Source organism: Podarcis erhardii (assembly GCF_964252035.2).
Source record: "Podarcis erhardii genome assembly, chromosome: 2".
Taxonomy (NCBI): Eukaryota; Metazoa; Chordata; class Lepidosauria; order Squamata; family Lacertidae; genus Podarcis; species Podarcis erhardii.
Genome location: NC_138498.1, coordinates 57,683,594 through 57,957,055, shown reverse-complemented (window position 1 = coordinate 57,957,055; position 273,462 = coordinate 57,683,594). Strand labels below are relative to the sequence as shown.

The following is a 273,462-nucleotide window of genomic DNA, read 5'->3' as shown; positions in this document are numbered from 1 at the left end:
TATACTTGTACTGGGCCCCAGGTCAATAGGACACCCAGACTCTTAGCTTTCATTATTGTTTTTCTCAAAAAAAAAAAGGTACGGTAAGTCAGTCTAACAATGATAAGGAAAGTTAGAAAGCTAAATGTGGAGATGCTGTTCTGAGGCTTTGGTAGGCAGCAATGTTGCCGAGGACACTCATCCACTGTTGCTAAGCAATCAGAGAAAGGAATATGAAACATTACCTATATCTTTCCTGCTGAAGAGTTTCACTCTTTTGCAATAAAACCAGCTTACAGTGAGACGCTCCTGATCAGATACAGGACCAAAGTGAATAATGTTGAAATTAATGAGGAATAGAGGAGAGGAGAGAAATGAATATTAAATGCATTAATGGGGTTCATCACTACAAGGACTCAGGTAAGGGGCTTTCCAGAGCTGCAGAAAAATCAGGAGAAGCTCGTTATTGTCCCCATTATGTTATTTCCTAGAATCATAGAATCATAGAATCATAGAGTTGGAAGAGACCACAAGGGCCATCGAGTCCAACCCCTTGCCAAGCAGGAAACACCATCAGAGCACTCCTGACATATGGTTGTCAAGCCTCTGCTTAAAGACCTCCAAAGAAGGAGACTCCACCACACTCCTTGGCAGCAAATTCCACTGTCAAACAGCTCTTACTGTCAGGAAGTTCTTCCTAATGTTTAGGTGGAATCTTCTTTCTTGTAGTTTGGATCCATTGCTCCGTGTCCGCTTCTCTGGAGCAGCAGAAAACAACCTTTCTCCCTCCTCTATGTGACATCCTTTTATATATTTGAACATGGCTATCATATCACCCCTTAACCTCCTCTTCTCCAGGCTAAACATGCCCAGCTCCCTTAGCCGTTCCTCATAAGGCATCGTTTCCAGGCCTTTGACCATTTTGGTTGCCCTCCTCTGGACACGTTCCAGTTTGTCCGTGTCCTTCTTGAACTGTGGTGCCCAGAACTGGACACAGTACTCCAGGTGAGGTCTGACCAGAGCAGAATACAGTGGCACTATTACTTCCCTTGATCTAGATGCTATACTCCTATTGATGCAGCCCAGAATTGCATTGGCTTCCCAAGTGTTCTGCATTTATAGCATAAAGCACATTTAAATGATTAAATGCCCAGAATTACTTAAACTGGAGTCTGGAGTCAGTTTCCTGCTTTTGATACTGTTGTGGTTGGCATTCATCAGGCAAAGTAACTCTTGGCCCAATTTCTTCCACTACATGGAAGCCTGAGGAAGCCATGATGTCCCAAAGTGGTGGCATGTATCTGTGCCATGTTAATGGGGCAACCTTCACAAAAGCAAATGCAGATGGTTCAGAAATGCATGAAAGGCGTTTCATACTTGTTTCCAGACTCTTTGGAAACAATTACAAAAATTAACTCCTGAACATTTCATGAATGTTACATCCTTTCCCATACATTGTGGGTGCATTTTCCTCAGCTGCTGGATATTGTGTGGTTTCAGTCTGACACATGTCGTGCATGTCTTTCTTCAGTGGCTGAATTATTCCAACTTGAGAGGTAGGATGGAGGTAGTGATTTCTTTTGTTGAAAGTCAAACACCATTGTCAGCTGGCAAGCAGGCAAGCAGTCATACGAAAGCAAAAGTTCTAGTTACAGGTAGGTAGTAGTGTTGGTCTGCCATAGTCGAAACAAAATTTAAAAATTTCTTCCAGTAGCACCTTAGAGACCAACTAAGTTTGTTATTGGTATGAGCTTTCGTGTAGGTATCTGAAGAAGTGTGCATGCACATGAAAGCTCATACCAATAACAAACTTAGTTGGTCTCTAAGGTGCAACTGGAAGAAAGCAAAAGTAATAGTGTGTGTAAGCTTGCAAATCCCACTCTGTCCTTGCAATGCCTGTACTTCACTCGGGGCAGATTATAGCAATTTAAGATGACAATGTCATAAAATAACATTAAATAAACAAGAAAAGCAGAGTCCACAAATAAAATATGGCCTTGATAGCAGATACAGAGCAGGCAAAGAGACTGCCAAAATAAAAAATGTCTTTAGTGATTGGTAAAAGACAAGTGAAGGGGGAGGGTCTTCTGTTTTTCATGGGGTAAGTTGTTCCATGATATTGGTGCAGCCACTAAGAATGCCCTGTTTGGTTGCCTGGGAAACAAACTGCCTTTTCCCCACCCCAATTCCCAAGCAGCCGTAAGAAAATACACATACACAAAATAATATAGAATAGAACAAACTAGGAGAGAGAGAGAGAGAGAGAGAGAGAGAACATTTTGAAGTGGACCCCGGGTTCCTTGTAATTTCCAAGCAAATTTTAAGACAAACAATAGGATCATATATTCCTGGCTGATTATGCTAGATTCAGGCTCCCAATTCAGTTTGCGTTTACAGATGAATTTATCTAATTTGCACTTTCTGAAACAATATGCATACTGAATCACAGCTATCCTTCAAGATTTGCCTTTATCTAAATTTGGCAGTGTTGTTCTCCAGCCAAGTAATGTATACAAAATTGCATATTCTAGGGTAAAGTGTGCATACATATATTAGGGGGGATTGCTTTGCAAAAATGTGTATATATTAGGCAACATTGCATGCAGATGTGTATATCAGGAAAAATGTGTGGAAAAACACTGATAAATTTTCATGAACTGACCTGGACTCTGCAATCATCACCCAAGGCCCTTCTTTGTGTGCCTCCTCCATGAGAGGCCTGGAGGGTGGCAACAAAAGAACAGGCTTTTTCTGTGTTGGCTCCCCAGTTGTGGAATGCTCCCCCCAGAGAGGCTTGCCTGACATCTTCATTACATATCTTTAGGTGCCCGGCAAAAAACATTCCTCTTCTCCAAGGCCTTTGGCAAAGTAATCAATCTATAACCTTTTAAACTGGGAGGGTATTACTTTTGTTTGTTACTAAGGTATGTTTTCTTGTGTTTTTATATTGTAAAGAGCCCTGTGATCCTCAGATGAAGGGTGGTAAAGAAACAACAACAAGCTGACATGGAGATGCAGAAAATAAAACGTAAGACAAGAAAAAATATAACCTGAGAGAAATTAAAATTGACTTACCCATCCCTATATGAGTGTGTGTGTCTATATTACTGTGACTCAGAAGCATGGCTTTACATTTATCTAAGATAAGAGTCTGCGTATTCCATGTCTTTGCTCCTTTAGTGTTCTGACAGTGTTTTATCCAACCTCCTTTTTATGAAATGATTCAGTTCCCTCTGCTCTTAGTACTACATTCACTTACCATTAATTTTGCACAGCTTATACCTTTAGCCCTAATTCTGACCTTTAGCTCAGCAGAAATATGTCTTTTAGCTTTATAGTTTCCAGAGGCCTGATAAATTCCTGTTAAATTGAAAGGCTGTAGTTTGAAGTAAGAATGTCACAACAGGTTACTGAACCAGCTACTCTCCTTTTAGTACAACTCCTGAGAAGAGAGGCTTTGTCAATTCTATTTTAGCTTGTCTGAATCAATAAAATAAAAAAAGGCCAATACATACACATCAGAGAAACACTTCCCCTTCTAATTACATGGAAATACAGCATCAAAGTGATGCTAGAAGACATGGGACTTTCATTCTGGTTTGCGGAATGTGCCGAGACTAGAAGGACAGCAGAAATTGGGCAGCTTACAATGTATCAATTATAAAAATAGAAGTGGATCAAAGAGTCACCCATTCCATCCCCTGACCCAAGGGAAGAATTTCTACAGCATTATCCCACTTCCACAGAACAAATTAAAGCCAAAGAAATCACCCTACATATAACAGTTTGTTGAAAATTCCACCAGTTCAAAGCCGCTTACAAATAAGGAACAAGCATAAAATCAACAATGATTCAACCATTAAGACACAATTTATCAATCTAAAAGCAGCAGCACCAGCAATCAATATGTTAAGCAGCTGCAACCGTTTAAAGGGGAAGTTTCCAATTGCTAGTGCAACACAAATATAACTTAACCTTGGGGTCACAAATGTGGTGCCCATCACACAGTGGCTCCCTTGAGGACTTTCCCTGGACTGGTGGAGGTGGGTCCTCATTGGGACCAGTAGGGAAGTCAGGTCTCCATCACTCTCCCTGCTGAGATCTACAAAGGCAAGACTGAAACTAAGGAGGATAAGGAAGCTGACTGTCAGTGGCCTCTCCTGGACTGGTTGTAAATGAGGAGGAGAGAGGTGGCATCAGGCCGAGGTAGTTCAAGTTCAGAGGAAAGCTGGCTTAAATGGGTACATCTTCAGGAGCTGGCAGGATGTCAGTGCCACTGACACATCTCTGATTTTAGCAATGAGGATATTCCACAACACTGGTGCCCTCAGTGAAGAATCCCATCTCTGTGTTACCACAAACTGATCATCATCAGGTCCTAGCAAAATGAAGTAGGTTCCGTTTGCTGATCTTAACTCAGGGCAGTGGAGGGGGGAGATTTCCAGGTAACCTAGTCCAGAGTTGTTTATGGCTTTATATGGAATACAGCAAATGGGAGGGCAGGCCGGGAGAGCTCTTTTCCACTTCTTCTTTCACTTCTATGTGCATTTCACAGCTCAAATCAGCTCCTGAGAAGTTGAACACAAACCAGAACAACCAAGTGGATAGAAAAGGAAAGTGGCGAATAAGAGGAAAAGCAGGGAAAGCTTGGAGATAAGGATGGGGGGAAATGGAGCAGCCATGGAGAAGGAGGTGCTGAGAGAAAGAGAAAGAGAGAAGACTGACACTGCTGCCCCACAGCATTTACTACCTGATACTCTCTTTCTAATGGCCTCAGTCTGCATGGTCAGTGAAATTCAGCTCCATTCTCCTCTGTATCCTACTCACATTTTCTGATGTGCATTTTAATATCTTAATCACTGTGTTATTTAACTTTTGACATCCTTTTCACCACTCGACAGCTTCAAGAAAAATGCAGAGAGCACAACCAACCCTTGTATATGGTGTTTATTGAACTGACTAAGGCCTTCGACACTGTAAATCGTAAAATCAGATGCCCAGATAAATTTGTGAACATCATTCGGCTTCTCCAGAATAATATGACAGCAACAGTCGCAGATAACAATGGCTCTCAAAGTCAACCATTCACAGTGGGATCAGGTGTTAAACAGGGTTATGTTATCGCCCCAGCTCTATTTATTATTTTCATTGCCATGATCCTACATTTTATCGAAGGGAAACTCCCCACCAAAGTAGAAATCATATATCAAACAGATATAAGCTCTTTAATCTGCGTAGGTGGAAAGCAAAGAGTACGGTTACCATAACTTCCATCGTAGAGCTTCAGTATGCTGATGACAACGCAGTGTGTGCACACTCAGAAGATGACCTCCAAACCTTCCTAAATATCTTCGCAGAAGCTAACGAAAAGCTTGGCGTATTGCTCAACATCCCAAAAACTAAAGTGCTGCACCAACAAGCACAAAACAACCCCTCTGCAGTGCCACAAATCCAACTCAATGGTGTAACATTGGAAAGTGTTGGTCACTTCTCCTACCTACCTGGGCAGTTATCTTTCCACAAGGGCCGACATTGATGCCAAAATCCAGCATTGCCTGAGTTCTGCAAGTGCAGCTTTCTCCCAATTGAAGTGCAGAGTGTTTGAGGACTGGGACATTTGCAGGGAAACTCAAATGCTTTTTTACAAAGCTATTCTCCTACCAACCTTATTGTATGCTTGTGAAACATGGACCACTAATAAACGCCATCTCCAACTCCAGCAGCGGTGTCTCCAAAAAAATTTACACATCACTTGGGAAGACAGGTGAACTAATGCCAGTGTACTGGAAGAAGCAGTGTCAAAGCAATTATTCTTCAACATCAACTTCATTGGACTGGTCATGTTGTTCGGATGCCTGATTATCACCTTCCAAAGCAACTACTCTATTCCGAATTTTAAAATGGAAAGCGTAATGCTGGTGGTCAACAAAAGAGGTTTAAAGACTCTCTCAAGGCACATCTTTAAAAATGTAGTGTATAAGCATAGACAATTGGGAAACACTGGGCTGCGAGCGCTCTAATTGGAGAACAGTCTTTACCAAAGGTGTTATGGACTTTGAAGACGCTCAAACTCAGGACGAAAGGGAGAAACGTGCTAAGAGGAAGGCACATTCAGCAAACCCTCACCGTGATCAACTCCCACCCAAAAACCTATGTCCCCACTGTGGAAGGACGTGTAGATCCAGAATTGGCCTCGACAGTCACTTACAGACTCACTGTTAAGACTGTAAAAAATTTTTTCCTTCCAGTAGCACCTTAAAGACCAACTGAGTTAGTTCTAGGTATGAGCTTTCGTGTGCATGCACACTTCTTCAGATACAAGTATCTTGTATCTGAAGAAGTGTGCATGCACACGAAAGCTCATACCTAGAACTAACTCAGTTGGTCTTTAAGGTGCTACTGGAAGGAAAAAATTTTTTATTTTGTTTTGACCATGGCAGACCAACACGGCTACCTATCTGTAACTGTTAAGACTGTATCATGGAAGACAATCTTACTCAACTACGAGTGATCACCAAAAAAGGAGAAGTATTTAACTTGCTATGCATAATACCTGTGCTTGTTGTGAAAGTGTGTCCCATGTGCCCCAAAACACAATTCTGTCCCCTGCCCATTGTGCTTCTAATAAAAAGCAAGAAAGCATCCTGCCCAGGTGTCTTTCAGTCTTCCTACACTTTCAACAAATCACTTCAGAAGGGAAAGAAACAAAGATCAATATTAACAATAACACAGCCATGAATCACCATGTGCACAAACCATTGTGGTGAAGAACTCCACAGAGGGGAGTCATAAAACTGGGCTTTTCAGTCATGCTATTGCCAAGAGAGAGGGGGGGGGAGAGAAAGGAAAGAAACAGGTTTGATAAAAAGTCCAATTAAATTGACACCTTGTCTGATCTTCTGAACACAAAATGCATTCAGGCCCCAAACCAATAACCTAAGATAATGTTGTCAGACAGATGGCAGCTGCTTCTACATATTTATTGTTTATGGACGCAAATCAGTGAAATGGAAACGTATTTCAAAGGATACAACATTGGGATAATCTTGTTTGAAGAAAAACATGTTCTCAGAGCATTTTCATCTACAAAGTCTGCTGAAAAGCTGCAGCAAGCATGATAGCCTTTGTGTATGTGGCTCAATATAGGCCTTTCAAGTTCTGCCGTCACACTATAGCTCCTAAGGCAGGGGATAGGGAACATCTGGCTCCACAGGCATTGCTGGAATCCAATTCCCACCAGCCAATGAAGAATGACCAATCTTCAAGGATGATAAGAGTTAGTCCAGTAACACATGAAGGACTGCAGGTTTCTGCCCATGGGCCAGCTTGCATCCTACCCAGCCTGTGACCTGAGAGAATGTTTCCCATTCAAATTGTCCCTGAAAGAGCACTACATGTGGTTGCTTCTACCACCATTATTTTGACCTTCACAGAGCCCTCTCTGACACAGAAGTGAAGGGGGAAGCTCCAGCGACTGACAGCAAAGAAGGGAAAGAGAGTTCCAAAGGGGAGATGCCACCACACTAGAGGCCCAAGTCCTACATTGTGTGGAACGGACCTCTTGATAAGATTGCATCTGCAGGAGGGCCTCACCTGCAGAGTGCAGTAATCAACTGGGTATATAAGGAGTCATACGATATTTCATGTATCCTGCTCCTGGGCTGCATAGGGTTTTATGCAACAAAAGCAGCACCTTGAACTTAGCCCAGCAGCTGATTGTAGCCAGTGCAATTCCTTCAACAAGACGGGAACACATTTTGCGATATCCTGCCCTATTTTGTGCATACAAAGTGTACTTCTCCTAAAGACAGAATGCAAATTATTTTAATATGCAGGCAAGCGGAAACATGAGGCGCCCTGATACAGCTTGTGTTAATATTCATATATCTTATGAACAAAGATGTAGTGACCATGGTTCGAGGAAATGATTGTAGTCCAAATAAGCAAAACATGCAGATTCCTTAATTGAAAGTGTTCGTTCTTTGGGGTCAGAAGCCTTTATAAACCTAGCATCTGTTACTTTCTCTAGAATTGGAAATCAAGATCTAACACTGATGCCATTGCTGCCAGTTAACCATGTGCATTAGTGAAAGAAAGAAAGAAAGAAAGAAAGAAAGAAAGAAAGAAAGAAGGACAACATCTCATGATACTCTATAGTTCAGTCATTTGCAATCTAGCCTTACAAGCAAACTTCATTGAACTAGTGTGGACCTCTCACCTTCACTGGAATGGTCAATACCAGTCATTGATTAATGTTTGTCAATAAAAAAGGAAAAGGAAAAAGAAGGTTCTTAGTCCCAGTGAAGGTTCACCTTCACTGGAATGGTCAGTAAAAAAAGGAAAAAGGAAACGAAGGATCTTTTAATGTATGGAAACTGCAAACTGTATGAAAACTGCAGTCTAGAATGTAGTTTTCATCTCTGTTCTTCCCCCTGAACTTGGTATTGGTATGCACTACTATTTAGTATTCTGTTTGGAGCGACAGGCTTGCCTTCAATCCTCTCAGTTTGATGCAAACAAGCCCCACGTATTTTGGCTTCTACGTCTTGGAGAAATGTGACCCTTTAGGCTTTGCTGGAGCAGAAAAGCATAACAGCCAATGGTTGCCATTTAGGAATGCACAGATTTAACTTCATCCCTCTACAGAAGGAGCTCATCTCACACAAGTGCTCATTTCCTATCCTTATGGGAAGCAATTAGGTTTGTGTAGCAAAGTGATTTTCTTAATAGAAAATAAAAAAACCTCACAAAATTCTCCAGCACTACACCTGAAAAAAAGAAGAAGTAGTAGTATAGCTGTTTCAAGGGCCAAATTCATTAGGTAGACGTAGTGAGGTGAGGCGAGAATATTTTTCAGAATAAGATTATTCTCGAGAATGAGAATATTCTTGAGAATATTCTCTGCTAAAAAATTCTCCAGAGAATATTCTCCACAAACTGTACACACTAATGTAAGAACCAGTTTTACAACCCACATTTAAAAAATCTAGTAAATAATAAGTCAAGCTGTGATATTGCCAGTGTAAGTAATGAATAATATTTTTTTGTATCCAGTTACATTACTGGGCATTGTGTCATTCACCATTGGCAGTTCTGAAATGTGAGCTACAGGAAACATTAATTTTATTTTTTGTTTTAAAAATGCTATTCATTTAATTTGATGAACATTTGAATTCATATGTATTTCAACTATATGTAATAGCCTTTTTTCTATTTTGCTGTGGCCTTATTCTTAGCAATTCTACACTTTTGGCCATACAGTGTGATTTATTTATTTTTTACAGAAAGTAGCTTTAATGCTTTATAAAGTACCTAGGCCTAAACAATTATGTGTAACAGCATGGGAGGTGGCCTTAATTTAAACAGTTGATGTTTCTATATTTTTATTTAGTGCCAGTAACTGGTTTTTGCAGTGCCATTCAATGGTACAAGGATGACTGACATACTGAAATGATAATACAGGTATATTTAATGTTAATGGCTTCTTTTTTATATGTATCCATATAGTTTTGTTTATCAAGCTGCGTTTTAGTCACCAAAACAGTTATTAAGTGTTAGAGCTATTAGAAGCACAAGATAGCCTATTACTGTATTTACTTGTATCAAACCTTAACATGCCAATTGTGTTTTTTGACTTGTCCTATAACATGTACATATTCTAACGGAAGAATAAAAGATGATTTAACTACTGAGTTTCCTTATACAAAACCTTAACATGACAATTACTGGTGTCATCACCTTTTAACTTTAAAATGGTTTAACTTTAACTATAAAACATGTTTTTAAGTTTGGTGCAAAAAATCAAAGAATATGAATTCACTGCATTTCCCCATTGAATTAAAGTATCTGTACAGTTTTTGGTTGCCACCTGAACAAGTTTACCCATGAATAAACATGTATATTAACTAATTATATCATTTTCGGTGCATTAAAATTATATCATTTTCAATGCATTAGAATGAATATTCTATTTTAAATGAAAATTATTTAATATTCTCATTAATTGAGAATATTCTCCAAAAGATTATTCTCGAGAATTTAACATCACTAGGTAGACGTATGTACAAATGCAGTTTGATGATTCTGGGGAATTATTGCTATTCCTTGTTGTTGGTGAGTAAGAGTCATGAGGAACCACCTAACATGGATGAATAGAAGTGGGGGAAAACAACCCATAAATATTGCAATGAAATGATGCATACTGTACACTGTTAATGTCCCAGTTTAGATTCATTTGTGAATAAAATTTTATATTTATTTGAAAATATCCAAGATTATGGGTGGAATTCAAAGCAGTGCTAAGTCTCTTGCTCCTTCAGTGCTTCTCCTGGTGTAGCAGAATGTTCTCCCCTCTCCTCATGCACCACCTATGTCTCTGGAGCAGATTTGGAAAGGGCAAGGCGGGAGAGGAGGGACAGTCTCATTGCACAAGAAGAAGTCATTGCACTGACCAGATGCAATAGCAGAACACCACCTGGATTAACCAAATAATTCCTTGCTTCTGACATAAATTTGTAATTTGAAATGGCCAAAAGGGGACTTGAACCCTGGGCCAGTCACTGCCTCTCAGCTTAACTTACCTTGCAGGATTGATGTGGGGATTAAATAAGGTAGAGAACCATGGATAATTATTATTATTATTATTATTATTATTATTATTATTATTTATTTATTTATTTATTTATTTATTTATTTATTTATTATTTATACCCTGCCCATCTGGCTGAGTTTTAAAAACAATACAGCATTAAATATTAAAAACTTCCCTAAACAGGGCTGCCTTCAGATGTCTTTTAAAAATAAGATAGCTGCTTATTTCCTTCACATCTGAAGGGAGGGCGTTCCACAGGGCGGGTGCCACTACAGAGAAGGCCCTCTGCCTGGTTCCCTGTAACCTCACTTCTCACAATGAGGGAACCGCTAGAAAGCCCTCGGCGCTGGATCTCAGTGTCCGGGCTGAATGATGGGGGTGGTGATGCTCCTTCAGGTATACAGGACTGAGGCCGTTTAGGGCTTTAAAGGTCAGCATCAACACTTTGAATTGTGCTCGGAAACGTACTGGGAGCCAATGCAGATCTCTCAGGACCGGTGTTACGTGGTCCCAGCGGCCTCTCCCAGTCACCAGTCTAGCTGCCGCATTCTGGATTAATTGCAGTTTCCGGGTCACCTTCAAAGGTAGCCCCACATAGAGCGCATTGCAGTAGTCTAAGCGGGAGATAACTAGAGCATGCACCACTCTGGCGAGACAGTCTGCGGGCAGGTAGGGTCTCAACCTGCGTACCAGATGGAGCTGGTAGACAGCCACCCTGGACACAGAATTAACCTAAGATGCTGCCCTGTGCTCCATGGAGGAAAAGGTGGGAGGTCCATGCACTAAATAATTCTTTTCTTGTGCTTTACAGGTCACAGCTTCACCCATTGCACACCACTCACTTTATGCCTAGGGAGCAGTGGCTATCTTGAAAGAATGCAATCAACAGACACAAGATAAAGACAAGCAGATTTTAACCTTGTTTGAGGAAAAGCATGTGTGGCCCTATTATAATCTGCACACCTTGAAACACATGTTCATACATCATATGTTGACTTGGCAACAAAGTTTCAGCAGAGACATAATGAAGTTTGCCACTACAGCCCCTTCTTCTTGCAGTCTATTCTATTTTTATTAGAAGGGGCAGGACTTTTGTTGGGGGGGGGCAGAACCGATGTAATTGGTTAGTTAGTTATTTCTATTGTTTTACTTGCTTTGGGGGGAGCTGCCCCCTGCCCCCCGCTTGGCTACGCCCATGAGCCTTTTCAACATTTTTCTTCTCTTCCCTCAAAGAACCACAAACAACTGGATGTCACATGTTTCATGTAAGCATCTGCACCAATTTTCAAAAGCCTCTTACGGAGCCTGGCTTCTTTATCCAGGGTATCTCTGTTTGTGCTTGTTCTCTTTGAAAGCAAATTTACGGCTGAGCTGAAGAGACTGAGAGCCATCAAGCTTAAGCAACACTTTCTATTTGTCAGTGTCTTATCCTCTTACCTTTCGTCAGTAGCCAATAACCCTCTCAGCTTTAGCAGTGATCATTACACTGAAGTGTAAAGATAACAAATATCCATCTATTAAATGTTTGACAGAATAAGAAGTTTTTATATACCTAGGAGAGGAACATGTTTCCGGCATTAAGGGTGAGGAAAATGCTGATTACAGGAATTTTTTTTTTCATATACCTGTACTGGGAAGCACAATCGTTTAGTCCTTGATTTAAATGTCATCTGCTTCCAGAAGTCAGTCCTAAACATGAATGTGAGTCTATTAGCAAGGAGGGAACAGATAATCTCCACTGTAAATTCAGGCATCGAGACCATTTTTACCACAAACCTGCACCTCATGAGCTATCTAGGGAAGCATAGAAGTGGCACATTCTCCCCATGTGTGGATGGGTGGTACAGGTACTACATCATCTAGTGGTTTCAGGCCAACTGTATCAAGAAAAAGGCCACTTGTATATCCACCTAGACAGAAGATCCCATTGCTAGCCCCAGTTCATTGCCAGTTCTGCCTGTTTGACAACAGTGCTTGCAAATCTTACAGAAAAAGCCAAGAGAATTATTCATCTCATAGGGGTTGTTCTGGCTCCAGTGACCTGCGGGTGTCTAAACTCCAATATATTCCCTCTGTAGTGCATGTAAATCATGTACTGGGTCATAATAAGCGTACTTGAATATTCTACCAAATATGCCTCTTGACTTCTTTGTGACTGGAAGGCAATGCTGTTCCTTGTGCTAAGGCAGCCCCATCCTCTGAGACTAAGGACAGATGCATCATCCCGTTCTCCTTCTTTGTCCATTCTGCATGCACTCAAGTCTGTTCCATCCCATGTTTTGTATAAAAAAAAAAAAAATTAAGTACAGAAAATTTGCATTTAAATTGTGCATATTTTATATGCGTTCTTCTCCTAAAATGTGCATTTTGTATGCTTTTCAAAGCATTCTGCTCTAAAATCTACATATATTTGTAATGATTAATTTTATTTAGTAATACTTATATCCCATTTTATATCTTTTTTAAAAAATCAAAAGAGGTGTACAATATAAAATTATATTTTAAAAAGGCAATCAAGCACCATGAAACCATGAAACAATTATAAATATATCATCCATTCTGGCAGCTGTGTATGCAGGCAACATTACTGGTGTGGGTTTTTTTTATGTAAAATGCTCTCCCTTGTTAAAATGATATTGCTGCATTGCAAAATTTACTGAAGTGCATAATCTGATTGATTTACGTAGATGGGAATGCAACTAAGTTGAGGGCCAGCACATTAGGTCTGTTTGCTTTAAAAGTGGAAGGAATTTTTTTTCTCTGCATCCCTATCTGATACAGCTGTTGAAAAGCTGGCTAGAGATGACTAAGAGAACAATCCAAAAGCCTTGTGCTGAACTGAATGGAGACATCCCTCTGCTCAGCCCTGCCAGTCTCTCACTGGCTACTAACTGCAGAGTAATGCCAGCATCACTCGACTGGTGTAGAGCTCCTCCTTCCTCCCCACTAATGTGCAGACAGAAGTACTGCTGGTAGATAACCAGTAGAATGCCCTCAAGCGGCCATTAAGCTGGGGGGGGGGGGCAGAGTTAGGATTGCCAAAATCTCAAACAAGCACCACACAGAGAGCTAAGAGAAACACCATCCTGCCATACCCTCCAAGTGTCCCTATTTTCCAGGGACAGTCCCGGAATTACAGAAGCTGTTCCAGTTTTCGATTTGATCCCAGAATGTCCCAGTTTTGCCTTCCCTCCACACCTTAGAGAACAATAAAAAATGGTGGGTGGGTGCAAAAACAGAGTCCTGTTTATCCTGAAAATAAAATACACTGGTACCTCGGGTTATAGACGCTTCAGGTTACAGACGTTTCAGGTTACAGACTCCACTAACCCAGAAATAGTAGCTCGGGTTAAGAACTTTGCTTCAGGATTAGAACAGAAATTGAGTGGCAGCGGGAGGCCCCATTAGCTAAAGTGGTATTTCAGGTTAAGAACAGTTTCAGGTTAAGAACAGACCTCCAGAACGAATTAAGTTCTTAACCTGAGGTACCACTTACCTACACTAAGCATGCCTCAGTGTCCAGGCTTTTCCAGCCTTTGGTTACTGTTGGCAGAAACCATCCCTCCTGGTTCCTGTGGACAGCAAGAGAGTAGGCCACTGAGGCCACCTGCTCTCTTTTGCTGGCATCCTTTGCTTGCATTCTAAAGGGCACCTATGTCAGCTGGGTCAGCCTACCTTTCCCTCCCACCACCACTGACCATGTCAATTTCCAATGAGGCTGGGCAAAGACCCAATAAACAGCCCAGTAGCTGACCAGATGGAGGAAGCCTTCGCTCTAGTCAACTCCAAGCCCTGCTCCCTCCACAGCTAACTAGTAATAGGTCATTCAGCCAAAAAGAGAAACACAGGGTCTGCTATGTGGTAGGCAGGTGGCTCAACTGCCAGACCCCTTCCCAACATCTCCCTCTCATCTCACAAGCCCAAGCAGCTTCATGCAAAACAGGGAGCCTAGCCTGAAAGCAGAAAGTCAAGTGCAACAATCTGACTACACACACAAAAATGCCATCCTCAGGACTTATAAAGCAAGACCCCATCATATTTCAGTGCCTAAACATTACGCAGCGATTAGGGCATCTGAAGGTTTTGAAGACTGTCTGCCCCTCCCAATTGCATTATAACAAGTACCTTTCTTGCATCTGGTATAAATCCAGCATGATCCTTATTAGTCCCAAGAGGACTTTTGGAAAACAAATTATGGAAAACATTCTGCATAACCCTTTGCCTTTGAATATAAGATATGTTGCAACATCTATTTTAAGTACATTTGGTGAGAAGGGAGTTTTCAGCAAACAATGAAATGGAGTCACGTAAATGGTGTTATTAGTGCTGCAACACTCGGTCGCTACATGCTGGCCCATCCAAACCAGAGTTTACCACATTGGAGGAGTTTGTTTTTCCATGCAGGCTTGTTCCTAAAATTTGTCAGTATGGTAAACCTGAGTTGGAGAGGGATCATTTTATGCTGAGTGCATGTTTGGGTAGGGGACAAGAGTCAGTGATATATTAGTGGTATAATTAGAGATGGGAATGAGAGCAAAATACAGAAAGCAGCAGTTTCTCAAAGTCCATTAATCAACTAGATGCACCCACCTAGTCACATTCTAGAGTAGTTTGTAACATAAGAAAGTTTGCTTATTAGGCAGGTTCTCTCAGGTTTTCTCACAAGTCCCTCACCAACATCAAAAACAACATCAGGGCAGTCAGTCAGTTATGGCTACCCTGAACTTTAGAGCATTGTCAAGGAATGCAACACAATTCTTCTGGTTTATTCAACACTAGGACGCATCATTTCCTACAGATAACTGACAGAACAAAACAAACAAACAAACAAACAAGGGCTTAGATTCTATTCATTTTATTGCCTTTATATTCCACCTTTCTTCCATGACAGAACCCAAGGTAGTATGATCAGAGTTCCTAAGTGGTCCACTCACCCCAGTCCAGGCACTGATCTGACCCAGACCTGCTTAGTTTTAGCAAAGTTGCTACATCATGCGCCTTCCACAACACACAGTTTTAGCAATGTGGTCATTTCACTAGAAGAGATTTTGAAGTGTCAGTGTAACAGAATGCTACATCAGATCCTGATATGTCAGAAGCTGTGCATTTGCACATTGCCACCTAATGCCTAGATGTCCAAACATGTAATTTACCAATAACCAGCACTAGACTATAAGCACCCACCCTTACAAAATATCTAGGGGGTTGCTTGTAGTTTTAGGTTTCTGGACTTCAGTAGAGATAAGTAAGAGTGCATTGTTGATGCTGCTAAATTTATATACCACTAACTGTCAAAATCAGCTTCCGAACAGTTAACAAAATATAAAAATCAATTACACAGCATTGTTAAACATGCAATAAAAATACACCATGAAAATACACCATGCTTAAAATGCACAGTAAAACAATCCCATTAAAATAACACAATGGGTAAAAGAGGAGATCCAGCTCAAGAAATCAAGAGAATGCCTATGGATATAGGCATGTCTTCAAAAGCTGTGGAACATCAGTATAGAAGGGGTCTCTGGTACATCAGCAAGGATGGAATTTCACAACACCAGAGCCACCAGCGACTATATGCTGACTACATGGTATGGAGCTATTTACAGAAAGCAACGTCCTACTGGACTTAGGTAACAAGCTGAGAGGCATTTATTTTGACCACACATTAAGTTATATTAAATCCATTCAACCTCTCTGATCTCACAAATGAACCAGATGTCACCCTGAGCATATGATTAATAGGGGGAAGGCCAAAGCTTGATGGTAGAAAATATGCTTTGCATGCAGAAGGTCCCAGGTTCATCCATGACAGGTTGAGAATATCTCCTTTCTTAGACACTGCAGAGTTGCCACTAGTCAGGGGAGGCAGTATTATGTTCCAGTGTCATATTCCATTGAATTGACTAGATATGAAAATTGCTCTTAATTGCCTTGCAACCATGTCAAGTTGCAGTATGGGTGGGAATAAATAAAATTATCTTTGGGCTTCTGTGGTTCTTGTGCAAGATGAACATTTTGGAGTGGAGACACCCTAAACCATACGTTAATTCACTCCTCCCTTTGGTAGCTTACGTTCAAATACAATATTAAAAATATATATCAAACGTATTTGCTTGCCAGCACAAAAGCTTTAAATCAAAGAGAATGCAGTTCACATTGTAACATTTCCTCATCCATTATATACAGCAGATGGTCCTCAGAGGCTCAGGGGGGTTTGCATGCGTGCATGCGTTTTAAGATAAAGAGCCTGGCTACTTCCATATAATAACTTTCTTTAATGGCTTGTTTTCTCTAAAAAGCAAATATAACATTTGGATAATGAATGCTACAGATTCCAAACTCAGCAAAACTGGAACAAAATGAATACCACAGCATTCTCCTTTTTATTTTAAAAAAGGTATTTTGAGAAATATTTTCTAACATAAAACTAATTGCAAATATGGTGAATCACATCAGTGCTCAATTTTAATAGTATGCACCCCAATACAGGAGCTTCATTTCACACAAATAAGCTTTAGTCTTCCCCCTCTGCTGTACTACCTTTTCTGATATATTTGCACAATGCGCTTCCATCCCCGCTGTTGAATAATAGGTGCAAGTAGAAAGATATAAAGTCTGTCTACCATGCAGCTTCAGTGTATATTATCTCAGCCAAACACAAGAAGGCCCCTGTTCCCTGATCTAGAGACATTTCATTCCCCAAAAAAAGGATGTCTAAAGGGACCAACAAGAATATACCAATGCAGTATTCAAAAGCAACAAACCAAACAGGCCTGAAACTTACACTGAGTGTCCAGAGATGCGGGTGCAGGCTTTGGATCTGGCAGAATCAACACCTCTCCTGATTTACCCCGACACATTCCCAGAATGCCTCTGTTGTAGGTTTGAACCATCATCAGAATGCTGATGGCATTGGTATGATGGTGGCAGAGCTTTCTTGCACTTGAAGGCAGACCTTCCTCTCTTCCTGCAGAACAGGAGGTTCCCTGTATCCTATGAGCCCAGGGAATATAAGATTCTAGCCTAATCCAAGTTTTATTATTTTTCTTTATTTATGGGGGTGTATATATGTTGATGTGTTGGGTGTACGTGCCACGGAAGCTCAGTCAAGCAGTTAAGTTCACCACAGAAGACATTCATTTAGCAGATTTATATTCACTTGGCTAACACCAACATATACCACAATACATACACTTCATTTTTAAAAGCTAACTGATGCAGAACTGTGGAGAATCGATGATGAGACCAGAGACACTGCAAGGAACCGAAAATGACAGATTTGACCACTGCTAGTCCTAGCTCAGGGTTTGCACATCTCTTCCCACCCAAGACTAGGAAACTGGGGCTAACTGGGGAACAATACAGCTCCCTCATGAAACATGTTGGGAGTAGAAGAGGAATGCACCAGAACAGCAAATGTTGAAGAGTCACTCTTATTATGGTTTCTTATATTATTGCTTTCGTCTTCTCATTCACTAGTCTTTATCTCCACAGAGCAAAGCATTTTGTTTATTTGTATGCAGTGTCTCAACACCCTCTCTTCCTCCTAAGAGACCTGCTGAACTACTAATTCTAATCGCACTGACTTATTTCTGTATCATCCTCTTCTATGACTCAGACTTCCCCTCCTGTCAGTCTGTCTGGCTCCTTTGCAAATGGGCTCCATGAGTGGCGGTTTCCCTGCCAAGTGCTCCTCGACTGCTGCATTTCAAATCTATACAAGTCAAGGCTACAGAGTGACTGAATTAAACATGCTTTGTTTGGGAAGGGATAGCTTTGGGATTTTGTTCATCTCACGGCTGTAAAGAGGAACCAGAGAAGCTTTTTAAAAAAGTGATTGCTTCATTGGTAAGTGTAATGGTTCTAGGGGTTGCTCGTGCGTAAACCGGTGCAATGCCTGGCTGGGTTGCCTGAGTGAACCTTTTCTGTCCGGACAGCCACTCACCCATGACTGTCTCAATCACTGGCAGAATCCGTCAGTGGGCGTTTCTTGAACTTCTTCCAGCAAAGAAGCTCTTTGACGCCTAGTCTCCTCCTACTCTCCCTGCGCGGAAGCCTTCTGCGCAAGGAGGGTGTAGGCAGCGGAGGACCCTTACTCTCCCCGCTGGTCCCTGGCAAGGAGTCATGGGACCGCCTGGCCGATTCCCCCATCTGCCCCCCTTCTCCACTGGTGCTACGCTGATTCTCTTCCCCAGAAGATGGGCTGCCTCTCCCCATCCCGGGACGCTCTCTGGAATCCCTCCGGAGCCCGGTCTCTCCCTCCGGCCCTGATGGCAGTTCCCTGACACTAAGCATTCTGATTCCTGCTTCTCTGACCTTTTTCTTTCCCAGCACTTAGTCTGAGATTCCAAAAGGACCATTGGCTTCTCAACAAAACTATGATTTTATTTGATTTTATTTGCCTAGATGCCTTAGAGCAAATTCAGAGCAGCATGAGAAATTTTGCACTCTGAATCTCTATCTTTTACCTTACATTGGGGATGGCATCAGGGCTCAGCATCGCTGGGTGCCTACCTATCTTCACTCAACAGGGGTGCTACACCAACTCCTGGAACCTTATTTCTCTTGCTTCTCTTCCTTGCTACCATGGCCCTGTTGACTGGCCACTCTGAGCATGCAAGCAGTGAGAAGAGCAATGAGAAGTAGCCTCATAGGAAGCTGCCTTATACTGAGTCACACTGTTGGTCTATCTAGCTCAGTATTTACATTATCTGGTGGTGGCTCTCCAAAAATTTCAGACAGTGTTCTCTCCTAGTCCTACATAGAGATGCTGAGGATTGAACTTGGGAACTTTCACAGATGATCTGCCACTGACCTACAGCTTTTCTCCTCTCCCTTCCTTGTCTGGTTCCACTGGGAGATGATGATGCAAATTAGGCCCAGAGGCAGAGGGCAAGTGAATTACCAGGAGGTAGACCCATTTAGGGAAAGGTGCCCCCTCAAGGGACATCTTGCTCAAGCCCCCTCCTCAAAGCTGAAATCAGCACTGATTTGCTTAGAAGTACATATATGGGCAAAAGCTCCATAATATTGAGCTTCATCACCCTAAGATATAGCTTCTGGCACTAATCCTGAGAAAAATATTTGCCCTGAAGTCCCAAAGTGACAGGTTAGTCATTACTAACTTACAGTTTTAATGGGCCTCAAAGAGCTCTTGACTTTAGCAGGATTAAGGTACTGGTGTACAGTCATACCTCGGGTTAAATATGCTTCCGGTTGAACACTTTCAGGTTACGCCCCGCAGTGACCCAGAAGTAACAGAATGCATTACTTCTGGGTTTTGCTGCTCGTGCATGCACAGACAGTCAAAATGACGTCACGCGCATGCACAGAAGTGGCGAATCGCGACCCGCGACCCGCGCAGGTGCAGGTTACGTTCGCTTCAGGATGCGAACGGGGATCTGGAACAGATCCCGTTCATATCCAGAGGTACCACTGTACTTATACCAAAGCGTACATCAAAAACACTTCTTCCTTTCCCCTACCCTGACTTCCAGCAGAAGGAAACTAAAATGTTAAGTGTTTCTATTCATGGTGCAAAGGCATCAAAGCCGATTTCAAATGGCAGGATGTATTAATCAGTAGACGATTGCAGACCAATATTACTGCCTTAGAATCCAAAATTCATAGACCCTTATCGGTGGGTATGGGTGGCATTCCCAGGAATGCTGTGGGTGTGCCTGTTGTTTCCCTGGTGGATTTGAATTTTCTTGTTATGTGCTATTCCCTTCCCTTCCTGGGCTGAGCATACACCAGATTTGCTGGCACACAACCAGTAGATCTCCAGGCCCAGGAAAATGAAAATATAGGATTGCTTATCTAGATATATAAGCAAATGCCAACTGGAGTAACTGCATGGATTTTAGCTGACTTAGATACAGAGACTTCCCATATTGTCTTCAAGTCCTTAACTCCCTGCAACCCCTGCTCAAATTATCAATGCCTTTTACTACCTCCAATTGCTATTCAGAGTTAAGAATACTGAAAGATACTGCTAGGTGCTTATTCTTCTCAGGCTACATTGTGGAAAGTCTGATAAATATAAAATGAAGGCTTCTTTCCCACCCACACCCACCTTTCCCTGATGCCCACAGAGTTGCTCCTTAGCTCTGCTGCCACTCCAGTGTTACACAGCTTCCCTTTGGCTCTAAATGCCTGTTATGAGTGGGTAAATATCCATTTTAGCAGCAGATCTTGGAGCACCATTCTTCTCTTCCTGTCTGTCTCATTGATTTTAGTCAGACTGGCTGCACCATTATTGTTTGTTCACCTTGTACTATTATAAAATTGGGATCTTATCGTTTCCCTGCCCTTTTCAAATGCAGCCTTATTCCTTTCCCGTAGGTGATAATGCGCTAAGAGCAGCAAATTGATCCAACTTGATAATGCATTGTCCCCCATGAATTTTTATAGCGAAGCAGGTTATAAAGGCACGATGAGCCAGAGTTCAAACCTTTGCAAAGCTGGCTCGGGGAGTCTAACAAATCTGCTAGGAACAACAAGCTATTATTTAAAACAGTGACGTTTGTCAGAACTTTGATGAACTGAAGAACAATAAAAATCATTCCATCTGCCATCAGCATCAGTCAGACCTATAATTTAGCCAGCTATGTTTTTTAAGGGTTTATTTTATCTGTGTTGTAATAATGATGGTTCTGCATATAGCTGGAGTTTTTAACTGGTTTGTGGATTTTATCATTTTATTTGTATGCAGCTTGAAGAGATCAAGCAGATTATAAGGAAACAATTACAGGGGGAAAGCCCAATGCAAACTAGTGTCTAGTTCCCCTATTCAGGTCTCAGTGGTACAAACCACATCGGTTAAAATACACCCAATAGATGGATGTGCAAGCTTAGTTTTATGAACTATGGAATGGGCAGCCAAGTATCTATGTTTACAACAAGTTCCCTTTTACCATGCATGTTCATCAATATTAGATCAGCCCCATTACATTCAGTGGAACAACTTACAAGTACATTTGTTAGTCTTACAAGCCTGGCAAGGAGAAAGGTATCATATAGATATGTATTTATTTAGTGAGAAATGTGTTATATACCTCTGATGTTAATTTTTTTCCTGTTACATTCGACGTTGAGGTGCCCAGCATGCTACAAATAATCCAAAGATTTTATATAAAAATATTTGGGTATTTGTACAATACTCAGCAACTTGTCTGTTTTTCTGTTAGAATATCAGTAGGTGGTAGCATATTGATGGTATAATGTCACTGTGAACAAACAGGACTTCAAAAAGATATACTGGATGTATTTCTCCTTAAGGGAAATGTAAGACAATCATCCATTTCCACAACACTTTTCAGTAAGTACAGCTTCACTTTGGGGACATAGTCTTGATCATATCGAAGCATTCTACCCCATGCTGTTCACTGACAGGTATGTGTATGCTTATGAATTCATCTTAAATTCTGGCATTGTAAAACAGACAGCGAATGTTAGCATAGCAACATCCATCTAATGAAAACTTCCTTTACATACTGTAGAACTGCAGATTTGGAGAGAAAGGGGGGGGGACATTTGGAACTAATGAACAAGCACAGCTGCTGGTTACATGGAAAAAGCTATTAGTCAAGAATCCATGATGTTTCCTTGCTAAAAGGATACATGAACTAAGAGTGCTGTAACTGAATGAACCTCTACTCATCATACAGCTGCGGAGAGGGAAAGAAGAGATGCAGTGGTGATGCACAGCTCTGCAAAGAAAAAACTTATTCCTTTGCTCCAAAATGAAATCCATTATTGCTTCCTCACTGCAGGTCAGCTGCTCTGAGTGGCACTGCTGCATGACTGTTCACTGACAGCCACTGCATAGCATGAGGAACAGTGCAAGGGATTTGGCAAACAAGAAGGTGGAAGAGAGAGGGGAGACAGGGAATTTTCTATCACATCTTGGCCATGGGAGGATTCAGCTAAGTTGTTGCATGCACAAAATGAAGTCTGCTCGTGCAACAGGATTTCCTTCTCTCCTCCCATGCACCCTAAATCTTCTCGGGAGGATTGGGGGAAACCCCGTAACAGGTTTAGAGGGCGCACAGGGGGAGAGGGCCAAAAGTCTTGTTGCATGAGGAGACCTCACTCCATCCACTTAATGCTGAATTCCACCCCATGTATTTGGATTTGTATAATTTGTGTTATGAAGATAGTAACACGAGCCTACTGCAGAGGGATGTTGTAAACATCACTGAGGTAATGTCCAAAAAGTTTGGAGCACCCAAAATGTGTTTCATATAGAATTCCAACATTTGCTATTGTTTTTAGGATCTGCATTATTTTGCTTCAACTTTTCTGAGACCTATTTGAACTGTGTTGGTTATACAAATGGCAAAGCATTTTTTAAAAAATCTATAACCAAGGGAAAAAATCTTTGGCTATGGATGGTATGATTAGATAGACAGGGCCAATCAATCTCACCATACATTTTACATGATCAACCCTTGATGAACATGTAATTTTTTTCCCTGTTATGACCAAATATTCCTTTCTATCAAATGCATAAGTTGATATAAGACTACAGTAGGTGTTGGTGAAGCATACGGTTACAGGAACTGTGAGCAACCAAACAAGCTGTGATCAGAGCTTATAATTATAAACCATGACAACAAACACAAAGATGCTCATCGCTCCGTAATTACTTATTGTTTGAAGAAATTCTGTCCTTATAGAAGTCTAAGGAAGCCAGGCACATTAATCAAAGTATTTATTTTAATATAAGTGATTTTCTTATTCATTCCCCAAATTTAATAAATAAAATACCTATTTATTTATCCTACTGTGCTCTGAAGTCCTGTCAGATAAGAAGCCATTGCACCAGTCATCCTGCTTGGAAAGAGAGGCAAGGGGGAGAATCCAAGCCTGGTGCACACAGCTCTCTCAAAACAACAGATCAGCAGTGTCACTGGTTGCCAGGTGGAGCTGTATTGGAACAGTATTCTTCAGCTGAACAAGGCAGAAGAAACATACAGGCAGTATCCAAACCCATATGAAAATCCCCATTCAAATCCAGATACACCGATTTCTACATGCTTACCCTCCCTGACTAAAGTCACATTCACACCACACATTTAAAGGACTATTATGCTACTCTGAACAGTCATGGGAGCTTTAGCTTGTTAAAGATGCTGAGAGTTGTTATTAGAAGTCCCCTATTTCCCTCACAGAGCTACAATTTCCAGAGTGGTTTAACGAACAAGTCCTCATCACAGGGAACTCTGGGAAATGATTTTTAAATAAACATTGCAATTTATAAGTGACACTATTCCCAGAAGATCTATCTTACAGCCAGAACAAACGAAATTGCTGTCATAATGTAGTTAACAGCAATGTTTTTTAAATCCCACTACAAAATCACTGTGATCTTCTGGGAAGTCTACCATGATGAACTCAACACAGCAAACTACGTCGCCTTTGTTCTGTAGTCTCTTATCCATACACCTCTGTCTACTTAGTCCCCACAGAATCAGCAGCTGTTATAATCTAATCCCCTGACTCAAGTATCTTTACATACACTGTGGGCAAGATGCTAAAATAAATGAATGCCCGAATTAGCACACTGGACTACTCTCCACCTGTTAATGATTTTAACTGCCAAGACTCACTTGAAGTCAGAAATTGATATATTTTCAGTTCAGGAAATATCTGAACGCTGTGCCAACTATAATTAAGATCTTTGTTAACTGTACACTCTTAGCTTCTTCTTTTAAAAAAAATTAATCATATTAAGTGAGTTTTCAAATGCAAAGTAAACATACCATCAAATGCAGAGAAAGCAATATTGACATGAAATACTTTAGCATACTTTCTTCTCTCTCTCTCTCTCTCTCTCTCTTTTTTTTTTTTTTTTTTTTTTTTTTGCTCCAACAGATGAAAATTGTTCCTTCCCTCCTGCATATACACTTTGTTGCATGACCTGCCTACAGTCTCAAAATGCGTCCTGCCACAACAATCCATAGGTCTCTGGAGGATTCCAACTGCTCTGTTCTCTGAGGATTCCAACTGCTCTGTAATAAAGTTATACCAAGTCTCTTCAAATTCTTCAGTGTTTGCTTATCCTTTAGGCCTTTTCTACTTCCACTGACAGCTTCTCCAAAAAGTGTTATGTTCCAGACTTCCTGTCTCCATAACTCTAATGAAAGAATGAAAGATTTCCTCACCTTCACTGCTACCATAACAAACACATTTGATCCTGTGCTATACTCTCCCCTTATATAAATGCCTTAATTTTAAAATATACATTAGATATTGAAAACCGAAAGGATCCCAGCCACCTCACCTCCCATCAGTATGTGCTTTTTCGGATTTCAAAATGCTTTGTGGTTCCATAAGCAAGATTCCTCTTCAACAGAAGCAGTAAACTCTGTGAGAGGTATATATTCAATTAACAATCAACTTCTTAGGTTAACATGTTGCTTCAAGGGCTTTCTTTTTCAAGGGAAAATTGCAGCTTTTAATGACCATGTGCATAACAGATGCATTATTTGGAAATAGGGATATGGTATGATAATTTAACACTGAGTTTGGGCTTGTTTTGTAATCCTGAAGAAAATCCTGTACTATAGGTTAATATTGCCCCACAGTGAAGAATGAGTAAAAGAGCTGAGAGAGAGAGAGAGAGAGAGAAAATCTCACTTTTAAGTACCTTTTGAGTATTATTAGAGTTTGAGAAGGGAGTGGTAGTTTCACATCTGGAGAGCCACAGATTCCAAATCCCAGTGATAAACCATACTTTTTTGTTATGTGCAAACCATTCCACTAAATCACAAGCAATAAGCTTCCCATGTGCAGGAAGAGAAGTCATGTTTTAATTCAAACTGTATTATAGAAATTCTAAATTGGCTCTCACCTAGAGACATCCTGAGGTATAATTAGAGGGTGTGATATTCTACATTATTTCCTAAAAGATGAAACATAAATTATATGTGTGTTTCATAAATCCTAGGCTAAGAGGACTATTAGACTCAAATCCCTAAGCAGCAATAGTTAATTGATTAGGCACCATAGGCTTATGACTAATTAAGCTGAAACTTTCCAGTTCACCATTCAAATGACACATTTTGCTTGAAAACACAATTTCTCAGATAACTTTTGGTTCTTAATGAAGGTAAAGTAGTCAGTAAGGGAATACCTTTCAACTGATTTTTGTATGTTAATTTTCTCAGAAGTACCTTGTTTAAATGATCTGTTCTTGCAAGATGATGGGATGATTTTGAAGGATACTTGTCTGTGCTGCTATGCAGGTCTACTGCAGAAATCTCTCTGTGTGTGTTGTATCTTGGACAATAACAAATTGGAAGCTAGTTTAATTATATAATGTCCTGCTTTATCTTGTGGGTTCAGAGCAGTTTACAGCAGTTTTTCAAATCTGTCTCCAAGGGGCTCATGATTTAAAGAAATAAGGATTGTGCTAGAGGGGAGCAAAGATTAATTATTTTAGTTAGGCACTTAACACTTGGTGGTGGTTTTTTCCAGTACATCTCTCTAAATACCTGTTACTGTGGAACATGGAGGGGCAAGGCTGTCAATGGCTTCTAGTCATGCTGGCTATATTCTGCCTCCACTGTTGGAGGCAGTTAACCTCTGAACACCAGCTGCTAGGAATCAAGTGGGAAGAGGGCTGTTGGGATCAGACCCTGCTTGCTGGCTTCCCATAGGCATCTGCTTGGCCACTGTCAGAACAGGATGTTGGACTAGATGGGCCACTGGACTGATCCAGCAAGCTCTTCCTTTGTTCTTGCTTGGTTGGCCACTTTGAAAACAGGATGGTAAACTAGATAGGCCCTTGGGCTGATGCAGCAGGATTCTGCTCAAGTTATTCGTCATGTGATCTGAAGTAGTTCAGAAGGCTTCTAAGAAAGCCTGCATGGAGGATCTGGGGGCATGGCTTTCAGTAATATTTTTTCCCTAGCAGAAATTCCTGCTTTTTTTTCCATTCTCCAAGAACGATGCATACATTTGTGCTACCTAGATCATCCCTTATGTGATCTAGCCAAACAGGAAATGTTCACATTCAATATGAAAGAGAGATGATAGGAGAGAATCTTCAGCAATACAAATGAAAGAGCAGAAGTCCCTTCCTGTAATCTGACAGGTGTTAAGTTTGAGCTGCTTTTCAATGGGCAGCCAGTGGTTCAAAAGCCTGTCAGATTACTGCAAATCCCTTTCCAGACATACCATATAAGGTGATTAAAAGACGTTGGAAAAGACCTGAACATTATTTCGCACTTTTATAATCCTGTGGCTTTACAATGTGGCCCAAAATTCAAAATTCAGTCCAACGTTCCCACATTATGCTGCTCCTGTGTGTGTTCAGCAGTTTTGTATGCATGCTGATTTGTACAGCTCAACTAATGTGTAAACAGACTGGACACTCATTGAAAGTTATATGTGAATAACTGTGCAAGTGTATAGCTCAATTATTTATGTACAGTACAGAGATTACACACTCATTGAATGTAACATGCAAGGCACCCCTATTTATTTCAGTGCTCAAGTATGCTTATGTCTGTGTTGAATGGCAGTGCTGTTGCTCATGAGGTTAAATTGGTGTGAGTGTAACTACAGTAAACAGCCAAAAATATAAACTAATAGTGCAATGTATGTCTGCTCCGAAGTAAATTCTATTGAATTTGATGAGATGTATTTTGAAGTAAGTGTAGCTAGGGTTGCTGCTTAAATCAAACATCTGAAATATATGTAAATCAATGGCTTTTTCACTGTGCTGCAGATCAGGGTTTATAGCCAACCATTTGGCAATATACACTTGTACACCTGCAGACTTTGCCTTCACTTCCAATAGTAGATGTAGAAAACAGTTAACTTTGATTGTAACTTGCACTTCTTGTATTTTAATCAAACTAGTGAAAGAGCTTCGCCTTTATTTTGCTTTCATTGAAGCACTATTTAAAATTAAAAACAAAAAGTTAATGACAATTCAAGAACGCTGGGATCCACAAAGCTGAGTGGCTGCACAGGGACAAAAATACTCCCATTTAAGCAAATAGGTTGGGGCTTCAATTCTGTGCATACATACTGAGACGTAATTTCCCATTTATCTAGTAGAAAAAAACCCTTAACTATCAGTAGTCAGTATTTGATTTTGATTTGCTATCACTATTTTTCTTGATAACTTCAATCCTGAGAATAATAACCATGTTGTCACCATTGGAGGTCACAATAATCTTTCATTCCTTGTGATATAGAAAATGTAACAGAAGCTATTTTGTGTGTGTGTGTGTGTATGTGTGTGTGTGTTTTCACTTTCAGAATGGTTGCTTTTTTGTCTAGAAACTGTGCTTGCCAGGAGGTTTGGAAGGGCACGGGAGGGATAACAGGTAAGCGTGGAAAATCTAGTTTGCTATGGGGAAAAGAACTTAATAGAACAAAACTATACTCCACTTTCTATCCATCCAGCAGAAAGGCCCTCCTTATCTTCTGTGCAATCAAGCACTGCAGTTGTTTATAGAGACGAATGGGACTCTGGTGTTATAAGGATGTTTCTTGATTTTAGTTGATTGATGTTAGAAATTTAATTCTATGTCATTGGTTTTATTTATATTATGGTGATGATTTAATTATAGTATATGCTGCTCTAAGCTTCCAAAGGGTAGAATAGCCTTTCTGAATGAAATCAATGTTACTTCTGAGTACACATGATAGATTTTCACTGTGGGAGCCCAGATTTATTACCTGGGGTAAATGTGCAGCTGGAAACCAAGGGGGTACAGCTACTGGGGGTTAGAGCAGAAAAACTTCTCATTGGGAAAAACTTACATGTCCTCTCTTCCAATGCCATGGATCTATCTGCTCAAAATGTCTCTGATGGAGGTGAAGAAACTGGCAAAACAATAACAGGCTTTATTTATAGAATGTTTTACCCAGGGAACCACCTGGCACCATCAGTTTTTGCTTTTCAGTATCAAGCTAAAACATTTCTGTTACCCAGGACTTTTATTGGGAGGGTAGTGACTTACATTTTCTGGCCTTTTAGTTCTCATCTTCTGCAGGGGGTGGGGGGGTTATAAACATTCCTTGGTGAGCACGTTTAAGTATTGTGTTTTATGGTTGTTTTATAAGGAGTCTTTATGTCTTATGCCATAAGTCACTTTGGGGCACTCTTGTGCGTATCACAAGCAACAAATAAATATAATAAATTTAAATATAACTTCTGCTGTTAACCACTGGAGAATGGTGTTTCTTCAGTATGCCTTAGGGAACAAAGAAACTTGTGTCCTTTCCATAGTTGCCATACCTCATTAAACAATCAACAGAGGTGACAGGGCTGTTGGAATTTTGCACAGCTGTTCTTAAACACAGAATGAGTGGATTAGATTAGATTAGATTAGCTAAATTCTGTTTGTGTTGATGTATAGATATTAAATACTTTTTCACTATCCTACCTGCATTCCCATAGCAGTGTTGCAAGGGCATTTGATAGGGTTGAGTGGCTACAGAGTTTATGATCAGAATAATCTGTCAATTCACAAAAGAGAATGCATTCATTATCAAGGTTAATTGGGTTCCTAATTACTACCAGTTCAGACATCTGTGATCAGTTAATTCTTTTTTTCTTTTCTTTTTTTAGAAGACACTAAACAGAAGTATCCTGAAAGACTGGGCATAAGGTACTAGGTGGGCAGGAAGGAGCGTGTCCCTAGCTTGAATTAAAGAGAGCAGGGAGTAAAATTTTCACTGAATCCTTTTGTTTGTTTTGCAGTGATCATATATATAATCACTATCTACCTCACCGTAATGTGAGCTTTCCATATAAATTAGACCTGAGAGCTGAAATGAAAGCCCTGTTGAGATGCTCTTGGAAAACAATGCATTAATTTCAGTGTAAAACTAAACCGATAGCAATGCTTGACTTACTCTTATAGTTGTTATATTTTAATGCAAAATGAGGAAGGGAGGAGGTAGTAAAATCCCCACAGGACAGATCTGGGCTGCAGTTCTATACATACTTATCTGGACGTAAGCCCCAGGCATGCATAAGATTGTGCTGTTTCTCTGATTCACTGTACATTTTCAGTCCAAACCTGTGCAGAATTAAGTGCACCTAAACCCATTGCTCTCATGAATTTAAGTGAGCCTGACTGTGTACCCTGTTGCATTAGGTGACATCCAGTGTTAGTCACATTCAGAGTAGAGGGTCTGTTCTGAGTATTACTTAGTTGGATAACTTATCAGGAGCATATGATTTCCTGAAACTCCTTGTAGAGTTGATAAGAAGCCCATGTTTGCCTTCACATAATGTGCAAAATGGCCTAGCATCTTAAATGTGGGATTTATTTAAGGCAAAGGTAAAGAAATGATACAGAATTTGCACCACCAGTATGGTATTGCAAACAACATGTTTGTAGGAGACAGAAATAAATGCTGGAACTATTACAGGGCCTAATAATGTCATCTGCAACATCCAGAATTAATTCACCAGCACATCTTCCAAGGTGATACAGGACTTAATCTTCCAACAGTGTCATTCTGCATTCTACATAGGATAAACATGCTCACCTCTACACCAAAGAATGTTTTCAGAAATGGCATATATATATATATACCCAGTGGGGGAATATTTCAGCCTCTGAGGACACTCTGTAATTTACCTTAAGGTGGCCATGCTGGAACAAAGGCATTTCAAAGCAACTCTGCAATTATAAACTGCTGGTGTCCAATGGCACAACTGAACTAAGACAGTATCACACTATCAATGTATTGACTGCTTTTATCAACAATTGTTAATCAGGCAAATATCCCTGTCACTTTAATTTTTGCATTTCATTTCTCTCTGACCTCATTGTTTACAAACTCCCCACCCCAAATGATGTGCATTGGTGATACAGGATAATCATTCATGAAGTAGATGGTAGTTCACAAATGCTTTTACCACAATAATTGTGTTAGTCTTTCAGGTGCCACAAGATTTTTTGTTGTTTCCACTGCAACAAACTAACAGGTCTGTCTTTCTGAGAATAATAGAATTAATTACTTTTCTGCACCATACTGCCAAGTATGTGAATCCCCACAAAGAAAGGTTACTAAATATGGAAGTGCACTCTAAGTAGAATGTTCAGTCTTCATTTGGTTAATGAGGAGAGGAATGAATTTTGGCCTTAATCTGTTTTTCCAGAGTATCACAGACTAATTTGATGAGATTTCTGTACATGTAGTGCAAACTGAAATTAAAGCCTGTGCATGCTTACTCAGAAACAAGTTCTCTTGAGTTCAGTGGGGATTACTCCCAGGTTAATGTGCATATGATGGCAAGTTCATTTATGCTAGTTTTAGACATGATTAGCAATAGCTAGCCAACATAAAAGAATGATATGCTAATTCAGAATAATTAAACTCTTTTAAAAGTCATATTAACATTTATACTGTGTGCAATCCACTCATGGACAGCACAGAAAGCAAGAATGTCAATAAAAGTTTTCAAAAATTTAGTATAACCTAATAAGTTAAACGTTGGTATCATGTTAAAAGATTGCACTTAGTGACAGAGGGAAATTACAGAACCATTTAATAAAACTATTTTCAATGTTGGGTTATATAAATGGAATTCATAAATCTATTTTGGAAGAAAAACTGACTGGGGGAAAAACACTTCAACAGCTGTTGCTTTTAGTGGTACTTAAATAAATCTACTATATATTTTGAAAAGTGGCTTGTTTGTCTGTTTGTTCTCTATACATTTGGACGCCTCTTGAGATATCATCACCAAATTTGGCATGGGGATTTCAGAGGTGGGAATGGGAACCTATGTCAATGTTTGGGTGCCAGGCACCATTTGAATCAAGGAGACAGACAAAAAAATCAGCCCAACCAAGATTATGTACCTAAATTATGTACCTAGGTTATTGAATACCAGCTTTATTGTGATATTTTTTAAAAAGTCCCAAAGATGCACTCACTCCCTATATAGGAGACACATTTTAGCACAGCTGTCAATGAGGACACTACTTCCATTTTAGGGTAGGCATTGAAATATGGGACACATATGGGTACACAATGCTGAAATGTAATTTCAAAGTCTAAATTATGGAAGACAGCTGCTGGATAGATACTAATGTCATAAAGAACAGATTTATCATTTTATAAATGCCTGCTTCACTGTGTCCATTGCCAAGTCTCACAATACTATCTGAAAGCCTCAAATCAAATTGCTTGGACATCCTATGGAAGCATCTCTTTTAAAGGTGCTGATTTGACTTCTCTGAAGTGGCTTTTTACTCTGGCCCTGCCTTGCATACAAAAGATTCCAGGATAGGCCAAGGGAGCCAAATCTGAGTGTAGAACAACTTCCTTCTGCTTATATTCTTATACAGGGTGAGTCTTTTAAAAGAGGCCCCATGGAACATGTGTACTCTGTATCCACGGGGCCTCTTTTAAAGGACTCACCCTGTAGTTATGGCTCTCGATGAGAGGTGGGGAATCTTTTTCAGTCCAAGAGCCACATTCTAAGCTCCAGTGATGGATGTGGCCAGAGGCAAAATGACAGGGTGTGTGTGTGTGTCAAGCCTTTGTACATTCAAGTTCCACTAGAGTCAAAAGATTCTACACGAATACATACACATTCAGCTCTCCATCCAGGCAAGGAGGAAGCATTATCTCAACTCAGGGACAAATTCTGACCAGACAAAAAACACTCAAGAAGAATGTAGCCTGAAGTTAGCCTGGGAAGAGTCCCAAGAATCAGGGATGGGGCACAGAGAGCTGTGTTTACCTGCCAGACCTAAAATTCCCTGCTCCTGCTCTAGTTCTGTATATTTAGGAATTTACATTCCATTTCTGCAAGTTGGGAAATTGCACAGACCTCCCACATCTGCAAATGTTAACTTCAGTAAGTAATTTCTGGTTCAACATATATGGCATATAAATAAGAAAGCCTAGGAACCCCTAGTAATGTCCAGAAAACTTCTACAGGATTTTGGATGGTAGTGTGATGCCTGTCTTTCCCTTTTTCTTCTGCTAGGATGGAAGTAAAACACCCTACTATGAAAGTGAACGTGCGGATATCATTAGGTGTATAAGTCTATATTTTAAAATGGTAAACGTTGCAAATTAACTGAGATACCTAGGACCCTTTGACTTAATTACTAACATTTCCATATGAGTTTAATCAAATTGGGTGCCTAAAACATTCTGAGTATCTAACTTTCTTTGGCACTTTCAAGAACCCAAAGGCTAATGAAACCCACATTCTGGCTGTTAGTATTTTAGTCATCATGAATAAAAGTGAGGCCAATAGGGTTAATTTAAATCTAGCTACATGGTAGTATGCTGATAAAGCAAGCCTTTTATTTGAGACCTATAAGCTGCCAAACTATTTACCTACCCAAAGTCTATAGCCTGGGGGAAAATACTGTACATGGCTCCCAAGGATGGAAGAAGAACACAAGAGGATTCGGCAACAAAGATTTATTTCATGTAAAATGTAAGAGAATATAATGGAAGTTTCACAATGCCCCTTTCATAGCATCCTAGTACACATTAGTTAGACTTTCTCTGCTTCAAGTTTCCTTTGACTATTGGTTATAACCTGTGAAATGTGGCTTTTTTATGATTAGAGCACTGTCATTTATAGGCCCAACTAAGGCTATTCATTTGGCCCAAAAAAAAAAAAAATTGTCAGGCAGAAGAGAATAATTTAGTTTCAGGAACAGTTCAGTCTTGTACATTTATGGAATTTATAAATTACTCCTGTGCAGTCAGCCAATCCAAATGTAGAATTATGTAGCCCTGATCTCTTACTTTCATCGTATGCCTTACATCCCAGAAAATTAAAAGTTTTAAAAGAAAGTACCCAGTCTGCAAAGTCTTTCAACAGAAGGTGCTAGTAGGGGATTTCTCTTTGAGTCAAAAGATTTAATTCTTGAAGCCAAAATGGCAAAACTTTCTATCACCCACACACAGAGACCCCACTTATCTTCAAGAGGAAACATTCTGTTTCCAGGTTTGAAATAAAAAGACGAATGCATGCCTTGAGATGGATGTTAATGTTATATGCATGTTTGACAGTTTCAAATACAAGTATCAAAAAATAGGAATGATGATTCAGCCACTTGGGTTTAATGATTTATTGAGTTTTAGCCCAATCCTTAGAGAGCTGTCTGTGCGTATGCCTGTGTGTATCAGTACAACAAAAAATATATCCGACACATTTCCAAAAAGAAAATTAAAGATGGCCAGATTGATCATAAAACTGGTTTGTGAGCAATAATTCATTTCAAGAATTAATCAACTATCGAATTCCCAAGGGAGATGAGTCCCCAGATGTAATTTTCCTTTCAGCAGTCAGGAGAGGGAGCTAGACAATATCCAGGCAGACATGGGGCTACCACTAATTTCTTCCACCTTTTTCTGGTAGCATCTACTCACGGACCCAGTTCACATGTAACACAATAACAAACCATGGCTTAGCATGGTTTAGGCTCCCAGAGAGATTGCTGCTGCTTTGCTCCTGTATGAGTCCTGCTACTGTTGTTGGGAGCTAAGCAAGGATAAGCTAAGCCTTACTTCCTTGTAGGCCCCCAGTGCTTTTATAGCTCCAGCATGTCTCTCATATTCAGAGCGACCTGGTGAGCCCCTCTCTGTTTCAAGGCGAAGAATCTTCTCATCAGTAGGCACATGTTTAAGTTAATTTATTGATACTCCTGTCAATAAGGCCACAACTGGAGTAGGCAGCCCCATATTTTATAATCTCTTGGTGGGGCAAAGTGCCATGATGGTAGTTCCCCAAGAAGAAAATTCCACAATGGGGATGCCGTCCCTAAAAAGGTCCTGTCCCAAGTCACTGCACTGCAAGCAGAATAATCAGCAGGCCCTCCCTGGCCAGTCTCAGACTATGAACTGGTTAGTACTGGGGTGTGCACTTTCTTAAGTGTTTAAGTCTTAAACCATTAGGGCAGGGATGGGTAGTCTCCAGCCTGCAGGTCAAATGCCTTTTCATGACACCCAAAGCCAGCTGCCTGAGGTAGTCACTTCATTCTACCCACTTAGCATGCCTGCTGCCTTGCAATTTGATTAATAGACACTAGTGTACATCTGGACGTTAGCTTTTTGTATTCATCACAGGAGTTTCATTTTTCATCAACTACCAACAGGAAGCTTGTTGTGTCCACAGAGTCATTCTTATCTATACTTTATAGAGAGAAGAAATCTCTGCATAGCTTTATTTTAAAGTGTCTCCACTATATCATTTTGTGTGCTTGTTATGATGAATTTTTCATTTATTTCATTGTGAAATATGTACAGTGCTGCCAATGATAGCATGCCATGAAACTGGATGATTACATCTCAAGAGGGTGTTTAAAATTTCCCCTGCATGTGTACGGTTTAATTCACTGATGGTAAAATACTGTTTAAGACAAAGGCAAAGGGGAAATGGATTAATAATTCTGGTATATCCATTATAGCACATTTTCTACTTGGAGAAGAGAAGGGGGTGGGAATCCCACAAAAGGTAGAGACTTAGATGGAAAAGGCAGATTTTGACCTAGTGAAATAGGGGTGGCTATTTAAGGAAAGTGATTTCATTACAGTTGCTATAGCAATCAGAGCTATTTGGCAAAAACTAATGAAAAGATTATGAAAGAATTAAGAAAAGGCCGAAAGCGGTCAAAGGCGCCATAGGAATTGAAAGCTTATGCATTTCTGAGCAGAATCTATCCGAAAGCACCCCATTTCCCCTGGAATATACTATATATATTCTGTCATCCACTCTGTTGCAATTGCAAAAAGATTATTAACCTCTCAAGTTATACTACAGTAGCAATCCTAAAATCACTTGCTAGGGAAGAAGCCCCGGTGAACTCAGTGGGGCATCCTTTTGAGCACTTTAAGCTGATCAACCCATTTTATTGTTGGCTGGCATTCTTCTGTCTCAGGAGACAATGGAGGAGTATGCCTTTGGCAGTGCAAACTGTTGGAAGGTTGCAACGCCTGCTGTGGAGAGACAGGTCTTGTTGCAGCTGGGGCAGATAAAGGCAACCGGTTCTGCTGCTGATCATGGTGTTTCTTCTCTCTGTGCTCCTCCCAGTGGTCATTCCTCCTCTGGCGCTGCTATAGCTGCAGAAGTCGATTTTCAGCCTCTGTTCCTCCCCAACTGAATTGCTCCACCACTACCCCTGCTTCTCACTACCGCCCCACGTAAGCTTATAGTTGGTAGAAAGGGATTACCTTAGCCCCTTCTCCTTTCTTTTTTTACTGCACAGCTGTTCTGACTAGGAAGTTCAAAAGTTCAGTCAGAGAACTGACACTAAAGATTTGATGTTCCTCTGGAGACTAAAGCAGGAAATGAAACCAAAGAAATGAGGGGAAATGTAGACATAAAAATAAACTCTCTTGCCCTTATGAACAGCCAATATTTGGGAGGGGGAGTAAACCTAAAAACACAAATATCAGTAAAGTTGGCCGATAGGGTGGTGTTAAAGTGCTGGGAAAAGCAAGGAGGCTACACCACAGTGCAAACAAAGATCAGAAAGCTCTGGCTCTGTGTTTCTTTAAGGCTCAGGTGGAGAACTAGTGCACCCCCCCATATGTTGCTGGACTACAGCTCCTATCATTCTGGGCCATTACTCATGTGGGCTGAGGCTGATGGGAGTTGAAGTCCAACAATATCTGGAAGCTGAACACTTAGATGCATTTTCGAATTCATTATAATTTAATTCTGCTCTTATTTGTGCATTTATTGTAAAAATGTGCTTCATTTATAAAAATGACCCCAATTGCAGTGGTTCTGGGCAAGGGAAGGTACAGGGGAGGGGGAGGGGCAAGCCAGGTAAGAGCCACACCAAACAGGCAATCAGTGATTGTGCCATGTGCCAACCCCTCCTCTTCTAAGTCATGTAACTTCATAGCTTCAGTGCAAACTGAAATCTGTTTTAAAAAGATTATGGTAGGGTGGGCAGCCATAGTCTTGCAAATATCCAGAGATATATCATTGTAGAATGCCTTGAGTAATAAATGAGGTGGAGTGATTTAAGTTCTACAACTGTCTAACTAATACAGTGGTACCTTGGTTTACGAACTTAATCCGTTCTGGAAGTCCGTTCTTAAACCAAAGCATTCTTAACCAAGGCATGCTTTCCTATAGCAGCAGGGGACTCAATTTACAAATGGAACACAGTCAACAGGAAGTGAAACATGTTCTTATTCCAAGGCAAAGTTCACAAACCAAAACACCTACTTCCGGGTTTGCAGGGTTCTTAATCCAAGTTGTTCATAAACTAAGCTGTTCTTAAACCAAGGTACCACTTTAAAACAAATTTCAATGGTTAGCTAGTTAGTTTATGTTACCTAATATATGTAATTGTTTAACAATGATTTGAAACCATTGAACTTTTGGACCTTTCTCATTATTTATAGTGTTCTGTGGCATTTGGAATGGTTTTATGTGTTTTATAATTGTAATGGTTTTATCTGGTTTTATAATTCTATATTACATTGTTGTAACCTGCCCTTACAGCGAGGGTTAATAAATAAATCTATAAACAGAACAATATAAATAATGAGAAAGAGCCAAAAGTTCAGTGGTTGACATTGTTAAACAGTTGCAGATATTAAGTAACATCGAGTTACTGATCTCCTGACTACATCTTAATTTCCAGATTCCTGAGACAGCCATGCTGGGCCTCTCCCTAGCCAAGCTATCAGATACTCTGAGCATCTTTAAAGATAAAAAGTGGGGAAATTGTCATTAGCAAGCTGAATGGCCTACTATATTATACTGAAGAATAACTCAGACATGAAACTTCCATTGAAATGACCAGGAGCAGGCACCCTCCTCAATGACTCACCCAGATATAATTAATTCCCTTGATGAAGAATTGCTGTGAACTTAGTTGCAGTCAAGAAGGATTTGAAAATGAAAAAAGGCAAAAAGTTCAAAGAAGCTATTTTATGCATCTGAGCAGTCAGAAGAATCAAATGAGATTCAGTTACAGGGATAGTAAGCAAAAGGCAAGGAGGGTGCTAAATGCTTTGCAGCTTTGAAGATGGACTTGCCATTACAAATTCACATTCTGATCCTACTTTAAAAGATAATGTCATTCAAGTGAAAATTGTGACCAGTGGCATGATGATCATTGAAAGAGCTGGCCCAGTACTAAGTGAAGGCATCCCTTTTACTGATTCCTTCAAAGTGAGTTGCATGTAATCTAACAATATTGCCCATTGGCCAGAGGGATTCTCTTGTTGGTCACATGTACCTTAGCAAGATTTTTATGGCAAACTGAGCCAAAGCATGACATTTTCATTCTCCTTCACTTGATGTGATGAAACAGAGAGAGGGGACTTTAAAACTTGATGGACATGTCCAAAGATGCATACAGCCATGTGGAGGAGCGGAGATGAGAACCCGGTTCCCCAGATTACGAGACTACCTGTTATGTACTGAAGTTCTCACCCTGGGCCAGCAGGGGGATACTGTAGATAGTTTTCACTCAGGTCCACGTCAGTTATTTTAGGCGGGAAACCCTGGGTTGTTGTTGCTACAATGTGGACAGCCGGCTGCCTATAAAAGCAGGCCGGCTGAGCTATTTGCTGTTCAGTTCTGTCCAGCTTACAAATAAAGAGCTGCTCTGGAGAAATCTCTGTGTCGTCTGCCATGTTCGCCCACAACTTAACATTACCGCTCTTAACCACTACACCACACTGGCTCTCTAATTATGATAAATTTACATAGATGCTTATTCAGAAACTAAGAAGGCTTCCCTGCAGAGAAGACCTGACAACGGTCATTGTCTCTTGTTACTCGGTGACCTTGTTTGAGCACAATGCTAAACTATGCTTTAAAGGTAAAAGACCCCTAACAGTTAAGTCCAGTCACTAACAACTCTGGGGCTGCGGTGCTCATCTTGCTTTACTAGTCGAGGGAGCCGACGTTTGTCCGCAGACAGTTTTTCCAGGTCATGTGGTCAGCATGACTAAGCCGCTTCTGGCGAACCAGAGCACCACACGGAAACACTGTTTACCTTCCCGCTGGAGCAGTACCTATTTATCTATTTGCACTTTGACATGCTTTCGAACTGCTAGGTTGGCAGGAGCTGGGACCGAGCAACGGGAGCTCACCCCGTCACGGGGATTCAAACCGCTGACCTTCCGATCAGCAAGCCCTAGGCTCAGTGGTTTAGACCACAGCACCACCCACGTCCCATAAACTATGCTTTAGCATCATGCAAATGAACCTTCTGTGTTGTAATTTTGGCAAGGAGATCACAATATTCCAAGTTTCAAATATACCTTTGTACATGACTGGCTCCAGATTTTGACAACAAACTCAGGCCTCCAATTTTCTAGTGGGGGAAAAACAGGAAATATAAGTAATAATTAACTGCCAGCTCTGGGGATCATACAGATCTAAGAAGTGAGGGAGTGTGGTACGAGGGCATCATTTTCTGTAGTAAGTACACTAATTTCATGTCATCTGTGATCAAAGAGAAGTGCCACAAAGCCTTGCAAACAATGTTAATGTTGGGATGAGTGTGCATACCACAATAGAGACTCTGTCATTCATATTACTTTCAATTCAGTATAAAATTGTCATTTGTCTGTTTTAGCTCTAAAATTCTTAAAATTAAACAAAGGTTTCATCTCTGGTGTATGTGTATGTTAAAAGGGTAAGTGTTTAACATGAGATAATGAGAGCTAGAAGCATTTTGTATAAATTAAAGGTGGGTAGAATCTTTTTTAAAAATAATAGAAGTAGAGGCCTTGTTTAAACTGCTGCAGGCTTTTAGCATCTGCTACAATGCCTACCCTGCTTAATGGCTGCTTAATGGTTCACCAGAAAAACAGGCAGATTAAGGCTGGGTAAGGAAGGGGAAGTCAAGTCACAGCAAGTAAAGTGAGATCAAGAAATGTATGGCCAAAGGGTATTTTACACAGAAGGCAGACCAAACAGGATCTTGGATAGCTCCATTTGAGCCCTGCTGATTAAAGTGCTATCCTACCAAGAAAGCTGGAAGGAAACTGAAACCAATTTAAGCCCTATGTACGCTAACAAGACCTGCAGTGTGATAACCACAGTAGTGGGTTGTTAAAAGGTTGTGCCTTTGTCCTCTACCAAAGAATGCCCTGAATAAACTACTGGTGGTTCTCGCCTTTGAGAAAAAGATCTGATCCTTATCTTCATCAGAGTTGTCTCTATGGTCTCAAGGATCTGAGACCATGATAAGGCCAGTGAAATCTTAGCGAAATTGTGAAAAGTGATCATTCCTACGCTCTTCGCACACACTGAACTCATTCATAGGAGGGTTTTTGGTTGTAGTTTTCTTTGCAGTGGTTGCTGCTACACAAGGGAAACTGACAAAAAGACACCCCATCATGACTTCTTGTGTGAGGAGAAACAGATGCTTGCTTTTGAAGATGGGGTGTAAATAAATCTAAAAAGAGAAAAATGAAATATGGTAATAAAGGATAGGTTCTAATTTAATTCACCCTGATGTGCTGGAGAAGAATATCATTCCATTATCAATTAAAATCTCTTTCCTGGAGACCCAGTTAATGAGAAGACTCTCTGTCTTTAATGCTGCCAAAAAAAGATAAGTTTGCATTGATTGAATAGACTAGAGTTTCCTATTATGAATTCTTTTTTTCTCCCTTGAAAGGGTTCTCCCATTTGTCTTCCTTTCTATGCTAATAATAAAAGATATTAATGTTTATCTGGGGCAATAAACAGAGCCTTGTTAGTGTGTGATGCCAGGATCATCATGTAAGCCCAAGTGTTCATAGTAAGAAATCTTTTAAAGGCTGGCATGGAAAAATACAACTCTCTTAAGTGCTGTACTTCTTCACAATGAGGGGGAAAGTGATGCATAGTTGTCTTCAGACTGTTTTCCCCAAAACGGAACAGCTCTGCATTTCTCTGAGTGTTTGAGGGGATGATCACCTTGTGTAAATCATTATGTGGCTGCCTGAAAGGATGTGGGGAGGGGAGAGATTCTTTATATACTTTCCCCCTTGAAGTATCCTCTGTGCAGCAGAGCCACAACTTGAACTGTGTTTTCTGCACCCAGGATCATTAATTTTTTTACTTCTCCAACTGCCAGCTCAATTAATGTATCAATCGGTATGGATTTCTCAGATGTAAGATCCGAATTCAGGAAAAGGAGGAGCTGCCTCATGCAATACATAGTTGCTTTCTCGGCAATCTGACCTTGGAACATTTCTGTCCTTTGCTTCTAAATTTACAACAATTACCATATTTTTCCATATTTTTCACTCTATAAGATGCACCAGGCCACAAGACGCACCTAGTTTTTGGAGGAGGAAAACAAGAAATATTCTGAATCTCAGAAGCCAGAACAGCAAGAGGGATCGCTGCGCAGTGAAAGCTGCGCTGTTCTGGCTTCTGGGATAGCTGTGCAGCCTGCATTCGCTCCATAAGACGCACACACATTTCCCCTTACTTTTTATGAGGGAAAAAGTGAGTCTTATAGAGCAAAAAATACGGTAGTTCTTCTGGTGGAGTAAGATTCTGTATCGTTGACTCTTCTGCTTTTGCTTCATGCTGACAGAATTTATAGCATCAAGCTATACCTTAACTCTTCATCCAGCCAATTTTTTTAAAGTCCCTCTTTTATTCAGTTGTGTATTTTCATACTTTTCCTCAAGGGAGGAGGGGGGAGATAAGCTACCTTTTTGCTTCAAGATAGTAAATAAGGAGTGTGTATAGTATGGCTTCTTGTTTCTGAAGGTTCTCCATTATTCATTTGTGATAAGGGATCTCCCTTTAGCTCAATTCAGAACTGGCTCAGGATTTACAAGACTTTTGTTGTGTGTTCAGAAAAGCCTTGTCTGCTTTCTGATAGTTCTCTCCAGGTTTGCATCATTGGTTGATGGTGCTACACATATGCCCTGGGACTGCAGTCTGGTTTTCTCCTGTCTGACACCTACCTACCAGTTCTAGATCTATTGTAATATCAACCATAGCCACCCTGCCTTGCTACTAAGTCACACTTGTTAGTATAGTCTGGGCACATAGTTCATTCCCTTGACAAGAGTTTCATCAAAAGGATTCATGTTGAATAACTTCAGTTCATACATCCACTATGTGATTGGCTTTGGCTGTCTGATCCACTCAACATTGCTAGTTCATGCACAGATCTAAGTAACATTCCAAGCCAGAGAAGAACTTAGGTGGCGGTGGCAGTGGCGAGTGTTTGTTTTATAATGCAGCCAAGTATTATGAGGCTGTACAAGTTCATATATTGAACCAGGTGATTACAAATATTGGTGCCATTTGTGCTATCATTGGTGCTATTATTAACTGTATTATTCACTGGAAATGTCAGACAATATAGGAGGGGGTCTCTTCTAATGGAAGAGACTTCTTACTATTGCTTTAAAAAAACAGGAGGTTGAAATAACATCTACCTATCCCTCAAACAAGGGTTGCACATGGCCTCTTCCAGCATGCTACTAGAAAACAGCAGAAGAGAAAGAAGATGGCCTGCAGGCAGGCACAAGCCCTGGAATCAAAGGATTATCACCTTGGCTCAAGCAAAACAAGCACTTAATCTAGGGAATCTCTGGGCAACTATGGTGAGGCATTCATTGTCTCCTGAGGGCTTCTGACGGTGTATTGCTGGCCTCTGTGGAGTCCCCTCATGCATCGGACTCCATTGAACACATGGTCAAGAAGACTCCAAAGTTATTCCACACCCAAAGAATTCATTGTAGGTTCCCCAAAAGCTGGGTTTTATAAATTCATGAATTCCTCATGGGGGCCCAAGTGTCACTCCTCAACTTTCATCCCTTTGAGAATTTGCATAGCTTGTATTAGCTGTGGCAGCAAAAGGGACTGCCTTTGATTTCACAGATACTGTAGCAATACGACTTCTGAAGGTGAGGAAGAACTTGGGCCTGTTCCAACTCAGACTTTTTTTCTGCTTAGGAATTTATTGACTTTCTGTGACCAATAGTGCTGCATAAAAGGGTGACTGTCCGTCAGCGCTTGATGATAGGCTAGTCTTAAGTTAAGGTCAATTATTCCTACTTGTGAAACATTATGATAAGGGACCGGGAACATCAATATGCTTCTGCTGGTACGAATAATACATATTTGTTTAGTGAGGGGAGAGGAAGGGCATGAGAATGAAAGTCCACATTTAGGGAAATTCATTATAATAACAAATCAGGGAGTTTATTTATCCACATCCTCTTAAAAGAGAAGGATGCAGTCAATCATATTGATTATATTACCCAACTGAGAGGAAGAAATAACCCTGAATACAGAAACCTAATCACTACATTGTAATTTACTAAACAAAACTAATACCAAAAGAATTGTTTCTTCTGGCATATTTTATAGCAAGCGTCAACATTAAAGTGACTACAATTGCAATTCATATCAACAAATAAATAACTGGAAGCTAGCTGGAGCTTGCATAGCACAGAAGGATTATAAAAGTTTTCCTTTTCTCCTGAAGAAATACTGTAGTCAGTGTATTGGAACATGCCTTATATTTAATCAGACCATCAGTTCTTAAAGCTCAGTCCTCAGTACTCACTACTACATTGAGTGGCAGCAGCTATGATTTCAGATAGTTACTCCCTTGTGTAAAAGTAGTATTATAGCAGCTCACTACGTGTGTGTGTAAATGCATTTTTGCTCCAATTAAAAGATGGTGATAAAAATGCCATCCGCCATGAGAGTTATAGTGGATGTGTACCTTCAAATGCCACTCAGGTGAACTTCTCCATCCATAGCAGGTATGCCACACACCAGCTGACATGGATGGAACATAGCAGGATGTACCCACAGAAAAAGTGCAATATTCTTGCTAGTGTGGAAAGTCTATTGCAATTCTACTTGTAGTTTACAAGAGAGGAGCAATGATTGGGGAGCAGCCTCTCTGAAAGCAACCAAAGATAAAAGTGTTATGGCCAAAATTGGTATCACAATGCAAGGCTGACAGCTTCAGCTTTATTTGCAACCTGTCTCAAATGTGCCCTCAGCTCCAGCTTCCATTACAACATCAAGGCTAACAGAAGGAAACAAGTAAAGGTAAAAATGTTTTGTGAAAGGAATACAGGCTTTAATGACAGATGTGTGAGCTGTGAAACATCACCCACAAAGGACAAATGAAGTTCAGGGAGTGCAATAAAAGATAAGATGAGTAAAAGTGGAAACTGTAAATAAGGCCAGCAAAAACATTAAGATAAATAATAAGCAGAATTTCTCATAAATAAAGAACAAGAAATCATGGGAAATGATGGAGGCATCTAAAGAGACGACAATGAGAGGAATAATATATAGATGGGGAAAGGGAATAAGAAACATTTATCAGACCTTCCTGTTTGTTTCCCTTGATGATAATCGTATTTATCCTATGCCCATGGCCCATAACCTTGGAGTCCTATTTGATTCTAAGCTCTCCCGTAGGAATCATATTTATCAGGCAGTAAAATTGTCACAGAATCATTTAGGACTCGCTCCAGACTGTGACCTGTGCGTTCCTACCAAAGGCTGAAATTGTTGTGCTGCTGGCTTTTGCAATGTCTTCTGCAGGTTATTGTAACCAATTGTTTGCTAACTTCTTGGATATTAACTTGCCTGTCAAACTCAGCTGCCACAAATGCTTACTAAATGGTATATCCTCCAAGCAATGAAAAAGAGCGTTATGATAAATAATTTTCAGTTTTTTTCATACTATGCTGATCGAGGGTGCCCAGAGTTCAGCAAAATTCTTTCTTTTCCCTCCCTTCATCCCAAGCACTGCTAAGCTAGATGTGTACAATGAATTAGAAATGTGAGTATGCTTCTTAAAAACCTGAGATCAAGGTGACATTACCAGAGATGGACTGCAATTATGCAGGCAAGAAAGCAGACTTTTTCATTGCTCCTAGTTTAGAAATATTTTGTTACCTGATTTCAGAAATCAGAAAATCTGTGTTTTATTTTTTGTTGTACTCTCTCTCTCTCTCTCTCTCTCTCTCTCACACACACACACACACACTTTGCAGTAGCCACCTAGAAAGGAAGAAATAATGCAATAGAAGATACAAAGATAATATTCGCAACTGAGGTTGCAGTCCTGTATGCAGGGAGCAAATTCCATTGAAGTCAATAAGAGTTACGTTCCTAAGCAGACAAATAGAAGATTGCACTGTTAGATCCATATTCATTTATTCCTGTTTAACCTTGGTAGTTTAAATTTTTAAAGGAGTAAAAGGTTTGCTGAACTGGGGTGCTTAACACACAGGAGGACTTGCAGCCATAGAGCCACATGAGACCACCCCTCTCAGCCTAATTTCAATAGCCCTTTCAAAATGTAGCAATCAGTTTTGACCCCTGGTGAAAGTGATTCAATGGCCTGCTAAGCTGGGAAGGGGGCAGAGAGAGAAAAGGGGTGATCCTGCCCACTTGTCTTCCAATGTACCAGCATGTGGCTTCCCATAGGCTACCTCTGAGGAAATGCAGGCCTTGACAGACACAATCTGTTTGCCACTACAAAATAAGCCCTTTTATTTTCTTTTGTTGATAGAAGTAAGAAACTGTGAAAGGCAGGATTTCTGAACAAACTAATATCCCAATTTCTGCTTTACTCAGCAAGTTCACCCTGCCAACTTTGTTCCTTTAGATAAATAGCTATCTCCAGACCAGGCTGGCATCAATTTGTGCATCAGCTACATCTGGCAATGTCTCTCCTGCAAATGATAAAAAAAGCTGATGTGGAGATATTAAAATGTTTAATTCAAGCAGCTGGGAATTTGCTATGTATCCCAAGCAGTTGCCCTTCTGCTGTATTGACATTCATGAGAACCTATTATTTTCATCATTGAAATTGTTGTCAAATGTAGGCAAAGTAATTCTATGAGGTGTCTGAAGAATTTTTTTTGGGGGGGGGGGTCACTGACCCAGTTAAGGTATAATACTAAGCCAAATCGTGGGGTTTACTATACATGGGTTTCCAGAGAGGAGATTGTGCCTATTTTGCTCCTACTCCAGTCCTGCTGTCACACAGAGTTGAGCTAGGTCAAACATGCTAAACCAACAACAAAAAGACCAAAGGAAGGTCAAAATTGACATGATGTTGTCTCCCAGAGCCCACATGCATTTGCTTTAAGCCATGGTCTATTTTAGTGTTACATGTAAACTGAGCCTTTCAGGTGCCTCCCCCCCCTTAATTCCTTGCAATTTACTGTTTCCACAGAGATTGACCTTTCCATTCTTTGATAGGATAAAACTATTGCTATGAGTTTGGGGTGTTAATATGCTAGACCCCTCTAATCCCTGGATCCAGCAAGTGTTAAAAGCTAATTGAGCCTTCTAATACAGTACCTAGAATAGCCAAAATAACTTCTTGGTGAGGTGATGGGGAATTAAGGGGCTCAGTGTGAGATGGCAAATGGGGGGGGCACCCTTAACAGACAGAGCCAGACTTTCAGTAAAGTTTCAGAGTGATGTGACCCAGAAGTAAAGCAGCAAGCTGAAGAGAGCCAGAGCAATGTTTGAGAGCAAGGTTTGATTTCTGCAGCTATGGGAGAAACAAGACCCTCTTGAGGTGTTAATGCTGTGAACCCCTCCATCACAGGCTCAGGTTGTGTAAATAAACCATAAATCATCAAGACACCCAAATCTCCGCTGTGCCTCATTCCAAAAGAAAACATGAAACCTGGATAAACGCCTGGAACACCGGGAATTTCGCACCGCTCAGAGATTGGGGTGGTGTGCAACACTGTTATAATTCTGTCAAATATAATTGTAGACTTTAAATAGTTAGCAGACTCCAAAAGAAGTCTTTTTTCTATAGAAGTGCTAGTTTTTTCAGCAATTGAGAAATACTGTCACATAGATGTTTCAAACTTGCATGGCCTAAAGGAGCTATAAACATTCACTAACAAATACCTGCAGATAGAATGGTGATTACCCTAAATAGTCTTAGTTGTTGGAGGGAAGCCTTAATCTGGAAATTTGTCAGAGTGGACACAAAGTCTACTATTTTTGGTGTTCATCAATCACTCCAGCAGGCAGGGAAAGAAACTTTATCAAAACTAAACAAATGAAGGGCATGGTGTAATGGGCTCAGGTGGCACCGTGTCACGGGACACCCGGCATTGAAGAATCCATTTGTCAGCAAAGTCCGACATGCCAGAACCCAAACTCACCTTTTGTTTGAAGAGCTCTTGAAAGGAGGTCATGGCCCGGAAAAGGCTTGGGCTCCCTGTGGTGCCAAGTTCACTTTTGCTGTCCTAATTGAATTTTTGTGCTGAAAATAAATTTCCTTCATAAGAACAAGAAAAGGAGAGAACAAATCCTGGCTGCCTTCCAGGTAGCTATAGCCATTTCAACATCATCCAGAGATTTAGAGATCCTAAAATGAATTATAAATGGGCCAATTTTGTTCTGCTTAATGGAGGACTATGTGCAATGCAGACTGGGGGATTTCTCTTGTGCTAGTTGGGACAATAGCCTTAAAACACTGCATGTTTTATAACAGAGACATAGTTGGAATAGTTCGAGATGACTTTTGCAGGTGGCCAACACTGTAAAAAGTCTGCCGGGTCCCTTCTCATTTATACTAAGCAGGACAAAGCAAAGCATTTCCACGGAAGTCTGTGGAGCACAAAATTAAAACCTGCATGGATGGGGAAATGATAAAACTAATACATAAAACATTACCATGTTCAGATCCCAGGTAATACTGAGTAATGGCAGATGTTACATTTTTAGAGTACTGGTGATGGCTTGTAAAAGGATTCTTTTTTAAAAAAATCACTGCTTCATTAGTGTAATAGATCGGTGGAATGCTTCACTGTTTGGTCAATTCTTGGTAGCAACTGTCTTGATTACTCTGTAACTTTTAAGGCTGCAATCCTATACATACTAACCTGGGAGTAAGCTCCATTGAAAGCAATGGGGGCCTTAATTTGGAATAGACAAGTATTGGATTACACTGTACATTGCAACAAACTGCAATGTAATTCCTGATAATAATGTACTCTTTCAAAAAACAAATTAAGCAAGAAATAAACAATTATTGTGAAAGTCTGCCTCCTTACTGACAGACCCTCTCAAGTGCTAAGATCGGCAGGGGGACCATCATGGTAGCTTCTACACCTGCAGAGGCTCAGGGGGCTGGAGACCTAGAAGAGGGCATTCCCTATGGCAGCTCCAAGCTGTGGAACCCCCTCATCACAGACATGTGTCTGGCACTCTCATTATACAGCTTCTGGAGAATGCTGAAGACATACCTTTAACCCAGGTTTTGACACCTGAGGTGTATATTTTTAGGACCCACCTTGTTTTTATGATTGTAAGTTGTTTTAAACTGTTTCTAATGTTGTGTTTTAATGTTGTGATGCACCCTGTGACCTAAGGGTGAAGGGTGGGAATTAATTAATTCAGAATGCTTTGATGCTATCATAGAATGCTACCCTTCAATTAAATATTTTCAGGATGGTTTACAACAAAATTACCAAAAAAATGGAATAAACCATGAAACAACAATGAAAGAAAGCATTATAAAGGTACAACAGAAATAAAAAGCATATCTGTGATTAGTAGACTAGGAAAATAAAAAAGAATTTGCCCAGCATCAGGAGTGAAAATACAATCATATCTGAGGTAAAAACACACACCACATAATGATGAATGTTCCAGTAAGTTTTAACACAATCATTCAGGGGAGATTCCTACAGGAATTTTGTTGTGACTTTCATATTTTTACCATATGTTTTTACCATATATTTAGGTTGTTGGAAGTATCCTGATGTAGTGAGATTTACTGTATTTTTCCGTGTATAAGACTAGGTTTTTTTCCTAAAAAATAATGTCCAAAATTTGGGGGTGTCTTATCCACAGATAGATCTCTCCCCATTTTCTTAAATCGCAATCTCAAAAATAAGGGGTGTCTTATAGACAGAAAAATACAGTAATTTTTTCCACTAAGTTTTCAATATTTTCAAAAAATAAATATCCTTAGGATTGGCTGGCAAGCAAGCAAACAAGCAAAAAAACCCCACTGTATTCCATGGGGATTACTCTCTAAGTTTAGGATTGCAGCTGCAGACAGCCTATTCCTCCTCAGACCCTGAGTGACTTATTGTATGCCCTGGGTTTTCTGAACAACAACCAAAAAAAAAAGCCTGAAAAAGACTGCCAAGCAAGTTCATAGGCCCCAAAAGGCTATTCTGATGGTAAGAATGCTAAGCTCAAATGCCCAAAGAATGCAAGGCCTCCTAAATTTGATCTGCCACATTAAAGCTTTCTGGACACACACATAATAAATCCACTGATGGGAAATGAGCTATATTTTACTATGTAAGCTTTACAGCCTTTTAAAAAGTGGAGGGGGGCAGATTCCACACACTTCTGCTCATGTTGCCTCCAGAGTGATTTCACCTCCACCTTGGTCTCCACAGCATATGGTCTGTTGCTGCTATTCCATTTCCAGTCCCTGTGAGAGCCATTTGAAACAGTGTGAAATAGCATGGTACATTTGAGTTTATGGCGTATTAAAGGACTACACTGAAAGGTAGCCCTGGCAATGAGGTGAGTTTTTTTATTGCCCCATTGCACTTTCCCCTGAACTGCCTTAAGTCAGGTCAGGTATTGGTCATTTCCAGTAACTTCTCTAAGGTCAAAGATGTATGTATTAATGGAGATACTTAAGAAACATTTACAGCAGCCAGACCTCTCTATGGCTTCGCATGGATCTCCTATGACAGGCTACTGTCAGAGTCATGCTGAGCAGAACAGTAATTTGAGTCTTGGGGAAATGAATGGCATTTATAGTTATGTAGCCTTCTGAAGGAAGGAATCTGGGAGCAGGGAAGGACAAAGGCGTAGAGAGCTGAAGCAGCTGGCATGCCATGGTCCAATGCTGTATGAACTATCTTCGAATCAATCACGATTTACAGGTGAAATGTACTAAAATTAGGAATCAGGTGGGTAGCCATGTTGGTCTGACGCAGTCAAAATATATAAAAAAAAATTAAAAATGTCCAGTAGCACCTTAGAGAGCAACTAAGTTTGTTCTTGTTATAAGCTTCCATGTGCATGCACAATTCTGTGTATCTGAAGAAGTATGCATGCACACGAAAGCTTTACCAAGAACAACCTTAGTTGGTCTCTAAGGTGCTACTGGACAATTTTTTTATATATTATATTAGAAATTAGGAATGGCTGTAAAGTCTCTGAGATCAGCCTTGAAAACTAGTTTTGGGCTCTTATCAAAGTTCACCTTAAAGGAAGGGCAAGATTTGAAAGCCCTAGCATTATTCTCCATCTTGGATTAAAATCTGAACCAGAGAAGAACTCCTGGCTTCTCCCCACAGTTCCCTGCCAGTCTCTAAAAGTCCTCCAATCCATATCCCATCTCACAAAACACCCCCTTCCCTTTGCTTACACTTCAAGTGAAAGAAGCATCCTAACAAGAGAATTAGCAATCTGCCAGGGCACATAATTAATGTTTGGTCTATTTAACAAAATTCATATCCTGACTCCCAAGGAAAGATATGCTTCCCCCTGAAATTCAGCCCCTCCTGGTGGGCTCCAATTTTGACTATGTTTTAAATATCTGGGTGTGCCTTTTTCTGCCCTTGGGTTCCAAACAATGCCTTCAGCCCAGTTGGAAGGAAAGCATAAAAGCATTCCTTTTGATCACAACCATGTTTTTGTGGCACTAGGGAGGTATGAAGGCTTGGCTCTCGAACTGTTGCTGGACCACCATTCCTATTATTCTTGACCATTGGTCATACTGACTTGGTTTGATGGGACCAACAATATGTGAAGAGCCATTCATGCAACAGCCGTTTAGAAACTCAGCATATTCCTATGGCCTCTCAGTACTAGAAACCAACCAACTCATTCAGTGTATTTTTCGCTTCTGCAGTGTTACAAACAAAAAAATTAAATGGTCTCTAAGATATGGGGCTGTGGTAAAAGATGAAGAAGCTGCTGAAGAATCCCTTGGAATTAGCAAAAAACTAATCATCCTTCTGCAAGTCCACCACTTCACTTTAAGGGCTTAACTTTATGAGTAGCTGGAAATTCTGGGTCATGTTATAGCCACACAGGAAATGAGAAAAAGCCACAAACAACCCTTTCCTCCATGTTAATTCAGCAGATATACCGCCCACAGTTCTTCTCCAACCACAAGCATAACAAAAGTACTGTCTCAGCAGTAAGGTGGTGATTACATATTTTTATGAGGCTTGATGGCACATTAATTGATTTTATTGCAAATTATTGCATTTGCATAATGATGTGAAACAGAATTAAGATCATCATGCAGAAAGTTATAAAAGCTGGTGTTCAGGAAGGGAAAGGTCTGATTCAATAGAAATCAAATTCAAAAGGTCCATTTTCTTGCTCACATTTTCCACTTGTTTTTCAGCCAGAATGTTTTCTTGCATCGTTCTCGGAGGAAGTTGATAGCAAATAATCCAAACATAGCATATATATGTACTGATGAATGACACCCATTAGCTAAGAATAGCTTTGGACTCTGAAACCTCTGATCTGCTTATTTGGATGAAGTGGCTGAAAAGTTCCCTTCCCCCACATTGAACTGTGATTGGCAATAAGATGATGTTGACAGCAAAAGGTATAACAACATTACTATGTGATAAATGATTTACTTGAAAAAATGCCACTGCCTTGATTCGCTCCACACTTGTGTATGCATACAGTAAAATAAGTGTGCAGACTTATTTTGAAAGATGTAATAGCCTTTTGCAGTTTTGACTGCATTTTCTGTTAACTCCACAGAAATATATTTTCTTAACCACAGGGAGTGGTTGGAGCAGAAGACTGCGACAACACCCCTGCTGGTAACCAATTCCTTATGCACAAACCTGCGGTGCATGGGAATTCCTCTTGTTCCCTAAGGAATTGATGCATGAAACACAATGTGGGTACAACTGGAAGAAGAAAGACAACTATCTTGACACTAGCAAAAGTAGTCTATTAGCTTCTTGTCATGTCCTGAAACAGTTCCCTCCTGACAAACAAAATTTGATTTTACGTACTTCTAACAATGAATCTTCAAACAGCTCCCTCAAGAACGAAGAGTTTTCCTGGTGTGCTTTTCAAACTCTTTAAGGAAAATCCTATTAACCTGATTCTGCAAATCTGATCAGTGAATTAAGACTTAAGCAAGGTTTCCTCTGAAGGTACCTGGCAGGCAGAAGAGTCCGTGTGACTTAATGTAAATCTGGCCCTACACATTCAAATTCCTGCTCAGCCATAAAGCTTACTAGGTGTTCTTCAGCTCAGCTAACCAATCTTAACAGGGTTGTTGTGAGAATAAAGGCTGGCAGAACTATGTCGCTGAGCAATCTAGAAGAGGAGACCATTGCACTACCATAGATTCTGGCATATAAGACGACTTTTTAACCCCGGAAAAGAGGTTAAAAAGTCGGGGGCCGTCATACGCCGGGTATGGGCAGCGCAGCACAGAGCTTGCCCACTGCTGCTGTGGCAGTGGGTCTGAAGCAGCAGCAGCCAGCGTCGGGTGCCGGGCCACGCCGGGCCGGGAGAAAGCAGCAGCGGGCAGCGGGCTCCACTCTGCGCCGGGTGGTTTTCTCCCGGCGCAGAGCTGCCCAGCATATTAGGCGACTGGGCTTATAAGACGAACCCCCAAATTGCAGCTGCCAGTTTGGGGGGTCGTCTAATACGCCCAGTCGCCTAATACACTGGAATCTACGGTATTTGTTTTAGAAGCAGCTTGTTGAATCACAGAATCATAGAACTGTACAGCTGGAAGGAACCCCAAGGGCGATCGAATCCAGCAGCCTGCAATGCAGAAATCAAAACTAAGGCACTCACAACCATCCAGCCTCTGCTTAAAAACCTACAATGAGGGAGAGTCTACCAGACCTTCTGAGGGAGTAGGGAAAAGGGAATTCCAAACAACAATAGGGCAATGCATTCATAATTCTGAGCAATTACTGCCCTCTCTCTCTCTCTCTCTCTCTCTCTCTCTCTCTCACACACACACACACACACACACACACACACACACACTTTTACAGTATAGGCACTTCCACTCAAAAGGCAAGTTTTTGGGCCAGTATGAAATAGTACACAGGTGGAGGGCAGATGTTGGGTAATACATGTGTGTGTGTTTTAAAACTTCCAGTAGCAATTAATTTAAACCTGGAGCAAAGTGCTGTTACAGAGAGGGGCATCTATATGCACTAGAGAGAAATCTGATTAAGAAAATCAGTGGGTGCTGTTTTAGGAACAGTGTTGATGGCATGCTAAAGACTGCAAATGGAAGACTACTTCACACAGCTTTACATGCAACCAGTCATTTGTGCTTCCTGTCGCAACTGTGCCCCTGACATCCCATACTGAGAAGAGCCCCTCGCCATGTTTTCACACCCAGAGAGACCCTTCCGTGAAGGTCAAGGTGATCAGCGCCTACCAGCCACAACGGCTCTGTTGTGCCTCAGCTGTCAGAGGGATAATGCCTCTGAATACCAGTTGCTGGGAGTCCCAAGTGGGCTGGCCCACAAGCACACTCAGGTGCTGCATTGCAGGGGCTTGGTCTAGATGACCCCTTCCAACTCTACAATGCTATGATTCTATGATCTGGTTGATCACTATGAGAACAGGATGCTAGGCATGATAGGCCTTTGGCCTGGTGTAACAAGGCTTTCCTTATGTTCTCTTTTTCTGGGCCTAGCTGCACTGCTTCACCAACAACCCTCACAGATATGCACCTCACTGATCTAGCTGCTCACCACTTCTTCCCACCCCACACAGAACACTGGCTGTGGAACAACCACCCATCTTCTTGTGCCAACCTTATCTTCTCTTGTAGCAGCAGGCAATCAATTGCCGTGTCCCCATCACTCATCTGCAGTGGGAACAGCAGCATCCATTTCTGCTCACTTATAAAGGACTGGATTATAGAATGGCTAACCAAGCTATGGGGATTGTGCCAGGAGCCAGAGAGGGCTGGATGAAGGCTGGTTTAGGGCACTGGCTCTGCAGTGCCAAGCCAGCCAGCCAGCCAGCCAGCTGCTCCTGGTTCATATTCAAGTTGTTTTTCCTCTTGGTCGTTCCCTGTTCTTTTGAGAGCTCACAAAAAAATCCAGCTTTTTTTTCCCAAGAAGGAGCAAAATGGTAATGCAATATTTGCAGGTGCAAATCACCTTAGCAATAAGTATAGATTTAACATGTGCAGCGATGTATCAGGCAATTGAGTCCTCTCCACTCCAGTACATTTGCACTATTACCTTTCTCCTCAGCACCATTTAGCAGTGTATTACATGTTTTTAAATTTCTACTAAAAAGCCTTTTGCCTTTTTTTAAAAAATGTTTTCGTATATTTTGTATATTGCCTTGGGATATATGTAGATAGCAATTATAGCCTCCAACCTATATTCCAAGGTGATGTAGAAAACGTAACAAAAATAGCTTAAGAACTAATTATACAGCAGTACACACACACACACCACCTCAGAAGATGAGTTTCAAAAAAAGGCAAAAAGCAAAAGGGACACCCATGGCAGAGACCTGCTCAGGTAGCTGAGAAAGCTTATCAGAACAAAAAGATGTTCAAAACAAAACTGCTACCAGAAAGTGCAGATAGTGAGTGCCTGTTGTATCTCAACAGGGATGCTGTTTCACAGAACAGGGGCAACCACACCGAAAGCCCTGCTCCAAGTTACTGCAGAGCAGGCTCCTAAGATCTTTGGAACTATCTGGAGTGACTCTCCTGCAGACTGGAGTTATCTTCTGGGTATATAAGGGATAAGACAATCTCTATAGTAACCTAGTCCTGAACTGTTTAGAGTCTTATATGTTAGTACCAACACACTGAAATTGGCCAGGTAGCAGATTGGCAGCCAGTGCAAATCCTATAAGCAATACAACATTATTGAATGCAGGCTGTGCAAAGGAAAGGAGAAGCAGATTTGTGTGGTCTCAACCACCCACCCACCATCATTTAATGCTCTTGTGGGACTGTCACTACTTTGCCACTACAGCAGTGCTCTTGCAGGGCTTTCTAGTGGTTTTCCAGCCTTTTGCTACAGTAAATAAATATTATTAAAAGCTTTAAATATTATTGAAAGCAGAAAACTGTTGAAAGTTCAACAGTTTCCTACTCTTAAACTTCATATAAAAGTACTCATATAACATATATAACAGTCCATCTCAAGGCAGTTTACAAATTAAAATGATAAAACAGTGGTAAAACAGAAAGCTCAAAATAATAAATATAAGATGCCACTGATAAGTAACGTTTGGAATAGTATTTGTGCAGCTGCTCTTTGAGGCCACCACTTCTGGAAGGACCCTTCATTCCCTTAGACAGTATTCTTCAGTCTTGAGATGGACAGGGACAATGGGAGCCATATTCTGACACCATCTGGAGGGCCCAGGCTGAAGAAGACTGCCTTGGCGGTCCATTGTGAGGAGGAAGACCCTGGAGAGCTCACACTGCCATTGCTGATGTGGAAGAAAACAAGAGGAGGCAGAAGGTTGGTATATACAGGTGATACGTGGAGTGGCAGCAGCTCTGCCTCAGCAGAATGGCTTGTGCCAGCCCTGTACATTGTGCCCACTAATGGGTACAGAACATAGTGGGAGGTGTGCACACAAAAGCATTCTACCCACCAAAATCAGTCATAGCTTACTGTGGAAGGGCAATGACTGAGTAGAGTAAGAAGCCAGTGATCTGTAACTATCCTCGTTAAGCCATGTTCTGGGCTTCATTGTAGTTGGAACAACGTTGATGCTACAGCAGGCATAGGCAAACTCAGCCTTCCAGCTGTTTTGGGACTACAACTCCCATCATCCGTAGCTAACAGGACCATTGGTCAGGGATGATGAGAACTGTAGTCCCAAAACATCTGGAGGGACAAGGAGTTTGCCTATGCCTGTGCTACAGTGTTAATGCCTTGGGACTTCCAACTCAGGCTTTTTTTGGCGCTGAATGACCTGAGAGTGCTCTTGTGCTCAGGTCCTGCTTGCAGGTTTCCCACAGACATCTGGATGCCCATTGTGAGAACAGGATGCTGGACTAGATGTGTCCTTGAGACTAGATGTGTCCTTGACTAGATGTGTCCTTGAGTTTATTGCATCAAGTAAAGAAAAAAAGAGAGGGGTGGTAATTTATGTAAAACCTCAGCTGGAGCCAAAACTGCTTTATAATGATGAAAAAGGCCGAACAGTGATTATAGAGGTTAAGATCAATAATGAAAAAGTGATAGTTATTGGAATCTATGCACCAAATGAAAGAAAATCCGAATTCTATCAATTCCTGGAAGAAAAAGTCATAGAATATATAGGGGAAAAAATTATATTATTAGGAGATTTTAATGGAGTAGTCAATCCAAACATGGACAGGACAATAAAGAAGAAAGAAAAGAGGCAGAACAAACTCCCAACTACATTTTTCCAACTAATAGAACTCCTGAATTTGTTCGACGCTTGGAGGTTTAAGAACCCAACAGAGAAAGAATTTACACATTACTCAGAGCCACATAAATCGGCGGGACGAATCGACGCGATCTGGACAACAAAGGATTTATTAAATAATATTACAAAAGCAGAAATCCACCCAAGGACAATTTCTGACCACAGCGCGGTCTGGGTTAACTTTAAAGGAAAAGAAGAAAAGGTTAAAAGGTGGCAACTTAATGAGAGTATGTTAAACGATGAAAAAATTGTACAGAAGGCCAAGCAAATCTTAGAAGAATATTTTAAGTTTAATTTAAATCAAGGAGTAGATCTAGAGACGGTTTGGGACGCGGGTAAAGCCGTCATAAGAGGCTTCTTTATACAACAAAACGCATTCCAAAGGAAAATAAAGGAGAAGAAGAAAATGGAGATCTGGGAGGAAATTAGAAAAAAGGAAAGGATCCTTTTCCAAAAACCAGATGATGAACCAATTAAGCAAAGTATAAAAATCTTACAGACGCAATTCTCCATGATAATAAATGAAGAGATAGAATGGAAGATAAAATGGTTGAGACATAGAAACTTTGAGTTTGCAAATAAACCTGGTAAACTTCTGGCCCGGCAATTAAAGAAGAAAAAAGAAGATAGAATTATCAATAAAATTAAAATTGAAGACAAATGGATTCAAGAACCTAAGGAAATTAGTAAAAACTTTGCTAGTTTTTTCGGAAAACTATATAATGAAGGTCCAGAGATTCTGGAAAAAATAATTGATTATCTGGGCAAAAATAAACTACCAATAATACCTAAGGAAAAAACTGAAATCTTGAACTCACCAATAACAGCTATGGAGGTGCAACAAGCTATACAGAGATCAAAATTAGGAAAGACACCGGGCCCAGATGGTCTTCCAGCTAATTACTATAAAAAGTTAGAACAAGCATTATTTCTTCCCATGAAAGACCTAATGAATAATATTCTGGCAAATGGAAAACTTCCGAAAACCTGGAAGGACAGCTTTATTACTCTTATCCATAAACAAGGAACAGAAGCCTCAAACATGGCCAATTACAGACCCATTGCACTGCTAAATAATGATTACAAGATATTTGCAGACATTCTTGCAAATAGATTAAAAATGGTGCTGAAAGAGATAATTCATAAAGATCAAACCGGATTTCTTCCCGGACGATTTATGCAATCCAATATTAGATGTGTGATTAATGTATTAGAATATTTGGATATTAAAATTGATAAACCAGCAGCTATTATGTTGGTAGACGCTGAAAAAGCTTTTGATAATGTGTCCTGGAAGTTTATGAAAAAATTAATGGAAGAAATCGGACTGGGAGAAAATATTTGTAAAGGAATAAATGCCATCTACTCAGAACAATATGCAAAATTGATCATCAACGGAAGAATTACTGAGGAATGCAAAATAAACAAGGGAACCAGACAAGGCTGCCCACTGTCTCCACTGATATTTATCTTGGTGATGGAAGTATTGAACAATCAGATAAGAAGGGATCAGCTTGTTAAAGGCATCACTCTGGGAAACAAAACATATAAAATTAAAGCTTTCGCGGACGATCTACTCGTTATGACTGAAAACCCTAAAGAAAGTCTGAAAAGAGTGTTGGAAATGATTAAAGAATTTGGAGAAGTGGCAGGCTTTAAGCTGAATATTACAAAAACAAAAATGCTTGTCAAAAATGTAACCGCAGAAGAAAAGGACGACTTAGAAAAAATATTGGGCTTGAAAATCTCTTCCAAAGCGAAATACTTGGGTATTTGGATCACCCCTAAGAACATAAACTTATTTCAGGACAATTACACCAAAACTTGGCTAGAGATTAGAAAAAACTTGGTAACCTGGAGTAAACTAAAATTAACATTTCTCGGTAGGATTTCCATTATAAAGATGAATGTGCTTCCAAAATTAATCTTTTTATTTCAAATGATTCCGATACTTGGTGAAGCAGGTTGTCTCAAGATATGGCAAAGAGAAATTTCCAAATTTTTGTGGGAAGGGAAGAAACCCAGGATTAAACACCTGATCTTAATAGACATAAAAGAGAGAGGAGGCTTTTCCCTACCCGACCTAAAACTTTATTATGAGGCAGCCTGTTTCACCTGGTTAAAAGATTGGTGCACGTTGCAGGATCCGGACCTCCTGGACCTGGAAGGTTTTGACAACCGTTGGGGATGGCACGCCTACCTAATATATGGAAAAGCGAAAATCCATAAAAATTTTACCAACCATATAATAAGAAAGTCACTCTTTGCTGTATGGGAAAAATATAAAAACCTGATGGAGCCTAAAGTCCCGTGGTGGACTTCTCCAGTAGAAGCCATAGCAGTAAAACGGAAAAATACTCAGGAAAGCTGGCCAACATATAAAATACTTCTAAAAAATGAAGATAACCAAATAAAATTAAAAAAATTTGAGGAAATAAGAGAACACATTTCAGACTGGTTCCAATACCATCAGTTATTTGAAAAATTTAAATCTGACAAACAAAAGGGGTTCTCAGTAGAAACTTCCCGATTCGAATCTGATCTTGTAAATTCTAAAAGAAAAACTCTTTCCAAAACTTACCGACTCCTCCTTGACTGGACAGTCAAGGAGGAGGAGGTAACAGTGGCAATGGTGAGGTGGTCTCAGGATTTTGGCCATTCAATAACCATGGCCCAATGGGAAAATTTATGGAAGATCAACTGGAAATTCACAAATTGTTACACGATTAGAGAGAACTTTCAAAAAATGCAACATCGATGGTATCTAACACCATGGAAACTCTCAAAAATGTATAAAAATGTGTCAAGCAATTGTTGGAGATGCGGAGACTCAGGAACATTCTACCATATGTGGTGGACATGTAGGAAAATACAGGTATTCTGGGAGAGTATACACGCAGAACTGCAAAAAATTCTAAAGATCTCATTCAATAAAAAACCAGAGGCCTACCTCCTGGGAATAACAGATTTGGATATTCCACAAAAGAGGAAGGGTATCTTTTTATATGCGACGGCGGCAGCAAGAGTTTTGATCGCAGCAAAATGGAAGAGTAATGAAATCCCCTCTATACAAGATTGGATCCAAAAGCTGACAGAATATGCCGAATTAGATGGTTTATCAGAAAAAATAAAGAATAAATCCAAACAGGAATTTGTTTCTAAATGGGAGGTTTTCAAAGAATATCTGAAAAACAAATATAGTAGTTTAAATTCTGTTGCAGCATTCGAGGAACTTCAGTAATAGTTGCTAGGTAGAGAGAAGAAATTAGATTTATTGAGAATAAGTTTAATTATGAAAAAAAAATGTGTATTGGCAATAAGTAATTTGAACTTGAAATATGGAATAGACGGGAAGTTGGGTCTTTAGTGTTAAGACCAATAGATGTTTTATTGTTTGTCAAGAAAATTACGCGTCTATGGTTATTTTTGTAATTTGTGTGTAATTTGATACTTGTGGGGGGGGGGGGGTTTTGTGTGTGTGTTTTCTTGTTTTTTCTTGTTGTATAAATAAATATTAAAAAAAAAAAAAAAAAAAAAAATAGATGTGTCCTTGGCCTGATCCAACGGCTTTATTTATGTTCTTATGATTTTGTACACGCCTCCCGATCCCACATAATAAGAAACATCATTGTATCCCCTGCTTAGTTCCAACACTGCTGCTTCTGATTCTGCCATGTAGCCACTTCTGGGGGGAACTCTTTCAGGTTTTGGTAGAAGGGAACTTACATTGCTCATGGGTGTATTAAACATTAAACTGTAAAACGCAGCTTATTTTAAGAGCATTTGTTATGGCTACTTTTATATCTCAAAATAGCCAGAGAGCCAGAGATAATCCCGAGGAATTATTGCATGACAAGCAGCATGCTGGGGAAATGACTCTTCTCCTCCTCCTCTCCTGTGATGCCCCTGTCCTCTCTTATTTTGTTTGGGATTTCACTTCACCTGTAATAGTTCGAGATCCTAGTGTAGGAGTGGAGAAGCTTTTTCAGATCAAGGGCCACATTTCCTTCTAGAAAGCCTTCTAGGGGCCATATGCCAGTGGGTGGGTGAAGCCAAGGCAAAAGTGGACAGAGCAATTAAAATTTACCCTTGTACAATAGGCTAGTTTCTACCCCCATCTCCCTCTCCACCCTCCACCCAGGCAAGGAAAGAAGCATTATCAGAGTTCAAGGAGCCTTCCAGCCAGGTGAAAACACTCAAGGAGAGTGTGAAGCACTTCCAGTAAGGAACATGGTCTGAGGAGAGGAAATGAAGGCCAGATTCCCAAGGGGCAGGAAGCCTGGAGGACAACAGTCGGCCTCTCCATCCAGAGGACTAATCTACACTGGTGAGTTGTAACATTAGAAATGTGTTATAAAAATGTGACACCAAGAGGGCACTGTACAGCAATCTATCGCCAAAGGGAAATTACATTGGGAGCTATGTTTTAATAGTGTTTTACAGATCAGTATAGATCTAGCTCCAGTTCTAGTGACTTCCTTTCTTTGTAAGGAGGGCCAAAGGGGGAATTTCAGCGAGTGAGGTTTTCATGACAAGCTATCCCAACTGTTAAATGCGCAAGATCCCTGTCTCCTTTTGCACTTGCCTTCCCTGCTTCTTTGTGGCAGTGTGTATTGTCAGTTTATCCCCACCACCACCTTGCCATTCCTGCCTGAAGGCTTTTGTACTGCTTGAAAGCCTACTGGCTTGACCCATTAACATAAAAATTGTGTCATCTGAACCATTCTGGGTCCTATGTGTACAGCTTAGTTATTATCTTGGCATCTGCAATTTATTTAGAGAGTGAACCCTAGCAGAACAATCAGCATCCTTAAATAATGTAAAACATTAATGGAGCATGATAATTTTAGGAGTGAATCATTACAGATTTCTGCTCCTCAAGAACTCATTATCAGTGCAGCTGATTAACATAAGAGCACTACATCCTTATTCTACAGGTCCCAGGTATTAATAATGATATATATTTGTTTAAAAAATAACCTTAAAGTACATTTGTAGAAACTATTGGTGTAATTTTAGTGAGAGAAATTGGTTACCCTCTTCAAAACACTTCCTCAAGAGTACATTCCATTGAAGTTAATGAGATCTGTTTAGGACTCGAGCTTTATTATGCAGTGCCTAATATAAATGGTTTCACATTTCCTACCACAGGAAAAAAACACAAAGAACAGATTAGAACCTCAGCTAGTAAATAGGCATGCCATCATTAAGGCAGATTTCTATCTAAATATCAGTGTTTAAGCTGGAGAATAAGTAAATAATGAAAATGGGAACTCATCCAATTTTATTCTAAGTGAAACAAGAAAGGCCTATTCTCACTGAGAAGAAATATGAGACATGTAATAGCATTAATATTTTACACTGTATTTTCCTCACAGAAATTGTGGCAATGATGCACTCTCAAGCCCCTGGGTCTTTGCTGCTGGAGAGGGTTAAAATATGTTGGTGATGACCCTCTGCTGACAGGTCTCTCTCTCTCTCTCTCTCTCTCTCTCTGTGTGTGTGTGTGTGTGTGTCCACTTCTCTGGATCTTCTTCTTCTCCCCCCACACCCACCTACGCAGAAGACCACTGCCGGCAGTCCTGTCATCAGCTGTGGAATGCTAAAAAATATTGTGTTTTGAGGCAGGGCACTAGTGGCTTTCAGTTCAAAGCCCCTGTAGATCCTAGAACCAGCACAGTTCAAAAAGGAGGAAATCATCCCAATCTTCTGCCCTGGCCAGCACAAGCCACCATGGTTCTGGATGCAACAGTTGCTCTCCAACCAGGGGTTAGGGTGGCCTGGCCCCTGTTCATCTTCTACTGAGAGAGGTGTTATGGATATAATATTGTTGACCCAAGGCAACAGCAGAGAACAATATCTAAGACTGATACTGGATCTCTTCAAAGAAACTTGACCACAATAAGACCTCTTCGGGTATTAGTAATGTCTAACCATGAAGACATGTTTGCCACCACCACCCCTCCTTATTATAATATCAATAGAAGTGTGTTGCCTCAATTCTGCCCGATTACTACCACGAAGCAACTGCAGCACCACACAGAGGGAAAAACAATTCTCCAAATTCAGCTGAGTCTTCCTACAGATCAGGAGGCCAAACGCAGTAGACAAAGCCCTAAAGGCAGACAGAGCCAGCAACTTACCCACTGCATCCCATGGGTTATGTACTTGAAATATACTCAGAGTCGAGAGTGGATTCCATGCTCTTTATTCAGCTCATAGTGGTGAGGAGAAATGAAAGTTCCCCCAAAATATCTGCTTTATATACATTATTTACATTATGGGGCACACGTGATTGGCTAATTCCGGGGCTCTCCTGTAGGCCAATCAGGTTGCGGATTCACTTCCACCTGGAACTGTATTGGGTGGCTCCTGCAGACCAATCATACTGCTGCATTGTTCTAGAACCAATCAGACTGCTGCATTCTGAATCCTATTGTTCTAGGACCAATCAGACTGCTGCATTTTGGATCCTATTCAACTCAGTACATAACAGTACTGCAATGATTAAATTCTAAAGTGAGCTACATTGTACAAGAGGGCAATCAAGATGACCAAGGATCTGGAAACCAAGCACTATGAGGAAAGGTTTGGGGATCTGGGTCTGTTTAGCCTGGCAAATAGGAGACTAAGAGGAAGTATTATACATCTTCATATATCTTAAGGGCTGTCACCTGGAAGATGAAGCAAGCTTGTTGCCTCATGCTCTGGAGGGTAGAACTTGAAGCAATGGATTCAAGTTACCAGAAAGGAGAATCCGACAAAACAGAAGGAAGAACTTTCTGACAACAAGAGCAGCTCAACAGTGGAAGAGACTGCCTTCGGGAGGCTGTGGACTCTCCTTCCTTGTAGGATTTTAGGCAGAGGTTGGATGATCATCTGTAATGAATGCCTTAGCTGAGATTCCTGATTTCAGGGGTTGGACTAGATAACCCTCGGGGTCCCTTCCAACTCTAAAACTTTATGATTCTATGTTTTTGAGAGCCGATCCCTAGATTTATTTTTTTTTCAAAGACTGTTTCCAGAGTCTAGAGAAAGGATAGAAAGAAGAAGACAGGAAGCCTGTGGCAGATAAACAAACCCTTAAACCCATACAATAAGTCAATGGACTGAGTCTATGGCTTACTGTAAATCCCCATTATTATTATTCTTTTTCTTTGGTGATTACCCATAGTTGAGTAAGATTGTCTTCCATGAATACGGTCTTAGAGGTGTGTCTGTAAGTCACTGTGGAGGCCAGTTCTGGATCCATACATCCTTCCACAGTGGGGACATAGTTTTCCGGGTGGGAGCTGATCATGGTGAGGGTTTGCCAAACATGCCTTCCTCTTAGCACATTTCTCCCTTATTTGGAAGCTGAAAGAAGGGTCGCATAGCATCCATGCAAATATGTGCCCTGCTGTATGCTGTGATTTCACCTAGATGTAGGTTTATAGACAGCTGGTTTGGCAAAAAAGATTTTCACACAGTAGTGTTTCCTTTGTGCTCCTTTTCTGAAGTTTCCCGCAGTCATAGTTTGGCACAAAAATGACAGTTTGCACGCAGTTGCCAGGAGCTACACTGCCGGCATAGAAATCACTAAGCCCTGTGCTGTTGTCTCTGCGACCCATCAAAACAGTAACTGAGCAAAAATAATTTCAGCTGCTAAGTATTCAGAGATTAGAAATCAAAAGACAGTCTTTGCATGACAAAGGGGAGCGCTGGAGTCAGAACATTGCGCTATTGTACAACCTAAAGTTTGATTTGCCTTGACACTCTGAAGAGCAATGGATAATTGTCATGCAGTTTTAATGCCGAAGTTACAAATAAGCTGCTATAATGATTTGCTGCTTTATTGAAAAGAAGATCTGGTATAATCTCTTGGAAAAGCACAGCAAGATGATTACTGATAGAGCTGGTCTTTAAGAAGAGATCACCCCATTGCTACAGAAATGTGACTACACATCTCAGGTAACAAGGCGCTTTCTATGGAGAAGGTAGTCAAAGATTTAAGCTAAGGCATGCAGAGCGTCTCTTGTCTCTTTGTGAGGGTGGAGAGGCTTAGAGTAAGGGGAGAAATCAGGTGTCACTGAAAGTCACAACATTATACCGCATTGTTTGGAGCAACATATAAGAAAAAGGCTTTCACGGAGCCGAAAATTTCGCACGGGAACGCTTTAAAGAATAAACAGCAGCTGTTTGCCTTTATATAGTCCTCTCCTCCAAATTCTGCATGCTAAGCCAGCAGTCACTGCAGGTGACTCGTCTTAAAGCTGCAGATACATGCAGCAGCAGAGTCACTGTGGTCTGACCTCAATCTGTAGCTATTAAAGAGGTCAGCGATCAGTGCTAAATCTCTTCCTTTTTCCATGGCCACCTTACACAGAAACGTATAGACACCCACTAACAACAGAACTATTCAGGAAATTACTCAGGAGTTGTCCTGTTTATTAACTCACTCTGTCAAAACTTACAAATCCAAAATGGATAAATATGAGCATGGCTGGGGAAGCAGCAAGGTCTGCAAATGTTTGTTTTTGTTTTTAAAAAAACTTAAGAAATTTTTTGGAGACAAACCGTCCCAAAAAATAGCCACATAAACATGCTCAGGGGACATGGAATGCTGTCTGTCTATCTGGCTGTTGGGGTGGAATGATGGTGGAATGCAGTATCCTAGAAAAAGGCATGGGACCTGGCTGGAACCATGAACAGAAGAACTCCACATGGCAACATTTTGCCACAGGTCCCACTAGTGGGAACTATGATCCAAGGGTGCTAGTCAACTAAGGTTTACTCAGAGTAGACCCACTGAACTTAATGGCCATGGTTAAGTTACGACCTTCCCTTTCAACAGTTCTACTCAAATCAAAACTTTACCAAATACCAAGTCTGTCCTTTCTTCTGTACAAAATTGTGCATCTATGCTACATTTATTGCACCTTCATAGAATATGTTTAACAGAGATTTGTTTACTGCTGAATGGGAACAATCCAACCAAAATGAAGCATTTTCAAACCTCAGTGATGTACTTTCCAGTTGAAATCAATGTGTTCAGAAATTATGGTGCTTCCAAGGTGGCAGTTATAGAGCTAGGACTAATGAGAGGAGATGCCTGGGGAGAGGGGTTGTGGTCTGGATATAGTCCATGGGGCTGAGCAGAGAAGCTTGAGAAGCTACATTATGCCCCTTTCCAGCCTTTCTCCATCCTCACATTAAAAATCCTCACTTCAGGACACTACACAAGTTGACAGCTATACAACAGCAGAGTTTTACCACAAAGCTTTCCAGATCATTGCTGGCATATTAATTTCTTCTAATCAGTGCTAACTTCGTTCCCCTTCCCACACCATTCTCCTGCCCAAGAATGCAGGTTTTTTTGTAATTTGATAGAAAGTGTTTACAAGCTGGGAAATAAATCAAGATCTTTCCATGAGCATGAAATACCTACTGCAGACAGCTTAAACACTACCGTTGCAGTACGTGGAAGCAAAACCATGAGATTTGTAATGACTGCAGCAATGCAGTTTTGAATCTTGGGTAATGGCTTCTTGATTGCACAGCACAGAGCTGACAAGAGCCTACAACAGCCCATTTAAGGCACACACTCACAAAGACATCCTATACGTACCAGCAACAAATGTGCAAACAGCATTATCCTAAGATGAAAACAAAACAGAGCAGTAAACAGTTCGCCCATGGCAATCAAATGCTCCTTCCATTGTACACAACGGGAGAGGAAATGATGCTTCATTTCCAAGTTTAATGCTTTTTCAGTGTGGCCATTGATCTTGCTCGTTCACAGAATAGGAGATGCAGCCTGCAAGTGGTGCTCAATTACACACCAAAGAGCAGATCGTTCCAATGGGTTCCCGCGTTCTGCAACAGAACTGCAAGTCCAGAAATATAATACAACATTATCAGCCATTTATACAGTACTGTCCTATGAGAAGGTCCCATTTTAATGCAACAGGAGTAAGGCTGCAGTCACAATGAAGCAATCCCCACTGAACTCAGTAGGACTTCCTTCTCCATTAACTTCTATAGGAATGCACTGTAAGTTTGGATTAAATGAACACACACACACACACACAAACACACACACAAACACACACACACACTTTTCTGAGCAAGTGCTACCGAGCTAAATGGGGCTTGCTCCTTTTTAACCATTTTTTTAAAATTACCTTTTTAAACAATATTATTTTTAATATAAAAAAAGAAATCTTCAGAGTACAACACAGAGATACAACCTTTAACTCTCCCTACACATATCACTCTGTGTTAACATTGCACCTCTTGCAGCCACGATGACTCAGGAGACTAGGATGCCTTTCAGATAGTTTGTGCTGGGTTGCAGCTTGCTGTGCATTTTCGACGGGGCCCAATAAATGAGACCACCTTAGGTATTTGAATCCTCTTAACTGCAGAAATTATATGCTGTCACATTCTTAATAGGCTTTCTGGGGGAAATGATGTTGTGAGCCTGAGATATTAAGCTCTTTTCAAAGTTGGCTTATGCCTGTGGGCCACATTCTTGTGCGCCTCCTCCATGAGAGGTTCAGAGGGTGGCAACATGAGAACAGGCCTTTTCTGCAGTGGTCCCCCGTCTGTGGAATGCTCTCCCAATGAAGATTTGGCTGGCGCCTTCATTATGCACCTTTAGGCATATGCACCTTTCCAGGAGAAAACGTCCCTTTTCAACCAGGCCTTTGGCTGATTTACACCCTTTTAAATGTGTTTGTGGGAGGTGGTGGTGAAGGGAGATTATTGGTTAGTCGTTTTTAGTCTTTATTATTGTGCTGAATGGGGCTTAGTCCCAGACAGTTGTGGACAGGGTTTCACCCTTAAAATGCAATCCTATCTCCACCCACCTGGGAGCAAACCTCACTGAGCTCAATGAGTCTCACACCTGAGAAGGTATGTATGGGATTGTGCTGTCGAGCCTATTATTAAAGTTTTATACACTTGTCTGCACTTTTCAGACTGACATTTTTACTCCTTAGAGCATCACACAGTAAGTTCTAAGTCAATATATGATCATAAATTACTCTTTCCCCATTATTCCTAGGTCACTGATGCAAGCTGACTGAGAATAATCTGAAGTAATGCCTATGGTGCAGCATTGCATAACATGACTACTTCAACTATCTTACTGTTCTCAATAGTGATCTATTTCATTTTTCTCCTTACATGGAAGCAATTTGAAGCACACATGCATCGCCATAGTTATGGATGTACTGACATCCCTGTATGCGATGATGGCAGAAACTCTTGCCCCACGGAAACTGCAGTCTAAATCTCACCATTGCGGCAGACGAGGAAGAATAAGGAGCAAAAGGGGTGGGGAGACAGGCAAAAAGGGAATTTATATATGAACAAATGCCCTTTGTATGGACATAGTTTCAGTAGGGTAAAGACAGAGGTTGCAATCCTGGGCACATTTACATGGGAGTAAGTATATCATTCAAATATTTCCTTTGCCTCCTCAGTGCATCTGACACCCACACATGCACATAGCTCAGTTAGCTAGAACATGGTGCTGATAAAACCAAGGTCACAGATTTGATCTCTATATGGGACAACTGCATATTCCTGCATTGCAGGGGGGTTGAACTATATGATCCCCAGAGTCGCTTCCAACTCCATGAGATTCCATGAGATTTCTACATTGATCATAATGTCTGCCTAGGTACAAATGAAGTGGCAGGGTGTCAGCATCTATGTGATCAGTGCTCTCACTGGTGCATTTGCAGTGTTGTGACCTCACCACCACCTTCCCCTCTCCCACCCAGGAAGCTGCAGCAATGCCAGTGGAAGGAGGTCAGGAGAATGCAAGTGCATCATTCCACCAACAGTTACCGGACATATGTATGTCCATCTGAACACATGTAGTGTGGAGCTGCATGGTGTATTCGATCCAATGTCGCAATGTACAGACTGTATGGTTCTGGCTCACGCACATGGGTCTCTGTGCGGAAGGTGTGATCAATGGACTGGTGCCAGGTGGATTATCTCCCCTCCCCTATCCAGGTGTTGATCATCAGAACATCTGCATGTCCATTATTTCATGTTCATAGGAATTTCACCACTCTCCGTATCTGAAACTTCATTCTTTCGGGAATTCAACAGAGGGGGGAAATCTTACCAAAATAAATAAGTCATTTATATGCAGGATTGCATAAACCCTCTCCACTTTCTCTCAATAGAAGTTTTCTTCCTCAGACACAGATGCCTTTATGTAACAGAACAGCAAATCACCACTAAAACCAATACACGGAGTAAAAGCCTTACCAAGTGATAGATAGATGATAGATAGATAGATAGATAGATAGATAGATAGATAGATAGATAGATAGATATAGATAGATAGATGATAGATAGATAGATGATAGATAGATAGATAGATAGATAGATAGATAGATAGATAGATAGATAGTAGCTAGATAGCTAGATAGATGATAGATAGATCTCATTTGATAAGAAACTATGGAACAGTCTAATCCAGGCTATTCCCATGTATTGTTGCTCAAGCAAACCCCTCTGAGTTCTCACTTCATCGCAAATGAAAATGGCAAAAGTGTAAGATCAGCAGATCTATGGGAACTGGTTTCCCCACCTTCTGATTCAAGAACACTAGGTGCAAACATTTCCTCACTTGGTTCTCACGTTGTCCCATCTGTGTCTTACAGTAGCCTGGTGGCTTGTGGCAGCTCCTGCTGGTGCCCTTCAGACCCTGGGCTTCCTTGAGCTCAACTGAACCTCCCAACAATCTCTAGCTTCCTTGCAACAAGCTCTATTGTGATATTAGTGCTTGTTTATTTAAAAGATTTATAGCCTATTGTTCATAGATACCAGGACAGGATAAAACATAAAATAAATTACAAGGACCAAATCAATTAAACAAATAAATACATCAAAATTCAGACAGAGTCAGCTAAAAACAGTTGGGGAGAGTGCTGTGCCATGAACGTCTCCTGCTTTGTTTCTTTCCTCAACCGTTCTCCATCGATTTATAAGAAAATAGCTTATGTTCAAAAATTTTGGACTGAGGGAGTAAATGCCAGTGAAATTCTGGATACAGAGTGTTTCTGTTTCTTGCCTGACTTTCAAGGTGGCCAAGGTGTGTTTGCTTGGATCTCTGCTTTCATTCTACAAATGATCCTTCCCATGGTCTACACTCTGCAGGATACCTGGCTGTCTGCATTTCCAAACAAAAAACAAAACAACCACACAACACCCTCATCTGGACTTTTATGTAAACATTGAAAGGTGAGGAGACTGCCTACTGGGTGCACTGTTCATTGGTTGGGGTTTTTTCAGTGAAGTCAAAGAAATCAATGTGGAAAGACTGCAAAAGGAAGCACTTCCACTGAAAACAAAATCAGTGACCACACTCATCTCAGGCACTCACTCACTGGGCAGCTTCATGAGCTTCAGTTTCCTCTCAAGAGAAGGCAACTTGAAGTAACTCCATCCATGGAGCTTTTTCAGATCTGGAAGCACAAACTTCTGAGGACACTGCAGAGCACAGGAGAAATAATCAATGGAAATTGCAGTTCTTTCAGGGTTATACGGCCTTCCCCAACCTGGTGCCATCCAGACGTTTTGAACTGCAGCTCATGCCAACCCTAGCCAGCATATCCAGTGATAAAGGATGAGAGGAACTGTAGCTGAAAATATCTTGAAGGCACCAGGTTGGGGAAGTCTGCTGCAATATAATATCTCCTGTCTATTCTGGTTATAGCAATATAGTAATAGAAGTGTGGGGCGCAGGTGGAGCTGTGGTTAAAGCACAGAGCCTAGGATTTGCTGATCAAAACATTGGCGGTTCGAATCCCCGCAACGGGGTGAGCTCCAGTTGCTTTGTCCCAGCTCCTGCCAACCTAGCAGTTTGAAAGCACGTCAAAGTGCAAGTAGATAAATAGGTACCACTCCAGCAGAAAGGTAAACGGCGTTTCCGTGCGCTGCTCTGGTTCGTCATGCTGGCCACATGACCCGGAAGCTGTCTGTGGACAAACGCCGGCTCCCTCGGCCAATAAAGCAAGATGAGTGCCGCAACCCCAAGGAGAAGCTTGTTTTTAGAGAAATGTTATGTGGCCTCTTAGACGTTACATAGCCTAAGGCCTCAGCATGCTTTTATCTGACCCTGCCTAACAACCTACAGTATCCTGAAGTAAAATGTGGGTGGGTGTTTGGAACCCTAAACAGAGGAAGATAAACTGCAACATTTTGTTGCAGCTTCTATCAACTATCCGGGATGATTATAATGTTGACAGATCTAGAGGCAAAAACCTAGGCTATATGAAATGTGTTGAATGTTGAATTTGGTTGTACCCTCCACTTCCCATCCAATTGTATATATAGTAACCCTGTGTAATGTTTTGCTTTTTAGTGAAACCTGAAGGCCGCCTGCTGCTGCTGTAGCCAATTAGGTCTCCATGCTATGTACTGGATTCCTTCCTTGTGTACATATTACAGGCTCATCCTTGTTTGCACATTTTATTAATTATTATATATAGCTCCATCCAGGAACATGGCGATTTGCAGAATAATAGAAGCAGAAACATGCAGGTTGTTTCCCCAAAGGAACTGGTCATCTAAATTCTGACAGCATCCCAGGAACAAGTTGCTGTGGGACATGTTTTTTTCCAGGACAGCTGACATCCATACTAAGGACTAAGGCTCCTTGACAAAATAACATTTGTCAGAGCTCCTGCAAAGGGAAGAAGTGCACCAGCCCGTATTATGATCTGAATTCAAGAAGGGCATTTGGGATAAAGGATGCTCAGCTTGCAATACATGTGAGCACTGCAGGCTGGAGAGGTTTGCATCCCAAGGCAAATGAGCACCAACTTTGGCAATTAGCTTTTATCCTAGCAGAGGAAGGTAGGCATGGCTAAAAATTTAAACTTGCACCAACCCCAGTATTTCTCTAGCTATATATATTCTCAGCCTGTACCAGTCCACTCAAAACGCAGGTGGAAATTCTAAGACAGCTTTCAGAACATTATTTCTGACACTTAACATTTCCATTTTATTTTTTTGCTCAGGGTGTGCATGTCACCGTCGGCAGGCATAAGCCAAGCACTGGCTGGCAGCAGGGAACTCCAGTGTCCTAATCAGAGGACTGACACAGAGGAGTCGTAAAGAATTCTGAAGGCGGAAACGACAAATGCTAAATGTGATTAGTTTTCTACTTCTGTAGCCTACATCCTCTGCTGAGACAGATTTCAACATGCTTAATTTTCATTAATAAAATCAATATGTGCGCATACTTCTAAGTAATGCACGAGGTACCACTACAAATTAGGACTTTTAAAAAGTCACCCATTATCTGCAATACTGTCAACAAAAATACATGCTTTGGAAGTTCAGTGTGCAGCTCTTGGCTTTAAATAAAGACAGAAGGATGGAAACCCGGTGGGTTATATCCAGCTAAATTCAGAGTAGAACCTTTGATATAAGGCCCTATACGGCCTAGGGCCCTCGTACCTACGGGACCGCCTCTCCTGGTATGCCCCACAGAGGAACTTACGGTCTTCAAATAAAAATACCTTGAAGGTCCCAAGCCACAGAGAGGTTAGGCTGGCCTCAACTAGAGCCAGGGCTTTTTCGGCTGTGGCTCCAACCTGTGGAACGCTCTGTCACAAGAGACAAGGGCCCTGCAGGACTTGACATCTTTCCGCAGGGCCTGCAAGACAGAGCTGTTCCACCTGGCCTTTGGTCAGGGCGCAGCCTGACTCCCTCCTTTGGCAATCTTTACAAGACTTTAGTTTATGGTTGCCATCAATTCTGATTTTAATTCATTTTATAATGTTTTATAATGTTGTACTGTTTTAGTGTTGTTAGCCGCCCTGAGCCCGGCTTCGGCTGGGGAGGGCGGGATATAAATAAAATTTATTATTATTATTATTATTATTATAAATGAACCAAAGTTAGGGCTCATCCAGACTTCCTTTTCTGCCATGTTTTTAGCATGTTTCAAGCTGAAGTCAGCCCACCAGCCAGCGGACGTAATAAACCAATGATGTCTTCTACATACCTAAGCCTGCAAAAAGTAAGGGATTGTAAGGCACCTAGCAGGTCATAATATATGTCTAATGTGCTGCATTAGGGTTGGCCTGTCACATATTGCACAGGCTTGGGTTTACAAGTTAGAATTATCACACATACTGTGCATAATTGAAGCCATACACCATGATCCACAGTGCTCTTGCCTTTTAACTGGACATATGGGTAGATGTACAATTTTAATTTTTGGTTGAAGCTATTGTCAAACTGGGCTGGCTACTCTGATGTAATTCTCCAGGCACTCCGAAATTTATTTACAGTTCCTGGTGGGCATGAGCCATGCATCTGGGCCATGGGGGACCATCAACAGTGACTCCCCCAAAGACTTCAGTGGACAGGCAGGAGTATAAGGGACTAGGCAGTCCTTGACTCAAATTCTCACAAGACAAGAACATTGAATCTGGTCTGGTAGCCTTGCCCAGCTCTCTACCTCAGCACAGAATTTGAAGGCTGGTCTCCCTCCATCTAGCTTCGGAATCTGATCCATCACTTGGATCTTCTTCCAGTCAGTTTCACCCTTCAGGCACTAAGCAATGGAAATGAAGGTAGGATCCCCGCAAGCAAAGCTTGCTAGGTAAAAGCGAAGCACTTAGAAAGACAGCAGCTCCTCTGTCAGCTAATCAAAATAAGGCTTGTAAAACCTGAGCTGCTGAGATCAACAGAGACTGCTGTACAAAGCCTGAAGGAGGCTGGGATTTGATCTTAAATTATAGCAGTACCAAAGCCTCATATTGCTTCTGTGTTTGACACATTACAAGGGCAGATGCCGAGATATCCAGGCTGGATTGATTACGGGTCAGGTAGTGGGTGAAGACTTTATGGTAAAATCCTTTCGCTGCCTTTTTCAAAGGCTGGCAGATACTTTCTCTGCTGTTTGTATTAAGCCACTTTAAAGTACGCCATGTCTCAGACTGCATTATCACATAGCAGGGAAATGTAAGACATCCTGCATGCGTGTTTCCTGAAATAAGTGTTGGGTCAGAGATTTGCAAATGCCAAGTACAGCGTACATAGGGCCTCTACATCTGTCGATCTGGCCTCAGTGAAACAACATTTTAATCAAATCCTCACTACACCAATGGCCATCAGCTTGGAAGGCTTCAAAAGAGGACTGGGTTAATTCAAGGAGGATAATGCTATCAATAGCTACTTGCCATGATGGCTATATGCTCCACCTCCATGTTCAGAGGCAGGAGTGCTTCTGAATAACCAATTCCTGGAAGCCACAATAGGGAAGAGAATTCTTGTGCTCGGGTCCTGGTTGCCATTTCCCCATGGGCATCTGCAGTGCTATTTTTCTAGAAAAAGAGATTCCAGAAGTCACCATGAACCATCATTCTCTTAGAATGGCAATGGCGCCCACCTGAAAGGTGCCAGAACTGAGTTCTGGTGATTTCCGGCTGAAAAACAGACTGGGCATCTGGTTGGCACTGTGAGAGCAGGATGCTATACTAGATGGGCCATTGGCCTGCTTGTCTTATATTTTTATTTCTTCTTTGGAAGGAGGCTTGACTGTTGCTTAGTACTGTCAAGGGAAGCTCCCTAAGAAATAGTATAGAAAGTTGCCAGGTTAAAAAGAAAAAAAAGGAAAAGGAAAACTTCCATTATCACCTTTAATTAAGCAATAAATTCACCAGGGGGAATAGATCACTTGGCTTGCCTTTAAAAAAAATAATACTGTAGGTTTAAATTTTCATTTCTTAAGAACGCCACAGGCAGTTACACTCACCGACATTATATTGAGACTGAATTATTGCCATCCACTATCCTATTGAGCTCCCTGGAGAAAGAATGTGTTACATCTCCTAAAGACCAGCCTGGTTATTACTGAGGAACTCTGGAATATCACAGCAGCTGGTTTCAAGAAAGCTACACAGGTTTGCTAGTTTTCGGCCACTCCAGCAAGCGGCTGACCTTTCATATGCTTTTGCAAATGTAACATTTTGCATTTGCAACCACTGACACTGACACACGAATGTCAGAACATTCCACTGTTTTGAATATGTGGACTTTCTAATGAGCTATGGGCAAGGTGAAATGCAGCTGCATCAAGACTGGTCACAATGAATGGGAATAAGACCCTCAGCCATTTTCAAGTGGTTCAGAGGGGGTGTGGAGTTTGACAACCACTGATCTGGTGGTAATTCTCAGAACAGAGAGACATTTCTTGAAAAGAGAAGGAGGGGAGAAGACAATGGGAATATAGCTTTGTATATGAAGGGGGGGATGATTTATTCTATTAATAATAACTTTAATATCTATATAGATGTATCTGAACTTTGCTTTATAAAGCGGATTGCAGATGCGCTCTAGGCAGCCTGAAGCCTGTCAACTAAATGTACTCAAACCACCAGCCATTAATTAGTGAGGACTGTTTCTTTTGTGTGCTATTTTTCAAGAAAGTGGTGTTGTTATTTTGTAGCTATATATACTTTCTTTTCTTAGTCAAAAGGGGTACAAGCAGAAGAAGTCATTTGGTCTTTGCTAATAATGGAGTTTACTTTATGAAAAGCCTTGAGAAAACAACAAATTGAGAGATGCTCAATAGTCAACATAAAAGAAGATTGTGAGAGAGGGGGGGCTCATGCTGAGAGAGGAATAGAAACACAGTGCCATCTTTTGGCCTAACAAGAGGATTTTAAGCTGCGCATAGCTGGATAGGAACAATTAATTGCTTTCTCTCTTGCTGCAAACAAACGGCTGTGGAATTAAGGCAGTTTTGCACATCTTCAGTTGTACGCAATGTGGTGGTCGCTACACCCCCCACCCCACCCCCCCAAAAAACCTGAAGGTATCTTAACATATGCCAACACTATAATATGCTTTCATGTATAGCAGCTCTGAAAAGCTGTCAAGAGACCAGTCCAAAGGGCAAAACTAGCAGCTATTGCATTTTAGTGGAGAGGGGATACAAAGCCACTTTTAGTATTACCCACCAAAACTAGATTTATGAGTCTTCAAAGGAGCACCTGGATTGGACCTCTTTCACTACTTCTTTAGAGCTCTGAGAAAGGGAAGAAGCTTCCTTCCACCAGCGGACAAGACCATCAGCAGGCACAGAAGATATGTGGTGGCTGTAGCACTGGACCTGTTGTGTTTATTTATTTCTTTGCTTTAATGTTTCAAGGCCGCCTATCATGGATCGCATGGATCACCCAAATGCAAACCAAACAACAACGGCACAGTCATCCCAGTCCACATGCTGCATTTAAACTGCAAGAAGTGGTGTGGGATGAACCCACAGCACAGCATTTCCATGTTGCTGCTGTAATGCCCAAAGGGCACCATATTGTTGCCTTATCCCCCATGATTTCAGAGAAGTAAAAGATGAAAGGGGCAGGAGGAGGAGCCACTGTTTGCGCACACTGACCTGTCCAACTTGCTCAGCCACCGCAGTGGAATTCCTACACCAGTAGTCTTTCACTTGCTGTAACAGAAGCTGATATTCCCTGACCGGAACTACAACAGATGAGAAGCTGCTGCATTGAAAAGAAGGCTGCCCCAAATGCAAGTAGGTACTAGAACCATGGAATCCAGCATCTGCGCATCCCCTAGGGTGGGGATGAGGAATTGTATGCCCAAGCCAGTTTATGCTGCAGATCCAATCCAAGAGTTGGGACTGTATGCAGACAGGGTGTGTTGAAAAGCTAACATTCAATGGTTCCACTCAGTGCAATTTTTTCTAGGAAAAGTGGTGATGGAACTTACTATGAACGCTTCCCTTGTTCTCTTATAATGGCAATGGGGCCCACCTCAGAGGGGCTGGAACTGAGCTCCAGTGAGTTCCAGTTGGGGGGGGAGCCCTGGCTCCTCTGTTTCTGAAAGGAAAAAGGGGTCCAAATTGAATCCCTGGCAATCCATTTGGCTATTCCTTAAACTATTAAGAGGATAGCTAAAAATTAAGTTCCATTTAATGCAAATATTAAAAGGGGAAAGGTTGTCCAAAATGTCAACAATGGGCAATCATATGGCCACCCAAAGGAGACTAGAGAATATATTTTAAAAACATGCAAACAAGTGTAGCAGATGCTTTGCCTAAGAAAAACGTAAGCTTGGGAAGAGAATTTTTGAGTGGAAACACAGTGGGAGAGTGTTGATTTTGTTTTTCTCGTATGTTGCTTCTCTGCTCCACATTGCAGCTCAAACCTCATGTCTAGAGGACTAAATGTGTTTGGAATTGGGGGCAGGGAGGGACGCACCTTGCAGAATGGGATTAGGAGCAAAGAAGCAGCTGCAAGAAGAAGAGTTAAGCAACCCCTTGCTGCTTTTCTGCTTCAGTTCCCCCTTGCAAAGCTGCATTTTCTTAAACCACCAGACTTTTGTTGTGCGTGTTCCTGGACAACCTTCTTGCACGTAGACCCTGGGGCTCAGCACACATCTTTACAGTGCAATCCTATATGCAGAGGTAAGACCTATTGAATGCAATGAGGCCTACTCCCAGAGTCCAGAACTGCAGCCTAAGGCACCAAGCGCTTCTTATGTACAAAGGCAGGCATTCATTTTCTCTTATCTCAGAAAGTCTAAGCATTTTTCAACAAGGTAAAAACAAAACTAGAAAAAAACATTACTGCCTTGTCAGCGAAAAGCTTGTGGTTTTATTTCTTTTTTATTATTATTTAGGCCAAGTCCCTCACTTCTTTAATATTAAGATCAATAAGGTGTCATCCCTCCACTTTAAATGCATTCCTGTGTCTATGCTTTATACTCCTATGTGTTTTGGATCAATTCTTGCTTTGTCATTTCGCTTCACCTTTTCTTTTTTTTTTAACCTTGCTGTGCTGCTGAAGAAAACAGAATGAACATCCTAAATAAATCCTTGTGTTGAAATTAGTGTGAAAGCGTCAGCGAACACAAAACTGAATGAAACTATCTTGGCTAGAATGTTCCATTAAGAATTCACAGGTAGATCAAATGTTAAATGCAGTAGGAAAGATCATAAACTAAAGTTGCCTTCATTTTAACAAAGGTCAAACTAGAGAGAAAGGCGACCAGAAGTGCCAGCAAATCCACATTGAAAGGTCTGCAAAGTGGAGCTGTATCCTCCTTAGGGCTACTGTTGCAGGAGGGCTCTGCCTCTGAGGAGTCTTGGTCTAGCACCATGACAATATCCGACTATCAACCCACTCCATGCAGACTTTGTTCCCCAATGAGAAACTGCCAAAAGTCAGGGCCCATTCATAATATCACCAAGACTGCAGTGATCCCCTGAAATTGTTGTATTAGCAGACCATGTATTTGGCTAAAGCACATTTAAAGAACATTCTGCATTTTGCAGAAACATGCACCAAATTGAGAGGTACATTGAACTGAGTGATATGTTTCTTTTCTACAGCAAACCATCCCCAAAGCAGCTCACAATAAACATTAAAATTCAGAAAAATATTGAAAAAGAATGCATTACAAATTGACAAATTCAAATAAGGCAAAGTCAATAAACACACCGTAGCGTAAAGTCAATTATAAAGAAAAGATACAATCACACTTAACCAATACAAAGCAATTATAAAAGCATGATCAAAGTTAACAGTAAAAAAAAATTAAAAAATTAAATAGATACACAAGCTCTCGTTGCTAGAGCTGGTCCTCCTGCACTCCAAGGAGCTATTGAAGCCCAGTGTAAATTGGGTTTGGATCCTGGACCTGAGTTTTCTGTCATCTGGTAACAGCCATTACAGCAGGCTGCCTGACTGGGAGAGTTCGGTAGCAACGCCATTCCATCAGCTCTGCTGAAAGACCAACTCTAACGGGCTGCTCCCATCTCTCAATTGCTTCCACATCAGCTGATAATTATAAGATCCCCTACTTTTCTTCAAAACTGGTGACCAACTCTGCTTCCCTACCAATCCCTTCTGCCTTTTGTGTCACATCTTTTAACCTATAAATCTTGGCCTCTTCAGCAGAAGAGCAGGTTTAAAGTGCTCTAAAGAAACAGACAGGCAGACAGATAAACAAACTTCTCACTAGGTTGGATGGTTCGGAGCTGGATCTATCAACCATAACACAAACTGTCCTTTCCCAGAGTCCTTTGCACAGAGCAAGTGTTGCGATTATTAATACTGCACAGTTTGAAGTGACTGGAAGTATTAAGAAATGACTTATTTTGGAAGATATCATTGTCCAGGCCCATAAAAGTATCATTCAAACTTTTACTGGCAGAACTCTTCAACACAGAATAATCAAAGATACAACCTAAATGTCCATACAATGTATTGTGCTGTCCAGCACAGGCTCAGCATCTTAGAAAATATGAAATAATCCAAGCAGACCTACAAGCAAAGGTCTCTTTATCTCTCTTTAACAGCCTGCATTCCCACCTCCATTGGCCTTAGGCTATTTACTGTCCCTTCAGGAGAGCTTCATTTACATCTTTACTCCTTGGAATTTGGGGGGGAAAGACTCAAAGGCAACTCCCTTGAAAATGGAGATCTGCAACCCAAAACCACTCATCACATGATCTAAGGTTACAACACTCAGGTGTTAGCTACCACAGAATAACAATCAGTTATTTAGTCATCAACTTAGCAAGAGCTCAAGAGTGTTCTCCTTTAGAAAACAACACTGGAAAAACCCCAATGACAGCAGCCCTTCAGCAATACACATTTAGCCATTTTCCATTTTAAACCTTCATTAATACACATACATTTTTCATTTCTGTGTGAATTAAATCAGTTATACTTTACACAGAGCACTTGCAGGAAACAAGGGTGTCTTTCTTTGTGGTAGAGATTCTAGAATGGTGAAAGAATCGCAAGGTAGACTTGAGCTACCTTCCCTAGCCTCCCATGCAAAGCAATAATGACAAAATGCTGTTTAGTAGGCTCATAAGCCTCTAGACCGCAACCCATGTCCTGCTCCGCTGATGTGTGTCTGTTGACAGCCCAGAAATCTGCTAACATGCCCATACCTCTTTCACATCCCTACTAGGACTATTGCCATTCGTTTCAGCTGGCTATTCACAGTTTCTTTCTAGCTCATCAGAGAATGCAGGCAGTGACTTTTAATGATTGCCTTGCAGAACCTTTCCAAAAAGCTTAAAGCTTGGTTCCAAAAAGCATGATGAGTTGTTTATCACCTAGAACAAATCATAGGTGATAGAGCATCCCAGACAATTAAGAAGCTGAATTATTGACTTTAGATTTGACATCAGGAAGTCTATTAACTGCTCCTGTAGGCAATATGTATTTGACATTGCACTGGCACATTAAATCTCAGCAAAGCATCTGACCGGATGACAAAGTACAAAGGAACAGTCCCTGCAACGCTGCAGATATACCCTCCAGCTACAGGAATGAGACAAAGCCGCTTCTTGATTAGTCAGCACAGACAGCTTTACTAAAGGATGCAGGTACTCTCCCTAGGAAAAGAAAGGGTGTGGTATGTTGCAGACAGAAAATGCACAAAGGGAATGAAGTTTCATTTGAGTATGGTGCAAAGCATGGCTGCATTCCCTTTTTTACAACACAGTATTGTCCCTCCAGTATTTTGGTGGGGATGGATTTGCCCCTCCCACACTCTGGGGCAGAATGAGGGCACAGATGGCATCAGGTGTCCCTGTACAAGGGTGCCCAGAAGAGGAAGCAGACATGGAGATATCTAATGCTAGCCCTACCCATCCATAGCTGCTTCTTACCCTGTAGGCTACAGTGAAAGATTACACCAGGCTCCCTAAGGCGCTGAGTACAATTCTTTTGCTGGACTCTGAGTTCTTTTTTTGCATATTGCATGCTGTTTGCCATGTCACGGGTATTTTTTCATTCATTCATTTATTTAAAACCATTTCTAAGTCACTCAATATTTTAAAATCTCCAAGAGATATACAAAAATAAGATTAATAAAACACTGTAATAAAAACAGTAAAACAGCATTACAGAAAATAGAGAAATAAGCAGGAACAGTTAAAACGTCGTGACCAAGGCACATGCATTCTTGTATAAATGGGTGGTATTCAGTGCTAATCCTCCTTAGAGTAGACCCATTGAAGTTAATAGACATAACTTAGGTTCATTGATCTGGCAAAAACCCCTTCACTCACCTGCCAAAGGGCAGGACCTTCGCATGCATCAGGACATATGTGGGGCTCATCTGCGTGGCCTCTCAGGTCCCCTTGTGTGTGTGTTTTGTAAAATACATTGGCAGGGGCATCTGAACCTCCCTGATGGAATTCTGATCAAAAGCTGCTTAAACATGAATTCTGTAAAATTGTGTTTTTAATTCAATGAATAAGTTAAGTGATGAAGACTTCATGTATATTATAAATATTTATAATATACATATTCTATTATGCATTTTAAATACATTTAAAAGAAAGGAGGAGGCTTGATTGGTATGGAGAAATGTACTGCAAGATATGCTGTTTTAGAACACTCTGAGAACACCATGGAACAATAACAAGTTTGGGACAAGTATTTGAAGCAGGGAGATAAAAACTGCAAACTCCCTCTTGCCACAAGAGTGGTTCTACGAAGAACATGTGCAAGCTGCTGCCTCTTACTTCTCCCGCTGCTTCTCCAATGTATCTTTTTTAAGGGGGATAGGAGGGGTGATGTGGGGTCAGTGGAGACTTGCACAAAGGGGAAATTGACTGATTGAGTATTCAAGTCAAACATACAAGCCGCCCGACTGGTTTTTGGATTGAGCAAGTGGCTGCTCACCCATTCCTCGCATGAAAGACATACAGAATTTCAAATAACTCTCACGCTTTTTTGTCACACACCCCACTGGCCATGCAGTCAGTGGAAGTGGCCACAAACCTAGATGTGAATACATAGGCATCGCGTACACAAATGGGAACACTGACAGCTATATCGGTTCGCGCTCAGGGCCCCTTTGCAGTTCTACCAAACATGCAGCTGATGGGGATGTGGTTACCTGCAAGCGTGACCTACATATTTCCTAAATAGATGAGGTGGGTGTTTGAAGACCTCATAGCATCCTGTACTGAGGCAGCTAAGATCCTATCCTATGCACAATGAGCTAAACAGTTCTTTTGTCCTTCTCTTCCTTGAGTATAACGTTCCTCTGGCACTAGGGTGAAGGAGCCACTCTGAAAACCTGAACAACATGATACTCTGAATCACCTCTTGCTGGCCACAGCTCTGAGTTCCTTGGAATGTGTGTGGGATACAAATAAATCAATCAATCATAATGGAAAACCCTTTCAAAACCAGGAAACTATGGCTGCCCCTTTCAGAACAAGCCAGGATCTTAAACCAACTTCAAACCAGACTAACAAACAAAACGTGAAAGTCTATTTGCATTCAGCATTAAGACTGTGCTCACCAAGCTCAAAGCACAAACTTGAAGGTCTAACTGTCAGAACAGCCTTGTGTCACTGCTGAATTATTCTGCAACAACCTGCAGAGATACATTTTTCTCTTTCCAAAGCAAGACCTTCTCCAGAATGTTTATCAGCAATCCAACTGGCATATGCTTGCATCTGTGTGCCAACTTGGCACACAATCTTGATGAGCACACACAGCAGGAGAAATGGTGTGTGCAAATAGCAAAGTGAATGGCTGTTGAGCAGCAGTCTGCATATGGAGGGATGGTATCCATGGTAGTTGTCTCAACTGCTCAATCACGCTCTTGGTTTAATAGTGGACTACAAAGCTGTATGGCAGGGTGGTCTATATTGCTTGCTAAAAAGAACAAGCAGCCCCAAACCAAAAGCAACTACCATAGGCTTGCCAACTTTGCTATTCAAAGGATGCTGTGTGTGTGTGTGTGTGTGTGTGGTGTGTAGTAGTGGCAGTAAGGGGCACTCATAAACTTTCCAAAAGGAAGCCAAACTTACTCGATTTTACTTTTACTCAACTCTTATTTCTGCTGTCATTTGTCTTTTGTAAAGGTAAAAAGGTAAAGGACCCCTGGATGGTTAAGCAAACTATGGGGAGCAGCGCTCATCTCGCTTCAGGCTGAAGGAGCTGGCATTTGTCCACAGACAGCTTTCTGGGTCATGTGGCCAGCATGACTAAACTGCTTCTGGCACAACGGAACACCATGACGGAAGCCAGAGCACATGGAAACACCATTTACCTTCCCGCCATAGCAGTACCTATTTATCTACTTGCACTGTAACTTCCATGCATTACTTGAGTCTAAGCTGTGAGAACAATCAAAATATGAGTGCCATGAACCCCTGGCCTACCTGTTAGCAAGACAACATGTCGAGTCCCCAGTCCAGGGTTAATCCATGTGTCCAAACTGAAGCAATCCTGTAAAGATCCTGCAGCTTCCATGAGGAGATCACTCAACATGGGCAGTTGAGCAGCATCTCAGCTCTGCTGCCCTTGTGTACTCTTCATGCTGATTGCAGCACCTGGGCTTGATGAAGCATCTAACCCTCACCTGTTGCAAGTCTACTCCAGCTAAGGAATCAGAGCTAGTGAGCCCCACCTGGCCAGCTAGGGAGCTGTGTTGTGGTTCCTTGCCTGCCTCAGCCTCCTAAAGTTCCCCTCCCACTGCTCCCTATGTCTATATGTTTAAGTTTCAGGCAACTTTAAACAGTAATGGCTTCCCCCCAAGAATCCTAGGAATGGCAGCTTGTTAAGAGTGCTGAGAGCTGTTATGAGACTCCTTGCCCTTAACAGAGCTACAACTCTCAGAGTTGCTTACCAATTGAGCCATCTTCCCAGGGAAGTCTGGGAATTGTAGTCTCCTAGCAGCTCTCAGTCCCTGGAAAAGACCCTGATGTTGGGAAAGATTGAGGGCACAAGGAGAAGGGGACGGCAGGGACGAGATGGTTGGACAGTGTCCTCGAAGCTACCAGCATGAGTTTGACCAAACTGCTGGAGGCAGTGGAAGACAGGAGTGCCTGGCGTGCTCTGGTCCATGGGGTCATGAAGAGTCGGACACGACTAAACGACTAAACAACAACAAGCAGCTCTCAGCACCCTTAACAAACTAGAGTCCCAAGGATTCTTGGGGGAAAGCCGTGACTACTTAAAGTGGTGTGATATTGTTTTGAAAGTATTGTGCCGATGGGACCTGTATCCCATTTTTTCAAACAAACCAGCTAAGAACACAGAAAAAGCATCCAAATTCAACACAAAAGGGAGAGTCCACCCATCAGACATTTAAAAAGAGATGAGAATATCAGTTCACAACTCACCAGTTCGTAATTTAAAGACTGATTTTTAATTTTAAAAAAAAACTATTTAAAGACAAACCAGTATCATAATAGCAAAACAACACAAACATCAACTACAAGTGTAACAACCCCTGAAAATAAAATTCTCAACCAGAAATCTGGCAAAAGGAGTGTGTCCTTTTGTACCCTTTTCACCCTTTAAGGGAGTGGTAGAAATACCCCCCCCAAAAAAAACATGACCCTCCTCAGTGACATGGCAACTGACCTCCCCGTGACTTTGTGCCCACACTACCAAGGAAGAGGCCCAAGAGATATACTGGTTGAATTCTACAATTCTGGTGCAAAAGCCTCAGAAATGTGTATTGGGCATAGTAGCTATCCTTCCTGTTCATTATCTACAGCTATTTCAAGGCAGGGGAAGCTCCTTTTTCTTTCATTGTAGAAGATACCTGCTTCCCTTGAGCATCAATTATCATTTCTGCATCATGGGAAAGCACATTATTAAGCTGAGTGGCAATTCCAGAATGCTGTTTCCTAGGTCTGGGGAGTATTTTTAATTTAAAGACAGAAGATGGTACCATTGTTAATCATTTGAATTGGCTAATTTCTAACTGACCAGCTTTTCCAGCTACATAATACACAGGGAGATTCAAAAACAAAAAAGCCAGTTGTCAGATTTAATCACTGTAGCTGGTCCCCAAGTTATGATGGGGCAGGGGGAGAGCAGGGCCCCAAACCCATGCCTCCATCATGATGTCTTTTTCACAGTAGCCCAGAAAGAGCAGCAACATTATCCCTTGTCTACAATCTAAAAGAATTACTGTATTTTTTGCTCTATAAGACTCACTTTTTCCCTCCTAAAAAGTAAGGGGGAATGTGTGCACGTCTTATGGAGCGAATGCAGGCTCGCAGCTATCCCAGAAGCCAGAACAGCAAGAGGGATTGCTGCTTTCACTGCGCAGCGATCCTTCTTGCTGTTCTGGCTTCTGAGATTCAGAATATTTTTTTTCTTGTTTTCCTCCTCCTCTTGTGGTCTGGTGCGTCTTATAGAGCGAAAAATACGGTACTTGTCAAGGCATTTTTTTACATAGCCAACTGCAGTGAAATATTCTGCTTTGGGAGGGAGGGGTGAAAGTGGGGAAATACAAGCCCTCCTACTTCCACTTTCTCAGCTTCTGGCTTTGCCATTGTCTACAGCACAGCCGATTTATGCTCATATCCACAGATTCTCCTAACTTTGCACCATGCCGCTGTTGTAATTTTGCCTTTTTGCCAGTTAGACCAAAGGTATCCAGCAATGGGGGGGGGGGCGATGACCAGAAATCAAGGACAAAGGAGAGAAGCCAAAATGATACCTTCCAGCCCTTTCATCCCCTCTCCCTGCCATGTTGTCGGTTAATTGTTTGTGCCCTCTTCTGTTTTTTTGTTTTTAAAGAAGTTCCTTCAATAACATGCATCCTTGTTTAGAAGCTACTTCTTCCAATTACATGTAATTATGTTTTGCGGCTGCTGTAAATTGTTTGGGACGTGTAACTACATTTAATTAGTTTCTTCCACTGAGAGTACTAAAGGTGAAGGACAAAAGTGCTGTTGAATAAACACTGGGAGTAGGAGGGGGGGAGGCATTGAAGGAAGCAGGGAAGGAGATGAGGGACACAGAAGAGCAGCAGGGAATGTGGAAGAAGGAACGTGGAGCCTGGAAGCTTCCAGGTGTCATTGGACTTCAGTTCCCATCAGCCCCGGTTGGCATGGTCAGTACTCAGTGCTCCATTTAGAGACCCACAGCCTCCCCAATCCTGGTGGATGCTATGGTACTGTGGGAAAGGGAGTAAATTGATTGGGTGCATTTTTCACCTCACCCTAAGGCTCTCAGTCCTGGGAGGTCGGTTAAGCTGATAGACATTTACTTGCCTAAGGTCACTCAGGAGCCTCTATGGCTGAAAGGGATATGGACCCAACCATCAGGGTCTCTGTATGGGTGCTCCAGATGGTCAGCAACTGTTGTAGCCTCTGCCTAGACCTTTTGGTATCACAAGACCTGGATTGAGCCTATATAATCAGGCAGTCCATAGTATTGTAGAATCATAGAACTGTAGAGTTGGAAAGGACCCTGAGAGTCATCTTGCATGTGACAACCCTTTAGATATTTGAAGATGGCTATCCTCTCTCCTTTCAGTCTCCTCTTTTCTAGGCTAAACCTACCCAACTCCCTCAGCCATTCCTCATACGTTTTGGCTTCCAGCCTTATGCTTTACATTCCCCCTTCTTCCCCACCCCCCAGCTCTGCCAATGTACAAATGTAGATTTCATTCTGCCTTGGATATCATATTACAAACATGCCTCCACTGTCTTGATGTGAATGCCTTTGCACAGTTTCCAAGCTTGCCACATGGCACCATTGCTCAACACAAGCATTGCTTTCTAATAAACGAGCTTGAATATATAATAAACTTGATGACGCCTAACTGATAAGTCAATTATCTCACACACTCGACGACGATCCAAAGACAGATGCTTGAGTATGTAAAAGTATGTCCTGTAGTTGCAAACTGCAGATACAATTACAGCCTTCACTTTTACTGCTGCTCATAAATGTTAAATGCAACTCAGTCTATGTTTGAAATTCATTTATTCTCATTTATTCTCGTATCGCTGAAGCCCAAACGGACTTATGAAGTTGTCATCCTGGTAATTACTCCCCTGATGAATATACAGATATGAACAGAAACATTTGTTAAACCTGATTAACATTCCTCTTAGACCAAGGTGGGTGGCAGCAGGAGTGGGGGGGGGGAGAGACCTATATCACAGACTATGGCAACCAAGGAAACAGAAAATATCTGCATTTGCAGTCTGAGGAAAAATTAGGGGGGGGGAAGAGGCATAAATAAATATGCTATCAGCAATTAATCTCAAAATGTGAAGCAAATATCCCTCAGGAAGGAATGGCCAATTGTCAGAAGCACAAAGTACTTTCCTCAAACTGTCTGAAAGTTTGGGGGGCACCCCAATTCTACCTAATAACAGATGCTGCTATATCTTCTTCTCATCATTAATGGTTATTTCACAGGTTGTGACAATTCTGCCCAGAAGGCATTTGCTCTACAGAAATTAGCATGCAACCTACATGAGTGCTGGCATGTGTAACCATATGTGTATGTGTGTACAGGTACTGTTTGTATGTCTGTATACATGTATGACAAAATACAAGCATGACCAAAAAAAAAAATGCCTCTGCAGTTGCCTAACAAGACAACAGTTTGCTTGGCAAGAGAGGAATGCAGAGCTGTGAATCATTGGAAGGAAATATACTTACATAAAGAGGTGCTTTAACAGAAAGACGTGAGAACTGTAGCCTGGGTAGATTCTTGCAAATGGATCCTTACATAGTAGTTGTGGGCAGGGCCAGCACAAGTTATTTTGACACCTGAGGCAAACCACAAAGGAAACCCGTCACTAAGGAAGAAAGGGTGAGTGAAGATCAGGAATGAGGGAGAAATAAAGATCTACAATGGGAATGAAGGTAGAAAGAGACCAGGGACTCAGCTATACATCTGCAAATAAAATGTTTTAAGCGTGTTGTAAAGTGCATTATACAAATGTGACACTAGATGTGTCTAGATTCTACCCAGTAGTGTCTCCTAGTCATGGAGGATGCTGCTGCTGAGGAGGTGGCAGATTCAGCCTCCAAGGAACGTGCCACAGCTGTCACTGTCACCATGGCAACAGCAGAGGACGATGCCTTCCTTGTAGGCCGGATCTGCTGATCCTGTGGATCCTGCCACCTGAGGCAGTTGCCTCACATTGCCTCATGCATGGGCCAACTCTGGTTGTGGGATTGCTCCTCAATGTCTGAAGGCTCATACATTCACCAGGCCTCAGCAATGCCTACAAAAGTAGGATGCACAGTTTTGTGGTGAATGTGGTTATAGGAGCATCTCCACCCCCATCGTTCAGCCCGGACACTGAGATCCAGCGCAAAGGGCCTTCTGGCAGTTCCCTCATTGTGAGAAGTGAGGTTACAGGGAACCAGACAGAGGGCCTTCTCGGTAGTGGCACCCGCCCTGTGGAACACCCTCCCTTCAGATGTGAAGGAAATAAGCAGCTATCCTATCTTCAAAAGACATCTGAAAGCAGCCCTGTTCAGGGAAGTTTTTAATATTTAATGTTGCATTGTTTTTAACATTTGATTGGAAACTGCCCAGAGTGGCTGGGGAAACTCAGCCAGATGGGCGGGGTATAAATATTATTATTATTATTATTATTATTATTATTATTATTATAGCTACAAGTCTGATGATATAAAGACACATTCAACCAAATGATAGATTGTTGGAAACTTGAGTTCTGTCCATTTCCTCAACCAGCTTGGTTTGTACCTCAGAACAGAAAAGGAGGGTGCATGATGGCGGTTATACTTTCTGGAAAAGACAAGACAACAAGTCCATTCAGAAGGTTGGGTGCTCCCTGACCCACATTTACAAGACCTTATTAACAATGTGAACTGACTCGGTAACATGGAAGACAACCACAAACTACCCATATTCCCTCATTATTTGGGGTACTCACAGGGCTTATGCACACCTCTAACAAACACCTATTGATGAAACTATACTCTACATTTTTTGGGGGGGGAAATAAATACCAAAATATCACAGCAGTGTGCAAAACAAAAATACTGTAACACTTTAAAAAAATCAATGTCTGTTTCAGCGATCACTTTTTTCAAACCACACAACCCAAGGTTGTCAGTTTATTCGTGAATGGGTTCTATACCGCAGAATTAACAAAAGAATTACCTCCACCTGCTTGCAGTTAAAGCATTAACCACACTTCAAGGTATGTCAGTGCTCTCCACTTCACACTAATGCACATTTGACAGGAAAGCAAAAGAAGGCAAAGGAGTTCCTTTAATCCAGGGTATTGTGTGATACATCAAGCCTTTGGGCAGGCGGTGGGAGGCAGGGATAATTTACAAAATTAATCTTGCCCAAGGCTCTTAGAAACCTTAGTTCAGACTTTGATCCTCCTTAGATTGTATACAATTTCAGTTGAAGAAAATCAAAATGCCCACATTTGATGTCGGGATTGTTGGAAGGGATGTGTGATGGGAAGAATGACATCCACAGGCAGCCATTTTCTCCTCTCCCAACCTGCTCTGAAGCCTGATAAAAGCTGGTACTGATGCTGCTGCCTTGAAAACAATGCTGGCTGAGAGAGGATGGGTTAAGAGCTGGCTGAGAGAGGTTGTGTGTAAGAGAGATTTGAAGGTTGACGGCATAGTTATTTTATAGTACTGTTGCTTTAGTCGACCCTGGCCTGGTTTGCACATCATGCTAAACCATGGTTTGTTTAGCTTAACATGATTCATTTTATCCTATAAACCCCCGCTCAGTAGCATAAGCTGGGATGGAATAGGAAAGCACCATGGTTAAATGAACATTATACAACAATATTCCTGTTAACCTTATTACATTGTAGTGGCTGTTTATATGTGAATGCTTGAAAAACATTATATATGCACAAACTGTAGTGTGGATGGGTGTTTTTAAAGTGAGCATTCACATAGATAAACCTGGCAAATTTAAACAAAATCCAACTGTTTATGGTAAAGCAATGCAATCCTAGGAGGGAAATCAATTAACACAATACCACCCATAGGAAAAGACTGTTGCCTGCAAGTTGTGGTATAAAGCTAATTAGCAGCTCCTGTACAAACACCTGATTTACTACTAAAAAAAATTAAAATTAATTTTAAAGAACCACCCCCACTTAGGCTAGATGCATGTTTGGGGTGTTCATTGGTGCCTTGTAAAACTCTGCTCTTTCTTTTTCTTAACCCAAAGTTGCAGGGTAGGGTTATGGAATGGAGACTTAAGTCTTGAAACAAAACCAATGACTTTTTGCAACAGAGCGGTTCAAAGAAGGAGCTTCATGACTCCAGAGAACATTCTGTGTTTGTTTAATGGGAAAGTGTGGGAAGCTCGTACCTCTTGTCTGCTGCAGAGATCGGCTGAAGAGCTCTGAGGAGATATCCCTGACCCATTTCTGCAGGTTGCTAATGGCAAGAAAGCTGCAAAGGGGGTTGGGAAATTTGGCAGGCAACAACATAAGTGTGTGGGGGGGGGAAACAAACCCCATTTTTTAACAAAACAAGCCACAATTTGTTTCATCATCCTTGGAACAGCCCATCTTTTGTTTACAGTTTGTAAAACAAACCATGACTTACACAAACCATGGTTTAGGGTGACGTGCAGACAAAGGCACTATGATTGCTTTTTGTAATGATTTTTATTGTGTTCCATTCTGAATTGTATTGCTGATCATTTCATGTAAACATTGGGCAGAATCTTGTGGGAAAGCAGGAAAGCAATATAATAATAAACGAATGATAGACTCACCCTTGGAAGTGTGATTATGAATTGGACTGCTTCTTACCCCCACCACCAGTTTGATTTCTTGGAAGCAATACACGTTGCACAATCCCCGCTTGATAAATTGCACAAAAGAATGGACACCTAGAAAGGGAATTTGTAATGAGTGACGCACTGGAGATTTTCTTAATATCCCATCCTCTTTGCCAAGTAATAGACTCTTCCAGCTGCCAACATCTGCTAAATTTATTTTGTGGCTTAAAAGGGGGATGATCTCCCATCATGGATTTACTTCTGGAGAGGTAATTCTCAACTTTTCTGGGATCACATAAAGCCGTAATATTATTCCAGTGCATAAGTGGTTGCTAATTCTTCCTACTAAACAGAAAGAAAGAAAGAAAATTGATTGAAGCTCACTTCCCTGTTGAAAATTAGAAAATATTTTGGTTGACTGCTTCCAGTGAATGAAACTCAAGCTTAGGCTAACAGCCCATTTGTACTGTTGATGTTTGTCAGGAACTCCGGGGGGGGGGGGGCTGTGCAAGATAAAACAGCAGCCATGCAATTAACAAAGTACCCTTTGCTCAAAACAGCCAAGGAAAAGCAATCAATTCCAAGTTTAGAACCAGATGGGGAAAATAGCTCCAGGAGAAAAGGCCTGAATGGCTCCAGAATTACTACTGGGAAGATGATTTTTTTTTTACTTTGGGAACAGAAACTGCAAGAAGAAAGAATACACAGCCCAGAACAATCACTAGAAGGAGAGCTTTTCTGCAGCTTTTGGACAAATCCCAGACCTGGACAGTCTGGTTCAGGTTTTGCCCAGAGCGAATTGAGGCAGCCCTGGATTATTCTGGGTTGGGTCTACCTGGAGCAATCTGGAGCTGCTGAACAGGAAATGCACAGGAAATCATATGTTTCATCAGTTGTAGTTGTGGGGAGAAGGAGATGCCGGCAGAGACTCTCACCTGTATGGAAATGGGCCCTGAACCAGATCCGTGGAGCCATGCACAGCCCTAAACAGATGAACAACCTTGCAGTTTGGCACTCTTTGGAGGTAAGCAGCAAATATTCCTGGGCAAGCACTCAAGTGACAAGCTGCCCCTGAATGATGCATCTGTTAAGGACACGGCATGGCTTCAATTTCCCAGCATTTTGGAGCTTGAGTGGACACAAAAAGCCCTTAATATAATGTATTAAACTGAAAGTTTGTGTGTGTTAATTGAATAAATATCAATAGACAACTTTGAAGCCTTTGTTCTTGCCATTCTTTATATTTGGACAGAGCAAGCGTCTCCTGAGAACGCCTTTAAATAAATAAACTGGTCATCCTATGCTCCAGTGGTAAAGCTATGCACCGTGCAGTTATGCTACCACTGCACGGTGCATAATACAGCACAGAAACTGAGAACAGGACATTCTTTCTCTCTGCTCTCAATTGTTTAATAAACATTAGACTTTTAATACTAGATAAGTGGATGCATAGCCACATACACCTAGTGGCTGCTCAGTGACCATGTATGTACCACACATACACAGCGACTCATTTGTAGCCTTGTTAGTGGGCGCCCAGCCTAAGTGTCTGGCTCTTCATTCACAATGTGTGCCAGCTCAAGGGCCTTGCTGTCTGTGCTAGCCACTGACGTGGGCCATGGAGGCCGCACACCTCACTCAGTGTGCCCTCCCCTCCATGTCAAAGGTCTACTGTCCCCTTTAATGCTAGGAGAGATGGACAGGTGGATTTGTGATGCATCTGTGCACTCTACCTTTTTCTAGCATAGAAGATGTACCAGCAGAGGGCAATGCGGCAGGCTGCCTTGCGAGTAATTTGCTTGCAAAACTGTACGACAGGACTCCAGCCACCTGCAAATCCAGCTGGTTTGGTAACCCTCCAGTTCTTCTCAAGTTTCAATGAATAATTATACACTGTTGTCAAGCTTTTGGGACTTCAGCTGATCAGAACATTAGATTTTTAGAAGCGAAGGGAGATGAGACTACATCACCCTTTATATGAATGAGTAGATTTTAATGTCCATGTGTTTGTGGGAAACATTCCATGCATCTGATCCTAAGATGCCGTAGATTTGTTTTGTTTAGGTTTTTTTAATAAAAAAAAAAATCACCATTAAATATATTTGGCACTCCTGTTAGCCTGAAAGATTGTGACTGGGCCAAAATGACACTTATTGAGCTGCAAAGCTGAACAGGGTTTTGGAGCCACCTTTCCCCATCCACTGCACTGCAGCAACCACCTTAAGGAGTATTGTACATAGTACAAGTGCACAACTATGCAGGGATGGTGTCTGAAGTCTGTCACAAGTCTCAACCTTAACATTTATCCTGACGTGCATTTTGATCCCAGGACTAACCCTTGGCATCTTTAGGTGAGGCTTGGAGAGAGCCCCTACCAGGAACTCTGGGGAGCTGGTGCCAGCTGGTATGAACAAGACTGGCTCAGTATGAGGCAGCCTCCTGTGTTGCGGCCGCAATTGCAGCATCCTCCATCCCTGTGCGAAGGCAATAGCTATATGGATTCCTCACTCCCCACCCAACCCAGGCACCCCCATACAGTGGTACCTCGGGTTAAGAACTTAATTCGTTCTGGAGGTCTGTTCTTAACCTGAAACTGTTCTTGACCTGAAGCACCACTTTAGCTAATGGGGCCTCCTGCTGCCGCTACGCCGCCACAGCCCGATTTCTGTTCTTATCCTGAAGCAAAGTTCTTAACCTGAAGCACTATTTCTGGGTTAGCGGAGTGTGTAACCTGAAGCGTATGTAATCCGAAGTACCACTGTACATCTGGCAACATTCAATCAACTGCAATCATTGTTTTCTTTTGATAAAAACAACTGAGGAACAAGTATTTTAGGCAACAATTAGCCACCACACTACTAAAGAATCTGCTCCATCAAGAAAATTAAGCGAAACCTGGTTTAGCTGCCAATGCATTAAAAAATGTCAATTTTAAAATTTGACATGAGTAACTTATTTTCTTGGTGCAGTTTCCTTCGCTTGAAGCTCCACAAATGCAACTCAGATACCAAGTGCAGGACGAGTAGTTAGCTGCATCTCAAGAAAATGAAAATAAAATAGAGTGGTTTGTTACAAGACTTCAGATCTTGCCTCGCACATTCATGTATGAAAAACCCATTTTCACAAAGAAGAAGAAAAGTCCTCTCCTTAGGACAAACAAGCAAACAAACAAAATCCCCACAGGTATCTATTACATAAAACACACATCCTCCATGTAACTGAATTCTTTTCCTAGCCCCTTCTCCACTCTAAGGGGTAACCTAAAGCTATGCATCGCGATAAATAAATTACTGGCTGACAGCAAATTGAACGAGCTCCCCAAAGGTGTAAGGAAAATAGGACATAGCAGGGGAGGGGGAGACCGCTTCGTGCGAAATGCATAATGGAGTGTGTTGACTTTCTGTTCTGCTTGACCGTGTGATTCTGTCATGGCGACCATGATGGATTGTGTGTGAGCTGTTCGCTCCCTATGGTATATGGTGAAAACCACCTGAGGGCAGAACTTGTATCGGAGACAAATATTTCCCCAAATTCTAGTGAAAAAGTCAAAGTAAATTTAGGAGACTGATGGTAGTAGAGAAGTAAAATGACCGACACACGACCATGTCAAAAAATGCCAATGTTACTACAGAACTCTGTCTTGCTATCAAAGGAAACTTCTGCAACCTCATTAAATTCTACACAGGTGTCACTGGAGAAAACTTCCGCCATGTTCTCTTCATACTGGACCCCTCTCTCCCAGGGCCAAGCTTCTGTTTGATGCTCCGACGGGTCCAAGAGCCCCTATGCCACCTTCCCAATCTCTTGCAGCTTTGGGAAAGAGGCGGGGGGCTCCAGCATCCTGTCAGAGGCCTGAGGCCTCCTTCCAAAAGCCCAGAAAGCTTCTCCCCAGCTTAGGGAGGGAGGCACAATGCTTACGAACATGACATCATGACATGTCCTCACCACCCCTGCAACTGGTTTCGCAAGCTGGCACCTCTGGCCCCAACTGTTCCCCTATGAAAAATTTCATCGCACACCACTGCTACCAACAACACCTGCCTTTGCTTCTGCTTCCATTTGGCAAAGCATTTTGCGTGGTCCCCATGCCCACCTCCTGGAGAATGTCTACAAAGAGAAATGTATGGATTTGGTTGATCTGATAGGAGTATCCATTTTTCCCCATTTACAAAAGTGAGAACATTTTTTTTTAATTTTTAAAGGGGGGTAAATCTAAACAACGGGAGGGCTTTAAAATGTTATGGCTGTGATTTAATAGCATAAATAACTGTTGCCTGCAACTTGAGTTTAATAAGCCAGTGCTTCAGGGGCAAGTGCATAGCAATAAAATGGAAATAATGAGATTTGTGAAAAAAAGACAATATGTATAATGAGAATTCATCAATGAGGGGGATAGCTTGGGAAGGTAAATTGTCCCATTTTGTCGCATTTATATGAAGCTTTTAAAGAAGGCAAGAAGGGGAGAACCTTTGGGGTTTCAAGCACAGTGTGCCAACATTTTGAAGCCATTTTTTTACTACGGTATTTCACTTTAAAAATATGTTTTATCCCAATTATCCACTCAAAGCAACATTGGTTAAATAAGCTAGGGCTCTTCAAACTTTTAAAAAACAACAGCAATGGAAGAAGATGCTAGTACCAAAACAACTCATTAAGCAGAAATCTCTTCTAATGAAATTGTTCCTTGTTAATTTGATTTTGTTCAATAAAATGCTCATTAATGCACACCTTCAGTGGAATATAAATGGACCTGCTGATCGCACGCAGTGCAACGCACACATGTTTAAATCAGTTTTCTTGGCAAAATAACCAGAAGTCCTTTCCCATTCATGTATTTTTCTACTTAAGGCAGCTATATATATATAAGCATGGTTCACAACCAATGAAAAAGATGAGTATTTTTTACTTGGATGTCTCTACCCAAGCAGACAAAAGAAGTGGGTTCAGTGGGCTGCCACACACTGCAAAAGCATTGGTTCAGAATAACTTCCCAAATGATAGTACCTCATTATATGTGTCTAGCAGGGTGTTTTATCTTTTTTTATAATTGCTTTTCACTGGCTATAAGCTGCCTGGATAGCCTTTCGTCTCATAAATAAATATATTTCAGCAGGTGAATTCAGTTAGCAGGCATGAGAGACAGGGTCTTTACTTTGGTGGCCCCAGAACTCCCTCCCCACAGAGCTGCATATGGTCGAACAGGGTCAGTGTTTAAGCTGGCCTTAAACGTGTCTCATTTGGACATTTTCTGTTAATGGTTATTCTCTCTGAATTGGTTGTTTTAGTACAGATGGTTTGGTTGGATGGGGTGTAATTTATATTGACGTTTGTAAACTGGGTTACCTGGCCCAAGTTTTTTAAATATTGTTTAAACTGCTGTTGTTGTTATGTTATATCTCGTATATATGTTATATCTCTCGTGTGTGTGTGTGTGTGTTTAGGGGTACTCTCATTTTGACTCAAGAAAAAAGCCTTTTTATAGTTAAAATCAGGGAAAATAAATACAGTAATACAGTAAATGGACCCAAAGATTAATGAAATTTTTAGGCGTATGCGTCCCCCTGCATTCCTCCATTAAAAAATCACTATATAAATATACTCTTTAATGGTGCTGTGATCCACTCTGGGTGGGTATGCCTAAAACAGTAGCATACAAATGATTTTATTTATTTGTGGGGCCTGCCTGGTGTTTTTACAGGAGTAGAATGTGTCCTTTTATTTTAAATGCATCTCTGGGTCATTTGTGGGGCAATATTTTTTTCCCAAAATATAGTCCGCCCCCCCCCCCCACAAGGTCTGATGGACAGTGGACCAGCTCCCTGCTGAAAAATTTTGCTGACCCCTGTTCTAAACTAAGCCAAAGCCCCAATTGTTTCTCACAGAGGAGTTACTCCAGCCCCTTGATCATCTCAATTGCCCCTTTCTCCACCGCTCCACTCCAGAGAATGTATTTTGTTCTCAGGCTGAGAATTCAGGGCATATAAACACACAGACTTTCATGTAAGACAACATCTCTGCTTTCAAAGGGAGGGGGCGAGGAAGCACTATGAGGCCAAACAAGATGAAAAGAGAATTTACGCCCCGCCTTGGTTGATTAGACTTTTTAGATCAAGAGAAGTTCAGCGAATTAGTTCACCATTAGCCAAAATCAGGACATGAAAGATGCTGCCTGAGCCATTAGTTGACAAAGTAATCCCAATGAGCCATTAAATTGTTCCTTCCCTGTGAACTGTAGAGAGGAAAAACTGTTATACAACGCTTGAGGTTATTGACTAAATGGCAGCTACTTTAGCAACAGTCCATCTGCATATTGAATCGGTCGGAAAGAGAATGATTTAGGAAACTCTGAGCAGCTGCCCAATCTGGCTCTGTTGAAGAACTAAAAGTGCAGATCTCATATTAGGCCTGTCCACCACTGAAAGCTGGGCTAGATTCAACATAGTTGTACCATCTTATTAGCGCATAGGACATCCACAGGCACAATGAGACTTCCTCTCTCTCTTCTCTCCACACAGATATGCTCTGTAGGGGTGGGGCAACTGCCAGAACCAATTTAGGGAGTGGGGCATGAGATGGGAGGCAGAGAAAAGGCCTGTTACAGGGAAGACGACCTTGCGCTAATGGAACACTGCACCAACATACAAGCCAATATTTAATGCTTTGGTTTTCAGCGAAAGGAGCCCAAAGTGGTTCCAGAACAATCCTAAATTAGGAGGATGCCAATGTTTCACATCAGAGCTGCTGCTTCCATGCAAATTGCCCTCTGGGTCTAGTCCCATAAGCAACACCTGCTAACTATGTATTAACAACATTTCACAGCAGAAGGGCAGTTGAAGGAGAGACAACACATCCTGAATCAGTATTGGGCAAATGTAGATGTCCCGTCACTGGAGCTATACATGAAAACAAAAAGCAAAGGGTGTGTGTGTGCTTTCTGGTACTTCTGAACAAGTTCCGCCAAAAGTTCCCCCTCTTTTCTTTGAGCCCTACAAGACACGAAAGTACTTAGTGGAAGATTCTCTCTTAACATGGGATCAGCAAATCACGATATAGAGAAATGTACATAGATGTTAGTACTTTAACATAAGAGTTTGGATTTGATATCCTGCTTTATCACTACCCAAAGGAGTCTCAAAGCGGCTAACACTCTCCTTTCCCTTCCTCCCCCACAACAAACACTCTGTGAGGTGAGTGGGGCTGAGAGACTTCAGAGAAGTGTGACTGGCCCAAGGTCACCCAGCAGCTGCATGTGGAGGAGCAGAGACGCGAACCCGGTTCACCAGATTACAAGTCTACCACTCTTAACCACTACACCATGCTGGCTCTCATAAGTAGAGTTCTGCGGGGTCAGGACAAGAACCTACCTAGTCTAACAACCTCCTTCCCACAGCGGCCAAATAAATGCCTCTGGGAAGCCCAGAGCAGGACATGAGGACAATGGTCCATTCCCTGGGCTGATAGGACTATGCTTTTGGTTTGCCAAATACAGTGCACATTTCAGCATCAAATTACACCTCCAAGACATTTTTCTTTGGCCAGCGCAAACTCACATTGTGAGAGCAAGACATATTATCCCAAAGGTTCAATCGCAACATTTGGGCTCAAGCGGCTACTAGCTTGGCACCGTCTTAGGCAGCTATCTGATAACAAATCCCCTAGGTACATGGCAGGATACTTTAGAACTCCAGGTGCTGGAGACAAACTGGGAATGGCTGTAGCATTTGTGCTCTGCTTGTGAGAATCCCAAAGTATATGGCTGGGGGGGTCTGCAGCCCTCTAGATGGTAATAAGAATTAGATTCCAACTCCCATCAGCCCCAACCAGAATGGTCAGTGGTGATGGGAGTTATAGTCCAGCAACATCTGCAGGGCCTTGAGTTCTCTACCTCAGGCTCAGACATAGAATTAATCCAGGGCATCTGGGACAGAAATGGCAGCTGCTATGGAGGTAATTTTAATGAAATGCCAGCTGCCCACTGATCGCTAAAAGCAGCTCTTCCACTGCCAGGAATAAGTTCCCTTGCCACGCCCTGAACCCTGTCAAAATCTCCACCCGCTAATAGAGTGGCAAAATGTGGGGCCATTTTAGCTCAGGCCTATTCCGTGTTTTGTTATGTACAACAGATGCTCCAAATTCTCGCCTATTGAATCAGGGGCTAAGGCTAAGAATCTTGTCAGATGCAGAAGGCTGCAGTGTATTCTTGTAGCTAGTTCAGGGATAAGGTTATGTTTTGACAAGTACTTGTCTAAAACGTATTGACCGTTCATGCTACTGCCATTCTTGCTACAGCCTTGATTAGTAAGTGGAGAAAACGACATACCATGCTGCCCTCTGGTGGCGTATAAATATTGCAGCAGCAAATAATTTTGTATCTTAGATTTTATAAATTGGCACACATTGCGTGCTCTTTGTTATCGGTTTTAACCACAGAAGGTTGTAGTAAATGTTTTCTAGTCCAAATCTTCCATTTCAACATGCCAAATCTGGAAACTTCAGGTTACAAACAAAATGATAGAAATATTTTATAAAAATAATAATAAAAAAAAATTAATGAGTCAACAAGTACTCAAAACAACAATAGATTGAAGTAAATATTGCACAGATAAGTGACTACTTGTGGTTAAAGTAATTGCTTCAGGCTGATGGTGCTGAATGATCAAAATATCATTGTTTGCTAATATTAAAGTAGGTCCCTTTAAAGAAGGCTGTGATTCAAAACACTTACCTGCTCTACTAAATGCAGTGGGACTTCAGTGCCAGCAAAGATGCACAGGGTTGCTCTCTATAATCACAATTTGACACAGGTGCGCCAGTTTAAAACTCACTGCTCTGGTCCAAACCAACAGGGTGGAAGGGGAAAATATATTAGTGCTGTTCTGTGAACTCTTGCCCAAGCACTACCCAGAATACTTCTCCTGCTGCTGCATGATATTGGGGTGGGGGGGAGGTTGTGATACAGTTTGAGAAACATGCCAGAAAAGAAAAGCTGTAGAATACAAGCTCAAATGGACTACGAAAAGGTTTTGAATAAGGAGCTTGTGAAAAGCCTTCTCTAGATCCAGGGTCACTTTTCTCATGTGGCACACCTCTGCTAGGGAAAGAAAAAGATAGCCCTTCTGTACATAGTGTTTTCCGCTACCTTTGCACCCAAGTTATTGCTTGCAATGAAGTTAAATATGCCCAAGACCATGTGGACTAGAGGAAGGAATTGCACATATTAAGGGTAGGGAACCCATGGCCCTCCAGATGTTGACGGACTCCAAATCCCATCAGCCCCAGCCAGTTTGGCCAATGGTCAAGTTGGAACTGTACTGCAGCAACATCTGAAAGTTCTCCACCCACTCACTGTATTAAGTGCCTGCAAAAACAACAAAAAGAGAGATTTCCTCTATAAACACCCCAGCATTGATCATCAGTATCAGAGGTAGGCTGGACATGGTTTCGTGAGTGAGTGGATAAGTCCTGGGGTGGGAGCGAATATGAGGATAGAAGGAAACCATTCACAATAATCCATATTAAGTAAGTCGTTTATTGATTCCAACAACATTAGTAGATTGGATATTAAACAGTACTTTTAAACATTCTCTTAACCAAAAATATAACAAATATTTACAATCACTCGGTAAAAATACAAAAAAAGCATACAGAGGCACTGTCTTTCTAAAAGACATAAGTGTAAGAGGTATCAAAAAATAGAAGACAAACATTGCTTGTTACAGAATACTTTACAATCACTGACTTGTGCAGTTTTACAATTGCTATCAGAATACCATTACAACTGTGCAGTTTTTGCCCATATGCTCACATATGCAAAAAGTCATTAATACCAAGCTAAACTGCATTCCATGTATATATATATATAAAAATTAAAAGACAAGACAATGACAAAAAAGAGAGGTGAACCAGAGCCAAATTTGTTTCCTACTCAATTTTTAAACTGTTGGCATTTAAAAAGCTTTCGTCAACAAGGAATCACTCCTATTTTCCCGATCAGCTTTGAAGGCAAGTAATATCCTCTTTAAAATTACATTTAATATAATGCCAATTATATGGGACTTATAACTGTGCTGTTGCTGATAAGTGAATGACTGAATGGGCCAGGTTTCTTTTTGTCCTGGTTTTACCTCCTCGGAGAAGCTAATAAAGAGGAGCAGCTCACCTCTTACTTCAAATCACAGTAGGATCAGGCCCTAAGAAGTGATTTCAAAAGCCTAAGTAAACAGCACCTCTACTAGTGTCTGTGCAAAGTCCTCTCATCTTTAGCATAGAAAGAATGACTCTTCAGGTGAGATCACAATGTTTTAGTTTACCTTAGGTTGACACTGTGTCTCAGGGTAAGCAGAGTGCATATAAACACATGGGCACCTTCAAAATTACAAAATTGGAAAACATCAGTACATCTAGTACACTTTTTCTACCCCAATATTATGCACATTTCCACAATGCAGTTCATCAACATTATAAGCCCAGCATCAAATAGCACTTAACGGGCAAGCTTAAAATGATGTACAGTTCACTGGTCTACTTACACGTGAGGAGGACTTTACCCCTCCTTCTTACCCATGTCACAACATGGAGGCAAAAGTTGACATTGGTTCCATGTTTCAGATTTTCAAACTTTCCTGCTTTAAAGGACATATCCTGTTTGGTTTGAGACACGTTTCCTCACAATATATTGTAAAAATAATAATAATAATAAAGGTTATGTGCAGAGAAGAGGCAGCCATTTCAAACACATGATCTTAGAAATTATATAGCAAGGGACAAAAGCACAGAACATGCCAACAATGTACTCATAAACATTAAGAATTAAAGTCATGTAAACAGCATAGAATAGGATTAAGAAAAGTTTTCATGTGAACTGGTTTAAAAAAGGTGATTCTGTCTCTTTGTATCCACCCATTTTGGCTAGTGTCCCTGATCAATGTGACCAGCTGATTAAAAGGGGGGCAGGAAGCAAACAAACAAACAAATGAAGATCAGAGCAAGGACAGACTGAGGCAATTCACACTGTGCAAATCGGAAGCAGTCAAAAGAGTTCATTTACCCAGAGCATATTTACACTATATGGGCTCTATAGGACAACATGATTAACAAGATGTGCAGTGGCATGAACACCAATGTACTTTTTTTAAAAAAAGAGTATTACTGATGCTGTAGATATGGAAAAACCAAATTTAAGAGGGTGATTGTTATCAAATGGCTGGTTCGGTGATCTTCAGACAAGGTGAGCAGACCTTGAGATTTGTCAATAATGTAAATGAAAGGAGTATCAGGATTATCAAATGGAGAAGGATTACCCTCAAGCGAGAAGGCCTTAATCCTTTAGTTTTGTTCCTGCAAGCTAAAACAGTATTTAAGGATACTGAGAAATTATATTATTGGCCCCAAAACATCAGTATTCCCTATTACGTTTGTAGTTATGTTAGCACTTATGCACCACTTGATACTTAAGATGAAAACTGAAGCTAAGGCTTGAGGTTTGCAAACTTTTTAATGGCAAGTATAGTTGCATCCTTAGCACTTTATGCATGTTATGCAGAGCTAGAGGCATTGAAGTTCTTCACTGCGGTCAGCTGTCTGAACAGGAAACCAGAAGTGTTAAACAGAATAGCAGCTTGCTCATTCTAGGGGGTGAAACTCGCCATAAAAACTTCACCGTGGGTTGGATCCAGACTAAGTTAATCATGCCTAAGAGGACTTAAGCAGGCTTGGGGAAAGCTATGGTCCTCCCAAGGTCACTAGAATGCAACTCCTATGACCACAAGCCATGCTGGCTGAGGTTGGTGGGAACTGCAGTTCATTATCAGGAGAGCTATAAGGCTCCCCACCGCAGGACTAAGGAATGACTTAATCTGGATCCAACGCCGTTATCTAGCTGCGCAGGTGCTTATTCCCCGCCTCTGCTATGGCACTCATGGATTGTGGCCTATGTACACTTTCCACCAAGACTATATCTTAAACAAGTCTCACTCAACAGATGAAGTTGCAATAATGTGGAATTCCTAGTGGGGTTTGTGCTAGAAAATGTCACTGTGGGTTGGTCTGTGCCTGCGTCAACATTGCCGTATATGCAGAAATCACGGCTGCCAACTTGAGTCAGGTTTTGATATTATTTCATTAAGGCCCATACAAGTTGATCGCTCCCATTAAGGCCCTGGAGGCAAAGAAAAGAGAGCAGACTGATTGCGCAGCTACTTTTCTCAGATACTTAAGGCTAGAGTATTAAGATGTGATTAGCCAACTAAATGATGAATCAGAGAGCCTCTCCATCTCCTTCTATTATTTTCTGGTTTGTAATTCCATGTTACAAGGCATCAACGGAATACCTCAGCGGGCTGCCAGAAATGGCATAGGTTTATCCAAACACCCTCCGGTTCACTAGAACTGCCCTAAGTCAATATGGATCATGCATATAGAAGGCTTAGGGAGTTACATTTTGTTTTTTGGTACATGTGTTTGGATTCTGCATCTGCCTCAGACTCAAAAGAAAACGTGAAAGCTCAGTACAACTTGAACAGTAAAAAAATAAGTTACTCTGAGGCACCTTTAAAATTGACAAACATCTTCCTTCTAGCTTAGATTGTAAACATTTAAGGTACTAGGATTTACAGGTAAACCTGAAATATACATCCATTTATAATGTTTGACTGGGTAATTGCTAGAGGAAGAAAATAAATGCAGGGAACTCCAGTTCTTCTCCATGTACTCTGGTTGGCTAAGTAAAGCAAAGCTGCAACCTCAGCTTAGCCTAACTGTAAACAGTGACTTACTTTGTTCCTTAGCTTGTGTGTGTGTTCTACATATGCATGTACTTAGATAGATAGATATAGCTTTCTACACACACACACACACACACACACACACACATGCAGACTATATTTAATACGGCCAGATGTCCGCATGTTTTGGAGGATGGTGCCTTGATAACAATTCCAAAGATTTGGTCACAGACAACACTGCCCCTCTCCTAACTTGGGTCATCAGAGCACCTCCAAAGCACAACAACAGAACTACTTTCAGGGTCCGTAAAAGGATGGGATGATGTGCCTGCAGTTGCCCTGGGTTTCAGAAGTGCTTCAAAGTCACTGAGCATCTTTGTAGCCCTGCACCGAAGCCTTGGACAAAGGGAAGGGCTTGATCCTGCAGTCACAGTAGGTTTCTGAGACACTTGAGAGAAAGTTAAAGAGTCCAGCTGCTTCCAAGTGCCTCCATATCCCAGAGCAACTGAAGGCACGAGTCCCCAGCTGTTTCTCATTCTAAACTAACCACAAATGTGCTCAGCATTGGAGATTAGTGAGCAGTATTTATGGACTCCCATGGATGGTAATAAATTACACGCTACACTTTACAGGTTCGCTCTAAGAGTGGGTTATCTCGTTTGTAAAGACCCTATACCTCAAGTATTCAAAAGGGTTTTGGGGGGTGAGGATGTAGAATATGGAATAATCTGGACGCTGAAACACACTAAATTTAGTCCTGGCCACAAAGACAGAAAGATAAGCATACAGTAGTCTGCAGTGCAAATATTCAAAGTTATTGATGGCCACACATTTTGTGATGAGTTTTTGTTCCCGAAGACTGAAATTCTAAACACCTTCCCTCTTTTGTGTCTTTCTCTAAGACATTGTGGTTGCAAGGAAGCTGACAGTTCAAGTGCAGAGCTTAACCGGAGGCAAGCCTCACTGGGGTTTAGCCTCAAAGTCGTTTCCAGATATGAAGGCTCAGCCAGGATCATATGAGTTCAGTCTAGTGGAGAGTATGTCACAGCAGCTACAGAGCAAGTAACTGCATCCAGTTTTCAACTCTGGAACTGGGCGGGGGGGGGGGGGAATGCTTCCAGGTAAATCTGAGGCCTGAGAATCAAGCACAGCATTGTGCATATATAGCTTTGTGGTTTTTTTAAAGAGAAGAACAAAAACCTAATGTTCCATTCCAATTTCCAAGGTTCTCCTTGTAAGTTTTGAACACCTCAAGCTGAGCATCACTTGACGGGCACTTCTCCGGTGCAAACTGGATACAGCTCAAAAGCTCAGGACCTGGCAGCTTCTTCCATTTGTTGGCAAGGGAACTTGCACTGGACGGGTTCACGGGAGATTGCGCTGTAAATACAACGTAACACACACAGCATGATTCAATTCGACGGAAGGGCAAGAAATGGAATGCGGGAAAGAAAAGAACTGCAGGTACTTCCTTGTTCATTTGATAGCTGAAAGGACGGCGGTCACATGTACTTCACCGGTTTTAAAATACAGGACCAACAGATGGCAGTGTTCCACTACACTATGCACATTAAAGCACACTCAATACACACGTCAGGGCTTGGCATTTTACAAGAGAGGTTTATGTGGCAATGTGTGTAAACCTCTAGCTGCACTCATGACATCCAGTTCCTCAGAAATCCATGGTGTTTTGCTAGCATAAAACATGTCATTAACACCAAGATAATTTGTTACCTTATTTTCTTTGTAAAAGCATTCACATTAGCCAACCAGAGCATTCTAATACACATATAAACAAACAAACAAACCAAAGCCTTATTATAAACTCCAAATTAATAAATTACTCTTCAGATTGCTGCAGATGTATCCTTGGTTTCTCTGAAGTGTTGCAGTTCCGTAAGCACGTAAAATAACATTCTTCAATTGAGAGCCGTAATGGTCACAAAGAAAATATCTGAGCAAAGTCTACCAAAAGCGTCTACAGATTTCCTGCAGAAGAATGTTTCCAAGTTGGCCCCACTTCGTTAAAAGGGAGGTCCTTCTGGATTCTGCTTTCTGCAATTCAGGGTCAGTATTCCTTAGAAATTGTTGTCTGTCTCTCTCAAGATATAAATAGTTTTCTTAGGCTGTGAAGCTGATTGCAGTGAAGCAAAAGAAGTTCAAAATTAGGATCCAGATTAGGTCCGTCATATTATTCAGAAGACAAGCAAATGCAACATTTGAAGTCAATAGCAGCAAGCTGTCAGCTACAGCTAACAATATTGTACAATTCCTTCTTCCAATGTTACTGTGACTTGGGGCAATTTTCACAGGAAGCGCAAAGGCTAGACTGCTGAAACTTGTTCATCTTCTGTGAAGCAAGAGAAACACAGTAAACCATCTGTTCCATAAACATGCAACACATTTAGTCAATACACTGACCACACCCACTCTGAACGTGAAAGCTGCTCCCCACCGGGTTTCCCCGACTCAAAATCAAATGAGTGGCATGCATTTTCAAAGCATTCAAAATCCTCCCTTGCAGCCATCCTTAATGCTTTTGATCATGTGAACAAAAATGAAAAGAAACATGCTGTCAGCTTAAGCAAAATATTACATGTCCTTTCTGTCATGCAGTGATTTCTTTTTCTTTTTCTAAAAGGATTTGGGAAGCTGCGTATGCTAGACCTATGGAAACATCACTGCTTATCAGCCTTCTTCCCCACAGTAGCTTCCTTTACAATATGCTCTTCAGATAAGCTACAAGGCACACATGCTACTGCTTGAGCACACACTCAAAACTCTGCTTTGTGTGTGTGCTCAAACAACGGAATGTGTGCATGGGATGCTTTCAATCATAATACAAATTCAAAAGACGTCTGGAGACTGGGCACTTCATATGGGGGAAACAATGACCAATATGGGGAGTTTCAACATAAAGTTAAAAATCCCATTGTGTATGCCCAAGTCATGGGTACATCTAACATAGGTATTTTGATCTCAGCCATAGTTTGGAAGGAGTCAGTTGACTGGGACTCATTTAATGAGGCACAGCATGGTGCAGTGATGACTGGATCCAAATTTCCCATCAGTCACTGATGCACACTCACTCTGAGCCTCATCTGGCTCACCTGGATGGGGAAAGAACTATACGGGCGGAATAAAATTATAATACAAAAATAAAATAATGGATTATTTTGAATTTGAAGCCAGGGAATGCATCCTAATGTGCTATTTTTAGAGCGCTTTAGTATCTGAGAGATTAGGAACATGATCCTACATTGCTATGTATATACACATACATTTCCTTCCTTTCACCCACCATCATTCCCCTTCTTCTGAAACACAGCACTGTGTGTATAGCACAACTAAGAGCTTTCTCAACTCAAGGGAGTATGTCAGACCAAATTTGTGCCAAATTTCTAATTTTGTAAAAGCACATTCAAAGAGGAATTTCAATTCATGCATTCAATTAAAAATGGGGGAGGGGATTGTGCCAAACAACCAAGAGTGGTGGACAACAGAAAGTGGACAACAAATGGAATAAATTGCAAAATCAAAGTTGCCTGTTTTCATTAGGTAAAGTGGGGGGGGGGGGAGCAAGCAAAACCTTCACTTTAGACCCCTTTTAAATCTTCATGATTTGGGGAATTAAGCCCTTTAGGAGATGATTGTTGAGGTGTAAAAAGGTTGGGAAAGGGGTCAAGTGCAAAGTACCAGCGTGGTCCAATTAGTGGGTCCCTCTGGGCTCAATTGTGCCCACTAAGCAATTTCGTGAGGTTTGCAGCTCTTGCTTGTAAATAATTGAAACTACAATTTAAAGTCTCAGCTGTTTTCAGTCTGATAGCATCCCCTTCAAAAACGTAAGGGTGGAAACTAATGGCCATTTAATGTGCAGCCACGACTTTAAACTGCACTTCGTTGCAGCTCCAGCTGCCTGGGCAGCCAGTAATATCTTGATTCTGGATATCTGGGACACTGAGCCTTATAGCTCCACAGAGCTGTACAGGAGGAAATGCCCAGCTTACTACATGACAGGAGCTTACAGATGGCCACCATGTGGCAGGGGCCCATCTGTTTCCCCCCTAACCAAGACAGAAGATGCCTGTATGCACTAGCAGTTTCGTAGACCTAGTTTGGTTTATTTCATTCTGAAACATCTTTCTGTTACATACAAAAAATATATATTATGGGCTCTTTGGGAGAGTTTCATCTGCCTTTCAGGGACAAGAACTGTGGACCACTCTGTGCACCTGGCTTTATACTTGCATTTGTTGGGCACATGCTGGTTAATCATGAACACAGTGATTAATGTGCTGGATTTTTTAAAAGGTTGTTCATTTCACAGTATGCACTTGTAAAGCGTGTGCAATTGATTTAGAAGCGGAGGGGGGAAATCACTGAAGCACACTCAAGGTGATCCTGGTGAGGTCAGACAATTCGTGCATTGGCCACACTTACAAATCACACACCAATTTACTAAATAGCTGTCAAATTAGATCTTCAACATACCATCCTCTTCACTATTTGCGTCAGTCATATCTGCTAGCTTAGGATGGGACGGCTGTCGGCCATGCAACTGAGGCATCTTCTTTGGAAAACAAGCCACTGGTTCGCTACTCAGAGGAGTGGAGGAGAGCCTAGAGAGCTTGCTATGCAGCATCTTTGACCTCTGCACCGCCACACTATAGTCTGGAGGTTTTAGGTGTGGGTGGTGAGGTGATCCTTCCTTTAAGTCCGCTAAGGAAATCCCCATATATCCTGGCGGGGTGGGCGGTGGCTCCCTATACCTATTGTCTTCCTTAGGTGAGGTGACACAGTACACTGGTACAAGAAATAAGCAATGGAAATGTTAATGGAGAAAACAAATGAGAAGGGGAAAAGCATTTCTTTTAAAAAAAAACAGTGAAATGTTACAATGGCTAAACTGAAAACTGATAACAAAAAAAGTAAATGAAAGAATTGCTTGTTATAAAAGGCCACCGGCAGGATTTTAAACATTACGTACTGAAAAAGTCACAGTATAGAGAGGCAAGATTCCTAGATTCAAGCAGCTGAAGTGGTCCTTAAAGGCTCCCTGATCTCAACAGTTGGCAAACAGGCAGACAGCAACAGGCACTGTTATAGACCTGCACTTCAATTAATACATTTTATCTTGTAGCCTCCACAAACTCAAGTGCGAAAATCAAATATCCCTAAAATGGGGTGGAGGGGGCGGGGCATTTTGAAAACAGAAAGAAAAAAGAAAAAACCAAGTCCAAAGAATTTTAGCAGGACCAGCAAAGCATTCATATACAGTGATATGTGAAAATAGAGGTTTTGATAAGATGTTTGCACGAAATAGGTCTGTTTAGTTGCTTCTGGAAGTTATCTCCAACAGCCATGTGATTAATTTGCCTTCTTCGACCATAGCCATGCCGTATACAATGTCCCCAGCTTTCCAAATCTACTTTGCTAGAACATCTTTTGACAGCAGTTGGACCAACTCTCTAGCTAAAACATGTAAAATTAATTTAGAAGACTCTCACATTCCTGATTTTCCCCCCCAGCTATATCCTTGGAAATGTTCCTCTAAAATAATGACAAGGTGCCATCCACCAAACCCTTTGCATTGGGGCTATTCTTTAAAAATGCCTTAACCCATGGGTAGGCAAACTAAGGCCCGGGAGCCGGAGCCGGCCCAATCGCCTTCTAAATCCGGCCCCCGGGTGGTCTGGGAATCAGCGTGTTTTCACATGAGTAGAATGTGCCCTTTTATTGAAAATGCATCTCTGGGTTATTTGTGGGGCATAGGAATTTGTTATTTTTTCTTCTTCTTCAAAATATAGTCCAGCCCCCCACAAGGTCTGGGGGACAGTGGACCGGCCCCCTGCTGAAAAAGTTTGCTGACCCCTGCGTGACCTTACACCTATGCTATTCATGAGCTCTGGTGCCATTCTTAATTCTATTTATATTAGGCGGAATAATTTATTTCAGTTGTGAAAATCTGGTTTGGAGACAATGGGCAGTATCCAACAAGCTTCTTCTATCGGTACTAGGATTTTTCCTTATACAACAAAACTTACCCTCTCTAATAGTCCCACACCCTCCCCAAATCCGCTCTGGAGAGTTGGAGAAAAACCCAGAACAGATTTAGAGGGCACATGGGGAGAGAAAAGTGGGGAGGGAGATCTGTTGCAAAAGCAAAATTCCTTGTGCTGATGGAACAAGTTAGTTGGATACTGCCCAATCCTCTTTCAAAAAGGTTTATATTACACTCCTAGCAATTAAGATAAGAGTATAACCTCTTTATTTAAGCATCACATTTCTAAATGCATTCTTTGTAATAATAGGATCCATTAACAGGGCAGAGGTAGCAGCTATATTGGCTTCAGGAAACAAAAGTTGCCTTGGTTCTTGGCCCAATAGCTGTTGGTGTAGAAGTATACAAGTGTTCTAAATACACATAATTATTCACTTATAAAAATGTAACTAATTATGAACTGTGCAGAATATTTAAAAATGCAGATCTTTTAGTAAAGAACCAAAAATACCCCAAACCCCAATCTTTCGACACCTGAAATTCATGGTCCACTACTGAATTAGACAGGGTATTTATTTTATTTATTTTTTGTAATCCTAGGCTAGTATTATAACAATCTGAAATCTGCGGTATCTCGGTTTTCGAATGTCTCAGAAGTCAAATGTTACAGAAGCCGAATGCCAAAAACCTGGAAGGAAATGCTTCCGTTTTCTAATGCGTCTCGGAAGTCGAACGGCTTCCGCTGAGGTGTCCCCCCCCCCCCCCAATTTCTCTATTGCAATTGCAGCCAGCCTTGGTACCTCAGTTTTCAAACATTTTGGAAGTTGAACTGTCTTCTGGAATGTATTATGTTCAAAAACTGAGGTACCACTGTACCAGACAAAGCACTTTACACACACACACAAACCTTATCTGTAATACAAACATTCTTGACATTTCCAAACCTAAGAATTTACTTCACTGTTCCTATGTGAGTGAAATTTCCTGATCAGTAACTTTCAAAACCTTTTATATTCCGGCACCAACAGATACGGTATATAAGAAAATCCTACAGCATTAATTTCAATTACTGTATATGTCATACTGTCAGCATTTTTGGCAATAAATGTAATTAAAATACCTACAATTCACCTTGACACTTGCCTTTACTAGAATTACTTAAGTTTAGTTTGTGAAGCTTTTGTCTCTTGCCTTAAGACTACCCCATTCTCATCTTCAAATATGACTTTTCGTAATCCTAAAGTAGGTAACCAAGGTAGTCTAAGCCAGACAAATGGTGTTAACACTGGAATGCCAATGTTATCCAAATAAGTTACTTATTATTATTATTAAATGGTTAGCTTACTACTCTCCATCGACAGATTGGTACAGAGCTATAGTCCTACCACTTGCTAGTGTGAAACCCTGAAGTAGTGGCAATGTAAGCACTGGAAAGAAACAAAAAAGGGCAGCTGAAGCCATGCATTTCCAGTCTCATCTGACACTTCTAAACTATGCCAAATTTCAACATTAAGTTTATTTTCAGTGCCAAGGAACACAATTTGCAACAGGTTTTTTTCTTTTTCTAAATTTCTATTCCAAAACAGCTGGCTTCTATAAATCAAGTGCAAAAGTGAAAACTAGATTATATAATGATAAACTAGTATCATTTACAGTCAATTGTTGTGGTGCCCTTTTAGTTGCTAACAAATAAATGGCAAAATCAAACAAGGAGCAGGCTTTGGAGATATCTTTTGATAAAAGATAAAGATGGTCTAAGCTGAATAGCTCAGTCGGTAGAGCATGAGACTCTTAATCTCAGGGTTGTGAGTTGGAGCCTCATGTTGGGCAAGAAATTCCTGTATTGCAGGGGGTTGGACTAGATGATCCCCAGGATCCCTTCCAGCCCTATAATTCTGTGATTCTGCGGTGTTTGCATGTCAGGTCTGTGGAAAAGCAGACAGCTGGCAAAATGCCAAGACTGATCAAGGTGGCAAGAACAGACAGGAACAATGAGAGGACGTTTCTCAGAGTAGAGAATGCTGGGCTTACATAGACTGGGTGTGTAACCCCTGCCCCACCCAAACATTCATTCGGCAATGTTGGTTTTGCCTTAGAGCTAGGCAGAGGAGGAAATGTAATGCAAGCCCAAATTTTGGGGGGTGATCTGAGGAGACGCAATTACCCTCTGATGAAAAAGCGATGCCCTTAGGAAAAGGTTTATTAATTAGATTTCACTGGCATTTAACTTCCTGACAATTCCTCTTTGCAAAACTGTTTATTCCTGCTTTGATCTTGTTAGCTTTCCTTTAATTTTGAACTGTGGAAATCCTGTTTACACTGGCACTAATAAGAATGTGAATTAAAACTGTAATGGCGTGGGCCAAAAGGACAAAATGGGCCAGCTACTAGAGAGGTGGTTCTCAGTTTGAAAATTGTGAATTCCCTTTCTTTGGTCTACAGACATGCCATTTTATTTCCTTCTCCTCTTCCAGCTTGCGCCATGTCACAAACCTTTCACAGATAGTCTCATTCCCTTTGTTTCCAATGTTCAGAGGTGAGTGTGGAGCCCTATGTAAGCCAAAATAGGACCATGCACACACAAGAAGAAGGGGCTAGCACAGGGGTCAGCAAACTTTTTCAGCAGGGGGCTGGTCCACTATCCTTCAGACCTTGTGTGGGGCTGGACTATATTTTCGGGGTGGGGGGGAGAATGAATTCCTATGCCCCACAAATAACCCAGAGATGCATTTTAAATAAAAGCACACATTCTACTCATGTAAAAACACACAGATTCCTGGACCGTCCGCAGGCCAGATTTAGAAGGCGATTGGGCCAGATCCGGCCCCTGGGCCTTAGTTTGCCTACCCATGTGCTAGCAGGCATATGGGAACCTCAAGTCCTGCAGAAATGTGTGTATGGATGGATAGGCAGACAGACAGATACAAATAAAACAAGGCCACGTAATGTTGACTGTTTTTTGGGGGGAAGGGGTGAATAAGAAACTGGCTGGGTGGAAAAATGAAATTATGAATCCCAAAAGAATGCACAGCTGGTTGGCATACTGAACAGCAACACTCCACACAGTTGTAATATTTTGCAGCAGCTCCCCCTTGTTGACATTAATTCCATTTTGATTTATCAAAATGGCTAAAAGCTGCCAGTGACATGAATTTAATTGTTCCTATAGTGAAATACGCTTCAAATGCACTTTGAGGAAAAGGAAACTGTGTTCAAAGACTTAGATCCCCCTACTGGGGGAAAGGGGAAGGTAATTTTCACAATTCCACCTGTTTAAGGAAGTTTTTAATGACTGATATTTTAATGTATTTTTAATCTTTTGTTGGAAGCTGCCCAGAGTGGTTGGGAAAGCCCAGCCAAATGGGCAGGGTAGAAATAATAAATTATATTGTTATTATTGTTATTATTGTTATTATTGTTATTATTATTATTGTTATTATTGTTATTATTGTTATTATTGTTATTATTGTTATTCCCCAGTGCCCTAAGATAATATACTCCAAGTGATTAGGAGACCCTCTGGAGGTGTCACTGGGAGCTGTATAGGTAAAGAGGAACTGGCAAAAATGTCTTTCCTTCCTTGCTTCCACCAGCAGAAGCCTCTGTTGGATTGGAGTCCCTCACATTGACAGAAGAGCAACCTAAGGTCTAAGCCAGGATGTCCCCACTTTATCCCCAAATATCACAAACAGCTGATCAGTGCACAGTGGTTGCACAAAAATAAAAACTGCAACAATACCCTCAAACCCACTACAACAACTTCCCTTGCACAGCTTTCAAATATTATTTAAAAAACAGTCAGCTAAGGATTCCAAAAAGCATATTCCAGACATGCAGCCAACACCATGCCAAAATATCCAATGTCATAAAACACAACTTTCTTCCTGTATGGTCCTGTATTTCATACCTGACTGAGGACATTAGTAGGAAGGTACTGGTAGCTGTACGTGAATGTGCACTGCTACCAGCAGATGAGCATGTAAGGCAATCTATCAGGTGGAAGAGGATGCATATCTCACCCTCTTTCACAAGATGCCTGGAGTGGACACTGATGTGGGTGTGAGATAAGAAGTAACATGGTACAGCTGAGGATGAGTTAAAGGGAGGAAAGAGGTATAGGGCAAGTATAGCATCTAGGAGCAGAGATCACTGCACATTGGAAAGGGCAGGCAAGAGAGAGAAGTCCCCTGAGAAAATGTATCCATATCCTTTTCTTCAGTGCTGGAAGCAGCTTTCATATCTAAGACAATGTGGGATATATATATTTTTCAATAAAAGAATCACCACGATTTATGTATTCTCTTAACTGGTTTACAATCTGTGTACAATTACCGTATTTTTCGCCCCATAGGGTGCACCTAGTTTTTTTGGGGGGGGGATAAAGAAAAAAAATTTCCCCCCCCAGGTGCGGGGCTGGGGCGGGGGAAGCCCGAGCTTCCCCCAACCCCAGTCCCCAGAACAGGTTGCTATCCGCAAGCCGTGGGAGAGCTGCACAACTTCGCGGAGCTCTCCCACAGCTAGCGGAGAGCAGCCTGAAGCCTGAGGCGTGCTGAGCTCAGCGCGCCCCAGGCGTCAGGGTGCAGGCAGCTCTCCCACGGCTTGCGGAGAGCTTCCTGAAGCCTGGAGAGCGAGAGGGGTCAGTGCGCACCGACCCCTCTCGCTCTCCAGGTTTCAGCAAAAGCCTGCATTCACCCTATAGGACACACACACATTTCCCCTTCATTTTTGGAGGGGGAAAAGTGTGTCCTATAGGGTGAAAAATACAGTATATTTTTATGCCATATTTCCCGACTTCAATAATATGACCTGATATGTAATTTTGGTATGAAATCTATTTGGTTTTGGCACAAAATACTTCCTGGGATACTCAGCATATGGAGGATGGCCAAGCTGATGGCAATGCAAAATGACACCTGGGGAATATTTTCTTTCTGCCTTAAGGGAAAGGGGAGCAGGTAGGCTGGAAAAAGTATCGCAACTTAGACAATTTCTGCACCAACTTGGTCATCTCCCGTGTAATGCATGAGAGGGCTCAAGAAAGGAAAGCCCAAATTCTTAGTGGAAAACTGCAAAAAGAAATCTCAGGAAGGTTTTTTTGGAAAAGGTCACAGGGAAAATTTCCTCTGCTTGTTGCATAAGCCTGCTCCCCTCCCTGTAAGGCAATAAAAAGTTTGCTGTTCTGTTACTTTAAATCCCACCCCTACTCCCAAGGAGGTCTGGAAACACTTTGGGCCATGGATTTATTTGATTGAAAACATGTGTACAAACTGGATTTTAACATGCAATCTGCTGATGTCATTTCTTAACAGCTTAATAACATAATACAGTGCAGCTGTGGGAGCTTCCACAGCCTTTGGGCGGCTTACCTATGAGGCCTCTCTCGGTACTGGAAGTGACAGTTTTGTATGTTGTATCGCCACCTGCTTTGGAGTCCAAAACCTCAGCTTGCTCTACTGCTAAGCTGTCAAGTCCTCGCCGCTTCACTGTCCCACAGTTTGCTTCATATGCATCTGACAGAGAACTCGATGAAGCCCAGCTCTGCCGGGATTGGTCAAAGTCCATGCCCGTTTTGGATTGCCTGCTGCTGTTTGAGTGGGCGTGGGGCTGCAAGTGAATCTCTTCAGGGCAGCTGCTTGATGGTTCTACTTCAGCAATGGCCCTTTCTAAGTGAGCGTGGCGGTAAGAGTTTAAGAGGTCCCAGCCTTTCTGGTTCTGGATATTTTGGAAGTTATCATGAGAACTACTGGAGCAGGAGGTCCAGCTCCCACGACCACTATCTGCTGCTTCTATTGTGATGTGTTCGTGGGAAATCTCCTCCGTGCTCATGGAAGATGGGACAGGCAGGCCTCGGATCACGGGAGGTCTGGACAGTGGCCAACTGAAATCGAAGACCACAGCATTATAAAGGCAGCATGCAAGCAATTCAATGGCGACAACATCCAGGGTTGAAGACAGTCTGTAAAATGCTTGCTCACCTCTTTGCATCTGAACACGTTGAGCAGAACTCTTGGAAATTTTCAAGGTATGAAATTAAGTTTAGAGTCCACTTGGTTCAAAATATGACTGCTTTTGCCTTAACCATTGGTTGTGTCTATACAGTTGTACCTTGGATCTCAAATGCCTTGGCTCCCGAATGATCAAAACCCGGAAGTGAGTGTTTTCGAACTATTTCGGAAGCCAAATGTCCAGCGTGGCTTTCAAGACAATCAGAAGCCGTGCCTTGGTTTTTAAATGGTTCCGGGAGTCAAACCTACTCTCGGAACACATTCTGTTTGAGAACCAAGGTACTACTGTACTGAAGACTTACCTATGTCTTTTTATATCTAATACAATGCTACGGTAGGGTTATCCAATGTGGTGCCTTACAAATATTGTTGGACTCCCAACTCCCAACAGCCCCAGCCAATATAGGTACTGGGCAAGGATGATGGGAACTATAGTCTAATAACATTTGTAGGGCACCACATTGTCTACAACTGCATTACAATGTCTTTCCATTAGCCAACAGGCTCTGCCAACCGCAAATGTTGATTTCTATGGGTGGTAGTCAACAAATTGAAATTAACGTACCTAAGTTAGTCATGATCATTAATATTAGTGTTTCTACTATGAGGAAAGTTATTTAAATACAACCCTTCTTTCTTTTCTTCAAGACAAGCATCAGGCCATTACACATCTAAATGCTACAATTTTACCTGCTTGTAGGAAATAATAATTTCAACATCTTATATTTTCAATCTTTATGCAATTTCTTTTAACCTATGCTGACGTGGCAAATCATGTACTGAGCACCAAGTGCTATTGCATTTCAAGAAACAGTTATTAAATGAATCAGTGATTAACTGAATATTGATTAGTGAACAGCAACATTAATTGAATCTACATGGGAAGATTTTATTTTTTTTACAAAAGAAATAAATGTTGGTAAAAGTTCTACAGACCCTGGAGGCCTTAGTTATAATTGGTATTGTCCAGCCTTGCACTGACAGAATCCATCTTCTCTTCTGAGAGCGGCAACCAGGTTTCTGACCATTATGCCTTAGGCATAAGCCTGGAAGCACATTTCCCACTTGCTTAGCAGAGCTGTTAAAGCACTGTCACGAAACACCATGGTCACGCTGTACATTTGAACACGAACACATTTTAAATGGCAAATCTTTTCAGGGTTTTCCAGGATAACATCTTTGAACATTCAGTGCCCGGTGCTATACCAGAGGCAATTTATTTAAATCCTGCAGCTTTAATGCATTTTCTAGGATGTACATTAATACACCAATTTAAAGGCCTACCAATATAGGGAAAATCATAGCCTGTTTAAAATTCTAACTTGAGATTTCCCGAGCAGGGAGCATACTTTGCTCTTTCTAAAAGTGGTTTTCAGGAGGCTAATAGCACCTGTAAGCATGATTACAGCATAGGCAGTAAATGGCTTGAACAGAAAATCCTTTTGCTACTCTCTCACATGTCAATCACTTCTTACCCAGGGCAAGGCTGGCTGTATTCAGAGGACGGATGAGGGTGCTCCTTCCTTTCAACTGCTCCTACTGAATCCACAACTACGACAGCCTGAGCCAGACATCTTTCATCCTGAAGGGCTGCAGACATGGAGTCAGCAGAGCAGTTGCTCACAATGCTGGACCGTGAAGAGATCTCGCTGTGGCTGGAATCTGAAAAATTCTCCGATTTTGCAGATGGTATCAGGGCATAGCCTAAGGAGGACAGGGGAAGAAAGGATTCAACTTTTTAAGAGTTCAGACAGCTAATTTATGACACTGCTATGGTATTTTAAAGACAAGGATGCTTTCCACCACTTCTCTCTCCTCCCTTGTATGGCTTTTTAATTGTTCATTTTACATTACTGAGCTTCCTTTTCATTCAAAAGAAGAGAATAAAAAATCAACTGTAGAGTCGAGCAACGCTTCACTAATTACTTTGAACATTTGTCACAAGGATACAATTTGCATGCTTTCCTTCAAATGGCTATAATATACAATGAAAACAGAGCAAAAAAACCAACAACACATGGGATTTGCAGATAAGGCTTCTTTGAAAGCTAAACATAAACCAGAATGTATTTTGTATAGTTAAGTTTTTACCTCTCTCTTCAGTACACTGTATTTTATTTTATCGCTATGGCTAGTAGCTGATGCAAATAAAGATTCTTCTGATTCTGAAGCTATACATAGGAAAAGTAATTTGCTAGTCAATAGCGATCAAGAATCTGCAACAATTTCACCCAAGATACACCCGCAAACAGTTTAAAGTAATTTTATGTTCATTTGCACTAACATTTTCCACCGCCATTAATGAAATCTAAGCTGTTCATAAATCTAGATTGAAATAGGCTATAGATACTGTGTTGACGGTTTGGCTTCAGTTAGGTTACGTAGGAAAAGTATTCATTAGAATGACAGTTCCAATTTTTGTTCTACCTGTTGTTCTGAAAAAATTGATACAGGTAACTAACAGAATTGTGAAGTTGGAAGATACACCAAAGGGCCATCTAGTCCCCTGGAATGCAGGAAGCACAGCTAAAGCACCCGACAGATGGCCATCCAACCTCTGATTAAAAACCTTCAATGAAGGAGAGTCCACCACCTTCTAAGGGAGCCTATTCTACCATCAAACAGCTCTTACTACCAGAAAGCGCTTCCTGATGTTTAGTCAGACTCTCCTTCCTTGCAACTTGAATCCATCAGTTGAGGCTGTCCCCTCCAGAGCAGCAGAAAACAAGCTGGCCCCATCTTCCATGTGACAGGTATTTGAAAGTGGCCATCATATGGTACAGCTTGATTTTTCTCTCCAGCTGCTTAACATGTGTGATTTCAACTTTACACAGTTGGAGGCCAGCTGGTTAAAATCACACAAATTATAAGCATGGAAGGCAGAGAGCTTAAAAGCTCTCTTTGCGCAGGGTGTTCCCAGTGTGGAAAGAACTGCTTTTCTAGGACTGCAGTTGAGAGTAAGCTGGCTAGGATCGCTAAAACCTCATTCACCCCAGGCAACTGTGGCAAATCCTTAGAAGGTGAATGTGCTGGTAATTTTCTTATCTGGCAATCTGAACAAAAAAAGTACCTGGGTTTGCTGGGTTGAGAGGCAATAAAAAACCCCAGAAGCAATGGGTTCACAAATTAATTCTAAAGCCTGTGGTTTGTTGCCTCTCCAGTGAAGTAAGGGCAGAAGCAGAGGATATCAGGTACAACTAAGCAGCATCCCATTAGCACACTGTTTATTCACTTTAGGCCATAGTTTGCTTTAAACTGTGGTTTAACTTTGGTGGAGAACCGGTCAAATATGAGCTTCAAGTAGAATTTTTATACCAATATTATTGCTAAGCCTTACTGGGCTGCACTGTCCAGTCCCGTATGTTCAGTTTAATGAGCATTACATTTCAAATGGATTTTTTAAAGATAAGATTCAGATTTAACGTAATACGAGATAACACAAGCTTCAGTACAAAGATGTCTGCAAATGTAACATAAAGGCTGGCAACATTAACCCTGCCACGTGGGAATCCCTTGCAGATGACCACAGTGCCTGGAGACAAGCTGTCAAGAATTCATAGCTGTGACCAGAGGAGAAATGACCAGTGGGAGGAGCGTAGAGAGAAAAAACACCATTGTGGATCTGCAGCAGCCTTTATCTGCCCCAGCTGCAGCAAAACATGTCTTTTCTGCATCTGTCTCTATAGGCACAGCAGGAGCTACAACTGTCCAACAACTTGACCTCATCCCCAAAGGTGCAGTCCTCCATTGTCTCCCGAGACAGATGGATGCCAGCAAAACAAAAACCGATACACATTTCATGCTTGTGAACTTCCTAGGCTGTGTAATATCATGCTGATGTTCAACTCTTACTGAAACCGTAAGCCCTGGTCCACAACTTAAGCGCTATGGCACTCAGTAAGTATATCAAAAATAGTGACAAGTCAAAACCTTCATCTTAACCCTGCAGAAAAGAACTTTAAGGGCATCTATCTATCTATCACATTTCGTTTGCTTCAGCTAATTGTAGTAAGTACTGGCAGTTCTGAAAATGCCTCCATTAAGTAAACCAGGAGACTTCCAGAGTGAAGCTGTAGAATCTGATGGGCCAATCAGACATGCAATTTTCCATTTGTCAACTAAAAAAACAAGCAAGCAAACTTGTCTGCAGGCGACTCTAGACAAAACCACCATCACTTATTCAATGGTTCAGAACACATGGTTACATGGTTTCTCACTGCTCCCAATCCTTGACAGGTCTTTTCTTTTTTTTAAGTATGTTCCTGCAATGCCTTAGCACTTTTCATGTTTCTATTTTTCTCCCTTATCTTCATCGGATATGGGCTTTTAAAGTAATTTACTGGTAAAAAGAAAGTAGGAAATTGGTCTCAATATATTGCTTATGATCCAGGAAAAATAAGCACCGAGCTTCTCTTGCTGTAGGTGGTCATATATAGAACACCCAAATTTAAAAACTAGTTTGCTGTCTTGCTTATTTGAAATTCCCAGAATAATATGTATGTTATCTGTGCCCTTTTTAAATTGGGGGAAGAGAGTTTGAGTAACAGTTTGGGGGTCCATTATAAGCTGCTACTAAGAGAAAGAAACATTCCTTGTGTATGTGCATATAGGCTATGCATATGCCTCTGTGATACATGGCCAAGATTTATTAATGCATTTATTTTGAAAGGAGACACTCTTTGAACTGCTCCCCATGTCAAAAAACTGTGTTTACCTCTATGAATTTATACAAAACACATGGAAATAATCCCAATTAATAAGCAAGCTGGCATTTTGGGATATAAAATCCATAAACTTTGAGGTATGCACAAATTTATAAATATTTTCATTAGCGGGAAGTAACCATGTGTGATATTTTATGAGATGATATATCTAATAGCTTAAATGTAAACACATACATTTTGCCTAAAAATAACAATTCAAAATGCATCTACTCACAACAAGTTAGGGAAAATCTGTGAAACATGTTAAGTATATAGTAAAAGCAGAAACCTCTTTATCATGAAAGCAGTTGGGAAGTTAAGTTAAAACCTTTGATTACATAAAACACTCACACCTGTATTTTTTTTAAAAGTAAAATGAAGCTGTAAATCCCCAAAGGGTACAAATTACACATAACTGAATAGTAGTGCACACTGATGTGATATGAATGATAATTGTAGATTGTGGCTACACAGTTCAAAGGCTATCCCTACAAGAGGACAAATACTGAGAACTGTTGTATATTTCAAACAGGCTGAGGTCTCTCCAAAAGAAAAATGAAAAAGGTACATACAAGCTTATGCACACTTTCTTGAAATAAGTGCCATGGTCCTTATGTATAGGTCAAGCTACAAGGGCTGATTCCTATATGCAAATCATGTGTGAAGCAATTACTCCACTACGGTTCTGTTTATCTCATCCACACCACTATATGAACTGTATGAATAGTAGGAAGTGCACACAGAGCTGCTTCACACAATTTGCTTGCCATGTATGTAACTGCATATCATGCAGCAGCCCAACTGGAAATTGCATGTCGCCATGTATGTGGCAGGGGTCTAGAAAGCAAGATAACAAAGCATATTTTAAAAAGTATTTTGCTCCAGAAAGCGTGACCCGTTAGTCACTTGCTGTATTCTCATCCTCTGTACAAAGCCTGCAGAACAAGGCTTAATCCGCTATTAAGCTGAGATACAAGTCTATTTCTAGTCATTTCTCAACCATCACCAACAGAAGAGGTTGGGTGGTCTTCTAAGAAGCTCCTAAAGGGAGTGTGGTCCTTCCAGCTTTATTACTGAAAATGTACAAGTAAAAATGAATTTCTTGCTAATATCGGCTTCCATGTCTGAAAAAACTCAAAATGGTGTCACACATACTTAACATATCTGAATAAATATTTACAGTATAAATACAGATTTAAGCCTGACACAGGCAGAACGGCATGTCACATAGTCTTCCTTCTCTTGTGCCTCAGCTGTGGACATAACCACATTAGAGAGCTACTGTTTCCATGGCTACTGGCTGTATGCAACACATTACTGTCTATGTCCTTTTGTTTCTCAGCTCTATCCCTTTCCTCCTGCATGCACTTTGCATCCATGTCACGGGCGACAGCTGATCTTTCCCTGGAGATACTCCTTTCCCTGAATCTTGCAAAGGGAGAGACCATTCTTTTCCTGGGCTTATACTGAAGCTCTGCCTTGTCTCTGGCATCCTCACTTTGCCTCTTTTCAGCACTGACTGATATTTCTGCTGTCCTGCTAGTCATCTGCTGGATTTTCTTTTGCAAATAAGCCCCACCTATTCCGTAGCTGCGCTGTCCACTGTTCTTGTTGCTTGCTTCGCTTGCAAGTGATGAGGACGAGCCAGAGAGGTTGATCTGGCTGCAGTGATCGGACCTCTGGGGATTACCAGCTACAAAGAAAGGAACATGCAAAGTAAATAATACACTGGCAGTAAAAGAAACACTCTTCTTGTTTTTTAATCTACGTAATGTTACACTTGGATGCAGCACAAAAGGAAACGTAAGCTGCAGTTAAGTAAAGAGGGGGAAATGATGTGCCTGTTTAATTAGTTAGAGAACAAGTAATCTAATTTTAGCTCTGCAATGAGATGTTAACAAATACAAAACGGGGCAGAGGCCACTTTTATCAAAACAAGGTTGTTCTTAAAGAAAACAACAACCCCTGAATGCGTATCCAACAACTGAAATCAAAGGAGACAAAGCAATCCTCATGGAGTCACATGGAAGTTAATGAAAGTCGCATGCTTATGTAGAAGAATTCTAGCAGGAGTAACTTTTGGCAATCCAACAAGAATAGTCAACTATCCAAAAATAAAAATAAAAAATGACACACATGGTTTTTTGAATCACTGTATATGAACCAGCCTGGACCCTGCAACCCGGACCTGGGCCTTGTGATCATCATCTGAGGCCCCTCTTTGTTTGCCCCCTCCACAAGAGGTGTGGAGGGTGGCGACACTGAGAATGGGCCTTTTCTGTGGTGGCTCCCTGCTTCTGGAATGCTCTCCCCAGGGAGGCTCACCTGGCGCCTTTGTTACATATCTTTAGGCACCAGGCAGAAATATTCCTCTTCCTACAGGCCTTTGGCGAATCACTCTATGGCCTTTTAAATAGTATATTAAATCAACACACATAAAAACACATCGTCCTACTTATAGCGGTTACATATCTCCCCCCACACCCCGCCAGAGCTTTTCCTGATCTATAAGATCAGACCTTTATGTGCGTGATCCCCTGAATTTTTGTTTTAATTATTTTATACACTTTTACATGTTTTCATACAGCTGTTCTACTTGTTTTAGGTTGCATTTATAATTACATTATTTTTATATTTTATACCAATTAAGAGATTTGTAAAATATTAAGTGGTTTATAAATGCCTTTCAATAAATAAAATATAATGATACCCAATGCTAAAAACTTTCCTGAAAGGTTTCAGGCACAATGGTCTTTTCCATGAACACATGAAGTTTCTTTTCTTTTCCCCAGTGAATATGTTATGCCTTTTGTGAACACCCAAAGTCCATCTTTTGAGTTTACTGAGGAAAGGAAAGACAGATCCTGAGAAGAAAACTAAAATATAGTTAAGCTGAGACATATTAAGACTAAACTTGTGTCTACTCCTACCTTTGCGTGGGGAGTCCTGAGGAGAAGCAGGAGGACTGGAATGCAAAGAAGATGCCATAGATATACTGTCTTCTGCTTGTTTTTTACTGTTTGTTTCCTCAGACAAACTCATTGACTTCTGAGGAGAACCTGCACCTATGAGAGCAATCACAAAACAAGACAAATGCTTATACACACAATTCAAACTGAAGGTTCCTACAAAAGCATCTTTTATGGTCCAAAGGCAACTGAACTATGACCAAAATTATTCCTGGACTCCTTTGTGAAGGTTACTTTGTTGGAAGACAACTTTTAAAAGCCAGCAATGTTCAGCAGGCCCTCAAGTTATGTTGGGAGATGTTCATATATATAAAAAACACACTGACTCATACTGTCCCCAAACCTCAAAACAGAATTTTGAATCACCCCTTTCTTGTTTACATGAATTTGATAGAAGTTGCAAGACATTTAGCAGAAACAATTCACATTCTCAGTGTCCCTTTCCATGAAATGTAGGAGATTTGGAAACATTTGGTATGGCTTAATTTGTCTTTATGGAAAATTTGACTTCTCAAATCTCTATACAAATGTTATTTAATATATTTGCATTTTTCAAGAAGTAATATTCTCAAAGGAATATACAAACTACTTATCAACCATACAATAAAATACATTTTAAAGCCATAAAAATATATCTTAACAATATTTCAAAACTTAGTAATACTAGCCCTGGATAATATAACATTATCAAAATCAGGCTAAAATAAAGGATTTTGTTTGGAAAATTTAAACATAACCAATCTGCTGCTGAAACTGTAGGATTTTATAATCTTGTATAGTGAAATATATACTAGGATATGGCTATATCAAAATGGAAATGAAACTGACGTGCTGTAAGTATAGCTTAACATTAGCCTTGCAAAACCTTCTATCTGCCCCTTTTATATAGTAATTTGATTTAAGAAGTGAATCCTGTAGATAAATACTCACTAAAAGTCACATGGTCCTTTGTTGGTGCTTTTTTCCTAATGGGGTACAAGTTAACAGCTGGAACCTGAAGGACTTGACTCATTCTGTTTTGCTGATGTAGATGAACTTTTGTAGTTTGGCCAACAGATCTCAGTGGCATGGGAGACATTTCTACAGCTTTTCCACCTCGTCTTTCACTTAGATTTTTCGTCACTGACATGGTGAAAAAGAGAAGTCATTTTTTTTCCCTATAATCTGTTGCAATATTAATAAAAACCACAATTAAAATGGAATGTGTATTGAAACACTAGATGGCAAGCTGGTATTTTTGTATCCATAGCGATATCTGTAAGGATTCTTATCCACTTGTTCTTTAGAAAGGTACTCCCAGTGTTCCACTAGGTGGCACACTTAACTCATAGAATAAACTATACTACTTCAATTTATCTGAAGATGCTCATCTATGTTGTAGCCTCATCTGCTGCTACTCCTGCACCCAGCACAAAAATGGTGCAACACATTACAGCTCTGACCTGTTTTGCAAGGTGAAATCATGCAGGATTTGTGACTATTCCCCCCCCCAAAAAAGCCCTAAAAAATGGAGAGAATCTGCTTTATGAATCAGCACTAAATGTTTTTGGTAGCTAAGTGTTATGCATTTCCACTGTGTTATGCATTTCCAGAGGGCAGATTTTCTAAACAGCTAAAATAACTGTTTATATATGAAACCCTGTTCCTGATTTCATAAGGAAAGTAAGCTTCTGTTTCAATGAGGGAAACATGCTTCCGTTAAGTTCAATGAAATATGTGCATTTGGTACTCTCCGACAGGATATACAGCTGAAAACCTCTATTGGGAAATAACTTCATGGTGCTTGCCTTTTACCCTCTGTGCACAATTAAATCACATCTGAAGTTAAAAAGCAAACAGTGCATTCAAACTTTATCTTTACATTTCTGTTAATTTACTGTTGGAGAGGATACAACATTTTGAGATGAAGCACAGAAGCATTTGTATACCTATATCTCAGACTACCCATACAAAAATTCGGAGCACTCCAGATCAGAAAACTCTCAACAGCCAAGAAGGCAAAATCCTGGCACTAAGAAATTTTAATTAAGCTAAATCCCAGCAAAAATTAGGAAGTAGAGAGAAAGGGTTGGGAGCCAACGTTGGCAGGAACCACTTGCTCTCCCAAGGATACTGTCCACAACTCTGCTGCACTTTTAGCTCTCTCAAATCTGGTAAATCCCTGGCACACCTGTGAGCAGTCACAATAGCTCCTGGCCCAGTACTGCATGTTTTGTAGTATGCACCTCTCTGATTGGGAGCTGCTGTGAATACTCAAGCCACTTGTAGCACTACTGGTCGTTAATGCATGGCAGTTCATCTTCAGGGATATATCTGGGGCTGGCTAGGGTTCAGCTTATTGGGTTTTGTGCATGTTGTGGATGAAGAAGGGAGGAAGAACATCAGCACAAATAAGTTTAGTTACAGTGATGATGAAGATTACTACAAAATACTGAAACTTCCAGGACTGCTTACAGTTAAAAAAATAAAACACTTGAACAACTAATAGTTGAAAAAGCAGCAGAGTCTTGGAAGATCAGCAACATAGGAATGGAACTAAAAGTACTAGAAAAAACAAGGTCTTGTGATGTTAGAAAATGTAACATTCAGTACTAGGAGAATTCCATAAACAGTGTGCCATCACTGAAAAAGGACTTTCCTGTTTACCACCCGACAAACTGCCAAAGGCAGCTGTAATTTTTATAACCACTGGGCCAGGCAGAACAGTTTGTCATCCCTCTTACTGACAATTTGGGGCCAAGGATGATGAAGAGAAACTTGCCCAAGGTCACCTAGGGAACTTTTCCAAACTGGGAAGCCTAGTGAAAAGGAAGTGGCGAGGGAATGTCAGAAGAGTCAAATATCTCCAGAAAACTTGGAGGTTATTAAAAACCACAATAATAGAAGCTTAGGTATATTTACTGCAGATCACAAAAGGTGCCAGCAAATTTCATGAGAACGTTAGTGTGGTTAATGAGCATGATCAGGTGCAAGAAGGCTCCTTTCAGAAAACAAAAGTCTTCCCAAATGGTAAGAACAAAAAGGCACACAAAAACCCAGACACAAAAATAATGCAAACGGGCTGAGGATTGTTTACAACAGTCTTCCCCAACCTGGTGCCCTCCAGATGTTGACTATTAATTACGATTGCTTGCCAAAATTTAGATAACCTTAATAGTGCATTATATTTTGGAGTCTGTCTTAAGACGTTCGTTATTTCCTGAATAGCACAGGTCAGAGGTCTGTTTATAAACTCTTCCTCTGCAACAACCTCTGTTAATAGTCAAGGCATTCAAAAAGTGTCAGACCATCATGGTATATCATTCTCCTCTCTACTATTTTCTCATTTCCCAATGAAATAATTTCTTTACTTATGTCTTTCTAACTATTTGTCTGTGATAATATTTTATCCTTTCATTTTCTTATCGCTTACACTAGGCTTACCAATGCCATTTCTTAATTCTGTAAAGTGCTAACTTGGCAAAAAACTAATAATACTGCAACATAGTATGGGATTTTTTGGCAGGCTAGTGATAAGCGCATAGATTAACAACTGAAGGTCAATGGTACGACCTATAATTTCAAATTTGTGCAAACTCAGTCAAAACTCAAATTGACAAGATGCCAAATATTCATCAAGGGTTTTGAGGTTGTTGTGCTTTTGCAGTATCTGCTTTTAAATATATATTTAGCCTGCATTAAAACTATGCTTAAGAGAAAGCCCATAGAAATGCACATAATTATGTAACCATAGAAAATTAAGTCTAAAGAATGACACAAACATTCTTCCTAACTAACACCACAGGCTGTTCAAGCTCAATTGCCTTCCTAAAAGTTTGCTTTACTTACAAGTGCTATACGCAGGTTCACACTGAAGTGACATTATCTGGAACTTTTCTTCATCCGTTTCCACATTCAGATTGGAGAGGTATTGTTTGACTTTCCTGGCCATCTGAGCGTCCTCATACAATTTTTTTGCATTTAGAAGGGAGCTGCGCCGGGCACGTTTTTTGTGTGCGCCTCCTTGAACGTCCAACATGTTTGAGTTTGTGCTGCCCTGACTTAGTGATCTGCAAGAGAAGACATCAGGTAGTTAAGCTGAAGCCACTTTAGTAGTGAGGAACCAAAGCAACAGACACCAAAGCACAAATACTCTTCCATTAAAAGCGCATGCTGATGTCAAGTTTTTAAAAAGGAGATGAATAGTGTTAACACAACATTTGTTCTAAAGCGATCTGCAAGACTACTGAGTTAATATGTCCAGAAGAGAATTATAAAACAAAAAGTGTGCAATGATCAGGAGCCAGGAAAATTTCTACGAAAGCTCCTCCTAACAGATGTAACTAAGGCTCTTCAGACTTACACCAAAAGCCCCAATACTGTGTTTGGGACAGAAGATAAATTTCTTAACAGTTCTGAATTCGGTGTTAACACAATTTGGTCTCAGAAGATTAGAGCATGAGTAAAATGATGGTTGAAATAGCCCTTTCTTCTCTCTCTGAGCTGTTCAAAAGCTTGCAAAATTGGAGGGGAAATGTTTGCAGTAAAACAAAAATCATAATTCCATTGTATTAATAACTTCTGGTAGCAGTACTTTGCATAGGGGTAGGTGAGCTTCATTATTTTTACCATATTCCAAAAACTGGAATATCATCTTGTATTTATCAGAAGACAGCAATGTGTTCTCTGATAAACAAGGTGAGTCTGCCAAGAGAGATTAATGTAAGACTTTGCTGGGAGCTGCTATAATTTACTATTCTGCTTCTGAAATGGGAGCAACGACGACGGCTGTGATCAAGAGATTTGTGTGTGGAAGACCCAGGCACACTGCTGGATGTTTTTCTTTATGTTTTTATTCCAGCAGTCACTCTCTGAATAGCAAACTGCATTTTGAAGCACAGCAGTCCAGTGGGGGGGAAACTGCTGGACAGGATGTGGAAACAATGTCACCCAGCTGCATGCATAAGGTGGACTCTTTGAATAGTGATCAGCGCTTGGAGAATTGGAACCTGGGATTCTAAAGATGATTATCTCCCGTGAAGACATGTAGTCTTCAACAACAACAACTATTACAAAATCCTTCTCATCACACCTGTAACAAAATTACTACCTTTGGACAGAAACAAGCTTTACTCTCATTGAACAAAGTGCCTTAATAGGTAAATGGAAAATAAGACTGATTGTCTTTAAAGGTGTGCGCCTTTCAAACTTGAAATTTTCTCCTGTTTTATTTTGAGACAGAAATGATAATTTGTTTGTGGCCATTTAAACAATTCTAGGCATTATGCACTTAAACTGTGAGAGCTCCGATTCCTTCCATAATCTGTCCCTGAGCCATCTAACAAGCAGTCACAATGATCTGGAGAACTAGACAAATACCTTCCAATTCAGTACAGAGAACTATTGCTGCTGGGGAAGAAGATACCTCAGCTGGAGGGAGCTGCTGTTGTTTTTTAATTATTGTCATGAAAGAGTCTGAATTTTAAAAATTATGTGTCAATAAAAGCAGCATGTTCTATAATACCAAATAGGAAGTAATTAGAAAGCAAGTAAAGACATATTTTCAAGCTGACACAGATATAAAAACTCCATATTCGTGAGACCCAGAGATCTTCTGAGGAAGATACGCAGATCTGATGTCCTTTGGCTTTACTGTTGAGTCAGTAAAGCAAAAACCGGGAGAAGAAAATGGAAAATGAGAGAACTTAAGGGAGTGTTTGGGTAAATTTCCAGAGATCCCTATACTGAATAATAGAAAAGGAGAAAGATTTAAGGCCTCTGTCTCACACCGCAACAGGAACAGGAAGGGGAAAGGAAGTGATGGAAGATTTCTAGTAAACAAAGCAGGGAGAAGCTGTGAAGAGAATAAGGAAATGGATGTGAGGGAAAGAACTTGTGAAATTTCTGGTTTTATCTTGGGAAAGCTTCTGACAAGTATAATCTAGTATATCAAGTAAGAAAGAACCTGTTTTTCCAATGAAAGCTACTAAAAATTCCATGTATATTCAGGCTTCTTCCCTGTCAGGGATTTTGCAGTTTTAATAACTTTGAGAGTATGTTTCAATTTCAAGGATGATGTAATTCCAGTATATGTCTCAAAAAGTACTTTGAACTGCAGGCTAATTGTATATATTTATTCTGACTGAATGGTATTTGGTACAAAAGTACTGCTATAGCAAAACAAAGTGGACCACCTATTTTTTATGAAACAAATTTTAAACTGTTAAACAAATTAGCTCAATATTTCAACAGGGGACACAGCCAAACAGAAAATGCTTTGAAATACATAAGCTTAACAACAGAAGCAGCAAGATTTCAAACAGCAATAAACATTAGAATATGAGTTCTGAGAAGTAGAAATGATATTGAAAGAACAAGGGACACACTGAGTCAAATAATACATATAAAGGAACAACAGGTTTAGATAACACATATTCACAACAGAATGAAGACTGATCACTGATTTGTTGACATCAGAGCAGCAACAGACTCAGAATGTTGTACAGATTTAACATGGGAAAGTTTCGTAACTATAAACATTCACAAACCACAAGATGGAAATACAAGTTATGTAACCTGGTGACTTTGGTTTGTTATACACCATGCTTTTGGTGTTTTTTTAATCTTACTAACTTAAACATTTAAGTATCCTTTTTATTAAAGCATCATATTAACTCATGTTCCTTTAATTTTCCCAAGTAAAAGTTTAAATGCAAGCTATACAAGAAGGAAATGTATTTTTGTTCTTTACTGTCATCTGAATATGGAAAATCAAGAAGAGTGTTGGCTAAACTTTGGCCCACCAGCTACTTCTGCAGAACTACAACTCCCATGATCCCTGACTATAGACAGTATTGGCTACGGCTGATGGGAGCTGAAGTCCAACAATATCTGGAGGGTCAGAGGTTTCCCACCACTGATCTAGAAGAAACATCTATTCTTTGCCCTTCCCCCATTATTAACAATTGAAATCTCAATCTTGTCCATTCCAGAAATCAAAACTGAGTTTTTGGAATGTTATAAAAGGGTGAAATAATCTATTAAGGGAAATAATTTCAAGTTCTTCTCTGCAGATTCCATATCTCAGGAATATGATCTCATTTAGTTACTGTTAAGTTTCCCCCTGTTTAGTAATAAGACAATGCAAAATTACTACCAAGACACATAATCACTCTGATCCAGTGCTATGGTCTGGGTACAGAAGTGCCAATATACCCATATATAGCTTAACTACTTGGAATGACTTCATATTCATTTAAACAGAAGCAGTCATTAAATGTGTGATACTCTGTGTGAATAGATTGATCCTCTGGATTTAAATTAACATGGACCCCATGAAACCCCAATATCAAAATGCATGCAAAACTTTGGACTGGAGCAATTAGGTCTAACTGCCCAATAGCATGAGCCTATGCATGTGTGCACACCTAAGTAGCTTATACATGTTGGCTGAAATTTTAGGCTGCATTATAGTGATCATCTTGGTCCCTTGCATACATTCAAGGAATGACTAGGACTTCTAATAAAATATGAAAAGAAAAGACACTGTAATTCTGAAGCAGGGGCTTTTAAATTTTGCCTTAATAAGGAGACAATGATTCAAGGTTCTCCATCCAGAATTGGAGCCATGTGTTGCCAAGACGCAAGAGAACACTATTGTGTTAAGGTAGCAAACAGGCCATAATATACTCTATATTATTTATTTTATTCCAACAATTTGAAAACCACTTAATCACAGTCATCTCTAAGTGGTGTACAGGAGACCCAATACAGTAAGACTACAAATGAATAAAAACTATAAAATCAGAATTCAATTAAAAAGTATGCTTGGATTTTTTAAACAGTCTTTTGTGGGTGCCAGAAGTTCAATAGGTAGGTAGTGGACTTGTCTGACCTCAACTAGCAGAGGGTTTTATGAAATTGGGCCCACAATACTGAATGCATACTTCTTGGGGATCTGAGCCATGCAATTTGAGCCACGGGAAACCAGTAACAGTGACTCCCACAAAGACCTCCAGCAGGCATGGAAAGGGTCCAGCAAACCCTGAGGCTTCCCAGTCTCAAATTGCTAAGGGCCTTGTACATTAATACAAGAACCTTGAACGTGGCCTGGTGGCATCATTATCAGTCTAGCCACAGTATCCTAGAACAGCTGGAACCTGTGGACCAGACCCAAGGGTAGCCCCACATAGAAAGCATTGCAGTAATCAAGATTTGAGATTGCCAAAGCATGAATTTAGGGTCCAATTGGACACAGTAAACATGCGGGGATATAGCAAGTAAGCTGTGTTACTTATTGAAAAGACAGAAACAAACTGAAGCTCTTCTGTTTATAACCAAATCCATGCAGACAAGAAGTAGAAAGGAGAGACCATTAAGTGGATTACTCATCACAAGGATTTGCTGTTTGTAAGATTGTTCCATCAAAAAGGGGGATTTGGCTGCTGTGTTCTAGTCATATGAATTTAGAACAGGACTTCCGGAAGACGTTGGAATTCCTGTGGGTGTCAGCAGGTCCTCTTCTGCAGTTGTGATGGCTGGACTGGTTGGCAATTCAGCCTACATTGGGGTGGTTAAACTGTGGCCCTCCAGATATTAACAGACAACAGCTACCATGACCCCTAACCTTTGGTCATACCGGTTGGAGCTGATAGAAATTGGAGTCCAGCAATATCTGGAGGAACTCAAGTTAGCCACTCCTTTCTGACACAGAGGTCTCTAGTGCCAATGAGCACTGAGTAATAACAGAATACACAACTTCTAGAGAGATTGTGTCCAGAGTTTTGGGGACTGAGCCCTCTGACAAGAGACTCTTCGCTGGAGATCCATTCCTAGTATGCAGACTGCATGGATGTCTCTAGGTGCTGATGACAGAACTCTGTGGCTTCCAGGATCCTTCATACAAGTGGCTATCAAGCTGTTTCCCCTTCTTTTACAGCCCAAGGTAGTGACATTTTCAAGCAAATAGCTGGATTTTCTAAGTAAATCTATGATTTAGAACCATGGAATGCCTCCATGGTAGAGGCAAGGGAAGTTGGACATCCTTTAATAGACGTTTAATGTCAAAATTTTAAAGTTATGTTAACCTCAAGTGAAAAGGATAAGCTCACTATGATTTTGTAATAGAAAAGCCCTCCCCACCCATGAGTGCATTCAGGTTTGTTAAGAATCCATGTTATCGTCGTGGGCCTGTTTTTCCTTAATTTTGGGAATAGTTAGAAACAACTGTTGCAGAGTTAATAAAATGCATGCTATTGTTCAGATGCATGCATTAATGAGGATGCAGCATGTTAAAATTGGCATAACTTTTTTTGAGTCTTAGTTGCATTAATCTCTACACTTACCCCAAACTCCTCCACCTCTTCTTCCTGTAAGCAAGAGCCATATACAATGAAGCATGTATTTAAAAAGAAAAGCAAAGGGGGAAAATCACAGTTGAGAGTCAGAAAGGAAGAGGATGTAGACAGGAAAAGAGAGAAATGAAAATTTCAATTAAGTAAAACAATTCTCAAAACAGTGACACACATTTTTCAGTGGAATAGAGACAGAATTTGTTACTATGTGCAGTGAATACACAAGCACAGAGAACCAAAGGGTTGGGAGTTTAAAAGACCATGGATTTTGAAGGAAACCTCCACTTAGGTTGGCATGTGCTGTTTTTCACACATCACTCACTGCCTTTCGAACCTACAACCTGATCTCAAGGACAGTACAAATTAATGATCTATTGTATCCTGGCACTGATCATATTACAACTGAATTTTTAATAAGAAGTTCCATTTTACTGGGTTACATTTTCAATGCCAATGATTACTCTGAATTGCCTAACCTCTTTGACTTAAGATATTCCTGTGTTTTTCCTATTATGATACTTTATCCTGGGTGAGATGGAAAGAGCCCTAAGCTAAAAACTTCATATATTGAAATACGCCAAATGTTATTTAAAAACTTTTGTAAACCTTCACTTAAGCATTGCAATCAGCATTAATCTACATTTGTTTCATATTCACTTTCCCATGATAAATGTTAACAAACAATGAAATTAAACAAAAAACAAACATGTGAACATACACATATTGTTTCCTCCACACAAGAACACCTCCCTTCACCCAAATTTCCATTTTAAACGCCATACCTTTGTCTGAACATTACTGCAGGATCCATATTAGCAGAAGTCATTCTGATGACTTGACGAATCTCTTTGGCAATCATTCTGAGCTTCTCGAAATTTACCAAGCCATCCACCCTTGAATCATTTCCTATACAATTAAAATATGTGCAAGAAAACCTTAAGAGGGTTCACAACACTTCAGAGACTGACATGTTATTTCTCTCATATATCACAAGCCACCATTAGATGTCAAAGGTCTGAAACTCAAGTGTCATTAAAACCACAAGAAGATGTAAGGTAGAGTATGGATGCCAGTCAAAATGCTAACTTTACTCTCACTCAGTTGTTTTTATAGTGGCAGCTGTCAGCAGAAAGAAAATGTTACAATTGGACTGTGTTCGCTTTGATTTTCCAATGATAAAAGGGTCGGGAAACTGATAGCAACAAGGTTATTGCCCTTTAAAAATTGGTTCTACCTCTTAATTTAGGGTGGAAATAATTCATCTTCAACAGTTTTCAGTTCTTTCAGACACAGGAGCCAATGCTAAGCCAAATATGGGTATATACTGTTAATTTTTTACTGTTAATTTTCATTTTTCTCAGCTTTTTTGAGAGTTAGGGTGGCAGATGTAGGGAGGCAGGGCCCCTATACTGCAATAGCTATATAAAGTGGGGATATAAAGTGGGGATTTTGACATGTGTAGCTTGTTGATCGGGGTGATGTTGTACCTGCTGAATTTCCTTCTTCACTGCAGCGATTAATAGTCAAACATCTGATGTTATAATGACATCAGGTGACTGTCAAGGTTAATATGTGGGTGAGGGAGGGGTCCAGTTTGCTAATGTGTTTCCCACACAGAATGTGCTGGTGAAGCAGGATGTGACGGAAAAGTTTGTTTCGCTGGACAGTTTGGTAGGTTGGGATAGAGGTTGGGAGAATAGGATGGGAGAGAGGGAGTGACAGGAGAGAAAGTTGGTTCTGGGTAGAAACATCCAGTCTAAGGAATATATCAAAAGCTAGAGAAAGGAGTCTCTGAGCTTAGTGTGAAGGACAGTGTATGGTGTCCTGTTAAGAGTAATTAGGCCAGGAATTAACTGGGAGGCTGAGGCTGAGCCAGAAGAAGTAGAAGCCTTGAGAATACAGTCTACTTAGGACTCATTCCAGTCAGGAGGGGAGAGATTCTTCTACAAAAAGAGAATATTCCCAAACCAGTTAAGAGGAGTGTGGTGATCCTTTGGGTCTGTTACTTGGAGTACCTCAGGAGTAGGGTTGTCAAAGGGGTGTGTAAATGACAGAAAACACCACCTTGTTTAAGAACCAAAGTATTAAGCGGCAACAGCTGTGCAACAACTGAGAAAGAACTGAGTGAAATAGCATTATAATCTGAAGTATCCTATGTTTTACCCATTTTGTGTCATAAACTTCCTTTGTTAAATAAAAGCTCTCTTGTTTATTTGATCAAATCCTGCCTGACACTCCAAATTATTAATTTTTTCCTCACACAAGTCCCCTACAAGATAATCTGGGGTAGTTTGTAGGAATTGGTGGAATTAGTGTTCTGTGAGGTGGGTGCATTATATTTAAGTGAGGGCAGGCCCGACGGCACCAGGGGGGAAAGTGCCATTGCGCCGTCGCAAAGGACCCAGCAGGACTGAACTTGCTGCTCACCAGCTGACATCACTGAGTGATGTCAGCTGTTTGACACATGGGCATGGTTTAAGCAAAGGGGCATTATGGGCAAATATTGACCCACAAACTGAAGGTTTCCCACCCCTGAATTCAATCAAACGTATCTACCCACCACCATTCTCTGTATTTACTTTGCTACCATCTGGTTTTAAATTGTCATGGCCAAGAACCTGACATCTCTCACATTAATAACATGCTGTCAAATTGGTGTTATGTTCACTTGGCCAAGGTTTCAGTGACTCCTAGAGGACAGATTCTGTTGGATGCTTGCTACTAGAAATAATCAGCATTATAAGTCAATAAAAAATAAGGAATTGCGGGCATTGTGTCTCATGAGGCTCTATAATAATAAACCTACCTAGACTCTGAGATCATCATCTGAGGCCCTTCTTCATTTGCCTCCTCCAAGAGAAGTCCAGGGGTGGCAACATGAGAATGGGACTTTTCTGCAGTGGTTCCCCATTTGTGAAATGCTCTCCCTCTGCTTACAGTTTTCTATGTGCACCATAGTATATTTAATCTTAGCCCTAATCATGTCCTCTTTGGCAGCAAACCTCAGGTCCCTTGGCGCAAACCAATGAAGTATTAATATGCAATTTAATAAGCTGGCTCATTACTTTTCTGTGGCATTACCTTCATGCATAAATGTAATATCCTTCTTGACAACAGGAAAAAGTGGAATAATTGGAGGCTGCATGCTCTGACTGCTAAGGATGTTGCGATACTTTGCCATGTTTCTAGATGGATCAAAAAGGTCTTGAAGATCTCGTAGGTGCTTTTCATACTTGCTTGGTAACTTTTCCCATGTACCCCTAAGTCGAGCTACTGGTGCCAGATTAAGACCACTGCAAGAAATAACTCTCACATTACCAGTTATCAAATAAAAACAAATTCATACACCCTATTCAAAAGAGGATGCTCCTGACCCACATTAATATCCCAGGCTATAGAAGGGAGCCTCCTCCAAACCATAAACAAAAATATGGTGATACAAGTGAAATAGTGTGGATAAAAGAATGCTTTCTGAAGTGAAGGTTTCCATGAGGTTGGGTACAAAGTATGCTAGCTTGTCCACATGAAAAATTAGTTGCCTGATTATCTGGAACCTGGTTAATAAATTTTATCAATAATATTATATTCCTGCAATTAAAGATGTTATTGTACATTTAACTAAAATGTATGAAGAGTCCATGTCTATAAACAACACATTTCCACCTAATAACCCCAAAGAGTCATAAGTACATTCTTTTTCAGTAAACTTCTATCAGTATGTTATGACATACCTATTCAGTTACCAAGCACATCCCAGATCTGCCAATAACTATTCAAGTTCTGATATTAAGGCTATGATCAGGCACTTCATTTTAATTCTAGTTTTCTACTTCTCTGCTATCTATCAAAAGAGAATAACCTACCTTATAACAGCAAACATAGAGTTGAAATTCTTGCACTCTCGACAATGGAGAGCAATTTTTATGAAATGTTTTACGATCTTCATCCTTTTAAGCTGGTTTGGCTCTGATAAAATTTCTGTGGCAACCCAAAATGTCTCTTGATTCATAACATCCTCAAACTGCTTTAGATTAGCATTCCCCGTTTTAGATTCAAGTTTATATAGTTCATCAATATATTCAGTAGGTTCAATGTTCCGAAATAACTCAAAGTCTCTCATTGATAGCTGGGTAGCTACCTCAATGGTGCTCAGCTGTAAAAGGGAAATCTGGCTCTCTCTAAGCAATTCTTGAGCATCTTCATCTGAGCATAGAGTCTCAGTTTCCATATTATTTTTCAAGTAATACCTAAAAAGCATTGTTAGAGAAACAAACATTAAATGTCTTTTAATACAAATTCAGAAAAGGAGCAACATAGCTAAACATAGCTTCCCTGCAGTAGCAGAGGGCCTTCTTGCACCTCTCTGCGGCAACAGTGTGTGCCACCCTACCTCCCCACCATGGTGGAGGGTGTGCCACGCTTCCCCGCAGCAGCAGAGGGCCTTGACAAGGCTCCCTGCGGCAGTGGAGGGCCTTAAAATATAAGGAATTCAGTAGGGCTTGCTTGTGAGTAGACACACATTCACTTGCACTGCTTACCAAAAAACACCCTCCCCATCGTTCCCACATAGTACCCAAACTCCCATTTCAGCATAAAGGTAGCCAGCTAAATCTTCTCCCCTCCATTACCCCCCCCACACACACACATACACAGAGAGAAGGGCCCCCCAAAAGCCCTCATCCTAGCAATCGTTCCCTTTTTATCAAAGTGAAGGAAGGAGGGCAAGCAAGCAAAAAGATAGTCTCCTTGAAATAATAATAAAAAAACCTTCCTTTTTAATATGGATGAAAGCTATTTAGGGGAAACCAACAAACATAAACACCACCAGAAAATAAAAATAAAAACTCTTTCCCTCATTTTTCCCCTCGCAGGGGTGAGTGTGAGGGAAGAAAGAAGTGCTTTCTATTTCTTTGTTTGTGTTCTTTGTTTACTTTGCCGCTGGATCTTTGATTTTCTAGCTGTGTGAGGTTCATCCTGAATTGTTAGCAGGCTCTGCATAAGTAGCTGAACTGGTAAGAAGACAAAACAAAATAAAAAAATTCCTTCCAGTAGCACCTTAAAGACCAACTGAGTTAGTTCTAGGTATGAGCTTTCGTGTGCATGCACACTTCTTCAGATACCTTCACACTTCTTCAGATACATGCACACTTCTTCAGATTTCGTGCATGCACACGAAAGCTCATACCTAGAACTAACTCAGTTGGTCTTTAAGGTGCTACTGGAAGGAATTTTTTTATTTTGTTTTGACCATGGCAGACCAACACGGCTACCTATCTGTAACTGGTAAGAAGACAATAAGCCTTCACACAAACCAGCAAACTCTTTCAGTTTCACCAATATATTTCCACTTAAAGAGTTTGCTGGTTTGTGTGAAGGCTTATTGTCAGAGCCACCCGAGGTCCCAGCTCACAAGAGACCAAAGTCCAGTCCAAGTTATGTACAAAAGGATTTATTGAAGATCATTGTAGCCATTACATCCCAACTCCGTGGCTCCGCATCTGTTACCCTTAGATGTTAGAAGTCCCCTCTGAGTCCGTCCCTCCCCTGCACCAATTTAAGAGGCTTGTACTGCTCCACCTTTTCCTCTCTTTCCTTTTCCGCAGGGTCTTCCTGCCCCCCTGTCTTCCCTCTTTCCGGGACTCCCCAGAGGCTGAGTCTTCTCCCGCCTGCTCCCCCCTCCTTCGTGCTTTGGCACCAGGCTCCTCCTCAGAGCTCTCCTCATTTCCGCGCGCCTCTATATTTGAACTTGGCGCGCGTACGTTGCCTCTCACCTTCCTTTCTACAGTTACGCTGCTCTCGGTACTACACTCCTCCCTTTCAGGCAGGACGTCTTGCTCCGAACTCCTCCCCCTTCCTCCTTCCTGTCCTGCTCTTTCTGACACACTGGCAACTCCCCCCCCCCTCCACTCCGTTCCGACGGGGGAGCTGGTCCCGCTTTGCCACTCCCACTGGGGATTCCCTCTTCGTTCCCCTCTTTCTGACTGCTTCCCTCTCTATTGCCCCTTGGCCTGACCAGGGGGGCTCCCTTCTGGGAATCCTCTGATTCGCTAGACGGACTTTGGGACAACCTCGGCTCGTTGTCGTCCTCTTCCTCCTCGCCCTCGCTCTCTGTCTCCTCTCTCCCTAAAACCCTGACACTTATTGTCATTTCTTACTGGTTAGGAGGGAGGAGGGAGAGAACAAACAAAGGAGACAAGCTGCCTGCAATTTATCTGAAAACTATCTGTACGGGACGCGGGTGGCACTGTGGGTTAAACCACAGAGCCTAGGACTTGCCAATCAGAAGGTCGGCGGTTCGAATCCCCGCAATGGGGTGAGCTCCTGTTGCTTGGTCCCTGCTCCTGCCAACCTAGCAGTTCGAAAGCACTTCAAAGTGCAAGTAGATAAGTAGGTACCACTCTGGCAGGAAGGTAAACGGCATTTCCGTGCGCTGCTCTGGTTCGCCAGAAGCGGCTTAGTCATGCTGGCCACATGACCCGGAAATTGTACACCGGCTCCCTCGGCCAATAAAGCGAGATGAGCACCGCAACCCCAGAGTCGGTCACGACCTAATGGTCAGGGGTCCCTTTACCTTTTATCTGTAAAGTATTGGTTCAGCTGGGCTACCCCCTGGGAAGCTGTTAAGTTCCATCTTTTGTTCACCGGTATATTGCCTTGTTGAAACACTTATCACAATGTTATTTCAATATTTCAACAATATGGCGATTTATCACACAGCCTTAGCAGGAATTAAAACCCTGGTCTCTCAACACTAATCCAACCACTATACTCCACAGGCTCTTCTAACATTAGAGAAAGTAAATGTAGTGTTATGCTCATTGGAAGAGATTCCTCTTTTTATTTTATTTTTCTACAATTTTCTTACTTCTGTGCTTTACTTAAAGATGCAAGCAGACCTACCTTCCATTCAGCTGAATCCGATCGGCTAACTTTGAGAACTGATCAGGAAGCCTTCTCTGTTTGATAACTCCTTCGGGACTCACAGAAACCTCACAGAGAGAATAGGTCTCTGAGCCTCCTGTCAAATTGAATTCGTGGACTGCATGGCTTACAACTTCTTTTGCTGTAGTGTCTTTGCTTATGATAATGTAACAGCTCTGTTGATCAGCTTTGAAAACTCTTATAACCTGATCTGGAATGTCTAGGTTAAAAAAATTAGAAGTATACAGTTATTCCCTTAAAATGATGTTAAGTTTTTTAAAAATTATATAGCTTTGTTTTCTGTCACAATAAATAGCTGTTTCATGTAAGCATATGTGTACTATTGTTTGCTCAGCAAAAGCAATGAAAATTTACATTGCATGTATGTTATCTTTAAAAAAATATAATTTCTTTCTATAGCCACAAATTTATTTTTAAGGTTTTGATTCTCCCTGTGCCCACTGATCAAATAGGTAGCTCTTTGTTCTGGACCTTCAGTGTTACATAATGCTAACGTAATTTAGAAAATAACTGCACTTGACGACTGATGTGGATTATGACAAGTAGTAAGTGTATCATAAATCAATGAGGCTCTAAGCTTCAAGTTTAGTTTATTGATTCATTTTTCTTATAGACAATTTATTCTTTGTGAAGCTGAATTGGTTTGGAAAATTCAGCTGATAGAGTGCAGAGTGCTATATAATTTAAATGACCACGTGCTTCTTTTCTTCATGTTGCCCTGTATCACCAAAGTCAATTAACAAACTTATAAAATGGGCTTTTCAGAAGAGAGCCAGATGTGACTCAATGTCAGACAGATCTGATTTTAACATGCAGATAAAACATGGCTCGTGGTGCAGGTGGTGGTAGAGAACCACATGTGTAGAATCCCTGTCCTTGGAAAAACAAAACTAGCATAGCAAGAGAAGACAAGGACAACTCTCTTCTCTTTCCAAGAGCAAAGCTGTCATCTACCTGGTACCCTTTTCAACTGTTTTAGACTACAACTCCTATCAACTGGGGATGATAGGAGTTGTAATCCACAAAATTTGGAGGACAACAGGCTGGCAAAGGTTGGCATAGGGCAACACTGAAATCTGCTATCTTCCACCTGCAATCTGAAATGGTACAGTATGGGAAAGACTTAACCACATGTTTTGGCTGCATATCTGAATCAGACATCAGTTACACAAGTAATTAATTCCCAACAGCTGGCATTCAAATTTGCTATAAAAGCACAAGCCCTATAAATTCATCCTCTTTCTCTCTCCTGTTTGAAGTGTTCAACAAAAGCAGTATTTCTGAATCATTCTAATGATTTGAACTCAGTAGTATTTACATCCAATAGGATTGTGTATAGGATTGTGCTATAATTGTACTTTCACCACCCTAAAACTACCTTACTATAAGATAGCAAGTCCTGTAACCTTTTGCAACTGCCCCCTCCAAAACAACAAATCAAAACAAAACACCAAGGCTGAAGAACAGGAGTATAACTCCTACACCTTCTTCATTCCAAAGATACCTTAGAAGGTGTAATTTTGGGTCTCCTCGGTCCTAGTCCAGCAATCCTACCACTAAGCCACAATGGCTCTAATGGAGTTACAGTATTTCTATCAATCCTAACAGCAAAGATAGGATGGACAGGCATGGAGAACTTTTTTCAAAAAATCTGCAACAGTCACCCTTGCTCCACACAATTTTTGCACCTCCATGTAGGCCACATACTTCATGTACTTTTGGTACTCCACTGAATTAATCTCTGTCCTGCATAGATGCATTTCTCAAAACCTGACTGTCATGACAAGGTAGGTATTTTATAGGAAAGTGCCATTATATTTATGAGAAACTTTAGGAACAAAAGTCAGCCATCTCTAATCCTCAAAGGAGCAATAATTTAGAGTATGTTGCAAGCTAATACTTGCACAGCGATCAAAGAATTATTACATAGTCTGACTCACACATATGTTGAAAGATTAGACACTGAAAGATTATAGACACTGAAACAAAACAGGTTCAGCTATACTTCTGAAAAATGGCTTCACCACTTTGACTGCTTAGAAAAATGTTACTATTTAAAGTAGAATTTCAAAAATACATTTTTTTAAAAAAATAACACATTATAAAATCATCAGGTTGCCAGTGATTGGAATACTTACAGTAAAAACCAACCGCTGCAGGATAAAAAGAAGGGAGGAAAGTCAGGATCCAGACTTTACACTGACATCATTAGTCACACACTGTATATGTGTGGATATGAAAACAAGTTACTTTGATTTTCCTCTTATTAAAAACTGTATACCAATAATCTGATTCCTTGTTACCTCTGAGAAATATTAGCTAATCACAGCTAACATAATTGAAAAGAAATCTCTTCAAGTGTAAACAGAAGTTGCTACATAAACTGTTACATAAACATAAAGTTATGCCACAATGTGTTGTCAGAATGCATAATTAAGCTAAAAATGTGATCTGGGTATAAAAACAAAAAAGAGTTTTTCTTGTTTTGTTTCTAAGAGGCCTAGGTGTGATTTAGATTACTGCAGTGAAAAGATGTGACGGTAGAAGACGCACACTAAGTTTTGTAAAGAGATTGACACAGTAAGGAACAAAGAGGTGTTTAGGTCAGCAATGATCATGGGTCAATAGCGTCTGGATATGCACACTGCCAATTAATTAACTTTGATAGGTGGAATCCAGTTGATATTTCTCCACTGATAGAAAGTACTATTGGTACCTATCTGAAGAGCGGTTTCCCACTGGCACTACAAGGTCATCAGGCTGAGCAACATCTCAACTACCATACCCTGGTAGTTGAAGGCAGGACAAAACTTTTGGGAAGCACACAGCTCCCGTAATCCAGTTTGTAGACTTGCTTAGTTGTAAGCAAAAAATTACAAAAGGTAAATTTGGTGGCTTCCTCAATAGCACCTCATTTGTGTCAGAAAAGGTACCTCTGGGATGATATACTTGCTGGCAGAATAAAAGGTTTGGGGGCGTAGTCTTCCATTTTCTTAAAACACTTCAAACAGTATATGGTTAAAAATGTAGTAGCTATGAAAGCATGATGATAAATGCATTAACTTGCCCCATTAGAAACAAATCTGTACTGTGTAAAGCACTAATGAGCACAGGAAGCCTCTGTGAATATAGAAACCTATTGTTTTCTTCTTTGTTCTTTTCATTTATTCTTTTAACACTGCTTGACACGTATCTAGAATAATCTGGCAAATCCAAATTGTATAGATGTGTCAGGTGGCATAGCAGGGCTGTGTGGTGGAGCCATCGTCCCGACAGTGGCATTGTTGTTGCTGCTGCTGCTGCTTACAGGAACAGTGTAGAGGAGGGGAAGAGTAGTGATGAGGTTGGGGCTACATAGGTGTTTAGATGGGAATGCTGGATTTTCTGCACCCACAGAACCCTCCCTGCTGCCCCGCCCTTACTGCTGTTCCGCCCCAACCCATACTGGTAAGCAGCATCAGCAACACAGCTTTCAGAAGGCTGGCTCCAAAATACTAACCCAACAGCTCCTGAGGTGTGCATCAGAGTCACAAATTCTGGCAACTGCATTTAACTTGCCTCCATAAGTAGCCAACCACGTATTGGATTGTCAATGATGATTTACAAAAACATGTAAATCATGTTTTTGTTTTTGAGGGTCTTTTTACCTGAAGGGTTAGAAAAATCCAACATGCTGGTTGTAGGCTGCAAGAGATCAGGACTGCTGGACGAGAGTGTGCCAGGAATAGGCATAATTGCCAAACTGTGTCTGCATTGCCTTGTCCCCACAATGCTGTCGTCCTGTGACTGGCTTACACTACCATCACTGCAAGGAAGTTTTAGAAGGTGTCAGTGTTTAAATGAAACAAAAGCATAGTTATTCTACACAAATGAAGCAAAACATGGTATAATTTTCACTAACAATGGAAGCATGAGATCTTAAATAATAACCTGCTCTTCTTGTTGTTTACAGGCTGCTGCGTCTCTAAGGTTCAAGGTAAAACTGAATGGCTTACCGAAACCTCCTTTCAGAGTATGCACTGCACATCCATAGATTGAAGAGTGCAGGGCTGCTAATGCAGAAGGTTCTGTATCTTGGAAGCAGTTACAGCACTTGTACTAGTGCTCCTTTTAGCCTGCTAACACTTCTCTTTCTCTGCAGCATCTGATTATCTGATGCATATTACCCCATGAAGGTCAAGAAGATGGCTATACTGTTGGTTTGTGTTTCTCCTATGCAAGACTGATGAGCTTCAGGGCCTTGGTCTGTCCCTTACTAGCCTCCTGTTTGGCTTCCTCAGGAAGTGAATAATATCTGAAGTCCTCTCATCTCACAAGGAACTCCTTGTAAAAGGGGAGGGTGCCTTTTGGCCCACTGTGTTTTATTTGGCTCATTTCCATAATAAGGAAATTCACTGATGGAGGACAGATTCTCTCGTAAGTTCTTCACTGCCTTCCCAAGGCTCTGCAGAATCAATAGGCTTCAGAGTGAATGTCAGAATTCTGCAAGATGGCGCCTATTCCACCAGCTCTGCTGAGAGACTGGCTTACTTTAGTCTTCCTCAGTGATGGACTGAATGGGGAACAATAAACTGAGGCTGAATCCTGATAAGATGGAAGTGCTGTGAGTGGTTCGCGTGTCTTTGAATAAGATGCAAGGCCTGTTCTGAGAGGGACTGCACTCTCAAAACAGATTCGTAACCTGGGAATACTCCTGGACTCGTTAGAGATCTCACTAGAGTCTCAAGTTGTTTCTTTGGTTAGGATTGCTTATGCTGAGCTTAGGCTGATTTGCCAGCTATGACCATCCTTGGACTGATATAGTTGTCCATGATCTGGTGGTCTGCCTTCTGTATTACTATAATGTGATATATATGGGGCTATCTTTGAAGATGGTTCAGAGGCTGCAACTAGTACAGAATGAAATTGCTAAGCTGGTAAGTGAGGCAGCCTGATGGAACCATAGGTCTTGAGTCCTGAAGCTGCTGGCTGCCAGTGAGCTACTGGGCCTAATTCAATGTATAAGTATTAGCATACAAAACCCTAAGTGGATTAGAACCCAAATTCCTAAAAGAGCATCTTCCCCTATATCACCCACCATCAGCAGGTGAGACTTTGTTGGTGCTGCCATTGGGGACTGCTCAGTTGGCACTGACCCATGGCAAGGCCTCCGCAGTGGTTTTCCCCCATTTGCAGAATGCCCTCTCTGATGAGGTGCATCTGTCCCCCTCATTATTAGTTTCACTATTTTTAAGTTTTATCTTTAGTTTTTGTAAATTAAAAAACAATGAACCATAATAACAATACGGTAACAGTAGCAACATAAGAGCAGTGAGTACAAAAGTAAAAGATAAGCTGTGTTCAGCACAGGTTAGTCCCAGTAATCATATTCTGAAAGGTCCAGTTTCAGCTAAGATGTTTTTAATGATATTGTAAGTAATGTGTTTGGTGACCTGGGCTCCTTTGGGAGGAAGAATGTGACATATATTGACTAAATTAATTAAATAAAAACTGAAAGACCTTAACAAAAGTCAATATGGCTCTGCATAAGGGGAAGTATATGCATATTCCCATACGTGTGACTACACAGAGGCACAAGAGAGAAAACTATCTCATAATTAAACTTCACAATAATACAACTGTGGTTTTAGACTTACTTTTTTTGGTTCAAAAAGGTGCCAAAACCAAGGTCAATACATGGGATGTGCTACCAGGTAATAAAAGTATGTTTCCAGTAGGGACAAGTGAGTCTTTCATCCTATTTCTGCCTGTGTGTTTTTTTTTTTATTTATTCTGTCAGTCACAATCCATTAATAGAGCAATGGAAAATAACTGAGGTCAAGAAACACCAAGCCAGAGAGAGTAACTATTCACAGACTGATGTGCAAAAAGCTATAGAGAATGACTGCTGTTAGAAAAACTGTAGGTCTTAGTACTGTCTATAACTGATGGAGCTTTCTCTAGAAGCTCTATCTGACCCTCTAGTAATAGACTACTTCTTTTGAAACAGAGAATGCTTATTTAACTTGGTTTACAAAATGTTCCAGATACTAACAAAAAATAACAAGGAATAATGCAAGTAATAAAATTTAGATAGTTGGAAATTTTCCTAGATAAGAAAGACAAAAGGGATGTCGATGAAGGGATGCACAATCTAGTTCACAAATCAGCAATCTTCTTAATATTATTGTTAGTGGGATTTCAACATGTCTGGCAAACTAAACTCCAACTATTCCTGGGTGTGCTAGAGGACAGGTCAGCTGACTAAGCCATCGGTCACTTTAGATGAAGAAACACTAGGTCTAATTTGCTGTGCACACACCCCTTGGAAGCACAGCCAAAGAGACCAAATAATGGACATAAGTTTGTTTCTAAGGAGGAAAAGAATGTAGCGAGGGTGGGGGATCATTACTGCTAGATGGCTGGTGACTATTGTTGAGCAGTGATTATCAAGATGAATAGCAAATTTATACAATTATAGTTAGCAAAAAAAAAAAGTCTGTATACAAATAAAGGGAGATTAAACAACAAGAGAGAAATAAGCAATGACTACTTTGCTTTTGCTTTTCATAAAGGAGAGTGGCTTGAAATCAGAGAGTGAGAAGGAATTGGAAGCTCTGGGGCAGTTTAAAAATTATAAATATACTCAAACCCAGCCAACAGATATTCTCCATTCACTAATAGTGGAAGAGCCTTCCCGCAAAAGGCTATTGGGATGTACACAAAAGCTTAGCCTAGGAATAGGGCACAGAGAAGGAAACAGCCCTTTCACCGAAGTGCTTTTGGTGCTGAAATGAACAGAAAAGACTTTTAGTTGTGGAGCTTTGGATTAGGCAGCATAGATCAAGGCATATACCACTTGCCTTCCCTAGTGCACCGCAAGTAAAAGAGAGGGATTGTCACAGTCTGCAGCTTTAAAGGAGGGAAACTGCATTTCCACCAACAGTCTTTTCTTGTCTAGTTATAGAAAAGGTTGTAGAAAAATCCTAAGTTTATGAGAAAGTATTTTATCATACCTGAACAATTTCGGAGGTAAGATGCTGAATCGCGTCTTGTCTAAAATTTTCTTTATTCTGTTTCTTCCACCAGACACAGTGTTTGCTTTTATTTTCTTGTTTCCTTTTTCGCGTGGAAACATCTGTTCGACATCTCCAGGAATATCTGGGATGGAATAGCGATTATTTTTCTTTTCTGCAATTTTTGGAATATGAGGAACTCCATTCTTCTCCTGCCCTATCCTGCTAAGCAGCTCTTTGAACACTGTAGAAAAGAAAGTCAAAATGTTACACATTCATTCATCCAGTATTATTATTATTTATTATTATTAGGATTATGCTAAATCCTAAAAAGGAACATTTAAAAATGTGTTCCATTTTATCATAGTTTTGCTTTTAAGGATCCAAATCGGCAGCAAATGGCCAAAATCCTAAAGCATATATATTTCCTTGAGAGAGCACAGCTTAAGATGCACAAAAATGAAAGCGAACATTAGGATTCAAAACTCTATAGAAGCTTTGGTGTGGGTCAAAGTCAGGTTTTTTTTTTAAAAAAAAGTTGTTTTATTGAAAACATAAATTTTCAGTAGAGAAATATTATTTTAGTAGAAAAATGAAGTGGAGAAAAGGTGGAGAAAAGTCAAAAGAAAAGAAAAATGTGCTTGAAACTGTGGTACAATACATCATATGGTTATATAAGTAGTATGGTTATTCTAACAAGTAGAAAATTATTAACAGGTTTTATAATTTCTATAAATGCATTCCTGATATTATCATATTTCTCCATACACAATCTACATCTAAAAGCTTTTAGACATAGATGGGTCAGTGTCAGTTTGAGGTATGTATGATGTGTAACAAATCAATGAATAGCCATCTCTAAGCTGAACCACCTGGGAGCCAGTCTGCATGTGGTGCCATGCTAAAATCTAGGCCAATCTGAAGAAGAGCAAATATCCCCAGGTAAACCTGGTTTGTAATTCTGTTGACCACTAAGGCAGCCTATCATATTTAGACAGAATCTGACCTTAGCTCCTCTGCTCTTCGCCCTTCCTTGTCTATTCCCCCGACTTAAGTAGCAAGGTTTGTTGCTGGTTTTGGTTGCTTCAACATAGTTTTCACAATGAATTCTCATACATGACAACTTCATTTTATCCTAAAAGACTATTCAATGCAGTCCTAATCCAATATCTTTCTTCAAATATATTACTTATAACTAGTAATCAAATACTGGCCAGGATCCAAAGAGGTTTGAAAAAAAAGCAAAGGCTGAACTTTCCATTCTGATTTGCAGTCTCTTGCACCTCACAGAATGCGGCTCTAGAATATCCTCAACCTTCAGGGATGATGTTTCAAAGAGTGTGCGAGAATGTGATGCAAAAGATCCCTTGGATCCCAGCCATTATCTCCTAAAAATTATTTTAGTGTGAAAACCAGAGTAAGAGCACACTACAGTAATATGAAAGATGTGGCTTAACTTATCTAAGAGGCTCCCTCTATTGTGCATCTGAGGTTGCAGAGTTAAGACTACATTTGCCATATAATTTATAGTTCAAATGCTTTTTCCCTGCTGCAAATGCTACAAGCAATTAAGTATTGATCGTTCACGTTTTTGCTTTTTGGACAGCTCAAGCTATGTAAAATCAAGTTGTGCTATATGACATATGTGTAGATTTGAGTTACAGATAGGTAGCCGTGTTGGTCTGCCATAGTCAAAACAAAAAATTCCTTCCAGTAGCACCTTAAAGACCAACTAAGTTAGTTCTAGGTATGAACTAACTTAGTTGGTCTTTAAGGTGCTACTGGAAGGAATTTTTTGTGTAGATTTGAATAAGAGATTAAAATATAGCAGTAGGGTCTGGGTGGTGCTTCGGATCATACAGAATATGGGGGAAAGAGTTAAACACAAATCCATTAAATCAGCAAATAAAACTCCTGCCAAGGACTTCAGCAGACATTCATGAATTTTCATGAGCAACAAACAAGGCAAGCACCTTGAAGCTGTTACATCTGACAAAAGAAACTTGGAATCCATCAATAGAGGGATCTGTCTATCTACATAGCTGCACAATTGAAAAAAATTAACTTAGACCAATTCATTTTGTAAAAACATCTCATATATCTCGTCTCACTATTGTTTCTACTCATTCAGGGGGTGTCAATATTTCACTGATTAGTCCTTCCCAGAGCAATTTCCAGCACCATATCCCATGCTACTGCGAAGGATACCCTGACTTACAGGAGTAGGTTTTCCAAAGGCTGCAACAGAGGGGGCAGGAAGGACACAATGATCACGTCAACTATATTTCGCTATTACATTTTTTTCCCTTAAAGGTGGCTTGCACATGACACATTTTGACTTCTATGTTGATATCAAACATATGAAAAGCATACAGTAGTACCTCGGGTACATATGCTTCAGGTTACAGACTCCTCTAACCCAGAAATAGTACCTCTGGTTATGAACTTTACCTCAGGATGAGAATAGAAATTCCATGCTGGTGCACGGCGGCAGCAGGAGGCTCCATTAGCTAAAGTGGTGCTTCAGGTTAAGAACAGTTTCAGGTTAAGAATGGACCTCCGGAATGAATTAAGTTCTTAACCCGAGGTACCACTGTACTTGGATAAAGATTGTGACAAAATAGAAGGGGAGAGAAGGGAGAATCAGGTCCAAAAGAAGCGGAAGTAATAGTTACCACTTTAGAGAGAAAATCAAACACCCTTAGGAAATTTTCTGTTGGACTAAAATGTGAAGCTTTACTGTATGGCCTGTCACCTCTAGATGTAGGTCATCACTTTTTCAAGTGCCACAGTAGACAAAATTCAGGATTTTTTATAGACCTTTAAGATAAGGACAGTGTCCTAAAACTATAACTAGTCCTGTGCACCAAGAGTTATTTGAGCATACAGTAAGCCTGCAATTTATGCAAGAGTTATGTTGTGGGGGTAACATAAAGCCAAATTTGAGTACAGCCAAAGCACATTAGTTTCAAGGGCAAATGGGGCTGCTAAAGCTGTTTTTCACAGAGCCCTGCCCCCCTTTGCCTTTCCTTCCCCTCTCCTCTCCTTCTTTTTTTGCCACACGCCTAATGCTGAATGCATACAAGTTAAATGCATGTAAGTGGCAGGCTTACTGCATTTCTTAACCAGCACCTTCCTCCACCATCCCTTTGGTGTATAAAGGAAATTTAAAACTGGGTGGGTGGGAGCTTCAAAAGCAGCTTGGGAATGTAATGGGTGTCTATGCATGCAGTTCTTAAATTTTAAAGGAAATTACTTTCAAAAACCTCATGAACTTACTAAAACCTTCAAAGTAGTTCTTTGGCCAATATCTCTAAGCGATATCATTTATATGGCTTATACAACGGTACTCACCAAAAATATTTGTTTTTACAGTGATGGAAAGATGAGTATTGTTTCTCAAGATTTCAGTGGCTTTTGCAAATGTAATATTCTCAAAGTTTTGCCCATTTACTTCCATTACCTTTAAAATAATGCAGGAAAAGAGAATTTTGTTATAAAGAAAGATGGAGTATTACCAACACGGAATCTTAATCCACTTTTTTTGAAATTCAGCTCATTTCTAAAAATATGTTTTGAAACCAGCCTTATTTAATGCCTCACAAGTTACAAAAGCAGCATTTTTACAAAACATCACGGCAGAAAGAATTGCTCCCCTGTTTAGACTGTTTACATATGTTTGTCTTTCACTTTCAATTGTTACATTTTCCATTTGACTACCATAACCAATCTTGAGAATAATTTGGTTTTTCACAATATAAATTTCTCATCACGTTATGGAGGCAAAGCTATTAATTTAGAAAACAGGTCAAACCATCATTAAACAAACCAAGGAACATGAGAGGGATGTGGTATGAAAAGTGTGGTTTTAGCCGAGATCTCTAAATCAGCCCAACACAACAAATATCTGAAATCAATTTCTTTGGTTGAATATACTTGACTTAACCAAAGCAGATATATGATTGTAAATAAGACACCGGGTTTTACTTTACCTGATCACCACGTTTAAGCCCAGCTTCTGCTGCTTTGCTTCCTGGTTCTACTGTCTCCACAAAAATACCAAAACATTTTTCACTTCCTCCAAGGAGGCTGAAGAAGAGTGGGGAGTCTCTAGAAGCCTTCTGCAATGTGATTTGTCTCCATTTTGCCTTGGCTGCACAGGCAATGTTTAGTAATCTGAGGTGCCCTTTCATTTTCTGTAAATTGTAAAACACATGAATATCTCCCATCTAGAATTAGGTGAGACCAAATCATGTAATGGTAAAATTACACAGAACTACCTCACCACCTAATCACATCAACCCATTATTTGCCATAACTGTGCCATGAAACAGCATTATCTGCATTATCTCTATAATAAAAAGCCCTTTGAAAGAAGTATGCAGTACTCAGTTAAAACCTTCTACAAATGGTTGCAGCATTCGAGGAACTTCAGTAATAGCTGCAAGGTAGATATAAGAATTAAGATATATTAAGAAAAAGTTAAATTATGATAAAAGTGTGTACTGGCAAGAAGTAATAGGAAACTGAAATAAGGAACAGATGGGAGGTCGGGTCTTTAGAGTTAAGACCAATTTATTTTTTATTGTTTGTTAAGAAAATTTGGTGTTTATTGTTATTCCTGTGTGTAATTCGGTATTTGTGTTTACTCTTTTTTCTTTTCTTGCTGTATCAATAAAAATCTAATAAATAAATAATTAAAACTTAAAAGAAAACCTTCTACAAATGTTTTTGCTATAGTAAGAGCTGCTTTTAAAAATGCATGATGCAGCACAAAACTCAATTTATTTAGGTTCCTACCGCATTTTCCAAGTTTTTTTCAAATTCTTCCAAAAAACGTGTCATGGCTGGATCTCCCTCAAAATCATTAAAATGGTTGTTCACCCACAATAGTACAACTCGTGTAACCTAAGAACAAGTACATATGTGAAGTTAATACAAGTTTTATTTGTAAGAGGAAATTAGGTTGCTATTCTTAATATAGTTTTGGCACTAACAACCAGTCAAGTAGCTTTTGTACCAACTATATACCTTTCCACTCTATGAGCCAATTTGTCTATGCTTTTATACATTTTTTAAAAAAATAAAATGATGATCTTTTTTACCATAGAGAACAGGCCTACAACTCAGCACCTGGAGTACTATCTCTCTTCCATGGTTTTCTTATGAATCAGTCTTTCAAAGTTGCTACACTTGCAAAATATTTGTCATTTGCAATGGCTGCTTCTATGAGACTTACACTAATAAAGGTAGAATTTCCATCTTCATTTTTTTGACAGAGGAGTCAATTGGGCTATAAAATTACTGCACAACTGGCAGTCTGTCAGATACCTTGTCAGTTTAAAACAAAAATGTTTTTCAAAGATATCTATCTAAGTTCTCTAACCACATAAAATGTTACTTCCTGTTCTGAGGGCAATGCCTTTATATGTGTAAACATATAATGGTATACAACTTCTGAGGTCCTACTACTTATGACTAATTCTTTTTTAGCGATAATTACTTTACTTGGGATATCTCTTAGCTGAAAATTAAAACAGTGACTGGTTCATGGGTGTGAACTGAAATACCTAGGCATAAAGATGAAGCAAGAATAAAAGTTCAAAATACACCGGAAATATCTGAATCATAAATGAGTTTATTTCTCGCATGTTTTCCCCATCCCCCAGCTCTGGTATATGATGGCAGAGACTTTTATTAGGCAACAGCATGAAGAAAGTGGATAGAGAAGCTTTTCTCCCTCTGCCATAACACCTGAACCTGAATGTTGAAAGATTTAGGGTATTGAACATAGTTAAAATATGGAACTCACCCCCACGGGGGTGAGACAGTAATAACCACCAACTTGGGGGCTTTAAAGAGGACTGGACAAATTCAAGGAGGAGGAGACTATCAATGGATACTAGCCGTAAGGGCTATGCTCTGCATCTGAACGCCAGTTGTGTGGGCTTCACACAAGCATCCAGTTGGCCACTGTAAGAACTTGATGCTGGCCTGGATAGGCCACTGACCTGATACAGCAGGCTCTTCTTATTACTAGTACAAGAAAATTACCAATCAGGGTTTGGTTATCTCTCATCTAGAAACTAACCTTGTCCCTGAGACTGTCTACTTGAAACCATTCCAACAGTTTATCCCCAACTTCCAGGGGGCTTGCCAAAAATGTTCTGTATGTTAAGAGAAAGTCTTCAATGTATGTTGGATCCACAATAGAATGTTCTTCTATTAAATGTGTAATCAGGCGTTCAGGTGTTGCCTTAAAAACAAGAGATGACAGTTGATAAAATAATTCCACAAAACAACATACCATTTTGTAATATCTCCACCAAGCCATATTCATAAATCCTATTCCTAACTTTCATCCTAGACACATATTTATTTTAATAATACTTCCTGAATACCAATACAGCATTACAACTTGGATCTATGTCTGTAAAAACTATATTGTTGAGTGATGTCTAATTGCCCAGAGGCATATTATTTGCATTATTTCTAATATATAGCCATTTGACTGCATAAGAAGAGAACTTCTATGAAGATGTGAAACTAGATCACTTTGTTATGAAACTGAAATAATATAATAAAACAACTTCTTTATAAGGTTATGTTTTTGATCACCTTAATGACAATGTGTCCTTTCCTGGTTCCACTACGGTCCAGCTCTCTGTGCTCTTTCACCATAACAATTTCTCCTTCTTCTTCAACCTTGTGTGTATTTTTTTCAACATGGTTCAGAATTCTCCAATAATCCTGCTGGGCTATACATACAAACTATGCAAAATAAGAGAGGGGTATAAATACACAAGCAAACCGTTTTGTTTTTTTAAAATCCATCAGTCAAGCCTAGACACATATAACATAATTATGGCAAAATGTAATTAGAAATCAATCTGTTTCCATCTTGTTCAACCTCATAATTTATTTATTTTTGTAATACCTTCAGAGATTACTACAACTGATACATATAGATAAGAAGTCTAGAACTTGAATTCAAAAAGTAAAATTGTCCTGAGCCCATTTCAGCAGACTTTGATATATACCGGTAAGTAGGGAAAGCAGTGGTTCCTGTTTGCTGAATAACCTATGCTATGAGAAAGTGGTTACCATTAGCCAAAATTGCACTATTTTATTTCTGGAATGATTAATTAAATAGAATTTTTAATGAGAAAATGGAAGAATGTTTTACTATGAAGTTATCTTACCTGGCAGTCATCTACTTTGGTCCGAACTACACCATTCATATATTGCTTTTCCAGAGAGGGAGTAATTCCAAAACTATTTCCCATACAGAGACTTTCCGTTTTCCCATCTTGGTGGCTGATTTCCACAGTGCCATTTAAAATAACATACCAAGAATCAAGCTAGAAAGAAAACCCAATAAAAGCATTTCAATTATCTTACACATCCAACTGTATCAACAATAAGCTAAACAGAAGGCTCATTGGATGCTTAGTATGCCTCTGCAACAGCAATATAACTATTGGAGTAACAATAAAAATGATTAATTTAGTAGTAATGTTAACAACCGGTACCCATCTTCCATGACCAGATCAGGAAGAAACACAGAGATGAATGAAATATTCAGACAGAAATTAGGATTGTCATTCTAATGTAAGATTCAGGATATGGTATTGTTGCTTGAGTTCAAAACATTCATCAGGTGCATTTGAGAAACTATGGCTTGGTTTGAATGGCGCATCTTAGTTACAAGCTCATGGCTAGTGAGAAGAGAACTTAACCATGAGCCCAGATCCAAATCATTGTAAACCAGGAATAAAAAAGACTAGGGAGGAACAAAACAGCTGCAATCACCTCTCTGGGAGCCCACGTTTGCACAGTTTCACTAAGCCATAGTTTGTGTTACAAACCAGGCCTATATCTAAGGGAGAGAAACATGGTTTGACATTTGAAATAAGCTAGCAGTAGGTCATAAAAACCCCCTGTGAAATGTTTTTGGAGCTTTTGATAATATGCAATGACACTGGGGAGTTATGCACTGCTACATATGCTGTAAAACTGAAAACATTTTACCCATATCTGCATGGTAAAAAAAATATACTTATATGTGTTTGATGATCACATAGCAACATGATCATAGCATACATTATTCAATACTTACTTCTTGCCCATCATTAAGAATAATGGCTCCTGCTTGTTCTACAACTTCAAATATCATCACTGAGCAGAGTTCTCTCCTTACAGACATAGTCATGTTTGCAAATGCTGGAAGCTGGTGCATGAATTCCAGTAATTGTTCTATAAGAACAAAAATAAGTATATGTTAGAAACAAAGCAAGGCAACATTTAGTTAAGCTTCACTATCATGCAGGTTGGTATTATTTAATATATCAAAAATGGATTTCAATCTGTATTTGTGTCACTCATCAATTTAAGTTAGTTAATAAGAGCGGTTACAATGAGTTGAAATCAAAGAGGACTTTCAGCATGCAAAGGTATCTTCTACTAAAAAATGGGACTTTTGAATGAGAAAAAGTGAAACTTATCATGAAAGCAGAAGCATGAGAACTGCTATAAAGCTATTTTAGCATTATGCAAACTCTTGTTGTTGTTCTGTAATAGCTGTTCTATTACAAAGGAATTTCAGAAATAGACTGGAAAGAGAAGCTGCTGAATTGCAACTTATCACCAAACTTAAAACTATGGAGAGACCTGGTTTGAACAAAGACATTGGATTCTTATCTCATTATACATGACAAAGCCATTTTTCACCTTCTCACCCCTTGCTTTTTCCTGTTAGACCTATTGCAGTCGTTAAGAGTCGTCAACAGGCTCATCGCAGCTATCTGCCAATCACCCATTCCCACCACCCTTCTGAGTAATACCCCTCCCCACCTTCTCACTATATAGAAAGGTCCGGTGACTTCTGTTTCAGTGTATCTGAAGAAGTGTGCATGCACACGAAAGCTCATACCTAGAACTAACTCAGTTGGTCTTTAAGGTGCTACTGGAAGGAATTTTTTTATTGTGCAAACTCTTGTGAAAGACTTTGCAAAACTATGCCAGCAACTATTGTTCTGTTATTCATAGTTATTTGTATCCAACCCCATGTTTATAGTACACAAGGAGGAAAGTGAGTAAGAAATAGCAGTCCAGTGTTAGAATGGCCCAATCTGCACACTTGGAAGTGCAGCAAGAAACTTGGGTCCTATATGCATAGGAATTGATAACATTTAGTGGGTGGTTGCTTCCCCTGCCCATACATTCACACACAATCTATATATTTTATGCAATATATGAGGTTAGCTATAGATAAAGATATAGGGAATGCGTGTAAATAGATAGGTGAGACCTGCAACAAAATGTTGCAATGTGAACTGCTTCACTTCAGAGTTTTAGCCAGACACGCTCTCTTCAAGGATTCTCAGTTCCATTCTCTCCCTCTCCAAACGTCAACCAAAATGGCTGGGGCTCTTTTGTGCGAGGGGGTCATTCTTTTGCTTTGTTTTTAAATATACTGCTGCAAACCTTAGGGTTCTCCCAAGCCTGCTAGTATCTCTCTCATATATGTCAATGGTGCTACTTTGGCTACATAAGGATTGGCACTCTGTGTGTGTCTGTAAAATACGCTACTATATCAGTTTGTCATTAACTTTCAAATTACTAGATTATTAGGGATAATCTGTTGAAACTATGTAGAAGTACTTTCTTTCTTTTTATGTCTCACCAATGTCATCATCTGTTTTGTCAGCAGGTTCCTTTTCAAGGCATTCCCGTACAACATCTCTCCCCAGCAGTGGATCTGAAGTTCTGTCAATGTCTTCATCTTCTTCTTCATCGTCTTCAGAATCAACTGGTGCTTCTGGGAGACCAGTTAGATCTACATCTCCCATCTCACTTTCGGTAGCCTGTACATAAAATCAATGCAAGTTCTTTAAACTGCTGAAAATTAAGCACATAAAATTTGACACAAATCCACTTAGTTCTGGTAATATCAACTACCAGCCAACTGAACAGCTTGGAAGAGCTCTGTGAATAGCCTCCAGCTGCCCTGTGGGCAAACAAGTTATACTCGTCACTAATGGACCCTTGTGATTTTTTGGGGGGGAGTGGGATTGGGGATAATCAGTAGAGCATGGCTAGAATATTCACTTGCATAGGTATTTGTGAAATCCAGATGTTAAATTCCATCAATAACACACACAGAAATTAACAGATTTTCAGGACCATAAAGCTGCAGCAGAAGGTAAGTCAGAACAAAACTGACAAGTTCTACCCTATAACCAATTTAACATAAACAATAATATTATATCCTAAAGGGAAAAAATTGTTAAGATGGCTAAAAGAGTGATTGTACATTTAAACAGAATGATTTAAGCATTTATTATCTGCAACTAGGCCATGTCATATGATGCCGGTAGATTTAAACTCAAGCTAGGCAAGGTCAGCTAACCTCAGCAGATCCAGCTTGTTCTCTGAAAGGTTCAGAGTTTCTTTGAATATGTGGGGAACATAAAACTCAGCCCTTCAAGAGACTCTCAACAGTCTCTCAAAGCAGCAGCTCATTTGATTCCTATATGGCTAACATATATAGAAAATTCCTGGCAAGTAAGGTCAAGTGCCAGTTTAAAAATAGAAAGATTTAGCATTTGTACAATCTAGCACTTTGTACAATGCAGCAGCATTTCCTTTGACAAAAGGTTTTGTCAAGCAGAAGCACAGTTTATAGCTTGTATTTTTAAAATAATAATAATATTGTAATAAAGGTACAATTCAACTTATGGAACACTAAATCAGAAACCGTAAAAGCAACCAAAAGTTGAAAAGTAAATTCAGATAACATTAAAGATCATCTGAATAAGGTCTCTGTCAGCCCACTAGCCCCACTAGCCCCTCTTCAAAACTTGGCATCTCTTCTTACTTTGGAAAAGCCTCCATTTTCCCTCTGGAACTATTGCAAGATGGTCTTGCAAATAGCCTCAAGGAAAGGACATCCTTCTGATGGCACCACACCAGAAGAAGAAGAGTGGATTGGTAGGGTAAGAAGAGGGCTTTTTCCAACTCCATGGAGACACACACACAGTGAGAGAGCTCTGCTGAATATGAACTTGCCTTTTGGGTGTTTCTCAGTGTCTGTTTCTGCATCTGTCAGAATGTATTGTGTGTGTGTGTGTGTGTGTGTGTGTGTGTGTGTGTGTGTGTTGTGGAGAGTATGCATGTATGTTTACACAGCAAAACATGTGTTAGCCACTTTGACCACAGCCATCACCAATATGAAGCCCTCAGGAGGTTGGCCAATTTTCAGCATGCTCATCAGTGGGGGGGGGGAGGGGGAGAGCTACTCAAGGTCTAGATGAACAAACCATGTGGGTTGAGTGGGAGAAAGGGTTTAGTTCACTGCTAAGCATGGCCTTCGTGAAGGACAGTCAACATTTCTGGGCTAAAGAAACTCAACTCATGATTTCTGTATATCTACATCAGTTGTAGCAAATTTCTGGCCCATGGGCCTAATTATTTAAAGCTGCATTCAATATATCTGCAGAGATAGCTCTGTCAGCACAAATATTTCTGCTTGCTCTTCCCCCTACCTGGTGTTTCCCTGCATCACCCCTCTCCTCTGCATGATGTTCTTAAGGGCTCTCCTGATTCTCCAAAGCAGATTTGGGGGGGGTGGAGGGAAACACCGGGTAGGGGGAAGAGAGGGAGGAAGTTGTGTTATGCTAGTGATAATTTCTTATACTGGCTTCTAGCAGACCCACAATGAATAAGACCCACAGAATTTATTTTAATTACTTAGGTAGTTTATTAACCTCTTGATCAAAGAGGTCTTCTCCAATTTGGCCCCATTTGGCCCACTTGGCTGCTTATTCCAAACCATGCCCACCAGTCCATCATATGACATCAGGAACAAGACAGGTAAACTGTGCTGAATTCAAGCCACAACGGCAAAGGAATATTACCCTGCCACACCACTTTCAGGAGTGATATAACAGAATACCCTTGGGAGCTCCTGTTTGCTCTCATGTGTATCTGACCACTTTCAAACGCTGCTGACTGAGCACACTGAACTTCAAATTTCTCTACAGCTATAGTTTAGTAATCTGATGTTATATGTTCTCTTGTGATTGACAGGTGCCCTCCGCCCACCTGTCAAAGTGGTCTACTTCTGGATTCAACTGTACAGCTGGATCTAATTCCCCATCCCTGATCTATATATTAAAGGAATAGTCTCTTCTTCAGAGAAAGAAGAAACATTCAGATAATATAAATGGATATTCAGGGATCCAGTCTTAGAGCATCAGTAGCATTGGAGCAAAGAAGATGGAGGCAACTAAGAGATCACTTGGAGTCCCAAGTACAATATTTATTTTAATATCTGTGGGAAAAGATACACAAAGGAATCTATTTACACCTATTTACACCACATCCTCTTTCAGTGTTCAACGAAACTTACATATTTTGGTCTAGTAATTTCATGATAGATAATTTTGATGCAGAAAAAATGATCAAAGGATCAGAGTCTCAGATTCACACAAAGCAGTAGCTGCAGTGATCAGCATGGACAGAACAAATACTGTATTTGTCCCATTAGCTATGATAACATCCAGTTGCAGATCAATTTTGTTAACATATGGTTATAGGGCAAGTGCCCTAAGCAATTTAAAGAGGGCAAAAAAATATGGAAACAAATGTGCTTACTACATGACAACAGAAAGAGATATGTTACATGATTATCAACCTATACAGCAGATGGAAAGCAATAAAAACATTCCAGTTCTGCTGTGGTAAATATGAAATAGAAGGAAGACACATTGATTATGAGCTAAGAAAGTAAGAACATTTTCTGAAACAGTACTGATAATATTTATTTAAAATGTTTGCTGCGAGGATTATGCTGTCAAATTAACATTTGTAAAAGATCTCAACCCTACACATAATTTATTGTGTATGTAAAAACATTCACTCTGTGCCACATTCAGTTCAAGTAAGCAGTGCATAGGTCAGTTTTTCCACATCTGAAAGTAAATCATAGACCCAAGAGATGTTACACCTTGGACTTTAAAACTGAGGTCCTGGATCTATTCAAAAGAGAGATATGTGGTTACATTCACGGACTTCTTTTCACAGTCAGCCTTAATAGCAGCTCGTGTAAGGTGACAGAACCCTTACTTTAACAGCTGATCCCACAACCACACAGATTACATAAAATGTCAACTACAATACATACATTATCAAGGATATCAGATAAAAGTTATAATAATCGATGTGAATGTATGCATCCTGCATATGTAGACTTTGGAATGTTAGCACACAATCTTTAGAGACTATAGATGGACTTCTTGATATTCTGTAACACTCTGTTAATTGATTTTATGCACCTTTGGATGGAATAAGCCTCATTTAACATTACTTTTTAAAACTCAGTCTTATCATTGTGCACTGCTTAGGAAAAATCTACAATAGAAGTAGTAGATGACAAAACAATTAAAGCATATCAATTATGCCAAGGTCATCCACTGTCACTTAATGTACTTTAGGGAACATTAATTATTAACCTATAGTGGATCAATGATGAACATAACCTCCAAGATGTATTTAGATACAGACTAAACAGAAGTGAAATAATTAAGTTGCTTTTTATAGAATCCAGCATATATCAAAGAAGTTGTGTGACTTACTCCACAACATTAATTTGGAAGAAGGGTGGAGCTAAATGTTAAATGCACATGTGCATAACAAGAACCAAACAGGAACAAGTGATTAGGAGCAAGAAGTAGCAAGGAGGAATAACATATCATTCCCACATCTATTGCTTTCCCTGCCCACCACTTTTCCTTAAACTTTGGCTAGATTGTGTTCAGACTAATAGAGAAATTACCCTGTAATTTATGAAAGACTTGTGATCTGCTGGATATTGTCTTAGCACCTAGTTCTATGTTTGTTTAAATCTAACCAATTATAGTAGACTTGCTGCTAGATAAGTATGCATAGGACTTCAGCCTTAATCAAGCCTCTTAACTTTGACAACTACTTTATTATATAAAAATAAAAATAATACAGCACATCCAAAAGGCCTCAGGGGAAACACAAATGGTAGGCAATTTGTTGCTCATCAGCTGGCCTTGTGAAAACTCTGGTTGGAAACTCTGGCCATTTTCTATCCACCACTACATGAATGTGGCTTGAAACATGGGACTGGAAATATTCCAGGGCATATCCCAAGCTATTCCATGACTTAGAAATGCATGAATTTGACATGTTTAACCCAGCTGTGCATTTTAAAGCTCACATACATAGACTCTTCTACAGTCTTTCCCACCATGAATGTCTAGAAGCTGATAGTCCGGGCAGGAAATTATTCTGGGCTTACTGAATGGCCGTAAGGTATAGATGTGTGGCTTTCTATATATTTTGAGCCACCACATAGTTCACTTTTAAGCAGTTGTCTGAATCCACAGAGAGAATTAAGCAGGAACAGATATAGGAAAATATCTGCCTTACACAGAGTAAAACCGCTAGTCTATCCGGCTCAGCACTGTCTGCACTGACCAGCAGCACCTTTCCAGGGTTTAAAACAGGGATGTTTTCCAGATGAACTTGGAGATGCAGCAGGTTGAATCTGGGGCTTTTGTCATACAAAGCAATTGCTCTACCACTGAAATATAGCTCTCCTACTATATATTGTTGTCTGGTTCTTGAATTCAAATAATCTTCCCTGTAGTCATAGCAATTTTGATCCAAATCTTTTACATTTTTTTTGTACTACAAGCTCTTTAGTGAGACACAAGTTTCATTATAAGGCAGCCTTAAGTTGCGTGTCAAGACCCCGAGGCCTCCCCCCAAAGCTGAATAAAAACACATGGGTTCAAATAGCCAAAAGCCACCACCACCCCCGGCCAACTGAAAGAAGAAGAAAAGGAGGCTGAAGAGTTTAGTAGGGTTCATGTCATTTGTTCCCCTAGCAATGCAGAAGCCTGAAGCTCTGTATAAAAAACTCTCAATAACACAATAACACAAGTGTGCCTACATCAAACTAGAAACACATACTTAAGTCTATTTATATTGTTTAAGCACTGTTTCCTTCCTATAGCACAAAGAGCTCTATATGCACATTTAATGAGAGTAGTGTAAAATATAAAGGGTTGTATCCAACAAAGTTCGTGTAGAAGAATTGAACCTAGATCATTTAAGTTAGCCATTTTAATTTATTCCAGTGAGTCTACTCTGAATAGGCCTAATGTTGGAAGCAACCCAGCTTTTACCCAATCTATTATTGTCAATCAATTCACAATTAATTAATTAATTAATTAATTAATTAAGCCAAACTCACTCTAATCTGCCATTTGCTTAAGTTGACTTCAACACACACATATCATTAAGAGCACTGCCCTCCTTTTCAGTTGCTGCTGAGCCTAGTGAGTGTTCAGTGGCTGGGGACTCAGGACACCAAAACACTTCTGATTGTATCCTAAATCTCAGTTGATACACTGCTTCTTTAGGCATCATGGGGGAAAAACCTCCATTGGTTACAATAGCCAGGAATCACCTGAATAACTACATATTATCACAAACACTGATTTTATTATTATTTCAGTAAGATTTTAACTTGAAACAAATTACATCATTATCTTCCAAATCAAAACTTAATATTCCTCTGGTCTTACTGAACCCAACATATTACAGTGGTACCTCGGGTTACATACGCTTCAGGTTACATATGCTTCAGGTTACAGACTCCGCTAACCAAGAAATAGTATCTCGGGTTAAGAACTTTGCTTCAGGATGAGAACAGAAATTGTGCTCCGGCGGCACGGCAGCAGGAGGAGGCCCCATTAGCTAAAGTGGTGCTTCAGGTTAAGAACAGTTTCAGGTCAAGTACGGACCTCGGAACGAATTAAGTACTTAACTTGAGGTACCACTGTATTTTGTTCATTGTGCTGTCAAATTTTAAAAGTATATGATAGCAATCGTATGCTTCTGCTAGCATACAGGGATTCAACCATTTAAGTCCTCCCTCTTTTTATGAAAACAGAATGTTAAAACAAATTTTGGACTTACTTGGTAGATGTCAGATAAACTGCTACTCCCAGAATCACTAGCAATGCTGCAACCAGACTGACTTGAGGGGACATGTGTCACCTGTGGATGTTGACCATCTGTGAGATGCATCTTGGTCAGGTCTGCAGGAAGCTGGAAGCAAAGTGTAATGTAAGGGAAGTTAAATAGGCTTTCAATTTCAAGCAATTCATGCTATGTTTAACTTGATATAATTTAATGCTGACTGAGAAAATGCAATATACATTGGTTTTATTTTTTATTTGGTTGAAATATTGTCAGTTACCAACTACATATTAAGCCTTGTTGAGTTTAGGAAAACAACTTACAGTGAAAACTTGTGCATGTAAAAATTGCACTGGCTGCCAATTTGCTAAGTTCAAGGTGTTGGTTCTGGTGTACAAAGTCCTACACCTCTTGGGACCACAAAAGCTAAAAGAGCATCCTACCCTCTACGTACCCAATTGGTCACTGCTTTCTACAGATAAGGGTTTCATGCACATCAAGAGATCTGTTCCATAAGATATAGAGATCTGTTCTTCAGTGTGGTGGCACCTAACCTTTGAAACTCATTCCTGTTATACGTCAAACAGGCACAGTCTCAATTGCCTTTTTTGGTGCCAATTAAAGACCTTCCTTTTTAAAACAAGCCTTTCAAAAGGAGATCAATATCCTAGGCTATACCTGTATTGAATAGGTAATGAATTTTACATATGAAATTGCTTAATTGTTTTTATATAATGGAATTGTTTTCATTGGCTATGTTTTTACTGTGAAATTGCTTTAAGATGTTTTATGGGAAAGTGTTTCATAAATTGGATCAAATAATAATAAATGCTTTGTATGCAAGTGGTTCCACATTCTAACCTAAGCACCTCCATTTTCCAGTGCTGGGAAACAATAATACTTCAGTAGCCTCTGCTGCCACATGCTTCTTTACAAATACATTCTGCAAACATCTGTTACTATCATATTATGCAACAATTATTAGTACAGTGTGTTTGGCATAATACAAAAGTCTTAACACAATAAATATAAGGGAGGAACGACTACCTGAAATGATTATCTGTAATTTAATTACAATAATAAAATATTTAGCTCAGAAGCAGAATGACAACTATTAAGACGTCATGTTCATTTGAGCCTGTGCTCCAAATGTTGTAATACTGTTCCTAAAAATCGGAAGAAGAGACTCTTCAGTGGAAAGACTTAAAGCACACCTTGAGTTAACTCAATTTTAGCACATTTCTAAACAACCTGCTTAAAACTGTATTTCTTTTTTAAAAGAGAAAATCATAACTGTGAACAGAAGCAATGTGCTCAGATTGAGAATCTGCAAGAAGTATTTTTCTGAACACCTGCTAAAGAACAGCAGATGCGAAATAGTGAACATGTTCCAAGGACATTAGGAAGTTTCCAGATTTGAATAGTAGTTTCAAAAGCCAGCTAACAGATTGGCCCGAATGTCAGGCTGCTTATATTAAAGAAAGAAAGCAGGGGGGGGGGGATAAATCCCCTGGCTGAGAATTAATTGGCTTTCTGTCAGCACATTAGATGAGATCCTGGCATATACTTGCATGACCTCTTTATGTAATCACAAAGGCAGCTCTGAAGCAAGACAACCTACATTTACTAAGTCCTAGGTATTCTATTTGGTGTGTGTATGTGGAGGGGGAATACTAAATTCAGTAGCACCTGCATGTCTGCCATTCTAGAACATTGAAGATGAGCAAACATAAATGCCCATTAGCCAACATCATCACATAGACGACTTATTTTTAAATAAATATATCCATGACATATCTGCGTGTATTTTATCTTATAGTCTGCCTGTAAGATTTTCATAACAAGTTACAAAATAAAACATTAAATCAAATATCACGTCAACAATTATGCAGTGGCCATTAACCAAGATGCAAAAAAACTTAAGTTATTAAGGGAGGGGACACAAATTTTTAATCTAGTCCATGAATGCATGGCCAATTATTTTGGGGAGGGGGTTTCACGGTTAGGGCACCACCCAGAGAAAGCATTGTCCTAGATAGCCACACCCCTTTATCTTTGAAGGCAGTGATGTTCAAAGCAGAGGCTCCAAAGATCCTAACTGTTTGGAGGTTCATTGGAAGCAGACGGTACCAATATCCCAGACCATTTAGGGCAACAGTGAGAAACCTGTGGTCTTCCAGATACTGTTGGACTACAACTCCTATCATCCCTGACCACTGTCCACGCTGGCTGGGACTGATGAGAGTTGGGAGTTCAGCAATGTTTGGAGGGCTGGTTTCTCATCCCTGATTTAGGGATTTAATTATGGACATAAAGGTAAAGGTAAAGGTAAAGGTACCCCTGCCCGTACGGGCCAGTTGTGTCCGACTCTAGGGTTGTGCGCCCATCTCACTTAAGAGGCCGGGGGCCAGCGCTGTCCGGAGACACTTCCGGGTCACGTGGCCAGGGTGACGAAGCTGCTCTGGCGAGCCAGCACCAGCGCAGCACACGGAAACGCCGTTTACCTTCCCGCTATAAAGCGGTACCTATTTATCTACTTGCACTTAGGGGTGCTTTTGAACTGCTAGGTGGGCAGGAGCTGGGACCAAAAGACGGGAGCTCACCCCACCGCGGGGATTCGAACCGCCGACCATGTGATCGGCAAGCCCTTGGCACTGAGGTTTTACCCACAGCGCCACCCGCGAACAAACCTAAAACCAGTGCAGATGCTTAAATCACCAGATAAATATGGTAGCAACTATATTTTCAACCAGCTGCCAGTTTCCAAAGACAACCCATGTAAAATGTTATCATGGCATGATTCACCAAAGCAAGATCATGTTTCTTCAGAAAGGGCTAAAGCTGCAGTACCTATTGAAGTTGGTGAAAGTTGCCATGGATGTTATTTGGGCATCCATTAGCAAGGCTTTATTAAAAGTTAAAAGTTAAAGTAGTGGACTGGATTCTTCAGTGGAGTGCAAATTCATTTAAGAAGTGGTTGAATCTCATTTGCATGGTCAACTATACCACATACTAACACCAGCACCATCTCTCTGGATGCTATTACAGTGAATCTAGAAATATTTGCTATTTTAAAGAAAATAAAATTCAGATGCAGTATACATTTACTGAATATCATTTTTTAAAGTTGGCTTTATATTTCTGACTGAGCGAATGAGTAGTTATCACTGTAAGCAGAGCTACATTTCCCTCAAGATAGAATCAGTATTTTATGTTCAGTTGACAAGTGAATCCAAAATTACTCCTCTTTTTATAAACTAAAAGAATTCAAAACAAAAAAAATTCCTTCCAGTAGCACCTTAAAGACCAACTAAGTCAGTTCTTGGTATGAGCTTTCGTGTGCATGCACACTTCTTCAGATACCGATGGACTTCCATTTCATGCGGCTCAATGTGGTGCCTTCCATAGTTCCAGTTACAGATAGGTAGCCGTGTTGGTCTGCCATAGTCAAAACAAAAAAAATTCCTTCCAGTAGCACCTTAAAGACCAACTAAGTCAGTTCTTGGTATGAGCTTTCGTGTGCATGCACACTTCTTCAGATACTTGGTATGAGCTTTCGTGTGCATGCACACGAAAGCTCATACCAAGAACTGACTTAGTTGGTCTTTAAGGTGCTACTGGAAGGAATTTTTTTTGTTTTGACTATGGCAGACCAACACGGCTACCTATCTGTAACTAAAAGAATTCAGATTGTAATAGATTCTGCTAGAAGCATATTGTCCCTCCTCTTTATAAATCAGTAGTTGGCAACATCCATGCTGAACCGTGTGGTACCAAACAGAATTTGTATAGTGGGTGAAAGAGACTGAATGAGCTAATGTGAATTATTTTTAAGAAAACAGACTAATAAATCTCCAAAGCTGAAATGAGGTGCATGAATGCACAAAATACCTATTTGAGACAAGCAACCTTTATACTGCCTGCCATTTTTAGCATAAATCTCTGCCTCTATTTTATATACATCACATTTATTATCCACACATATTGAGCTGCCTTACATACCTCACTATGTTGAACCGCACTGATATGATGAATTTGTAACATGATGGTAGCAGTTGTGAAAATGAAATGTAGGATAAGGTTTGAGCCATGTTTACTCAGTATAATATAACATATTTATTCAACTGTGAATGTTTCAAATGAGAGATTGTGTAAACCAAAGACATGTTTTCCAGGAGCAATTTGCCCTCTCCAGCCAGATCATTACCTGCATCAAGAATTCTTATAATAATGCTGCAAACATACAATTATTTGTTCAGCTGTCTGAACAACGAAATATTGTTCTACTGCCATCCCTACCACTAGAAACCTTGCAGATCCTACTGTCCATTGCCTTCCCTAAAGCTGTATTTATTGCAGGAAAAGTACTTCTTTTTCCTAATACTGCATGCATAGAAGAAAGTTACAACTCGAGGATTAGTGATTTTCTATATATATTCTGGCTACTCGACTCATTCTGGCTACTCTACTCTTCTTGGTTCTATGGCACATCCAAATGGACCACATTTAAACAACTTCTCATGTTGCCTATATCTCTACTACTTGTTGCTCAGTCTGAAAGACTGTCTTCCCTACCTATTTTCCTCTAGCTTTCCTGCCCTGATCAGTATAAGAAACAAATCCTGAAATTACTCAAGAATACCAAGCCAACTCTTAGATCACTAAATTAGCTCTGCACTGGGCTACTTGCCAACCACATTTCTTTGGAATACAGTCACTTTTTGTTTTATTGGCTCCAGACTTCCTGCATCAAACAGACTAATCTTTTCAAGAATATTTATTTGCACCTTATAACTGTGGGTTTACATGGGGACAATTGCTCCATAGATACCAAGTATACTTAACAGGGGACAGGACCACAACACAAATAGGTAGTTCCCACACATCTTGCTGCCAATGCCAATGTAGCCCAGTGAACAGTGACAGAGCTGCATTCAGTGACAGTTCAAGTCCCATTAACTCACCAGGTGATGCTGGGCAACCCCTACTTCAACCTTTGCTCCCTACTGTATAATTGCCCTAGTTCACACGCTCATCATGCAAATAAAGTTGATACATATTGCCTAATACTATTATGCACTAATGGAAATGAAAAAATACTAAAATAAAACTACAGTGGTACCTCGGTTTAAGAACAGTCCTGTTTCCGAACGCCGCAAAACCGGAAGTAGTGTCCCGGTTTCCGAACATTACCTTGGTCTAAGAACGGAATCCGAACAGTGGAAGGGCACACCGGCAGCGTGAGGCCTCATTAGGGAAAGCACGCCTCAGTTTAACAACAGTGTCGGTTTACGAACGGACTTCTGGAACGGATTAAGTTTGTAAACCGAGGTACCACTATATTAAGTTCTCACTATTCTGTAATGCCTGTTGTCTTTGGAGTTTTCTTGGCATGGATACTGGAGTGGCTTGCTGGTTCCTAATCCAGGTGGATCACGTTTGGTCAAAACTCTCCACTATGACCTGTCTGTCTTGGGTGGCCCTGCACAGCATAGCTCATAGCTTCTCTGAGTTATTCAAGCCAGGAAATTGAATGCAGATTTCCGAAAAATAGCAAGGAGAGACAAGAAGGCCTTCTTAAACGAGCAATGCAAAGAAATAGAGAAAATCAAGAGAATGGGGAAAACCAGAGATCTCTTCAAGAAAATTGGAGATATGAAAGGAACATTTCGTACAAAGATTCCCATAATAAAGGACAAAAGTGGTAAAGGACCTAACAGAAACAGAAGACATCAAGAAGAGGTGGCAAGAATACACAGAGGAATTATACCAGAAAGATATGGATGTCTCGTACACCCCAGGTAGTGTGGTTGCTGACCTTGAGCCAGACATCCTGGAGAGTGAAGTCAAATAGGCCTTAGAAAGCACTGCTAATAACAAGGCCAGTGGAAGTGATGATATTCCAGCTGAACTATTTAAACTTTAAAAGATGATGCTGTTAAGGTGCTACACTCAATATGCCAGCAAGTTTGGAAAACTCAGCAGTGGCCAGAGGATTGGAGATCAGTCTAGATCCCAATCCCAAAGAAGGGCAGTGCCAAAGAATGCTCCAACTACCGCACAATTGCACTCATTTCACACGCTAGCAAGGTTATGCTTAAAATTCTACAAGGCAGGCTTAAGCAGTATGTGGACAGAGAACTCCCAGAAATGCAAGCTAGATTTCAAAGGGGCAGAGGAACCAGAGACCAAATGGCAAACATGCGCTGGATTATGGAGAAAGCTAGAGAGTTCCAGAAAGACATCTACTTCTGCTTCATTGACTATGAAAAAGCCTTTGACTGTGTCAATCACAGCAAACTATGGCAAGTTCTTAAAGAAATGGGAGTGCCTGATCACCTCATCTGTCTCCTGAGAAATCTCTATGGGGGGCAAGAAGCTACAGTTAGAACTGGATATGGAACAACTGATTGGTCCAAAATTGGGAAAGGAGTACGGCAAGGCTGTATATTGTCTCCCTGCTTATTTAACTTATATGCAGAACTCATCATGCGAAAGGCTGGGCTGGATGAATCCCAAGCCGGAATTATGGTGCTGGAGGAGACTCTTGAGAGTCCCACCAAGTGCAGGAAGATCAAACGTATCCATTCTTAAGGAAATCAGCCCTGAGTGCTCACTGGAAGGACAGATCCTGAAGTTAAGACTCCAATACTTTGGCCACCTCATGAGAAGAGAAGACTCCCTGGAAAAGACCCTGATGTTGGGAAAGATGGAGGGCACAAGGAGAAGGGGACGGCAGAGGACGAGATGGTTGGGCAGTGTTCTTGAAGCTACCAGCATGAGTCTGACCAAACTGCGGGAGGCAGTGGAAGACAGAAGTGCCTGGCGTGCTCTGGTCCATGGGGTCACGAAGAGTCGGACACGACTCTTACAACAACAAATTCTGTAATGCATATGCTTCCTAGATACCATATTTTTCCGTGTATAAGATGCCCCCATGTATAAGATGACCTCTATTTCTTTTAACCCAAAATTAAGAAACTAAGTTGTTTAGCTTCTTTGGGGGGGGTCACTTCCGCCAATCACTCACCCGCTTGCCTGCCACTGCCACTCGCACAACTTGCCACAGCCACCAAATGTCTGCCTGCTCACTGCCACGAACAGCCCACCCACCCACTTGCTGCAGCCGCCAATCGCTTGCTTGCCTTGCCATAGCCGCCAAACGCCTGCCCAATTGCTGCAGCCACAGCCAATTGCCAGCAGGCCTTGCCGCAGCCACCAATCACCCACCCAATCGCCGCTGCCAATCTCCTGCTTGTTGCTGCCATTAATTGCACATCCCCCCTCTGCATTCACTATCCATGTATTATAAGATGACACTCAAATTTTTCCTAATTTTTTTTAGCAAAAAGCATCATTTTATACATGGAAAAATACAGTATTCTCCCATCTAGCTATTTACATTTAAGCCTTCTCAGCTGGGTGAATAGATTGCTGACATAGATATTGTTCATAACTAATCTGTTGTTTTTTGTTTTGTTTTGCAACTGTTTTTGTTATATTTTGTGCATTCTTTGGGACATATGTGGAAGATGATTAATAAATAACTGTTCTTATTGCACATGGACATTCACTGACTATCCTACTTTGTCAACTGTGTGAATTGATCTGGAAGATGGCAGGCTTATATCCATGTAACTAATAAAATAGTCATACAAAAATATGGACTGTTTATTTAATGAAAAGGCTGATTAGAATCAGACAACTGACAGTGTTAAGGTGACAGGTTTCACATACAAAAACCACATTCTTTCATTTCATTTCAGCCTTGAATCACCACTACTGACCTTTTTAACAAGAGGAAATTAAAATGCAAGAGACCATGAAAGTGTGCTGAGTGCCTGAATGCATTAAGAGTCAAGGCATTCAATGACGTTGCTCCCACAGCCACCTAATTATATTCTCTAGCCTAGATAGTGTTTCCTATCACACACAAATACTTCATTAACTAACCTATGATAGAATATCAGCAAGCTATATGTGCAAGCTATTTATCCATATGTTCTAGCTAAAAATACATCTATTCTTAGAAAGTCTGTCCTGATGGCACAGGACCTTTGGTTTGTGACACAGACCTAGAATATTAACTGTCTGACAGCAGTCTGGAAATTTGTTTTTCTAAGGGTGGCACACATGGCCCTTAGGATAGGAAAGCTGTCATTGTAGCCCATGTTCTAGGTTGACAGCTGAGGCATGGGGTAGGGAAACTAGGAAAAGAGACAAGCAGAGAACATGAATTATAATTCATTTCAGAATGGTAAAAAAGCAAACATATGTGATTCAAATGATAAAATTGTATATACTGATTTAACTTATGAAAAGCTTCAACAGGGGAATAAATATCTAAGTGTCAAAATCAGTCCCTTGAAGTGACCTCAGAAGCCAGTGCAGATGGAACAGAACTGGTGTTACAAGATCAGTTTGCCTTCAACCTTCAACAGTCAACAGTCTGGCAATCACATTCTGCACTACAGTGGTACCTCGGGTTACAGATGCTTCAGGTTACAGTCTCTGCTAACCCAGAAATAGTACCTCGGGTTAAGAACTTTGCTTCAGGATGAGAACAGAAATCGTGTGGTGGTGGCAACGGGAGGCCCCATTAACTAAAGTGGTGTCTCAGGTTAAGAACAGTTTCATGTTAAGAACAGACCTCCAGAATGAATTAAATTCTTAACCTGAGGTGCCACTGTAATTGAAGCTTCTGGGCTGTTTTCAAACACAGTCCCTTGTAAAATATATTTCAGTAATTCAACCTGGATGATGAGGAGGAGGAGGAGGATTATATGCTCTGGTAGTTGAATGTAATATTTAGATCAGATATAAGGAATCTGTCATCTTCCAGATTTTATTGATGTACAATTCCCATCATCCCTGACTACTGGGCCAGGCTGGCTAGGGCAGATGGGAGTTGGAATAATTCCATTGTTTAACCACTGGTACCATCTAGCTCAGTACTGTCTCTGCAACTACTCTCTAGGGTTTCAAACAGGAATATATCCTGGGCCTACCAAGAGACACTGGGATTGAAACTGGGACCTACTGCATGCAAACCAATTTCTTTTACCACTGGACTATGCCCCTTCCCCCACAAAACATGGGCTCTTCACCAATCTCGCTTTAAGGCAGGCTTCGTCAAACTCGGCCCTCCAGATGTTTTGAGACTACAGTTCCCATCATTCCTGACCACTGGTACTGCTAGCTAGGGATCATTGGAGTTGTAGGCCAAAAACATCTAGAGGGCCAAGTTTGAGGAAGCCTGCTTTAAGGAATTGATTGGAGAGACTGTAATCCCCACTTGATTTTCTATCTTTCACCATTTTGAAGCTTCCTTATTTTTTATTAGCCAAGAAACATGACAAAACATGACCATTTAAAATATACCTATCATTATAATTTATGTTGTATTGCTTTGTTCCATGTTTTCAGCATGTTTTTCTTAACATTTAATACACTGAATGCATTATGCCACCTATGTGACCAAGAACAAGGAGGCCTTTTTGAAGCCCCACAAGTAACCTACTTCATACTAAGGATTTGTTATGAGAATAACTCTTTTCAAGACATGTTTTCAGTAGCTTAAATGTTTATATTCTACCCCAAAATTACAATTTAAAACTAGTTTCCCTTATGTACAAAACCCAAACAATTCAAGCTTATGGGATATATTTTCACCTAGCTCTTTCCTCTATACAAATTTACTTTTTTAAAACTATCTGTTACAGAATTGTTACTAACATAGGCTGTTCTTAATATACAATTCTAAAATATCTGAATACCAGATATTAATGAATAATAACAAAACTTCTCCACTAGAGCAGCTAACCTATCGCTCTCCATAAGTTGTTGTACCCCAACTACCATCAACCCCAATCAACATTTCCAGTTATCAGGAATGATGAGTACTGTAGGTCAGAAACATCTGGAGGCCACAATTTTGCTACCCCTGATTTGAACAATTCAGTTAATAACTGATTAAATGAAACTTTCAATAACTCAAGCAGCTAGTTTTCTGATATGGGGTCATAATCCTGAAACAGATGCATTTCGCTTTCAAAGACTAAAGCTGCATACTTTGTAGAAGAATTTGTATTGCATACTGGATAGAATTCTTCAGTATGGACTTCTGAAAAAGTGCCTTTAACATGCAGTAAAAATGGCACATTACCATAACTTCTGCCGCCCCACTGGCCCAAGAGGGTCAGAAACTTTCCATAGCAGTTTCCCACCACTTTATGTAGGTCAGAATTTAAAACTGATGAGTCTGTAATTTCCTGGGTCCTCTTTCCAACTGCATCCATCTATCTATCTATCTATCTATCTATCTATCTATCTATCTATCTATCTATCTTGCTACTACATTGACAAATTTTCAGTAAAGATGCAGATACAGAATATAGTGACAAATTCCTTATTTTTGACAGCATATCAACAACAGCATTTGTAAAAATTGCAAACACCATCTTAAAAGAGACATTTTCCCTTTTCTCTTTGAAAGAAGGAAATCCCTGTTTCTAAGCTGCCTGCTACATGACATGTACATATAATATGCTTCTTCAAAATAAACTATGAAAATTACTCCCACAATATGAAATAACGGCCACTAATTTTGATGGCTTACAAGACAATTAGACCAATTCATGGTGAATAAGGCTATCCATTGCTGTTGGTCACAATAGCTATGCTCTATCTTCAGTGTCTGAGGCAGTATCCCTCTGAATACCAGCTGCTCACAAGTGCCAAGGAGAGGACAGTGCTGTTGCACTCTGCTCCTGCTTGTGGGCTTCACACTGGCAACTGTGAAACCATGATGCTGCTCTAGGTAGGCCTTTGGCCTAGGCCCACCAGAGCTCATCTTACGTTTTCAACATAAAAAGCAAGCAAGTATACTTCTTGCTTTATATTTAACCCACTTGCATTAATCAATTAAGTTAGTCATACCTCAGGTTAAAGACGCTTCAGGTATCATTTTTTCGGGTTACAGACCTGCCAAAACCCGGAAGTACCGGAACGGGTTATTTCTGGGTTTCGGCAGAAGCGCCAAATCGCAACCCGCACGTGCGCAGACGCGCTGCTGTGGGTTGTGAATGCTGCGGGTTGCGAACGTGCATCCCGCACAGATCACATTCGCAACCCGAGCGTCCACTGTATCTTTAATTGACTAGCAGTCCTAATGTGTACATTTTGTGAGTCCAAAGTCCAGCATTCTGAATGGGTGCTTAGGATATAACACCATTTACAGAAAAGACACATGAACTCTTTTTCAGTATCAGGACCTCTGAACCAATCAAAGCTTTTTCTGGGTACCATTCTACTCCAGAGACACAAACTAAAGCAAGAAACAGGCACAACTAAACTCCGCCCCCTCGTGGTAATAGACTTGTCCGATCGCCTCTTGTCAGGTGCTTGTGTGGGTACATCCTCCTCTTCTCCCAAATTGCTAGAGAGCAGCTGCCAATTGGCTATAAAAATAGTAAGGGCAGACTCATGTTTATCTATAACTTGGTAGCAAACTAGCTTCATTCATTCAATTACTTCTCTGTACTTATATATTACAAATCACCAGTGTATGTATATCCAAAATGGCATAATTTTTCAAAGTTGCTACAAATGCAAGTATATTCCAAAAGTTCGCTCTCATAGGTTGCTGACATAAAACTAGGGATTCCACAAACCTATTGGAGCTTACACTTAAGAAAGAACTTGGGAGGCTCATGAAAGCCCACCTCAAAGTAAAAGTAAGCTACCCTACCTCACCACCAGTCCTGCTGCTGCCATCACCTCTCCAAAACACCCTCACTCTTTCCCTGGGAAGCAGCAAAAGCAATGGGGGAAGCACCCATATGGGTTTGCTCCTTTCTTTTCAGCACTCTGGCCAGTAGTTAGCACCCATTTTTTTTTAAAAAAAGGTTCAGTTATAAAGTTTTCAATAAATTCCATTTTGTATATAGATTTTTTTACCTTTCGGAGAGTATCATAAGAATTACATGTTTATTATTATTTTTCTATGGTGCTTATTAGTTCTGTATCTTTATGGTCACTATTAATAAATGAAATTTGTGTACGGGTCCACTTGCTTAGCATTTGTATTTTGTACTATTTACTTATATGAAAGATGTTTCTTAATATGGGCACTGTAAACTTATTTACATAAATATCCCTGATCATGAATAAGAAGCTACACCCATGAGTGTACACCCATTCAGTTGGGAAATGAACATTAAGTAGCTGACTGCTAATTAAGTCAGCTTTCAACTTTTGAAAGGAAATGTAACTGCAATGTTCCTTGTTATCTACTGCTGAAAGAGGGACAAGTTATACATATATGTATAAAATGGCTTTCATTGTTTTCAAATGAGCAACAAATTTTAATATTGACATTACACTCATGAAGGCAACTTGCGTTTTTTTAAAAATAAATTGTGCATACACTGAATGCTTATTAGTTTTGACAGATTGTTATATATCGGTTTCCTAACTTTCATGATTAGCTTTACTAAATTAATCTTTGGGAGATATTTAAACAGGTAGTTTCTCCTTTCTAAAATTTCAATATTTAGTATGTTGAACAGTGTGATTTAAAAGGCACATTTCATACCATTTAAACAGAAGAAGAAGAAGACAACTAATATTATTAAATATATGTGTTTATCTAACGTTATTGTTGGTAGTGAACTGCAATTTGAAATTTGAATTTCTTCAATATAACAGCCACAAAATAACTATTTTGACGCTATAATCATTACTCCTAATACAGTGGTACCTCAGGTTAAGTACTTAATTTGTTCTGGAGGTCCATTCTTAACCTGAAACTGTTCTTAACCTGAAGCACCACTAATGAGGCCTCCCGCTGCCGCCGCACCGCCAGAGCACGATTTCTGTTCTCATCCTGAAGCAAAGTTCTTAACCCAAGGTACTATTCCTGGGTTAGCGGAGTCTGTAACCTGAAGCGTATGTAACCCAAGGTACCACTGTATTATAATAATAATAATAATTTATTATTTATACCCCGCCCATCTGGCTGAGTTTTATAGAGTTGCATTTAATTATTATAGAGTTGTGTTTAATGCAGGGCTGCATTAAAAGTGTCAGCATTATTATAGAGTTTGTTGCACACAAACCAAGAATACCTCTACAAATTTGTAAAGCATAAGTGAAAGCCCAAGATCATAGATGCTTGGTGTACTTAAAGAGGGATGGAGTTCCAATGAACCAGTGCCACCAAATTGAAGGACCTGTTTCATGTACAGACAACCCAAGGAACCGAAACACAAGGTACTGTCGACAGAGCCCCTTCAGCACACCATAGTAGTTGGACAGGGTTGTAGGGGGCAGAGATGTTCTTGCAGGTAGCCTAGTTCTGAGCTATATAGGGCCTTATATACCAACTTTAAAACCTTGAGCGTGGCTAAGTAGCATACTGGCAACCAGTACAATTCCTTAGGTCTGCTTCACACACAAGTCTAGCTGTGGTTTGTGGTCCCAACTTAAGGACACCTCCACATAAGCAGCACTGAAATAATTCATTCATGAAGTTAACATCATAAGCACAACATTATCTTTGTTAATTTTCAATAGCTTGGCCGTCATATTAGTGGATAGCCTATTATCACCTAGGGAATTCACAGCTGAGATGGCATGTCAATTGAAGGCTTGAGGCTCACACTCCCAACCATCACTCTCAAACTGTATAAAAATACTTTTCTTTTAAAAATTAGCAACAAAGGTTTATTGGAGACTACACTGACAACAATGATTTATGTCAACAACAAAATTTTAAAACAAATTTGACCTGAAAATTTTCAGAATTTATTACATCGTATTTGCAGGAGGTGTATAAGGACTGAGATGATCTTTCAGGTCTCTTTCAAGTTATGCAAGTCTTAATGTGACAATAATCAGTGATTGTCCAATGTCCAAGTGTCCAAACTAACAATCTAGTCATCTGCGTAAACACAAAGTTAGAGATTTATCAAGTGATTGTTTTCATTGTTTTATTCCTCAGTACAGTCGTACCTTAGAAGTTGAACAGAATCCGTTCTGGAAGTCCATTCAACTTCCAAAATGTTCGGAAACAAAGCACAACTTCTGATTGGCTGCAGGAAGCTCTTGCAGCCAATCGGAAGCCATGGAAGTCCGGTCAGACATTCGGATTCCAAAAATAGTTTGCAAACCAGAACAGTCACTTCCAGGTTTGCGGCGTTTGGGAGCCAAAACGTTCAAGAACTAAGCTGTTTGAAAACCAAGGTACGGCTGTATCCCCTGTCACAAATAAGCCTTCAAAGTCTTTCTTAGTACAAAGCATTTTATATAAATCAATACACACGTCTGACAATGAGCAACATATAAAAGAAAACAGAAGTTAAACATTCACAAGCAATAAAAACATTACCAATATTTTTTCCTTAAAAACTACAGAAGGATAAAATTAGTTATCTGATCAAGCTGGCTAAGTTCCTATTATTAAGCCTTGAAGGACAAAAATGCAATGTACCATTTCAGAATTAAGAAGAGCGAAAATGCCAGAGAATATAAAAGCATTTATGCTACATAATTTTCTACATCTGTCTTTGATTATAGCAACCTTACGGTAAGAGCTGTGAAAATTTGTTCCAGTAAGTGCCCAAGCATTTTTACCTATTTTAAACCACTTTAAACAATGCAAAGAAAATCAAAAGCAATAAAAACAGAGTGATTTATTTCAAGTTACTAGGAACTCTTGTTTTAAACAAGGAAATGAAATTTGTACTCAACTAAAACTGGTGACATCAATGGTCTGTGGGCACCAAATCATCTTTCTAAATGTTATACAGTGTGTTGAACAGAAGGAAAGCAAAATTAACAACAGACAAGTAGAAGGTACATGGTTGTCTTGGAAGGTGGGGTGCTTCCATTAAGAATCCCAACAAGGAACCAACTGAAGCAGTATAGATTAAAATTATAATCCTACACCCAAGGGATTCCCAAACTGTGGCCTGCAAACCATTCAGACGGTCTCTGTTATGTCTGTGGATTCATGGGTGAAGACAGCACACCCATCGTATTAAAAATATACATTGATTTTTAATTGTAATGTTACTGCTTCTTATATTCTATTTCTTACATTGTATCTTATTGTATTACAAATTTGAATTTGATACAATAATACATAAGAAATAAAAGCAGCAATAAGAATACAATTAAAAATCATACAGCATCTAGCACAGTACATTAAAATTGCTATAACAGTCTGGAAAAATCATGAAGTGGTTCACCAAGATCCTCAGCTATGTTCAAGTGGCCCAGGAAGGTGGGAGTTTTGCAACCACCATTACACTTCCTTACCAGGGAGTATGGTCTCCTGAAATTAATACGACTTTTTTCCAAGTAGACATGCACAGGATTGCACTTTCATCTATAGCAGTCAGATTTAAATAGGCAACTTGTACATTATGTGATCAAATAATATTTTAACATAATAATATCACAACAAGAAGTCAATTTTAAATACTATTAAATTAGAGACAATTCTGAATGTAAGCATTCTAAATGTGATTTTTACGACAGAGGCTGCTTTTTAACCATAGGACAATATGCTTTACACACAAGTCAGACCATCGGTCCATTTAGAACAATATTGTCTACACTGACTGGAAGTGGCTCTCCAGGATCTGAGTCAAGAGCCTTTTCTACCCAGAGGCGCCAGGGGTTGAAGCTGGGACCTCCTGTGTGTAAAACATGGATTTTACCACTGAACAATGGCTCCACCTAATTTGATTCAAATTGAATGAGTTCGAATCCAACAACATCTGGAGAGCACCATCTTGGCTGCCGTTGATTTGCACAAACCACAATTTGCCTAGAAATTAGAGCTTGAAATGGATTTTTCATTTAAGTTTGGAGGCAAGTTGCTTTTTGCCCATTTTGATCAGAAAGGAAAACTACAGTTTGTCCCAAAGAGGGATGGAAGGAGGAGGAGATCAGGAGAAGAGAGTACACTTGTCCAATAGAAAACCAACAACAGATTGACTATTAGGTATGAGTCAGGCCTACTGTATTATTTATAATTTTTAACCTCAAGAGTCAAATATCTTACTTCACAATTGCTTTCCCATGTACAAGAAGTAGATCTTTTAACTCAATCAGCTTGTTAGGATGTCCTGATTACATTATTAAGATCTCTGCATTAAATTAAAGGTTCGACTTCAAGTAAGTTCTTTCTAAAAAGAGACTTACTACAAATGGTATTATAAAAAGCAAAGAGATTTTATTTTTATTTTTAAAATAAACTTTTATTTATGTAGATTTATGTTCCCACATCAATGCTATTTCTTATTGGTATTCTTAAAATGTATGGGAAAGAGGATCCCATCACGACCAGGTCAAGAAATTACATCCTTGCAAGGATGGACTAGTTGACATAACTCAGGGGTCTCCAATATGACATCCACAGGGTCACACGTGCCTATAGAATGCTACCTTCATGCCACCAGAGTTCCTTGTGCACAAATGGCAGTTTCTCAACAGTTTCTCAGTTTGCAAATGTGCTCATGGACCCAAAATGTTTTATGACTTAAAGAGTTTTATCCTGGGAAACTCTTAGGATAAATTGTTTCAGACAGACCAAATCCCTTCAATGTCTCACAGTGATACTTCAGTAACACGTGAAACATTTGATTTTAACAGATTAAAAACATAAAAGCAGTGCTGTACTCACTGTACTTACATTATTATAATACCTGCACTATTCATTCCATCAACACTTCTGCAGAGATCAAGATACCCTTACAAGTTGTATTTACATTATCTCAATTAGGTCTAAGCCCTTAGAAAATATACAGTTTCCAAGTAAGAAGCACAATTGAATATTTAAACATTATATACTATACTATACTTTAATTTGCTTCACACAGTCAAGGCTTTGGAAGTTAAATAGATTATTTAAGTTGGGACAACCCATTCCTATTTCAAACTTATGGGGTGGGGTTTAACATTCCAGGGATGAAACGGACATTAAATGGCTTGAAATATAGGTAAAAAAAAAAATCTTTGGTCATCCATCAGTCACAACTTATGTAAACTGCTTTGTGAGGTCCGTCTGAAAAGCAAAATTTCTTAAATTAAATAAAATCCTATATGCCAATAAAAAAGTGATCATGTAAGCAGTAATATTTCTTAACAGTGGTACATTGATAAGAGGTGATAAGGAATTTTGAATGCCATCCACAAACAACCCAATAATGAACCTGGAAGTATTTTAGAATGTATGATGGGAAATGGCCAGAGGTATACAATCAAACTCATATTTACTACATGATACATTTAGAAAAGCTTGACTAAGAGAAGGAGAAAACAGCACAACCAAAGAAAAGTAATGAACTACAACACATAGTTTAAGATTCCTAATTAACACAAACTTTTATTCTTGGTTTCAGGCAATAAGGTATGTTTATCTGGCTCCCTCGGCCTGTAAAGCAAAATGAGCGCCACAACCCCAGAGTTGTTTGCGACTGGACTTAACTGTCAGGGGTCCCTTTACCTTTCCCTTTCCCTTTCCCTTGAATAAAGAAGCATCTAGTAGGCCTGGGGCAAAAATGGGAATACGGTTGAAGTGTTTCACAAAAATCTTTGACCACTCTGTAAAACATTTTGGTGATGGAGTGCTGTACAATGTGGCAAAAGTATCTGTCCACTCAAGAGTGAGGACAGGATGTATTGCCACCATTCTGACTCATTCACATCATCATTATGTAAGAACATAAGGAAGATCCTATTGGATCAGGCCAATGGTCCACCTAGTCCAGCATTATCTCCTTACAGTGGCCAAGCAGGACCAGAATGCAACAACACCCACTCCACTTGTGATTCCCAGCAACTGGTATTCAGTGTCACATTTTGTCTCTGACAGTAAAGGTAAAACATAGCCCTGAATCCATCTAATTCTCTTTTAAAGCCATATTGGTGGCCACCACTACATCTTGTAAGAGCAAATTCTATATTTCTAACTGTCCGTTGTGTGTAGAAGTACTTCCTTTTGTCTTCTAACATTCAGCTTTACAGGAAGGCACAAGTTCTACTATTTCAAGGGGGGGTGGACTTCTCTATTCACTTTCATCACACTATGCTCTATCATTCCCCTTGTTCACATTTTTTCTAAATTAAAAATTCCCAAGTTGTAATCTTTCCTCATTGTGGTGTTGTTCCAGCCCTTGGCTCCCTTTGGTTGCCCTTTTTTCTTTTTTGCATCTTTCCCAGTCTAAAATATTATTTTTTTAAAGTAAAGTAACAGAACTGTGAAGAGAATAGTGAAATGTGACTGCCCACATGATCCCCAACATACTATCAAGGCAGGAGTTGGGTGCAAGTCGGCAATAACTCACAAGGTGTTTGTGAAGTTAACTCTTTATTCAAAGAAACAAGATAGTTCAGGCCTAGTGATCACAGCAAGCCTTCCAGTAGGTCTTGCCCCAATGAGGCAGTTGTGAGGACTGAAGGTTCCTGCCTTCCCACCACTCTCTAAGGCTGCTCCTCCCCTTGGTCCTTCCCCAGGAAACTGAGGCTCCTTCGTCTTCTCTCTCTTTGCTCCACCCTCTTCATTCCTCTTCATGTTCTGGGAGACCAGGGAGGAGGGGAGCTGGCCACAGCAGGACGGGGAGACTCCCTAGCTTCTTCAGCGGCCTGCTTCCACTCTACTTCTTGGCCCCCCTCCTCACTAGCCCCCTCTTTTGCCTTCAATTCTGAACTGTTCCCTGTCACAGCCTCTTGCTCCTCACTAAACTCTGTTAACCCTTCAGCTTCAAACATCTCCTCCCGGTCTGCTCCCTCTTCTCCCTTTAAGCACTCATCATCGTCCTACCACCAACCCCCTGGCTCTGAGTCTTCTTCCCTTGGGGGTTCCCCAGCTGGTGCCCCTCCCACTCCTCTGCATCCAGCCAGTCCATGACACATACCCAGTGAAAAGAAACACTCTTTTTTTAAAATTGTCCCAAATCAGTCACTGATCACTCCAAGTAAAGCCATAGCTTGCAAATCTGCTGGAACTGAAACTTAGCCACTTCAGCCATCTAGGCCTCCAGGGCAATGATGGATCAACAAACACCCACAAGATCCTTCTGAAACAGCACAACCCTATCCAGAACTGGTCATATCCCCACTTCTCCACCATAATAGCCACCTACACACAGAGACTCCATCTTGTCAGGATTTAGTATGCTACATTACTTCTTTAAGCTAGAAAACACATAGTGCTAAGAAAGCAGCACTCAAGTCTTCTAGACTCACAGGGTCACTGAACTTTGAATCGCAGGAAATGAAGAGCAGGGGCAGAAATGTTTTCCTAAGCAAGCATATTAGACAAGAAACTAGTTCCTGTCATGGGTGTCAATTTCACTATGCTGGCTGTATGTCTTCTCTCCTCTTTTCAGTCTCATATTGGGGGTGGGGGTGGTGCACACCTGAGCATGTAGGTTGATATTGGGCACTGCCACAGCACAGCTGCCTTACCTAGCTGAAGAAATACAGTGTTGTGATAGTTATTCAGGGTAGGGGGAAAGACAGGAAACAGAAGATGGATACAGGAGAATTCTAAGAACAGAGCATCCAGCCTGACAACAATACAAGACCAAAGTGGATATTCACCTTTTCAAATCACTTATTTGCAGGGCTGTTAAGAAAAATAGGTTCGAAAATTTGAGATAAATAAAGATGCCCTGAATATAAAAGCTGCTGGTCACATGAAACAGCCACCAACTTTTAAACAAACATTTGCTATCTTAAATCCTTACCAAGAACAATACTAAAGAGGGATGCTACCTATTCCTAGCACACAGCATGTTGAAATTGTAGAGACAAATGGGGGTGACACAATTTTTAGTTGATTTTTAGTTCTTCATTTTCAAAACATCAGCAAATTTTGTGTACTGTACATATTTATTATTACTATGTTCCATTATCATAATAATATCAAGAGGGAGAATACTAGACGAACTTTCAAGCTCAGGAGCTCTATGAACTTTCCACCCACAAGTCAATTACCGTATTTTTTGCACCATAACACTCACTTTTTTCCTCCTAGAAAGTAAGGGGAAATGTCTGTGCGTGTTATGGAGGAAATGCCTACGGGTGGCATGCCTACGGATTTTCCTCCTCTAAAAACTACGTGCGTGTTATGGTTGGGTGCGTGTTATAGAGCGAAAAATACGGTACTTCACTTCAGCCTTAACAACCAGAAAATAGCTTCTAGGACACTAAAGTTTGCTGTTGTGAAGAAGCAGTGAAACTTTCATGGAGGTATAACTTTTGTTTAAAAAGAAAGAGTAAGGATATCCAAAATATGTAGCTTTACAGATAATTGCTTCCTCTTGCAATGTCATATATGTTGCGAGAAATACAGCCATAAACAGTTGCATTGCAAACTGACTATCTTCACATACATAATGGTGTTACTTTGAAGACACGATCATTTCCTAATTACAAGCAAAATGAGGAAACCATAACCACAGCTTTCTGCGACTTTAGGTGACTGTTAAGGAGGCCAAAGAGCTCAAGCATTAATATATATCTTGTTAGATTTAAAGATTTCTCTTACACCAAACTGAAACATCCTAAGATTACCACAATAGTATTAGAGAGTTTCTAAACTAGAAAACAAACTGATTGTATGTTTAAACTTTAAAAAGTTCTTAAGTAATAGCTATTTTCAAATTATGTTCAGCTTGAGAAAAACCTACATATGAATTCTTACTTACTTTAGAGGCCCAAGGCTGCAGGCAGTTGGCGTAACAACGAACAAGAAAAGCCATTTCCTGGGTTGAAGGGAAAGTTTCCACTCACCAACAAGAAATTAAGATCCTTAGAAGTTTAGAAACCATAAGCCAAAGAAATGGATTTTCAGGCACAAAATCAAGTAGACTTTAATTTCACAGTGATTAATTAAAAATTAAATTCCTACTGTATCTCAGTGGCTTTCAGCGTTGCAAAAATTACTGCAAAAACAGTCCAATTTCGACAAGTACATAATTGCACATTCAAAATTTTCAGTGCTGCTTCTTATTCAAATACAAAGGTCAATAGATTTCCCCAGGCAGGAAATATACCTGAAACAGCTAGAATAAATTCTAGAAAGGTTTACAAGTTAAATGCAACAGTCTCTGGAAAGCTGAAAGCTGAATTCCTTTTAAGTATTTTCCCATTGCAAGGCACAGGTTAAAGCTGGTTAGTCTTCAGAGTCCCATTTCCTCATCTTCACATTTTATAATGCAGGTATAGTTTTGCAAAGATTCTTGTTAAAGCAGATCTCGGATGACTGTGGAATCCTTCATATTAAAGTTCCTTCTTTATACTCTTGCCCACCATGACAAGAGTAAATCCATTCTCAGCTAGTATCTTCAAGATATATAAATATACACAGTACTCTTAACAGGTTTGCACTACAGAATTGCTCAAAGCCTCTGCGATCAAAGCCATTTCCCTCCCAACCCCCTCCAATGCAGAGTTTAAAAATGCTGCAGTATAGCTTAGAATTCTAATGCACAGCCAGATACATGGTTAATCCAAACCCAGCATTTACCAATTAAAACATTTCTAATACATTGCAAAAGGCAACATCCCCAGCAAGACTGAACGCTCGAGTCCTAATTCCTACTATCTTTGCTCGTTTCTCAGCAGCTCCCTCAGGAGAAGCTCTCATCGATTGGATGCTCCGCAGCAAGATGAAATATCTAATAAGGAGGGGAGAGAGTGGGAGGGGAATGGAGCTAAAAGGATGACATCACCTGTATAGAAAGCCTTTAGAAACTGCATTAGATCAATTGGCTACTGTATCTGCAGATGCAGCCAGAGCATCTTTATTGACCTAGTATAAACACACCTCTGTACAACAACAATTCAGCAAAACATACTCTATGTTACATTTCATATCACTCTGCTGATCTGACTGTGCACACAATTCCTTTGGGTGGTGTTGTTTTTTTTAGCACTTACTCTTGAAATGTGTCTATCAGCTCACATTTTTTTCTAAGTAGCATTATGGACAAAGCATATTTCTTATCATTGTGATAAAATTTGGCACTGACAATTCCTTCATTATGACCTGCTGCTTATTATCTCCCTACAGATTCTGCCTATCCACACCCTCTCATAGCAAGGAATTTTATTGAAGAGACTAAACTTTCTCCAGTAATGTTGAAAGATAATTTTAATCACTAGTCAGGTGACCATCTTACAATAGGTATACTACAAAAGGCAGACCAAATTTGCTTTTATGACCAAAGCGAAACATTTTGTGGTTGAAAATGGGTGTCATTCACCCACAAGTTTACATCAACCTGCAAGTTACATTCGATTTGTATCTTCCCAAAATATATTAGTTAAGAGCAGAACTCATCAAAGCTTGAACTGGCCAGAAATGGAGAAACAAAGATATACATGCAATTGAGATCTTGTGTAGAAACTGGGTTCTATATTCGAAGGCAGCAACTTGAAAATACCGTAACTTTTAAAACACAGGGTTGTATCCATCAGCATCCTTCCATTCACAGGAGACCCTGTTTGATCCAGTGGAGGCTCCCCTATATGGGAGGAGGTGATTTTTCACTAATCACCTTGCCCTCTGTAGCCCCTTTAACTGGCTCCCAGATTTAATCCAGAGTATTAGGGAACCCACCAGCACAGCGTGGAATAAGGGCACGGGAGAAGAAAGAGGAAATTGCCTTCCTTTTGCTCTCCAAAGCCTCCTCTGTGTCTCAAAGAGCCTTCCATGAACAGAAGAACAGCACTGGATAAAACTGATATGTACCTAGAGTATGCTTTATTTAAATAATTTTCCTTTTTGTATGTTTATTTATTTTAAAAATATATTCAGTACTGCTTGAAAAATGAGAAAGTATTCTGCATTTAAACTAATTTTTTTGTTCACAATAAGGCAGCAGATGAGCAGCCCCACTACTGTACCTACATCTTTTTAAATGATTCATGTTAACACTGCTCAAAAGTGAACAGGTATAAACCCCAAGTAAGAAACTAGGTTTCCAAAGAGTTCAACTTAAAAATAATTGTTTAGTGATGCAATGTAACTATACTAAAACAGGCTGTATCATATTAAGAGACATGCAGTTTATTTTTATTTTAAGAAAAGATGCCTGATTAACAACAAACATATTCTGTTGTACAGTTGAACTGTGTGTGTTAGTTTTGAAATTGCTGCATTGTGCATGAATTTACTCCACCAAAGATTTTTAAGTGAATGCAATATTTCACAACTACTGTAAACATAAGCTTAATAAGGGGATTTTCTCCCCTTCCTTTCTAGTTTCCCCTTTAAGTGAAGATGACATCATCCTTTTCCTTTTCCTACGAATCAGACTGCAGCTACTGCAACACCCTGGGGAATGTATCTCAGCCCCTACATGCAATCCTGCCAGCCTAACAGCTATGTGCAGGGTGAAAAACTGACCTAATTCTATGCTGGCACCCTTTTAAAAAGCAAAGTGTCTTTATGCCACTCTTACATAAATTCCTTAATAAATTATCTGTTGAAGACAAATGTCAAATGATCAAAATTCATTATCTGCAACAGAGGAAAATAACCAAGTAGGATTTTAAAATGAATGCAATCAGAGCTAAGGCTATATTAAATATGTATTTGTCTGTAAATTATTTATTTCATTTTTTTTAAAAAGGCTATAAATGAAATAAAGTGACTTTTTTCTTTTATTAAACACTTTAAAATAATCCATCTACATACTGAAGTAGGAGAGAAAACCAACAGGGTGATGTGAATATGATGGAAAGAACACTGTATTTTTGTAATCTGAATACTGTTTGGAGGTTTATTACTGGACATTTTTTCAACAGGACTAGAGGCCTGTTCTTTTTTTAGAAGATATACTTTAATCAATAATTATGCAAACCCACCATCAAGAGAATGTATGCCCATCACAGGACTTCTAGCCAAGCAGCTACTTTTCATTGCAGATGTCCAAAAAATGTCAACTCTCCTAATTCATTATTTGTGCCCTGAAGATGAATGTTTGAATTAATTCCCTGGTGCACTACTACATGAAAAAGCAAGTGATAGGGGAAATGCCAGTACAGTAGCTAGCAGGTTACTTCCAATGCAGTGTAAAGTAGCAGCGCGACTTCGGTATAACCCACTGTACTCAGGAGTTGATAACTTGAAAATACCTTGGTAATTGGCAGCAAAAGGCAATGTTAATCAACAGTATTTTAATACATATTATACATGGAGAAAGAGGGAGGGAGAGAATATGAATGAATAGTGATGGGTCCGCCTAACATTTTAGTGTTTCAACAGAAAAGTTTCAAGAGTTTAAAGTTACATACAAAAGTGTTTGAAATGTATTCCAAAACTGAAAGGACCAATGATGGAAATGAATATTGGCAGATGGAAAGGAATCTGAGAGAATCTTCATGCTGCACTGGCAAGCCTTGAGTGACTTCATACTGCTGGCAGATCTCTCTCTCTCTCTCTCTCTCTCTCTCTCTCTCTCTCTCTCTCTCTCACACACACACACACACACACACACACACACATTGCACTTAAATATCTTCCATAAATATTTTCAAGCAAGGTTAGATCTATACTTTGATTTTTAAAGATGATTTTATTCTTCAGTCTTTGCACAGGTGAGACATTAAAAACAGCCCCTATGAACTCCCCTCATTTCCTCTTCCATAGTGACATTATGCTCTGACATTAAACAGCAAGTGTACAATAGTTTTCATTGCAGCTAAAATCCTATCAAAAGGCACAGAAAGATTCAACAGCCGTATGAAAATGTAAGCCATCCTAGGAGGGAGGGGGGAGAGCAGAGGAGAGGGGAGGGGAGGGGGAGAGAATGTAAGAGAGAGACTGTCACTAGAACTAAAATGATGTAAGCTTCTAAAATTAGAATCAGCGATACAGAGGGAACAATAAAAAGGCACCACAGATTCAATTTCCCTATAGGCTTTGTAGCTACTTTTCTTCTCTAAGATAATGTGATATACATGAAAAGGTCATCTCCCATTTAGAGCTTTGACATTTATATTTTTAATAAAACTAATATGAAATTTATATGAATGGCTTAATTGTTGTTTCATGTCTATTTCAAATGTTAACTGTACCCATGTGTATACATGATCAACACGAAAAGTCCATCCCTGTGTAACTCTGCAAAGACAACACACATATTTGAATTTAGAGTTTCATTGACGATTACAATCAATCTGTTAATTAATGTTAAAATATTAAATCTCAGCGTGGAAGGACTGCCTCAACAGAATGCAACACAAGCAAGAAAACTATTAGGCATGGCGTGTGCACTGCATAAAGGGAATCAGTTATTATTTAGGGAATTGGTAGAGGGGTGACTGATAGCATAGACCCAAATCACATTTTCTCAATCCAAAGCTCTATCTCTTTCACAAAATCAGAGATGCTGTCTCAAATGTTTGGCTTAGGAAACAAACCACAAGTGAATCTATAGGCAGACATACACATTATTTTGTAATGCACAGGCAATCATTTCAAACTGCCTCCTTGTGATGTCTTCACCATGCTACTACCTTCAAGTGTAGAGTTTCTATTGTACTGCTTTCCATTTCGGCAGCTACCTGTCCATGTGATATGGAAAACTGACATAATCAGCCATACTATGTTATACTGATGATGGGAAGCAGACATATGGAGAAGTTAATTCAAGCAGTCTCATATAGATCGGCCAATGCCTTTTGGTGCATCCTTAGGCAGTCACACTGACTAGACTGGCATACACAAACTTCATGTGCCTGCATAAACAGTTCTCTTCAAACATGGTTGTTACAACTGCTGATATTAGGAGGAATAGGTTTTCTCAAATCACATAGCAAACATAATTCCCCAAGCACTACTGCAGGGGAAACACAAATCATTTTTCTTAAAAGGATTGTACACCTGTATTAAGAAATTCTGTAAGGATGCTGGAGCAGCTAGACTAGTATGACCAAGTGCAATCCATCAAAGCACAGCTACTCTGATGATGCAGGTGTCCAGGCATGCACACAAGCAGAGCTCTGCAAAAACATAGGCTTCCACATTTATTGCACCACATTTTTTTGCTAATGCTAACTTCTGCATACATATTGGAGCAGCACAAAATTAGAGATTGGACTTAAACTTCCAACAAACACAGGTCCCTATGAAATACTGGCTTCCTTGAACACCAGGAGTATGTAAAGCATCAATATGGAAGACCTTAACCTGTTACACACAGGGAGATCACAGGATGTCTGGTCTGAACATGTCCTACTTTTCAGATCTAATTCTATCAGCTTCAGAAAACAATATCAGCTTGAAAACAGATATTTAAACTTCGGACAATCGTATCTTTGTTTAACAAGCCAAAATATTAATAAGTATGTTTCCTGCATCCTATCCATTCTTAAGGAAATCAGCCCTGAGTGCTCACTGGAAGGACAGATCGTGAAGCTGAGGCTCCAATACTTTGGCCACCTCATGAGAAGAGAAGACTCCCTGGAAAAGACCCTGATGTTGGGAAAGATGGAGGGCACAAGGAGAAGGGGACGACAGAGGACGAGATGGTTGGATAGTGTTCTCGAAGCTACCAGCATGAGTTTGACCAAACTCCTGTAGGCAGTGGAAGACAGGAGTGCCTGGCGTGCTCTGGTCCATGGGGTCACGAAGAGTCGGACATGACTAAACGACTAAACAACAACAACAAATGTTTCCTGCATAAGCAGTGCCTTCACTTTTCCCTTCATACAAGCAGTGATTAAACCAGACAGTCTCCAATTAATCATAGTTTTCCATTTCATCAGAACCAGAAAACTATGGTTACCAGGCTGCAGTCAGAGTCTTAAGCTACAGTTTGAAGATGGTTTAAGATTCTGACTTTTTCCATTGCCAATAACCATGGATTCCCAGTTTGGATGAAACAGAAGACTATGGTTTATTAGAGATTTCCTGCTTTAATAACAGCTCACATGTGTGGGCAAAAGGTCCATTTACATCTCTGCTAGTTAAACTGAGATGTGTTTATTTGAGGCAAACTATTCTGTTTCATAACAAAATGAAAAAATTCCTTCCAGTAGCACCTTAAAGACCAACTGAGTTAGTTCTAGGTATGAGCTTTCGTGTGCATGCACACTTCTTCAGATTCTGTTTCATCTGTGTGATATATCTCTGAATGACAGTTTCTATATTCTATATAGGGAACAAAAAGCTTTCCTGGCCTGTCTTGTAAAAGTGGATCTTATGGAGTCGGAAAGACTTTCATGACACAAATTCAGTAGAGGAAGCTTTTCCTAACATGAAGAAATCTGTGTTGAATTTCATGCCTGTGATAAACCTCTTTAAAAGGTTCAGGAATAAATTACACCAAAAGTGCCTAGATAAAATTATTCAGTAAATCATTTTAGAGATGGCTCAAGTAAGTGAACCAATCAGCATACCATTTCAAACACCTAAGGCAAGAGCATTTCAGTTGGTGGAACTTCACAGCAGTCATGTTCATTAGCAAAAATGAATGGAGAAGTTGGGTGTGAACAAAACCCTCGCATGCTTTCCTTTGTGCAAGCAAACAAGGAAGTCTTCTATTAACATTACTTTCCCAGTTTGTCCCAACCAGGAAAGCACAGTTAATATTCATGCATGTTCTGAAGCTGCTAAGCCATTGTTTGAAGCTGATTTATATACTGTATCCTGGTTTTTCCAAAGCTGCTAACCAGAATTTCCCAGTTCAGAAGAAGACAGTGTATTGGAAGACGCCCAAGCTTGTTTGCTTTTGCCAGGAAAGGGGCAGCAAAGGGGCTGCACACATGGCCAAAACACTTGTTCCTATCTCAACTTATTAAACCAATATATGATTGTAAGTTGATACAAGTACTGTTGATTTAAAAACACTGCCCAGTGGAAACACTTGATAGAAGACAATCTGAGAAAAATAGACCAAGAGACAACTAGCACCTGGCTTCCTGGACCTTATGTAATAACCTAGGAATCACTTTTTCAGTTGTTCAGCCCTGCTCCTGGCCCCTGAACAATGATGCCAAGAGCAGATTCTTACATCAAGGCTCTTAATCAGGGGTCTCATACAATCAAAGCCATGATGCTGACATCCATCAGCCAGTACCTGCATCTTTACCTGTCCAGCCACAATTTCCATTGACTCCATTCTTATAGGCTCATCTCAACACTTATGAGAGCTACAAACCTGCTGGTTTCCAGCAGCAGCTGGATGCACAAAATGGTCATACAATAAATGAGCATTTCTTCCTACAAATTGCACTTGCCCTCTGAAATTTTAAGTCTAAAAATGCAGCCAAAAGGGAAATTTGCATATACAGTGGTGCCCCGCAATACGAACGCCTCGCAAGACGGAAAACCCGCTAGACGAAAGGGTTTTCCGTTTTGGAGGCGCTTCGCTAAACGAATTTCTCTATGGGGTTGCCTCGCAAGACGAAAAAATATTGCGAGTTCCCGCGGTTTCCCCCCCGCTTTTTTTTTTGCCCTTTCCCTAAGCGCTAAGCCGCTTATCAGCTGTTCCGCTGATAAGCCGCTTCTCAGCTGATCGCTAAAAGCCGCTAGACCGCTAATAGCGCTAATCCGCTAAGCTGTCAATGGGCTTGCTTCACAAGACGAAAAAACCGCTAGACGAAGAGAATCGCGGAACGGATTAATTTCGTCTTGCGAGGCACCACTGTACCATATACAGATGGCAATATATTCCGCTCGTGCTCATGGAACCTTGGATCCAACGGCATTTGAATAAGGGTTACAAAGCAATTGAACGCCACAGTGTTCCCAAAGTCAAGGGTTAACAATATAAACTTCTAATACAAATATTTTCAAAATAGGTAGCGAAATGGCTATAAGCATTAGGATGCTTGTGAAGACAATCACCAAAAAAGATAATTTTAAAAGCAAATATATTGCTAACTCTTTCTGTGCTGAGAATGGATGAACATTAAACCAAGAATTCTGGCTGCATTCCAATTGTGATACATACTTTGGCCGGAATCAAATAAATCTTTTGTTCCAATTAGTTATAGAAGCAGTACTCTGCACTCAATATGCAGTCCTGGCATGCTTGCTCTTAAGAAGTTGAATGATTTGCAACTATTGATCACATTTCAGGAGCAGACAATCATGGACTGGTCCTTCCATCTTCCTTTCTCCACAAGTAATGTAAGCAGTGTGTAGAGACTAAACAACAAAAGAGATGGCAAAAACTAGACACAGCCACTTAATAGAATGGACGGGCTCCAACAGTATCTGTTTAATACTTTTTTAAAAGACGGGCCATAATTTGCCTATTCTAACATTCTCTTACAATGTCTCCAATAACCAAGCCACATACTTTTTCTAAATTAAAAATTAAGAAGCATTTCACTCTAACACTTATGCCCAGATGCAGCAGATGACCTTCTCTGAGGCCACAGAATTCTGACACTTCTGTGTCATGGGAGATCAGTCACTCCTAAATGAAAAGACACAGTAGAATCGGATGCCCTTGTAGGAGGCTGACTGGAAGGAAGCACATCCAGAGTCTCACAGGACATTTTAATTATTTAATATATTTATTACAGCATCACTAGTAATGCTCTACGAAGCCCAACTAGCATTGACAACACAGAGATAGTCTCTTCAGGAACCCATATATTCATGAGAACTGGGCCATTTTCTACATTCCTACATTTTCTAAATTACCATTAAAAGTTCAACTGCACTGGTTAGAACAGTACAAAGTGTAATATACTGACATTCTTCCTGGGAGCAACTTAGTTGGTATATTTTTCAAATTTTTAGATAAGCCAATAAATATATGCATAATACCCCAAAGTTCAGTGTTTTGTTCACTATATAGAACAGAACAATCATTTAAAATTTCAGCCACTGCATAACTCCCTTAGTACTGTTGCCATTACACTACCTGGGCTAAGCCATGGTTTGACTTAGTGTTAGTCAGAGCTCAGATCATGGTTTGTCTCATTCTATGAGCTGAAACCAAGAGCCGGGGAAGACAAATCACAAGGATGTGTTCAGAGACAACACTGAGCTAAACAATAAGGAGCACAGCAGCAGCAACACAACAATCTTCTCTCCAGAAACCCACATGTGTTTGATCATGCTAAGCTATAGCCTAGCTTAGCATTTCATGCCAAGTGGCCCACTAAATTAAGAATATACATTGAGTAACATTAGCCACATTTTAAAATTGAAAATATCATGTTAGTTTCTATGAGGAAAAGGTGTGCACTATGATACTTTAGAGACAGAAATGAAAGCCTTAGGTCATAATAAATCAAAGCTGCATCAAAATAATTTGATGATGCTTGCTTCCTTTAGATATAAAACTAGAACAGGAAATCAGAAGAGACAATTCCTTGTCACCTCACCAGGGAGTTTAGTTTGCCTGGTTCTTCATGCTGTTCTTTTGGATGCCATCTTAAGCCTGTTATGCTCCCTTTGAGTTACTAACCAGGCATTCAGCCAGAGAAGCAGCTTCCTGTAACAGTTGACAACATCGCTTAACAGCACTCTATGACAGATATGACTATCAGTCTTCCACACATCTTGCTAAATGAGCCTGACTAAAGTTCAAGGAATTCCCCCACCAAAAAAAAAACCCATCACAGAATTTTGCAGCATTCCTGTACAATACATTGCAATTCTCTGTATAAGCTCCAGACAAACATCTTTTTCCTGCAAGTACCAAGGTAGCAAATGAAGCAGTAAATTACATGTTCATAGATGGCATACAGAAGTAGCTTACTACTGTATCTAGACTGTTCAGGAAATTAATTCACCACAGTCACAGCTTCTTTCTGCTAACAAGGTTAACAATCATCTGACTGAAGCATTAATACAAACCACAAAATAAGAGACCAAACAACTGTCAGACATATTTGCTTAGCTCCCCTACCAAAAAACAAAACAAGAACAGAAGATAGACTGCTGAACTAACCAGTATCCACTGAAGTCCTTTCTGATTACATGTTTGAGCCCAGGTACATTCATGAGCAAAGAACATCAGATAACAAAGAGTAAGATGGATGAAAGGGACTTTGGAGGGCTAGCAAACGTTTTTTAAAAAAGGAGACGAAGAGCTATTCTGCTTTACCCAAGACTTCATCTCACACAGATGAGAAGTGAGATACCAGCTCTTTTCAAGCAGTTAAACTGAGAGCAAGACATTCTAGGCAGATTGAAACAAACTGTCCGAAACTTCAGGGATGGGAAAATCAGAGAGCAGTTACTGAATTACTACAGTATTTCAAGATATCATAACAAACTACTTGAAGATATGGTTCACAGTAGGAGTGGGGAAAACCTTTTTTTTTTTTTATTGGGTCTGCATTCCCTCATGGGGAACCTTTCAACTAGTGGGTGCAACCTGAGGCAAAATATGTTTTGCATTGTAGGCTGCCTTTCAGCAAGAGAAACCATCTAGGCAAGTAAGAGGCTTTTTCACAGTACCATTCCAGCCAAGTCAAACCATCTGAGGAGTGGGGTCAATGGGAGACGTAAGACTAAAAATTGCAGTGACTGGTGCTTGAGGGCCAGCCATTAGACCCTAAGTCTGAGATTCCCTATCCTATTCTTGGGTATCTTTTGTTAGGGTTGGATGAAGCTCACAATAATGTATCAATTTAATAGGAGATGAATGCATTAAAAAGATGAAAGTAAACTTACGAGAAATTAAAATTCTGGTATATAAAAGCTACTGGTCTAAACAGTACTTGAGCATAAAGGACATCTTGCTGGCTTCCCAGCAGGACAATTTGCAATGTATTTAATATGGGAACTGAAACCAGATAAGTCCTTGTTATGGAATGATTAGCATTTTCCAATGGCAAGTCCTTGCTAAATCTATTTTAAATTAATAAAAGAAAAATTCACATCCTGGATAAATGCATCCCACACAAAACTAGAGTTAGTTCCTTAGTAACAGGAAAAGAATCATCTGCTGGTTGTTCTCTCAGATGTCTGCAACAGTGGGGAGCTATTTACCGGGAAGGGGGAATCCTTCCCCATCACCACTGGGCTAAATAACTGCCCAACATAAAATGGAATAGTCTCAGGTGGAATATACAGAAGAGCCTCAACTTGACCAAAACTGCAAGATTCCCTCAACTACTGCAAAAAGGGAAATCTCATCTTTCTGCCTTGATTACATTAATCCAAAGTTCAAATTCCCATAGCCTTATGCTTCACTGACTTCTTATGCTGACATTTTTTTTAAACAAACAGGTAAATTATCCTGTGCCCCTTGATAGATAGAAAGATATAATACAAAACTGACTGATAAATAAAAGAGGGAAAAGATCTGAAACAGCTATTACTTTACATATTGGGAAAATGAATACACAGCCTGTAAACATTAAATACATCCCAAGTGCAAGAACATGTCAATCTGATTGAAGGATGTATTTAAGGATATTCATACATTCACTATCAAAAATGATCCAAGTATCACAGACAATTCCTAATTAGTATCACAATTATCATCTTTTCCTGCTTTTACAGTAACTCTTGTACAAGAGCATACGGCCAATATTCTGAAGTTAATTACTATATATTTTAAATTAAAGGCAAATATGAAAACCTTTTTTTTTTCCTTTTTCAGTGAAAATATGCCTGAAATATGCACTTCAATTCATTTAAAATTACCACAGTACTGTATTCACTACACCAATCTTTTTCAAGGATTATACATTTTAAACAAAAAAGTCTTGCCCTAGAACTCTCAAAACAAGCAACAAATTCTCCCTACCACTCACAATTTATTATGTTACCATCTGAGTTACTTACTTTAATAATTACAATTACTTACTGTAATAATTTTTACCACTGATATCAAATAATTTTATGTCAGCATGCAAGTATGGAGTAAATCTCTATATGTCTACTCAAAAGAGTTCCATGGAACTTACTCCCAGAAAGAATAGGATTGCACTCAGAGAACATTTTTGATCTTACCGTTATCACAACTGTAACAAAGATAAAACTCTGCCTAAAGGTGGGATCAATTAATGTGTGTGAGCATGCTTTTTTCCCATGGTTGTCTGAGCAGAACACAGCACATGAATATAAGAAGAGCCTGCTGGATCAGGCAAATGGACCATCTAAATCCAGCATCCTATTCTCACAGTGGCCAACCAAATGCCTGTGGTAAGCTTGCAAGCAGGTCCCTTGGTCAGGAGAACTCTCCCCTCCTGCGGTTTCAAGCAAATGGTATCAACCAATATTGTTCTCTCCCTTCTCTGTCCTGTACTCAGCCCCAAAACACTGTCCAGAGTTTAGGATTGCTCTGTAACAGTGAGGCTACAGTGTGAGGCAAGGAACCCCAAGGGAGGCATCCACTCGCACAAAACAGCTCTTCCTGATTTGGGCTGATTCTACCCTATAGGCACACCAAGCAGCAGCCTGAGGCTTGTTTCCTACAGATCCCCTTCATTTACAGCCTGAACAAAATAGGGAAGAGGATGCAAATATGCCCATGTCTTCTTTTAAAAAATAAATAAATCCAAAATTGAAGCTTAAACTTTCTGAACAGTTGTCTGTGATCAATCTTTTGGTATTCAGAGTTAGGCTGACAAAAAGTGGATGAGAACCTAATCAAATTATACTTTAAATCAAAGTTTGTGCATGTGTGTGCTTTGGTTAGCAGCCCTAAACCTTTTGTAATCGAGATTGCTAAAAACCTAGAAAAAACTGAGATGATGCATAATAGAGTCCAACAAATAATTAATCATACTAAATATCTGGAGTTTTGGTAGCAGTTGGGCTACCAGAAAATGCATCTGAACACAACTCCAGTTGATCAGTCTCAGTCTAAACTTACCAAATGCGACCACAGAGTGATGTGGTCTGGAGTAGTCTTCACCAACGGATAGTACATTAACACAATCCTTAAAAGGCTACAACTGCATTACAGTCAACTCCTAAATAGCCATCTACAACTCTAAGTCCAACAAAATCACCTTTGTAAATTTTATCCACTTCTTCATCTCTGACTTCATCAATATTTCCCACAGAAAGAGCAAGCCTCAGCCAAACAGGTTGGAACATGGAAATAAGTACACTCACCGAAAGATAGCTGCTAACATCCACGTTATCTGTGATGGTCTGACGTTCTCCCCTCTGGTTAATCTTCCTAAACCTTCGCCGAGATTGTCGGAGGGGCACTTCCCTTTGCAGGATGTTGTCTTCATTCTCTTTCGAGTTATCCACCTGGAACACATGTTCAGGATCCTGATTAAACATCCAATTCTTCCATATCATTGAAAGTCTGTGGAATCTTAAAAAACTCATGAGAAAAAGCTCTACGTGAGCTAGTAACGTCTGGGGAAGTTTATCTGAAGGCAGCCTATTGCAAGATCCTGAAACTAGAGCTACACGTCTTCAACAGTGTTATTACAATGAGTTGGAAGGCCACAATTTCCTTCCCGGAAAGAGCTTCCCCCCCCCCCTAAACTAAGCAAGACTACCTTACCAGCAATAAAAAAACTATTCATTGAACTCAGACTGTTTAAAATTAAAACAGTTGCATAGTCACAGGGTAAAAGTTGTCAGTTTGATAGTTACATATTAAACTACAACCTCAACATACACAATTTGCTCTCTTCCACTCACCAATGTTCCAATACCTCAAAAACATGCAGCAAAACATTTTTTTTTAAAAAAGTCCTGATGCTCCATAGATCAGATTGTTAAAACCTTAGCTGCAGCTATAATGTGACAAGGCTAACTTTTTGAAACAACATTTTGAACCATATTACAGTAGTTCAGGCTGAAAGCTTACTGCCCTTCATGATCATTTATTCTATAAAAAGCAAGTCCTATCTTCACATTTCCTTTTGAAATCTCAGCAGGAAACAACACAGACAGACACATATATACAAGAAACAAGTGGCAACAGTGTCTATTCAGGATTTCAACTGTATATTACATGTAAGCGTGTACCATGGGAATGAATTGGTTTATCACTGCAACTGGCTGGGATGTAAAAAGAACTGAGAAATTAGCGAGGAACATTTGCACTTAAAACACTTATAGAAGGTTCATTTTCAAACTGGATAAAGGTCTTACTATCCTTGTCTACCAACGCAAGTGATCCACTGCACTGAAAAACACACAACTCATACAGGTATCAATATTTGAAAGAATTAGATCATTCAGAAAGGGTGGAAGCCTATCAAGGTTGTGCACATTAAATTCCAATGGATTTAAAAGGAGATTAAAGCAGCTACTTAAACTTCTCTCACTGAAATCAATGGACCTTAAAGTATGGGTAGGCTGTACCAAAAAATATTTATAATAGTTATTTGAGGAACAATATATCTGAAGAAATGTAGCCGCCCAGAGTGGCTAGGGAAACCCAGCCAGATGGGTGGGGTATAAATAATAAAATTATTATTGTTTTAGATGTGTTTATGCAGTTATGAGAATATTTCTACATGGAATGTAGAAAATGATTACAAAAATTATATTCATTCCTAGTCACTGGCATGATTCTTATTTGTTTTCTTCTGATTCTTATCTTTTTCAGCCGTTTGTGCACCCAGCAAGCAAAGGCACTTGACTGTCTTCATATTTACAAATACTTTAGCTGTGATTTTGCACAGTATGATGATGTCATTATCTCATGCCGCAAGCTGTTCAGGTAGTGACGACTGAGTACAAAGTTTTTTAAAAAGCATGTAAGAGATTACAAAGTACAGGTTACTACACTTCATGGATCATACACAATACACATTACAACACACACACACTTTTTCAAGTCTATTATTCTTCAAGCCTGCTGGTATATCCCTTTTTTGTGCTTATGATGCGATATAAGGCACAGACTGGCACTTATGAAATGAGTTCATTATTTGTATATAGTAGAGGTGCCACAGAGGCCTTCCCTGGCCCCTGCAGGTTCTTAATCCCCTGCTGAAAATAAGCTTGAGAGAAGAATTCTATTGTAGCTAAAATAATAGGCTGTGGTGTATGGTAGGTTATTTGGGGGCGGGGATGCCCAAGACAGCATCTCTGATTTGCATATGTCCCTGACAGCCAAAAAGCTTGGAAACCACCAATATATCAAAACATTTTCTCCAAGCTCACTCTGTAGTTCACCAAATCTAGAATCCCCAAAACCACTTCTAGTACTTTACTGTCTGAATAGGAAAGGTCATTGCCATGTAGCCCAAACCCTTTGAAAGACTAAAAATATCTTAAGTTCATAGGTTTTTCAGTGAGAACTGTGGACCCTCAGTACCTTCACAATCAAGCACTATTATTCTGTTCACAAGTGGAAATATATCATAGTTTTTTAGGAAATTATGGACCTATGCAAAGCAGTTTTTCCAGTTGAAACAAGGTTTTTTTTATACACAACACAGGCTAAATACTATGAAAGCAAAAGGTTAAGTATGTTTGTTACCAGAAAGGCAAATACAATGAACTGCTAGCAGGAACTATAGTAACTACGCCCACCTGCTTCCTTCAGATATTGCCAGTACTATGCAGTTGAAAAATACAGTCAAAGGAACTGAGAAATCTCTATAAGAAACAGCTTTTGTTGACAATTTCTCTTGCTTTCTATACTACAATGCTTCTTGGGCACTGTAGATTTCCAATGCTTCTTAGGCAGAGTAACTTACAAATTTAACAAAAACTAACCAATAAAACATTCCATACAAGAAAGCTGAAATCATACAGCAGAATAAAGTAACAGTATAACATTTCTAAAAACAAAGACAGCAAAGGACATAGCAGTAGCCGCAACAATTCTAAAAATGGGCCATTAGCAATGGCAACCAAATTCAAGGATATATGTACAGTGGTACCTCGGGTTACATACACTTCAGGTTACAGACTCCGCTAACCCAGAAATATTACCTTGGGTTAAGAACTTTGCTTCAGGATGAGAACAGAAATCATGCAGAGGTGGCGCAGTGGCAGCAGGAGGCCCCATTAGCTAAAGTGGTGCTTCAGGTTAAGAACAGTTTCAGGTTAAGAACAGACCTCCGGAATGAATTAAGTACTTAACCCGAGGTGCCATTGTATTCAATTGCACTAGTTGCCTCAATAGGCATCCAGGTGGCAAAATGTGCTATGCTAAGTTGTAAGCCTAGATGGCAAAGCTCCATTGTTTAAGCCAAGGGTGGGCAACCTGTGGTGCTAGGTCTAATTTCATGCAGGTGATAAGCAAGTAAAAAAAAGGAGGGGAGAGGTGGCAGGGAGAAGAAGAAAAAAAATTGGCTTGGGCCCTGCCCACCACTGGCATGAAACCCACCCACCTTAAATCCAGTCCTTGAGAGAAAAAAGTTCCCCTCTCCAACCCCACCCTGCTTGAATCAAAGTCTGAAAGAGCCATGCATTCAGTCTGATAGGACAGTAGTGAGCCCAATGTGTCACCCAGTATTACTTCCCATTCCTCTTACTTTTAAGGCCAGAATGCATACAGAGAGCAAAAGAAATATTTTATTTATTTAGTGCATTTGTACCCCATAGGGACGCGGGTGGCGCTGTGGGTTAAACCACAGAGCCTAGGACTTGCCGATCAGAAGGTCGGCGGTTCGAATCCCCGCGACAGGGTGAGCTCCCGTTGTTCGGTCCCTGCTCCTGCCAACCTAGCAGTTCGAAAGCACGTCAAAGTGCAAGTAGATAAATAGGTACCACTCCAGCGGGAAGGTAAACGGTGTTTCCGTGCACTGCTCTGGTTCGCCAGAAGCAGCTTAGTCATGCTGGCCACATGACCCGGAAGCTGTATGCCGGCTCCCTTGGCCAATAAAGCGAGATGAGCGCCGCAACCCCAGAGTCGGTCACAACTGGACCTAATGGTCAGGGGTCCCTTTACCTTTACCTTTTACCCCATACTTCAGACAAAAAAGGCTCTCAGAGTGGCTTGCAATACAATCAATTAAGCCAAGACATTAATACTGTTCCCTGAGCACAACCGTTAGGGTAACCTTCTGTGCTACTTTCCCTGCCTTCTGAGGGCTGGGGGGTCAGGAGGATAGCAGTCTACATTTTGCATCCTTCAGTGCTGCAAACAGAGCAACTACAAGTTGCTCCCCAAAAGAAACAAAGAAGTGTTTGCGTATGACGATAGCAGAAGACATCTGTGAGGAGTAATCAGAACGCCAGGTTGCCAAAGTGAAAGCCACCATGACTTTTAATATGTCGGTATTAAAAAGTGATAGAAATAAAAACCCAATATAAGAAATGCATCCTATCTTCCCACTGCGCACAATTACTTTCAGAACAGAAAGGAGCACATTTCCAAGAGAGAACATCAAAATTTATGGGCTCATTCCTCTCCGTTACAGATGTAGACAAGAAATATATCCAAGAATCAAAAGGCTGGATCAAAGAGTAATACCAAAAAAACCCCACAAATGACCAAAAAAATATGGTGACTGCTGTAACAGATTTGAGTTCAAGGAAGCAATGGCTTAAAGTGACCCACACAAAGGCAATATTCCATGTAAATGTCGCTAACAATACAGCCGCAGAAAAAATAAGGCGGTTGATATTTTCAGTAACATCTTACATGATCCAGCTTTAACCTAAACTTTCTGGCAATACACAAAAGGAGGCAAAAGAAAGAAAAAGAAAATAATAGGTCATAGGTATATATCAAAGCATCAGCACTGGGCAGTAAGCATTAAAACAACTTCAAAAGCTCAGGTTTCATAAGCCATATCTTAGGTTTTTAAAAATGAAAGGCTTTTTTTTAAGCAAAGCTCTTTATAAGATAGAGATTAAGATCCAGAGAAAGGAGGGTATTTTATTTCTGAACTGCTCTTACAGTTTAGCAGCTTAATCCATTTTTCTATATAGTACTGCAGATGGGAAGTTCCTGCCCACACTCAGTGAATGTGCTGTAGAATTCCATTTCAGTATCTTTTTAAATATTTCAAAGTGGTCAAGATGTCTTGCTTCAATTCCCAAGTTAAGTGTACACATGCATACATGCGCACACACATCTCTCAGCCTACACAAAGATATATGACATTTTACAAGTTCCAAAGCAAATAGAAGTTATGAAGCGCTAGGTGTGTCAGCCTCCACCAGCCTGGTACCCTTGACCTTGAGGTCATCTCTGACCATTGACCATGCTGATCTGGTTGGAGGGCATCAGTTTGGGGGCGGCTGACATACATGTACTAATGAATAACAAAAACAGAATAAAATAAAATAACATCAGAAGCTAGATAAAGCAGAGGAACATTAGTTTTCTGTTTAGACTTGCAGGGGTCAGCAAACTTTTTCAGCCGGGGGCCAGTCCACCGTCCCTCAGACCTTGGGGGGGGGGGGGTTGAACGAATTCCTATGGCCCCACAAATAACCCAGAGATGCATTTTAAATAAAAGCATACATTCTATTCATGTAAAAACACCAGGCAGGCCCCACAAATAACCCAGAGATGCATTTTAAATAAAAAGACACATTCTAATGAAAAAACATGCTGATTCCCGAACTGTCCGCGGGCCGGATTCAGAAAGCGATTGGGCCTGATCTGGCCCCTGGGCCTTAGTTTGCCTACCCATAGTTTAGAGAAAAGATATTAGAATACCTGTAGAACATAACAGGATTGTGGGCCAGTAGTGCCATATTGCAGCAAACACACAAACACTTTAGCTGAGACATATTGAGCATGGTATCCATAATGATAGGGAAGCATTCATTAAGAAGATACAGTCACACTGTTCATACGTCACAGTAAGCCATAAATCTTGGGTTACCATGAATGAGCAGTGTGCTAAGTGCACACTATTAAATTACTCCCATTTCACTTTCTCCTTCTTGATGCTGGCAGCAACAAACTAGCACTCCTAGTTTGTTTCTGCCAAACAAGCTGCCACCAGTAAACCAAGAACAAACCTTGGTTTATTACCATAGTCAGGAGAGGAACACCCCACAGAGTAAGTCAAGACTCATGGGTTTGTTGCTCCTGTTTCCGGGTTTGTTGCTCCTGTTTCCATAAAATGCAGAGCAAGACAGGAGTGCTTCAGCAATATGCACTAGCACACCACTCATTGATGGTAGCCATGGTAAGATTTGTGATAGAATTCTCTAGAACTGCAGCCAAAGTGAACATGACTATTTCAAGGGGGACTATGCACACTGGTTTTTAAAAGTCTATCCTTACCACAATCATTTCAGAAGGCTCCAATACTATACACTCGCAACCTCGTTTTCCTCCAGACTGCTTGCCAAAGCTGAGAAGAAAAAAGAAGAAGGAAAGTATTATTACACATTAATAGTAAACCACAAAATCAAACAGAGTAGGGATGAATTATAGGAATACTAGTAACAGCACACTGTGAAACAGTACCTTTGATTGTATTTCACATGCCTATTAAAGGGGCAATATGTGTTTTTGATACACCATCACATTATGCAGCTTGTTCAACCATTAGAGATTGTTGTGGCATAGAACTGAGCCACTCCCGAGTGAAAGATGTGAGAAGAGTATTGATGATCCTGTGGGGCATAAGTCCATTAGTTCTTCAGTGATGGAAAGACACTCTTATATGTATATGCTTGGCAGCAATCCTTGGTATGTGGGTTGTAATTATGTTGAGAGTGAGTGGTTTGCCCATGAGTGGCTGCTTGCTAGAGGTACCATATGAAGGAGTGAATGATCATAGTGGTTATGGGAACAGATAGTGAGAGTGTGGTTGGATGAGTGGCTACATGAACAGTGTGTTTTATGTTGGTCAGGGAGTCTACATTTTTCTGCCTTGTAATGCTTTGCGACTTTCCTGATATGGTTATTATGGATACTGTTCATGTATTTTTAATGTAAATAATTTTACATTGTGTTTATTGCTCTTATTGTGGGTATATATTATGCAAGTGTAGCTACTGTAACCCACTTCAAGATCTAAAGCTATCAAGTGGTCCATACAATGGTACCTCGGGTTACATATACTTCAGGTTACATACGCTTCAGGTTACAGACTCCGCTAACCCAGAAATAGTACCTCGGGTTAAGAACTTTGCTTCCGGATGAGAACAGAAATCATACTCCGGCAGCGCAGCAGCAGAGGGGGCCCCATTAGCTAAAGTGGTGCTTTGGGTTAAGAACAGTCTCAGGTTAAGAACGGACCTCCGGAACATATTAAGTACTTAACCCGAGGTACCACTGTACGTGGAAACATAGTAGGATCGCAGCTGCTGTGCATTTAACTTGTAGGGTCACAGCTTTCTGCGCTTCGTGGCAAACCAGCTGATATCACACAAACGCAAGGCAGAGAGCTAAACAGTTCTTTGCACACCAGGTTTTCCTGCAATGGAAAACACTTTTTAGCTCTCTGCCTTGCTTACTGTTCTGGGAAACTCTTGTGCCAAAAAGTAAGATTGTTCGCACAGTAGCTGTTCCTTGGAGTGGTTTTTGACACAATTTTGGCTTTATGCACTAACCGCTCCCCATCATCACCACCACTAGAACCTAACACCCACACAAGACACGACACAACTGTGACAACAACAACAACAACAACAACAACAACAACAACAACAACAACAACAACAACAACAACAAGCTGTTTATGGAGTACAGCTCCAGTGCATGCAAGGAGCCAAAGAACTGGAATAACTGCCTATATGGTATGATAAACACTGTGGTCACTACTAAACACAGCAGAACATCTTAGAGCAAGGGGAAATTCTCTAGTTGGACAGAAAAAACAGAAGTGTCCTTAGGAAATTTTGTTAGTTATCCTCCAGCTGAGGGAGGTGTGAAAGACTTAAAGCTACATTTGAATGTGTGAAGGTTTCCTGGCATATTATGTTTCTCTTTATGATCCCTGCTGATACAGTGTTTATTTTCTTCTCATAAAACACAAGTAATTATTTGCATGGATTTGTCAAACTGGCTTTCATCTACAATAATCAAAATACCACAATCAACAGCTTGCTCTGTGTGATCGCTTGAATCACATGGAACTAGATTTGGTCTCCTTATTGATGATGAAATTGAGAGCAAACATTTAACCGCATCTCCAAAAATGTGTGAAATACAGCACAAGGAAACCAGGTAAGCGTCAAAGACCTAAGTTAAACAGCGAAGATTTAAATATTTTGTTTGCTGTAATTCCCTTCCTTTTCTTGAAATTTTCATTATTTATTTAATTGAAAATACCCAATTAATCATTTGACGTTTCAATATCAGGGTATTGAGAATGCATAATTGTTTGATTATTATGCATATTACAGAACTTTGTGAGTTATTAAGAAAATCTTATTAGTTCCTAAATATTTCAAGTTCAACTAAGATCTCTTATTCAGGCCTTTTTTCTTTAAAATAGTGTTGTGTAGCCAACACACAACATATATACTCAGATAGTATGAAAATGGGTGTGATCAAGACTCCATGCAGGGAAACAGTTTCAACTCCAGAATAATTTTTTATTTAAAAAAATTGCCAGAAAATACAGATGTGATTCATCAAGAACAGATGTTTCCTGAAGTTATTCTAAGAATGCCTCAGTTCTTTCAAAATGATAAGTTTTAATACTAAGAGTCATAGTGATAAAGAATCATGATCATGATCAGTAGGAGGCAGGAGCATTGTAATTAGAACTGTCAAATCTCTTTTTAATAGTCTATCACAGAACACAGAGCCCTCAAATGTGTTAACTGTACGAAACTTATAAATATGACTAAATGCACCTCTTTGTAATAAAGCACAGGAAGTGAGATTTATATTGAAATAAGCAGGTCAGAGTGGGGATCTCCAAAAGTTGAAATGGTGACAGGACACAGAACTACATTTTATACTAGCAAAACTCAGTGCCTTCTGGATTACTCATATGCAGGGGCAGCAGTGTACTTAATCCTTTTTACAAACACAAATTAATCTCTGCAGAAGGATAACTTCACCCAGTTTTTCCAGATTTCTTCTCGTGTTGGCGTCTGGCTAGGAGATAGAAGTAGAAAACCAGCTTGGGTGGCAAGGATGTGCATTACAGAGGCAAGTAGGCAGTACCCAGGTTATACTGTACCATACACTACTCTTGTTGCCAAGGCAAGGGTTACAGAACGGAGCAGGCAGGAATGGAAAAAGTTCAGCATTCCCCACCTGGCAATTCTTGGGATCAAGCTACTCTGAACTCTGAAACTTACTTCTAACGAAACATGTATTGCAAACCTTCCATTAACAAGCTTCTACTGAACAATTCAGGTTTGCAAAAATTTTGCAGTATATAAAATGCAATACTTAAAAACCACAGTAAAATATAGCAAAGCAGCAACAAGTGGGATAAGTAAAAATGCCCCATCTCACCAAAAACCAGTGCAAAGAGTCTTGACTTGCTGTTAAAACCTATATAATATTGCGGGGGGGGGGGGAGTGCCATAGCTCAGGGGCTACCACTGAAAAGGCAGCCTTGTTAAAGCTTTGTATCATACTGGATTAAACAATAAATATGTTTCAAATTGGACGATGTACAGAATTAATGAATCAAATCATAGGATATTTATTCTAGAAGCATATTTTCTGAAATTATCAGAAATAGTAATATATACCACATTAACGGTTATTAAAACATTTTATCATCTACTTGTGAGGGGTTTGCATTAAAAGTGTTGCAACAAGGGCTCGTACATATGGAATATTTAAGGATAGTCATACTCTGAGTAGACCCAATGACATCAGTGGACAAGTAACTTGAGTCCATTAATTTAATTGGAAATACTCCAACAATCATCTAAATGCAATATGGATGACAAAAACCTCAACTGAACCCACTGAAGGTCCCTGTCAGTCAGTGTAGACAATATTGACCCAGAGACAGCATACTCAGCTCTACTGAACAACTTCAACCTTCAAAAAAAATAGCAGTGCCTTCTTGTTTGAATATTACAGCTCAGTCTGGTGTTTGCAGTTAAAAAAATGATCATTGGGAGCAATCTGGTAAGGCATCAAAAAGTTACTATACTAACATGAGCAAAGCTTTCTATTATCACAGAACCTTTTTTCAATTAGTACATGCTCTTGCTTCAGTGCATTATTGTGCTCTGTTCCCCTGACGCTTTAACCTTTCTTCTACTTCAAGAGAAATACTCACGCATATGTATGTGGAAGAAAAAATATTGCATGCATGCTGACACGCTAAGCAGGATATATTTGTTAAGCTTAAACATTTTTTCTTTCCCTGCTGCCCTCCATGCCCTGCCAACTTAAAAGTTCCTTTTCTTGTGCTTGAGGAAATCTGTTTCTTATCCCCAGTCTCTGGGGTGCTACATACATCTTAAAAAATCACTCTTTTTTTAGGCTTTTCATTATTAGATTGCAGAAAAGGTTTCATACCTGAGAGTTATTATAATTTTTATGACCTTGAAGAAAAACTGCACTATCTATAGCGCAAACATTTTACAGTTCCCACAAGAAGCAAAAGACAAAAGCCTCCATATTCCATTATTTACCCCTTCAAAAGGCTTAGGCTTCACATAAGTGACAACTATAGGAGATCTACAAGTAATGTCCATAAGGAAGTTCCATAAAATCAGCACTTAGTAGATCACATCCTACATTTCCATGTAGATCTAGGTTTGGGAAATCAACTAAGAGAGTCAATAGGACCACTGGATGGCAAGGAGGTCAAAACAAGACTGCAGAAAATAAATTATTTCCATCTGTCTTCACAATTTTTTTTTTAAAAAAAGCTTCACACAGCTTTGTGCTTGGTGTGGAGAGAACAATCTGGCTCTTAATACGGCTAAGACCAAGGAATTGGTGGTGGATTACAGGGAAAAAAAGGCGGACATTCAGCCCTTGTATATCAACGGGGAACGGGTGGAGAGGGTGGCGGAATTCAGGTTTTTGGGAGTGACTATCGATCAGGGCATGACTTGGAGCGCAAATACCACTGCTCTGGTGAAGAAGGCCCAGCAGAGAATTTATTTCCTCAGACTTTTAAAGAAGAACAATCTGAGTGAGAGACTGCTGGTGTCCTTCTACCGAGGCTCCATAGAGAGCATTCTCACATACTGTATTTGTGCCTGGTTCTCCAGCTGTACAGCTAGGAAGAGGAAGGTGCTCCAGAAGGTCATAACCACAGCCCAAAGGATTATTGGTCATCCCCTCCCATCTTTGGAAGAACTGTACGGTTCCCGTTGTCTTAGGAAAGCAAACAATATCCTGCAGGATGCATCTCACCCGGGACACAGTCTGTTTGTACTACTGCCTTCTGGCAGGAGATACAGAAACATCAAGTCAAGGACAAATAGACTGAAAAATAGTTTCTATCCAAGAGCTGTGGCCTTCTTAAATGCAGTAACTCGATAGTGTGACCTGGGAGTTTGATGGGTGTGGGTGTGGGTGTGGCTGGAATGTGGTTTGTTTGGTTGTTGTTGTTGTTTTGCTTTTGTTGTTTTTAAGGGATGGCATCCAATTTCGTTGCACTTGTGCAATGTTGCACTTGTGTAATGACAATAAAGAATCTATCTATCTATCTATCTATCTATCTATCTATCTATCTAATATAAGGCAGCTTTCTGTGCCTGAACTACCTTTCACAGGAAGGTAGTCTTAGGAAGTGTGGTAAATGGTGGCAAAAAATGGCAATGTATCTCAGTGAGAGGGTAAAAGAGGCAAGGGAAGGAACTTAGCTGAGGCAGTCCACTCTCAGTGAGCCTCCATGAAGTCAAGCAGCTACAAGTTGATTGTGGAGCATCAAACATGTGGTGAGGCTCTACAGAGACTGAACAGTCTCAAGCAGCCTTTAAAATATTGCTAAACATAACTGCTTTAGTTTCATCAATTCTTAATCCTAGATTTTCTGTTCATTCCTGATCTTATATTATTCTGTTTTAATGATGCATTTCATCTTATGGCAGTTTTTGTTGTTTGTATGTTTTTAATTTTCTTTGTTTTGATTTAGACAGCCAATCAATTTTTTTGTAGTTGTTATGCAGTATAAATAATATTAACAAAAGCACTTCAGTTCTTTTGACAAGATTGGTTTTCAAAAGCATATTTCTTGTCACAACCAGCACAAAAGGATTATATTAGACTCTTAAAATACTACAAGATACCTGAATCCAAAGGCATGGCTGGACAATTCAAACCAGTACAGTATATAAAAAGAAACTTTTGTCTGTAGGACTCATTTTTAAAGGGAAAAACTGGTCTGTGCTTCATCACAATCTCTGTGAACTTAACAAAACAAATTCCTTCCAGTAGCACCTTAAAGACCAACTAAGTCAGTTCTTGGTATGAGCTTTCGTGTGCATGCACACTTCTTCAGATACACGTGTATCTGAAGAAGTGTGCATGCACACGAAAGCTCATACCAAGAACTGACTTAGTTGGTCTTTAAGGTGCTACTGGAAGGAATTTGTTTTGTTTTGACTATGGCAGACCAACACGGCTACCTATCTGTAACTGGATCTGTGAACTTAGAAGGTCTCAAACAGCAGATTGGGAGTTCTGCGGACTTCTAAGCTACAAGCACAGAGTAATGCTCAGCAATTCTATTAACAACTACAGTTTTATCTTTTGACTTAGCGGTTGCCTGGAACAAAATAATAAAAGCTGTAATTTATTTCAATTAAACAACATTAAATTTGCTTTAAATAACAGATAAAAACAAGAAAAAAGCACCAGAGAACAATTGAATCCACCACATGCAGTTAAATCACTGAGAAGGAATTCACAAAATGTTTATTACTCAGATTACATCCATCTTATCACTAAAACTCCAGCTCCTGCTATGCATTGTTATGCAACAGCTATTCCTTCTATATTTGTATATCCCAGAATACAGGTACTCATGCCAGAATTACAAAACTCAAGTTTTTTTTTTAAAAAAAATGCCAAGCTACAATAGAAAATGATCAGGAAGTCCTTCTGAACTACATAATTTAATAAAACCACATCATTTTTCATTTATAATCTGCTACTCCAATAGTAAAACAATATACAATAGAAACGATTCCCAGCCAATTTCACAAACCGCATAAACTGGTATACGCAAATAAATTCAGAACACAGCATTCTAACTTAGCTGATTAATGGATTGGGAAATAAAACTGATAAGCACCTTTGGCAGGTCTCAGACTGCTAATCCTACATTTTCCCACATTCAGCTTTCCCTTATGAATGTGATTCTGTTGGGTGCAGTATCTTCAGTAGGACTGTGAATGCCACAAGGAAGCATTCCTGCATATGATTTCCTAACTCCCAGACTAATGCCTGCATTCCCATATGAAAATGTGAAATCCACAAGATATACATTTGGTATCATAACTTTCCTCAAAAAATGAAAACACACCAAAATAATTACTCTACAAGCAAACCAGACGTTTCCAACAAATAATTCCTTGCTCCCTCATTTCAACAATTTGTGAGGTGGCTGGGTTTGTTAAAAAAAAAAAAAAAAGGCACTAATTATAGTAAATATGAAATACTAAATATTTAATTTACTACTGAAAGAGAGATTCACAAGAAAAAAACCAAGCATCTCTGTTCTATTTGAAGAACAAACACACACATGGAAAGAATTACTACCTCAGAATTTTTGGACCAATAAGGAAACTCATTATAAGACAGAGAGAAATTGAAGTTGAAAAGCAATTGTGTGCAATGGCTTTTTCCCACCTGCCAATTGGAACATCCCTTTTTCCTGTGGCTCCCAGAGAACATTCCAAGACCTTTGTATATAAAAACCAGTGCTACCCCCAAATTGGCCCAAGGAGATTTTCAAGAGACTGATACACAAGAACTACATACCTCCTCAGCCACTAAGACAGTGTGGCTGCTGTCACCTTCTCAGTAAAGAACTTCTCCCAAAATCATACAAAGAAGGCGTCCAAATTTCTTACAGACACAACCCTATCCAAATAAAAATATAAGAGTGCCCTCCATTTGTGCGCACATACCTCCCTTTGCAAAAAAAACTAAGTTTACCTTGAGCAAGAATGATGGATCAGTTCTAAGCACTATTTTATCCTGGTTAAAAAAGTGCAGACCTGAGGATCAAATAAGAGAGTTCCCAACTCGGGGGTGGGCTCTGATCCACTGGAGGAGGGTGTTGCACCACTTACAAGTGACCTTAACTAACATAGCTAGGGACAGCACTAGGGAGGAAAGGTGCACCTTGCTTATGAAAAGTAGCTCCAAATCTTCCTTAGGGAATTGCCTCTCCTTCCTCGAGCCTGAACTGGTGGCAGGGAGTAAGCTAACAGTGCCCAAGGTGGGTGCATGGGGCACACTCTTGAGAAGGGTGGGGCCTGCCACAGCCAGGTGCCTTGTGCTCCGCAGCCTCTCTCTGCCCCTGGGTCAGGCTTGACTTGGGAGTGGACCTGCAGCTGGTGGCATTGGGCTGTTGCATGAGGAAATTGTCTCTGCAGCTCCCTTGTACGCCAGGACCAGGCTCCGATGAGGGAGCCCATTGTGGGGCGCCTGATCAGACCCCCTCAAAAATACGTGCCATGGGCCATGGCTCCCAAGGCCCCCCATGCTATGCCACTGGACTAAACCTGTCTGAAATCTTCTAAGCTGTCCAGGGAATATCGCAGAGAACTCTGTCCCTACCTACAGCAAAGACCTATTTCCCCCCCTCTGCACCCCACACCCTGTTTGCTGTAAATGCCATCGTTGCTGGCCAAGGTTTTGGACTGCAGCCTTAGTTATGGATATAACATCCTTAAAGTTACGGTACAATTTAATGTAAACTAACTGTTGGAACATAGCCATATATCTAATCTAATATTAATACAGTGGTGCCTCGCAAGACGAAATTAATTCGTTCCGCAAGTCTCTTCGTCTTGCGAGTTTTTCGTCTTGCGATGCACGGTTTTCCATAGGAATGCATTGAAAATCAATTAATGCGTTCCTATGGAAACCGCCTTCCCCCGACCTCTTCTGGCGGCATTTTAAAATCGCCCGGGACAGCGGAGGACTTCTCCGCTGTCCGGGCGATTTAAAAGCCCCTGGGAAGGCAAGCAGGGGGGACGAAGCCTGGGCGCTCCTTGCGGAGAGTTGCCAGCGCGCCCAGGCTTCGCGGCCCCGCCGCCCGGCTTCGGGACATCGTTCCAATGCCAGGCGGCGGGGGGAGGCTTTCTCGCCCCGCCGCCCGGCATCAGGACGATGCCCCGAAGCCGGGCGGCGGGGGGAGACTTTCCCGCCCCGCCGCCCGGCATCGGGGCATCGTTCCGATGCCGGGCGGCGGGGGGAGACTTTCCCGCCCCGCCGCCCGGCATCGGGACATCGTTCCGATGCCGGGCGGCGGGGGGAGACTTTCCCGCCCCGCCGCCCGGCTTCGGGACGATGCCCCGAAGCCGGGCGGCGGGGGGAGGCGTTCCTGTCCCGCCGCCCGGCATCTGGACGATGCCCCAAAGCCGGGCGGCAGGGGGAGGCGTTCCTGCCCCGAAGCCGGGCGGCGGGGGGAGGCTTTCCCGCCCCGAAGCCGGGCGGCGGGGGGAGGCTTTCCCGCCCCGCTGCCCGGCTTCGGGACATCGTTCCGATGCCGGGCGGCGGGGGGAGGCGTTCCCGCCTCGCCGCCCGGCATCGGGGCATCCTTCCGAAGCCCGGCGGCGGGAGGAGGTGTCCCCGCCCCGCCGCCAGGCTTCGGAGGAGGTCCGAGGACAGCGGGGAAGACGAGTGGCGCTTCCCCACTGTCCCGGAGATTTCCCTATGGGCTGTCGTCTTGCGAAGCAAGCCCATAGGGAAATTCGTCTTGCGAAGCGCCTCCAAAACGGAAAACCCTTTCGTCTAGCGGGTTTTCCGTCTTGCGAGGCGTTCGTCTTGCGGGGCACCACTGTAAATTTGTTTTCTATCTTTTAAATATGGATCTGCCTGTTTATCCAATGCCTGAAGCCCTATATCCTGCCCTGCTACTCTACTAGAACACCAAGGGGAAAGTTTTATTTAAGTTTTATAGTGATAGTGGAATTATAAAGGGATATCAGAACCACATAATCCATAGGTTAGCGGCATACTTCACATGCGGTGTCCCTGGAGTGACATATAAAAACTTTTATTTCTCCACATTTAGTGGCAATCAGTGAGATAAAAGCATCACATTATTTACAAAACTAGAAAGTCTGTAAACAATGTTCAAAATGAAATGGGGGAAAGTGCTATTAAAGAAAAGAACACAAGAAAATGGGTATCCTCCACTTTAGCAAAAATCCAGGCTCTAAGGTACATTTGCCTGAAAGTGAACACCTACACACGTGGAGGGAAATTATGCTTCACTAAAAGCTTCCAGATAAAGTGGGAAGATACTTATGCAACTCCTTTACAGGAAAAGAACTAGTGCAGAAAAGAATACATAGGATATATCTGAAATGCTCCCACAATTATGTGTGAAGCTGTCATGCTGGCAACAAAGGGCAACAGCAGCATCTCATTTAGTAGCGTTGGCTATTTAGCATAATAAAGTAGAAAATGGGCTTACATGGACATACTATGAATAAATTCTTCAATGTTTGCCACACAGTATATTGAAGAAAGTGTTAAAAGTAAACACTATTCCACCACAAGCTAGGTTTGTATGAACACGCTTATTTTATGTTCAGATAGATGTGTCAAAAGAAAGAACAATACAAACACCACAGAACAAATTCAACAAATCCAGGATACTAAGAATTTTAGGAATCAATGAACAACCTTTATTCGAGTATACAGTGCTGCCCTTGCCATGAAGGCTCCTTAAAACTATTATGTTCAAGTACAGTCTGGTTGAAAATGAACCAACCCACTTCCTTTTCAACATCGCAATTCCAAGAACCACCTGTTAGGTATCTTTATTGGGTTTCTTCAAAGAATAACCTTCCTCAGTACAGTCACCCATTAAATGTAAGGAAAGTTTCACTCTAGGTCTAGGAGCAGCAATATCTATTATTTGCTACAGAAGCAAATGCCAGGATCCAAAGAGCCCTATATAAAACTGGAAATAACTTACGGTACAGTGAGTTTTTCTCATTTTCCTTTCCAACTGCAGCTCTGAATGCTGCATTGAATCCTGCTCAGTCTGGAGGGTTGGCCACTGTGAGAACAGGATGCTGAACTGGATGGGCCACTGGCCTGATCCAGCAGACTGTTCTTATTTTCTTATCTGGTCTCTTTTGGGTGAGCAGAGCAGAGGCACGAAAATATAGACAAAATGCCTGAAAGCGTTCACCTGTGATCTCAACCCCTTGCCCTTCTTGATTTCTGCATCTAGCAGAAGACTGACTTGGTGAGTCCAGGGAGAGTTAGTTCTTCACTGTGGGAGGAAGTGGTATCAGCTACATTGAAGGACATGCTGGACCCAGAAGACTGGCCAGTAAGAGGACCCTCACAATTATTACAGAGAATAGTAATTACAGAGAACTTCAGAGAGTGGGGGCCATGCAATTTTAAGAGTGCTTGGTGGAAGCTGATTATCTTGACCCATTTCAATCGGGCTTCAGGCCTTATTTTAGTATTGTAATTGCTTTCAATTACCCATGTGCAACCCTTTTTCTTCTCCTTGCTTCCTTGTCAGCTTTTCATTTCATCAGCTATGATATGGGCAGGCCCTGTGGTTTAGGGGTTGAGGGCATGATGTTTTGGTGGTTTCACTCCTATCTACAGGGCTAGTTTCTGAGAGTAACAGTGGGTCAAAGTATACAGAATGTGGTATTCTACTGTCACTTAAGGCCAAAGTGGCATGGATGATGTGGAGAGCCTTTTTTCAGCAACAGATGGTTTGTTATCTACCACCATTCCTGGACTGAGATAGCCTAGTCATGGTTATCCGTGCTCTAATAATCTCATGGCTAGACTACTGCAATTCACTCTGCCTGGGTCTGCTCTTGAAGACTATTCAGAAAGTGCACCAGGTACAAAATGCAGCAACCAGAGTGTTGATGGGCTTTTGTGCACACAATGATGTGGCACTAGCTTTTAAAGATCTGTCAATGCATCACTGAGCCAAATTTCAAGGTGTTAGTTTAATATAAAGCCTTAAAGAGCTTGGGAAACTGTTACCTGAAGGGGCAACTCTTTTTGTAACGCCCCATCTAGAACAGCTGGGGAGCAGAAAGGTGGCTGGGAGGTATAACCCAGTTTGAGGCACATGCTATACTTTGTTTTTGTTCACTCTATTTAGAATTTTAAGATGATGAAACCTAATTTGCTGACTCAATGAATTTTTATGCAATAATTTAATTGCTACAAAAAGCAGCTACCTGAAAAACTCTTGTGGACAGTTCAACACAGCCTGGGTGCTACTGCATCAGAACAGCTCTACTACTATCTGCCTTGTGATAAAGGATAAAAAATGTGGTGCAATTCATGCTATATAGACAAGATAAATTCATATTCCCTAATAAAGGTAAAGGTACCCCTGCCCGTACGGGCCAGTCTTGACAGACTGGGGTTGGTACGCCCATCTCACTCAAGAGGCCGGGGGCCAGCGCTGTCCGGAGACACTTCCGGGTCACGTGGCCAGCGTGACAAAGCTGCATCTGGCGAGCCAGCGCAGCACACGGAAACGCCGTTTACCTTCCCGCTAGTAAGCGGTCCCTATTTATCTACTTGCACCCGGGGGTGCTTTCGAACTGCTACGTTGGCAGGCGCTGGGACCGAGCAGCGGGAGTGCACCCCGCCGCGGGGATTCGAACCGCCGACCTTTCGATCGGCAAGCCCTAGGCGCTGAGGCTTTTACCCACAGCGCAGGCAGAAGCTAATAATCATTTACTTCAATTCATAAGCGAACACAATTATCACTTCCAAAGATTAATGCTATCAAGGAAACCTAAATCAATTATTTTGAACGTGTATTCATTCATCTTGTCTAAGACATTATACGACTGGGGGGCGGGGCTATAAACTAGGAGCCCTGCTTTACATTTTCTACTCAGGCAGAGTAAGTGCCATACACACTGCTCAAGAGAAAAAGTCATGAATGACGGCTAACGTGTCAAACTATGCAAAGGATTTATGCTTACCTTTAACACAAAGGAAACAGGGAGCCATGAACAGAGCTTGCTGGTAACAAACACTAGCCCCCATAAAGACTCCCCATGTCTGACTTTAAAGGCAGAAAAGGAGTGAACAATGAGTACTCTTGGCAGTTATCCTTGGGGAAAATTTAAAGATGGATGGACCAATCAGGAAGAGAAACGGGAGGAAAATGTAGAGTTTATGCCAATTATCCAAGTTCAGAAACAATATCTGAACAGGACGACGAAAGATTTACCATATAGCTTATCAAAATTAGGTACTACATACTTGAAAATCTAGTGTTATAAAATATGTATTTAACTAGGCATCCAGTTTTATGGGTTTTCCCCCCTGTACTAAAGAAGATGCTAACTTCTTACATACCTGCAAGGTGGCAAAAACATGGAGTCCTTCATAAGCACAGATCCAGAAAGAAGAATATACCAGCATCTTGCAATAGTGTCTGAGCTAAAGAAAAGGAACAAGTATTAGCTACATCCTATCAGTGTGAAGTGCACTATATATCTAAAACATATAATCAAAGCTTTAAAAGCATGTCTTTCGCCATTCACTGCCCTATCAGGGCAAATTTCAAACATGAAAAGAAGAGCCTCTCAAATACATAACAAGTGGTGAAGCTCTTTAAACATGGGAGCTCTGTCCCAAGGTGTTAGTTTCTTTTAGGGGACAAGTCACAGAAGGTAAATAAATTTGAGAGTAGTGTAATTTCTTTGAATTCATAACTTGCTTGAGCCAAAGAAACAGTATAGAAATAAAAAGGATTTGGTTCTGAACCTTCTGGTGACAGCTAAGGTAACAGTTGGGTCTTCCGGGCAGCTCTTAAAGAAAGGGCAGAAAGGTGGTGCAGCAAAGTGGCTACAAAACCAAGTATGAATCAGAAGTGTCTGGTTCAGATGTTGTCTCTGCTATCAAATCAATAGGCAGCATTAGACAAGACACTCCCTCTGAGCCTCTAGGCCTCAGAATTTGAAATATGGGGGATAACACTTCTGATTTAGTTTACAGGGTTGTTGTAAGGATTATAATGCATTGAAAGTACAGTGGTACCTCGGGTTAAGAACTTAATTCGTTCTGGAGGTCTGTTCTTAACCTGAAACTGTTCTTAACCTGAAGCACCACTTTAGCTAATGGGGCCTCCCGCTGCCGCCATGCCACTAACGCGCTATTTCTGTTCTCATCCTGAAGCAAAGTTCTTAACCCAAGGTACTATTTCTGGGTTAGCAGAGTTTGTAACCTGAAGCATCTGTAACCCGAGGTAATAATAGTAGTAATAATAATAATAATAAATTTTATTTATACCCCGCCCTCCCCAGCTAAGACCAGGCTCAGGGCGGCTAACAAAAAGTATAAAAGCAATTGATTAAAATACAACTCAGAAACAAGATTAAAGTACAACATTAAAATGCAGCCTTATTTCAGTGGAAACTCAAATCAAAAACTTTTGGGGGATGAAAACGTCAAATCTTCACCAAGGCCAACTGTACCACTGTATATGTAAACTTGAAAGTGCTACATAAATGTTGAGTATTACTATTTATAATTTACTAAATGACTATCAAATAGGACATGGTCCAGTCAACTGAAGGCACAGCATCTGTGTGAAGAATTCCATAATCTCAGTACACTCCTGTTTTTCCCTACCACATCCCACCCCAACAGCAGCAGCAAAAGGGAACATATGTGTTATTAGTAAGTATGTGTTACTAGGAAGCATAGCCTAGTAGCTTTCTACCTACCTTGCTTTTATCTAAGCATGAAGCAGAAAGGAGTGGAGTGGAAACGCAAGATGCTCTCACACCTCCTTTTTCCTTTAATGACTTTGTCTGTGTACACACCCATGATCAGAGATAAATGGAGAGGAAAAGACAGGGCTCCATTGAGCCAATTGCAATCTCTTGAAATCTCATGCCCTAACGCTGCACATGTGATGTACTGAAATGTTTTCATATGACTTATGCCTAAACCATATAGAGTACACAGCAAAAATATGGGACTATTGCACAAGAATGTGTTTTATGAGCTGTGTTAAAGAAATCTAAATAAATGTTGAACTGTCCTAGATGTATTAAATTTTCAATTTAGGTAACGATGAAGTGCACTTACCAAAACAAAACTTGATTTCCATCGTACCTTTTGTAACGTGCACTGGAAGTCATAATTCTGAGAAAAAGAAATTCAGTATCATTATGAAGCATGCTGATCATATTTTGGATAATTGTGCACTATTAATTGTATACAGCAATACCAGTGCTCAAGGAGGAAATAAATTAATATTCCTGCTTTATCATTGAGGAATTAAAGCTAAGAGAATTCGGTGTGCTGAGATTTAAAACCAGATCCCCCAAGAATTAATACAATATTTAGAACCCCTGGACAAATTGTGATTATTATTTTCACATTACGATTTGTAGTCTTTTACTTTAACAACATGTCAGACTATATTTCACAATGCATCATACAGAAGGTTCCATGCAGAAAACAGAGCATACATGCTTTCTTACTTACAAAATCAGAAAGATTAATCTTACCTCAAAACAGTCAACTATTGCAAGCCTGAATGCAAAGAATGCTCTCACCAGCATAGCCAAAATCACTTTTGCATTAGCCCAGCTGCTCTTACCTTAACTGATGCTCCCTGAGATGAGACAGTATGTCCATTCCATGAAGATAGTAGTAGATAGTATTTAATTCCTGAAAAGAATAAAATAAAATGTTATATTCAGCAACAGAATTTTGTGTAGTACATTAGTTAGTACAGTGTAATGGACAGGGTGCCAGTCTAGGGATAAAGAGGGAAGGAAAACCTAAAATTTTATCAACAGTATGCCGACACCAGGTTGAAACTGGTTGTTCAAGAGTGCCTTTGAGAAAGACTTCTGTTCAAAACATATTGGACTCAATTTTTTAGTGTTTTTGTCTACCTGAAGGTCTCTTCCACTACAGGGCTCTGTTTATAGGAATGAAGGGAAAGAGAAGTTTACAAGTGATGGGAAAAGGTGACTTAAGCCAGAAATAGATCATATACTTCACAATCCAAGGACAACAGAGCACAGGCTAAGGTAGCTTTTCACACTTGAACTTTGATTAAAATGTGGGCAGGGTGTGCCACTGATAAGCCATAATGGTATATCATCAGAAATTTGTTTAATTTACATATTATTGTAAACCACCTTATAATAATTTTTTCTAAAGGATATAATTCATTTTTTTAAATTTAAAAATGTATTCAGTGGCATCAACATCGGCTTAATAACTTTTAGTTACATGGCAGACAGGAATACAAAGGATGTAACAAACACAAGAATGCTTCACCACTCATAAAACAAAGTCATGGCTCAGATCACCAAGGAAAAGTTACTGCTTAAAATGCCATTTATCTTCTGTTGGTGTTAGCAACTTGTCAGGGAGCTTATTAGTCAAAATGTGATTTAGAGCTCCAGTGGTGAATGGCTAAACACCTAAATCTCACGGGTTAGTCCTTTTCAGAATCTCTTTGTCAACTTGTTTTTCCTACCTAGAAATACTGCTGTCATAGAAAGATGTATTCACTTATGTTTTTTAAATATACTGCATTAGCAAGTCTTCTCTGCAACTAGTGCATGAAGATAATTTGTCGCACTTTTAATGTGAACCTGGGACTTCAAATCTAGCAAAATTGTAAGCATCCATGCCCTGTTACAGAAGCTATGAAAATTTAAATGGCCAGCTCCAAGAGACAGACAGCAATTTAGGGCCAGGATACCCAAGGACTGTCTCCTGCCATACGATGTGTCTGTCTTTTAAGATTTCCCAGGGTAGCTCTATTGCCACCCCAAATCTGAGGTACATTTAGCAACAGCATGAAAGAGATGGCTTGGCCCAGAATGTTGAATTCACTGTCCCGATAGATCTGCCTGCCCTCCGTATTACATTTTTGTGGACTCCTCAATGCTTTTTCATTCTAACAAGTATTTCATTTAGCTGTTTAACTTCTAATTTAACTGGTATAAATTTCTGATTATAATCTACCATCCTGTCTCTGTCTGATGGACTGACAATCTGTTGGTTTTGTCTTTCAAAATATTGATGATTAGTCACTTTTTGTGGGTGCTTTTTGTGGAAAATGTGTTATAAAATTTGACTTCAGTAAACAGAAACATTTCCTACTGAAGAAAGTAGGAAAAACCATTGGGCCGGTAAGATACAATCTAAGTCAAATCCCTTATGAATACACAGTGGAAGTGAGGAACAGGTTTAAGGATTTAGATTTGGTGGACAGAGTGCCTGAAGAACTATGGATGGAGGCTCGTAACATTATACAGGAGGTAGCAACTAAAACCATCCCAATGAAAAGGAAATGCAAGAAAGCAAAGTGGCTGTCCAATGAAGCCTTACAAATAGCGGGGGAGAGAAGGCAAGCAAAATGCGAGGGAGATAGTGAAAGATACAGGAAACTGAATGCAGATTTCCAAAAAACAGCAAGGAGAGACAAGAAGGCCTTCTTAAACGAGCAATGCAAAGAAATAGAGGAAAACAATAGAAAGGGGGAAAATCTGTTCAAGAAAATTGAAGATATGAAAGGAACATTTCGTACAAAGATTACCATAATAAAAGACAAAAGTGGAAAGGACCTAACAGAAGCAGAAGACATCAAGAAGAGGTGGTAAGAATACACAGAGAAATTATACCAGAAAGAAATGGATGTCTCATACACCCCAGGTAGTGTGGTTGCTGACCTTGAGCCAGACATCCTGGAGAGTGAAGTCAAATGGGCCTTAGAAAGCACTGCTAATAACAAGGCCAGTGGAAGTGATGATATTCCAGCTGAACTATTTTAAAATTTTAAACGATGATGCTGTCAAGGTGCTACACTCAATATGCCAGCAAATTTGGAAAACTCAGCAGTGGCCAGAGGATTGGAAAAGATCAGTCTACATCCCTATCCCAAAGAAGGGAAGTGCCAAAGAATGCTTCAACTACCGCACAATTGCACTCATTTCACACGCTAGCAAGGTTATGCTTAAAATTCTACAAGGCAGGCTTAAGCAGTATGTGGACAGAGAACTCCCAGAAGTGCAAACTGGATTTCGAAGGGGCAGAGGAACCAGAGACCAAATTGCAAACATGCGCTGGGTTATGGAGAAAGCTAGAGAGTTCCAGAAAGACATCTACTTCTGCTTCATTGACTATGCAAAAGCCTTTGACTGTGTCAATCACAGCAAACTATGGCAAGTTCTTAAAGAAATGGGAGTGCCTGATCACCTCATCTATCTCCTGAGAAATCTCTATGTGGGACAAGAAGATACAGTTAGAACTGGATATGGAACAACTGATTGGTTCAAAATTGGGAAAGGAGTATGACAAGGCTGTATTTTGTCTCCCTGTTTATTTAACTTATATGCAGAACTCATCATGTGAAAGGCTGGGCTGGATGAATCCCAAGCCGGAATTAAGATTGCTGGAAGAAATATCAACAACCTCAGATATGCAGATGACACAACCTTGATGGCAAAAAGTGAGGAGGAATTAAGGAACCTTTTAATGAGGGTGAAAGAGGAGAGCGCAAAATATGGTCTGAAACTCAACATCAAAAAAAACGAAGATCATGGCCACTGGTCCCATCACCTCCTGGCAAATAGAAGGGAAAGAAATGGAGGCAGTGAGAGATTTTACTTTTTTGGGCTCCATGATCACTGGATGGTGACAGCAGTCACGAAATTAAAAAACGCCTGCTCCTTGGGAGAAAGGCGATGGCAAACCTAGACAGCATGCTAAAAAGCAGAGACATGACCTTGCCAACAAAGGTCCTTATAGTCAAAGCCATGGTTTTCCCAGTAGTGGTGTATGGAAGTGAGAGCAGGACCATCAAGAAGGCTGATCGCCGAAGAATTGATGCTTTTGAAATTATGGTGCTGGAGGAGACTCTTGAGAGTCCCATGGACTGCAAGAAGATCAAACGTATCCATTCTTAAGGAAATCAGCCCTGAGTGCTCACTGGAAGGACAGATCGTGAAGTTGAGGCTCCAATACTTTGGCCACCTCATGAGAAGAGAAGACTCCCTGGAATAGACCCTGATGTTAGGAAAAATGGAGGGCACAAGGAGAAGGGGACGAGAGAGGACAAGATGGGTGGATGGTGTTCTCGAAGCTACAAACTTGAGCCTGGCCAAACTGCAGGAGGCGGTGTAAGACAGGAGTGCCTGGCGTGCTCTGGTCCATGGGGTCACGAAGAGTCGGACACGACTAAATGACTAAACAACAACAACAAACAGAAACATTTTTTTCCCATAGGAGTGCCATTGTCAGTGCCATAAGCTCACACTCTATAAATATGAATAAATGTGTTTGTTGTTTTTTGGGGGGGACCTGATGTTCTAAATGACATTTTTCTTAGTTACATCTTCCATGCTAGAATTTCTCAGAAAAGTACTGGGTGCCTAATTCAAAATTTGAGAGTGAAATTCCTTCTACCACAATCGAATAGCCCCCTTAGCGTTGCCAGGAAGCAACACTGCAGTGACAGCAGAAGCCACAACTCACAGAAATCCTGGAACTGTCTGGTTTGTAGATACAGAAACCCCAGACTGCCTGGCCACTTCCTCCTGCCAACAATGCACTGACTTAACTGTCTCAACAAGTCCTGTCCTGTGTGCAGTTTGGACCCAGTCTAAATTTCGCTTTGTCTTCCTTTCACTGCATCTACTACTTTTCTCATCTTTTCAAACCACTCAGTGGGTCCCACTTCCTTTCAACACTCTTTTCTCATTACCTATATCCATACTGCATTATTTCGCTCACCCCAAAACACAGCTTATAGAGCAGGGGTAGGCAACCTAAGGCCCGCGGACCGTTTGTGGCCCAATCGCCTTCTCAATCCAGCCTGCGGACAGTCCAGGAATCAGCTTGTTTTTACATGAATAGAATATGTCCTTTTCTTTAAAATGCATCTCTGGGTTATTTGTGGGGCCTGCCTGGTGTTTTGACATGAGTAGAATGTGTGCTTTTATTTAAAATGCATCTCTGGGTTATTTGTGGGGCATAGGAATTTGTTCATTTCCCCCCCAAAAAATATAGTCCGTCTGTCCCCCCAAGGTCTGAGGGACAGTGGACCGGCCCATGGCTCAAAAAGGTTGCTGACCCCTGTTATAGAGCTTTCTTATCTTAAGAACTGAAAAGTCTGTCCCTGAAAGCTCCCAGTCCCATGCTGTGGTTAATCTAGTCTCCTCTCCCTATGCTCTCTGCCCTTTTCCTCTTGCTCAACCTTCCCTCCTCACCTCACATTCCTCTTCTGCAGTCTGCTGCAGCCCTGCATCTAACAGGGTGCATGCCCTGAGCAGCAGATTGGGGGTGGCAAGCAGGGGTGCAGCATGGAAGAGAGGAGAAAAGCATGATGGCAGATCTCACCTAACCTCCCTGCCCCGTAGCTTGAGATAACCCTCTTCATCTCCACACTTCCCCTGTTGCTGCTGCCACGGGTATGGGCAGGACAGAAATGCTTTCTCCCCTTCACCATCATCTGCGCCATCACCACCCAGAAGTCTCGCCCCACTTCATGCCCCTAGACATCACTAAGTGAACGGGCTTCCTTCTCTCAGTGCCAGTGATGAGGCAGGGAGGCACACACAAACCCACAGGCTTCCTTTACTTAGTTATGGTGGGGTAGGGAATAAAGGCTTCAGCACCCTCCCACCCCTGCTACTGAGAGAAGGAAGCCTGAATAGGATGGGGCACAAAGAGAAGAAAGACCAGAGTTTGAGAAGGAAGAATCAGTCACACACTGACCTGCCTAGGCTCAGCCAATCAGGTGGCAGTGGCTCAGCAGCAGGCACTTCCACCCAGGCCTAAGAGGGAGGGATCGCCTAACACCTGTTATTTCCTAACATCTTTCCTAGTTAATGCATAGTATACCTAAAACAAATTCATATACATACAAACAAGTATCACTGGTTTCAGAAGAATTCTATTCTAGTTAAACATGTTTAGGATCAGCCCAAAAAAGTGTTCCCTATTCCAGGGCACCAAATTATATGCACTGGAACTGTACTGCAAATAGTTATGCTACAAGAGTTGATGTTGCAAAGCAGCTAAGAAACTGAGCTATGCTTTGAATCAAACCTCTGCTCTAGTTTATAGATCATGCTAAGTCATCGTTAGTTAGTTGCTTCCAATGAATGAACAGATGACTCAGGCACTCTGCCCAGTCAGTTGGTTTTTGCTTCTAATCACTGTAAGCAGAAGCAATAAATAAGCCACGAAGCTTTGCTTGGCATTACATCTGAACCTGGATCATAGCTTGCTTCTCCTTAACAAGCCATGGTCAGCAACTGCTGTTCGTACTCCATACACAAGTTTATTAGACATTAATGTACTGCTTCAAACAAATTTTAAATTTTGTGCTATTTAAGCAGCATCTGCTTATTACCACAGTATTGTTCTACATCACTTTAGGATCTGATGACTGTTGCCCATAATTTCTCAGATTGTTTTAAAAACTAGTTCTAAAATATGACAATTCTATACATTTGAAGTACAAGATGAATTGTAGCTTGTGTGAGCCACCTAGTGGGAAGACCAAGCAACTTCATTCAACATTGACACTTGACAAAATGAAACCCTTAAAGAGCACTTTTTAAGAGAATGCCTCCATTAAACATATTAGAATGGTGTCAATCAGTTATGCTTGGGAATAAGAACTGTGAGAGAGTTGGATAAAAACCACTGAAAAAAGAGCATCAACACATACAATATACAGTGCAGATTTCCCCCCTTTGATAAATCCTTCTCCCCATCCATGCTGGTCACCATTCAGTCCTACCAGTCCACCACTGTGGATCACAGGAAATTACATCTGTTCAAATGGCCACTCAGGCCATGAAGCTTTCTGTGTCTTGGGCAAGTCTTGCTGAGACTGCAATCCTATGCATGCATACTTTGGAGTAAGTATCACTGAAGGCTTTTCTGCCAGGTTCCATTCAGGTCATACATACAATTGTCGCAAAGAACACAGTCATGCAGTAAATGTCTAAACCAGGGTGGTCCAACACATGGCCTGAAAGCCACAAGCAGCCCACAATGCCTTTTTTGGCAGCCCTCAACATTTGACATCCTTCCCAGCCGTCTTTCCAAAGCCCAGTGCTATGGGAAGGAGGCATGAGGGCTTTGACAGAATCTTAGAGTCCTTCTGCCTCCTTCCCAAAGCCTAGTTAGTACTTTCCTAGCTTTGAAAAGGAAATGGGGGAGGCTCTTGAACCCTTTCTTAGCCAGCTTTGGGTAGGAAGCAAGGGCTAAGGGGGCATTAAATTTTGGCCTTGCTCCCCCCCCCACCCACACACACAAGGTAATGTGCGGGCCATGAGTTCTGTATCATAGTACTTTTGTGGCCCGCTTTGTATGAACCATACCACTATTTTTTTTTGTCTCAGTCTAACAATCCTCATGGGGTTTGAGATAATGCTATATACAACACCCTGAACTCCTTGCAGAAAATGCTGGATACAAACTATTGCAAACAAAACAAAATAATAAATTGCCGTTTTTACATTTTGTGTTTTTTTCCACAGCAGTGCAGGAGCTGTCACATGATACTGAAGGAGGGAATATTGCATGAACCACCCATTAATCTCAAAGCCATACTGAGAAAAGAAGTAAAACAATAAAAAGAAAAGAAAATTAAGTGATTCAAGCTGCTGAGGGTAGCTCTGAGGTACTTTATTAGGGCAACCATATCCAGGCTAACCATACTTAGTTCTGCTCTCAGTACAAGGATTAAGAGCCAGAGGGGAAATGGGGGAATGTGTTAGAAGGCAACAAAAAGATGGAAGGGACAAAGCTCATTCTCTACAACACAGCTTTCAACTTCTTTTGAAGCTTCCACTGGCATAGGACTGGATCCAGACTCTGCCTTACATGAACAGAAGGACCCCTTATAATCCAGCAGAAGAATCCTGTTTTGTTTTCCCTCCTCCACTGCAGTTTCTTATAACACCCTCCTCCAGGTGTTTGAGAGGTATAGGAAAGTTGGCATAAAATCACCTCCCCTGCCACCTTTCTGTCAATGGGGCATGCTAACTGGAACTTCACTAAAGGAATGCTACTGCCAGCAAGAGCAAGCTCTGAATCCGACCCATTGAGCAGTACAGGCAGGTTTGTTTTTGCATTATTTGTTTGGATGTCAAGATTTCTATTTTGTACTGCAGGGTGCAGGGTCTACTGCAACCACAAAACAAACTCATTCTGAAGATTCTTCAGCCATCTCCATACACAGAAGCTCATACTGACTTTTGGCTTGGTACCAGTTGTATGTGACATTCACTAAGAGCACAGTATTTGCAACTAGCTTGACCCTGTAGCATCCTGGTGTACATCCCATGCCCTCAAGTTAGCTGAAGATTCCCTTTTGAGTTCCTGTAGATTGTACAGTCATTGTGGTTATTATTAGGTTTAGTGACTGTTGGAACTCTACCATGTTAAAAACTGGATTTTGCCATTTTTCATTGTTATCAGCACTAAACACTGCACTCCAAAAGGGGTGATATCCCCACCCCCACTTTCATTCTACTGTACTAGTTTTTGTAGATTCACATATCAGTTTGTGCCCTAAGCTGTAACTCCTGTATTCTCTCTCATGGATGCAGTTGTGCTTCAATGTCAATCATGAATTTTATTGGTGCTTCCTTAAGTCCCTATGTAACACAGGCCCCCATTCTTTCCCATGAATTGAAGGCTGAGAATATTCTTGTATCATTATTGTGAAATCTTTTTTGTTGTTGTCTTGCATATGTTCACTGTACTTCCTCTGCTCCTTTGTCAATTTAGACAGCAAGCTCATGAAAATTGATTTACTTTGTGGCAATTCATGCATATTTTTCCTACTGCTGGCGTCTGACACTGCTCTCCCTTTGCATGCTACGGTGTACATCTGCAAGCCTCCAGAATATTTTAGTACAGTCTGTGTGGCAAAATTCTCAACTGCATCCTTATCTCTTTGTTGCATCATATCCACATTTTTGACAGCAGCAAGCATTTCTATTAGTTCTTGAGATATCTCATATGTTCTAGATAACTAGAAGTCTTTATAGTATTACACAGTCCTGCAGATTGAGTTTTTCCTTTATTTCTTTTGAGATTTATCGCAGGAGGATTCTGTACTTCCTAGTTTATTGCCTGGGATGTTTTCCTCTGCAATAATATATTTTAGGAACCTGCTCTTTCAATGGAAGTATAACCCCATCCACAACATGGCATCTGCTTAATTCTCACACCCTAGAACCACAAACCCACTGAACTTCCATCTTCTTGGGATTCAGCTTCAATTTATTACAGGAGGCACACTTGCCACTAGATTCCATGCCCTGCCTTTATTCCTGATTTTTTGCCAGATATATTGATAAACTTTTATCATGCACATTGATGACACTTTATTAATAGTAATAATGCATCCCATTCTTATCTTGTAAAGATAAGCTCCAACAGCTCCTTCCACCTTACCCAGTTAAGTGCTATGTTTTCAGTTTCAAAGTTCATAGGTGACAAATCTTCTATATTGCTCTGTAAGGGTTATGAGATATCCCACTCTGAAATCAAATATGGTCTGCTGAACCTTTTAAAAGAATTAAGGCTCCACATTAGAGCTTGTTAAACTCATCTTTCTTATGTACTAATGAGGGATGCTGAACTTTGCCTGAGCCAAGAGATCAGGGGGAAGGGGAAAAGTCAAAAAGGTAAAATGAATAAATTAGTTAATTCACTATACACAAATTCAACACATGGATTCTTACATATATATTTATCAAAAGCCTCCAAGTTGCTGAGCATCTCCACATTTGGATCTCAGCTATATGCAAGTACCAACTTCTATGACTAGTTTTAACGTATGAAAGCACATTGTAGTATACAATAAAAATGCATTCACACATATTATACATAAACATATATGCAGAGAACATTCTTCATATCACTAGTGAGGAACCTTAGGCTAAAATGCTTCCTCATTTCTTTCACCCAATTCCTCCCCTTTCACAGAAGCATGAAGACTGAGGAAGCAATGACACTTTCAATTCAGGAAATCCAGAGCTAGCATATCCACAAAAACTGATTGCCCAGCTTCTTCCTGAAGAACGCCAAGCAGTCCTTGAGTACTTACTTCTATCATTTGCAATTGTTCCAGTTGTATGCAAACCATGGTTTGACAAAATGACAAAATGTTGTCTTTTCTCAACCAAGATCATATGGAATGGAGGGTAGAGGGAAAGATCAGATGTTTCTCACTTCTTGTTCACGTGCACTGCACACCATGATTTGATACTGCATGTGAATCGTCACAAAGAGAAAATTCTCGCTCTTTTCACTAATTGCAGCCCTTATTCTGGCAGGATGATTTGAGTCTTAGCTAAAACTTAATGACAGAAAACTTCTCAGCAAACTACTGAACATTTAAATATACTGTAAAATAGTAATTGTTAAGATCTTACAGTATTTAATCCTAAACATGCATACAGAAACACGGTACTGTATAGCCTTTGGCATCTCCCACTAGCAGGTTTTACAGATACTGTACGGTATAATTACATGCTGTTGCTACTATATACCAGGTGTAAAATATAGGGCATATCCAGCCCTAGGTATTGTCCATGGCCTTCAGCCTATGCTGCTGTGTGGGAATTTACCTAGCATAATTTTTTAAGAAGAGAAGCCCAGGATAAGGTTTTTCGAGTTGGGAGGGTGGATATGGCTTAAAGACCCTGCTTTGATTGTCCCTGGTCATTATAGACCTTTGGGCTCAGAAGAACTAGTGTGATTCTCAAAAACGGACATAACTTACCCAGTCTGTCCTTCAGAAAATTTGAAGATGCTGTATATCCAGGTTATATCCAAAAGGAACCTTTATCAAAATACTCTTAGGCTACAAACAATGAAAGGAAACAAGATTCCAAAAGGGCATTCAACCCATTTTGGAGGTAACTTCTACTCAACCCAGGCAGCTGTGGGGAACCTTCAACTAAAGGTAAACCAGAGGAAGAGGATTTGAAGGGAGAGGCTGCTTGCCAAGACCATTTGCAGGTGTTAAAAGTGGAAGGACATCTGTTTCCAATGTTTACTAGCACACTGGCATCAGCAAGACTGAGAGGATGCCAGCACTACAGTCCTCAGGTGGAGGAAGAGGAAATTTCTGGTTATAGAAGGTGGGGTGTGTGGCTCTAATCTATTAGCAATCTAAATGATGCTGATGTATCATTTCAATTAGATAAAAGAGCATGTACATTCCAAAACAATTCAACACGATTTAGAGGCAAAAAATATTTTAGGACTGTATGGAAAATCAGAAAGAATATTATGTTTTTAAGTGTTTACTTCCCCTTTGCTTAATTTGGAGAGGCTGGAACCTATCTGATTTCCTTTACTTCCTGCTGAGGCCCACTTCTAAAAATACGGTAGCTCTTTTTTTCTTTTTTCTTTTTTTTTTGCTGGAAATGTAGTAACCACATTGAAGGCTATGAAAATAAGTTTACTTCAGCACTTCAGGACCCTGGTCATAACTACTCTAAGAAAGCAAACTGCTCTTCTTGTACTACCACAAGTTCTGCATAGTTACAAAGGGCTCCTGGTAAGCTCCTTGGATGTACAAAACATTTAGTATTTATTGATTACATGGATTAAAGTCATCCAGAGAAGCCTGAAAAATGTTTTTCACTTAGAAATCAGATTTAGGGAAGAATGGGAGATGAAGGTGATGGACTATATGGAACTGGCGGAAATGACTGGCAGAATCCGAGACCAGGGAGAAGAGTCGGTGGAGGAAGATTGGAGGAAATTTAAAGACTATTTAAAGTCTTTAAATTTATTTAAAGACATTTAAATCTATTTAAAGACACTGTAAAATTAATATCTGTTAGAAGGATATTGGAATAATATTATATGATTTTAGCAGGAACAATATAAAGGATTTGGGAATAACTGACTGTTAATTGGTGAAAGGAGGAAAAGTAAAGTTACATTATATTATGACAATTTACAGGACAAAAATTTTAAAAGAGGGAAAGGATTTGCTAAAATGGATAATTGACCTAGAATACAAAAAAAGGGAGGTGTGAGGAGGTCAAGGAAATAAGCTAATGAAAGATTAGTGAGGATCCAATGTAATTTTTTTTTGCATTTTTGCTTTTGTTTATTGTTTATTTTGTTTTTTTATATTGTGATGTGTTGTTTTGTTTTTGTTTAATGTGGTATTTTTAGTTTCTCTTTCTGTAATTTTTAAAACGTTAATAAATAGTATTTTTAAAAAAATAGAAATCAGATTTACACAAGCAATTTATTAAGGAATATAAAGCTGGCACAAAATTCTGCTTTAATTTTACTTTTAAAAAACCCAGTAACTGATAACAAGAAATAGAAACCTAAAGACTGAAAACTGGCTTCCTTTAAGCAATAAGCTTGGGATTTCACTAGGCCTTATGTACTGCAGTTGCATCCATCTTTTGGAGTCAGGATGCAGGCATATAAGAGAAGCAGGTAGAAGCCACATAGAGTCAAACCACATCAGTAATGTTTTTATGGGGCGGGGGACTACTGTGTGGGACTACTGTGATTAAGTGGGACTACTGTGGGACTACTGTGATTAAGTCCCAACAAAAGCCTGCTGGACTAGGAGAGTTTTCAACTGATGCCAAACTGTGAGTCAATGTCATTCGTATATCTCGGGGGGGGGGGTCCATAGGCAGGGTGCCACTGCAGAGTAGGCAGTCTCACTGGTTGTTACAGTAATACCTCTTGATGCAGAACAACCAGGTGGGCCTCACCCACCCATCATATTACCTATTCTGTTTTAATCAATTTGGCATAACATAATGCCTCCAATTTCACAATATGAGTTTGGGCCATCACCAAATGCGACATTGTCTACATGACTTTTGTAACGTGTGTGTAGTTTTGTCATGTTGACATGGAAATCTACAAGAGGTCTGAATCTCTTTGGGACCTTTGGACCAAAAATTATGGTATCTAACCAAACCATAGTAACAACAATAAAAAGCAATATTTTTACAATGCAAACATTGAGAACAAACAGAAGAACCACTTGGCAACAAATGTTTAAAGTGGGGCACTGGTGGCAGTTTTTTCATACAGCCTGTTCTTGATTTCCAAAAAGGTCTGAAGCAAGCTAAATCGTTTACTAATTATGTGTTATGTACTACAGAAGTTCCAAGTATTTTGCATGTCTTAAGCAGATTTAGTGCTTTAAATTGATCACCTTAATTGGAAGAAAGCATTTTGTTCAGAACCCTATCCAGAGAATTTTAAACTGAAACCTATGATGAGAGGCACATGTATACTTTCTGGCTGGGATTCTGGTCTTAATCCAGTCTGTTCCGTAGAATTAAACCCTAAACCAGGGTTCACCAAACTTTTTCAGCAGGGGGCCGGTCCACTGTCCCTCAAACCTTGTGGGGGGCCGGACTATATTTTGAAGAAGAAAAATGAACGAATTCCTATGCCCCACAAACAACCCAGAGATGCATTTTAAATAAAAGGACACATTCTACTCATATAAAAACACACTGATTCACAGACCATCCGCAGGCTGGATTTAGAAGGCGATTGGGCCAGATCCGGCCCCCGGGCCTTAGTTTGCCTACTGATGCCCTAAACTATTTTCATTCTCAACAGCCTACTACTACTTTTACTTTAAGAAGGACAAAACAGCTTTGTCAGGGCAGCTCACAAGTGCTTCGCCAGTACCACCTTAGATTTAGGCAGCTGGTTAGCACAGAACTGGCATAGTGTTAATAAATCCAGATTCGCTCATAAAAGGACTAAATTCTATCCCAGTTTATATGTGATTTTCTACAGACCACCAAAATCTATTATTTCTTTTTCTAAACTGGTAATGCTGTTTCACTGTAATAAGAACTCTCTCATGACTTTTTCAGAAGTGCTGATGGGTCTAACCACCCTAACAAGCTGGTTCTTGCAAAAAGTGACTAGTTTTTAGGTACAAGGATGTATACGTAAAATGAGCCCAGCTCCAATTATCAGTTGTAGTACTGTGTTGTGTTCCTTACATATAAAAGTGGAATATTGTTTTTAAAAACCACCTAACCTTCACCAACAGATATTTGAAAACAGCTATTTTGTTTATAGCACAGATTCACAAAACCATCCATAAAAGAGTAAGAAAAATGATTTTATTTTCATCCCTTCATCCTTAAAAAAAATCCTGATGGATAATTCTAAAAGCTTCTCTTGTTGTTGTTGTTGTTGTTGTTTAGTTGTTTAGTCGTGTCCGACTCTTCGTGACCCCATGGACCAGAGCACGCCAGGCACTCCTGTCTTCCACTGCCTCCCGCAGTTTGGTCAGACTCATGTTTGTAGCTTCGAGAACACTGTCCAACCATCTCGTCCTCTGTCGTCCCCTTCTCCTTGTGCCCTCCATCTTTCCCAACATCAGGGTCTTTTCCAGGGAGTCTTCTCTTCTCATGAGGTGGCCAAAGTATTGGAGCCTCAGCTTCACGATCTGTCCTTCCAGTGAGCACTCAGGGCTGATTTCCTTAAGAATGGATACGTTTGATTTTCTTGCAGTCCATGGGACTCTCAAGAGTCTCCTCCAGCACCATAATTCAAAAGCATCAATTCTTCGGCGACAAAACTAAAATCATATTACACCGTCAATCCCCACAGGGCTATCAGAATAAAAGCCTACGAGCTTGGGTAAACGTTCTACAGTACCACTGCCACAGCTAAGAAAACCCTGCTAATTACTTTTGAATTGAAAGAGCTTTTGCTGTTCTCTCACAAAGGTAATGTCAGAAGGAAGCCTAAGTCCAGTCCTATGCTGTGATGTGCAGAAAATGAGCCACCAGGAAACCCCTCCTTCTGATCCTAAGAACTCACCCTCAGTTGGCATGGGTGAGCATACACATAGTATACTCAAAGCTATCTGCCCACAAAAGAGAGAGTGACCCAAAATCTATACATGATGGCTTTTATTTATTACAATAATGTAGCAGGACACTCTTCACAAATGAAGGGATAAATGGAAGTCAACAAATTTCAGCCTTGAATACCAAACCCTTATGTAAATACTACCCAATTGGAGACACAATTGAACACAATAATGAGGACTAAAATGTGCTTTCAAAACTAAAGTTATATTTCTTTTAAACCAAAAGCTGAGAATTTCAGAAGTGGACCATCTGACAGTTCCCACCACACTAAGCACAAAACTATGTGCTTATAGACAACTACCAGCCCACAGTCTAATTATTTCAGTACGGGGTGGGGTGAGAATCAGTTCTACTTGCTATGAAGTCCCTGTTTCTCTGGGAAGTATACAGTGCCTTTGAGTCAGTTATTCAATATTATAGTATTGAATAGTTATTCAGTATTATAGGCAGAAGCAAAGCTTCTCTTACTTTAACAATCACTTATTGTCATAATAAGATGACAATGTTTGTCACTAAGCTATGCTATAACTGGTCAACACCTCACTCCCCATTAGTCATTGGCTGACCTACTGAGCAACAATGCATCCTAAAGATTGCTTTAACTATGTAGACAGGTATCAAATAGCTCCATCAAGACTATTACCTTCATAACACAGGGAAGTGTAATCAGTAAAGCATTTTTAATTTTAAAGCTTTCTTTTTCATGACATATGGGATGAAGGATAGCAAAGCTCCATTATAAGCATATATTCCATATAGAAAATAGGTTCACGATAGCTACTGAAATGTACAAATACATATAGAACCCAAAACATCCGTCATACAGTTATGCAAAGGAAAGTCTTCCAAGGGATGTGCCCTATAATTCAGGACATCCTGACTCACTGGCTCAAATTTGCCAGCTGACTTTTATGACCTCTAGAACGGGAAGCCCTAACACAGGATTTGTCACAAACAAAACAGGATGCAAGTGATAAAATATACCATCATCCCTACCTCACAATTGAGAAGAAAAAAACTTTTATATTAAAGGAAGCCAAAATTCAACTGAACACATTTTCATGTTGATTTTTAACCACACATTTGTAAATGCTCAAAACTATTTGGGGAGATAGGTTTTTCTGGAAATAACAGATGATTTATTTTAAAAGTAAATTATAAAAGTTGCTTAATATAGGTCATGGAGGGAAACAATTAGCTAAGACTAACTCCTTAGTGCACCTAAAAGATTTAAGCATGGAAGTTATTGGACCCATGAAAAAAAACCCTGTACTTCAAAATACCAGTTATTTCTGGAAACAAGAAGCAGATGTTTTCCTCTGTTTGGCTCAGCTGTGCAACAGCACAACAGGCCTTTTGTTATGCTGTCAGCAAGAATTTTATTACAGCCTTTTTTACAGTGTTCATCACTAGGGAATCTGGGTGCGTGGTACACTTTGTATATTAAAGGAGAATTCATAATAATGGCATAAACAGAAAACAACAGTTGCAACCAGAGCAACTTTGTTAGTTGTCTTCCATGATTTTAAATAATGGCAGAAAGAGGGATTAGTCCTTCAAAAGAAAGAACCATGCAATAATCCACCAAAAAGGTATTTTAACAGGATGTGACAAAATAATTTCCAAAAAATCAGAAAAGCTGTAACTCTGCTTTTTTGCAACAGAAAAGTAATTTCAAAGACAGTGTGCAACCAAAAGAGAAAGCCTAGCTGACATGTATTTATGTTCCCCATTATCATCTACTGTATACAGTATTATTTGAAATAGTAAAATAAAATTACATATTTTTAGAAGAAAGTAGCAAACAGTGGGAAGAATTCAGTGTTGCACTATTCGGATAGTCCTCTCCATCTCCCCTCTCCTCCCCCTGCGTGTTATTTGGGGGGGCTGTCCGACCCCTCAGATCTGAATTGGGAAGTGTGGGGAACACACAGGAGGAAGCCTCATTGCACTAGCAGGATTTGTTGCACTGGCTCCTGCTGGCACAACTGTTTAGCTGAATACAGCCCCGTGTTTGTTTTCAATTTGGTTTGTTGTAAATAAAGAGAAATGCATCCCATAATTTTCCAGAGTTCTGTATCAGAAAATCCAAACCTCGGAACTCATCACTACAAAATTGAAGAAGCGAATACCCACTGATTATTTGCTGTTGCAAAGGAAAATAAGGATGATCAATAAATACTTCTTAACATTCTATTTTTTTCTGGACACCTTCTTAATAAACATTAGGCATAATACACCAAAGTTAATTGTAAATGTGCATGCATTTTTTGTTAATTTTCATTCAATCAGTCCCAGTGGCAAATTAAGTACTACTTTTACAACTTCACCATGCTCAAGTAGTAGCACATATCTTGTCAACAAGGGTAGAAGGCACTCTACTGCAATACAAATTAATGAAAAAGTGTAAAATGCAGATTGTGTGTATGGAGGGGGTCTAGATTCTAGTTCTTCCTCACAGTTAGTATTATATGATCAGCATTATCAATGCCAACAGTGATGAAAGAGCCTCTCCTCTACATCTACATTTGGTGTACCCTGCAGACAGGGGAATCTAACAGTGTAATAATAATAATAATAATAATAATAATAATAATATCTTTATTGTCATTGCCCCCTCTCAGGGACAACGAAATTACTTGGCTGCTCCATCCACCCAGGTAGGGCACTGCACTCAAAATCAGAAATGCTAGCCATATTTACTCTGAGGTATACAGATCTCACTCCCTAATAAGCAGTTAGGATTGCTGTCCATGTCTCTTACAGCACAAGTCTATTCATCCACAGATATAAGCCATATTAAGTTTAATAGGACTAACTCCAGGGTAAGCGTGTAGAGGATCACAACCTGATCCTCTGCCCTCACAGAATAAATAAATCTCCTACAGCATTTTGAATACTGTTAATATATTTGTATTGTAAAAAATATGTTATCAATCATTATATTAAACTGTGTATTATTTGAAAAAAACTGAGCCAAAAATAGCCCCAATGTTACCTGCCATTAGACCTGTTTTCATATTTTAGTGAAATACAGCGAAGTTGCAGGTAATTTCAGGCCCTGCTTTCCATGCTGCCAGTGTACTTTATGAATAAAAATATTTCAAAAGATTTTCTACAAAATTGGCCTCAAGCAACAAAACATTGTCTTACGTAGCCCAAAAATTTGCCGAGATTACAAGGTAGGCACTTCAAAGCACTTCAGTATAGGGACATATAGGCCTTCATTAGTTTAAAAACTTATCTACTATTACCCCCATCCCCCCCAAAATGCTCCAATGATATTTTAAAGATAAATATCACTCTTGCGGTAATTTCACACACATTCATGAAGTTTTCCATCTCTTTAAACATGAGCCAACATGTTAGCATATATGTTTTGCATATTGCACAGTTAAGAATTGGAACTCTACCAGAAAAACAAGAACTTACTCCTGAAGAAAAAATAATAATATGTAACACCTAGATGAATTTTAGTATCACACATTAAACCCTAAAGTAGACTAAACAATCATAATAGTTTCTATTTTAATAGGTTAAAGCAAGGTTAACTTATACCAACAGCAGTGCTTCTACTAGTAATGCATCTATCACTGATAATTATCACCTTAATTTGGGTAGAGACCTATGCATGAATGTGTTTAATTTACACAATAGATTTTATGACAGTTATTACAAATAAAATTCCTAACTACATAATTACAAAAGGGATAACTGAAATGTCACAGATATTATTCCTATTATTACACAATCTGTTATTATTTGAAGTTAAAACAGTGGTAAAACTTGCCAAGGTATCTACCTATTTATCTGGCTTGTTTGTTTTTTAATGTGCCAGTTTCCCACCTATCAACCACATAATGCTGAAGGGCAGAGGTAGCTTACATAGTGTCCTCCCAAAGTTGCTGGACTACAACTCCAATCATAAGAGAAACATGAGAAGAGCCGTGCTGGGCCAGGCCAGTGACCAAATAGCTGCCAAATCAACACACTCTTCCACCCAACCTCAGAGCTGGTGAAGGGACACAGATCACAACAAAGCTGCCAAGACAATCCTTACCCACCTTTACAGCTTCAAAGTTGGGAGAAAGGCTTGTTACATGTCAAAGCGCAGTGCCATACCCATCTTGCTAAATGTAACTGTTGAAAGCCAGCTAACCATCTTTCAAATATTAATGTTAGTTTGACCTCAGAAGCATGCACTACCAATTCAGTTCTCTTACTCCAGGCAAACTAAACACAGAATTACAATATATCATCAAAGAGGTCATAGTTTTAACTAAATATCCAATTTTATTGCTAAGAATGCTTACTGTAAGAATGCTTATTTTCTAAAGAAAATAAAGAAATGATTTGCTTCCGTTTTGCATGATAGCCCTAAGGTCTGTGTACTGGCCAAGATTCAAAGACCAAACTTCAAACTAAGGAACTGAGCACACCCCAAAGAATCTTCCTTTTTTTATTTGAATGGCAGACTCCCATTTCCTTTTTTCATCAGTTTCAAAAGAGGTTTTCCATGAGGACTTCTATTTGAGAAACACAAGCCCAAACCTTCTTAGGAGTAGAAAACTGCCTATGTGTTTATTTGGATCTAAGCCACTCATATGTAGCCCATATAATAAAAGCTTATGGGCCTTTGCATAACATTAAATACGTATGTTTTCCTTCTCTTCCCTCAGTGTAGCTGCAGTCTTCAATTAACTGTGGTTTATTGCTGTATCTGTGGCTAATATTTAACTATGGTTTACAGAAACAACCAGAATCATAGGACACAGTTTAAAGTTGGCTTGTTTGAATAAGCCATGGTTAAGACCAACTATGGCTTGTTGGGGTTTAGATGTAACAAGTAACTGCAAGAAGTTTAAAATGGAAGTAAAAGCTGCCCATTGCATCACTGCAGTCATAACAGAGAAAAAAAAGGAAATACCATAATCCATGAGCCAGAAGCTCATTCATCCAACACTAAATCATTTCCACATCACACTAAACCAAGTGCAACACAAACAAGCTAGAAGGAGTTGCAGTGAGCTTTGGGCTCACACATTCCCCAGACCCTTCCCATTCAACTAGGAGGAGTTCAGAAGATTTTGCTTCTACTTTCTTTTCAAAGTACCGGTAGCTTGTTTAATTGCTGCTGCAATATGAGATAGAAAACTTTTGCTTCTATTTTAAGAAAGTTAATTATTATGACTGAACCTGGGGAAACTATAAACACCCTAAACCAGGCATCCCCAAACTCGGCCCTCCAGCTGTTTTGGGACTACAACTCCCATCATCCCTAGGTAACAGGATCAGTGGTCAGCGATGATGGGAATTGCAGTCCCAAACAGCTGGAGGGCCAAGTTTGGGTATGCCTGACCTAATCCATGCTGTATTTACACACACACAGATATATAGATATAGATATAGATATAGATATAGATATAGATATATATATATATATATATATATATATATATATATATATATATATATGCTTTCGTAGATTTTCACGGGTACAGGAATGCAGGTTTTGGTGTCCTCGGGTGTCTTCCCGTGTAAAAGTTGGGGTGTCTAGGCGACGTTTCGACGAGGTCTCACTCGTCATCTTCAGGCTGGTGCTTTCGGCTTCTTGTTACTGGAACAGAGCAGGATCTCAGTGTTTGAGTTCCTATAAATACTGTAGAGGGGGTGTGGTGTATAGCCTCCAATGTTCTGGGCAGAGAGGAAGTTCCCAGGCTAGTGTGCCTTTTCTTCTTTTATTCCTTAATTACTTGAGAGATATCTTGAGTGATTTCTTGAGTGATATCCTGAGTACCACTTAGGTGGGTCATTAGGTGTGGATTAGTTGCTAAAGTCTTTGTGTCTTGACCTCTTGAACTTTGTGAAGAGTTTTCATGAGAAGATGGCTGTACTGTACTTAGTTGTGCTCTGGCTTGGCTTCGTGTATAGGGGCGAGCTGTGGTTTTGTGGCTTGTGTCAGCCAGATCTGTGTAGGGATTGCAGGGGGGTGCAGCATCCGGAGGTGCCACCATGGATTGGCTACTGGATGGTGTCTGTAATTCATCTGTGGAGAGGGTCTGGGTTTGGGTCTGGTGTGGTTGATTGGTGTTGGCGTTCTGTGTGCCTCTGGATCTGGTGTCAGTTTTTGTGGGGAGGGCTAATTTCCAGATGTCTGGCAAGCGGGATGTGTCGTCACGCTTGTTCATGTTGTGAGGGTGTTTCTCTATCTCGATGGCTTCCATGATTATTCTCTTGTGGTGATGTTCCGTGTTAAAGAGCAATTTGGAATCTGCAAAATTAATTTCGTGTCCTGTTTCTTTCATGTGTTGGAAAAGAGAGGAAGTTTTTTCTTCTTTTTTGACGGCATTCTTGTGTTCTGCGATACGTGCATTTATTCGTCTGTTTGTTTGTCCAATGTACGTGGCTGGGCAGACTTTGCAGGGTATTTCATAGATCCCTTGGTTTTCCAACTGGATTTTATCCTTGGGGTTTCTGAGGATATTGGCTATTTTTTGGTTGGTGCAAAAGGCTGTTTTGATATTGTGTTTATGGAGGATTTTGCTAATTTTATCTGTAGTGCCCTTGATATAAGGAAGGAGGGCCATGCCATTGTTTTCTTCTGTGTCTTGGTTTTTGGGGGGTGTTTCCTTTTGGATTAGCTTCGTAATCCTGTTTTGCTGGTATCCATTGGCAATTAACACGTTTGAGAGATTCTGTAACTCAGTTGTCAAGTGGTCTTTGTCAGCCAGGCGTTTGGTTCTGGAGATGAGAGTCTTGGCTACGGAGTTTATTTGTGCAGGGTGGTGGTGTGATTGTGCATGTAAGTAGCGGTTGGTGTGTGTTTTTTTCCGGTAGATAGTGTGTCCTAGGGAGCCATCAGGTTTTTTGTAGATTAGGACCCAAACTTTGGCTCAGATATGTTGACGACACCTTTGTAATTTGGCCACACGGGAAGGAAAAACTGGACAGCTTCCTCACACATCTCAACAACTTACACCCCAAAATACAATTCACTATGGAAATAGAAGCCAACAACCAACTTCCCTTCCTTGACGTCCTAATCTACAAAAAACCTGATGGCTCCCTAGGACACACTATCTACCGGAAAAAAACCCCCCAAAAACCAAGACACAGAAGAAAACAATGGCATGGCCCTCCTTCCTTATATCAAGGGCACTACAGATAAAATTAGCAAAATCCTCCATAAACACAATATCAAAACAGCCTTTTGCACCAACCAAAAAATAGCCAATATCCTCAGAAACCCCAAGGATAAAATCCAGTTGGAAAACCAAGGGATCTATGAAATACCCTGCAAAGTCTGCCCAGCCACGTACATTGGACAAACAAACAGACGAATAAATGCACGTATCGCAGAACACAAGAATGCCGTCAAAAAAGAAGAAAAAACTTCCTCTCTTTTCCAACACATGAAAGAAACAGGACACGAAATTAATTTTGCAGATTCCAAATTGCTCTTTAACACGGAACATCACCACAAGAGAATAATCATGGAAGCCATCGAGATAGAGAAACACCCTCACAACATGAACAAGCGTGACGACACATCCCGCTTGCCAGACATCTGGAAATTAGCCCTCCCCACAAAAACTGACACCAGATCCAGAGGCACACAGAACGCCAACACCAATCAACCACACCAGACCCAAACCCAGACCCTCTCCACAGATGAATTACAGACACCATCCAGTAGCCAATCCATGGTGGCACCTCCGGATGCTGCACCCCCCTGCAATCCCTACACAGATCTGGCTGACACAAGCCACAAAACCACAGCTCGCCCCTATACACGAAGCCAAGCCAGAGCACAACTAAGTACAGTACAGCCATCTTCTCATGAAAACTCTTCACAAAGTTCAAGAGGTCAAGACACAAAGACTTTAGCAACTAATCCACACCTAATGACCCACCTAAGTGGTACTCAGGATATCACTCAAGAAATCACTCAAGATATCTCTCAAGTAATTAAGGAATAAAAGAAGAAAAGGCACACTAGCCTGGGAACTTCCTCTCTGCCCAGAACATTGGAGGCTATACACCACACCCCCTCTACAGTATTTATAGGAACTCAAACACTGAGATCCTGCTCTGTTCCAGTAACAAGAAGCCGAAAGCACCAGCCTGAAGATGACGAGTGAGACCTCGTCGAAACGTCGCCTAGACACCCCAACTTTTACACGGGAAGACACCCGAGGACACCAAAACCTGCATATATATATATATATATATATAACACAATAATAGAGCAAGCCAACTTCAAGTCATGGTTTACAATCCTGGCTTGTTCCCCTAAACCAGCATGAGTCAATATTGTGTCCTCCAGATATTGTTCGACTACAATCCCATCATCTCTGTCTACTGGCTGGGACCAAATTGTAGTCCACAACATCTGGATGGCACCATTTTGGAAGAGATAAGAGACCAAGTACCATATTTTTCCCTCTATAACGCGCAGATTTTTTTCTCCTAAAAAGTAAGGGGAAATGTCTATGCGTGTTATTGAGCGAATGTGTGGTCCCTGGAGCCGACTGGTCCAAGTGCATCACACATTTTCTTCGAGGGTCGTCTTCGTTGCGGTCAGCAGAAGCCAGGGAAGTGCTTGCTAGGAGGTTTGGCCACTCTGCAGCGCGACTGTGTGTTTGCTAGTGTGTGTGCTTTGTGAGTGTGTGGTTGCCTGTGTGTTTGTTTGCTAGCATGGGTGCTTGGAGGAAGTGAGTGAGAGAGTGACTGACTGCTGCATCTTCTCCTGCAATTTGCCTTTTAAAAAATTGGAAGTAGTGGGGCAGTAAAAACCACCTCTGAAAGCCCCATTTTTCCCTTCTAAGGCTGCAGCTCGGCTTTGGGAGCCCTGAACCCCTGCCTTGTTCTTGAGGGATCTTTGAGGTTTTCCCTTTAGCTTTAACCCAGCCCCCTTATTTTACCAGTTTATCTTCATTCTAGGTGTGGTAAACTGATTGCAGGCAGCCACACGTGCATTCGAGCCTCCAGAGAGAGAAAGCTGTTGCTTTCCTGCATTCTGCCTCAGGGTCTTACTGCCCACCCACTTCTGTTTCGTTACTGTGTTTGCTCAAATGGAACAAAGAGCAGAGAAAACTCCTCCCCTCCAGGCAAGCAGAGGGGAAAGCAGAGCATCCTTCCTTCTAATTCCTCTCCATGTCTAGGGACTCACAGGCAACATGCAGGTGTGTGTGTGGGGGGAGAGAGAGAGAGAGAGAGAGAGAGAGAGAGAGAGAGAGAGAGAGATGGCTGGCTGGCTGGCTGGATTGGGGAACTTTTGCCTTCCTTTCCTCCCTCCGGTAAAACCCCTCTCCTGCATTCTTAGCCTGCTGCTTCTCCGCACACCCCTCTCAGTGCTCCTTGTCCCTTCTATGTTTTTCCTTCCCTCCCCACTTAAAATGTGGTTACAAAGCACAGATCCACATGGATCCTCAGGATCTTTGCATTGGGTCACCCCAAATTCACCATCAGATCACATAGCAATGATCTGATGCAAAAACAGGGCTGCAATGGTGCAAAAACGTGGTTACAAAGCATGGATCCACATGGATCCTCAGGATCTTTGCATTGGGTCACCCCAAATTCAACATCAGATCACATAGCATATCTATGGCTACAGCCTGCACCAAAAAAATCACGCACCCACTGTTGCCTGGGGCTGCAATGGTGCAAAAACGTGGTTACAAAGCACAGATCCACATGGATTCTCAGGATTTTTGCATTGGGCTACCCCAAACTCACCGTCAAATCACATGTCTGTGGCCACAGCATGAAGCACAAAAATGATACATCCACTGTTTCATTCAGAGTTTTTTTTTCTTGTTTTCCTCCTCTAAAAACTATGTGCGTGTTATGGTCAGGTGCGTGTTAGCGAGCGAAGAATACGGTATTTCTCTCTGTCAGATGTTAGGCTCTATTTAGATATTCACTATTTTGATACTCACCCCACTGGTGTACTTCTATATTCACAAAAGGAAAGCTCTATAAGAGAAGAGTCACTACTATATATATGTAGCATATTTTCATTTCCACAGGTATGTGGTAGCTTATTGCCTAGTTGAGGGAGATATTGAATAAGGAAATTTGAACAGAAGATGCTGAAGGAACTTTTATTTATTAAATCTTTTGACTACATTTGGCAGTACACCATTGGTTTTATTTGTCTAAAAGCAGCAAATACAACAGTTCTTGTTATCAACCTACATAAAACCAAGCCTGAAATTCCTTTCAGGTCAATCAGAAGAAATGACTGAAAAATGGTCAAGCCTGAATTTTGATTATCACCAACAATTTTACATATGTGAAGTTATCACTTTGCATTGGAATTACTTTAATTATTCCAACACAGACCTGAACGGAAGAATATATAGATTTATCATTTTATACCACCACTACATTTTAGCACTTAAGTACCTGAACTGTTTCTAGCTTCAAGTTACCACTTACGGTACTTAAATACAGAGTTTTAGTGATCTAAGTTTTGATTTAACAATGCATGTGTTCCACAAACTACCCAAAAGTAGTTAGTGACCCCAAGGTTCATATTCACCCCCCAGATATCTGCAAACATCTTTTGCTTATCTTTTATGGAACAGTGCAAGCTTTTTGATTTCTAGCAGGTCTCTTCAGTTAGCTAACACCATTTTAGACAGATACAGCCTTTGGGTTTTCTGTTTTGGTTATAAACTTTCTTTTTTTAAAAAAAAAGAAGGGGGGATTGAATGGCAATCTCTGTAACTTGACTGCTGAATGCTCAAATATTCAGCAAGAAACTAAACAACACTAGCATCAGAAGTACTGGATTAATAAGAATCCAGTTGCATCTGTTGCTACTATCCAAATATGGTTAGCTCAATTTCCATCTCATCCCTTTAAAAGTAACAAGAAACAGTAAAGAAACATGCTCAGAACCTCATATACACATACTGGATAGAAATTAAAGATTATTCTTCTTAACCCTGACTATCCTTCAACTGAATTGGGAAAGAAGCATTTCCCATCAATTAGTTAAATATCCACTGGGATCCAAGTGCATTTATCAGGAAGTGGATACAACTGAAGGATGGCAAACCAGGGATAAGGACAAAATTAAAAACCAGAACAATTTAAAAAACAACAACCAGTCTACCCTACAATCAATGATTCTTCCAAGTATGGTCTCCCAAAAAAGCCAGTTCAGGAAACATAAAATGAAGTAATGTGAAGCCTAGTTTCTTAGATCTGAATGTCAAAGTATTATAGAAAGACAAAATAGTTAGAAATGCACATGAGATTGATTAAGATTACTGGCAACGACTATTTTCTACGTCCTATTTCAACACATTTTCTAGAAGGCTCTTGTTCCAGGATTCTTTGCTAACCGAAGTAGCAACAGAGAACAGATGCTTCCCTGTCTCAAAAAGAGCCAACTGTAACATGGTTATCTTCCCATAGTGCCCCCCTCTCTCAACCACATATAATCACAGCAAGTATGATTCAAAAGACTCCATTCAGAACTTTTAACAAAAACATTCCCAGGCTGAGAATAAAATACAACAGCCTAACAACAATGGCCTTACATAATTTTCATTAAACCCCAAGTATTACTGGTTACAGGTTAAGAGTTTTAATTACCACATCAGTGCTAAAGCATAACTACACTGCAACCCAATATCCCCTACCCTAGGAATAAGTCCCATTAAACTCAATGGGACACTTCTGAGCAGACATGTGTACAACTACACATTAGATTTGCTAATTTCTACACACATGCTTTGTGAACAATTTATATGGGGATACAAAAAGGAATTTAAACTAGGTGTCTAGATACCTATTTTTCAAATATAGTTCTTCAAGATTAAAATGGGTATCATTCAACTTTTACTGAGACACATCAACATCATGCAGCCTAAATTACTGTGTTCCTGAGACTAAGAGATTATGGTCTTAAGCACTGTTACTCTTTAAAGTTCACAAAAGGCTACAGAAGGACTTTAAAGTGAAAAGGAGGGTATTCAACTCTCCTTTCTACAAATCTTGCAAAATTACCCAAAGTGTGTCACTGCATTTGTATGTATAAGGAATGATTTAACACAAAACTATTTCCTACATGAACTGTATTCCTGTGGAAGAAATATGTTGTTTGTCACTTCTTAGGAATGTACATATAGACATGTATTTCACCCATACTTATGTCACAATCATGAAAGAACAACCAATAGGCATTTCTACCAGTGTATCCCACACTGCAAAACAAACATGCGTGCTTTGTCACATGTGATGATACAATCCCAAAGTCCGTGAGCAGTCCTAGATGGAAGCAAAAGTAGCCTAGAGTGCTTATGTGAAGCAGCTCCAACATTTAGGCATAAAGATACCAAGTGAAAAGTTTACAGAATAACATACCTCTTGAGTTCTTTCTGATGGCTTTTTCCGCAGTGCTTGTTTAATCCTGGGATCCACAAGAGATGTCATCCTATTACTCTTGTTATCCAGTTGTCTTAGTTCACAAAAGGTTCCCCCCCCCCCCAAGTCCAGCCAAACCCCCTTGTTACAACAATATTGGTCTGAAGAGGTTGTGGTGGGTTTTTTAAAGTAATTCCAGACAACGGGCAAATCTGAGGAACTGAAAGGTTTCACGAAGATCTCAGCACCTCCAATACATATTCCGCATCCCCAGAGAGGTCCAACAGGGAAGAAAACATCCAGAGTTTCATCTCCTTCCAAGGTTTAGAAACTTTTTACAGCACGATCAAGGAATGAAAACAGTAGCCACACCGCTTCTTCTCTTCCAGCAGGGATCTTGGGAGCGGGATCCAAGAAAAGACCTCATAACGCCACAAGGTTCAAAGGAGGAAAATGTTTTGGAAAAGAGAAAGAGGGGAGTGTTTGTGGTTTCTGGAAGGAAAAAATGTTTGGAAGTCGGGTAGCCAAATTCTCCTCCAGAATCCGCGCCAAGGGAGAGCCGCCGGGGGGGGGGTGGTCAGATTAAGCACATGGAGGGCTCGGGAAACCTGGCGAGAGGGTCAGTGGGGTGGGGGGGGGGAGGCATGGCCGAATCCAGGTGTTGGGAGAGGAGAGGGGTGGCTCAGCCATGGGGAAGAGGGAGGGACGGAGCGGGGAAGGCGAGCCAACGGATTCCAGAAATATGGAGGGCGGGGATGGGGGGGGTGTTAAATCCGAGGGTGAAATTTTAGGAGAAGGAATGGGAGGAGGGGAAAGGAGGTTGCGGCTGGGACTCCGCTCGTACAAACGGAAGCTTCGCTGCGACTTGCTAATTTGGGGCGGAGAGTGAAATGGGGGGGGGAGAGAGAGTGAGGAAAAAAAGATGTGGGGCGGGGAGGAGAGACGCTGGCTGACTGACCCGTGTGTGTGTGTGTGTGTGAAATTCTGTCACGCGGAGCAAGGAACTCCCGTGTCAGCGGGGCAAAGGGGGGGGGGAGAGAGAAAGTGTCCGTTGAGGCGACACAAACCGCTCTCCGTGGGGCGCGCAGGCACGTCGTCCGGCCGGGGGGTCGCGGGCTGGGTCCCCGTTCGCTCCCTTCCTCCCCTCAGCGGCGCGGTGCCCGCCCGGGGCTCCTCCAGGCTTCTCCCGCGGCTGCCCGACGGGCGCGCGGCGCAGGCGGCGGCTGCTTCATCCTCCCCAGGCGGAGGGAGTCCGCTCGTCCCTTCCCTCGTTCTCCTCCTCCTCCTTCGGCTGGGGAGCGGGCGGGATACTTGCTGGGTTAGAAGTTACCGGCCAAAGTCTCCGGACTTTCTTCGGCCCGCCCGCTGCCTCTCGCTCACTCGTTCGCTCGCAGGGACGGGGCTGGCTTCGCGGTTCTCGTCCTCTCAGGGCCTGCTCATCCTTTGCGCGGGCGGGGGATAAGGCGCACAAGTTCAACCGGCGACTCAAAACTTCCTCCGCTGCTTCTCCTTCTAGAGAAACAAAATGAGAGATAACCCACCGCCATTCGCCGAAATAAAAATTGGGGATAAAGGCATCCCTTCTCACACTCGCCACAAAAAACGCACCCGAGCCAGGGAGTTTTTCAGAAGCCGCGAAGGCGGGCGCCTTACACGGAGTATCAACTCGAGGAGGGAGGAGGTGGAGGAGGAGGAGTATAAGACTTTCGACTCCAGAATGGGCTGGTGGGAAAGGCGGGGCATGATCTAGACCCCGCCCACAACCATTGCTCCTTCGTGGAATGGAGAATCATAGAAACTGAAAGGCTAGAGTAACACCATAGAGTTGGGACGTTACACACACACACACACACACACCGTGGTTTCCGGTTCCATTTAGAATGTGGTAGCCTCGTAATATGTCTGCGTGGAAGCGAGCGGAGCACAGCCGCGCCTGCACTTGGTTGACCGCTGCTTTTGACTGAGGGAGCGGTGGCGGTGACAGTTAACCAGCATAACTCTTGCTGCAGAGCGTTGATAACTCATTCATAGCAACACCGTTAGTTGAATTTAGTGCACTTGAAATACCATTATTATTGTTGTTGTTGTATTTTTTTAAAAAATGCATATCGTCATAATATAAAACACCCACCTCAAAGTACAATATGGAGATACCCCCTAAGGCAGGCGTGGCAAACTTGGCCCTCCAGCTGTTTTGGGACTACAACTCCTATCATCCCTAGCTAACAGGACCAGTGGTCAGGGATGATGGTAATTGTAGTCCCAAAACAGCTGAAGGGCCAAGTTTAGCCATGGCTGCCTAAGGCTATCTTGCAGGGTTGCTGTAAGCCACTACCTTGCTCCCTCAGTCCTCCTGTCTGCAATAAGGGAATCCCTTAAAGATTATTGCAGTGCCTGGAGACAAATTGGTCTCTACAGCCACAGTAGGCACTGTAACCAGGGCTTTTTTTCTAAAATAAAAATTAGGGATACTCTTATTTTGACTCAAGAAAAGCAACATTGTATAGTTCAAATTGGAGAAAATAAATAGATGGACAAAAGTACAAAGATTCACAAAATGTTTAGGGGTATGCGTACCCCTGTGTCCCCCCAGAAAAAAAAGCACTGACTGTAACTCTCCAACCACTCCTGAAGGCACACTCCTCCATTCCCTCCCACCCCCAAAACAGACGGATGCCAACAACAGCAGCAATATGGGGCTATTAACAGTGGCTGTGTGGCAGAGTTGTTGCAAACCACAATCAAAATGTGGGGGCACGTTGCAGGGTTATTGTAAGTAGCCTTTTTTCAGCACCATCCCTACCCCAAAAATGTAGCATAGGAACAATGGCATTGCTGGGATGTGGAGATGTGAACAGCCGCTGGACACAATAAAATATGGGAAGTTAAAAAAATAAAGAAATATAACTGGGGCTTCCTCCTCTTTTCTGGATTTGATGACTTGGGACTTTGGGGACCTTTGGCAGAACCTTGGCACCAAGTCCTTCTAACTAGGATTGATCTGAGAAAGGATGAAGAGACCTCCCGAGACTTGAAGACCAATAAAATGGATTACCAACAGAACAGGCAGGGAGAGACTGAAATAGACTTAAAGGCCTCCGACGTGAGAAATCCGGGCTAGGGATCTTAGAAGAGGACAGTTATTTTGGAAGGGACAGATACCTGGGCAGGGAGGGAAGGGGAAAAGTAGAATCTAAAATTTTAGGATTTTTGGGTTGTTTTTTTTTATAATGTTGATTCATATTTTAATATAAAAAAGTGTAATTTTTGGTATAAGAATCTTCATTGATCTTAGAATAAGGATCTAATGTATACAAGCAAAGGATTATTGAATTGGGCCTAACAAAAAGAATCAAATTTAAACATAATAAGAATAGGATTGGGGAAGGAAATAAGAACTTGCTGAATTTAATATGGAAATTGGGATGTATGGGGGTGGGGTGGGGGGAAGTCAGGGAAAGAGGGTTATGAAAGTAAGGATATGAAATCATTTATATGTCTGTGTGTGTGTTGTTATAAAATGTGAAAATCCAATAAAAATTTATAAAAAAAAAAAGATAAACTTACTCCTCAACCTCTGAAATGTTCAAACAATAGTATGACAGTGTTGTGGAAATATGAACAGTGGACTACAATGAAAGTTTGTTGTCATAAACTACTCTCAGCCGCAGCCTCCACCCTGCCTGCCCATCTCCAACAAGGCAAGAAGGCAAGGATATTTCAAAGCTTATTTTTCTTGCGAAGCAGAAAGCTTTTACAGAGCAACTATTGGTGCTAAAAGTAATGACAAAATCTGGTTGTCAAACTATTGTTGTAGTCTGTCTATGTTCTCTTATAATGGCAATGGCACCCACCCACCTGAGACATGTTGGAACTGAGTTCCGACTGAAAAGGAGCCCTGCATGTATGGAACATGGTAGCATCATGATCAGCAGCCCACACTGGCCAACCCACCAGTGTGGAGTGTATTTTTGAAGTCTGGTAATAGATTGACCAGGCTCCTAAAAAATAGGTTGTTAGCACGGCTGAGGAACATTAGTTCAGTTCCTGAGTTTTAAGAGGTTATATCATTATACAAGTAGTTCCAAGCAAAGAAAAGACATTTGGGAAAGATTGCTTGAGAAAAAGAAATACGAGTGCTACTTGCTTATTCTGGAATTAAGGAACACCATATCAGAATAATTTCTTACAGACTGAAAAGTAAGCATCCTCTGTAATACAATGGTACCTCAGTTTTTGTATATCAACATTGACAAAAATTTCAGTTTTTGAACACTGTAAACCTGGAAGTAAATGCTTCAGTTTTCAAACACGCTTCAGAAGTCAAACATACCATGCAGCATCTGCTGAGTGCAAGATCCTGAGGCCTAGCTGTCAGCTATTGAGTTTTCAGTTTTTGAATGTTTCAGAACTCGAACGGTCTTCCAGAACAGATTATGTTTGAAAAGCAAAGTACCACTGTATATTGAGGACACTTAACCTGTAAAACACATTTCTGAATAAGTATACAGTGGTACCTCGGGTTAAGAACTTAATTCATTCTGATGGTCCGTTCTTAACCTGAAACTGTTCTTAACCTGAAGCACCACTTTAGCTAATGGGGCCTCCTGCTGCCGCCGCACCACCATCATGCGATTTCTGTTCTCATCCTGAAGCAAAGTTCCTAACCCGAGGTACTATTTCTGGGTTAGCGGAGTCTATAACCTGAAGTGTCTATAACCTGAAGTGTCTGTAACCTGGGGTACCACTGTATTATACTTAGATTAAAACACACACATTTGTCAGGCTTATGTAAGGTGCATTATTGTCTAGCCAATACATTTACAAACTGCTCATCCTCATAAGCTGGGTGTCTGCAGTTCACAAAATACTGGAATGTGAGAGTGAATAACAGGAGGTAAATGAATCACTCCTTAATGCCTCTGCTTCCTGCATATTTCCTCTGAATCACCCTGACAGGGCCATTGTTAAAAGGGGGGGGGGCTGTTGGGATATAGGTAGAACACTGATCTGACCCTAGCTAGTAGAGCATAAACTATGGCCTATATGTATGGAGAGAGCTCTGCAATCACAGAAATGTAAGTGGCAGTAAAATATTTTTACTGATACTTTCTGATGCATATATTTGTCAGTGGTCCATCTTTCTAACATCAGCCTCATTAGCAGCAGCTCTGTAGTATGGGTTCTAGCAACAAAAGCCTCTTTCAGTCATGCCCTCTGATATTTCTGAGGAATAACAATGCAATGCCTACTCATAAGTATGTCATATTGAATTTGAGGGGCCTTAAGCCTAGGTAAGTGTGTACAGGGTATAGGATTGTAGCCTATAAGCTTATACATGTGTTTTCCTTAATACAAGTGAGCTATAGGTCTTTTATGCACATAAACATGAAGATCCAGAACATGGCATCGTATTTCATACAACTATTTTCAGTGACCAGTTGCTAAATACATAAAACTTCTTTTTCTTTCAAATTGACACTGAGTTGGGAAGAGAGTGACATGATGGAAATTTATGACTTTTAATTGTGGGATTTAACTCTAAAATCTAGAAAGCTGGATATGTAACCAGCTGTACAGGTCAGAAACTGCTATCAGTTGTGTAACCAAAAGCAATTTTTTCTTACCTATCTTCCTTATTTTCTTACCTATCTTATCTTCTTCCTAGAGCACATTTATATGAGTGGCAGCAATTCTGGGGGAAATAAGAGTTGGAACAGAACACAGAACGTCTGGACAATGACTGGAAAACTATTTGTAAAATCAATTTGCTGCACTTTCAAAGTTGCAGTGCCAAAATTTCTTAGTGATGAATGAAAAGGTGGTGAAAGAGTATCATAGAACTATCCCTGTATTGCTAAACATTCCTTTTGTTACAAATCTATTTACAGACAGCAGCTGATTCAACTCTTTTCCCCTTTGTTTTTGTTGGGTGGTCTGATGTGGCGTTCCATTGACAACTCTGGAATGTTCACCAACTGTTAATGGACAGAAAGGTCATGAATGGCAAAATAGTGCTACACCATATGAAATGTGATTCATCATTTTAGAAAATAATCACAACAAGAGCAACAACTAGGGCAACTTGAAACATGGCAAGAAGGCTACAGACCTGAATAGAAGCAAACTCCCATTAGAATTTCATATGACATTTCTAGGAAAATGTTGGGTGAACATCCTAGATATGGGCATGAATCTTGCATGAAATGCCTGCACACTGCACAGCACATACTGTCATACTGTTGCGGTCAGAGCCGTCATTCCCATAGGGCTTAGTGGTGTGTCGCACCAGGGCGCTGGCCTCTCAGGGGCGCCCCGGCGAGTGGGGGAGCTGTGCGGCTTTGCCGGCAGCCTCCCCTTTCCCTGCATGCCCGCCAGTTGCGCCCTGCCAACCTATGGCTGGCGGGTGTGCAGCTTGCTTCCCAAGCCTCCGCAGAAGGAGAGCAATCCCTGCAGAGGCTTGGGAGGGAAGCTGTGTCCCACCAACCATATGAATTGTCTCTGAAGTGCTGGCTCCTCAGGTTTGACCATTCAGTGACTACAGTGAGGGTTAAGCGTGTAAAAGGCTGCATTTACATTGAAGTAAATGGGAGCTGCAAATTGCAAGCTACTTACTTAAAGAACGAATGAACTAATTTTTTTTCTGGCAAAAGGTGTCTATTGTTTTCACTACTTCTGCCCAGCTATTTGCAATTCAAAGTAGTTTATGATGTATCTGCAAGGCAAACTGGTTCGTGGACAGGTGGAGACACTGAAAACATATACGCCTCAATCCAGTCTGCAGTATGCATTTGCTAAAGCAGGCTTTAACATGCATAGCCCCAACTGGACAAGTAACCACAAGCACGTGAGCAAGTGTGTGCTGTGTAGGAACACTTCAAGCTATAAAAAGCCACACCCAGAAGCTGGGACCTAACTAAATTCAAAACTACATGTGCAATTCCAAGCACATAAAATTTATCATTTGGGAATCTTCCCCCACCCACATTAACATATATTACTATCATTAGCAACTTGCACTTTTCCCGCTTCACCAAACACCTTCCAGTTTGGAGAGTAAATCTCACACCTGGTTACTTTGGATGCTGGCCAATAATACCCTGCAACTATTATTGGATGCAATCCCATCATGATGTGGTTGGTGACAGTTTAAGAGCGTGCAACCTTCCTGCATTCCACCACCATTTCCTTCATATTTTTACTCTTCAGTCACCAATGAAATGGTTAAGGGGTTTTTTGTTTTTTTGTTTTTTGGTGAAACAAAAAGAAAAAAACGGAAAAAGGAAGAGCCATCTCAATATCACAGATGCATTAAAAGTTGCTGATCTTTAACCATTGTCAGAGTGGGGAAAGGATGGTTGGATGTCAATAAAACTGACAAAGCTTCCCTCTTCTACACGACCTTGTCAAGTGACAGAATGGCAAATGCCGAAGAATGTAGAAAAAGTTCAGCAAGGAAGCTCCATTTCATAATGGAGACCATAGAAGCATTTCTGCAGAAGGAGGAATGGCTGGGTGGATTGGTCACAAAACTCGGGCTTCTAACGCAGCCTCTGAATACCCTGGCTTAACAAAAATACCTGATAACAGTCTGTGTTAATTACTGTATTTTTTGTCCCATAGGACGCTCCGTCCCATAGGACGCACCTAGTTTTTTGGGGGGAAAATAAATGAAAAATGTTTTCCTTTATTTCTCCCCCAAAACCAGGTCGGGGAACAGCGGGATGGCGGTGCTGCGCCTCCCCGCTGTCCTCCAAGCTTGTGGGGCTGGCCGATGTCTGCCCGGTGCGAGGGGCGCTCTGCTTCAGGGTGCCCTGCGCGCCGGGCGGCAGGCTGCTATCCGCAGCCTAGACAGCCCTGCGGGAACTCCCGCAGGACCCGCCTAGGCTGCGAATGTCTTCCCGAAGCGCCGGGTGCTCTGCTTTCAGCGTGCCCGGCGCTCCGGGAAGCAGGCTGCTATCCGCAGCCTAGACAGCCCTGCAGGAACTCCCGCAGGGCTGCCTAGGCTGCAGGTGTCTTCCTGAAGCCTGGAGAGCAAGAGGGGTCGGTGCGCACCGACCCCTCTCGCTCTTCAAGGTTCAGCGAAAGCCTGCATTCGCCCCATAGGACGCACCCAGATTTCCCCTTCATTTTTGGAGGGGGAAAAGTGTGTCCTATGGGGCGAAAAATACGGTAATTATAAATCAGCACATTCACTTATTTTATATAGTATGCTTTGCTTTTGCTAATTTGGGGAAAATGCAAAGAGCTATGCGCCCCCCACAACCACTTCCTTCCCTCTTTCCTTTCCTCCCACTTCTGAGAATTTGCCAAGTGTTACTAGCATGCTTTAGTTTCAAGTCAGTCTTCACAATCCTGAGGGCTAGAAACTTCTCTCTATAAATGTATGCTGTGATCCTGTGTATACTAAATTGCTCACCCAAGACAAATTCTAGGCATTCAGTTGTAAGATAGCACAGTCCTGTTTATCCATGTCTCCAGGCTTGACAACCATATGTCAGGAGTGCTCTGATGGTGTTTCCTGCTTGGCAGGGGGTTGGACTCGATGGCCCTTGTGGTCTCTTCCAACTCTATGATTCTATGATTCTATGATTCTATGTTTTCTTCTTTCCAGGGCTGGATTTGCAGTTATGGTAAGCATATCACAGCACTGGACCTCATGTATTCCTCTCCTCATTTCATTCTATGAGCAGGCATCCCATTGTTGCCTTGCAGATGGCCTCCTTCCTTCTCCTTGCATTGTTCTACAATCAATGGTATGGAAAGATATGCCGTATTCTTAGCTATCTCTTGCAAGCATTCCTCATTATGAAAGACATCCTGCATCTGTTTTGATCTTTCAAGTTAACGGTTTGTGTTTCCTCTGCAGCATTGCAAAGCTCCAGCTGCCTTTCTCTTGACATTTTGAGAGCAGGCATATGGTCAAATGCCTGTCATCCATCACCACATGAAGCTGAGTGTCCAGAGCATGAGCCCTGCCCTTCAAGTCAGCACAACACCCACTTTTCCAATAGGAACGTATAGAAAGCTCTCCATTTAACCTGGTTCTGGTTTGGCTGATCTGGTTTCAGTAAGCTTTTTTCCTCCTCCTAGCAACTTGCTATAGCCTGAAATTGACTGATTATTCCTAAGAGCTATCTGCCCCGCCCCCCCCCCAATCTTGCCCCCCCCCCCATTGGTCTGTTTAAGGCTCTGATTGCGGTGCAGTTAGTGAGCACACAAACCTTCTTAGCTGCAGCATTCCCTCCCATGAGAGGCCTCTCTTGCTCCTCACCTGCTAAACTTGAGGAAGTTGATGAAAGGCTGGTGCATATCAATTGATTTGCTCCCTCCTCTTAGGTAGCTCTTTGGCCCCGAGGTAGTTGCTTTCGTTTTTCTTTTGTCGTCTTGTGCTTAACTTTGTCTTGGTGTTGTTAAATGTGCGTTTTCTTTCCTTGCACATTGCTTTGGGGTCCCTTGGGACCCCAAAGCAGGCTAGGGCCTGGGAGACCAGGATTCAAATCCCCACTCAGCCATGAAGGGGCATCAAAAGATATCCCTCATACCATTGTCCATTTCCTCCCTGCTCTATGTTAATAATGGCCAAACTCTAGGTAACATAAGGTTACCAGACGTCCCCGTTTCCCGGGGTCAGTCCCCGGATTTACAAATCAGTCCCCTGACAAAATCCATCTATTTAGTAGGAAGTTGAAAAGTGTCCCCGGATTCATTGGAAAAAAAATCTGGTAACCTTAAGGTAACACCATCAAAATGGTGTTACCTTAAGGTTACCAGATTTTTTTTCATGATATGATACCATGATACCATTTACCTGCTACTTTCCTTCCCTTCCTGTGTCAAGAACAGCTAAGCTGGATACAATTAACATTTTTTTGAATGGCTTTTTTAAAAAAAGGAAATTACAGGCATGCAGAGTCTGATCCAGACTGGAATCCTGGCATGGTGCGTACAGGGTCTTTAGCCTTTTGCTCTCTGCTAAGTCACAATCCAAATTGGAGGCCTCACACCTGTTGCTTTTTGCATTTTGGCTTCTTTTGGATCCAGATCAAGCTCCCTGTTTCTGCAATTTACTTCTTAAAACCTATTTGCAGAGTTGCTAACTGAATGAATGCCTTTGTTTTGGCCATAAATATGCTACAAGATTAATACATTGTGCCATTTAATCGTGCCATCGCCTCTTACTGTTTTTATTTGTTAACAGACATCACTCCTACTTCTATTTTAGAAACAGAAATCTGGCGCAGTCCTAACCATGTCCACTCAGAAGTAAGTCCTGGTTACTTCAAAGGGGCTTAATCCCCAGTAAGAGGGTTGGGAATGCAGCCTAAATTATTTTTAAATTAGATGGAAGAGTGGAAGGAACTGGGCATTTTTCATAACATGCAGGGTAATAATTCCCTGTTCTACTCTTGTCAGTCCTATTTGCATCCCGCTTATATTACAAAGAAAACAGGACCTCAGATACGATGATCAAACAAAAGCCGATCTGTGCACGAGGATCACAGGCTGCATCCTGGTAGGTACTGCACACATTATATTGTAATGGGCATGTGTGTTTCGTGTCACCTTTGTGTGTTTTACTTTCTTACAGCTCTATTTAGCATCAGCATCAGTTTACCTGCAGACACAGAAACATGTCACTAAACTTCATAGACATGCTGGATAATACAGTCATCTAAGTAATGGACCTCAATTCCATGTGTAGTAATGGCAAAAGCAGATTCTAACTTGGTGGGGTGGAGAGTTAAACATTGGTGATAAAGTTCTTAACATTTGCATCTTCCACTGATTACAATCAGTTGCTGGTAGCTGTCATTTTTGATGCTGGGACCCTTCGTACTTCCATCAGGACCCAACCGAATCATAGCTGTCAACGTTTCCCTTTTTTAAAGGGAAATTCCCTTATTCCGAATAGGATTCCTCGCAAGAAAAGGGAAAAGTTGACAGCTATGAACCAAACCCCTCCTAGGATCTTTAGTGATTTCCAGGTTTGGTTGGGTTTTTCCTTCCCTTTGCTTTCACCCAGCCTCATTATTCTATATGGCAATCCCTGTGTCTATGTATTTCATTTCCTAGAGCTGTTGCAGAAATAACACAATTTACTGGAGAGTTATTTTACCCGGCACAAGCATCAGAAAAGAAACAGTCAGACTATTAAAATATCAACCCCAGGGAGTTTTCAAAGATTCCTGTTTTTGTGAGACTGAGTTCCAGTCCCGAGGTGCTGAAACGTACCGGATAATCACATGATAGCCGTAGCATGACAAAACAAATTACTTTTCAGCATGTACATAAAATCTTATTATTTTCAGTTCTAAAAATACACATACAGCTGACTGCTCTTCTGGCTTGTGTTATAATCCTCCAGATGCTGGGACAGATCCACACCATAGCTTTAAAGCACTGCCAACACACATTGCTTCTCCCAAAAAATCCTAAGAGTTTCAGTTTGATAAAGACACTGTGAATTACAGCTCTGCGAGGGAAGAACTTCAGTTCCCAGGATTAAAGTTGTATACTTTAATGCTTTAAATGCAATGTGTGGTAGATGTGAAGCAACAAATCAGATCTCAGAGACTGCCCTTCACTCATATACCCAGCACAAACTTCCTGCAAATTGTGTACCACACACTTACAAGGGGACACAGGCATACACATACCACACTCACCTATGTGTGGATGAATATTACAGTAAATGTCCAAAATGTGAGCATTTATGCTCACATATATTCCTCACATATTTTGTAAATATACTGGTGTCTGCTGACAAGCAATTACACAATGGTCAACATCCATTCTGTGGATGTCAATATTCACCAAATTTTTGACACAAACTCTTTAAACACACACACACATATCTTAAATAAAATACCATTTATAGACAGCCAAGTCAAGTGCCAATTATGATGCATAGACAAACATTAGGATCATATTTAAATATATGGCTAACAGGTTTCCAGACAAATGTCTCTCCCAGTCCTACTTTTGGAGATGATTGCAATTGAAATTGGGATCTTCTGCATGCAAAAAAACACACGGAAAGGCAAGCAGAAGGAAAAGGTGCAGGACAGCACTTAAACTGGCATTTCAGCTGCAATGGGAACTACTCCTAGAAGTATGCATCCTAACTCCTACTGAGTTCAATTGAGCCCATTGCAATGTAAAAAGACATAGGATTCAGATTTTATGCACAGTGCTAATAAACCAATTCAGCCTGCCGTGTAGGTCCTCCTAAAGTCCTAGACCAAAGGAAGCAGCCCTTTATGTGCATGCCATATATAAAATATCACGAGAGGAGTCGATGTAGTCATTTCCACAGATAGAACAGAGCACTGGAAGTGCATGCAGAAAGAAAGAAAAATAGGAAGCAGATCATATGACCAAATGAGTCATATTCTGATGCAAGCTATCAAAGGCATTGTTCTGTGCTCCACCCAGACAAACCAGAACCATATAAAGGCTACATATATTTTCAAAAGCTACTCATTCTAATAATAAAAAATTGTGCTCTAGGCAAAACTAGTTGCTTCTGATTCTGTTTCCGTTCAGTTCTCTCTCCCCCCACCACACTTCATCTCAAGTAGCTTACATAGTTTATTGTGCAAACAAACCTTCCCACTTAAAGAAATGTAAGATAATTCTGAAGATTGGCTGTGATATGTAACTTTTATTTTTATTAAACTACATTCTAGAGCACTTTTTTGGGGGGGGGCTATTCAGAGTTTGGAATGCGAACAACTCAAGCTTCCTACGAGGATGAGACTAGAGGTGACACAGGGCCACATCTGTCTCGCCCCCCAATAAAAACGAAAAGTCACCTTGAGGGCTGCCCCATCCAGTGCTAAGTCCAGCCCATCTGCTTTGCATTGGCCACACCCACCACTGGAAATTTGGCCACAATAGGAGAATGTGACAATCGGGCTGAAAAAATTTCCCCATGCCGTCTTAAGCTCACCCATAGCTCCTTGCAAAGCAATTAAATTACAGTGGTACCTCGGGTTACATACACTTCAGGTTACATACGCTTCAGGTTACAGACTCCACTAACCCAGAAATAGTGCTTCAGGTTAAGAACTTTGCTTCAGGATGAGAACAGAAATTGCTTGGCGGTAGCACGGCAGCAGCAGGAGGCCCCATTAGCTAAAGTGGTGCTTCAGGTTAAGAAGTTTCAGGTTAAGAATGGACCTCTGGAATGAATTAAGTACTTAACCCGAGGTACTACTGTAATGTTTGCTGCCAAGAACATGGTTAAGCATCACAGCAAAAATGTGAAGAAAAAATGCTAACTTCTGGGAATAAAATAAGATTGTGTACTTCATAGGAGGGTTTGAAGCCACAAAGGTAGTTAGACCATGTGGTCCAATGTTCATTACGATCATTTTGGGATGGTTACCTACTGCAAATTATTATTCCCCTTTGTCTCACCCTAAATACACACAGGGATCTTAAAAGGATTAAGTTACACAAAGTCCTGCTTCATAAATACTAACCTTTTCATAACATGTTATGCCAATTGAGCTGGTGCTTCACACAGTACAGGGAAAGAGCAATCATTGGAAAGCAACTCCACTTTGCAACAGATCAGTTAAGTCTTAAATATTTAGGACCTACAAAGCAGTATCAGATTTGTGCAAATGAGAAAAATGTTCTTCCTCTTCACTAACCTCTAATTTCAGGAGCAATTAACACATTTTTATTCCATGTTGAAAATATAGTTTGCCTCCAGTCCATTGACTTTCTATAGAATACTAACTTTCAGAGCGATGCCATTTGAAACGACAAAGATTAAGACCTTTGTTTGAACCATTTGCACCATTTTAGAAAAATGGAACATTGAAATGAAGGGAGCGCAGCCATTAATTATTGCTGCATAAGCTATACAGCTGCAATTATCATGCTCCCTCTGAACATGTCCCTGAAAAAATCATCTGTCAGATGTTTAATCTATGCAGAAAAGGAGCATTTATTTCTCTGCTGTGCTCATCTGCAAGTGATTGGCCTTGTGCAAGATTTCCAGCTTCAGCTGCTGTTAATAAGCCTGCTGCTTCAAGATGTGCTAGTTAATTTTGTAAGGTTCAGTGGGTCTCATGTTCTGTCAAGGATATTGTCGTTTCTCTATGGGCGAGTGTGACTTCGATAGAATAGAGATTTTGCTTATACGTTGCTGGATGCATTGCTGTGACAGGGAACGCAATCTGCGCAAACAAAACATTTGGTGCTATTTTTACATAAATTGGTCATATCAACAGCAGGCACCATGATCCCAGTCTTCATGTACATAGCCATGGCCAATAGCCAAGCATCTGTCTGTGAGGAGCAGAGATCATCTGTTCATGGGGAGCTGAATGCAGCCCCTCTTTCCCAATTGGATGACAGGCACAATTCAGCTCCAGCATACAGTACCCATGTTCATACTAGGTCATCATTCAGCTAGCCAACTTTTACTCACACATGGTGCAGATGAATTGGGATAGTACCCTTTTAATGTACCCAGGGTACCCCTTTAACTTCAGTACAGATAAAAATCCACATGTGCAAAGTAATGTGAGCACAGATATGTTCCATCCATTGCGTGGCTATTCCCTCCCCCCCCACAGGTGTAAAGAATAAAGACACAGGACACAAGAATTTAAGTTAATGGGCGAAAATGGCCACAACTTTATTGATTACAGGTAAGAGAGGTATTGGCTTTAGGCATTGGCCCCTAACCGACTATCCGGTCTAACCGGGAAGGGTTAAACACCAACAGGGGGAGCTACCTGAGATGCGTATCCCTAGGCGCTCCCCGAGGGGTTACCGCTCGGGGGCGCGCTTTAGGCCCTAGCCTCCGTAGGTTTCGGACGAGGCGTCGCCCCTCGGAGTCCTTTAACGAACTACCCTTCAATCATTGGGGGAGGTGATGGCGCTCCTCCCCCCCGACCTCATTTGCATGACAATACCCCGGCCAATGCCTACCGCTAAAACCGGGAAAGTTGTGACGAATTTGCTACGAGGTAGGCGAAAAACCAAGTGGCTCACGAACCAGCCAATTAGCCAAATGGGAAAAAATTCCTACCTGGCCCCAAACGGCAACCGGCCGAAGCCCATAGCAAGGTCGATGGCAGAACCTAAAGGGTGGGTGGGTGGGAATTCGAGCTCGCTGCCAGGGAGAAAAGGGGCGAGCCGGTGGCTGCCCCGACCTTATGTGGCCTCTAGGAGGCCCGCCCCTGCCGCCAGCCGATTGGCTGGCGCGCGGGGGTGTGACTGGGGAATCCCTGAATCGCGCGAGGCTGACCCCAGCCTCGCCGGAACGTGGGGGGTGACTGGGGAAACCCTGTAATCCCGCGAGGCTGACCTCAGCCCCGCGGGAGTGTGGGAGGGGTCGTGAGCCCGCAACTCCACCCCCTCCTGAGGATCGGTAGTGGCATTGCGTGGCTATTCCCTCCCCCCCCACAGGTGTAAAGAATAAAGACACAGGACACAAGAATTTAAGTTAATGGGCGAAAATGGCCACAACTTTATTGATTACAGGTAAGAGAGGTATTGGCTTTAGGCATTGGCCCCTAACCGACTATCCGGTCTAACCGGGAAGGGTTAAACACCAACAGGGGGAGCTACCTGAGATGCGTATCCCTAGGCGCTCCCCGAGGGGTTACCGCTCGGGGGCGCGCTTTAGGCCCTAGCCTCCGTAGGTTTCGGACGAGGCGTCGCCCCTCGGAGTCCTTTAACGAACTACCCTTCAATCATTGGGGGAGGTGATGGCGCTCCTCCCCCCCGACCTCATTTGCATGACAATACCCCGGCCAATGCCTACCGCCACACGAGCCGCATTGAGCAGGCTCGCCGCCAATACCCTCAGACCTGTAACCAATCCCTAATTCCCCTAAAAATGTCCGCAAGCCAGATATCGTTGCCGGCATCAGATAAATGCACGCCATCCCAGCGATAAAGCGTATCTTTGAAATATTGAATTTCGGGGTGTTTGATAACTCGTCCGCCCAACGCGGCCACCCTGCGCCCGACGTTGCGCTCCACGATTCGCCTGGCTTTATCCACCGCAGCGGGTTTCACCGCATCCCGCCAATGCCGCCTTTCCAGCAAGGAAGACCAAATTAATGTAGTGTTAGCGTGAGACGCCTGTAACCGTTCCAAATCATTTATAATGTTCCACATTAAGTTCACCCCTTTCCTATATGCCAGGTCGTTCTCACCCAGTTGTATGACCAAGGCATCCGGGGCACCCTCATCCGCGATTTTTTGGGATATGACTGGGAAGAATTCTTCCCAACGCATACCCCGCCTAGAGATCCATGAAACTTTAACATAGTTAGGTAGCTTGAGGTCAGCGTCCCAACGCCTAAATTCCGCTCGGCGTTTCGCCCAATGAACGATACTGTGACCGATAATCCACAGTTGCACCAAGGCAGCACCTGGAAGAATACAATAAGAGAGCCGGGTAAGGGGAGAGTAAAGACTAGCGGGGAATTAAAAGGGCTTACGAATGTAGCCCTTATATGCGTTGGATTTCCAGCGCCCCATTTCCATAATCCTCTCAGCAGGGAAGCCCATATGTACGGCAGTAGTCGCTGCCCCAATGCGAAAGGAGTGTGCGGCGTACTCCTCTTGTGGAAGACCAATGGCTGCCACTGCCTTACGCATGACTCTCGTGAACTGATGTTTGGAAAGAAAGGAGCCATCAGCATGAACGAAGAAAGGGCCATTAAAATTCGGTCTCACGCACAGATATTTTCTAGCATCTTTTACTGGGCAAGGGCCAGCCCTCTGGGTTGCCTGGAGGCGGATCAAGGTTCCCCTGCCAAGCTGATCAGTTTTGGAACTGCGGATTTTTAGCAACACGTGCGAGCTGGCAACTGTTACGTCCCCCAACAACAGGCCCCTATTGGCTGTAAGGTGTTCGCAGACCACCTCGCCAATGCGTAACGCCCCGAAAAATGCGAAGGAAAATGCTGCGGAGAATAATCTGGCCTCATACCTAGACCAACAAAGGACCCTAAGCTTCCTGCGTATTTGGGTAAGTATGTCAAGCGTTATGGGCCTTCTACCATCTTGGCCCTGCGGTCTGGCCCTGCGCCAGCCCTCCAGCATTTTGCGAACTACAAAATGTGAACAGGGATCAACAGAGAATAAGGCTTTAGAAAAGAAAGATATCGCTGCCAAATGGATGTTGAGGGTTTTGGGGGCCCGACCCAGATCGCGAAGCTTAACCATATACTCGATGACTTCTGACTTAGATGGCGGCCTGCCAGGCCTAAACCTCTCCTTCTTCCTGCGGAAAGATGTAAAGTCTAGCCATGCCTTATTGTAAGATTTAAGGGTGGAAGGCGCCAGCGCAGACAATACTCCCTTTATTGCTTCTCGTTCCCAATACTCCAGAGGTGCTCCGGAAACGGTTGCGGCTGCTGCTGCGCATCCGGCGCCAATGAGCGAAAGCGTTCCATCTGGAAACGAGATAGAGCATCCGCAATGTTATTGTCTATACCAGGAACGAATTTGGCGGAAGCGTGGAGGTTCAACCGCAGGCATGAAAGAACGAAATACCGCAAAAGCGAAGCAACCCTTGGGGAATGCGCGGATTGCCTATTTAAGACCGAGACCACCGCCTGGTTGTCCGTCCAGAAACAAACTCTATGATTTCTAAACTGCTCTTCCCAGATGTGGATTGCGACAACTATTGGGAAGAATTCCAGGAATGTCAAATCGCGCAGTATTGGTTTACCTTGCCACGAGGGAGGCCAGCGCTGGGCGCACCACTGACCCCTGAAGTAAACGCCAAAACCTAGGGACCCAGCTGCATCCGAATGTACCTGAAAGTCCGATTGCAGCACCAAAGTATCCTGCCATAAAGATATGCCATTAAAACCATCTAGGAATTGCAACCAGACTTGCAGGTCAGACTTCACAGCCTTAGAGAGGCGAACCCTATGATGCGGAGACCGTAAACCCGCTGACAGCTTAGCTAGACGGCCGCAAAAGGGGCGGCCAGGGGAAACCACACGGCAGGCAAAGTTGAGGTGCCCCAAAAGGGATTGAATTTGCCTCAAGGTAACCTTCTTTAAGGGGAGCATTTGGCCAATAAGTTCTTTTAAGGCAGCCAACTTCTCGGATGGTAGCCGCGAAGTTTGGGCCAATGTATCCAGTTCGATCCCCAAATAAGTCATGGTCGTGACTGGGCCCTCAGTTTTTTCGTTCGCCAGGGGGACACCCAATTCGCTGGCTAGGGCTTCAAAAGCATGGAGCAGGGTCCCGCACTCGCCGGCGCTCCTTGCCACCAGAATAAAATCATCGAGGTAGTGCCCTACCCCTTTGGAGCCAGTCCTGAACTTCAAAGCCCATTCTAAAAATGTACTAAAGGTCTCAAATGAAGCACAGGCAATAGAACAACCCATAGGCATGGCTTTGTCGATGAAGAAATCACCCTGGAACTTGAATCCCAACCAGCGGTAGTCATCTGGGTGAACTGGAAGAAGGCGAAATGCCGACTCAATGTCGCATTTTGCCATAAAGGCGCCCGTACCAAAACTCCTCACCAACCGCACAGCTTGATCGAAAGATGCATACTTCACCGTGCACATTTCTTGGGGGATGGCGTCATTGACTGAGGCACCCTTAGGATAAGACAAGTTATGTATCATTCGAAATTCGCCGGGAACCTTCTTAGGGACAATACCGAGGGGAGAAATATGCAAACCCTCAATGGGAGGGGAAGAAAAGGGACCGGCCACCCTCCCAGCCGCGATCTCTTTTTGGATCTTTTTTGCGGCAATGTCGGGTCGTTCAAGCACAGACTTCTGGTTAGGAGGACAACTAGCGTTAGGGGTGAAGGTAACTGGGATTCTAAACCCCTTAGAGAACCCTTCATCTAACAAGCAGGCCGCTTGTCTATCTGGGTAAAGCTTTAACAGTGCTCTCAGGGGCTGTAATTTTATCGGGGAGTACGCCAGGCTGAGGGAAACGTTAGTACCGGGCCCCAGATGGTCCTTGGGCGGTACCAGCAGGTCCCGCGGGGGCACCTCGATTACCCCGTGTGAGGTGACCCCTGCCTCCACGAAAGGGCTGCTGCCTCCCTTTGTAGCAGTTGATTGCAGGGTGGCTGCCCAAGCACTTGTCACATTCGTGCACGTACTTACAAGCTGTGCGCAGGCAGGTACCCTTGTTGAAGTCCCAACAGTGTCTACGGCGTTGCGACTCAACCTTACCGGACTTCGGCTGCTCAGAGGATTTCTTTTCGATGTTCGGTCCCACATGCTCCAACCAGCAGTTGTTGTCCTTTTGGTCCCAGCGCGTCGAGGAGAGCGTTGAGGCGTTCCTCCGGAATTCCTCATCATACGCCAAGGCGGCCTCATCGCCTGCCAACTCCCGAGCCCGCCTGACGTGCGCGAGATAAGCCGCGAGATGCACGCCTCGCTTCGGATAACAACCAGCCACTACTGCCATAAAAACTTGATACCCGTTAAGCCAATTCTCGAACGTTCGTTCAACCCGAGGAGCCCTGTACCTCTTTTTACCGTAATACCTTCTTTTCTCACCCTTACCCTTAACTTGAGCTGGGGGTACCAATGAAAACATGTCAACGTAATCGCCATTCAAAATCTTATTCCGCTTCCTCTTAGAGAGGAGATTCCCCAGAATAAAGTCGGTGGCTGCATGGGTTGAGACTTTAACGTCCTGGACCAGAGCGCCATCCTTCCATTCAAGGGTGCCGTTAAAGGCTTTTCTGTGAGAATTGGCCCTCCTTTCATGCATCCACCGTGGAAGACCTGTGTCTTCGCCCTCCCCCCAATATGTCTCCAAGGGAGCATCACTATCCCCTTCCGAAGAAGAAGTACCTGTCTCATCGTCAGAATCTGAAGTATCTTCCTTCCTGCTCTTCTTCGACCGATGCTTCCTCTTCGACTTCCGCTTACGGTTCCGTGAGACCCCATCACTATCCCCTTCCGGAGAAGAAGTGCCAGTCCCATCGTCAGAATCTGAAGTCTCTCCCTTCCTGCTCTTCTTCGACCGATGCTTCCTCTTCGACTTCCGTTTACGATTCCGTGAGACCCCATCGCTCGGGGCGGGGTCATTGGTGACCTGGGTCGCCTGCTGTGGCGGTATCTCCTCATCCGATGACGAACCCTCCGAGGAGCTCTGCCGCACTTGGTTGTCCTGGAAAACACTAGGCACATCCATTATCTCCTGACTTGGACCTGCAGAGGTGGCAGCCGGGGGTCTTGGCTTAGCCCTAGGCCTCTGAGCAGGTGCCTTGCCTTTTTGCGGGCCAGACTTAGGCTTTTGAGTACGCGCAGTTTGTTGACGTGTACGAGGCCTGCTGGGGGCCTGCTGGGCCGTGGAAGCTGCGCTGGTAGATGGCCCATCCTGATCCTGCTGACTGGGGAGAGTAATGGGTAGTACTTGTAGATGAGGGTTTCTTATGATGCACTCGAGCCTTTCCTCTGCTAAATAATATTAATGATGTTGATGATAATAACAGTTAAAAATAAAAACTAAAAACCTAGGCTTGGCAGGAATAGGTTCATCCTCAATCCCGAACTGTGTCCCAACAGTATTGCAGCTAGAATTACAATGCTCTGGAACCCCGGACTATTTGTAAATAAATTATATACCAGTATGAAATCAGGCTCTTCATATTTAAGCTGGTATTGTTGACACACACATAGTGCAAACTGAACTCAGTTTAAGAGACGACAAGATTTGAGAAATGATCAATGCCCACAAGCCAGATTTTCTGTCGCAAGTGTGAAGCATTTTCTGACATGGAAAAGGACACATTAACAGCAATGTCTGTGGTAAAACCACAGAGCCTAGGACTTGCCGATCAGAAGTTTGGCAGTTCAAATCCCCGCGACGGGGTGAGCTCCCGTTGCTCGGTCCCTGCTCCTGCCAACCTAGCAGTTCGAAAGCACGTCAAAGTGCAAGTAGATAAATAGGTACCGCTCTGGCGGGAAGGTAAACGGCGTTTCCGTGTGCTGCTCTGGTTCGCTAGAATCGGCTTAGTCATGCTGGCCACATGACCTGGAAGCTGTACGCTGGCTCCCTCGGCCAATAAAGCAAGATGAGCGCCGCAACCCCAGAGCCGGTCACGACTGGGCCTAATGGTCAGGGGTCCCTTTACCTTTATCTGCATCCGCCCTGTCAACTGAAATAACTAGTTAGTCTAAACTAAAACAGCTTAAATTGAAGTGTTCTAGCTAGAAGACTGCAGTACTGAAAAAGAAATGGGAGCAAGCTTTTACAGTGCTTCACATCTAAATGTATGCAGAGTTCCACTGGTATTGGCATGGTGTTGTGGTTAGAGTGTTGGACTAGGACCTGAGAGACCAGGCTTCAAATCTCACTCGGCCATGAAGCTCTACTTCAGAGGCCTACTAAGAAGGTCCTCTGTCTGGTTTCCTGTAACTTCACTTCCCACAGTGGCAAAACTGCCAGAAGGACCTTGGAGCTGAACCTGAGTATCCAGGCAGGATGATGGGGGTAAAGACCCTCCTGGGCCGACGCTGTTTAGGGCTTTAAAGGTCAGCACCAACACTTTGAATTGTGCTTGGAAACTTCCATTATTTGCTGGTTATCTGCTTGAAAATGCTTTTAAGTTTTGTTATTATAGTTTTATTGTGTTTTATGCCATTTGAGTGCTGACAGTAATGCATACTCATGGCAAATAAGGGTATAAGTCTAAATAAGACTGATCACGATGTCTGTGCGCTCCCTCTGAATACCAGTTGGGAATCAGAGAGTGCTGTTGTGTTGATGTACAGCTTGCAGGCTTTCCACAGGCTTCTGGTTGGCCACTGTGAGAACAGGATGCTGGGCTAGATGGACCTTTGGCCTGACCCAGCCGGATCTCTTAAGTGTATTATGTTCTTAAAATGTTTCCAAGTAGCAAACTTCATTTTTATGGGTGTGCACAGCTTAGCAGTTTGCCCTAGGCGGCGAAAGAGGAGCTAAAGTTTTAAAAGAACAGAAACGTGGAACACATTGCAAACAGCCAAGCCGTCTCAGGCCACATGAATTTAAACCGGGGAGCAGGAGAAGAATGGACAAATATGACCGTGGTTATCTAAAGTTCCTTATTTACTATGGTTTCCGGAGCTCAGAAAAAGACCAAAAGGCTCGCCAGTCATTCTGTCTGCTCATGCACAAAGCTGGCTTCAGATTGAGGAAACAAATCACATTGCATAACCAAGCGAGTCCTGGATTGGCTAAGAACACAATTGCTCACCATAGATGCAAATTCTGACCCCTGGTGGTTATAATTAATTTCTGCTGTAACAAAGAGAATTAAACAGAAGTGACCATTCTAGGGAAGTGGGGGTATTAAAGGAAGTACGAAGAACAGTCACAAGAGGGTTTTTTGTTTAACTGGATGCGGAAGAAGAAAGCACAGTTCACCATATTTTGTAATAACCAGGCTTATAAATATAAGGTATGAAACTACATCATATAGACATAGAGCACATCTTTTGAGTATTGCTTTATCCTGCCCAACCTTTTTCAGATACAAGCAGAATTATCTTTCATCTTCTTTCTTTGAGCACCTTTGGGGCTTGGATCTGCTCCTGACCGCTGTTTATTCTAGTTTGGGTTTTGCTATGAATCTTTAATTTCTTGCATTACATTTTTTTAGGGATTGCAAGGCTGTCATCAGATAATGAGAGATCACATTTAAAAAGTGGCAAGTGTACAGCTAGCCATAGTATTCCCCATCATCTATTTGAAAGGGATACTATTTGATGTTCCTGCATATCAGCCCAACCCAGAGGAATGTAGTGCAACTGGCCAGAAGTGATCAAGCAGCTGGGGGGGGGTGGAGGCAGGTGGAAGTGCAGGCAGGGGAGAGTTATCTTGCTGCTGCTGTGGCAGCATTTTTAAACAACTGAAATACAAAACCCGTTTCTTTATGTAAAGAAACCCTTTCTATCCTACCCTGACTGAACTTTCCAAAATTGTATGCATATTAAGAGAGTATGTGGCATCACAGAACTACACATCGATAGATGGTGTGGGCCATTCGGAACACTGGAATCTGTTTTTTTAATTTCTGAGCCAGACCTTTAGTCCATCTACTGTCTGCACCAGGGGTCAGCAACCTTTTTCAGCTGTGGGCCAGTCCACTGTCCCTCAGACCTTGTGGGGGGCCAGACTATATTTTGGAAAAAAAATATGAATGAATTCCTATGCCCCACAAATAACCCAGAGATGCATTTTAAATAAAAGCACACATTCTACTCATGTCAAAACACCAGGCAGGCCCCACAAATAACCCACAGATGCATTTTAAATAAAAGGACACATTCTACTTATGTAAAAACACGCTGATTCCTGGACCATCCGCAGGCCGGATTGAGAAGGCAATTGGGCTGGATCTAGCTCCCGAGCCTTAGGTTGCCTACCCCTGGTCTACACTGACTGGCAGCAGCTCTCCAGGATCTCTCCCAGACGTGTCAGGAGTAAGCATGGACCAATGGTACCAAATAGTATGGGAAACAGCCCTAGTAGAAAAATTGACAAAGAAACTGAAACTGACACAGGGACAAATAGAAGAAGACGCCTTCACCCCGGTATGGCTCCCCTTTATCACATACACAGCCCAACAAGACAACAACAAGAATCCACCAACAGCATACAAATCAATATGGCTAAGCTGATTCAAAAACACCCACCCACCCCACTCACACAGGAAAACAAAATTCACCACAACCAATCACAAGCAACCACACCCTAGAACAACCCCAGCCTTTCTCACCACCAAAGGAACACAAGTGAATAGCAGAGAACCTGCACAAGTGACGCTTACACAAAACCCCACACATACATTAAGTAAAATACAGTGGTACCTCAGGTTACCTACGCTTCAGGTTACAGACTTTGCTAACCCAGAAATAGTGCTTCAGGTTAAGAACTTTGCTTCAGGATGAGAACAAAAATCGTGCTCTGGCGGCGCGGCAGCAGCAGGAGGCCCCATTAGCTAAAGTGGTGCTTCAGGTTAAGAACAGTTTCAGGTTAAGTACAGATCTTCGGAACGAATTAAGTACTTAACCCGAGGTACCACTGTAGAAACATCGCCACCCGACCCCACCCCCACTTGCCTTTCCCCCCTCCACCTCTTTCCCCCTTTTCTTCCTAATGTAACACTAATGTCTCAAGAAATGAAACTGATCTGCAGAAAATGTAACTTGAAAAAAGAGACATTGCACATACTTTTGTAAACCAAGAAATATTTAATAAAAATATGTTTAAATAAATAAATAGATGATAGATAGATAGATAGATAGATAGATAGATAGATAGATAGATAGATAGATAGATAGAGATAGATAGGGTTCTCTCCCAGCTCTACCTGAGGAGGCTGGGGGTTGAACCTGGGACATTCTTTATGCAAAGTAAATGAGCTACCACCAATGAAGGAAAATGCCTCTATCCATACCATTTCTAGTTGTCAGGATCTTTAATGACTGTTCTGAGCTCTGATACTCTTATATCCAGGTCTTACACAGCAGCCCTTCCCTACCCACAAAACAATATCGGTTCCCCTTTTGACTGCACTCCCGGGAAGCTACACTTTCCTAATGTGTTCTACTTCACACGTGTTCTGCACCCCTATCAGCATGAAAAGATCCAGGAAGGAAGTTCCAGCTCTCTGTCACAAGCCTTGCACACAGTTTGTCATTCAATACCTATGCAAATCCCTAAGCTGCATATTGCCGATCCTTCTGTTGGAAAATGGGGCGGGGGGGGGAGAGGAGACTTTTAAAATGCATTTATTACTATTCCCTTTGCATAACAGCAGTAAGTGAATCCCTGTAGCAAAGGGGAGCAAGGTTAATTCTACAGGGATGGAGCTGTCCAAACTAATGGCACCAGCCATCATTGCTTCCTTAGCCTAATGAAAAGCAAGCAAACGGTTCTGAAACAATTGCAGGTGTGTCAACGTAGGGGTATGCACTAAAATAAATGCTCATCTTAAGGTTAGCTTATGCTGCCCACCTATGTAAATGCACCTGTTTGTGGATTCCCTTGGGAGAACAGGCACCAGGGCTCTAAGAACTGTGTATATTAAATTTAAGGGGTAAACCTTAACAGGTAAAGCTGTTCCCCGGTAGTAAATAAGACTTGAGCAATCTGCACACTATTCTAGGGCAACCTGCAAGCTTAATTCATGCTGTCTCATAGTCAGAAATTTACCTTGTACATTATTTAATGCAGAGACCTTTGCAAATAAAAAATTTAAAAAATGGACAAGGGCACTCCAGACTGGAGAACTACAATTCAGAAACATTGTAAATGCACTAGCGTTAGTGACTGATTTATAAGGGAAAACTCAATTCAAGCAGGGTGCCTCATAATATATAAATGTCAGTTTAATGGGTCTTTCAAATCTGGTGATGCATGATATGTGCATTTGGTGACTATGGCCCATTACAGAATTCCAAGTCAATAGTTTTCCTGCCATGGTTCTGCTTGGTCATTTCGATTAATGAAAGTGTGCTGTGCCATTTCCCCCCCCCCCCGCCACATTGTCTAACGAGTGTAAAGTTTAGGGGCCACAGCAAGTGGTCAGGTTTTCCCATGTTAAATGGTGCCGGGGCTTGCAGATTACCAGGCAAACCCTTGTTAATTTGCTGCAGGTAACATTGAGCTGGATGTGTTCTGAATGACCAGAAGTAGAAATTATAATAATGATACCTATGGGTATCTCATTCAGCATTCAGAAAGAAGGCTTTGGGGCCAGGGAGTGGAAAATAAAATAAAAAAGTTGTATCCCTGCAGAGGTGCTGAGGGAAGGGCTGATGAGAGACATAAACTCATTTGCTAAATGGCCTCCCAGCGAGACAAACTCTTGCCACATACCCCCAAAGAGGCGCCACAGGAGCGATTAGCCAAGCACTTCCCTTCAGTGTCCAGAAGAACTTACTGTGATCATTTGCTCCCGACTCCATTTAGCTAAAGTTAAAGAAGCAGTTTTACTTGTTAATCCAGTTCAGAAAACCGATTTAGCATTTGAGCAGGGCCGAGAATCCTCCTAATGGGAGTACAGATTGACATAGAAGGAAGCTCCCTTATATAACTGGTCCACCTTGCTTGGTAATGGTAATGGCTCTATTACAGAGTTTCAGATTCCCCCCCCCCCCGACCTACCTGAAGATGCTGGGATTTGAACCTGGGACCTTTTGCATACAAAGCAGGTGGCTCTGGCACTGAGCTACGGCCCTTCTCTTCAATAAGCTCATGCTGGCCTAATGCACAGTACTTTTAGGAGGCGTCTGAATACTCACTGGGTGATGGGGGTCAGTGCACAGGAACCAGAGGAGCAGGACCCATCTCCAGGGCCAAAGGAGCCCTTGTCTCCACAAACACAGCAGGCTCTGACCTGTAGGGAGCAGTAGACAGGACACTCCAGGAGGCTGAGGCAGGAAAGGCCCACAGCCACCTAGCTGGCCAGGTGGGGCTCGCTAGCTCTGAGGGGAGGCATGTGATTCCTTAGCTGGAGTAGGCTCAGAACAGGTGAGGCTCACTTGCCTTATCAAGCCCAGATGCTACAATCAGCATGCAAAGTACAAAAGGGCAGCAGAGCTGAGGTGCTGTGTCTGCTCAAATGCCCATGTCGATGGACCTTGGCTTGGATGTTCCTGGACCTCTATGGGACTGTGCTTCCTGTTTGACTCTGGACTGTATTCTGACTGCAGGGTTTCAGACTTGGCTTGCTTGGACTGACCCTGGACTGTGTTTCCTGGACTTTGCTTACGTGGACTGACCCCCGGACTTTGAACATTGGACTTGACATACTGACTTGCCGCCGGACAGGCCAGGGGTTCAGGACAAGATTTCAGGGCAACACTGTTCACAATTGATTTCAGATTACTTTTCCCATCCAAAGAACTAGTGTGTTGTTAGTACTTCTCTTTCAGTAGAAGTCTTCTCGATAGCAATCAACAGTATGACACCGGGTAAGCATTTCCCAGTTGGGGGGGGGGGAGGAACTGTTGTAGAATATTGGGGAAACTATTGCTATTTCCACAAAAGCTACTAGGAAATATGCATAGTGAAATGAGTACTGTACATGTCCAACAGGAGACAGCTGCTCAGCTGGCTAATTTCCTGGACTGTGGTGACACTGTTTCCATTAAGAAAGCAAGGTAGAATATGTCATATATATAGGTCTCCCTCATAATTTTGAAATATTCAAATATAAATTTGAGATATTCAAAAGAAAACAATTTTAAAGCAACAGATATCATCCTACCCACCTCAAATCTTCTCAGGTAGTAGAGAATGAAGCACAAACTCTAGCTATCAGCATGTAAAAACAAGGAATTTTTTTAAATAATTTTTTTTAACCACTGATTACTTAAAGCCTCTAATTCTTCAAAGTCTCCCCACTTCTTCAGCTTTCTCTTCCAAGCATGATGGACAGTGAACAGTGGGAGAAATGCTTTGAAGTGGAGAATCTCCATTCTGCAGAGCAAGATTAACCTGTGCTGTTTTGCATTCATAAATCTAATACTTTAATAATGTGATTTTAATATATACACATATATTTAAAAGCAGCTACTGCGCAACAAGCAGGAGGTGGCTCATGTGAGGCCATTCAGAAACTTGATGGTGACATCACTTTCTCATCCATAGTTTCCATGATGGGATACGGGGCAGTTGCTATTCTAATCCTGCTCCACTTTTACATGTTGCAAATGACTTGACCAAGTCCAGGATGCCTCCACTCTATGCCACAGGCACTGCTCATCAGATGAATATGCCATGCAAAAACAAAACATATAGGGTTGTGAATACCTAGCAACCATCCCTTTTTATAAGGCTGCTAGAAAATCAAGCATCTTATGGTGCAAGGATGAAGGACCCTGTGGTCCTCCAAATATTGTGCAACTGCAACTCCCATTTTCCTGACCACTGAGTATCCAGCTTTGCTTGATGGTTTGAATCCAATAACATCTGGAGGGCCATGGTCCAGTAGTCGAGCAAATTCATTGCATGCAAAGCTCCTGGATTCAATCTCCAGCATCTCCTGGAAGGACTCGGAGCGACCCATCTGAAACTCTATAGAGAGCTGCTGCCCATCAGTGTAGACCAGGCATGGCCAAACTTGGCCCTCCAGCTGTTTTGGGACTACAGTTCCCATCATCCCCGACCACTGGTCCTGTTAGCTAGGGATGATGGGAGTTGTAGTCCCAAAACAGCTGGAGAGCCAAGTTTGGCCATGCCTGGTGTAGACAGTACTGAGCTAGATGGGGCAACGATCTGACTGAGGACAAAAAGCAAGATAAAAAGGGAGTGTTACTTGAAGAACAAGCAATGCAATGTTGCACAGGAAAAAAACAATTGGGGAGGGGAGGGAGAGAAAGCAGAGAAACCTGATTCGTGGCAGATTCAAATACTTAGGTTATCAGCCTTGCCATGCTCCAAAAAAGTTCTGAGCACTCAGAATGCACCTGTCGCACCCATGAGCAACCGTTTCTCAAAAATGAAACATGCTTGGTCAAAAGTCGGCAGCTTTATCTGCTTGCAGCTGCTTCCTCAGTACAGTTTCAGGGAAAGTATCCAGTAGTGCCTTCGATAGAAATCTGAAAAAACAAAACACTGCCAGCACTGCTGAAACAGTTAGACCATGTGCCCTTTTATTTAAAATGCATCTCTGGGTTATTTGTGGAGCATAGGAATTCGTTCACCCCCCCCCCCCATATAGTCTGGCCTACCACATGGTCTGAGGGACGGTGGACTGGCCCCCTGCTGAAACAGTTTGCTGACCCCTGAGTTAGACTGTGTTTATCATGCTTGAAACACCCTTCCTCTGCCCTGTCCTTAAATTTATGCATTATACAGTACATACATGCATTATACATACATGTATTCATTCATAATTTTATTTGTATGTTGCCTTCCCACTGTTCGAATCACACTCAAGGCAGCTCACAACAAGAAAAAAACACACATAACTACAACATAAGAAAGGGACACAGGTGTTGCTGTGGGTTAAACCACAGAGCCTAGGATTTGCCAAGCGGAAGGTCGGCGGTTCGAATCCCTGTGACGGGGTGAGCTCCCGTTGCTCCTGCCAACCTAGCAGTTCAAAAGCATGTCAAAGTCCAAGTAGATAAATAGGTACCGCTCCAGCGGGAAGGTAAATGGTATTTCTGTGCGCTGCTCTGGTTCGCCAGAAGTGGCTTAGTCATGCTCACCACATGACCCGGAAGCTGTACGCCGGTTCCCTCGGCCAATAAAGCGAGATGAGCGCCGCAACCCCAGAGTCGGCCATGACTGGACCTAATGGTCAGGGGTCCCTTTACCTTTACAACATAAAGGGTAAAGGTACCCCTGCCCATACGGGCCAGTCGTGTCCGACTCTAGGGTTGTGTGCTCATCTCACTCAAGAGGCCAGGAACCAGCGCTGTCCGGAGACACTTCCGGGTCACGTGGCCAGCCTGACGAAGCTGCTCTGGCGAGCCGGCACCAGTGCAGCACACGGAAACACCGTTTACCTTCCCGCTATAAAGCGGTACCTATTTATCTACTTGCACTTAGGGGTGCTTTCGAACTGCTAGGTGGGCAGGAGCTGGGACCGAAAGACGGGAGCTCACCCCGCCGCAGGGATTCGAACCGCCGACCATGTGATCAGCAAGCCCTAGGCACTGAGGTTTTACCCACAGCACCACCCGCGTCCCTTAACAACATAAGAAGTCATAAACAATAAATAAAACATTAAAAAACCCACAACCTAACTAAACAATTTCCTCAACAATCACAAGATCTAAAATAAAGATGCAAAAAACCCCAACAGCAACAACCTCACCCACCCGCATGTGCTTGAGCTCATGAAGCAGGTAGTGTAAACTGAATGGCAAAAATAGCGCACATCTGCACTTTTTCTAGACCGCAGCCAGGGTACTGTAAACTGAATGGCAAAAGTATACACCCAAAGTTTCATTGAAGAAGATAGCATTTACTAATGCTGGTATTTTCAAAAAGAAGGAATGTCTCCATTCAGATAGACTCATGTTACAGCTACGTCATGACTGTGCTGGTGGTAAAAA

At 41.0% G+C, this 273,462-nt stretch overlaps 1 protein-coding gene across 7 annotated transcripts; it reads right to left on the bottom strand.

Moving 5' to 3' along the window:
- Positions 1–99,022: 99,022 nt before the first annotated feature.
- On the bottom strand, positions 99,023–245,412 carry RAPGEF6 (Rap guanine nucleotide exchange factor 6). Of its 7 annotated transcripts, XM_081850305.1 has the most exons (31): positions 243,425–245,412; positions 216,742–216,812; positions 216,225–216,281; positions 214,485–214,568; positions 201,327–201,396; positions 195,269–195,412; positions 161,200–161,331; positions 154,868–155,048; positions 153,302–153,438; positions 152,385–152,543; positions 151,801–151,953; positions 151,274–151,438; positions 149,983–150,090; positions 149,175–149,378; positions 148,537–148,645; positions 145,183–145,426; positions 141,835–141,992; positions 140,326–140,340; positions 138,146–138,386; positions 135,109–135,492; positions 134,327–134,538; positions 132,028–132,151; positions 131,237–131,260; positions 125,742–125,962; positions 122,844–123,035; positions 121,875–122,009; positions 120,524–120,637; positions 115,717–115,945; positions 113,603–114,114; positions 106,727–107,038; positions 99,023–104,585 (listed from the first exon to the last, which is right to left on the bottom strand). In XM_081850305.1, exons 1-31 carry the CDS (start codon positions 243,491–243,493, stop codon positions 104,560–104,562), a joined length of 4,986 nt encoding a protein of 1,661 aa, XP_081706431.1. In that variant the 5' UTR covers positions 243,494–245,412; the 3' UTR covers positions 99,023–104,559. The 7 variants fall into 7 exon arrangements, with proteins under 7 accessions (XP_081706431.1, XP_081706435.1, XP_081706432.1 ...); XM_081850309.1 differs by lacking the exon at positions 106,727–107,038; XM_081850306.1 differs by lacking the exon at positions 140,326–140,340 and having other exon boundaries at positions 243,425–245,411.
- Between the last annotated feature and the right edge of the window lie 28,050 nt (positions 245,413–273,462).

Coding starts and splice junctions, on each gene's coding strand:
- RAPGEF6 (XM_081850305.1), bottom strand. CDS start 243,493: ATGACATCTCTTGTGGATCCCAGGATTAAACAAGCACTGCGGAAAAAG. Junction 131,261..132,027: donor GCAGTAATGTTCAGACAAAG/GTATGGCGTTTA, acceptor TCTTGCTTACAG/GAAGAAGAGGTGGAGGAGTT. Junction 104,586..106,726: donor CGCAAATAGTGAAGAGGATG/GTATGTTGAAGA, acceptor CTTGCTTCACAG/AAGATGAACAAGTTTCAGCA.